Below are 286,798 nucleotides of genomic sequence, written 5' to 3'. Positions count from 1 at the left end.
GCAAAATATCTTTTTTTGTGAAACAAACAAGAAATAAGACAAAAAAAGAGAACTTGAGCGTGCATAACTTTTCACCCCCCAAAGTCAATACTTTGTAGAGCCACATTTTGCAGCAATTACAGCTGCAAGTCTCTTGGGGTATGTCTCTATAAGCTTGGCACATCTAGCCACTGGGATTTTTGCCCATTCTTCAAGGCAAAACTGCTCCAGCTCCTTCAAGTTGGATGGGTTCCGCTGGTGTACAGCAAATTTTTAAGTCATACCACAGATTCTCAATTGGATTGAGGTCTGGTCTTTGACTAGGCCTTTCCAATACATTTAAATGTTTCCCCTTAAACCACTCGAGTGTTTCTTTAGCAGTATGCTTAGGGTCATTGTCCTGCTGGATGGTGAACCTCCGTCCCAGTCTCAAATCTCTGGAAGACTGAAACAGGTATCCCTCAAGAATTTCACTGTATTTAGCGCCATCCATCATTCCTTCAATTCTGACCAGTTTCCCAGTCCCTGCCGATGGAAAAACATCCCCACAGCATGATGCTGCCACAACCATGCTTCACTGTGGGGATGGTGTTCTCGGGGTGATGAGAGGTGTTGGGGTGCCAGACATAGCGTTTTCCTTGATGGCCAAAAAGTTCAATTTTAGTCTCATCTGACCAGAGTACCTTCTTCCATATGTTTGGGGAGTCTCCCCAAACGTGTTTGCTTATTTTTTTCTTTAAGCAATGGCTTTTTTCTGGCCACTCTTCCGTAAAGAGTGTCTTCAACCAGGATCTCAGCGATCACTGCCTTATTGCCTGCGTCCGTAATGAGTCCACGGTCAAACGACCACCCCTCATCACTGTCAAACGCTCCCTAAAACACTTTAGCGAGCAGGCCTTTCTAATTGACCTGGCCCGGGTATCCTGGATGGATATTGACCTCATTCCGTCAGTAGAGGATGCCTGGTTGTTCTTCCCAACTGCCCACTGCACTGAGGCTAGGAAACACTATCACAACCGATAAATCTACAATAATCGAGAATTTCAACAAGCATTTTGCTACGGCTGGCCATGCTTTCCACCTGGCTACCACTACCCCGGCCACCAGCTCTGTACCCTCCGCTGCAACTTGCCCATGCCCCCCCCGCTTCTCCTTTACACAAATTCAGACAGCTGATGTTCTGAAAGAGCTGAAAAATCTGGACCCCTACAAATCAGCTGGGCTAGGCAATCTGGACCCTTTCTTTCTAAAATTAGCCGCCGAAGTTGTCGCAACCCCTATTACTAGCCTGTTCAACCTCTCTTTTGTAACGTCCTTAGATCCCCAGAGATTGGAAAGCTGCCACGGTCATCCCCCTCTTCAAAGGGGGTGACACTCTAGATCCAAACTGTTACAGACCTATATCCATCCTGCCCTGCCTTTCGAAAGTTTTTGAAAGCCAAGTTAACAAACAGATCACCGACCATTTTGAATCCCACCGTACCTTCTCCGCTATGCAATCTGGTTTCCGAGCTGGTCATGGGTGCACCTCAGCCACGCTCAAGGTCCTAAACGATATTATAACCGCGATCGATAAAAGACAGTACTGCGCAGCCATCTTCATCGACCTGGCCAAGGCTTTCAACACTGTCAACCACCGCATTCTTATTGGCAGACTAAATAGCCTTGGTTTCTCAAATGACTGCCTCGCCTGGTTCACCAACTACTTCTCAGATAGAGTTTAATGTGTCAAATCGGAGGGCCTGTTGTCTGGACCTCTGGCAGTCTCTATGGGGGTGACACAGGGTTCAATTCTCGGGCCAACTCTATTCTCTGTGTATATCAATGATGTTGCTCTTGCTGCTGGTGACTCTCGGATCCACCTCTAAGCGAACGACACCATTTTGTATACATCTGGCCCTTCATTGGACACTGTGTTAACAAACCTCCAAACGAGCTTCAACGCCATACAACACTCCTTCCGTAGCCTCCAACTGCTCTTAAACACTAGTAAAACTAAATGCATGCTCTTCAACCGAACGCTGCTTGTACCTGCCCACCCGACTAGAATCACTACTCTCGACGGGTCTGACCTAGAGTATGTGGACAACTACAAATACCTAGGTGTCTGGTTAGACTGTAAACTCTCCTTCCAGACTCACATTAAGCATCTCCAATCCAAAGTTAAATCTAGAATCGGCTTCCTATTTCGCAACAAAGCCTCCTTCACTCATGCTGCCAAACATGCCCTCGTAAAACTGACTATCCTACTGATCCTTGACTTCGGCGATGTAATTTACTAACTTTAGGCTTCAGTTGTCAGAGCAGCTTACCGATCACTGCACCTGTACATAACCCATCTGTAATTAGCCGATTCAACTACCTCATCCCCATATTGTTATTTATTTAGCTAATTTGCACCCCAGTATCTCTATTTGCACATCATTTTTTGCACATCTATCATTCCAGTGTTAATACGAAATTGTAACTATTTTGCACTATGGCCTACTTATTGCCTTACCTCCATAATTTACTACATTCGCACACACTGTATATATATTTTCTGTTGTATTTTTGACTATGTTTTGTTTACCCTATATGTAACTCTGTGTTGTTGTTTTTATCGCACTGCTTTGCTTTATCTTGGCCAGGTCGCAGTTGTAAATGAGAACTTGAACTGGCTTACCGGTTAAATAAAGGTGAAAAAAAAAGAAAAGCCCAGCTCTGTGGAGTGTACGGCTTAAAGTGCTGCTATGACAGATACTCCAATCTCCGCTGTTGAGCTTTGCAGCTCCTTCAGGGTTATCTTTGGTCTCTTTGTTGCCTCTCTGATTAATGCCCTCCTTGCCTGGTCCGTGAGTTTTGGTGGGCGGCCCTCTCTTGGCAGGTTTGTTGTGGTGCCATATTCTTTCCATTTTTTAATAATGGATTTAATGGTGCTCCGTGGGATGTTCTAATTTTCGGATATTTATTTATAACCCAACCCTGATCTGTACTTCTCCACAATTTTGTCCCTGACCTGTTTGGAGAGCTCCTTGGTCTTGGTGGTGCCCCTTGCTTAGTGGTGTTGCAGACTCTGGGGCCTATCAGAACAGGTGTTTTTCAACCACTCCACAAATTTCTTGTTAACAAACTATAGTTTTGGCTACTTTGTGCATGACACAAGTAATTTTTCCAACAATTGTTTACAGACAGATTATTTCACTTATAATTCACTGTATCACAATTCCAGTGGGTTGGAAGTTTACATACACTAAGTTCACTGTGCATTTAAACAGCTTGGAAAATTCCAGAAAATGATGTCATGGCTTTAGTAGCTTCTGATAGGCTAATTGACATCATTTGACTCAATTGGAGGTGTACCTGTGGATGTATTTCAAGGCCTACCTTCAAACTCAGTGCCTCTTTGCTTGACATCATGGGAAACTCAAAAGAAATCAGCCAAGACCTCCACAAGTCTGGTTCATCCTTGGGAGCAATTTCCAAACGCCTGAAGGTACCACGTTCATCTGTACAAACAATAGTATGCAAGTATAAACACCATGGGACCACACAGCCGTCATACCGCTCAGGAAGGAGACGCATTCTGTCTCCTAGAGATGAACGTACTTTGGTGCGAAAAGTGCAAATTAATCACAGAACAACAGCAAAGGACCTTGTGAAGATGCTGGAGGAAACAGGTACAAAAGTATATATATCCACAGTAAAACGAGTCCTATATCGACATAACCTGAAATGCCGCTCAGCAAGGAAGAAGCCAATGCTCCAAAACCGCCATAAAAAGCCAGACTACGGTTTGCAACTGCACATGGAGACAAAGATCTTACTTTTTGGAGAATTGTACTCTGTTCTGATTAAACAAAAATATAACTGTTTGGCCATAATGACAATCTTTATGTTTGGAGGAAAAAGGAGGCAATGCAAACCGAAGAACACCATCCTAACCTTGGCAGCATCATGCTGTGGGGGTGCTTTGCTGCAGGAGGGACTGGTGCACTTCACAAAATAGATGTCATCACGAGGAAGGAAAATTATGTGGATTTACATTTACATCATTTAGCAGACGCTCTTATCCAGAGTGACTTACAAATTGGCGCATTCAACTTATGATAGCCTGTGGGACAACCACCTTTTTTTAAATGTATTTTTATGGGGAGTGGGGAAAGAAGGATTACTTTATATGTTAGGCCTACTGCTGCTAGGTAGCTCTCTCTCTGCTCTCCCCCTCCCCTCTGTCTGTCCTTGATTGCAGGAGTGAAGTCTGGTGTGCGGGAGTCAGGGTTCCAGCTGCAGCTCATTCACCATAATCACCTCAGCCTTTAAGACCCGGTGAAACTTGCCACTCATCGTCAGATCATAGTCAAGACGACCATGTTAGTCTCGCTGTTGACTCAACCTGCTTGTTTTCGCTCTTTGTGTTTTTGGCCTGTTCTATTTACTTTTTTCCTGTGCCACAGATTATTGGAACCTGACTCCTGCCTCCGCTTCACTCCTGCCACCACCATCCTGCTTTCCACTACCGGATCTCCCTTTTGGACTCACCACGGACACTAGGACGTTACGGTACCACTCCTTCTCAGAACCTGGATCTGTTACCATCCCTGTAAACCTGGACTTGCTCTTCCCCTATTTTTGGAAACCTGGACAATTGCACGTTGTAAATAAACCTGTTAAACTTTCTCTGGCTCGGTGTAGTTGTCTGCATTTGGGTTCCTATCTAGTTAAATCATGACATTATACTATTCCAGCTATTCCTTAAAGAGGTAGGGTTTCAAGTGTCTCCCCGGAAGGTGGTCAGTGACTCCGCTGTCCTGGCGTCGTGGGGGAGCTTGTTCCACCATTGGGGTGCCAGAGCAGCGAATAGCTTTGACTGGGCTGAGCAGGAACTGTGCTTCCGTTAGAGGTAGGGGAGCTAGCAGGCCAGAGGTGGATGAACGTAGTGCCCTCGTTTGGGTGTAGGGTCTGATCAGAGCCTGAAGGTAAGGAGGTGCCGTTCCTCCCAGCTCCGTGAGGGAAAGCACCATGGTCTTGTAGTAGATGCGAGCCTCAACTGGAAGCCAGTGGAGTGTGCGGAGGAGCGGGGTGACATGAGAGAACTTGGGAAGGTTGAACACCAGACGGCCTGCAGCGTTCTGGATAAGTTGTAGGGGTTTAATGGCATATATTGAAGCAACATCTCAAGACATCAGTCAGGAAGTTAAAGCTTGGTCGCAAATGGGTCTTCCAAATGGACAATGACCCCAAGCATACTTCCAAAGTTGATCGACAGTATGATCTGACCAACATGAACCCAGCAGACAGTAGCTCGGATACCACCCCAGAGTGCACTCAGATTCGGACTGCCATAGCCAATCAGGGCATTTTACTTGGCCAACATGATACCTTGTTTAAGACTATTTCTGAGAACAGTCAGGTGCTGCTTAATCAGGTTCAATTACTCACCAATCAAGTGTCTGCCCTTACTACTCAAGTTAATAATGCACCCCTCGTGCATGGCATAAAACTGCTCCTTCTCCTGCTCCGCATGTTTTTCCTGCCCCTCCAGCCCAGATCAGAGAGCCTTTTGTTCCTGCTCCAGAGCGCTATGACGGGAACATGGGAACCTGTGGTGATTTTTTGACTCAGTGCTCGTTGGTGTTTGAACAACAGCCCCTCACCTACGCCTCCGAAAGAGCCCGTATTGCCTACCTTATCAACTCTACTAGCGGTTCCTGGGGATCCGCGGTCTGGGAGAGCCAGTCGGACATTTGCAACGCTTACGTTGCCTTCACCACTGAGATGCGGAAGGTTTTCGACCACCCCGTACGGGGCAAGGAGGCTGCTAAACGTTTGTTGTCTCTTCGGCAGGGGTCTCGCAGTGTGGCGGAGATGGCAGTGGAGTTTCGAACTTTAGCGGCAGTGAGTGGTTGGAATGACGAGGCATTACAAGGAGTGTTCATTAATGCTTTGGCTGAGACCTTGAAGGATGAATTGGTGTCATATGATGAATCGCCTACGCTGGATAATCTTATTTCACTCACCATCAGGTTGGATAATCGGATTCGGGAGCGCCGCCGGGAGAGGAGTGGTAGTTCCAAGCAACCTGTCTGTCGTCAACCAACTCCTCCCCGCCTCTTCCCTACGGAGAGGGCAGAGTCTTCCCGAGTCGATACTAGGAGCACTGAACCCGAAGCCATGGAGGTGGGTCGTGCACGGTTGTCCTCAGAGGAGCGTGCACATCGTATTCAGGCTCGGGTCTGCCTGTATTGTGGAGAAGCTGGTCATTTCGTTCCTTCCTGCCCAGTTCGTCCGGGAAAAGGGCCGGCTCATCATTAATGGGAGAAGTTTTGGTGAGCCGAGCAGCGGATTCTTCCTCTTCTCCCCGCATTCTGCTCCAGGCATCCCTCCAGTGGCAGTCCCAGGATTTCCCTGTTAGTGCGCTGGTTGACTCTGGAGCCGATGAAAGCTTTTTGGATCGAGAGTTGGCTCAACAAATGGATTTAGAGACTGTACCTATGGACCGTCCGCTGCAGGCTAAGGGTCTAAATGGACAATTGTTGACCCGTATTACTCATCAGACTGTGCCTGTTTGTCTCAGAGTGTCGGGTAATCATCAGGAGAACATTCAGTTTCACATCATTGACTGCCCTCAGACTCCCCTGGTCCTTGGTATCCCCTGGCTCATAAGACACAATCCACACATTGATTGGGTGACAGGTAGAATTGTTTCATGGAGCACATTTTGTCATGTGAATTGTTTGTGTTCTGCTCAGACCCCTGCCAGCACTGTGCCTCAACCTCCACTGGAGTCCATGGATCTCTCTGCTGTCCCTGACGTGTATCATGACCTGGCATCCGTTTTCTGCAAACACAGAGCTACTTCTCTTCCTCCTCTACCGGCCTTACGACTGCGCCATTGACCTCCAGCCAGGAGCCCCTCTCCCCAGCAGTCGCCTGTACAATCTCTCCCGCCCGGAGACGGAGGCTATGGAGAACTACATTCGGGACTCCTTGGCGGCAGGTATTATTCGTCCTTCCTCGTCACCTGTAGGAGCAGGATTATTTTTTGTTGGAAAGAAGGATAAGACCCTCAGACCCTGTATTGATTTCCGTGGACTTAACAACATCACCATTAAGAACAAATATTCTCTGCCTTTAATTAATTCTGCTTTTCCCCTCCTTCGTGGTGCTACTATCTTTACCAAACTGGATCTACGTAATGCGTATCACCTGGTGCGCATTCGTAAAGGTGATGAATGGAAGACTGCCTTCAACACACCCTTGGGACATTTTGAGTACCTGGTTATGCCTTTTGGGTTGTCCAATGCCCCTGCTGTTTTTCAGGCACTAGTCAATGATGTCCTTCGGGATATGTTGAATCAGTTTGTTTTTGTCTATCTGGATGATATCCTGATTTTTTCAGAGTCTTCCCAGGAACATGAACTGCATGTGCGCCAGGTGTTGCAAAGGTTGTTGGAGAACAAACTGTTTGTGAAGATGGAGAAATTTGAATTTCATGTGTCTGAGACCTCTTTTTTGGGTTACATTATAGCTCAGGGGAGTTGCGGATGGACCCAGCTAAGATCTCTGCTGTCACGGACTGGCCAGCCCCCCACCACCCGCAAAACAACTTCAACGATTCCTGGGGTTTGCGAACTTCTACAGGAGGTTCATCAAGGACTACAGCCGCATTGCGGCGCCACTCACCGCTCTCACCTCCATCTCACTACCGTTCGCTTGGAATGAAGGGGCCGAATCAGCGTTCGAAGAACTGAAACATCGCTTCGCCTCGGCTCCCATTCTGATGCAGCCGGACCCCGACCGCCAGTTTGTCGTGGAGGTGGATGCATCCGACACTGGGGTAGGTGCGGTGTTGTCACAACGTTCTCCTGAAGATAAGAAACTGCATCCCTGTGCTTTTCTTTCACAGAAACTTTCTCAGGCAGAGAGGAATTATGATGTTGGCAATCGTGAACTGCTCGCCGTTAAGCTGGCTCTCGAGAGTGGCGGCATTGGTTGAGGGGGGCGGAACAACCCTTCACCGTTTGGACGGATCATAAAAATCTGGCATACATCCAGTCAGCGAAGCAGCTCAACCCCGTCAAGCCAGGTGGGCACTATTTTTGGGAGATTCAATTTTTCTCTGTCTTACCGTCCTGGGTCACGCAACGTCAAGCCTGACGCCCTGTCTCGTGTTCATTCGGCTGTTGATACTGGTAGTAACCCTGAACCCATCTTGCCTCCTGTCTGCAGTATTGCGGCCATCACATGTGACATCGAAGGGATTGTTAGACAGGCTCAACATCATCAAGCTGACCCAGGGAGGGGTCCTCCTAACCGGTTGTTTGTCCCTGAGTCTGCTCGCTCCCAGGTACTTCAGTGGGCTCACTCGTCTTCCCTTACCTGTCACCCTGGTGTTACGCGGACCCTGGACTTTGTGCGACGGAAGTTCTGGTGGCCCAGGATGGAGGCGGACACTCGAGCCTTCATTGCTGCTTGTACGGTATGTGCACGAAGTAAGAACTCCACCCAGGCCAGCGCTGGTCATCTACGACCTCTGCCAATACCCAGCCAGCCCTGGTCGCACATTGCTATGGATTTTGTCACTGGACTTCCCCCCTCGTCTGGAAAGACTGTCATTCTTACTGTGATTGATCGTTTTTCTAAGTTCGCTCATTTTTTGGCCCTACCTAAACTGCCCACTGCCAGAGAGACGGCTGATATTTTGGTTGAACATGTGTTCCGCTCTCATGGTCTACCCACTGATATTGTCTCTGACAGGGGTCCCCAGTTTGTCTCCCAGGTATGGAAAGCTTTCTGCAAAGCTTTGGGCATCACATCCAGCCTGTCCTCTGGATATCACCCCCAGACCAACGGGCAAGCCGAGAGAGCGAACCAGGAGATGGAGACCGCTCTCCGCTGTGTCACAGGGTCTAACCCTGGGTCATGGAGCTCCATGCTCCCCTGGGTGGAATATGCTCATAACACCTTGACTAACGCTTCCTCTGGTTTGTCTCCCTTTCTGTGTGCTCTGGGTTATCAACCTCCCCTGTTCCCTTCTCAAGAGAGGGAACTGGCGGTACCCTCGGTGCAGTCCCACATGCGCCGCTGCTTCAAGGTCTGGAGGAAGGCCAGGGTAGCTCTGTCCCGAGCTTCGTCGTACATGCAGAGGCAAGCCAACCGTCACCGGTCCCAGGCTCCCGGTTACTCTCCTGGTCAAGAGGTATGGCTTAAGTCACGTGATCTTCCATTGAAAGTGGAGTATAAGGAGATGGCGCCGCGTTTTATAGGACCGTTCAAGATACTGTCTATTGTTAACCCCTGCGCAGTTAAGCTACAGCTTCCTGCCTCCCTACGGGTTCATTCCACTTTTCATGTTTCCCAGATTAAGCCTGTGTCTGTTAGCCCTCTGTGCCCGCCCTCTCGTCCCCCTCCTCCGCCCAGGATCGTGGGTGGGGGTCCTGTCTACACTGTCCGGCGACTTCTGGATGTTCGCCGCCGGGGTCGTGGTTTCCAGTACCTGGTGGATTGGGAGGGTTATGGTCCTGAGGAACGTTCCTGGGTGCCCAGGAGCTTCATTGTGGATCCTGCTCTGGTCCGTGAATTTCATAGGTTACATCCCGATAAACCCTGTCGGCCGCCAGGTGGCGTCCGTAGAGGGGGGGGGGGCTGTTAGGCCTACTGCTGCTAGGTAGCTCTCTCTCTGCTCTCCCCCTCCCCTCTGTCTGTCCTTGATTGCAGGAGTGAAGTCTGGTGTGCGGGAGTCAGGGTTCCAGCTGCAGCTCATTCACCATAATCACCTCAGCCTTTAAGACCCGGTGAAACTTGCCACTCATCGTCAGATCATAGTCAAGACGACCATGTTAGTCTCGCTGTTGACTCAACCTGCTTGTTTTCGCTCTTTGTGTTTTTGGCCTGTTCTATTTACTTTTTTCCTGTGCCACAGATTATTGGAACCTGACTCCTGCCTCCGCTTCACTCCTGCCACCACCATCCTGCTTTCCACTACCGGATCTCCCTTTTGGACTCACCACGGACACTAGGACGTTACGGTACCACTCCTTCTCAGAACCTGGATCTGTTACCATCCCTGTAAACCTGGACTTGCTCTTCCCCTATTTTTGGAAACCTGGACAATTGCACGTTGTAAATAAACCTGTTAAACTTTCTCTGGCTCGGTGTAGTTGTCTGCATTTGGGTTCCTATCTAGTTAAATCATGACATTATACTATTCCAGCTATTCCTTAAAGAGGTAGGGTTTCAAGTGTCTCCCCGGAAGGTGGTCAGTGACTCCGCTGTCCTGGCGTCGTGGGGGAGCTTGTTCCACCATTGGGGTGCCAGAGCAGCGAATAGCTTTGACTGGGCTGAGCAGGAACTGTGCTTCCGTAGAGGTAGGGGAGCTAGCAGGCCAGAGGTGGATGAACGTAGTGCCCTCGTTTGGGTGTAGGGTCTGATCAGAGCCTGAAGGTAAGGAGGTGCCGTTCCCCTCCCAGCTCCGTAGGAAAGCACCATGGTCTTGTAGTAGATGCGAGCCTCAACTGGAAGCCAGTGGAGTGTGCGGAGGAGCGGGGTGACATGAGAGAACTTGGGAAGGTTGAACACCAGACGGCCTGCAGCGTTCTGGATAAGTTGTAGGGATTTAATGGCATATATTGAAGCAACATCTCAAGACATCAGTCAGGAAGTTAAAGCTTGGTCGCAAATGGGTCTTCCAAATGGACAATGACCCCAAGCATACTTCCAAAGTTGTGGCAAAATGGCTTAAGGACAACAAAGTCAAGGTATTGGAGTGGCCATCACAAAGCCCTAACCTCAATCCTATAGAAAATGTGTTGGTAGAACTGAAAAAGCGTGTGCGAGCAAGGAGGCCTACAAACCTGACTCAGTTACACCAGCTCTGTCAAGAGGAATGGGCCATAATTCACCCAACTTATTGTGGGAAGCTTGTGGAAGGCTACCCGAAACGTTTGACCCAAGTTAAACAATTTAAAGGCAATGCCTACCAAATACTATTTGAGTGTATCAACTTCTGACCCACTGGAAATGTGATGAACGAATTAAAAGCAGAAATAAATCATTCTCTTTACTATTATTCTGACATTTCACATTCTTAAAATAAAGTGGTGATCCTAACTGACCTAAGACAGGGAATTTTTACTAGGATTAAATGTCAGGAATTGTGAAAAACTGAGTTTAAATGTATTTGGCTAAGGTGTATGTAAACTTCCGACTTCAACTGTATACTGAGATCATGTGACAGATCATGTGACACTTAGATTGCACACAGGTGGACTTTATTTAACTAATTATGTGACTTCTGAAGGTAATTGGTTGCACCAGATCTTGTTTAGGGGCTTCATAGCAAAGGGGGTGAATATTTATGCACGCACCACTTTTCCGTTAATTATTTTTTATAATTATTTTAAACAAATTATTTATTATTTTTTTCATTTCACTTCACCAATTTTGACTATTTTGTGTATGTCCATTACATAAAATTCAAATAAAAATCATTTTAAATTACAGGTTGTAATGCAACAAAATAGGAAAAACGACAAGGGGGATGAATACTTTTGCAAGGCACTGTGTGTACATTTGTCCATCCAATGACTGGTTGAATACTGCAGGCCTGTAGATAGCCTACATCTGCAAGCTATGAATTTATATATACATTTTGTCACACCCTGATCTGTTTTCACCCAGTCTTTGTGATTGTCTCCACCCCCCTCCATGTGTCGCCCATCTTCCCCATTATCCCCAGTGTGTTTATACCTGTATTCTCTGTTTGTCTGTTGCCAGTTTGTTTTGTTTTTCGTCAAGCCTACCAGCGTTTTCTCCTTGCTCCTGTCTTTCTCATGTTCCTGTTTTCCCAGTTTTTACCATTCTGCCTGCCCTGACCCTGAGCCTGCCTGCTGTTCTGTACCTTGTCACACCACCCTGGATTATTGACCTCTGCCTGCCCTGACCCTGAGACTGCCTGCCGTTCTGTACCTTTTGGACTCTGATCTGGATTACTGACCTCTGCCTGCCCTTGACCTGTCGTTTGCCTGCCCGCTGTTTTTGTAATTAACTTTTGTTACTTCAACACTGTCTGCATCTAGGTCTTCTCCTGAAACATGATACATTTGTCCATCCAAATTATATGGATTTAGCTGATGTCTCATTGGCTGGATTGTTCCATCAATCAAATCTCAGGTAGTACCTACCCACATGAGCTAGCTAAATTGAAATTGCTGGGGGAACGCTAGCTAGCTAACTCCCACCATCATCACTGCAGTGTAGCTAATGTTAGGTAGGTTTCTTGAAAATTAAATAAATATATATGCTAGCTATATTTTAAAGACTTGTTACTGACTTTTGAACACTTGTCAAACTACTTCATTCCACTGCCTGTTTATTGATTTAATTGGTTTATTGATTTAATTGCAATTTCACTGCAAATAGACTACTTGGCTGTATTGGTTGGGTATCATTTGGCTGATGTGTACATTTACATGAGTGTTTAATTAGCCTAGTTAGCCAAGTTACTGACTGACTAGGCTTATTGTTATTCATGTTTTTGTTGTTGCATTTCAGGTGGAGAGGGAAAGCAGAATGCTACCAGACCACCACAGGACTCTAGAGGTATTACAGTCAATGCTTATTAACTGGATATTGTATTTGAATTCCCCATTTATATCAATGACACTAACAAAATGGTTGGATTGTTCAGCAAGTAAATGCTAAAACGGCTTTCGTGGTGAAACGTACATCATGTATTTATTGTCATCTCCCTATCAGGCCACCGCATGCTGTGACAAGGGCCTGGATGGTGACACACATCTGCTTCAAGCTGCCTTCCTGAATACTGGGGCCTTCAGTGGTACCTTTGATTACAGCAAGAGTCTCCTTAGCTCTTTCCCATAGCCATTTAACATGTACTATATGTAACCACTCTAATTCATACAAACTGCCATGAACACAAGAACGGACTTATATTCACTTGTCCCTGGCTGCATTTAGACAGGCAGCCCAATTCAGATATTTTTTCCACTAATTGGTCTTTTGACCAATCACATCAATCTTTTCACATCAACTCATTTTCAGAGCTGATCTGATTGGTCAAAAAGATCTGACTTGGGCTACCTATCTACATACAGCCTATTTGTCCTATTCTTCAGTTGTGTTATAGATACAGTGGGGAGAACAAGTATTTGATACACTGCCGATTTTGCAGGTTTTCCTACTTACAAAGCATGTAGAGGTCTGTAATTTTTATCATAGGTACACTTCAACTGTGAGAGACGGAATCTAAAACAAAAATCCAGAAAATCACATAGTATGATTTTTAAGTAATTCATTTGCATTTTATTGCATGACATAAGTATTTAATCACCTACCAACCAGTAAGAATTCCGGCTCTCACAGACCTGTTAGTTTTCCTTTAAGAAGCCCTCCTGTTCTCCACTCATTACCTGTATTAACTGCACCTGTTTGAACTCATTACCTGTATAAAAGACACCTGTCCACACACTCAATCAAACAGACTCCAACCTCTCCACAATGGCCAAGACCAGAGAGCTGTGTAAGGACATCAGGGATAAAATTGTAGACCTGCACAAGGCTGGGATGGGCTACAGGACAATAGGCAAGCAGCTTGGTGAGAAGGCAACAATTGTTGGCGCAATTATTAGAAAATGGAAGAAGTTCAAGATGACGGTCAATCACCCTCGGTCTGGGGCTCCATGCAAGATCTCACCTCGTGGGGCATCAATGATCATGAGGAAGGTGAGGGATCAGCCCAGAACTACACGGCAGGACCTGGTCAATGACCTGAAGAGAGCTGGGACCACAGTCTCAAAGAAAACCATTAGTAACACACTACGCCGTCATGGATTAAAATCCTGCAGCGCACGCAAGGTCCCCATGCTCAAGCCAGTACATGTCCAGGCCCGTCTGAAGTTTGCCAATGACCATCTGGATGATCCAGAGGAGGAATGGGAGAAGGTCATGTGGTCTGATGAGACAAAAATAGAGCTTTTTGGTCTAAACTCCACTCGCTGTGTTTGGAGGAAGAAGAAGGATGAGTACAACCCCAAGAACACCATCCCAACCGTGAAGCATGGAGGTGGAAACATCATTCTTTGGGGATGCTTTTCTGCAAAGGGGACAGGACGACTGCACCGTATTGAGGGGATAATGGATGGGGCCATGTATCGCGAGATCTTGGCCAACAACCTCCTTCCCTCAGTAAGAGCATTGAAGATGGGTCGTGGCTGGGTCTTCCAGCATGACAACGACCCGAAACACACAGCCAGGGCAACTAAGGAGTGGCTCCGTAAGAAGCATCTCAAGGTCCTGGAGTGGCCTAGCCAGTCTCCAAACATGAACCCAATAGAAAATCTTTGGAGGGAGCTGAAAGTCTGTATTGCCATGCGACAGCCCCGAAACCTGAAGGATCCGGAGAAGGTCTGTATGGAGGAGTGGGCCAAAATCCCTGCTGCAGTGTGTGCAAACCTGGTCAAGACCTACAGGAAACGTATGATCTCTGTAATTGCAAACAAAGGTTTCTGTACCAAATATTAAGTTCTGCTTTTCTGATGTATCAAATACTTATGTCATGCAATAAAATGCAAATTAATTACTTAAAAATCATACAATGTGATTTTCTGGATTTTTGTTTTAGATTCCGTCTCTCACAGTTGAAGTGTACCTATGATAAAAAATTACAGACTTCTACATGCTTTGTAAGTAGGAAAACCTGCAAAATCGGCAGTGTATCAAATACTTGTTCTCCCCACTGTATATATATTTTAGTTGGCACACCTTTGTGATGTCCTTTACACATTAATACAAATTTATTCACCCTGGATATGAGACTTGCATTGATTTTAGACCTTTTTGAATCATAATCTCTAAGTGTTGTCTTGATGGATAAAGTCTGCATGTTGTTAGATGTTTAAGTTACCATAGTGGTTAGTAAAAATGAGAACAGGCTAAGAAACAGATGTTGTTTTGTAACCTATAAAAAAATGAACAAGTAGTTTATACAAAACTTTATTGCGTTTGGTGGTCATCCCCCAAATTTGACCATTTAACCATTTAAAGCCTTGATAGTTGCATCCTTCCTCAGGGAACTGTCTGATAGCTGACAACATGGTGGCTGTTTTTTTTATGTGCTCCTCTAGAGTTCCATGGCCCAGCAGACTTACCTGGGAATAGAGGGATGGACACGTTAGGTTTTTATAAAAGTCTGGGAGACTTTTAGTGTAGTCCCCTGTAGCTCAGTTGGTAGAGCATGGCGCTTGCAACGGCAGGGTTGTGGGTTCGTTTCCCACGGGGGGGCAGTATGAAAATGTATGCACTCACTAACTGTAAGTCGCTCTGGATAAGAGCGTCTGCTAAATGACTAAAATGTAAATGTAAAAAATGAGAGCGTTTGAGTGAGTACATTAAATCCAATCCAACCATTGGCCCTGGATAATATACTAGCATCACACAAGCAGACTGCCATAGTGAAGGAGGTTTACATAGTGCATCAATTGTACTATTATGGGGGGCAAATGAATGTGGCCTTGGTGGCACATAATAATCAGAAGGTCTGACTACACAGAGATGCTTGGGAAAATGGCCACAACGGGTGACCAGCGTGTGTGTGTTTCAGGGTAGGGGGGTGTATCGAGGCTCCATCAGCTAGGACTTGATATGGGTTAATCAAATCTCCCCATTCTTGCTAAATTTTGCATGCCTTCTCAAACAGCTACAACTGTATATGCGGGATGCTGAGTTGCAAAGAAAAAGCCATATCTCAGACTGCCCATCTTAATCTTTTCTTTTTATTGGCCAGTCTGAGATATGGCTTTTTCTTTGCAACTCTACCTAGAAGGTCAGCATCCCAGAGTCGCCTCTTCACTGTTGACGTTGAGACTGGTGTTTTGCGGGTACTATTTAATGAAGCTGCCAGTTGAGGACCTGTGAGGCGTCTGTTTCTCAAACTAGACACTCTAATGTATTTGTCCTCTTGCTCAGTTGTGCACCGGGGCCTCCAACTCATCTTTCTATTCTGGTTAGAGCCAGTTTGCGCTGTTCTGTGAAGGGAGTAGTACACAGCGTTGTAGGAGATCTACAGTTTCTTGGCAATTTCTCGCATGGAATAGCCTTCATTTCTCAGAACAAGAATAGACTGACGAGTTTCAGAAGAAAGTTATTTGTTTCTGGCCATTTTGAGCCTGTAATCGAACCCACAATTGCTGATGCTCCAGATACTCAACTAGTCTCAAGAAGGCCAGTTGTATTGCTTCTTTAATCAGCACAACAGTTTTTAGCTTAACATTTACATTTTAAAAAAAATTAACATTTTTTCAGCTATGCTAACATCATTGCAAAATGGTTTTCTAATGATCAATTAGAAACTTGGATTAGCAAACACAACGTGCCATTGGAACACAGGACTGATGGTTGCTGATAATGAGCCTCTGTACGCCTATGTAGATATACCATTAAAAATCAGCAGTTTCCAGCTACAATAGCCATTTACAACATTAACAATGTCTACACTGTATTTCTGATCAATATGATGTTATTTTAAATGGACAAAAAAATTGCTTTTCTTTCGAAAACAAGGAAATTTCTAAGTGACCCCAAACTTTTGAACGGTAGTGTGTATATATATTGAAATAACTGTATGCAATACAATCGAGGTGAGGGCATTGGAAATGCTTTTGGCAGTTAATCTGCTTCTGTTCTGTTGGTGGCACTGTGTGCTCTTTTTAAAGGATGGGTCCCAATCTCTCAAAGGCCCTAGGAGACAGGTGGACAGGGGTGGTCTGTCAGTCACTGGGACAACAATCCAACTTGGGATGGGGGGAGGTTTTAGCGGGTGGAATAGTGGAGAATTACTGGAGGTTTACTCAGTAGCAGTGCTAATACCATGGTACAGCTATATGGACACTCAATCATTATGGTCCTTTTTCATGGTAAGTTTACAAACACATATTATGATAAATAGTGTTGAAACTCATATCTCATTATGGTAAATGGTTATAATTGTAATGGCTTAGCAGATATGTTCTTATCTGTATTTACCTGGCTAAAAAAGAGAAGGAATAGAATATCTATTGTTTACAGGAAACTTATTCAACAATTTTAGATGAAATTGTGTGGGAAAAGGACTGGGGGGCAAATACACTTCTCCGATGGGCAAAGAAACTCAAGGGGTGATGATATTAAGAATAATTTTGATTGAACAAATTGTTCAAACAGATCCGCAAGGTGGATTGATTATTTTAAATATGTTAAGGAAATTACGAATATCATGGATATCTTGGAACTAGTGTATATATGGAGGCTTAAATATCCTGACCTTGTGAGACATACATGGCGGAGGCTCAATGAAGCTAGTCTTCTTGACTACATTCTAATGTCATTCTCGCTGGCACCAAAAGTAAAAAAAAGTGTTGATAGGGGACAGAGATGTTCGATCGGGTTCAAGTCTGGGCTCTGGCTGGGCCACTCAAGGACATTCAGACACTTGCCCCGAAGCCACTCCTGCGTTGTCTTGGCTGTGTGCTTAGGGTTGTTGTCCTGTTGGAAGGTGAACCTTCGCACTGGCCTGAGGTCCTGAGCGCTCTGGAGCAGGTTTTAAACAAGGATCTCTCTGTACTTTGCTCCATCCTCTTTGCTTCGATTCTGACTAGTCTCCCAGTCCCTGCCGCTGAAAAACATCCCCACAGCATGATGCTGCCACCACCATGCTTCACCGTAGGGATGGTGCCAGGTTTCCTCCAGACTTGACGCTTGACATTCAGGCCAAAGAGTTCAATCTTGGTTTCATCAGACCAGATAATCTTGTTTCTCATGGTCTGAGAGTCCTTTAGGTGCCTTTTGGCAAACTCCAAGCGGGCTGTCATGTGCCTTTTACTGAGGAGTGGCTTCCGTCTGACCACTCCACCATAAAGGCCTGATTGGTGGAGTGCTGCAGAGATGGTTGTCCTTCTGGAAGGTTCCCCCATCTCCACAGAGGAACTCTAGAGCTCTGTCAGAGTGACCATCGGGTTCTTGGTCACCTCCCTGACCAAGGCCCTTCTTCCCCGATTGCTCAGTTTGGCTGGGCGGCCAGCTCTAAGAGTATTGGTGGTTCCAAACTTCTTCCATTTAAGAATGATGGAGGCGCTGTGTTCTTGGGGACCTTAAATGCTGCAGACGTTTTTTGGTACCCTTCCTCTGATCTGTGCCTCGACACAATCCTGTCTCGGAGCTCTACGGACAATTCCTACGACCTCATGGCTTGATTTTTGCTCTGACATGCACTGTCAACTGTGGGACCTTATATGGACAGGTGTGTGCCTTTCCAAATCATGTCCAATATATTGAATTTGCCACAGGTGGACTCCAATCAAGTTGTAGAAACATCTCAAGGCTGATCAATGGAAACAGGATGCACATGAGCTCAACTTCGAGTCTCATAGCAAAGGGTCTGAATAGTTATGTAAATAACATATTTCTGTTTTTTATTTTTAATAAATGTGCAACAATTTCTAAAAACCTGTTTTCGCTTTGTCATTATGGGGTATTTTGTGTAGATTGCTGAGATTTTTTATACATTTTAGAATATGGTTGTAACCTAACAAAATGTGGAAAAAGTCAAGGGGTCTGAATACTTTCCAAAGGCACTGTTTATATATTTACAAATATATACACTGCTCAAAAAAATAAAGGGAACACTTAAACAACACAATGTAACTCCAAGTCAATCACACTTCTGTGAAATCAAACTGTCCACTTAGGAAGCAACACTGATTGACAATACATTTCACATGCTGTTGTGCAAATGGAATAGACAACAGATGGAAATTATAGGCAATTAGCAAGACACCCCCAATAAAGGAGTGGTTCTGCAGGTGGTGACCACAGACCACTTCTCAGTTCCTATGCTTCCTGGCTGATGTTTTGGTCACTTTTGAATGCTGGCGGTGCTTTCACTCTAGTGGTAGCATGAGACGGAGTCTACAACCCACACAAGTGGCTCAGGTAGTGCAGCTCATCCAGGATGGCACATCAATGCGAGCTGTGGCAAGAAGGTTTGCTGTGTCTGTCAGCGTAGTGTCCAGAGCATGGAGGCACTACCAGGAGACAGGCCAGTACATCAGGAGACATGGAGGAGGCCGTAGGAGGGCAACAACCCAGCAGCAGGACCGCTACCTCCGCCTTTGTGCAAGGAGGAGCAGGAGGAGCACTGCCAGAGCCCTGCAGCAGGCCACAAATGTGCATGTGTCTGCTCAAACGGTCAGAAACAGACTCCATGAGGGTGGTATGAGGGCCCGACATCCACAGGTGGGAGTTGTGCTTACAGCCCAACACCGTGCAGGACGTTTGGCATTTGCCAGAGAACACCAAGATTGGCAAATTCGCCACTGGCGCCCTGTGCTCTTCACAGATGAAAGCAGGTTCACACTGAGCACATGTGACAGACGTGACCGAGTCTGGAGACGCCGTGGAGAACGTTCTGCTGCCTGCAACATCCTCCAGCATGACCGGTTTGGCGGTGGGTCAGTCATGGTGTGGTGTGGCATTTCTTTGGGGGGCCGCACAGCCCTCCATGTGCTCGCCAGAGGTAGCCTGACTGCCATTAGGTACCGAGATGAGATCCTCAGACCCCTTGTGAGACCATATGCTGGTGCGGTTGGCCCTGGATTCCTCCTAATGCAAGACAATGCTAGACCTCATGTGGCTGGAGTGTGTCAGCAGTTCCTGCAAGAGGAAGGCATTGATGCTATGGACTTTTCCCCACCAAACAGCTGCGTTGGACATGCATTCCATGCATTTTGGTTTGAAGGTAGCCTTACTCTGTGGTTCAAGTTGGATCTTCCTGTCTGTAACTTTGCTCTCACTCCTTCTGACCCCTAAGCCCTCACTCATGACTTCCCATTGGCCCAGGGCCTCCGGCAAAACCCTCTAATCAGTCTCTCTGACAGGGAGTTACTCCAGGAGTAGACAGGTGTATGGTGCATAGGGCTTCTCCACTCTGCATATGAGTGGAGTATTAGCTATATATATTTAAAATAATATGCATGACTTACTGACACTGACATGGAGTACTCCATGTTCCTGCTGGTAGCAGGCCTCAACCTGGATGCAGGGAAATGTCCTGCCTTGGAGTATGGTTGTACCCATCTCTACCAGGCTCTTAGAAATCATATGACAAACCTGCATAGATTAACAAAATAAAATGGTAACTGCATTTAGTCAATTGAAGTCATGACAGCCATAGGTTCTTTATACAAGAGTGTAAAGGTTTTGTTTGTTCCAGCACTTCATTAACACCTCATTCAACTAATTGTGGTCTAAATTGAACAAAAAGTTGCACACAGTTCAGTCCCCTGGGACAGAAATCACCCACGTCTGTATTATTGAATGAGCTTCCCAAGTTACAAGTTTAGCTACAATTCTGCATGATAGAGAATAACATGTGTGGATCTATTTCTATCTAACCTTGTGAATAAACTCCCAGAACAAGATGATTTTCCTGGTGGCTGGGAGGTTCCCAAGTTCTTTATATCTGTCTGGGTGTTAGGGATGTGCTTCAACCTGAGGAAAAGAGCAAAGAGGTGGAAGAAATTAACCTCACTGCTCAAATTTCAGTGCTGGTTCAAGTTGCTGAGAACCACAACTACCTTTAATGTGCCATCATTTTGTAAACAGTTTGACATATTCATAAGCTTGATCAAGTTTACTTTTAGCTAGCTAATCTATTTCCAGTTAAATTGAGAGGGGCATTTTTCTTGCCAACTTTTTCAGTCACCAATTAATCACTAAACAGGCAGTGAAATGAAGTAGTTTGACAAGTGTTCAAAATTCAGTAACAAGTCTTTAACATATAGCTATAAAATATATATTTGTATTTCTAGAAACCTAGCTAACATTAGCTACATGATGGTGGGACTCCGAGTTAGCTAGCTTTCCCCCAGTAGTTTCATTTTAGCTAGCTATCTAGCATTTATAATCAACTATCAATCAGATGGTTAACTATAATATATTTGCATCTAAAGCTGCCTGATAAAGCTAGCCAGTTGATAGTAAAGCTAGGATGAATGTCAGGCAAGTTAGCTAACACAATTGCTGCGGCTGTCAATACAATGGGTGGTCTGGAGTTTGTCTGAAATGCACCATTATATTTCACATGATGAGCAAACTACTGTCATGACTTAAAAAAAAAAAAAAATTGACGATCACTTTCAGGAGTAAAAGGTCCCAGAGCGCAAATCAAATTTTGATTTACCTAATGAATCAATATCTTGGTAACGTGACAACAGTGACAGAACTCAGAGTGCGTGCAGATTCAAAATCTGCAAGTGTATTTTTGATTCACAGCAGAATATTCATACTTGTAAATTGACTTGTAATCATTCTGAAAAACATTATACTTGCAAATCTTATTGAATGTATTCAAATGTCAAGTTAAAAGTTTGCGACCTTTGTTAAAACTTTCTCACATCATGATACAAGCTTGCGAAATTAAATGACACGTTTGCGAATAGTACTTGCAACCACGAATCTCAATGTGCGACCACAAAATTCTAAATACAAACTCGCGTAGTTCTGTCATTATAATCCCATAGATATCCCTCTGGTCTACTGACAAGCATTGCTAACGCTGTGGGATATACAGATGTGGGATCTTAATTTGATCACCCTATTGCAGGAGAACTTTCATGCAATGCATGAAATGTAAAACTTGTAGTGTATTTGAGGTTTAAAAAGGTTTCTGAAGTTTGTAATTTCCACTTTGAAATTTCTAACTTGATTTTCCCTTACGAAAAATGTATCAACCCCTACAAAAATGTCCAATAATTATAATCCACATTTCCTGTTGCTGCATGATTATTTTCCTGCTGTAGCAAACTGGCTCAAATTAACATCCTACATTTGTTGGGCATGCCGTTCAGAACAATGCTGACAAGCCAGTACACAATGTGCTTAGGTGTATGCATGTTTATAAATTAATGTGTGACTAATTAAATAAACTGTAAAGACAGAGGAAGTCACATGACAGTTGAAGTCATATGAGTTTAGTGCCTTATACAATAAGGACAAACATTACCGTTTCCACACATGCTGTCAAACCATACTTTGCATCATAGCTTAATGGTCATGAACAGTCAAAATCATATTTTCATAAAATTGGATGATATTTGGATGAAACCACATTTTCCTGCTGTAGCAAACTGGCTAAAATTAACATCCTACACTTGGATTCAGGAGGCAGGTTTATTAAATAAGTACCACCTTGTAACCAACATTGGAGAAGGCGTGTCTGCAGAGGGGCGTGGTTTATATATACTGAACAAAAATATAAATGTAACTTGCAACAATTTCAAAGATTTTACTGAGTTACAGTTCATATAAGGAAATCAGTCAATTGAAATTAATTAGGCCCTAATCTATGGATTTCACTTGACTGGGCAGGGGTTCAGCCATGGGGGGGCTTGGGAGGGCATAGGCCTACCCACTGATCAGCAGCATGGAACAATAGAGGGGGAAAGGTCGTTCAAAACTCTGATGCAGTTGTCATGTCAACACATGGCAAACGGGGATGTATAAAATATTTTTGACATCAATGATGCAATTTCAATGTTGTTTTGAGTTGCTTTGTGTATCAACAAATTTGCTTGAGATGTTTTTACTGCAACACTGCTCACTGCATCCACGTTGCTTGACATAGGCATTTAAAAGAGCTGTCAGTCAAGGCGAGCTCATGAATATAAGCTCCCCGCCCACTCAGCCTGTCTTTTCAAACTTGGTAGTTAGCCATGAGAAAAAAGTAATGTTTTTTATTCAAAACAAATATTATGGGTGATATTTTTGTAACTCAAAATACTGTTTTACATGGGAATCAGAATGACTGTTAGGGACCTTTAAATCATAACTAGCGCACTTGTAGAACATTGGATCTAACATTGGATCTATCTAGTGATCGAGTGGAAAGTAAATCTGTGACTAGTTGATCCTGTGGGCTGCAGACATCTCATGTGTGGCCTAGTTGTGACGGTTCTCAGGGCTCTGGGGGTAACCCCACCTGCTGTCATTCAGCACAACACACTCCAGTGGCAACACTTCCTGCTAATACAGTAGCACCCTGCTGTGTCTGCATTGGGTCCATGTTACCATATTTACTGCTGCAGGCAGATAACACTATTTCAGTGGCCAGAATCCCAGCAGACTCTAACAGCTCCAGGAGGCTTGGGTGTGTGTGTATGTGTGTGTATGCGTGTACATGTCTCCCTTGCTCTCATGGTATCTTTGGCATAAAATGCATGTCAACAGTGCAGATACAACAGTGCCACATCAAAGGACAGTTTTGTTTCATGTTGCTGCCACCTGGCCTTGAACTCAAACTGACAATTTTGTTGCTTATTTGTATCACAAATAATGTTGCATGTTTCAATAGTTATTATAACTCTGCCATCCATTGCCAGGGTCAGGCCAAGGTCAAATTGGTCCCTTTGGAATTGCTGTTTCTAGTACGGACAGTTACATGTTATTACAATTTAAGAATGTACTGAGCTGCCATCTAAATATGTTTTCATCTATAACAATGACATGTCTATTACTTAGTTCAATAAGTACTACTGTACATATTCTCTTGGGTTCTGCCCAGTGACCTATTGTGAAAACGACTAGGCTAAATCTGTCTACTTGTATTACTCTAGGCCAGTCATAATCCCCATGCTGGACATCCTGTTTAACTATGCAGTCATGGGGAAAATAGCAAACATTTGCAGAACCACAACAATACATTTGCAGAACCATTTCTGGTGATGTTTTGTAAGCTTGTAATCAAATCTAGGTTAATTGAGTATGAACATAAATGCATGCACACAAGCAGCACATATGCATGCATGCATACTCAACACACACACACAAACTCACAAAAACATATTTCATGCTCTCATTCAATTTCCACATTCTCCAGACCCTTATGATGAAAAACGTTATATTATGAAAGTGTGTGGGGGAGTAAAAAAACAGAAAGGATAACAAAAGAGATACACAGTCAGGAGAGGAAATGAAATCACTATGGTCAGGGGATAATGTTCCGTCAATAACAGGCAGACTATGTGAATTGATATAAGCCACATCGAATAACAGCTAGCTCTTCTGCCCCCTTTCATGGAAAATTGATAAAAAAAAAAAAAAATTGTCATTTAGCAGACGCTCTCATCCAGAGTGACTTACAGTTAGTGAGTGCATACTTTTTTTTTCTTTTTTTTTCATACTGGCCCCCCGTGGGAATTGAACCCACAACCCTGGTGTTGCAAGCACCATGCTCTACCAACTGAGCTACACGGGACACACAGGGAATTATCTTGAATTTACTTCAATGACAGACTGTTCTGTTCTGTCTTCTTGATGAATACCTAACGGAGATGAGAATTGATGTCATCTTTGACAATGACTTGTGCAGTTAGTCATATAACACTACATGTTATTCTCACATAGTGGGACCACACTGTGGCATTCAGTAGTGTGCTATTCAACAGGAACGATTCACCAATGTAATGCTGTTTGATTGTCATATTATGACTACATACTGTGTCAGAATAGCCCTGATATATCATCTATAAGCATAACACATTTCACAAATCCCATTGCACAACATCCGTTCCTTAGGCTTTTATAAAGTCATATTATAGTGACCAGCTATTGTCATGTCATCTTAGGTATAGATGGGAGGAAGAACTGAAGGACGGTGGCTTAGACAAGCGTGTGTAGGGAGGCTACGGACAACAGGCAGAGGAGGAACTATTTCATAAATGCAGGCACATAGAGATAACCACAACAATTGGTTAGCGGGTAATTGACATCTTGGTGGCCTTCCCTTCAACACTCCTAAGCTCTCTCTCTCTGTCTCTCTCTCTCTCTCTCTCTCTCTCTCTCTCTCTCTCTCTCTCTCTCTCGTATTGCAGTTACCATGACGACCAAGGCCTTCCCTTGATTCTAACCTAAGGAGATGCTTTTTTCCCCCTCTTTCTCTCTGAGCGACAAAATATGCAGGTCTGGGAGATAGCGTAGGCACACACACATACACACACACACACACATACACCATGCCCAAGAGTGGGAGGATCTTAACATATGAAATAAAGATCCCTGTGACGCATGTTCAGACCTTGAGGGGTAAGTGTGGTTAGGGACTGGGATGAGAGATACAAAAAGACTAGCATCTATACATAGTTCACAGGTAGGTTCACTAAAATACCTTCCCTGGTACAGGGGACAGTTTTGTTCTCCTACTCCCACTGTGTCTACTTTATAATGTCAGTGAACAGATTCTGAATGAACAATCAGCATATGTAGCATTAAGTGGCAGTTTTGATAACTGCACATCGCAGTGGATAATTTCCAAATATCTATTTATTCAGATATGATACATGAATCACTATTAACTTCACTGAGACCTGAAAAATAACAATCCTGAATAGCTGCCGTGCAATCCATGATCATGAAAAGCTAGGGACCAGAAGTGGTGTTTAGTTGAATACTGACAATAGAGAAACATAATCGATTACAAAAAATACTTAGTCTTTGTAATTTAAGTTGACAGCATGTTGCAAGTACTCTGGTTGAGAAATCAGAGAAGCCTGTTGGAAATGTAGGTTTGGATTGGTTTGTTTGGGAGCAGTGCCTTCTACTGACAGACTAAAATCACTGCAAACACACACTTTTTTTTCTGTAGATTTTAGATCGATAGTAGATATTCAATCTGCTCTGTTTTCTGGAGGTTTCCAGAGAAATGATCATATTAGTTGCCACTAAAGCAAGTGAAATCTATTTATACTGAAACCAGTCCATGTGTGTCTCACTGAGGGCCATGGGGGCCAGAGGCAGTGCTCAGTGGCAGATGGGTGACTAGATAGACTCCCTGAAGAATGCAAGTGCAAGACCATACTGGCCCCACACAGTGATAATCATCACAGATCTAGAGAGGGATGGAATGTAATTAGAGGAGGCTGGTGGGAGGAGCTATAATGGCTCATTATAATGGCTGGAATGGAATAAATGGAATGGAATCAAACATATGGAAACCACATATTGTATTTGACTCCGTTCCATTAATTCCATTCCAGCCATTACAATGAGCCTGTCCTCCTATAGCTCCTCCCACCAGCCTCCTCTGAATGCAATACACATCTTTGTTTCTGGATGAGTCTCAACCTACTCTTAAGTCAGGGTTTCACAAACTTGGTCCTGGGGCCCTCCTGAGTGCAAGTTTTGGCTTTTGCCCTAGCACTACACAGCTGATTAAAATAATCAAAGCTTGATGAGTTGGTTATTTGAATCAACTGTGCAGCGCTAGGGCAAAAAAAAGTGCATCCAGGGGGGTCCCAGGACTGAGTTTGGGAAACCCTGTCTTAAGTGACCTACTTTCTTTCATCTGAAAGACCTGGTCAGTTCCTCCTTGTCTGTAGGGAAGGAAAGGAGACAAGGAAATGAAGCTACCTCAGTTCCCTCTGCTTGACAGAACAGGCTGGGTGGATATAGGCCTAATGTATTCCTGAATAATGCACCCAATATCATCAAATACCTAGGGCTCTATTTTAACAAACCTAGCACAATGGTAACTCTTAGTGCTGGCGGTAGTGCTATAGGTTCAGGGGTGTGTCAGAAATATTGTTGCTATTTTTACAACAATAATTATGGGTGCAGTAGCTGGGGGTGGCAAGATAGGGCTGGGTTTTGATTAATAAATAAATTGGAGGTGTGAAGAGGGCTTGGCCACTCACTGGCCAATCAACACGTTTCATGGCTTAATACTGCATGCCTTTGTCTCAAGTTCTGTAAATTATTGACATCTTTGCGTTGTCATCAACTCCAATTCGGCTGGGGACATGGAATATTCTCATTCTAATCCATTGTGGATTGATATTACAGTTTTTGCTCAATATGTTTGGAGTGTTGAAGTCAACATTGTTGAAATTGGCTTAAAAGAGTATAGGACTACATGTCTTTATGCATCATTGCACCTCAAATAAAAACACTAGGCTCCAGTAAATTGTATTGAATGTGTCAGGCACGTTTTCAATAAGCAAGATATAGCCTAGGCGCTTAGGCCTACCATTGAAATGGCGTTACAGGACTGAATAATTTGAATATGCTTGGTGGAGTGCGTCTTTGGTAACCGGACAAGAGGCAATCTTTCGAAATGGGGATGGATACAAGCCGAATGGAGTTTGCACTGCAGTGAGGCCTATGTGATTAATGCAAAAGCATGACGGCAAAAGCCTCACGAGTAGACCATTTTATGGACAGGCTCCTTGGCTAATAAATGGCCAGGATAATAAATACACCTGTCGAAACAGATTTAGTTATCCCACTGAGGGCTTGTTTTTTAATCACATGAAACGGCAAACAAGGAATTGTTACAGGAAAATAACTTAAATGTTTCTAAATATGGTCACTGGCATCAGCTCATCTCTCGTTCCATGGTGGGCATATGGACATGTAGCCTACATGAGGGGTTTTACGCACATCCAAAATAATAACAGGAGCTGGCTAAAATAATGTAGATACAGATAAAACATGGGATGTCTGCTCACATTTTTGCTACTCCCAGACATTATCTTTTAATACAGCTTTGGTAATTAAGATTGATTTCAAAGCGGTTTAACGAGCCAAACCCTTTATCGATAGCCTTGACTACTTGGCGAATGCATTGGGGAGGAGGGGATGCTTGGTTTTTAATCAAATGAAACAAAATGGAAAAAATACATTATTTTTTTATGTTTCTAAATACGAGGTTTAGGGGCACAAAAAGCACATCTCTTTTGTTCCATGCGCATATGGGCACTGTGCATCACGGCTGGATAGGCGGCGCTTCAGCTGTCAAAATCCATGCCTTAAAGGGATACTTCGGGATTTTGGCTACGAGACACTTTATCTACTTCCCCAGAGTCAGATGAACTCGTGGATACAATTTTTATGTCTCTCTGTCCAGTATTCCTAGGTTCCTGCCTTTCTAGGAAGATTTTCTTGCACCTTGCTTCTACATCTGCATTGCTTGCTGTTTGGGGTATTAGGCTGGGTTTCTGTATAAGCACTTTGTAACATCTGCTGATGTAAAAGGGAATTTATAAATACATTTGATTTGATTTGTAGAGCTGCGGGATAAGACAGAGAGGATGGTGATGGAAAATGGAGGAGAACCATTGGAGCATGAAAGATGGGAGGATGAGGGCATGGAGGCAATACATGTTTTGGTACTGTCCATTTGTAGCTTGTTTCTGGACACAGGTCCAGGAATGGCTGAAGGATTGCAATATTTGCATGGAGCTGACCCTGCAGATAGCACTACTGGGTGATCTGAAAAGTCATAGTCAATCGATCAATAATATAATAATTATTTTAGCAAAAATGTTTATTTTCAATTCACAAACTGTAGAAACAATGAGAATAGAAAGGTTCAGAACTTTTGTAAAACATCACAGTACAGTTGAAAAATATATGGCAAATAGAAATCCAATATGGATGGTGTTAAGAGATAGATGGGAGGTGTTGAATGGAGCTGAAAGATGGGGCTAATAACAACAACTAATAACAACAAGATAACTAGTGTAAGACATGCTGTGTCCATAATAGCTCAGGTGGTAGAGCTGGTGGTCAGGTGGTCCTCAGTAGCTCAGCTGGTAGAGCACGGCGCTTGTAACGCCAAGGTAGTGGGTTCGATCCCCGGGACCACCCATACACAAAAAAAAAAATGTATGCACGCATGACTGTAAGTCGCTTTGGATAAAAGCGTCTGCTAAATGGCATATTATTATTATTATTATTATTATAATAAGTATATAGGTTATATATTGTGAGCTTTTGTGAAAGAGCACAGTTAGAAAGATATGGCATATAGAAGCATACCAGATGGACATCATGAAAATGATCGGAGGAAGTTCAGGAGTAAAAACAAACAAAATATAATTATTGACTGTGTCCATAAAATGTATATAGTATGTATAAGGATGAAGTGGCGCAGTGGTCTAAGGCACTGCATCGCAGTGCTAGCTGTGCCACTAGAGATCCTGGTTCGAATCTAGGCTCTGTCGTAGCTGGCTGTGACCGGGAGACCCATGGGGCGGCGCACAATTGGCCCAGCGTCGTCCAGGGTAGGGGAGGGAATGGCCAGCAGGGATGTAGCTCAGTTGGTAGAGCATGGCGTTTGCAACGCCAGGGTTGTGGGTTCGATTCCCACGGGGGGCCAGTATGAAAAAATAAAAAAAACAAAAAATGTATGCACTCACTAACTGTAAGTCGCTCTGGATAAGAGCGTCTGCTAAATGACTAAAATGAAAATGTAAGTAGAGGCCTAAGCATTGTTGTTTACCCCAATTAGGGAAGGGATGGTGGGGTTGGAAAGTAATAAAGGGAAATATACACTGCTCAAAAAAAATTAAGGGAACACTAAAATAACACATCCTAGATCTGAATGAATGAAATAATCTTATTAAATACTTTTTTCTTTGCATAGTTGAATGTGCTGACAACAAAATCACACAAAAATGATCAATGGAAATCAAATGTATCAACCCATGGAGGTCTGGATTTGGAGTCACCCTCAAAATTAAAGTGGAAAACCACACTACAGGCTGATCCAACTTTGATGTAATGTCCTTAAAACAAGTCAAAATGAGGCTCAGTAGTGTGTGTGGCCTCCACGTGCCTGTATGACCTCCCTACAACGCCTGGGCATGCTCCTGATGAGGTGGCGGATGGTCTCCTGAGGGATCTCTTCCCAGACCTGGACTAAAGCATCCGCCAACTCCTGGACAGTCTGTGGTGCAACGTGGCGTTGGTGGATGGAGCGAGACATGATGTCCCAGATGTGCTCAATTGGATTCAGGTCTGGGGAACGGGCGGGCCAGTAAATAGCATCAATGCCTTCCTCTTGCAGGAACTGCTGACACACTCCAGCCACATGAGGTCTAGCATTGTCTTGCATTAGGAGGAACCCAGGGCCAACCGCACCAGCATATGGTCTCACAAGGGGTCTGAGGATCTCATCTCGGTACCTAATGGCAGTCAGGCTACCTCTGGCGAGCACATGGAGGGCTGTGCGGCCCCCAAAGAAATGCCACCCCACACCATGACTGACCCACCGCCAAACCGGTCATGCTGGAGGATGTTGCAGGCAGCAGAACGTTCTCCACGGCGTCTCCAGACTCTGTCACATGTGCTCAGTGTGAACCTGCTTTCATCTGTGAAGAGCACAGGGCGCCAGTGGCGAATTTGCCAATCTTGGTGTTCTCTGGCAAATGCCAAACGTCCTGCACGGTGTTGGGCTGTAAGCACAACCCCCACCTGTGGACGTCGGGCCCTCATACCACCCTCATGGAGTCTGTTTCTGACCGTTTGAGCAGACACATGCACATTTGTGGCCTGCTGGAGGTCATTTTGCAGGACTCTGGCAGTGCTCCTTCTGCTCCTCCTTGCACAAAGGTGGAGGTAGCAGTCCTGCTGCTGGGTTGTTGCCCTCCTACGGCCTCCTCCACGTCTCCTGATGTACTGGCCTGTCTCCTGGTAGTGCCTCCATGCTCTGGACACTACGCTGACAGACACAGCAAACCTTCTTGCCACAGCTCGTATTGATGTGCCATCCTGGATGAGCTGCACTACCTGAGCCACTTGTGTGGGTTGTAGACTCCGTCTCATGCTACCACTAGAGTGAAAGCACCGCCAGCATTCAAAAGTGACCAAAACATCAGCCAGGAAGCATAGGAACTGAGAAGTGGTCTGTGGTCACCACCTGCAAAACCACTCCTTTATTGGGGGTGTCTTGCTAATTGCCTATAATTTCCACCTGTTGTCTATTCCATTTGCACAACAGCATGTGAAATTTATTGTCAATCAGTGTTGCTTCCTAAGTGGAAAGTTTGATTTCACAGAAGTGTGATTGACTTGGAGTTACATTGTGTTGTTTAAGTGTTCCCTTTATCTTTTTGAGCAGTGTATATATTTTTAAAGGATATGTATGTATATATATATATATATATATATATATATATATATATGTATGTATATATATATATATGTATGTATGTATATGCGTATATGTATGTATGTGTATGTATGTGTATGTATCTATATATATATATGCGAGAGAAAAAAAAAACATATGGGGGATTGGAAGTGATGCAGACAATTACATTGATGGAAGTTACAATCTATCAGCAATATTAAAGCTGATCTACCCCCTTAAAAAAATAAAATGAGGTGGAAGAAGATGACTGGAGTTTCTTACGGAATTGGTGGCACAATCTACAGTCGTGGTCAAATGTTTTGAGAATGACACAAATATTAATTTTCACAAAGTCTGCTGCCTCAGTTTTTATGATGGCAATTTGCATATACTCCAGAATGTTATGAAGAGTGATCAGATGAATTGCAATTAATTGCAAAGTCCCTATTTGCCATGGAAATGAACTTAATCCCCCAAAAACATTTCCAATGCATTTCAGCCCTGCCACAAAAGGACCAGCTGACATCATGTCAGTGATTCTCTCGTTAACATAGGTGAGAGTGTTGACGAGGACAAGGCTGGAGATCACTCTGTCATGCTGATTGAGTTAGAATAACAGACTGGAAGCTTTAAAAGGAGGGTGGTGCTTGAAATCATTGTTCTTCCTCTGTTAACCATGGTTACCTGCAAGGAAACACGTGCCGTCATCATTGCTTTGCACAAAAAGGGCTTCACAGGCAAGGATATTGCTGCTAGTAAGATTGCACCTAAATCAACCATTTATCGGATCATCAAGAACTTCAAGGAGAGAGGTTCAATTGTTGTGAAGAAGGCTTCAGGGCGCCCAAGAAAGTCCAGCAAGCGCCAGGACCGTCTCCTAAATTTGATTCAGCTGCGGGATCAGGGCACCACCAGTGCAGAGCTTGCTCAGGAATGGCAGCAGGCAGGTGTGAGTGTATCTGCACGCACAGTGAGGCAAAGACTTTTGGAGGATGGCCTGGTGTCAAGAAGGGCAGTGAGGAAGCCACTTCTCTCCAGGAAAAACATCAGGGACAGACTGATATCCTGCAAAAGGTACAGGGATCGGACTGCTGAGGACTGGGTTAAAGTCATTTTCTCTGATGAATCCCATTTCCGATTGTTTGGGGCATCCGGAAAAAAGCTTGTCCGGAGAAGACAAGGTGAGCGCTACCATCAGTCCTGTGTCGCCAACAGTAAAGCATCCTGAGACCATTCGTGTGGGGTTGCTTCTCAGCCAAGGGAGTGGGCTCACCACAATTTTGCCTAAGAACACAGCCATGAATAAAGAATGGTACCAACACATCCTCCGAGAGCAACTTCTCCCAACCATCCAAGAACAGTTTGGTGACGAACAATGCCTTTTCCAGCATGATGGAGCTCCTTGCCATAAGACAAAAGTGATAACTAAGTGGCTCGGGGAACAAAACATTGACATTTTGGGTCCATGGCCAGGAAACTCCCCAGACCTTAATCCCATTGAGAACTTGTGGTCAATCCTCAAGAGGCGGGTGGACAAACAAAAACCCACAAATTCTGACAAACTCCAAGCATTGATTATGCAAGAATGGGCTGCCATCAGTCAGGATGTGGCCCAGAAGTTAATTGACAGCATGCCAGGGCAGATTGCAGAGGCCTTGAAAAAGAAGGGTCAACACTGCAAATATTGACTCTTTGCATAAACGTAATGTAATATAATGTCAATATAAGCCTTTGACACTTATGGAATGCTTGTAATTATACTTCAGTATACCATAGTAACATCGGACAAAAATATCTAAAAACACTGAAGCAGCAAACTTTGTGAAGACCAATACTTGTGTCATTCTCAAAACGTTTGACCACGACTATATTACACAGAGGAGAGCAAACAGCATAGGTTACCCTCCACATAGTAAGAATTGCACAATATAATAATAACATGTAACCAATGTTCCCTCTAAACTGCGCGCCGGTGCGCAGCTCCCCTTGGACTGCCATGCAGAACAAATATAAGCGTGAGCAGAGAAGCATGAGATTGAACTTCACTCAACTTTCTAGAGTTTTCCCCTTTAGTTAACATTACCAACGTTTCGCTCTACTGTGGGAATTGTGCTCGAATCAACGCAATATTAGCCACTTCCAATGTAACATACCGAAACAAAACGAACTATGCAAGAGATTGTCTTGCACATCGGAATAGGATTATTTTGCATTGACAAGCACAACTCAGGCCCCTACTCTACACAGACCGTTGCGCCATAACCAATCAGAGCTGCAGTAGGCCTATATTCAAATAGCATTGTCATATATGGATCTGTGCCATTCTGTTTACTGCATGAACAGTCGCCAGTTATAGCAAATTTCTAGTCAACAATGGGGGAGTGGTTGCTTCCTACAAGAACACAACATGTGTGCATTTCTAGCCATCTTTGAAAAGCAAGTCAGGTAAAGAGCTTTTATTTATGTCTTAAAGGGGCAGTGTTGTATTTTGAGTGGTCTTGAGTAAGCTAAGTAGCCAATACAATAGGCAGAAGGTAGGATAATTTGTCTGATTCTCTGTAATAATGGTATGGGAATAATAATGAATGTTATTTTGTAAAGTGGTTTCTTGCATCAAACAACACAACATTTTCAGTCACCTCCTTGTCTGAAGGACAAGTGGATAAACAGGTTACTGTCAAGCCCTGCATGTTTATTTTCAAAGGTCTCATGGAATGTAGGCCTACATTGAACAACACATTTGCTGCTACTGTAGGCTGAATGATAGAACAGCTATTTCCATGTTAAAATGTTATGGGATGCATTTTTCTCCATTGTTTTTGGTGGTAGGCCACTCTGGTAGGCCTACATTATGATAAAATAGCCACAGTAGCCTACTTTGCCACTGTTCAAACTTTAACTTAAAGTGGGTACAGCAATTCACAGTAAACGGGTGCCGGAAGTTGCACAGTATTTTCACAACATTCAAGTTTGCGCTCAGCAGACCTGGAATTAGCTCAGTGCCGAAACAATTAGAGGGAACATTGCATATAACATAAATTTGATGCCAAGATTCAAAGATATATCAATGAAAACATTGCAAAATACTGTATTTTGTAGTTAAATCAATATTTCTATACTAAACATTTTCATAGAAAGAATACATATTTGTCATGATGCAAAAATAACAATTAGTTAGAGCAGAAAGTTAATTTCATTACAGTATGAAATATGTGAGTAAATCATCTTGTTTCACAGTGAGTGGAGAGAACAGTTCTGACACATGGTCTCTGCAAACATCTAGATACGGCTCAATCAAGTCAAGGTGCAGTTCTGGATCAATGAAGTCCAGCTCCCCACCTGGTTGTAGCCCTTGGGGTTCTAGACATGGGTCGTTGGAGAGAAATGTACAATCCCTGGTTGAGTGAGCAAAAGGAAGACTTTATTTGAATCTATCAAAGATTAACAACATTTTACATTTACGTCATTTAGCAGACGCTCTTATCCAGAGCGACTTACAAATTGGTGCATTCACCCTATAGCCAGTACGATAACCACTTGACAATTTTTTGTAAATTTTTTTTTGGGGGGTAGAAGGATTACTTTATCCTATCCCAGGTATTCCTTAAAGAGGTGGGGTTTCAAATGTCTCCGGAAGGTGGTGAGTGACTCCGCTGTCCTGGCGTCGTGAGGGAGCTTGTTCCACCATTGGGGTGCCAGAGCAGCGAACAGTTTTGACTGGGCTGAGCGGGAACTATGCTTCTGCAGAGGAAGGGGAGCCAGCAGGCCAGAGGTGGATGAACGCAATGCCCTCGTTTGGGTGTAGGGACTGATCAGAGCCTGAAGGTACGGAGGTGCCGTTCCCCTCACAGCTCCATAGGCAAGCACCATGGTCTTGTAACGGATGCGAGCTTCAACTGGAAGCCAGTGGAGTGTGCGGAGGAGGGGGGTGACGTGAGAGAACTTGGGAAGGTTGAACACCAGACGGGCTGCGGCATTCTGGATGAGTTGTAGGGGTTTAATGGCACAGGCAGGGAGCCCAGCCAACAGCGAGTTGCAGTAATCCAGACGGGAGATGACCAGTGCCTGGATTAGGACCTGTGCCGCTTCCTGTGTAAGGCAGGGTCGTACTCTCCGAATGTTGTAGAGCATGAACCTGCAGGATCGGGTCACCGCCTTGATGTTAGATTGTCATAATTCCAGAATTGATATTGAATCATAATTTTAATCAATTAAACAATCAATATGAACCAAGAATGAATCATTTGTTTGGTTTTTGTTTCACATCAATTCAACATTTATTGTCATATGCACAGGATACAGTATAGTGTACCCAGTACAATAAAATGCTTACTTGCAAGTTGTTTTGCAAACTGATATTCAAGCTGTGCATGTGTTTGTGTGCATCAACAATATAAATGCAACATGCAACAATTTCAAAGATTTTACAGTTCATATAAGGAAATCAGTCAATTGAAATAAATTGATTAGGCCCTAATCTATGAATTTCACATGACTGGGAATATTTTTTTATTTTTTAAAGATAGGTGTGTGGATCAGAACCAGTCAGTATCTGGTGTGACCACCATTTGCCTCATGCAGCGCGACACATCTCCTTCACATAGAGTTGATCAGGCTGTTGATTGTTGCCTGTGGAATGTTGTCCCACTCCTCTTCAATGGTTGTGTGAAGTTGCTGGATATTGGCGGGAACTGGAACACGCTGTCGTACACGCCGATCCAGAGAATCCCAAACATGCTCAATAGGTGACATGTCTGGTGAGTATGCAGGCCATGGAAGAACTGGGACATTTTCAGCTTCCAGGAATTGTGTACAGATCCTTGCGACATGAGGCTGTGCATTATCATGTTGAAACATAAGGTGATGGCAGCGGATGAATGGCACGACAATGGGCCTCAGGATCTCGTCACGGTATCTCTGTGCATTCAAATTACCATCAATAAAATGCAATTGTGTTCGTTGTCTGTAGCTTCTGCCTGCCCATACCATAACCCCACCGCCACCATGGGGCACTCTGTTCACAATGTTGACATCAGCAAATCGCTCACCCACAAGAAGCCATATACCGGTTGTGAGTCCGGTTGGACATATTGCCAAATTCTTTAAAAAGACGTTGGACGCGGCTTATGGTAGAGAAATTAACATTCAATTCTCTGGCAACAGCTCTGGTGGGCATTCCTGCAGTCAGCATGTAAATTGCACGCTTCCTCAAACCTTGAGACATCTGTGGCATTGTGCACAAGGTGCACCTGTGTAATGATCATGCGCCCATCAGTTTCTTGATATGCCACACCTGTGAGGTGGATGGATTATCTTGGCAAAATAGAAATGTTCACTAACAGCGATGTAAATACATTTGTGCACAAAATTTGAGAGAAATAAGCTTTTTGTGCATATGGAACATTTCTGGGCTCTTGTATTTCAGCTCATGAAACATGGGACCAACACTTTACATGTTGCGTTTATATTTTTGTTTAGTGTAGTTGGACTTCAGCATGACTGAAGAGCCAGGTCTTGGATAAATCTTATAGCACGATTAAAGTTTGCGAGCAGATTAGTTGATTTTTTGTTGACTAACTCACTAGCTCCACTTTTACACAGTGGTGTAAAGTAACTAAGTAAAAGTACTTTGAAGGGTATCTGTACTTTACTATTAATATTTTTTACAGCTCTTACTTTTATTCCACGCCATTCCTAAAGAAAATATGTACTTTGTACTCCCATATATTTTCCCTGACACACGAAAGTACTTGTTATATTTTGATTGCTCAGGCAGAACAGCAATATGGTCCAATTCACACTGCAGGGTTCGATACTGCGACCAAAACAGTTGAATTTGCGACCGTTTGACTTGGCAGGACAACACACATTTTTTATTGGTCGCAAGAGTGCCAGTGATTTTTTTTTAACCTGGTCACATTTGTTTGTTGAAGCACCTTTGGCAGTGATTACAGCCTCGAGTCTTCTTGGGTATGACGCTACAAGCTTGGCACACCTTTATTTGGGGAGTTTCTCCCATTCTTCTGTGCAGATCCTCTCAAGCTCTGTCAGGTTGGGTGGGGAGCGTCACTGCACAGCTATTTTCAGGTCTCTCCATAGATGTTCGATCGGTTTCAAGTCCGGGTTCTAGCTGGGTCACTCAAGAACATTCAGAGACTTGTCCCGAAGCCACTTCTGCGTTGTCTTAGCTGTGTGCTTAGGGTGAACCTTCGCCACAGTCTGAGGTTCGGAGCGCTCTGGAGCAGGTTTTCATCAAGGATCTCTCTGTACTTTGCTCCATTCATCTTTCCCTCGATCCTGACTAGTCTCCCAGTCCCTGCCGCTGAAAAACATCCCCACAGCATGATGCTGCCACCACCATGCTTTAACGTAGGGATGGTATTGGCTAGGTGATGAGCGGTGCATGGTTTCCTCCAGACGTGACGCTTGGCATTCAAGCCAAATAGTACGATCTTTGTTTCATCAGACCAGAAAGTCTTGTTTCTCATGGTCTGAGAGTCCTTTATATGCCTTTTGGCAAACTCCAAGCGGGCTGTCATGTGCCTTTTACTGAGGAGTGGCTTCCGTCTGGCCACTCTACCGTAAAGGCCTGATTGGTGGAGTGCTGCAGAGATGGTTGTCCTTCTGGAAGGTTCTCCCATCTCCACAGAGAAACTGTGGAGCTCTGTCAGAGTGACCATTCAGGTTTGTGGTCACCGCCCTGACCAAGGCCCTTCTCCCTCGATTGCTCAATTAGGCCTGGCGGCCCGCTCTAGGAAGAGTCTTGGTGGTTCCAAACTTCTTCCATTTAAGAATGATGGAGGCCACTGTGTTCTTGGGGACCTTCAATGCTGCAGAAATGTTTTGGTACCCTTTCCCAGATCTGTACCTTGACACAATCCTGTCTCTGAGCTCTACAGACAATTCATTCGACTTCATGGCTTGGTTTTTGCTCTGACATGCACTGTCAACTGTGGGACCTTATATAGACAGGTGTGTGCCTTTCCAAATCATGACCAATCAATTGTATTTACCACAGGTGGACTCCAATCATGTTGTAGAAACATCTCAAGGATGATCAATGGAAACAGGATGGACTTCCGCTCAATTTCGAGTCTCATAGCAAAGGGTCTGAATACTTACCTAAATAAGGTATTTCTGTTCTAAAAACCTGTTATCGCTTTGTCATTATGGGGTATTGTGTGTAGAATAATGAAGAAAATAAATTTTTTAATCAATTTAATCAATTTTAGAATAAGGCTGTAACATACCAAAATGTGGAAAAAGTTAAGGGGTCTGAATACTTTCCGAATGCACTGTATAGCCTATAGATTATCTGTCTGGAAGAGCGAGCGCACAGCTCTCAAACAGCTGGTTGTTGCGTGGAACGCAGTCCGCCAGCCACAGCAAAGCAGTAAGAAATGTTCCAAATTATGATATTTACCAGTAAATGCTAAGGCAAGAATGGGTACGCAAACCAGGTATTTAAAAACTTCAAAGTCTTGGTTGAGTATTTGCAATGCACAATTCAGTCATCATGGCAAGCCTACCTTGAAAATCAGACATTTCCTCTAGGGTCTTTGGTCCTTGAAAAGTCCTTGAAGTTATGGTAGCCGATTTATAAATTCTACTGCTCCAAGATAATTATCTGTGATTTCATTTCTGATCCGTTTTTATGAGAGATGTAAGTGCTTTTGTTTGTTTCCTGCTGCTTCTGTTGCGCTTGTTGTGGTAAAACCATGTTCGGTTATTATGAGCAAGACAACATTGAATGTCGGCTTTAACTTGGTTTTCCATTCAACGCATCCCATTACAAAGGGAACCCGGTTTTTGGTCGCTTTCTCGTTTTAAAACCCCTCAATAACTCTTCAACATCGCAAATGTCGACACTGACTAGCTACCACCTGGACAGACTTCATTAGTGTGTTTTTGTCGGGAGCATATTGTGTATTTAGTCAGGCAATGCCCACATTATTCGGACATATTTTAGAATGTAAAAATAACGTGAACGTCAATGCATAATGCCATTGGGTAGGCCTATTAAAAAATGCATTATTCTTAAAGTGGTAATGCATAGACCTACTCTTTTGCATACAGTTGTTTTTCTCCCTATAGGCTATTACAACGATTACATATAAAATGTAGGTCCTTGAAAATTACAATTAAGTGCTTGAAAAAGTCCTTGAATTTACCAGAATGATGAGCCCTGCTGTGTGCTAGGCCCTATGTGTGTAGCCTACCACTTTGTGTAGCCGTTAGCGATGCTAATGATGGCCTTACCGTTTTCGGGTAGATGGAAAGGCCAATTAAAGGTAACTACAAAGTAGCCTATGCCTACCTGGCAGAATCATGATTATTTGCATCAATCCAGTGGCCATTTGTTTTGAAAACTCCATCACAAGTGGGCTGTAGAAACACCACTAGCCATACACAACTGTCTGGCTGGTGAGCACCTGAATTAAAGGGTACACACATTTTTTTTTAAATTTCTCAGATTTTCAGAAATAAATTCCCCTGATGTGATTTAAGCATTGTTGTGGATTTGGAACATCCAATTTAGTTATTTTTCTATTTAAAAAAGTTTGTTTTTGAGTGCGAAAACCTGACAAATCAGTCTCCCCGCTTTCTTTTTTGTTGTTGCTGTGGTATCATTTTGGTTTCAAGTATTGTTTTTTCAAATTCTGCCCTCTAGAGGATTTTTGCAAAATAGAACACATGGCACTTCGAAATCTGCACTGCAATAAATACATTTTGCACTTTATTTTAAGACTCTTTTCTTTGCTGTTACAGTACATTTATCCAAATCAATGTAAGAACACATGGGCATGCTAATTTAAAAGATGGCTAGTTATTATTAGACTGGTTCTGTATGGAATGCAGGCACATTATGGGACACAGGCCAGGTCATTATCAATTATTAAAACAAATATATAAACAATTTGGTGTGACCAAATCATGTGCTGGTGCCACCAACTGAAAAAGTTGGTAGCAGCACCAGTGCCACCAGTGGAAAAAGTGTAGAACCCTGCACACACCTATCAATGTAACACATTGTCATACCTACTGCCTCTGATTTGGCGGGCTCACTAAACACAAATACTGTGTTTGTAAACATTGTCTGAATGTTGGAGTTTGCCCATGGCTGCCCGTAAATAAAAAAAAAAAAAAGAAAAATATGCAGTCTGCTTTGCTTAATATAAGGAATTTGATATATAGCATTTACTTTTACTCAAGATGAGAGTTGAGTACTTTTTCAACCACTGTACTTAAGTACATTTAAAACCAGATACTTTTAGACTTTTACTCAAGTAGTGTTTTACTGTGTGACTTTCACTTTTACTTGAGTCATTTTCTATTAATATACACTACCGTTCAAAAGTTTGGGGTCACTTAGAAATGTCCTTGTTTTCCATGAAAACATACATGAAATGAGTTTGAATAGGAAATATAGCAAAATGAATAGGAAATGTAGTCATTGACAAGGTTGGAAATAATGATTTTTAATTTAAATAATAATTGTGTCTTTCAAACTTTGCTTTCGTCAAAGAATCCTCAGTTTGCAGAAATTACAGCCTTGCAGACCTTTGGTATTCTAGTTGTCAATTTGTTGAGGTAATCTGAAGAGATTTCACCCCATGCTTCCTATTTGCAAATAATCTCTTGCACATCTAGCATTCCCGTGTTAATACTAATTGTAATTATTTTGCACTATAGCCTATTTATTGCCTTACCTCCATAACTTGCTACATTTGCACACACTGTATAAATATTTTCTGTTGTATTTTTTGACTTTATGTTTTTTTTACCCCATATGTAACTCTGTGTTGTTGTTTTTATCGCACTGCTTTGCTTTATCTTGGCCAGGTCGCAGTTGTAAATGAGAACTTGTTCTCAACTGGCTTACCTGGTTAAATAAAGGTGAAATAAAAATAAATAAATAAAAAAGCACCTCCCACAAGTTGGATTGGCATAATGGGCACTTCTTACGTACCATACGGTCAAGCTGCTCCCACAACAGCTCAATAGGGTTGAGATCCAGTGACTGTGCTGGCCACTCCATTATAGACAGAATACCAGATGACTGCTTCTTCCCTAAATAGTTATTGCATAGTTTGGAGCTGTGCTTTGGGTCATTGTCCTGTTGTAATTGTAATTGGCTCCAATCAAGTGCTGTCCACAGGGTATGGCATGGAGTTGCAAAATGGAGTGATAGCCTTCCTTCTTCAAGATCCCGTTTACCCTGTACAAATCTCCCACTTTACCACCACCAAAGCACCCCCAGATCATCACATTGCCTCCACCATGCTTGACAGATGGCATCAAGGACTCCTCCAGTATCTTTTCATTTGGTCTGCGTCTCACAAATGTTCTTCTTTGTGAGCCGAACACCTCAAACTTCGATTTCTCTGTCCATAACACTTTTTTCCAATCTTCCTCTGTCCAGTGTCTGTGTTCTTTTGCCCATCTTAATATTTTATTTTCATTGGCCAGTCTGAGATATGGCTTTTTCTTTGCAACTCTGCCTAGAAGTTCAGCATCCCGGAGTCACCTCTTCACTGTTGACGTTGAGACTGGTGTTTTGCGGGTACTATTTAATGAAGCTGCCAGTTGAGGACCTCAAACTAGACACTCTAATGTATTTGTCCTCTTACTCAGTTATGCACCGGAGCCTCCCACTCCTCTTTCTATTCTGGTTAGAGCCAGTTTGCGCTGTTCTGTGAAGGGAGTAGTATTCAGCGTTGTACGAGATCTTCAGTTTCTTGGCAATTTCTCGCATGGAATAGCCTTCATTTTTCAGAACAAGAATAGACTGATGAGTTTCAGAAGAAAGTTATTTGTTTCTGGCCATTTTGAGCCTGTAATCGAACCCACAATTGCTCATGCTCCAGATACTCAACTAGTCTCAAGAAGGTTTTATTGCTTCTTTAAATCAGCACAACAGTTTTCAGCTGTGCTAAAATAATTGCAAAAGGGTTTTCTAATGATCAATTAGCCTTTTAAAATGATAAACTTGGATTAGCAAACACAACGTGTCATTGGAACACAGGACTGATGGTTGCTGGTCTCTGTACGCCTATGTAGATATTCCATTAAAAATCAGCCGTTTCCAGCTACAATAGCCATTTACAACATTAACAATGCCTACACTGAATATCTGATCAATTTGCTGTTATTTTAATGGACAAAAAAATTGCTTTTCTTTCGAAAACAAGGAAATTTCTAAGTGACCCCAAACCTTTGAACGGTAGTGTAAGTAAAGTATCTTTACTGTTACTCAAGTATGACAATTGAGTACTTTTTCCACCACTGCTTTTCCACAACGGTGAAACTGAAATGTTTGTTTAATGTTGCTGGTGAATAAATAATTACAAGCATTATGTAACAAATCTGGAAAATACCTAATTTGTCTCGTCTTTGTGAATTCATTATGGGTGAATGCAAAGATCAACATTCCATCAGAGGTATTTTATAAAGAATACCATATACACCTTTAAATATCACTTGCAGAAGCCAGTCAAATAACTCTGTGGCCTTATGTCATCACCTTTAATGACGATTTACTTATGAGTGACATACACAGGCAGTCCCTTTGTCTACACCCTGGCACCCTAAAACTCTGAATTGGACAGTGAGGATGCAGTTATAATTTCTACACATTCCACAACTATGAGGGTGAAACCATGGTATGGGTTCTTTCAGCACCTATATTCATTTATGCCACCTCACACTAGTCACCTGCACCTGAGGGGCAAGAGGTCATTTTCATTATATGGAGTGCACTGAAACGAGTGCTTTGACTAAAAAGAAAACTCCTTATAGAGACTGAGGCCAGCGACAGGCCCAATGTGTAATGTTACTCAGCTGATATGTACAGGTATGCAGGTTTTTTAGCCTGTTTTTAATCCTCATCTTAAATTAACCTGTGGATCAAGAGCTTTAGATCTGTCATGGAATACTTGACTGAGAGACATTAACTTTATCACACACTTACTCACCTCTTATTCATCCAGATCATAGGAAAGTAAGGAATCCAGAAAACTATTTTTTCTGGAATGGGCCCGGGCTATTGCCAATCCCCTACGCCGCAGGCACTTCATTTTTTATTTATTTAACCGACCTGGAAGACCAGGTGGGTTTTAATTCAGGCAATCACTGAACTGGGCCCGGTTTCCTAAAAGCAGCTTAAGGCTAAATTCATCGTTAGAACCAGACGATCCTATGGTTCTAAAATGAATTTAGCCTCAATATGCTTTTGGGAAACTGGGCCCTGATCAATTAACTAAGTAGCTCAGTGTGGTGACTAGTTGGGATAAAATCCTGCAGTTCCTCCGGCACTCCAGGAACAGAGTTTCCTACCCATGACCTACTAGACCCAGACCTCACGCCAACTCAAATAAATTACTAATCTGAGTCGAAGGAATTTTGGGATTATCAATAAATCTCCTGAGAGTTGTGTGCTCTGAAGGGAAGTCAGAGGACTAACTGTAACAGCCTTAAATGAAGAAGACTGAAATCTATGAAACTGCTTCAAATGGGACTTCAGTAACAGAAAGAGGGTTGGTGGTAGTTAATAAAGTTGTATGCTTTAAATAGAAAGTGACAGTCAGAGACAACGGAAAGTGCCAATAATTCCAACGTTGTCGTAAATTGGTTTGTGGGCACTCACCTTGTAAGTCCTCTGTGTTCTATGAGTTTCACATCCTAAAGGGGTATTTCTTATGACAAAGTCAATGGGGACATGATGATATGCATTCTACAGTACCTGAGATGGAGAATGGGATATTACATGGTTGTATAATGGGGGTTTATAATCATCGCTACCCAGCAGCATGGTCAATACGAAAAATTAAATTCTTACCACTAAGTGTAATAAAATATGTCACTTTTAATAAAAACTTAACAAAATAACAAAACAATGTTAAAATGACTTGCATTAATAACAGTAACACACATTATGCGTCACACACTTCATACATTATAAGCAGCCAGACAATAACAATTATTTACATGACAATATTGTTACACCAGAGGCACACCAGGGGTCAGTTTTCATGCCACACTTATATCATTAATACACACGAGGGCACACAATGCTTTCCAGCAGATGCTCATCATAAGAGGATATATGACTGCAGGTTCTGTTAGATTGGGAAAATAAGAGAGGAGGGTGGCTATTCAACGGAAGTGTAGATGACTTCTGAGCATCTGTTGAATGGCATAGTGCACACTTCAATAAACATACATATTTTAAGGGCTATTGCCGTTAATTCTCCATTGCAATGACATGTAAATGGGAATCATGATATGAAAACCATGTCATATTCATTTAGTTATTGACCGTAGATAATAGACTCATCTATGGGTGCATTGCCTTTTACTCACAGGGAATAACTACTTGAGAGACAGTACAGTACATCAAATTTACTGCATGAATGTTAGGATTAAAATTGTAGGAATACATGCAGACATACAGATTAGGTCAAATGAAAGCCATTCTTTTTTTGTCTTAATTCCACCCACTTCAGAGTATTAGTGGTAACTACTACTAGCAGCACAGCTTGCTGAAATTGAGGTAGTTACTAGATGACATCATCACCATTCAATTCTGCATTTCTTCAGTGCTTCAATTAACATTATTTGCTTACTGAAATTGTCAATTAACAAATGAGTAAATAAATCACTATGGATGTGTGGCATTCATAAGCTTACAGCTTTATACCCATGTACACTATAAATCAACACTAGTAGAAGCAAAATGATTGAATCATTTGAAGCATAACTAACACTAACAGTGATAACGAGTAAACATTTTGATTTATCAATAACATCATGACCATATTGTAAAAAAAAATTACATTTTCAGTAAATCATGGTTTTGTTATGGCTTTTCATAGTATTCGGTACTTTGAATTGTAGAAACATTTCACATTCAACAACAGAGACAAAATAATTCAAACACCCAGGTTTTACCATACAAACACATAATTTTGTCAGTTTTGATAATAATACCTTACTATGATTGGCATATATGTTCAGGACAATAAATACAGTTTGAAAGTGAAAAGACAAACTGAATAACTGTTTAAAAATGTATTTAAATCAAGTTGGAGTGCAAGTTTAATTTCACCCATATTGCTGATAGTGCGACTTGAAGTGCTATTACTATAAAGAAAGTATGGGGACAATATTCAATCCATGAAATAGAACCAGTCAAAAATGTAACCCTAAACAGAAAATCAATTTGGGCGCAGACTTAAAATGTTTGCACTTAAGTCAAAAGAACAAACTAGGCAGTCATGTGATTAGTCTGTCCTATCCTATTATAATGAGATAACCGTACGGGGGGGGAATAATATGGACACTAAGCTAACATCAGATAGTATCGTTACCGTAGATAGGTTGCTGAGTATTAGGGTACAAGACAACTTTGTCATTTCCTGAAGTGGATGTAAGCTATAGACAGATAAACACATTGCAAATCATGTCTATTCTTAGGTCGACAATGCTTCAAGGATCAAAAGTAAATGTAATTCTCCCAGGAGTATTTTCAACCTTACAGAATGTACATAATTAAAGGTAACTGATCATATAGCCATTGAAGCAAAGATGTCAGCACTTCTTCTCTGTGTTATGTACATATTTTCACCTTTCAACACACAGCAAGGGAGTAGTAGTAAATCAAATGCCCAATATAAAATAAAATAAAGTTCATAGTGCTATATACATTGGATAGTTCATTAATGCTTAGAACGTAGGGAAGAATTGTCTGTGATGGAAGACTTAGAATAATATTTCTGCCTCGTAAAATTGCAAATTGACAGGCACAATATATAGCCTAAACTATCTTGACCTAATACAAGGAATTTTAATCCAAAATACTTTTGTAATCAAAGGCCAAAATTACAAATCATTATATAGTGAATTACTATATCAGCCAATCAACATGTATGGGTCTACAAGACATGGAAAAAGTATTTCTATGAAATGAGACTGGCAAGATGCTAAGCGTTGCTGGTGAACCTAGCCCATACACTATTATTGGTCATTTCTAAATACTGTAATATTGCCTTTATCTCCCAAAGTATATCAACATCCTTGAAGATGATAAACACAAATATGACCAAAACAAAAGAATGAATCAGATGAACATTTGATGAAATGACAAATAGAATGCAAACCGACATCTCAACTACACCAACCAAACAGTACAAGATGAACTATAGCCTAATTTAGTTTTAATTTTTTTTTTTTTTTGACGGATGATTCTGAGAGGTGGACCCTCTCTACCTGCCATTTATGGATAAGAACAGGAAGTAGTGGACAGGAAGCTTGACTGAGCGCGCTCTGTAACAGATTAGTACCTTGGAGCTCTCCTGGAGGCCGATGGCTAATGACTGACAGTAGGCGGATGGATATGAGGAGTCTGTTGAAGTTAGTCGGAGAAGAGGCTGGCGAAGGACTGCCGGAGGCTGCGGATGGTCTCTGCCTTGGCCTCGTCGTCCGTGGCGTTCCCTTTCAGGGTCTCAGTGAAGGTGTTGGTGAGGGACTGGGATTTGCTGCAAGGGGCGAGAGTGAAAGAGTGAGGCTGAGGGGCATGCAACATGGAGATGTATGTGCGTGTCTGTTTGTGTGCATTCATGCATGCTTGTGTGCGCATGTGTTAAGAGGGGCGAGGGGCTCATATTCTGCCAACTTTGCTACTGCACAGTTTGATCAACAGAGGCTGGCCAACAGCACACACAACAGGGAATAAATACACTAGTGCACTTTGCTCTCTAAGGCCAACAAGATTTTAACAAAGGAGCTTAATCTTAGAAGACACAAGTTCATGTTTATTGTAGCAAAGCCAACAACTGTCTGCTTGGACAGAAATACAGTCAAACTTTAGAAATGTATCCGAGCCAGGAGGTAAACTGGGCAAAGGTTGTGGAGAAATCTTGTTGCAAATTGCCCAACCGACAATCCCTTTGCCATGTACAGCCAATACATTTACATTTTAGTCATCTTATCCAGAGCGATTTACAGGAGCAATTAGGGTTAAGTGCCTTGCTCAAGGGCACATTGACAGATTTTTCACCTAGTCGGCTCGGGGATTAGAACCAGCGACCTTTCGGTTACTGGCACAACGCTCTTAACCACTAAGCTATCTGCCGCCCTGCCGTTGAACTAGAGAGGAGTTACGAGAGAACCAAAACTCAAGAGGTAGTTTCACTTTTATCACATATTATTATCTGAAGGGGTAGCTGGAGCTGAGCATCCTGTAAATGCAGACCATTTATTAACAGCCGTTAAACAGGAACAAAAGTGGGCGCGTCAGTGATTATAATAGAGTATTTCTGTCAAGCTACAGGAGCATGTACGGTAAAATCTTTATACAATGTCTCTATCTAGCAGCCGTTTGTGGCATCTGCACAGATCTGCTCCAAGTAGATATATTCCTAGTACTCACCCAGAAGGTAAAGGTTTTAATGACCAGACGACAGTTTAAGGTTTTCACAGAACTTTTACTAGTGTGACGACCCTCCCACTCTGTCTGCCGAATTCTCTCTTTGTTCTTGTTTTCCTTAATTGGATATCGGTGGGTGGAGCCGGGAGGGTCGTCAGAGAAATGGGACACACCTGGGCTCGGGTGTGTCCCAGGGATAAATACACCTTTCCCTTATTCATTGTAGAGACTCTCTCCATGCAGACACACGTTTGGATTTAGGTTGTGGCTGTATTGTTTGCTTTGGCACCTTTCAACACTCCTCATTATCACATCCACTCACACTACTGATTACTGACTACACACACTATTGTTAATTGTATATAGTTTGCTTTAGTTAATAAATATATTTTGTTATTCCTTATCTCCACCGGCTATGAGCCGCTTCGTGACAAGTGGGGGCTCGTCCGGGAGGTTGGTTCCTAGACATTTCTGCGTATAGTATTGTGTTGCATTATGATGGGTTAATGTTACTTGGGATGCGCTTTGGTTGGTATTCACTGTATAGTCTTATAAGTGTTTGGTATAGTGCCTTCGAGACGTATCAGTTATTTTGGTTGTCCGGTGACTTTATCAAACGGTGCGTTGCCTGGTAAAGTATGCAGTAGGCCTAATACTAGTGTTGTTTGGCTAACTGGTATGAGTATTTTGTTTGGGAGAAAACGTAGAGTTAGTGTTCGATAAACTCTTTAGGTGTTTTGTTTGCATCTTTTGGTACAGTTAAAAAAAAAAAAGTTGTGATGTTTGGTAGGCCCAGTGTTGGTTGCCTTTTGTTTGTTAAACTAGCCACTGAGGTGGATATTTTTGTGTGCTGCGTTGGAAAGTATATTGGTTAGTTTCCAGGCCCCTGCCCAGGCTGGAAACTCTTGCTTTACCCGCTGTTGGGACATCGGTCCGAGGAGGTGAGCACAATCGGCTGTGTACCTCAGTGGGAGATTTTGTTAGGGTAGTGCTATTTGCTACCCGGCGCGATAGCCTTTCTTTTCGTTAGGCTTAGCGACGTGTTCCACTTTGGAATACGTTGGGCATGGTTATTTTGTTTATTTTTGTGTGGCGGACGGAGCAGTTGTCTTGAGAGCATATCCGTGGCTTAGGTGGAATCTGCCGGCGTGCTGTTTTTTTTCTCCCATGCCAGCGGGCTACAGTGCGTAATTACCCACCGCAAATCCGCACGAAGACTAGGGTTGAGTTATTGTAGGATTTGGGGAAGCTCTTTATATCTCATCTTTCTCCTGTGGTGTCCAGTGTGATTGGCTCTTCTGTTGTGGTCTTGTGTGCTCAGCAGAGGGGAAGAGTAAGATTATTTTTAATAGTTATTTGTGACTATGGCGTCTAATGTAGACAAGTTAATTCGCATTGCATCAGAGTGTAACCCTCTCACCAGGCTCGAATTTGACTCTCACGATATTACCTTACTTAGAATATCTGAACAGCATGGGATATTAGGTGAGAAGGACATCTCCAATAAGAAACCCTATTGTAAACTTGCTAGGGTGAATGACAAATAGGGTATTAACTTCAGATAGAATGATTATAGACTTGGTTATTATTATAAGGATATGCTTTCCCATGCATTAAATTAAACTGAAACAGTAAATGACTCCACCAATTCAACAGACATAAGGTTCAAGATCTATATTAATCACATTTTCAATGTATCACATCAAAAGAAATACAAATAATAAACCCCAATGATTTTCCACAACCCATGTCCAAATTATTTGCAAGCTTGCTTAAACCCTGGGCGCGCGTTGGAGCTAAAAAAAAATTACGACATACATAAAGTCCTGAAGTCCACCCCACATTTGTAGTTACTCACTACTTGTAGATAATACCTCAGCAAAGTATAGCTAGTAGTTCTGTGCAGGTGTCCTCACAAGATCCACAGCGAACACAGCTATCAATGCAGCCAGTACTCCGTAGCAGCAACAGACATCCGTTGGAAACCCAAACTCGTTGATCGTCACAAGCAATTCTCTCCAAGTCTCGCACGATGCTAGGCTAACCTCTAGGATGTCGAATGTCTCCACAATGTGACGGCAGCTTCAGTCTCCACTAGGTCTTTCTTAACGAAATAATATCACTCTCTTATAGAACTAAAATCAGGATTTCCCTTCAAAACTCTGTAGGTATGGTTTTGTTCTCTCTTTATCGTTTCCTTTCGTCGTTTTTCCTTCCTTCACCAACCCCACTAACGTCTCTCCTCTCCCTTTTTTCAACCTTTCCCTCTCTTTTCTTTCCCAGTAACCAGTCCACTCTCCCATTGGCCACAACTTAACAAGTTACCTCATTGGTCAAAACTTTAACAAGATACGTGTGAAACTTGAACTTAAAAGTAAACCAACCTATTCACTTGTACATTTTTGAAACATTAATGCATTAACGACATTACAAATCAGGAGCTATTCGATCACCTTTTAAATTAATACCAATTAATTATAACAAATAAACTCTATACTTGGTTTTAGCAAGGTATTACAAGAGGAACTGTTAGAATTATGTACTAAAGAACAGCTGTTGAAGATCGCTGAACACTACCGGGTTGAAATTAGTGATAAACGTCTATAAAATTATGTTGATATTGAAGGCCAATCTGATGGAGTGGTATACTGGAAGTTACCACTGGGGCAGCCTCTGGCGAGGACTCGCCACCTCCCCAGCTGTCTCCCCATTTCACTACAATGGCCACTCCATAGCCTTAGTAGTCTTTCTTTTGAACAGCAGAAAGAACTGCTTCTGTTACAACTGGAGCATGATCGTGAGCATGATTGTGTTAAGCTCGAGCTTGATCGTGAGCATGATCGTGTTAAGTTCGAGCATGATCGTGTTAAGCTCGAGCATGATCGTGTTAAAGCTCGAGCATGATCGTGTTAAAGCTCGAGCATGATCGTGTTAAGCTCGAGCGTGATCGTGTTAAGATTGAGCATGATCGTGTTAAGTATGAAAAGGAATTGGAATTTAAACAGGATTTGGAAGGTGCTAAAGTTAAGCTGCAAAAAGAGCGGTTTTGTTGACGCTAGGAGTTGGCCTGACTCTGATCGCACTTTAATGTTGCAGTGTGTGTTGACTGGTAAAGCGTAGGAAGCATATTCATCTCTTGGTGTAGCCGACAGTGTCAGCTATGATAAGGTTAAAATGGCTGTGTTACAGATTTACGAATTGGTTCCTGAGGCTTACCGCCAATGATTTAGAACTTTAAAAAGGGCTGACAAAGAGACTCATATTGAGTTTGCGCGAGAGTTATCTTCACAGTTTAATCGCTGGTGTTCCGCCTCTGTGGTTACAACTTTCCAGGGGCTGTGTGATCTGATTATGCTAGAGCAATTTAAGGACACAATCCTTGATAGAATAGCCATGTACATTAACGTACGAAAAGTGAAGGCTGTCTCTGAAGCTGCGGTTTTGGCGGACAAGTATGTTTTGACTCACAAAACTGGCTTTGCAGATCCCCGTATTCAGAGTGAGTGGGGACGTTCGGAAAGATTTGGGTCTCGCCCACCGAGATACTCCGGTTCACAGGCAGAGCTTCAATCGTCTAGGATTAAGCCTGGCTCCCGTGGTAAAGCTGACTTTGGTCAAGTGTGTCACTACTGTCAGGGTTCAGGTCATTGGGAAAATGAATGTCCTGTTCTCAGGGCTAAGGGTAAATTCAGTACTCGCGCTAACGTTAAACCTAGGCCTACGGCGTTAGAAGCGCCTGTCTCACATCAGTTCACTCCTGTCACTCCGTTTCATGCCCAGGTGCATGTGAAAGTCCCAATTGACCCAGATTATTTTGTTTTCATTAAGGACGGTTTTGTGTCTATATTAGGAAATAATGACCTAGTGCCAATGAAGATCCTAAGGGACACAGGTGCTTCTGAGACATTTGTGTTAGTCTGTGTTACCCTTCTCTGCTGAGACTGATTAATGGAATAGTGTTTTAATTAGGGGAATCTGTTTGAACACTGTCAGTTCCAGTGCATAAACTGATGTTGGATTCTGAACTGGTGAAAGGCGAGGTAGTTGTAGGGTTGTGTCCTTCGTTGCCTATTGAGGGTATCGACGTTATCCTTGGGAATAACTTGGCTGGTGCGCGTGTATGGCCTGTCGTGTCTCCATTTCCTGTAAGCCGTCATTTGTAGGGATTCCCGATGAGAGCGCGCAGAGTTTCCCAGAGGTGTTCTCTGCGTGCGCAGTGACGCGTTCCATGAGCCGTGGCGACCTGGTCACTGTGTCGGCAAATTATGATAGTACAAAGAAATCTGTCACTATTTTCCCTGTTATCTGTGCCCCGCTCTGATCTAATCAAAGAGCAACGGGTTGACCCCACATTAGAAGAGTTGCGTGACAAAAGTGTGCCTGTGGAACAGTTGAGAGATGTCGCCCATGGCTATTTTCTCCAGGAAAATGGGTGCCTCATGGTAGTAGTTTTGTGGGGGAGGCAATTAGTCAGGTTGTGGTACCAGTTAAGCTTCGTGAGTTGGTGCTGAAAACTTCCCACAACGATGTTGCTGGACATCTGGGCGTGACAACCTACAATCGCATATTGAGACATTTCTTTTGGCCTAGGTTAAACAGGGATGTTTCGGCGTTCATCAAAACCTGTCACACCTGTCAATTTAACGAGTAAACCTAATCAAGCTATTAAGCCGGTACCGCTGTTTCCTATTCCCGTACTCAGCCAACATTTTGAGTACTGATTATTGACTGTTGGCCTTCTGCCTCGCTCTAAGAATGGTAGTAGTTACCTGTTCACTGTGATGTCAGACCACTAGGTTTCCTGCTGTCTATCCTGTCCGGTCAATCACGACTAAGTCTGTGCTAAAAGCTTTGACTCAGTTTCTCACTGTTTGGAATCCCTAAGGTCATTCAGTGATCAAGGTTCTAATTTCACCTCTAATCTGTTTGGTCAGGTTCTCCAACAGCTCCATATTAAACATAATTTGGCTAGCGCCTATCACGCGCAGAGTCAAGGAGTGCTGGAATGTTTCCATTAAACACAAGTCTTTGTTGAGAGCTTATTGTTCGGAGATGGATAAGGATTGGGAGGAGGGGTTGCCTTGGTTACTGTTACCCGCCAGGAAGGTTTCACAGGAGAGCACGGGTTTCAGTCCATAGTGTTCGTGGACTTCTAGCGGTGCTCCAGGATGACTGGAAGTCTCCTGAGCCACCTCAGTCTCTGTTATCTTATGTATGTGATTTCCGGCGACGCCTGTACGCTGCTGATGAGATGGCTAAAGATAAGCTATCATCTTCACAAGGGAGGATGAAAGCCATATTTGATCGGCGAGCTTAGCCTCGTTACTTTAGTCCACGTGACGAGGTTCTTGCTCTGCTGCCAATTGTTGGTTCTCCTTTTCACGCCAAGTTTCAAGGTCCATATACGGTTGTGCACCAGTGCACTGACCAATTCTATCTAGTTGCCACTCTGGAATGGAGGAAAGCGCACCAACTGTGCCATGTAAATCTGTTAAAACCGTATTATGCACGTTCCTCTGGGCCCGAACAGTGTGAGTCTGCAGAGGACGGTAAACCTGTTATTTTGGCCGGTACTGTTACGTCGCTGGGTTCTTCTTTTTGTCAAGCTAGGTCCGTGCATGGTGATGAGGATGTCCCTGGTCCCGACGATTGCGTACTGCAGGGTAGATTAAAAAATTCAGAGACACTGAATGTTTTGGATAGCCTTCTCACTCATCTACCTGCTGATAGGCGAGACGCGTTGGTTGGTCTGATTCTAAGTTTTCCAGTTTTGTTTTCTGATACACCTACTCATACAAACTTAATAGAACACAACATTGACATTGGGGATGCTGACCCCATCTGTCAGCGGTTCTATAGAGTTTCTTCAGAGAAATGGCGTTGTCTGGATGCTGAGAAGGTACATTCTGGAGAGTGATATTGCAGAACCTTCTTTCTCTAGCTGGGCTTCTCCCTGCATCTTGGTCAGTAAACCGGATGGGACAAACAGATATTGTACGGACTACCGTAAGGTAAACTGTCACTAAGCCAGATTAATGTCCTCGGATGGATGACTGCGTTGATCAGGTCGGAGCAGCTAAGTTTGTGAGCAAGTTTGAACTGTTAAAGGGCTATTGGCAGGTGCCACTGACCAGTAGGGCATGTGAAATCTCTTCCTTTATTACACCCTCTGGTCTGTACTCGTATTCGGTTATGAATTTCTGCTTGCGTAACGCACCTGCCACTTTTCAGCGCCTTATGATTAGGGTTGTCTCCGGTCTGGTCGGGTGCGCTGTTTATCTGGATGATGTAGTGGTTTATGCAGATACTTGGGAGGAGCATCTGTCCCGTATTCAAACCTTGTTCAAACGCCTGGCGGCGGGTCGCCTCACTATCAATCTGGCTAAGTGCGAGTTTGCTCAGGCGACCGTTACGTACCTTGGTAAGGTGGTTGGGCAGGGTGAAGTTTGGGCTAAAGTGATAGCTATTGATGCTTTTCCACCGCCAACTACTAAAAAAGGAACTGATGCGTTTCTTGGGAATGATTGGTTATTCCCGTAGTTTCTGTAGGAACTTCTCTACCGTAGTCTCTCCCCTGAAAGCTAAGGCGGTTTACATATTGTCTCCTCTCTGTCAACAGGCTTTTGAGGATGCAAAGAGGTTGCTTGCCTCAACTCTGGTGCTGGCTGCTCCTTGCATGGACTTGTCATTCACCTTGCAGGTGGATGCGAGTCACGTGGGGGCAGGTGCAGTCCTGCTGCAAGCTGATGTGTCCGGTGTTGAGAGGCCTGTTAGTTTATTTTCCAAGAAATTGAATCGTTATCAGTTGAACTACTCTGTGGCGGAAAAAGAAGCGCTAGCACTCATATGGGCGCTACAACACTTTGAGGTGTAGGTCGGGTGTAGTACCTATTGTGGTCTACACCGACCATAACCCTCTCACCTTCTTGAGGTCTGTGATGTGTCCCAACCAGAGGCTAATGAGATGGTGTTTGTTTTTACAGGCCTTCCATCTCTACGTGCGGCACATCACGGGAACTGATAATGTTGTTGCTGAGCCGCTCTCTCGTGCGCCCTGGTCCTGAACGAATCTGGTCCTATTGATCGGTGGACACGCGTTTTCTCAGACACGTGGTCCCCGACTGTATGCATGTCGTCCACGTGACTGACTACTGTTTATTTTGTATATTTTGTGTTCTGTTGCTCCTGTTTTCTGTTCTCGTTTTCTTCTTTCCTCTTAAAAGTTGCTTCCTGTGCGCAAAGGTTGCTGAGGTCTGGGGAGGACGAGGTTGGCTGGGACAGTGGGATAGGGGTAACCAGGGCAGTATTTTGTTTGTGTTTATGCATGTATGGTTGGTGTGGTGTTCCGGGGTCCTTGGTGGTCCCCGGTTTTATGGGGGATGTAACGACCCTCCCATTCTGTCTGCCGAATTCTCTCTTTGTTCTTGTTTTCCTTAACAGGATGTCGGTGGGCGGAGCCGGGAGGGTCGTCAGAGAAACGGGCTCGGTTGTGTCCCAGGGATAAATACACCTTTCCCCCCATTAATTGTAGAGAGACTCTCCATGCAGACACACTGTTGGATTTTGGTTGTGGCATTTTTGTGGCTGTATTGTTTTTTTTTGTTGCTTTGGCACCTTTCAACACTCCTCATATCACACCTATGCACGCATCCACTCACTCACACTACTGATTACTGACTACACTCACAGCATTGTTAATTGTATATAGTTTGCTTTAGTTAATAAACATATTTTGTTATTCCTTATCTCCACGTTGTTTTCCTATTTGTTACGGGCTACGAGCCGGTTCGTGACACTAGAGATCTTGTACTTTAGCACAGATTTCTTTACAATTCTAATTAAGCAATAAGGCCCAAGGTGTGGTATATGGCCAATATACAGTACCAGTCAACTTGAATGGTACAGTATGACATTATAAACTGGGTGGTTTGAGCCCTGAATGCTGATTGGCTGAAAGCCGTGGTACATCAGCTCATATACCACGGGTATGACAACATATTTATTTTTACTGTTCTAATTACAATGGTAACCAGTTTATAATAGCAATAAGGTACCTTGGGTGTTTGTGGTATATGGCCAATATACCACGGCTAAGGGCTGTATCCAGGCACTCTGCGTTGAGTCATGCATAAGAACAGCCCTCAGCCATGGTATATTGGCCATATACCACACCCCCTCATGCCTTATTGCTTAATTATATTATTCTGTTAGTATTACACACCCATGTTAACATCAGCTATGACCATGGAGATGAGATTTGAGGCATTTGATGCATTTACTTACTTCAGTTGTGGAGGTTGTTTCTGGGAGCCGGGGCCAGTGGCGGCGGGAGGTGGGATGGGTCCGGGCTGGAAGGCCTGGCTGGGAGAGGTGTTAGCTGAGCGGGCTCGCTGAGGAGAACCCTGGGCTGACTGGGAGGGAGAACCAGAGCCAGAGCGATGCCCACCTGCAGAGCCAACACACATGTTTCGTCTCAGAGACTCAAGGCACTACTATGTATTTCTCAACACAACCATAATACTCATTTTCACAACAGCAAACAAACTGGTGATAAGATGTCGATGAGGTCTCTTTACCTTGGGCCCTTCTTGGCTGGGTCGTCTGTGGCTGTGAAATGAAAAGCATTGAAAATGGACAGTAATAGTGCATGATGCATGGTTGGTTTGATATACTCCCTATACAAGGGCTTATTTGAAACAATTCTTCATTACTTTTGAGATCTAATCTACATCATCAATTCAAATCCATAACAGTGTTACACTCTGGAGAGGAGGTGAGAGAGATTTACCTTCACAGCGCTGGGCTGTGGTGTGTTGATACCGAGCAGCACACTGCACATCTTATTGATCACTAGATCAGTGATCAACTGCCTGTCCTCCTCCACGTGCTCACCAATCAGAGGCATGGAACTGTCCATCACCTAGATGACACAGGAGATGTACACCAATCAGAGTGAAGAACAACAATATGGACAGTATAGGCAGGGATTCTAGACTGAGTCAATGCAAGTAAATGGGAAATTCACTGTAAATCCTTTCAACATGATTGACTTTATTCTTGCCACTAGACAGCAGTATTGGACATCTTATTTGAGCAGCTAGGTGTGATGAAGATGATGGTGAGGGGGTGAAATCACTGCAGTTTTTATGTTAGAGCACAGTGATTAAAGGGGTCTATTGACCACTGATATGTGTATACAGTACTATAGGCATAAATCATGAGATGTGACTTCCTCCCTATTATTACATAAAATACAGAAAAATATTAGTCATTATTTCAGTACATTTAGTACTTATTTCATAACTTATGGGTGGACACTGGATGTCAGGAAATGGCACGGCCACATAGATAATTGACTCAACAAACTTTTCCCACCGTAGCATTTCAACTCACAACACGTGCTTTGTTTGAAACCATCTCCACAAAGCATGTGGCTCTCCACCAGTCATGCTTTCCTCTGCATGAGAGGGTTGTGCCAATGCCACGCCAAATGAGAACCAAAACAAACAGAGGAAAGTGTGTCTCACAGGCTCAGGGAGAGAACGGAGGGAACACTCTGCCAGCAGGATGCATGTGTCGTGTCCCCAGAGCAGTATCAGGCCGCTGCACGCATTGTGGCCAGAGCACACTGTAAACAGACAGAACCCCTTTCATCCATGTGCCCCTTGTACACAGTGTCTACAGGCGAGAGGCTGTGTGTGTTTGTGTGTGGTTCTGTGTGGTTCTGTGTCTACAAGCATCCGTATGTGTGCGTCTATAAGTGTCTGTATGTATGTGTGTGCAGCAGAGCGCTGAGAGAGGGGAAAGCCCTCCTAGCCCAGGTGAGGAGAGCTGGGAGCTGGGTAGAAGGAAGAGAACTGGGCGGGCGATGTGCCGGGCAGTGTGGCCCCTTAGTCCTAACCATAAGGGACTGAGACTGACTGAGCCCTGGAGGACTGGCAGCTCCAGCCGGGACCCACTGCAAGCCAGGAGCCACTTCAAACGTGGTGCAGTGGTAGCCAGAGTACCGGTTACACCCTGGTAATTTATTGGGATATAGACTCATCTAGCAGATGACAAGGCTGCAGTTAGTTGCCCTTTAGTATTAGAACATAGAGGAGGTGTTGTTTTTCCCCTCTTTTATTGGGCTGCACAGTGTTCTTTTCTGCTGCTGGTCTGGACACTTCTGGAATGGAAAGATTTAAGGGTTGTAGATGGTGCACTCTGTACTCGGATGGACAATACAGAAGTGAGGAGTCAGCTGCAGAGTTTTGAACCATTTGGAGCTTATGGAGGGAACTTGAGTTGATGCCGGAGAGTAGTGAGATGCAGTAGTCAATACGGGAGGAGATGAATGCATGTATGAGGGTTTCAGCGGCAGGACAGGAGAAGGAGGACCTGACTTTGGCAATGTTGCGGAGATGGAAGAATGAGGTGTTGACAGTCTGTCTTATGTGGTGTCCAGGATGACGCCAAGGTTGCGTGCATGGAGGGAGGGAGAGACAGTGGTGTCGTCAGTGGTGAGGGTGAGGTTGCCAGCTTTGGTGAGGGTGGAGGAGGAGTTCTGTTTTATCACTGTTGAGCTTAAGGAAGTTTTGTTTTTATTGCAGAGAGGCAGGGTTCAATGTGGGTCAGAGGGGGGTTGAGGAGGGATTTGGTGCTGAGGTATATCTGGGTGTCATCGGCATAGCAGTGGAAGTTAAGGTTGAAGTGACAGAGGATCTGACCAAGAGGGATGATGTAGATGATGAAGAGTAAGGGACCCAGCACAGAGCCCTGGGGGACACCCTGTATAACCGCAGCTGAGTCTGAGGTGTGGCCATTGAGGGAGATGTAGTGGGTCCGGTTTGTGAGGTATGATTGTAGCTAGGAGAGTGCAGTGCCCTCAACACCCAGGCCCTCCAGCCTGATGAGGAGGATCTGATGGCTCACTGTGTCAAAAGCAGCACTCAGGTCAAGGGGTATCAGGATGTTGAGGGCACCAGCATCAGCAGAGGTGAGGAGGTCATTGATAACTTTGAGAAGTGCAGTTTCAGTACTGTGGAGGGGGCGGAAACCAGACTGGAGAGGCTCAAACAGGTTGTTGATTAGCAGGTGGGTTTGTAATTGGGAGGCAACAGTAGGTTCCAGAGTCTTGGCAAGGAAGGGGAGGTGGGAAATGGGGCGGAGGTTATTGAGGATGGTGGTGTCCAGTCCTGGCTTTTTTAAGATGGAGTTGACTGCATCTGTTTTGTAGTTGGAGGGGACAGTTCCGTGGGCGAGGGTGAGTTTGACAATGTGTTTGACATATGGACTGAAAGCAGGCAGGCAGGCAGGCTTTGATGAGAACAGTGGGGAGAGGATCCATGGAGCAAGTTGTAGTTTTGAAAAGTTTTGAGATTTCGGGAGAGTCAAAGGGGACAAATTCAGAGAGCCGGGTTTCATGTGTGACGGTTGGGAGGTTGACAGGGGGATTGGCGGCTGAGGGAGATTGATCAGTCAGTAATGAGTTTATTTTGGTGATCTTGTCCTTGAAAAACTGAAGGAAGGAGTTTCAGTTGAGTGGAGGAGTAGAGAAGGTGTCGTCACAGGGCTGAAGTAGTTTGAGAAGTAGGTGGACCTGGCAGCACGTAGGTGGCATTTCTGTAGGTGCAGAGGTGTACTTTGTAGGCTTCAGCGTGGACAGTGAGGCCAGACTTCCCGCTCAGGCACTCCAGGCGGCGGCCAGCTTGCTTCAGGGCACGGAGCTCATGGGTAAACCAGGGGGAGGAGGAGGAGACCAGGTTTAGTTTGGAGGGGGGCCAGAGAGTTGAGGGAGACAGATGGAGCAGTACTGAATTGGGCAGCTAGTTCATCAGGTGAGTTGGGGGTGTGGTCAAGGGGCAAGGCAGAGCAGATGAGAGTTGGAGGGGGTCAACAGCTTTGATGTTGCGGAAGGAGATGAGGCATTTGTCAATGTTTTGAGTATGAGGTAAGCGAGAAATTAAGGATCTTGTGGTCAGACAGTGGGAACAGGGAGGGGGAAATATGAGTTAGCTTGAGGCCAACAGAGCAGACGAGGTCAAGTATGTGTCCCTTGATGTGAGTGGGAAAATTGACATGTTGGGTAATATTGAAACAGTTCAGAACAGCAATGAAATCAGAGGCAAGTTTTTAGTTTGATAAGTCCACGTGAATATTCATATCGCCAAGCAAGTGGGGGGAGTGGGACAGCAATGGTGAGTAGTTTAGATAGTTCAAACAGAAATGATTGATTAGCTTTAGGAGGATGGTACACATGTATAATGGTCATGGAGCAAGATCATTTGTAAGCAATGTATTCAAATGAGGAGAGAGACAGTTCAGTTATTTTGATTTTAGAGTTGTACAGTACAGCGAGGCCGCCACCACGGCCGGTGGAGCAGGGGTGACACAGGTAGCCATAACCAGCGGGAGTAGCTTGGTTAAGAGAAAGTAAATCACCAGGTTGTTGTCAAGTTTCAGTTAGGAGGAGGAAGTCTAGCTTGTTGTCAGATATAAATTCATGGAGCAAGGGGGCTTTGTTGTTCATTGATGTTGAAGAGAGCAAAGTTAGTATTGTTAGGTGAGTTTATGAATAGTGGTAGGCTGACGGGGGGTAGGCAGTCATGTTTACAGTACGAGATGATGGATTGAAATACGACTCCTATATTCACAGTCAACCTGTCTTCCCAAAGACATCACAATCTAATCTGATACAAAACATATCTGCTATCTGATGTCTGTAATATTACAACACTGGCCAACATAAAGATATGCTATATGGGTTATTCCATTTTTAAAAAAGACTGCCTTTTGAGTACCTTTGATATTTTCAGTAGAAATTGTGTACCAATATTTAAAAGCCTGTTATATTAAATGAAGTACCTTTTAATATAGACCACATGGAGAATTCAATAAATCAGAATTTTTATATGAATAAAGACTTGCTAAAGTGCCAAAATTCAGCATTTTGTCTTGTCCCTTGTGCATCCTCTGTGATTCTAGGAATATTTTAACCCACTTAACCCCAAAGTTTTCACCATCATTATAAAGCCCTTATTATTGTGTTGCTTTGACAGTCATTTCTGAAGATTATTAATTTAATGTGATTAGTGATTAATTTACGTCCGTCCCTTATTTTAAGGTCAACCCTGTTACGTGAACTAAACTATCATTTTAATATGGTGATTCTATTCCTTTTGATATATTTTTCAAAATAAACATTTAACATCTAATAGTCAAATCATAATGTAAAAGCAGGTGAGCTGGTTCTACTCTTTTTGGCCATTTCTGGTGTTTTGTGGTGGAAAACTGAGTGGATCGAGCATAACCCGTCAACTCTATTATTACCCATAGATTAGTCTCGCGTTGCCTTGCCTCCAAAATCACGTCATTGTCACGCCTCCCTTGGAGGTCTGGAGTATATTGTATTGCAAAAACGGGTTTCAAGAACCCTCCCCTACACGCCCGTAGAAGGGGTGCTGTGTGTTATGTTCATCACTGTTTTCCGTCCGGGTAGTTGTTGCCTATGCTAGTTTTAAGTGCTAGTTTTGAAGTTACAAAGTGTGGTTTATATTTATTGAAATTGGATTACGCTGGTAAAGTCACAACACGTTCTAAACCACTCTGGTGACAAACACACATTTTTCCTTGTCTCCATTCATCCACATGGCTGCGCTTTGCTACCACCGACAATATCGTGAAGATTACCCATTATTTTGTTTTTGTAAGGACCCAAAAAACAGAGGCAGTGGGAGAACCTATTTAAGTAAGTAAATACATTTTTAACATGTAAACTATGTATTATTAGCCAGCTAGCTGGCTGGCTACAGTTGGCCACTTTGTAAGCTAACTAAACTGAGCTGCTAGCTAACTTTACACACTGTTTAGCTAAGTGAATTAAATGTCATCAGCTAGCTAACTTCCTATTAGCTAGCTATCTTGATGTAATCATTGTAAATTAAAAAACAGTCTCCAAATGCATTTGTAGATAACAGCCATGGAAGAGGGTGAAATTGCATTTCCAGCTGTCAGTAAAGTGAGAGTTAGTGTAGGCTACTGGATAGGGCAGGTCATTTTATGGGAGGAAATTATTAAAATATTATCCAGTTCCAGTCCCTAGAGGGGAAATAATAGCAACATAATATTCAGTGCTGTCTAATTTGAGTATAATAAAGCCTGTTTCATTGTGATTTTTGTTCTGTCCTCAGATATGGAAAGCTATGAAAGCCTGTTGCAGATGAAGAGAGAGGTCCCAATGGATGTTCCAAAAGATTAAGGTTATATCCTATATGCCATGAGTTATATGTGTAGGCCTACCTACAATGCATTCGGAAAGTATTCAGACCCCTTGACTTTTTTTTAACGTTACAGCCTTAATCTAAAATAGATTAAATACATTTTTTCCCCTCAATCTACACACAATACCACATAATGAGAAAGTGAAAACAGGTATTTAGAATTTTTTGCAAATGTATTAAAAATAAAACAGAAATACCTTATTTACATAAGTATTCAGACCCTTTGCTATTAGACTTGAAATTGAGCTCAGGTGCATCCTGTTTCCAGTGATCATCATTGAGATTTTTCTACAACTTGATTGGAGTCCACCTGTGTTAAATTCAATTGATTGGACATGATTTGGAAAGGCACACACCTGTCTATATAAGGTCCCACAGTTGACAGTGCATGTCAGAGGAAACATCAAGCCATGAGGACGAAGGAATTGTCTGTAGAACTCAGAGACAGGATTGTGTCAAGGCATAGATCTGGGGAAGGGTACCGAAACATTTCTGCAGCATTGAAGGTCCCAAAAACACAGTGGCCTCCATCATTCTTAAATAGAAGAAATTTGGAACCACCAAGACTCTTCCTAGACCTGGCCGCTGGCCAAACTGAGCAATCGGGGGAGAAGAGCCTTGGTCAGGGAGGTGACCCGATGATCACTCTGACAGAGCTCCAGAGTTTCTCTGTGGAGATGGGAGAACCTTCCAGAAGGACAACCATCTCTGCAGCACTCCACCAATCAGGCCTTTATGGTAGAGTGGCCAGACGGAAGCCACTCCTCAGTAAAAGGCACATGACAGCCCGCTTGGAGTTTGCCAAAAGGCACCTAAAGACTCTCAGACCATAGGAAACTAGATTCTCTGGTCTGATGAAACCAAGATGGAACTCTTTGGCCTGAATGCCAAGCATCACGTCTGGAGAAAACCTGGCACCATCCCTACGGTGAAGCATGGTGGTGGCAGCATCATGCTGCGGGGATGTTTTTCATCGGCAGGGACTGGGAGACTAGTCAAGATCGAGGAAAAGATGAACGGAGCAAAGTACAGAGAGATCCTTGATGAAAACCTGCTCCAGAGCGCTCAGACCCTCAGACTGGGGCGAAGGTTCACCTTCCAACAGGACAACGACCCTAAGCACACAGCCAAGACAACTCAGGAGTGGCTTCGGGACAAGTTTCTGAATGTCCTTGAGTGGCCCAGCCAGAGCCCGGACTTGAACCCGATAAACATCTCTGGAGATGTCTGAAAATAGGTGTGCAGCTATGCTCCCCATCCAACCTGACAGAGCTTGACAGGATCTGCAGTGAAGAATGGGAGAAACTCCCCAAATACAGGTGTGCCAAGCTTGTAGCGTCATACCCAAGAAGACTTGAGGCTGTAATCGCTGCCAAAGGTGTTTCAACAAAGTACTGAGTAAAGGGTCTGAATACTTACACTACCAGTCAAAAGTTTGGACACACCTATTTATTCAAGGGTTTTTCTTTATTTTTAAAATGTTTTACATTGTGGAATAATAGTGAAGACATCAAAACTATGAAATAACACATATGGAATCATGTAGTAACCATAAACGTGTTAAACAAATAAAAATATATTTAATATTTGAGATTCTTCAAATAGCCACCCATTGCCTTGATGACAGCTTTGCACACTCTTGGCATTCTCTCAACCAGCTTCATGAGGTAGTCACCTGGAATTCATTTCAATTAACAGGTGTGCCTTCTTAAAAGTTAATTTGTGGTATTTCTTTCTTTCTTAATGCGTTTGAGCCAATCAGTTGTGTTGTGACAAGTTAGGGGGGGTATACAGAAGATAGCCCTATTTGGTAAAAGACCAAGTCCATATTATGGCAAGAACAGCTCAAATAAGCAAAGAGAAACAACAGTCCATCATTACTTTAAGACATGAAGGTCAGTCAATACGGAACATTTCAAGAACTTTGAACGTTTCTTCAAGTGCAGTCGCAAAAACCATGAAGAGCTATGACGAAAAAGGCTCTCATGAGGACCACCACAGGAATGGAAGACCCAGATTTACCTCTGCTGCAGAGGATAAGTTAATTAGAGTTATCAGCCTCAGAAATTGCAGCCCAAATAAATGCTTCACAGAGTTCAAGTCACAGACACATCAACAGCAACTGTTCAGAGGGGACTGTGTGAATCAGGCCTTCATGGTCGAATTGCTGCAAAGAAACCACTACTAAAGGACACCAATAAGAAGAAGAGACCTGCTTGGGCCAAGAAACACGAGCAATGGACATTAGACCGGTGGAAATGTGTCATTTGGTCTGGAGGCCAAATTGGAGATTTTTGGTTCCAACCACCGTGTCTTTGTGAGACGCGGTGTGGGTGAACGTATGATCTCTGCATGTGTAGTTCCCACCGTAAAGCATGGAGGAGGAGGTGTTATGGTGTGGGGGTGTTTTGCTGGTGACACTGTCTGTCTGAATACTTTCCGAATGCACTGTATGTTAGCAAATGTTGTATACAAAAAATACAGTCAAACATCACACAGTGTATAAACCTATTACAATTGGATCAGGCCAACCCTGCTGGAGGTCTGCTGGGTGTGCCAGGTTCTGTTTAAATCCAGCAATAACACACCTGATTCAACTTATCAAATCTAATGAGTTGATAATCAAGTGTGCTATTGATGGGTTGGAGTCTACTCACCCAGTTTATCAGGGATCAGTGAAGCAAGGTTGGCCACTGCTGGTATGGAGTTTTTTTTGTTTACCTGAAATGGTGCTTTAGTAATAATAGCCTACTTGTTACTACTCAATTATCTATTGTTTTTTAGACTAATCTTTACATACGAGTTAGCTAATTTGTACATTTTGAAGTCATGAAGTGTTGATTCTTTACATTTTAGTCATTTAGCAGACGCTCTTATCCAGAGCGACTTACAAGAGCAAAAAGGGTTAAGTACCTTGCTCAAGGGCACATCGACAGATTTTTCACCTAGTCGGCTCAGGGATTCGAACACGCAACCTTTGAGTTTCTGGCACAACCCTCTTAACCGCTAGCCTACCTGCCACAGTGTAGTGTTTAAACTTGTTTTAATTGTTAAACTATAATTCAAAATGAACTAGTGTCAATGTTGATTAATCACATATCACAATCCTGTCTCGGTGTCTGTGTTTCTGTGTTGTACTCTCAAATGAACATTTCCTTTTTGTCTAGTTGTAAGATCTCCAATCTGTTTTATTTGATTGTCACTCTCTCTCAGTATATCAGCTATGTGAATCCATTTTGCAGCTTATCATATGTCATGCATCGACAATGCAGCCATAGGCCTACAGTATGATGGCATTACTGGCCTTCTGGGCATCGGTCATCTGAAGCAGCTAAACTCACACATTGTTTACATGTTGAGATATGTTCTTAAATTTAAAATGATACCAGTAGACAATGTATATGAGGCAAACCATATACCAGATTTTGTACATGCCTTTTATGTGCTGACATGTACAATTGTTTAGTGTAAATCCAACACTTGTAATTTAGGTACAGAATGAAAATAAGGAGATGCCAATTAGGTTACAGGAGATGAGCATTACAGGAAACATTTTATTTGAATTATTTTATTTTATTCATTTTAGCAATGTTGCTTGCAAAATTATTGCAGTTGTTCCCATAGCTCTATGTATCACTGACCCTGGATAAGCTAGCGACTGGGCCAACACAGCCAATAATATGCTGTTTTTATTAACATTTTGTTGGCTTTATAATCGTGAGAGAAAGTGATCTAGCTAGTAGCTAGCTAGTTAGTTAGTTATACTTAGGTAGCTTACAAGGTTAGTTGACTTTTCTCAAAACAAACCTCATTGTGGCTATGTACTTCTTGTCCCTCATGCTAGCCTTTACAGCCAAATAACACTGCAGAAACGTCAAAATTAAAAATATTGATATGGCCAGCATTGTAGACCATTTCTCCCCTCTTGCTGCAGCTTTAGCTCATCTCAAAATAACAGAGAAATGCTGTGAAAAACAGCGTGCCACAAACGTTCTAAAATGTTTTGTTGAATTTATTTGTCCTCACGCACTGTTGCTCCTACGGCACTAATCTGGTGAGCACCTTTGGAGCTCTACCAAAGCAAGGCATTTGAATGGTTTGATGTATTGGAGGCATCACTAATTTACACCGGGTTCCGACCCCTCTTTAGCCGATTTCTGCCATGGAACTTCCCCAGGCTTCCCGGAATTCCCATAGATACAGACTAGAAATGTTTTAACAATTGACATTTTTTTGTGAAGCTTGCATTAAATTGCCACTCCCTGTTGCACACAACAAGCTTCCATTCCCCTGTTACAAGGGGATTTATGTCTGATTTAAGATTAAATCGTCAACCCTGTTACTATAGTCATTTTTGTATTTAACCTCGAGATCTGAAAACATGTCATGAAATTGTTCTTGCTCTTTGCAACAAAATGTACAAATTTGGGGAAATATTTTTTTTAAATGACGAAGTTACACTTCTCAGAAGGCACCGGATTGGTGGAATGACCCACATGTTGAGATCAGTACCAGTGGATTCTATATGAAGCGAATGTAAACAGCCATTACTTTTCATTAATGGGAAGTGTCACCATGTGTAATGGCTGTCTGGAACACAAACAGGTTCCCACTGTTAGGGACGTGCAATATTGCTATGTTCCCATTCACACTAATTAAATTCCACCAAGTGGAGAGGTGTGTGTAATTTGTTGTGCGCTTATAAAACATGTGACCCTCGGAGAGTCGGGTCACGGCCAATGTCTGCCATTATCAACGGTGACGCTGGAGCAATTAAGGTTAAGTGCCTTGCTCAAGGGCACAGACATATTTTTCACCTCGTCGCCTCTGGGATTCAAACTAGCGACTTTTCAGTTACCGGCAAAACCACTAGGCTACCTGCCGCCACAGTGTGTGTGTGTGTGTGTGTGTAGAACTCTTCTTGTCACGGAACATTGTTACGTGACTGTGTAACTGCTGCAGTCCCTGTCTGTCTCAGACCTCTAAGACCCGGGGGCCGTTCAAATAAGAATGCAGTGTGTCACACACACACACACAGAGTCTCAGGAGAGCCTGTGGAGATTTCCTGCAATAGCCGCATTGGTTATAAGCCCTTCCTACAATGGGAAGAGAGAAAGTGGATGACAGATGGGTGGGTGGAAGGCTGGCCTCCACCCTAGAAACATCAGGTTAAGAGAGAATGTGATGTATGTTTGAGAGCAGGCTAAATATGGACATCTCAGAGCACTGGGCCGTATGTGTCAGTATGTATCAAAGACAACGGGATGAGAGGTAATTTTTCATCTAACTGCCCACGAGGGGATTGCACATAAACAAACCACATTGGAGAGTGATGTGTGTGTGATCTGTGATGACGATGCAGATCGGAAATACCCTTCTTCTCAACCATTTTCAAAAACTGTTTATGTGAATAAGTAAAAGCTAAAACATTTTGGGGTCACATCAGTAATCTCTCAAGGTTAAAGGTCATTGAAAGCAAAACTGGTTTCGGTTCCTGTATGAGAACATTCCTGTTGTTTTACCGGTTTTAATATAAACCCATTATGAAGTGTTTATCTCATTTTAACTAACATTCATGAGTGTTCCCTAACTTCCATTGCTGTATTAGTACATGGTAATGTGTTTAGAGGAAAAGCACAGAGGAATCCATTGTATGCTTGTCCTTAATTTCCTCCTTTCATTGGTACATTGAGTTTAATGACTTATATTTAATAAGGACCGTTGAAGAATGCCAGAAAATGTGTTTTGGACAAAGTTATACTATGGTATCACAAACAGGTTAGCACTGAAATTATGTCTAATCACCCTCTGCAACTGGAAAAGTCCAATGATTTATGGAATGCAACCAAGAAAAGTAGGTTAAATTAGCATAGTAAATCAATTCTGTTGTGTTTTCCATAAGATCAAAAGTATAGGTAATACCTGCTATATGAAATACATTAACACTGGGAACAGAACTATTCATCAAACACAGTGGCTTACAAATGGGTTCAGCTGCACCAGGGACAGTTACTCACAACAGCTGCCAGTTGCACTGTAAATCAACTGTGCAGGTGTGCACCACACACACACAGGTGCGAGCGAGCACACATACGCATGCATACACGCGCACAAACAGACACGTGCGCACGCATGCACCCCTCTGAATTGTCTCTATTGTCCAATCCATAGCACAGACACACACATAAACACATACCATATGGACACACACTCTGACACAACCAGCTCTTTCCTCTTCCTCCCATCCCACCCCTTCCTCTTCCCACTGGTCAGTCCATAAGCTGCCATGTGAGAGGAGATAAACCAGGCTTGTCTGGAGGAAACAAGAGGCTGGGCTGGTTGTGAGAGATGGGGCTACCTAAGCACTGAGACGGTGTGTTTTTACCAGTCCCAATACAGTACGTCAGGTCACGACCATGCACGTATCTCTGTCTGCCGAAGCTTATTTTTACACTGTGTGTATGTGTGTGTGTCTGCGTTTCATCGCTTGTCCAATAACGTCAGGTTAGGGCAATGCAGTTATCTCTGTGTCTATGTATGTGTTGCATGTGTATTGTGCATGTGTGTAGCTAAAGGCCTCATCTGGAGTTGATGTGAGCTAAGTGGAACAACAGGAAGTGCCTGGTCGGTGTAACGGTGTATCTGCTCCTTTTAAACAGATGTGTTCTACAGCAACAAGTGCTCACTGTGCCGTGCTGCCCAGCAGCCCAAAATAAACCCAGCCAGAGGTTGTTATGGGGTGATAATGTCTGTCGCACAGAGGCACTTATTGTACCACTCATTGGGTGGTTCTCCCAAGTCAGTGGCTTGGTAGTGATCTAACTGCAGGTGCTTTAACCCTTGAAATTGGGCAAGGGTTTTTAACTAGAAGACACAAAGACCACTGGGAATGCGATGATCATTTGTGACTCATTTCAGGAAACTACTTCACAGGAGAGGCATTTTAAGGTAAACATAAATTTTTTACAAAATTAATTTTTTGGCAGAAATGCCTTCTGGAACATGTGAACTTTCATGTGCTTTAATAACAAACTTGTATGCCATCTTAAATAGGAATAAAATTGTTAAATTACGAACCTAGTTGGTTTAGCTTCGGAAAAAGACAGGAACCTACAGCTAGCCATGATTGGCTGAGATAATGGATAGGCTGGAAATGCCGAGAGATTAGTTCGGATTTGTCGGCCATGTATCACACTTCTGTCTATAACATGAGCTGCTCAGTGTATGTAGGTAATCCTTTCTAAAGCTGCTTTTTTTTCTCAAATATATCATGAAGAACTGCAAAAGTGTTACTCTCCACTTTCTGGAGGGCCGAGTTTTTAAATCAGTAGAATGCCCGGTGGAAGCAGAGTATGATAGCTAAGGAGATGGACAAAAATTATGCAGTTTGATTGCAAATATGCAGAGGGAGTCGAAAAGAGAACACACAGAAGGCTTTTGTATAGAACACCTGTCTCCGGATTACATCTTCAAACTAAGGGCAACCATGGCATCCGAGACAGAGAGGGAGAAGCGTTCATCCATGTAAGAGTCTAGCTAGCTACATTTTCAGATATTATACATTTCAAAAAAAAATTAAGTTGTTTTCATTGCAAGTTATAGCGTACTGTTAGCTAGCTAACGTAAGCTGGTTGGCTCGCTAGCTAACGTTACGTGTATGATCTGTGTAGTAATATTATTCATTTCGCAGAGCCATTTGCATTGCTAATTATAGCCAAATGTTAGCTAGCTAGCTAACATTGAACCTAGTTGGTTAGCTACCTGCAGATTCATGCACGGTATTAACGTTATGAGTTGGGAGTGTGGTTCATTGTTTAGCTAGCTAGCTACATGTCTAAACAAAAGACTCATATATCATTTCACTGTACCGTTTACACTTTCTGTATCCTGTGCATGTGACAAATACACTTTGATTTGATATAGTGTGTGTTTACCAGAGATGGTAATGCGAAGAACAACATGACCTGCACAAAAGTCAAATTAGGACATAACGTTAGGCTAACGAAACAGTGTCCAAGTTCTAAAATTCTCCCGTAGAATGCCCTGCTTTTATTTAGTCACAATCACAAACGTAAGTTATTTTCTATAATTAGCTCACCATTAACTTAAATAATGACTGTTGTGAGTTTATTTTCCTGTAATAATTAATATAAATGAGCTAAAGTTAAGACATTGTCAGCTATATGATATGGTCATTATTTGAACTAGCTAGCCAGCTAACAAGCTAGAAACAAACCAAAACATTGTTTAGAAAGTTGCTTTTAGTTGCCTGGTTTGCTAGATTGACATATACTAAATTCATTTTTAAACGGATGGGTTTATTGGCGTTAAAATACACCATTTACTCTATTTTGGACCACCAGAATGCTGATGTAATGCAGCCTGTCATTTTTGTGTTTATACTTTTTCATAACGACAATGACAAGTTTGATGTCAGACGACAATAGAATGTTCATGATGTCACTGCGACAACTATCTACAGACATGTCAATAGACGTAGTATAAACCAGCCTTTAGTGTTGAAATCTTTGTTTGTTTAGTATACTACCGTACTCACTCTGTTTAGCACATGGCCTCACATGTGAATCCTTAAAGAGATGGGTGGGGCTAAGGCTTAAGAGGGTGTGAATGATGCTGAATGGGTGTAAACAAAGAAGAGCTCTCCAGTATGTGTACCAAAACTTTCAAGAGCCATTTTCTCAAAAATGGGGTTATAAGTTTATCAACTTTCAAAGCAGAATTACTTCCCCATTGTTCCTCAACTGTAGTGTATGACAGACCATTTTCTACCTCTGAGTCTCCACTTTTATCCAATGTAAAAAAACATAATTTAAATGTTGCTACATAAGACCGAATCGAGCCAGTCGGTCACATTTATCAGTTAAATACAGTGCCTATAGAAAGTCTACAACCCTTTGAACTTTTTCCAATTTTGTTGCGTTACAAAGTGGAATTGAAATAGATTTTAATTGTAAATGTTGTAATGTAAAAGTGAAAATAAAATTTTACACATTTTTACAAATTAATAAAAATTCTATAACTAAAATAGTTGTTGCATAAGTATTTGTTTAGGCAAGCCTAAATTAGTGCAGAAGTAACATTTGGCATAACAAATCACATAAATTATATGGACTACTCCTTCCTCTGTCCTCCATACATACATCTGTAAGGTCCCTCATTCAAGTATTAATTTTAAGCACAGATTCAACTTCAAAGACCAGGGAGCTTTTCGAAAGCCTCTTAAAGAAGGGCAGTGATTGGTAACAATAACAAATCAGACATTGAATATATCTTTAAGCATACACAGACATCAAAGATGCAGTCATCCTTCTGAACTGAGCTGCAGGAAGGAAACTGCTTAGGGATGTCACCATGAGGCCATTGGTGATTTTAAAACGGCTACAGAGTTCAATGGCAGTGATGGGAGAAAACTGAGGATGGATCAACAACATTGTAGTGACTCCACAATAATGGCCTAAATTACAGAGTGAAAATAAGAATACAAATATACTGAATAGAAATATTGGAAAAATAATCCAAAACATGCATATGTATGCAGGTAACAGAAAATGGCTGCCTTGCTTCTAGCTCTTAGGAAACTTTGCAGTATTTAGTTTTTTTTATGTATTATTTCTTATGTTATTAGCCCCCAAAAAATGTTGTGTTATTACATACAGCCAGGAAGAACTTTTGGATATCAGAGTGGCGGTAACTCAACTGCACTAACAGCATTACGACCAGGAATACGACTTTCCCGAAGCGGATCCTTTGTTCGCACCCCCCAGGGCAATTGAACTGATTCCAGAGGCCGACCCAAAACAATGCCGGAGGAGAGGTACTCAGCGCGGTCTTCTAGTCCGACTCAGGAGGCGTGCACAACACCCACCGCTTCAGAGTATATTACTCGCTAATGTTCAGTCTCTGGATAATAAAGTTGACGAGCGCAGGGCGAGGGTTTCTTTCCAGAGAGTCATCAGGGATTGTAACATACTCTGTTTCAAGGAAACATGGCTCTCTCGGGATATACTGTCCGAGTCGGTCCAGCCAGTTGGGTTCTCAGTTCATCGCACAGACAGGAATAAATATCTCTCCGGGAAGCAGAAGGGCGGAGGTGTATGTTTTATGATTAACGACTCATGGTGTAATTGTGATAACATACAGGAACTCAAGTATTTTTGTTCACCCGACCTAGAATACCTCACAATCAAATGCAGACCGTATTATTTCCCAAGATAATTTTCTTCGGTTATAGTCATGGCCGTGTCTATCCCCCCTCAAGCCGATACCACGACGGCCCTCAAAGAACTTCACTGGACTTTATGCAAACTGGACACCACATACAGTTGAAGTCGGAAGTTTACATACACTTAGGTTGGAGTCATTAAAACTTGTTTTTCAACCACTCCACAAATTTCTTGTTAACAAACTATAGTTTTGGCAAGTCGGTTAGGACATCTACTTTGTGCATGACACAAGTAATTTTTCCAACAATTGTTTACAGACAGATTATTTCACTTATAATTCACTGTATCACAATACCAGTGGGTCTGAAGTTTACATACACTAAGTTGACTGTGCCTTTAAACATCTTGGAAAATTCCAGAAAATGATGTCTTGGCTTTAGAAGCTTCTGATAGGCTAATTGACATTATTTGAGTCAATTGGAGGTGTACCTGTGGATGTATTTCAAGGCCTACCAAACTCAGTGCCTCTTTGCTTGACATCATGGGAAAATGAAAATAAATCAGCCAAAACCTCAGAAAAAAAAATTGTAGACCTCCACAAGTCTGGTTCATCCTTGGGAGCAATTTCCAAACGCCTGAAGGTACCATGTTCATCTGTACAAACAATAGTACGCAAGTATAAACACCATGGGACCACACAGCCATCATACCGCTCAGGAAGGAGACGCGTTCTGTCTCCTAGAGATTAATGTACTTTGGTGTGAAAAGTGCAAATCAATCCCAGAACAACAGCAAAGGACCTTGTGAAGATGCTGGAGGAAACAGGTACAAAAGTATCTATATCCACAGTAAAACGAGTCCTATATCGAAATAACCTGAAAGGCCGCTCGGCAAGGAAGAAGCCACTACTCCAAAACCGCCATAAAAAAGCCAGACTATGGTTTGCAACTGCACATGGGGACAAAGATCGTGGTTTTTGGATAAATGTCCTCTGGTCTGATGAAACAAAAATAGAACTGTTTGGCCATTATGACCATCGTTATGTTTGGAGGAAAATGGGGGTTGCTTGCAAGCCGAAGAACACCATCCCAACTGTGAAGCACGGGGGTGGCAGCATCATGCTGTGGGGGTGCTTTGCTGCAGGAGGGACTGGTGCACTTCACAAAATAGATGGCATCATGAGGAAGGAAAATTATGTGGATATATTGAAGCAACATCTCAAGACATCAGTCAGGAAGTTAAAGCTTGGTCGCAAATGGGTCTTCCAAATGGACAATGACCCCAAGCATACTTGTGCGAGCAAGCGTGTGCGAGCAAGGAGGCCTACAAACCTGACTCAGTTACACCAGCTCTGTCAGGAGGAATGGGCCATAATTCACCCAACTTATTGTGGGAAGCTTGTGGAAGGCTACCCAGAACGTTTGACCCAAGTTAGACAATTTAAAGGCAATGCTACCAAATACTAATTGAGTGTATGTAAACTTCTGACCCACTGGGAATGTGATGAAAGAAATAAAAGCTGAAATAAATCACTCTCTATTATTATTCTGACATTTCACAATCTTAAAATAAAGTGGTGATCCTAACTGACCTAAGACAGGGAGTTTTTACTAGGATTAAATGTCAGGAATTGTGAAAAACTGAGTTTAAATGTATTTGGCTAAGGTGTATGTAAACTTCCGACTTAAACTGTATCCCGAGGCTGCATTTATTGTAGCTGGGGATTTTAACAAAGCAAATTTGAGGAAAAGGCTACCGAAGTTCTATCAACACATCGACTGTAGTACTCGCGCTGCTAAAACACTCGACCACTGCTACTCCAACTTCCGGGATGCATACAAGGCCCTCCCCACCCTCCTTTTGGCAAATCTGACCACGACTCCACTTTCCTTCTCCCTTCCTATAGGCAGAAACTCAAACAGGAAGTACCCATGCTAAGGACTATTCAACGCTGGTCTGACCAATCGGAATCCACGCTTCAAGATTGTTTTGATCACGCGGACTGGGATATGTTCCGGGTAGCTTCAGAGAATAATGTTGACGTATATACTGATACGGTGACTGAGTTTATCAGGAAGTGTATAGGAGATGTTGTACCCACTGTGACTATTAAAACCTACCCTAACCAGAAACCGTGGATAGATGGCAGCATTCGCGCAAAACTGAAAGCGCGAACCACCGCATTTAATCATGGCAAGGTGACTGGAAATATGGCAGAATAAAAAACGGTGTAATTATTCCCTCCGCAAGGCAATCAAACAGGCAAAACGTCAGTATAGGGACAATGTGGAGTCACAATTCAATGGCTCAGACACGAGACGTGGACACCGACGTCTTGCTTTCGGACAAGCTAAACACCTTCTTCGCCCGCTTTGAGGATAATGCAGTGCCACCGACGCGGCCCGCTACCAAGGACTGTGGGCTCTTCTCCGTGGCTGACGTGAGTGAGACATTTAAGCGTGTTAACCCTCGCAAGGCTGCCGGCTCAGATGGCATCCCTAGCCGCTTCCTCAGAGCATGTGCAGACCAGCTGGCTGGTGTGTTTACAGACATATTCAATCTCTCCCTATCCCAGCCTGCTGTCCCCACATGCTTCAAGATGGCCACCATTGTCCCTGTACCCAAAAAAGCAAAGGTAACTGAACTAAATGACTAATCGCCCCGTAGCACTCACTTCTGTCATCATGAAGTGCTTTGAGAGACTAGTCAAGGATCATATCACCTCTACCTTACCTGCCACCCTAGACCCACTTCAATTTGCTTACCGCCCCAATAGATCCACAGACGATGCAATCGCTATCACACTGCACACTGCACTATTCCATCTGGACAAGAGGAATACCTATGTAAGAATGCTGTTCATTGACTATAGCTCAGCATTCAACACCATAGTACCCTCCAAGCTCATCATTAAGCTTGAGGCCCTGGGTCAGAACCCTGTCATGTGCAACTGGGTCCTGGACTTCCTGACTGGCCGCCCCAGGTGGTGAAGGTAGGAAACAACACCTCCACTTCGCTGATCGACAAAGGTGCGCGCTCAGCCCCCTCCTGTACTCCCTGTTCACCCATGACAGCGTGGCCAAGCACGCCTCCAACTCAATCATCAAGTTTGCAGACGACAACAGTAGTAGGCTTGATTACCAACAATGACGAGACAGCCTACAGGGAGGAGGTGAGGGCTCTGGGAGTGTGGTGCCAGGAAAATAACCTCTCACTCAACGTCAACAAAACAAAGGAGATGATCGTGGACTTCAGGAAACAGCAAAGGGAGCACCCCCCTATCCACATCGACGGGACCGCAGTGCAGAAGGTGGAACGCTTCAAGTTCCTCAGCGTACACATCACTGACAAACTGAAATGGTCCACCCACACAGACAGTGTGGTGAAGAAGGGGCAACAGCGCCTCTTCAACCTCAGGAGGCTGAAGAAAGTTGGCTTGGCACCTAAAACCCTCAAACTTTTACAGATGCACAATTGAGAGCATCCTGTCGGGCTGTATCACCGCCTGCAACCGCAGGGCTCTCCAGAGGGTGGTGCGGTCTGCCCAATGCATCACCGGGGGCAAACTACCCGCCCTCCAGGACACCTACAGCACCCGATGTCACAGGAAGGCCAAAAAGATCATCAAGGACAACAACCACCCGAGCCACTGCCTGTTCACCCCGCTATCATCCAGAAGGCGAGGTCAGTACAGGTGCATCAAAGCTGGGACCGAGAGACTGAAAAACAGCTTCTATCTTAAGGCCATCAGAGTGTTAAATAGCATTCACTAGCACATTAGAGGCTGCTGCCTATATACATAGATTAGAAATCACTGGCCACTTTTAATGTTTTCATATCTTGCATTACTCATCTCATATGTATATACTATATTCTATACTATTCAACTGTATCTTAGTCTATGCCGATCTGACATTGCTCGTCTATATATTCATTTATATATTCTTAATTCCATTGCTTTAGTTAGAATGTGTTTATTGGGTATATGTTGTGAAATTGTTAGATTTACTTGTTAGATATACTGCACTGTCGGAGCTAGAAACACAAGCATTTCGCTACACCCGCAATAACATCTGCTAAACACGTGTATGTGACCAATACAATTTGATTTGATTTGATTTGAACAAGGCACTAAAGTAATACTGTAGAAAAACACGGCGAAGGAATACACTTTTTGGCCTAAATGCAAAGCCTTATGTTTGGGGCAAATCCAACACAACACATCACTGGGTAACTGGCTCCTTACTTTCATCATGATATGGGTGTGCTTGACATCGGCAAAGACTGGGGAGTATTTCAGGATGAAAATAAACGGGATGAAGCTAAGCACAGGCAAAATCCTAGAGGAAAACCTGCTTCAGTCTACTTTACACCAGACACTTGGAGAGGAATTCACCTTTCAGCTGGACAATAACCTACAACACAAAGCCAAATCTACACTGGAGTTGCTTACCAAGAAGACCGTTAAAGTTTGAGTGGTTTTGATTGTAATCTGCTTGAAAATCGATGGCAAGACTTGAAAATTGCTGACTAGCCATGATCCCCAAACACCTTGACAGAGCTTGAAGAATTTTGAAAAGAATAATGGGCGAATATTGCACAATACAGGTGTGCAAAGCTCTTATTATACTTACCCAAGAAGACTCACAGCTGTAATCGCTGGGAAAAGGTGTTTCTAACATGTTTTGTCTCAGGGGGTGAATACTTATCTAATCAAGATATATTAGTGATTTATTTTCCATTCATCTTAAAAGAGAACAAAAAATCTTCCACTTTGACATATTTTGTTTAGATCGTTGACGAAAAAAACAATTAAATTGCACTTTGTAACATAATAAAATGTGAAGAAATCCAAGGGTGGTGTAGACTTTCTATAGGCACTGTAGGTGTACCACAACTCATTCCAGTGATAAGATCTCTGTTTCTCACTATGTTGGTCTGTCTGTCTATTTGACCCTTGAGTTTCAAAGGTTTGAATACACATGGTCCTCCCCACAGAATTGAACACTATATTTCATATCTATGGTCCTCCCTATATCCTTTCCTCTGTTTTGCTATTTGAACCAACTGAGGAAAACTAATGAACATCAGAAAAGCTGTGTTCCTCAGGTATCTATGACTTCAGACAAACATACAAACAGACAGACAGCTAGACAGACAGACAGACGGACATACGGACAGCGTGGGCAGCCAGCTAGCCATGCCTTTGTTTGAATTCAGATCGTTGTGTTTCATTGCTCTGACTCAGACTGATCATGCCTGATCTATCCTGGCTAGGCCCTCTTCCTCCACCATCGCCCGCCAACTCTTGTCTGTCAATGCAATCTATTACTTCATGATGACTTTGAAAATGATATCGCCCACCAGAGAAATCTGATTTAATCAACATATTTCTGGAATTGACATGATCTTTCATCATCATCCATTGTTACTCACGCTCTGTTTAAAGAGTTTATTATAACTCATGCAATTCAACTGGGTTAGCATACACGTTGAACACCACATGTTGTCTGAACATTCTTCAGAATATTTGACAACTATAACATACCTCTAGCTGCATGTAGGTTGGCAAATATTTATTAGGCACACATACACTGATCATGATATGGGCTGTCTGTTTATTTGAGATATGTCTTGTGTTTTTTTTACCCTGAAGGAGAAGGCCTAGAGATACTGTTCCATTTGCTTATACAGTACTTGCTAAGAATGAACTGACCTCGATAATGTAGTCGTTACCATCTTTTCCGTGGACGGCTTTCACAGCACAGATATCAAGGCCCCCAAACATCTCGGCACAGGAGTCCACCCACAGACGATATCTGGAACACAGTGACATCCACAACTGATAAGTCATTGTCAATTACAAAACAGACTTTGCAGTGAAAAACAACTTTTGGTAACACTTTACTTAAAGCCTACAGGTATAATGCTATATAAAAAAACACAATAATAAATAAAAAAAATCTATAAGCTTTCATAATTTCTTATAATAAGGATTATATGTTATGTCTAACAAAGTGTCTATATGCCAGCTTACCTGTCTGTCATAGCGATCTGTTCCAACATTGCTGAGCCTGTGTTAGCCTTCCAGTTGCCTGAGATGGACGTCCTCCTAGAAAAGGTGAAATCAAATCAAAGAGAAAATCAAGGAAATGAATCAGGCATTCAGCTATTCTCTGGACCAGAATGGAAAGCAATGGTCAGCTAGCTTAGTCATTGTGTTTATTTTTGTAGTTCAACAGAAGACCCTGGGGGGAAATGTTATAGTTGAATTCTACATTGATGATGATTGCAATGTACGCCGAGGAAATAACTTGAGATAAGGAAGTAAATTCCACTCCTCTTAGTCAAGCAATAATTGTTTGGATTGAGAGACATGAAAGTAGAAAGGGCGTAGATTCACACTTTCATTGTTACTGTACATGGTGCTTTAAATTGTATTCAAGAGGGTGCTGTTGAGCATTTGAAATTGAAGTGGCTGGTTACTCAGAGAAGATAATATCAGTTCAAGCTGAGATTGAGCCTATAAGGCTGAAGTTGCCCAGTGGTCACAGTCACGTTGGCTGATGCTGTCACTTCCCTCTGGGAGAGAGAATGGAATGCCAGTGCAGGGTGCAACCCTGGTCGTTGTCCCAGGGTAGAGAAGGAAGTGCTGTGGTGTGGGTGAGCCCTGCACGGCTCCACTGACTGGGAAGAGTGTACCATGGGCCTCTTCCCACACTCACATTGGTATAAAAGCTGGACTATTCTAAGGTCTGTCTCTGTCTCTCTATCCATCTCTCTCTTTCTCTCAGTCTCTTTTTGTTTCCCTTCATCTGTCTCTGTTTCCATGTCTATCTCTCCCCCTCTCTGGTAAAGTCATTCACATGCAAGCCATATAGTTTCATTCTAGTCACATTCACTCCTGACATGTCCAAGACACAGACAAAACCCAGTGTACACTGCATAGAGACTACATCATACTTACATGTAGGCCTTGTAGTTGTTGCCGATTTTCTGGATCCTGATGTCGTACTTGGACAGGACGTAGGGCTCAGAGGTGGCATATGTTCTGGCCAACGCCACCACACTGGTAATATCCTGGAAGTCAAGTTCGTTCTCCACTTTGATCTGAAACAGGAAGATGCCACTAATTAGTTAATCGGCAGGAAGATATGCCTAATTGGTGCTTTGTGATGGTTAATTACCAAACATGCTATAAAAGTAATGAGACAGGAGCTGAAGTAGACTGTTAGAATCCCACAGGAATGTAAATCCAACAGACAGGATAATGAAAAGCTTACTCTCTGGAAAATGTTAGGATTTTAGGAGCTGCACGTTTCGCACACCCATGAGACCATCAGCTACACAGTGACTTCATATACAGACATTACAGTAATAATTGATTGCATTTACAGCGCATTCGGAAAGTATTCAAACCCCTTGACTTTTTCCACATTTTGTACGTTAGAGCCTTATTCTAAAATTGATTATTTAAAAAAAATCCTTCAATCTACACACAATACCCCATTATGACAAAGCAAAAACAGGTTTTTAAAATATCACATTTACATAAGTATTCAGACCCTTTACTCAGTACTTTGTTGAAGCACCTTTGGCAGCGATTACAGCCTTGAGTCTTCTTGGGTATGATGCTACAAGCATGGCACACCTATATTTGGGGAGTTTCTCCCATTCCTCTCTGCAGATCCTCTCAAGCTCTGTCAGGTTGGATGGGGAGCATTGCTGCACAGCTATTTTCAGGGTTCTCCAGAGATGTTTGATTGGGTTCAAGTCCGGGCTCTGGTTGGGCCACTCAAGGACATTCAGAGACTTGTCCCGAAACCACTCCTGCGTTGTCTTGGCTGTGCTTAGGTTCACTGTCCTGTTGGAAGGTGAACCTCTCTGTACCTTGCTCCGTTCATCTTTGCCTCGATCCTGACTAGTCTCCCTGTCCATGCTGCTGAAAAACATCCCCACAGCATGATGCTGCCACCACCAAGCTTCACCTTACGGATGGTGCCAGGTTTCCTTCAGACGTGACGCTTGGCATTCAGGCCAAAGAGTTCAATTTTGGTTTCATCAGACCAGAGAATCTTGTTTCTCATGGTCTGAGAGTCTTTAGGTGCCTTTTGGTAAACTCCAAGCGGGCTGTCATGTGCCTTTTACTGAGGAGTGGCTTCCGTCTGACCACTCTACCATAAAGGCCTAATAGGTAGAGTGCTGCAGAGATGGATGTCCTTCTGGAAGGTTCTCCCATCTCCACAGAGGAACTCTGGAGCTCTGTCAGCTTGACCATCGGGTTCTTGGTCACCTCCCTGACCAAGGCCCTTCTCCCCCGATTGCTCAGTTTGGCCTGGCGGCCAGCCCTAGGAAGAGTTTGGGTGGTTCCAAACTTCTTCCATTTAAGAATGATGGAGGCCACTTTGTTGTTGGGGACCTTCAATGCTGCAGACATTTTTTGGTACCCTTCCCCAGATCTGTGCCTCGACACAATCCTGTCTCGGAGCTCCACGGATAATTCCTTCGACCTCATGGCTTGGTTTTTGCTCTGACATGCACTGTCAACTGTGGGACCTTATATAGACAGGTGTGTGCCTTTACAAATCATGTCCAGTCAACTGAATTTACCACAGGTGGACTCCAATCAAGTTGTAGAAACATCTCAAGGATGATCAATAGAAACAGGATGCACCTGAGCTCAAATTCGAGTCTCATAGCAAATGGTCTGAATACTTATGTAAATAAGGTATTTCAGTTTTTTATCGTTCATAAATTTGCAAAAATTTCTAAAAACCTGTTTTCGCTTTGTCATTATGGGGTATTGTGCATAGATTGAGGACTTTTTTATTTAATCCATTTTAGAATAAGGCTGTAACGTAACAAAATGTAAAAGTCAAGGGGTCTGAATACTTTCTGAATGCACTGTATACAGCGCGTTTCCACTTACAGTAGGTGCTCAAAAGCACTTTACATAGTAAGGGAGTAAACTCTCCTCTTCCACCACTAATATGCTAGACAACATTTTGATGGAAATAACAAACAGTAGCTAAATTCAAATCGATCCACAATTTATCCAAAGAGAACAAACTGTAAAATTCTGTAGATTCCTTTTTCATACAGTACAGTAAATGCTAATCTACAGTATATTTTGTCTTTATAATGTAAACAGGATTAAATATAATAACTGACAGGCACACTAAACCTAAGACACCCAATTACCAACCAGATCTGTCTGTATTGATAGCTGTTGAAAGAGGGAAACTCTCTTAGACCATGGGAAAAGGGGTAAAGGAGTAGAAGACAGATATAAATCAACAGCCTGTAATGTATAGCTATCTGAATATATATCATCCATATGATGTATGATGATAGCAGCCAGAGTCCTGGACATTCGCTTCATATTCCCTCCATTGACTCTCATTATCATCCCTCTGGTTGTTATCGTTGGCACTATGATTCATTCACCATGCGGTGGGAGTCGGTGGGAACAGTGAGGGGCTGTCGTGGACAGGGACGGACTGGACTGATGCTCTCACTTTCCCACCCACACTCCTCTCGCCTTTCAGCTCATCTCTTCTCTCCAGTGGCCCAATTCACAAGTGAGATGGAGCGGTCTACTATGGTAAAGTTATAGGGGAGGGCTTGAGTTGGCCCACTTTTTGGATCAGGCATTTCTTTCTCTGTCATAACTACTCTAAGATTCTTACTTAGCATCTTGAGTATGTTTGACATAGAGGTGGAGGTAGCTAGACAAGGGGGAAATGGTTTTCCTCTGTTCATACAGTGGGGGAAAAAAGTATTTAGTCAGCCACCAATTGTGCAAGTTCTCCCACTTAAAAAGATGAGAGAGGCCTGTAATTTTCATCATAGGTACACGTCAACTATGACTGACAAATTGGGGAAAGAAAATCCAGAAAATCACATTGTAGGATTTTTTATGAATTTATTTGCAAATTATGGTGGAAAATAAGTATTTGGTCACCTACAAACAAGCAAGATTTCTGGCTCTCACAGACCTGTAACTTCTTCTTTAAGAGGCTCCTCTGTCCTCCACTCGTTACCTGTATTAATGGCACCTGTTTGAACTTGTTATCAGTATAAAAGACACCTGTCCACAACCTCAAACAGTCACACTCCAAACTCCACTATGGCCAAGACCAAAGAGCTGTCAAAGGACACCAGAAACAAAATTGTAGACCTGCACCAGGCTGGGAAGACTGAATCTGCAATAGGTAAGCAGCTTGGTTTGAAGAAATCAACTGTGGGAGCAATTATTAGGAAATGGAAGACATACAAGACCACTGATAATCTCCCTCGATCTGGTGCTCCACGCAAGATCTCACCCCGTGGGGTCAAAATGATCACAAGAACGGTGAGCAAAAATCCCAGAACCACACGGGGGGACCTAGTGAATGACCTACAGAGAGCTGGGACCAAAGTAACAAAGCCTACCATCAGTAACACACTACGCCGCCAGGGACTCAAATCCTGCAGTGCCAGATGTGTCCCCCTGCTTAAGCCAGTACATGTCCAGGCCCGTCTGAAGTTTGCTAGAGTGCATTTGGATGATCCAGAAGAGGATTGGGAGAATGTCATATGGTCAGATGTAACCAAAATATAACTTTTTGGTAAAAACTCAACTCGTCGTGTTTGGAGGACAAAGAATGCTGAGTTGCATCCAAAGAACACCATACCTACTGTGAAGCATGGGGGTGGAAACATCATGCTTTGGGGCTGTTTTTCTGCAAAGGGACCAGGACAACTGATCCGTGTAAAGGAAAGAATGAATGGGGCCATGTATCGTGAGATTTTGAGTGAAAACCTCCTTCCATCAGCATGACACTGATCCCAAACACACCGCCCGGGCAACGAAGGAGTGGCTTCGTAAGAAGCATTTCAAGGTCCTGGAGTGGCCTAGCCAGTCTCCAGATCTCAACCCCATAGAAAATCTTTGGAGGGAGTTGAAAGTCTGTGTTGCCCAGTGACAGCCCCAAAACATCACTGCTCTAGAGGAGATCTGCATGGAGGAATGGGCCAAAATACCAGTAACAGTGTGTGAAAACCTTGTGAAGACTTACAGAAAACGTTTGACCTGTGTCATTGCCAACAAAGGGTATATAACAAAGTATTGAGAAACTTTAGTTATTGACCAAATACTTATTTTCCACCATAATTTGCTAATAAATTCATTAAAAATCCTACAATGTGATTTTCTGGATTTTTTTTTCTAATTTTGTCTGTCATAGTTGACGTGTACCTATGATGAAAAGTACAGGCCTCTCTCATCTTTTTAAGTGGGAGAACTTGCACAATTGGTGGCTGACTAAATACTTTTTCCCCCACTGTATGAGGAAAGTATTTGTGTACTTGGCTACTCACTGTTGTAACCCAATACATCTGGAGAGCCAGAGAAAAAGGAGCCAAACCATGGTGTAAATACGAGAAGCCATGCCGAGAATAAGGTGAACCATTGAGTAAATAAAGTAAACCATAATATTGGAAGCAGAAACCATAAGGTAATTAAGAGGGTATGTACTGGCAGTTAGATCAAGAGGTGCATGAGGTGGAAAGCAATGTGATTCTGGACACTGCCCAGTTTCAATGGTTGAGAAATATTATCCAGTGTCTACTAAGTCTGTCTACCCTTTAGTGAGCCATTCTCAACTCCCCCAACCAGAATTAACAACTCCATGTGATGGACAGGCTGTATAGGTCTCTTTCTGAGATCTGATTTTGTTAAAAAAACAACAACAAAATGGATTGACTTTTTTTTACGGTACACACCTTGTCATCCTAAAAGATTTTGCCGTAACATTGCATTTAGGCTACAGATAATAAAGAACTGTTGAAGTGAAAACACTCTGCACTTTATTACATGTAATCTAATAAGGGCATTAGGTTAAGCAAACGTAGTATTAAAACAACTGAAAATCGTAACACTGGCCATAGTCCTAGTCCCAATTCCACAACTCCAGATACATGAATTTTAAGAGTCTCTCAGCTCAACTTAAAAGCCATGTGAAGCACTTGAATGGCCTGGCCTACATCCAGACCCTCTTCTCTCCCCCAGTTCTCAGTCCACTGTGAGGTCAGGGGGGTTAAGTGAGGTCCTGGTCTACAATGGGCCTATGCTAAGTGATCCAGAGGGCATGTGGGAACTCTATAGCACTCCAGGTTCCTGTAAAGGAGGAAACCCAACCCAGCCCTTCAGATGAAAAGGGGGGATAAACTTATAGGAAGTACTTCCCCCTGTGTACTGTGTGAACGCACAGACTCAGCCAGGGAGGTCCTGTATTATATGTGAAGAGGGATCCATTTGGGGCTAGTAATCACTCGCTTTGGTTGGCTGTTCACTGAACTGCATGCTGTTGAAAGTGTGTGTGTGTGTGTGTTTTTTGCTTCCCTGTGTGTTTGCGTGCACCCTGTGGTGGTGCCACTTGCAAATGACCCACTTAGCTAGTTGTTATGCTGCCTGCCCGGTGCCTGGGTGCACCGAGGCGAACAGTCACATGCTTGTTTTAATCCTTGTTGTTATTTACAATGGTCTTATGAGAAAAATTGTATTGGGGTTATGAGGCATGAGACGGCTTCTCTCCAGCGTTTAGAATTTTGTATTTAATAGAGGATGGAATTTTATCAAACATGGACTGTAGAACAAAATGGTGAAACAAAGAAGAGGAAAAAGATAAGGAAAAATTGGATAATAATATAATAATAATAATATGCCATTTAGCAGAACCCACTACCCTGGCGTTACAAGCGCCATGCTCTACCAATTGAGCTACAGAGGACCACAGAGGATATATGCATGTTCAAGCTTTGTCTATCTTTTGCACTGCTGCTTTGCACTGCTGCAGACTCACACTTACAGTAGCATATCCAGGCCTTAATTAGGTAACTAGAAGAGAGGTCTTTAGATCCTGACACTGATCAGCTTGCCGATGCCCATGTCACTCCCATATCTCCTCCCTAACTCCTTATGAACATGTAAACTCCCTGAAAAAGCCCCTTCCTATCAGACAGGCTGTGAGATCATGGGTTTCGACAAGGACCAGATCCAGCTCAGCTTCACACCCTTCTCCACCTCCTCTCTGAGACTGATGGTCTGCTTATGGAAGGAAAGCATGCCATCATCACTCTGGCAAGCTCACAGATACAAAGAGAAGAGATAAGGAGCCTGGTCTGTTATGTACAGCTCAACTCCTAACTGCACAGTATGTAATAGGTTAGTATAACAAATACAAACAAAGCAAAACATGCAATGGTGGGGTGGAGAGATGAGCAGCCAGGGAGTGCCCAGACCTTAGTGGTGGTGTGTGTGTGTAGGTGGGGGGATCAACGTCGCAGGGAAGCTTACCTTGCCGATGCCGGCATGGGCATGGCCCATCTTGACTACCACGGGGAATGTTGGTGTTGTCACCTGGGAAAGAACAAAGTAGAGTGTTACCACAGTCTGGAAAACCACCGGCAGATGTCCTAATAACAACTAAATGAATGGAGGGTTTCTCTGAAGAGCAACCTTGATATCGTAACGGTAGCGTGTTAGGACTGTGAAGCAGGGAAAGCATTTTAGAGCTACACTGAGGTTCCTATAATGAAAACCAGTATCTATATATACCTAATATGATTGACAAGGGCTCCAATGACTATGACTTGGCTATGATTTAACTGCACAATGCATGAAAGTGACTGACTACTAAAAGGAAAACACAAGTTCCTCCCTAAACTTAATTGCGAGGCATAGCTCAGACCTGACGTATGGTATAGAATCAAAACCTAATTTAAAAGAGAAAGACTTCTCAAAGACCATTATGGAACTACCACATTGAATTTAAAGCCACCCAATTTAGGGAAGCATGAGGTATTTTCTGAATAATGTTGGTTTATTACACAGAAGAGAAGTTCTGGGAAACGAGAAAGGGCGAGACCACAGCTTCTTGGGATGGGTTTAGACAACCCAGCCCCACCGCAGACATCACGGGCTTTCTCATAGCGTGGTGTGAAATGTGAGAGGAGGATGAAACGTCAACAGATTACTTCAAACTTGTTCTTTAAACACATTCTTGCCACTGATCGATCCCCTGATACCATTGTTAGATGGGGAATGTAATCTAAAGAGAGGGCTTATCCAGTTTGAAACCCCTTTCTAAATCTCCTATTTTTTCCCCACTTGTTTGAAATGGCACACGGAGATGAGATATAGACTCACTGGAGAGTTTGCGTCATCGTTCTCTATTTAACAGCCCCCTTTAGTTAGACTAGACAGTATCAAAGCCATTACATCAGTTACATGCATTCTGACACAAATGTATATTACACTAGGCAGACACTAGAGAAACTTGGTCAGTTAACAGTGTTATGGTGGTGTTAATAATATAATATGGCATGTCAAGTTGTGATATGGTATGGTAAAAACTGTTAATTTGTCTATAAAGTATTCTTCTGAGGAGTACATTTCCTGAACAACATGAATGGGTTGTGTGTGTAACATCACTTACATTTTTATTGCAGTCGTTGCGGTACAATATAACATAACATCAGCGTTATAAGGTGGGCCTGGGTATAAAAACACAGACTCTTCCTGACACACACTGAGAGAAAACATTTAGATAAGCAGAGAGATGTTCAGTCAGAGCAGAAGGCACACAGCCATGAGCTCAAGCCTGACAGACCTGCTAGGGCAAAGGCAGCTGCTGCTATCGTTTTATCCACCCCTCGTCTGGCTGTCAGTGGACAGGACTGAACAGAACAGAGAAGACCCCCGTCTGGATGTTGTCTTGTTAGTATTTATAGCGCTCTACTCTTCGACAGACGCAAGGTTGTTAGGACATCAGTGCCAACCGTGTTGAGAGATCTTGAAACTACAGCCCCAAGCTGTACTGGCAAGATAACACAATCAAACTTGCATCCATCATAGGCTAAAATCAACTTTAGTTTGTGTGTGAGTTGGAAGTGTAATTGTGAATCTATAATCCACTTTCAAACTCTGTAAGCGATATAATCATGACTACACAATCCATTTACACTAGTGAGTCAACCACTTGAAATCCCTAAAAATAGTACAAAGAGCTTCAGAACCCAGATAATAAGTATCCTCTGTTTAGGTGAAACACATTGGCTCATAGAAAGAGAAATGGACTCCTCAATGGATCTCTCAATACATTATTTAAATTCTGAAGAATAAGCTACATACCGATCAACAGTCACTGACCATTTATGGTAGGTAGCTCCCTTTGTGGTTAGTAGTTCCATCAGTGCCAGAGAAAAGCACATTCACTGAACCGCAGATGCAAGCTGAATCACTTTGTATTCGGTACATGTGAGCTATGCAGCAGGGAGACACCTGATATAACATGTATATGAGAATGACTGAGGATAGTGGTTTCCCTGTGGGGGCCTGTTCTAGGATGACCGAGGAGGTTTTGGGAGGGCAGAGTTGTGGCAGCCAACTCTGTCTGGATGTGTAATCTGCGCATCTCCCAGTCATTCCCATCAATGTGGCGATGACGGGAGACACTGTGTAGGGAAGAGACCACATCCTATCTAGTGAGGTTACACTTGCAGCACGGAACGTCAGAAGGAGGAACAAATAAGTCTGGCCACTAAACCTGGCATAACACCATCTCATGCTGAGACGTGCTCACTGTTTTGTATTGATTCACTGATGGCTGGTTAAGTGTGCCTACACTGTCAACCGCTCATCTTCAGGAGTTACGTAATACTCAGCCAAAGACAATTATTACATATTATTCTATTATTACAGACTGTATGTCACTGACATAAGATGGGGAGTTGTTTTTTCACACACTACGGAAACGATTTTATTAGTCCAGACTGTATTACAGTAGTGATTGATATATCCTTTATAGTTTTTTCAGCAAAACATCCACCCAAAGGTTCCTATCCATAAAATATCCTTGGTGGGCCTTTAGTGCTTATGCGCTTTCAGACGTGTACATTTTGATTTGTCTCAGCTTCTGTTTTCTCACAGCTGCATGAATGACTGTATTTGCCTTTCTTGTTCCCACCCAAAAACCATTAACAATGTGTTCAGTATGGTAAAGTAATTCAGAAAACACACAAAATCTAATTATATGGCCAATGATTTCACCAGTCTAGGTTTGGTTTCACAACATGAGGTTGCTGTCTTTTACGGTAACGCACCAGACAACCAGGTCTGGCACATAATGGACATGCTTCAGGGAAGCCCATCCTTTGGTGAAGACATCAAATCTATGAAATAACACATATGGAATCATGTAATAACCAAAAAAGTGTTAAAACATTCTTCAAATAGCCACCCTTTGCTTTGATGATAGCTTTGCACACTCTTGGTATTCTCTCAACCAGCTTCACCTGGAATGCTTTTCCAACAGTCTTGAAGGAGTTCCCACATATGCTGAGCACTTGTTGGCTGCTTTTCCTTCACTCTGCGGTCCGACTCATCCCAAACCATCTCAATTGGGTTGAGGTCGGGGGATTGTGGAGGCCAGGTCATCTGATGCAGCACTCCATCACTCTCCTTCTTGGTAAAAGAACCATTACACAGCCTGGAGGTGTGTTGGGTCATTGTCCTGTTGAAAAACAAATTATAGTCCCACTAAGCCCAAACCAGTTGGGATGGTGTATCGCTGCAGAATGCTGTGGTAGCCATGCTGGTTAGGTGTGCCTTGAATTCTAAATCAATCACAGACAGTGTCACCAGCAACCCACCCCCACACCATAACACCTCCTTCTCCATGCTTTACAGTGCGAACTACACATGCAGAGAAAAACCCTTGAATGTGTAGGTGTGTCCAAACCTTTGACTGGTACTGTATATTTTGCGTGTGAAAGTCAGACAAGTGGATCATTTAGGGCCGAAGGCTGTCGTGAATCACACTTCCCTAACCTCCAAACACCTCTGTGTGACATTCTTAAATCCCCCCACTCCCCTCGCCTCACTAAATTATATAGTTGAGTTCCGTTGGATGTTGGGTCGTTGGCATGCAGACAAATAGGTAAAACATTGAATAAATTTTTTCTCACCAGTCTATTGGACCTATGGAATTTTCCACAAACTAAAGGGCAGCACTTCGAACTGAGAGGGGACATGAGTCATCAAACGACCCCACCTTTGCAGGTGTCATCATGTTGGACGAAGCTAATTGTCACGTAACATCTGTGCCCAAATAGCAATCCTGAGTGAATCACCACAGTTATAATGGAGGGACCTAAAAAGTTATTTGACCGTTATAATTGCCCAAGGATCATTGTGAAGTAGGGGCCTGGGTCTAATATAATGTATAATGTTACAGTGGTACTGTAAAACATTCATCGTAAAACTTCAGATGTTAGTTGGCAATTAATAAAACAATGAGCGGCTAGACAAAAAGGCGATCTAAGAGAAAGGGTGAAAGGTCAAACAAAACACATTATTGACAACAACATTAGCCCATTAGCCAGGAAAGTGGCCAGAATGTACTTAGATGTACATTATAAATAGGTACTTATCAAGCTCTGATTCTAGGGGGTAAAGTAATTCTAAGGAGGCGCATCAATTATCCAACGCAACACATGGTGCATCCATCCCTGCATATTTATGATGTTCTAATTTTTATGATGGCCGTTCAAAGCTGCCACATCAAGGAAGCAGACAGCAGCGAAATGACTTACGCAGATGAGGAGAGGAGGAGAGCAGGGGGACCCTGACCCAGGCCGCTGTTCAAAAAGATCTCCTGGCATCTAAACCAAAGACAGCCTGTCCACATAAAACCCTGCCCAAAGATTAACTTGGCCTTGAGAGACGAACGAAGCATACGCAAATTACTGACTGTAATCACACACCTGGCCTGAGTGGATTTGATCTGCCCCTTTGAAATCAGCATTGCAAAACCTCAGAACTATTCCCATACTATGTGTGCATGTGCTGTAGTAACTAGAAACAGTGTTCTACGGATTGATGAAACCTTTACAAAATCAAGATCAATCCTGAAAGTTGATGAATATTTTTTTAACAGGTAAGTGAATGGATGAATAACTACATATTCCAAACAAGACTGTCAGAACATCCACTTGTTCATCATGAGGGTTATAGAGGTTATTCAGTGGTTTCTCTGAGGTCTTTAATTGTGCTTGGTGTGGTAAATGTGTGGTAAAAGTGTTTGGGCATCAAGAAAAACACTCAATCTAGAGCCAACCATCTATCATTGCCATCTTCAAACCCACACTTACATGTACACTAGTTCCTAGGGATTTGTGATCTTCTTTGTAAGTAAACCACCACATTTCATCATAGCCAAGTCTCTACACAAGATAAACGTGCCACGGCCTTTGAAGTTGTACTTCCAGAAAATAATTGAATTAAGTCGTAGACATAACACACCTCTCCCAACCTGACACCGGCATGACACACTGTTCCCAGAAGAGAGAAAGACCAGACGACACACCGTTTAAGTTGTTTTTACAGTAATGGTAAGCCTTGTGCTACTGACCAGCCACCGCAAACTATGCATCGGATGCTCAGTGTATCACATCGTAAGCCATTACAGACTGCTAACGGGGCATGATAATTATTGTCATGGAATTCAGGGTCATCTGGCTTCCATTAGGATCCATCTTGATCCGAGTGTGTTTCCATGAGGGAAACATCTGTCTGGAAAACAGACAGACAGGCAGACTATTTTCAGAGTGGAAGTTTCCTGAGAATACTGAACACCAGGTTTGTGATGGAGATGTATTTGATGGTGAAGAGTCTGAACACTTTGGCCAAGGCACCTGCCAATGGTTCATGGGTTTCGAAGTGAGGGAAGGAAGGAGTTAGAAGTAAGCAATGTCCGTGCCACTTCTCATTGAGGCAATCGCTGGCCGTTCAGAGATATTTCAAAGTCATCTTCGGACATCTGCACAGTGTTCTAAGGAATACACTCTCTGAGAGATGTTGAGAAAATACTGTGCATAAGGATATGATTCATACTAAGTCTTACTGTATGAACACCTTTAGTTCTAACTGGTGCTCTAATTGAGGAATCAGAATTAATGAAAGAGTACTCTTCATGCCTCCTACTCCAGTTTCCCTTCAAGTGATGATCGAGCAGGTGGTTAACCAATATGATTTAATAACAGAACACGGCCACTACTTCACTCCAAGTTCATCTATTTTAGGAAAACACAGATATGCGTGTAGGCTGTCTTACCCCCAATGCATAGCCTAAGTAGAAGAATAAACACTACCACTACCAAAACAGTTGCTATTTCAATCCAACTTTGCTGTGGTGGTGCAGTAATAGAGTCATGGCACCAGGGCTATTAGTGCTAATCAATTCACTAACCTAGCTACATTTCAGCTGGCTTCTACATTTGAAAAAAGTGAGAACCAACATCAATGGGACAGACAGGGTCTTTGGCAGAGCCAGTCCTGCAGAAACGATCAGGGCCGCAGAGCATTCCTCTTTGTCTAAGAGGGAAAAGAGACATTCCCATTTTCCAGGGTTAGGCTACAGTACACTGGGTCTTTGGAAAAGCGGCTGCGGAAGTAAAGAGACAATGTATGCAATTACACCCAGCAAAGTCACTTGATCCTGGGATCGGGAAAGCTGTGAACCTCTCGTCATTGGCCTCTTAGAGGAGGCATACAGTGAGGGAAAAAAGTATTTGATCCCCTGCTCATTTTGTACGTTTGCCCACTGACAAAGACATGATCAGTCTATAATTTTAATGGTAGGTTTATTTGAACAGTGAGAGATAGAATAACAACAAAATCTTCCAGAAAAACGCATGTCAAAAATTTTATTAATTGATTTGCATTTTAATGAGGGAAATAAGTATTTGACCCCTCTGCAAAACATGACTTAGTACTTGGTGGCAAAACCCTTGTTGGCAATCACAGAGGTCAGACGTTTCTTGTAGTTGGCCACCAGGTTTGCACACTTCTCAGAAAGGATTTTGTCCCACTCCTCTTTGCAGATGTTCTCCAAGTCATTAAGGTTTCGAGGCTGACGTTTGGCAACTCTGACCTTCAGCTCCCTCCACAGATTTTCTATGGGATTAAGGTCTGGAGACTGGCTAGGCCACTCCAGGACCTTAATGTGCTTCTTCTTGAGCCACTCCTTTGTTGCCTTGGCCGTGTGTTTTGGGTCATTGTCATGCTGGAATACCCATCCATGACCCATTTTCAATGCCCTGGCTGAGGGAAGGAGGTTCTCACCCAAGATTTGACGGTACATGGCCCCGTCCATCGTCCCTTTGATGCGGTGAAGTTGTCCTGTCCCCTTAGCAGAAAAACACCCCCTTAGCATAATGTTTCATTGGCAAACTTCAGACGGGCCTGTATATGTGCTTTCTTGAGCAGGGGGACCTTGCGGGCGCTGCAGGATTTCAGTCCTTCACGGCGTAGTGTGTTACCAATTGTTTTCTTGGTGACTATAGTCCCAGCTGCCTTGAGATCATTTACAAGATCCCCCCGTGTAGTTCTGGGCTGATTCCTCACCGTTCTCATGATCATTGCAACTCCACGAGGTGAGAACTTGCATGGAGCCCCAGGCCGAGGGAGATTGACAGTTCTTTTGTGTTTCTTCCATTTGCTAATAATCGCACCAGCTGTTGTCACCTTCTCACCAAGTTGCTTGGCGATGGTCTTGTAGCCCATTCCAGCCTTGTGTAGTTCTACAATCTTGTCCCTGACATCCTTGGAGAGCTCTTTGGTATTGGCCATGGTGGAGAGTTTGGAATCTGATTGATTGATTGCTTCTGTGGACAGGTGTCTTTTATACAGGTAACAAACTGAGATTAGGAGCACTCCCTTTAAGAGTGTGCTCCTAATCTCAGCTCGTTACCTGTATAAAAGACACCTGGGAGCCAGAAATCTTTCTGATTGAGAGGGGGTCAAATACTTATTTCCCTCATTAAAATGCAAATCAATTTATAACATTTTTTACATGCGTTTTTCTGGATTTTTTTGTTGTTATTCTGTCTCTCACTGTTCAAATAAACCTACCATAAAAATTATAGACGGATCATTTCTTTGTCAGTGGGCAAACGTACAAAATCAGCAGGGGATCAAATACTTTTTTCCCTCACTGTACATAGAGAAAAGATTGGTTGATAGCAGAACATTTAACTTTTATTGAGTTCTAATTCAAAACATTATGTTTCTGCCCGAAAGGTCTTCAATGGATAGTTTGGAGGAGGCATTGGCATACAACCAGTTTTTGCATCAGTTTCATGATACCTCCCATCAGTTTCATGTTAACAACATGATGCAACATGATGCCAGTTTATGTAATTACTTATACCTCTTCTTATGATGCAGTTGCTTATTTCTCATGTCTTGATTGATTTACAATGTTTAGAAATTGCAGTAAAAGTTTTTCGAAAGTAAAAGTAAAATGTTTTTTTATGAGCTTTGTCCAGAAGTTGAACAATTTGAACTACTTTCCCCATTTCGTGCAAGCCCATAAACACATTCCATGACAGATTGCTGGGCGTTTGTCTTTGCAAAGCTCTGATGGGTTTTTCATTTTTACAATATGCTAATGAGGCAACAGACAAATAAAACATTCCAAAAGTCAATTTGGCATCGGGAGTTTGGAGCAGATGGTCGAGGTCCTGGTGTTGATAGAACAGACGACTGGCATCACAAACTTTGTTTACTCAATTCAAATGGGGTTCAACAGGCAATTTGCATGTGAGAGGGTTTAGAAAGTTTAATCGAAAGTCAGAGAGGTAGGCCTTAAACAGCTGGTAACAGTAAATTATCCACTTTTGCAAACAAGGTTAAGACGTGATAGGACAGCCAAAATGTAATACTCAAGTATCCCTCCAAAACACTGATCAATGAGGGGACGCTACAGGCACACAACAACAAAACAATTTAGTTTTAGTGGCGCATGAGGGAACTGGGAAATGTTGCATAGTGAAGGCCTAAATTAGGAGTAAAGGAAATGGTTTTGAACCCCCCCACACCCAGCCCTTAAAAGCACCATTCCCTCTAGGACTAATACACTGTAAAAGCCAAATTCATATTCAGAGCCAAAGCCCTAAAGTGGCCCAAAAGATTTACAAATGAGGAGAGAAGAAAGAAAGTGGGCTAAGCAAATTAAACAAGGCCGGGACATAGAACAGGTGCTAATACTGGAGAGTGACGGGTTCCTTCTCTATTAACATCTGTCCGGATGAGGAAGTACAGACCATAGAGTCAAGAGTTGTTCTGACATGGCCAGGAGTCCCGGGACACACAGTGGCTGTAGTAGAGGGTGTTGCCCTGGGAGATTTATCCATCAGGAAGAGAAAGGCTGTTGGGAAATCCACCACTGAGTGGCCACTCAGACGTAGCAGTCCGCCACTCAGAGTTAAATGGGAAAGCCGAGGGCTGGAGAAAGACAGTTTCCAGGTTGGGACTCTGCCTGTAGGTCCTCAACTTACTATAATTCAGTAAGGATTGTATTTGTGTGCATACAACTACAGTATAAATGGTGTTGGGCTGAATTAAATGAGTTTAGATAATGTAAGACTGAATCGAAAAATAAACATTGAACCAATTGGGATTCATGGCATCGATCAACTGCCATAGATTCACTGAGCTGAAAGTCGTACTGTACATGCGTTATTGATTATCACTTCATGTTTAACCTACATTACTGTGTGAATAACATACACAGCATGATATAGCCTGATAACATGCAAGGCCCATTACAAGGTTATTAGCACCTCAGGTGGTGTGAGCTAAGCCCAAGGGAAAGCTTGAGTGCACTCTCCTGAATTGATGACGTTGTTGTTCCCATTCGTGCTAATGCTCACTTTAGGAAGCGTGGGGCAAGATTTAGAGCTTGAACAAGCGTGAAAATATGATTGGATATACATAAGCCATCAAAAGTTGGTATTTTGTGCAATATTAGCTCTACCCTCTGACCTATACTGTATTTCACAATATTTATTGCCAAGTACATGTGATCATACACAAGGGAGTGCATGCATGTAGATGTTGGCTCTTACTCTACGGCACACCTGAGGAAAACAGTAGAAGGAACAGGCAGCTCCTTTTGGCAAAAGGGGGAGGGGAACCTTCTGCAGACTACACAAAGCCAGAGCCCAAACGTCAGCACAGCCACTGCTTTCAATGAGGCCCCGGTACAGAAGGAGAAGGGAAAATCAAGGGGGAAATATTTTGGAACAGCTGGATGTGGCACACCCCGGCTCTATTTATACCGGCAGAAGGGAGCGAGAGAGCCAACCTCTGCCGTAGAACCAGTCCCGGGCAGCTGGCCGCCTCGCTTTTGATGTCTCTCTCAGTCCAAACCCTGGCCTGGCAGCTCCATCCTCATAGCCCAGGGCTGCTCCACTTCCTCACCTGGAAAAGGGCTCTGTTTAGAATGGCGAAGGAAACTGTTTGTCTAGAGAACATCATCTGAGTAGAAGAGTGGTAGGGTTCGCCTGGCCTAACCTCTTTTTACCCAGGATGGACTGGATAGGGCATACTGTACAAGGAGGAGTGACAGGGAGTCACTCAGGGACAATGGGGAGCTACAAGGAATTGCAAGTGTGGTGTGAGGGTTTTGAGTGTGGGTTGAGCATATTGCTTCATGCCCAGTTAAGCAATACATTGAGGGAGTCTTCCCAGTGTGCCTATAGGCCCTCTCTCTAAAGACAACACTTATCATTACTGGGTGACGCAAAATCCCTCTCAAGCTGCTTTCTCACGATCTGCACTTTGTATACTGTCCTTTATACACAACTGAGTCTAATATGTTGCTTTAAAACTGAATTAACAGCCCCCAATGTATACAACACTTACAGCCACTTTATGACCAGTTGAAGGACAAAAACACTGTTCCATTGTAATGGTGAGACTAAACATTTATCGAAACTCTCTAAAGGACTATGACATCAGAAACACATTCTTTCTCTAAAAAGGCCTAGTCATCCTCAGTTGCCCAAACATCATTATCAATTTGAGGACAGTTAGAAACATTATTGTGAAACAGCACAATGTTCCCATGATGCTGGGGATAAATGTTTGTGCAGGTTCTCCTGTGGTGCTGTGGGGAGATTCCAGGCAGAAGTAAATCTGGACTTGGGATGAGCTGCGGTACCTCACACAGCAGTTTTCCGGTAACACCGCGGTCAACCACGGTCACTCGTGGTCCACCTAGTCCACACATCCCATCGACCATGGTCTGGCCTGGTTCGCCACTACCAGAGGGGGAGCAGAGGATGAGCCAAGAACAATGACAGCATGCTGATGGATAAAGGACAATACTCACAGGCCACAGTAAGCACCACACCCTCTTAGATCACCATTGACAATGGTTCAATCGCTACCATAAAAATGAAGTCCATGTATTAGGGTTGCTGCATGTACAGTGGGGAAAAAAAGTATTTAGTCAGCCACCAATTGTGCAAGTTCTCCCACTTAAAAAGATGAGAGAGGCCTGTAATTTTCATCATAGGTACACGTCAACTATGACAGACAAAATGAGAAAAAAAATCCAGAAAATCACATTGTAGGATTTTTAATGAATTTATTTGCAAATTATGGTAGAAAATAAGTATTTGGTCACCTACAAACAAGCAAGATTTCTGGCTCTCACGGACCTGTAACTTCTTCTTTAAGAGGCTCCTCTGTCCTCCACTCGTTACCTGTATTAATGGCACCTGTTTGAACTTGCTATCAGTATAAAAGACACCTGTCCACAACCTCAAACAGTCACACTCCACTATGGCCAAGACCAAAGAGCTGTCAAAGGACACCAGAAACAAAATTGTAGACCTGCACCAGGCTGGGAAGACTGAATCTGCAATAGGTAAGCAGCTTGGTTTGAAGAAATCAACTGTGGGAGCAATTATTAGGAAATGGAAGACATACAAGAACACTGATAATCTCCCTCGATCTGGGGCTCCACGCAAGATCTCACCCCGTGGGGTCAAAATGATCACAAGAACGGTGAGCAAAAACCCCAGAACCACACGGGGGGACCTAGTGAATGACCTGCAGAGAGCTGGGACCAAAGTAACAAAGCCTACCATCAGTAACACACTACGCCGCCAGGGACTCAAATCCTGCAGTGCCAGACGTGTCCCCCTGCTTAAGCCAGTACATGTCCAGGCCCGTCTGAAGTTTGCTAGAGTGCATTTGGATGATCCAGAAGAGGATTGGGAGAATGTCATATGGTCAGATGAAACCAAAATAGAACTTTTTGGTCAAAACTCAACTCAGTCGTGTTTGGAGGACAAAGAATGCTGAGTTGCATCCAAAGAACACCATACCTACTGTGAAGCATGGGGGTGGAAACATCATGCTTTGGGGCTGTTTTTTCTGCAAAGGGACCAGGACGACTGATCCGTGTAAAGGAAAGAATGAATGGGGCCATGTATCGTGAGATTTTGAGTGAAAACCTCCTTCCATCAGCAAGGGCATTGAAGATGAAACGTGGCTGGGTCTTTCAGCATGACAATGATCCCAAACACACCGCCCGGGCAACGAAGGAGTGGCTTCGTAAGAAGCATTTCAAGGTCCTGGAGTGGCCTAGCCAGTCTCCAGATCTCAACCCCATAGAAAATCTTTGGAGGGAGTTGAAAGTCCGTGTTGCCCAGCGTCAGCCCCAAAACATCACTCCTCTAGAGGAGATCTGCATGGAGGAATGGGCCAAAATACCAGCAACAGTGTGTGAAAACCTTGTGAAGACTTACAGAAAACATTTGACCTGTGTCATTGCCAACAAAGGGTATATAACAAAGTATTGAGAAACTTTTGTTATTGACCAAATATTTATTTTCCACCATAATTTGCAAATAAATTCATAAAAAATCCTACAATGTGATTTTCTGATTATTTTTTTCTCATTTTGTCTGTCATAGTTGACGTGTACCTATGATGAAAATTACAGGCCTCTATCATCTTTTTAAGTGGGAGAACATGCACAATTGGTGGCTAACTAAATACTTTTTTCCCTACTGTAAGCCATGGATCTTTGTAAATGCAATACATAGAGCTACAATATCCTATATCTATGCAACATTATGTAGTGAACACATTCAATGTATTTATAGTAGTGGGCAGATATTAATACCATTAAGTCATATGATATCATTGTGTCCACATGCTATGGTATGGGTCTAGGGAAAACAACTAATAGGGGTATTCCTGTGAAATCATGTCTATATTTAGGTTCCCACAATTCCCTCAGTGACATATGGTTGTCTCCACGCAGTGTGACGTCTACATCCGGTGAGCCCACGGCCCTCCAACCTCCATACCCATGAATCACTGGTCTCCACTCCATCCACCATCCTTCACTGATTAGCTAAGCCCCCTCCTCCTCCCACTCACCTTCCCTTCCTCAACTGTTTCTGGGAAGGGCTGCTGGTTAAGCAAGAGGAAACACACGTACTGGCCTATTTAAAACTGCGAGTGGAATCCTACTAGAACTAGATGCCAATGAAAGCATAGGACCACAGTGCATTACAGTACAATAACACACTGGTTGGAGCTAGCAGGTAGCCTAGCGATTCAGAGCGTTGAGCCAGTAACTGAAAGGTCGCTGGTTCGAATCCCCATGCCGGGAAGGTGGAAATATCTGCTGTTTTGCCCTTGAGCAAGGCAGTTAACCCCCAACTGCTCCCCGGGCGCTGATGACGTGGCCGTCGATTGAGGCAGCCCCCCGCACCTCTCTGATTAAAATAAAATAAAATGTTATTTGTCATATGCGCCGAATACAACAGGTGTAGACCTTACTGTGAAATGCTTACCAACAAGCCCTTAACCAACAATGCAGTTCAAGAAATAGAGTTAAGAAAATATTTACTAAATAAACTAAAGTAAAAAATAAAAAGTTACAATAAAATTACACAACAATAACAAGGCTATATACAGGGGGTACCGGTACCGAGTCAATGTGCGGGGGTACAGGTTAGTCGAGGTAGTTTGTCCATGTAGGTTGGGGTAAAGTGGCTATGCATAGATAATAAACAGCGAGAAGCAGCAGTGTGTCATCAGCAAACTTAATGATGGTGTTGGAGTCGTGCTTGGCCACGCAGTCGTGGGTGAACAGGGAATACAAGAGGGGACTAAACATGCAACCCTGAGGGGCCCCAGTGTTGAGGATCAGCGTGGCAGATGTGTTGTTGCCTACCCTTACCACCTGGGGGCGGCCCGTCAGGAAGTCCAGGATCCAGTTGCAGAGGGAGGTGTTTAGTCCCAGGGTCCTCAGCTTAGTGATGAGCTTTGTGGGCACTATGGTGTTGAACGCTGAGCTGTAGTCAATGAACAGCATTCTCACATAGGTTTTCCTTTTGGCAGTGTGGAGTGCGATTGAGATTGCGTCATCTGTGGATCTGTTGGGGAGGTATGCGAATTGGAGTGGGTCTAGGGTTTCCGGGATGATGGTGTTGATGTGAGCCATGGCCAGCCTTTCAAAGCACTTCATGGCTACCGACGTGAGTGCTACGAGGTGGTAGTCATTTAGGCAGGATAACTTCGCATTCTTGGGCACAGGGACTATGGTGGTCTGCTTGAAACATGTTGGTATTACAGACTCAGTCAGTAACACTTGCCAGTTGGTCCGCGCATGCTCCGAGTACACGCCCTGGTAATCCATCTGGCCCCGCGGCCTTGTGAATGTTGACCTGTTTAAAGGTATTGCTCACATCGGCTATGGAGAGCGTGATCACACAGTCGTCCAGAACAGCTGGTGCTCTCAAGCATGCTTCAATGTTTCTTGCCTAGAAGCAAGCATAAAAGGCATTTAGCTCGTCTGGTAGGCTCGCGTCACTGGGCAGCTTGCGGCTGGGTTTCCCTTTGTAGTTTGCAAGTCCTGCCACATCCGAGCATCAGAGCAACTGTAGTAGGATTCAATCTTAGTCCAATATTGACACTTTGCCTGTTGCAAGGATGAGAAGGCTAGGAAACAATATAAACACCCAATGACAGCGATTCCAGTAACTCATAAAACAGTGTACGGTTACCAGGTTTACCTTCTAGCTTGACAGCACATAGATCATTGGAATGGTACACCTAAATAAATTTCTAACATCCCAGGCTGTCACGACTTTGGCCGAGGCTGCCTCCCCTCCTGTCACTGACAGTTCATCATACTTTAACTGCTGGGAGCAGGAGTACCATTGTGAGTGAGATGGAGAGCACAGGTCAGGGTCAGGGACGTGTTTCCCTTTCCTAGTAGTCAGAGGTCTCCATTGAACGTGAACTGATAGCCATAATCTCACTGTTAGTTAATGGGAACAGTGAACTGACAGTGGTTTCACCATAAAGATAGAATGTGCATCACCATCAAAAGCTAAGGAGCTGTCTGTGACATCTTGCATTGAAGATTAAATGTTTTAAATAGCGGTGTAGATGAATGAGCTGCTGATAAATATGGAGATGAAAACGTTTCCGGGTCACGATAATGCTTCCAGGTTTCCTAGTTGACCTCCTAGAGGATAGGAAGTAGATCCTAGAGCAGCTTCACAATCATCTAAACAATGGGTATGACACTGTGCTGACAGATCAGAGATATAATGCTTGACTTTATCACACAAGAAGTGGCTTCCTTTTATACTGCGAAAAACGGACAACGACTACATCATTTAAGATGATGTAGTCTCTAATGGCATATCAAGTAGCCTGCCAGCGTGACATTTGGTTCTGGGTGCCAAGATTAAAGATTGATGCCCAACACCTATTATCTTCACTCACAAATGAAGTCCAACACCAGTTGACTGAATGGGGTGTCTGCAGGACCAAACGTCCAGGAAGTTTCAATTAAATAATCTCTCACTTACCCTCTATTAGTCTCACAGGCCTGTTTGGCACGCAGGGGAAATGTTTACCAATGTCTAAAGCCACTGTATGTGTGGGTGAGTTAGCCTAAGTGAATTCACTCAGGCCATTTTGTTTGGTTAGGGGGATGGAATGTAGTGTAAACTTGAGCCTTGTCAACCTTGATTGGTTTTACTACCATACAGTATGTGCATTGCTAATCTCATTAACCGTAGTATTTTACATGTTTTCTTTAAAATAAACAGCAGTAAAGCAAAAAGGGGGCCATGTCTCCCTTAAGCACTATGGCATGTGGGAGAGGGAGTAGCGTAGGAGGACCAACAGGCAGGAACCCCAGTGAGTCATGCACGTTTGGATGAGATACCCCGGAGACCCTCTCTCAGCGCTGCTATCTTTTCAACTTTCGCCTCTTCCGGTGTCTATTTAACGGCTTGTCAGTCGCATGAAAGGTATTTCCTCTGAGTCACCGCCTGCTCCCTTTTGTCATTACAGAACCACACAGAGCCTTCAAACACCTCTCAGCGCACAATGCCTTCCCAGGCTCCCTGAAGGCTGGCTGGGCAGCTCGCACTAAATAGGCACTTTTTATATACATTTTTATAGAGATGAAATTATTCACTTTGTGCCTGCATTATGCTTACAGTATGTTGGCCTACTTAGGACAACAACATTTCCAGAAGGTCCTATGGCGTTTTTTGTGTAAAGGACAGATTGGGTAATACGGAAACGTCATGAGGGATATCACAGAGAGCATCCAAGGCTGCGCCTCCCTCCCCATGCCATTCTCTTTTGTCACACTCTTTTTATATAAAGTGACTTCAGAAATGTTAGATAATAACTATAAAACATTACATTGACAGAGGTTATGTGGCTTAAATCGAGGCCATGGTGACTTAAAGAAACAAAGATGTAATCTGGTTATTGGAGTATTTGTTAGAGGAATCCTCAGGGACATCAGACGGAAATGTTGGACACCACCCTGATCCAGCTGAGAAGCTCAGTTAAAAGACAATTATAAACGTCACAGCTAACTCTGGGTTGTTAACTGATTGTAATGACGTCATTTCCACCAGCCTTGCCTGCTGGGCCTGTTCCTATTGAGGTTAATGGGGAGCGTTCTAAAAAGGTGTTAATGAGAGGGGCTAAAGGGTCATAGTTCATTAGCCTGGGATTACTCTGGCTTTGTTATATAACTCTCAACCCTAACCCCTAATGTGGCTCCCTATCCCTTCCACAGATCAGCCTCCACACACAGTGATATCTCCACTCAGGTTTCTGAACACTTACAGTACCAGTCAAAGGTTTGGACACACCTACTCATTTTCTACATTGTAGAATAATAGTGAAGACATCAAAACTATGAAATAACACATATGGAATCATGTAGTAACCAAGACAGTTTTAAACAAATCAAAGTATATTTTATATTTGAGATTCTTTAAATAGCCAGCCTTTGCCTTGATGACAGCTTTGCACACTCTTGGCATTCTCTCAACCAGCTTCACCTGGAATGCTTTTCCAACAGTCTTGAAGGAGTTCCCACATATGCTGAGCACTTGTTGGCTGCTTTTCCTTGAATTCTAAATAAATCACAGACAGTGTCACCAGCAAAGCACCACCACACCATAACACCTCCTCCTCCATGCTTTACGGTGGGAAATACACATGTGGAGATCATCCGTTCATCCACACCGCGTCTTTACACGGCGGTTGGAACCAAAAATCTCCAATTTGGACTCCAGACCAAAGGACATATTTCCACCGGTCTAATGTCCATTGCTTGTGTTTCTTGGCCCAAGCAAGCCTCTTCTTCTTATTGGTGTCCTTTAGTAGTAGTTTATTTGCAGCAATTCGACCATGAAGGTCTGATTTATACAGTTTCCTCTGAACAGTTGATGTTGAAATGTGTCTGTTACTTGAACTCTGTGAAGCCTTTATTTGGACTGCAATTTCTGAGGCTGGTAACTCTAATTAACTTATCCCCTGCAGCAGAGGTAACTCTGGGTCTTACATTCCTGTGGCGGTCCTCATGAGAGCCAGTTTCATCATAGCGCTTGATGGTTTTTAAGACTGCACTTGAAGAAACTTTCAAAGTTCTTGACATTTTCCGTATTGACTGACCTTCATGTCTTAAAGTAATGATGGACTGTCGTTTCTCTGTTCTTGACATAATATGGACTTGGTCTTTTACCAAATAGGGCTATCTTCTGTATACCCCCCTACCTTGTCACAACACAACTGATTGGCACAAATGCATTAAGAAGGAAATAAATTCCACAAATTAACTTTTAAGAAGGCACATCTGTTAATTGAAATGCATTCCAGGTGACTACCTCATGAAGCTGGTTGAGAGAATGCCAAGAGTGTGCAAAGCTGTCATCAAGGTAAGGGTGGCTATTTGAAGAATCTCAAATATAAAATATATTTTTATTTGTTTGGCGGCAGTGGTTAAGAGCGTTAGTGGTTAATAGCGTTGTGCCAGTAACCAAAAGGTCGCTGGTTCTAATCCCCGAGCCGACTAGGTAAAAAATCTGTCGATGTGCCCTTGAGCAAGGCACTTAACCCTAATTGCTCCTGTAAGTCGCTCTGGATAAGAGCGTCTGCTAAATGACTTAAATGTAACACTTTTTTGGTTACTACATGATTCCATATGTGTTATTTCATAGTGTTGATGTCTTCACTATTATTCTACAATGTAAAAAATTGTAAAAATAAAGAAAAACCCTTGAATGAGTAGGTGTGTCCAAACTTTTGACTGGTAGTGTACATAAAAACACAGAGGGGAGAAAAAACGGATTCAACTTAATTTGTCTAATTCTAGAGATTGTAGCCAGCGTTAAGGATTTTACCATCACTCACATTGTCACTTGAGAAACACTGTTCTCTCTCTCGCTCAACTTCAGCATGAGAAGCTTTTGAAAATGAGGCTGGTTGTGAGACTAATGCCAATACTCAGAGGTCATTTGGAATGTATTTTCAAAGGTATAAAAGGGTTCTGTAGTTCTCACATTAGAGGTGTATTCATAAGCATACACTGTTTAATACAACAGGTGCAAAACAGTGTAGAGGCCAAGTTTTTTTTGACTAAATGAAAAGGTCCATTACTGCCTGGAATTTAGCCTTGATCACTGACCAGAAAATGCTACAGAAGTTCACGGAACATAAATTGACATTTAGTGGTGAGCCTAGAAAAAACACAAAACCATGTCTTTCTGATACACCCAAAGGAAACCTAATTTGTACATGTTGCTGTTTCACTGTTAAAATAAACCTGAGTGGCTCAGTGGTCTAAGGCACTGCATCGCAGTGCTAGCTGTGCCACTAGAGATCCTAGTTCGAATCCAGCCGGCCGCGACCGGAAGACCCATGGGGCGGCGCGCAATTGGCCCAGCGTCGTCCAGGGTAGGGGAGGGAATGGCCGGCATGGATGTAGCTCAGTTGATAGAGCATGGCGTTTGCAACGCCAGGGTTGTGGGTTCGATTCCCACAGGGGGTATGAAAAAAAAAGAATGTATGCACTAACTAACTGTAAGTCGCTAAAGAGCGTCTGCTAAATGACTAAAATGTTTATAAACAAAACATGGTAATAACGACTAACAACAATTAAGTGCCAAGTTTCCCATGAACTATAATAAATCAATGCTCCTTGTATGTATGAAACATTACATCAGGCTCATATGGTTTTCCATTCAATTAGCAATTTCCAGCGGTTTTGACTCAGACTGGAATGTTTTAGGGCTGACAAAAGTGAAAGGGGGGGAAATAATATTTTGAATAAAAAGAGAAAGGCAATGTAAAATCAATTCCAATATGTCATGCATCTGTTATTCTTAATGACATCATCGACGGCTCGAGTAGTGATTGGCTGTCATGCCGCGAAATCTGGCGAAGTGGGTGGCGTTCCAGCGTCTCGCGCACTATATGTAATTTGTGACTCGCGCTCTGAGGCGCATTGACAGGCAATACCCTGACCGGAGAGTAGAGTTGGACATATGCACTGAAGCAGACAAGAGCTCAACTCGGGACAGACTTTGAATAACTATTCGGCGACATAACTTTTTGTTGTAAAGTAAACAGACAAGGAAGATTTTACGCACTACAAAATGCAGTCCCTCTGTCACCAACTGCTCAGCTTGCTGTTCGTTTTCAGCAGCCTTCAGATTCATGAACTCACAGAGGCTTGCTCTTGTGCTCTGTCGCACCCGCAAGATGCGTACTGCAACTCTGACATTGGTAAGTCGCATGGTTTGTGGCCACATTGAAATGTCTTTTTACAGTGGTATTGTGATATTCTGCATACATGGAATAGAATAGAATAAGAAACTGTTGTTAGTATAAAGCGATGCAACTTTCAGTCTGGGACCTATGTGTAATGGGTAAATCTCTGCCAAACAAAGTTATGCTTAACATGTAACCATCACCTAAAAGCCCATTTAAAACAGACTGAGTATCAGATGGCTCGTAGACTAACGGTTTACTACAACAGCACGCTTTCTGTGTAGTCTAAATAAATGCGTCATCTCTCAAATTAGTGAGTCAAGAGAGAGGAAGCTTTACTTTATTTCTCCTTGCTCTGATGAAAGGGAAGAGTTAATGGGAACGGTATCCATGGAAACAGGTTCCACTGATCATTATGTTTTTCAGAGCTAAATGACCACTTGCTGAGCAATAAACCAGAACAGAACAGGCAGACAGTAGCCAGCCAAGGGTTTTACTGCTGACTGAATATTGCACCCATGTATGGAGGTTACCAATGGCAGATTTGGAGTGGAGACTAGCTACTGTTCTTGGATCTTGTGCTCTTGGTTGCTCTTCTGTTCTGTCTGGCTTCCCATAACATGTAAGAGCCAGGACTTGGCTAGGAATGTTAAGCAAGTGCTCTTGCAATCAATTTGTGAATTCTACAGTCCTATTGGTATAGCATTGCCCTTCAAGTGTTTGTGCTCTTCTACGAAAGCACGTTTACTTTCCAATAGGGGGCTGATTCATTCCATTCAGGCATTTGATATAGAGATATGGAGTCAGCATTGGTATAATAAAGCCTTGGTTATTGACTTAAGTGCACTGGTATTTTCTGTGTTGATTCCAGATATATTTTCTTGTGGAGCTGATCCTCGGACCCACTTGTAGCTGAGATTTCCTTGGCCACTGGGTCGTGCTTTCACAGACTATGCCAGAATAACATGAACTCAGCTGTTCTTATCAAGGAATGCCAGTCCAACCTGAGCAGTGTTATTGGATAACACTTGTTAAGACCAGGTGGGTCCTGGCTCTCCGCTGTTGCTGCAGGAGACTCATTCCTGAAAAGGAGTAAGGGATTATTTGATAAGCCTGAGCATTAATAAGTGTTGGGGGGTCTAAAGCAGGAGGGACAAGGTAGAGTGAAAGAGAGAGGAGTCCACTGGGATATACAGTATTAGGAGAACTGTGTGCAGCTCTTTTGTATTGTGGAACGGAACTGCTGGCAGCAGGCAGTGTGTGTGTGTGTTCGACCAGTCATCCCTACACACACACACACACACACACACACACACACACACACACACACACACACACACACACACACACACACACACACACACACAGATAGCTTTGTCAGACACAGCCATCAAACATCCATTAGGGTAGCATAGAGTGGTCCAATGCCCCGGAGAGGAGGAGAAGAGGACAGCAGAGCTGTTCCGCCCCATGGGCGGGCTCTTGCTGAGGACACAACTAAGATGTCATGTTTTTTCTGCAGTGATCCCAAGTCCAGCCAGTGAACTATGACTGAAGCCTGACGAGGTCAGAGGAGAGAAAGCGATGTTGACTTTTCAACATATGGCAACTGTTTAAAAATAACACTCTCTCACGGAAGTGGCAGGTTGACCATTCATGTCAAACATTTATTTATGCACACATTTCCTCAGCTTCTAACAGCATTGATGAGCATTGCATGTTATTTAACTATAATTATTGGGGCAATGCTTATGCTAGTTGGTGACCTGGTTCCATTGTGTTGAAGATGTACAAATGTTAGTGTCGCAAGCAGTCAGGTGGCACCCTGCCTTTCATGTCTCCTAAATTGGCTCATCCCATTGGCAAGGAGTGGAGCCTAGTGGGCCAGAATCTAGGGCTGGCTTCACTGGCTGCAAGTTAGCACTTGTGAGCTCCACAAAATTCAATTTCCAAGGTCTTGGCTCAGCCAGAAGTGCGCCACGAATGCCTGTAGCGTATACGGAACTAGGAATGCCTCTTCCCTCCCACTGCAAGGGACAGTGCCACTGTAGTCCTGATAAAACAAAAACACTGTAAACATGCCATAATGCCAACGCCAGGATCACATTTCATCATGTAGATGACACAACTGTAGAGTTATTTTTCCCAGTGGAACAATTGGCCATGGACAAAGCTTGAGAAAATTATATTGGAGTAATATGCACACTTTTCTCCAATTAATTTGACCATATATGCATTTTCTGCTCATTGAGCAATAATGAAGGCTATTGCTTTCAGTTAGAGACAGTGGATGAAGATAGTGTTGGACTTCTGTTATGATAGGGCTCTAGTGCAGTTATCATGAACATGCAAACTTAGGATGACTTTATTGCATATCTATTATGCAACTTATGACATTTTTTTGGCAAGATTTCACATGTTAAATTCCAATAGCTCGTGTTGTAAGCCAACTGTAAATGGAGTTTGGCATGAACATGATGTATTTGGACGGTAGAGGATAACACTTATCTCCTGGCAACACCTAGAGTTATGATGGATATTCTGATGTGTGTCCCCAGGGCATGTTCAAACAAACATGTGCTGCAGTCTAGTCAAAACAGCGCAAGTCCATTTTCTGGGACGAAACGCAGGTCCAAAAGCTTTACATGGCCTTGCAATGCATCACTTCAATGGCATTTGATGAATGTTTAAAGAAAATGTCACCTTTGATAAACCTTACAGTGTCAAGATACCCCTAAAACTTAATGTATGCAGATCTATACCTTACGAAATATTCACTATGAAAGACTTTATCCCCATCTTTCTTTCCCCATTTCATTTGAACAGTACTTTCAAAGAAGTCTATTTATTTCCTCAACAATAACTATGACGAAAAATACTTGTCAACAACCTATTTTTCCTGACTAAAACTATGGCGATAATGAGACGAGATGCCCTGGGGAAAAAAAACGAACTATTACAAATTACTTTTCATTTTAGTTGACAGAAATATGACAAGACTTCCCCCGTGAGACTAATGGACATTTAATTTGACGTGAAGCTCATTTTCATCTGTTTTGTCCAATCCTAAGCATGCATGCAGAATATTTAATGCAATTCTTTCATTGGCAGAATTGACATCTTTCAGTTGCACGGTCTGATTGAGTTCTCCCACACAGCTCCAGGCGATCACTTCAGTCACTCATCAATCTTTTGAACTGATGCGAAGCCAGGACACTTGACTTGTAACTAACCTCCACTAGAAACACTGAGCATGGTTACATGAACACAATAATGCGATTATTGTGGATAGTCAGGTTAATATAATAGTTAGTTTAAAATGTTTACATGCTTTGCAAGAAGAACCATTTCCCCTAATAATCCAGTTTACATGGACACATCTGAAATCAGGCTACTGATGGAACTTTCGATAAATGCAGAAAATAGGCAATCAAAATAAACGTTCTACCACAGTGACCATGTTATTTTTGAGAAGACTATTTGATTCGGAGTTCAGACATATAAAGTTTGTACGTGAAAACTATTTATACGATTTTCCAAACTCACTTCACTCGTGCATAAGAGGGAAGCTTGCGCTACCTGGTGCTGGCACATGCGCAGATCAAATACACCACTGGAACGCCAATTAAGCTGTTTACATGTCCTAATAATTCGAAAGATTGTTTACATGACTAATGCCATACTCAGCCTTCTGCTATAATCAGTTTAATATCGAATTATTAGTGTGCATGTACACATACTCAATGTTTACTCTCGCTCTCTTACTTTCATATAGGCTATCACATCAGAAGCTCTATTTTCCCATGTGCGCTGTTATTCATTCATCTGTGTTGCCGCTCTCGCGCCGTGGTCTGTGAGTTGCGGTTGCTTTTTTCCTATGGTAAAAACAAATGCTATTTGTTGAATATTAGGAGTACAGTAATACTTTTGGCATTTTTGTAAAGCTCAAATTCTCCCCTTATCAAGGAAACCACTGTTATTTAGCCCCTTGACAGTTGTGATGGGGAGAAAATCAGAGCTGTAAATTGTTTAACCTGAAGCCAAGGCTTTATAGGCTATAATTATGGCTGGCATTGGATACAATCCTCCACAATATCAATGTTGCCAATGTTGTATACAAGGGAATAGTAGGCCTAGTTGGACAAGGATATCTGAATATGCACATGATGGAAGGTAGCTTAAATATTCATTATTTAATAACAAATGCACTATTATGTGACTAAAAGGGCTTTGACTAAAACTAGACTAAAATTGTCCAGAGTTTTAGTCGACTGATAATAACTAAAACTAACGAAGGATGAAATGACAAAAATGTGACTAAGGCTAAAGTGTATTTTAAGGACTAAAACTAAATCTAAAATAGCTGCCAAAATGAACATTACATTGAACCCTAGGGCTGACTCTTATTTGAGGACTACTGTCAAACGGCTATGGTTTACACACAGTGTGAATATCTATATGTGGATTAAAATGCAAATGGTGACCTTAAGCTCCCCTCAGATGTAACGCTGAGTGAGGAGAGAGGCTAATTTCCATTGTCAACTTCAAAGGCGACACGGTAGAACATGAATCATCCCAATTTAAGAGCCAGAGACGAGTTCAAAGCCTGCTCCTGTTGTTTCATAGGCCCTGTTCCATAATCACCAGCAGCACCCGCTCTAATAGATTAATCAGACAGACATTTTGAATTGAGGAAATGAGGGTACATATAAAAAAAATACAACAAAGAGGAAAAAACATGTTAAATACCAACTCCAAATAACCTGAGGGTAACTTTGCAATCAGCAAACAGTGCAGCGGCTGGCTATGATATAGCATTCGGCTGGCAGCGTAAGGAGTTCAACTAGGTCGGCTGATATATACTAGCCTGTAATCGAACCCACAATTGCTGATGCTCCAGATACTCCACTAGTCTCAAGAAGGACAGTTTTATTGCTTTGTTAATCAGCACAACAGTTTTCAGCTGTGCTAACATAATTGCAAAAGGGTTTTCTAATGATCAATTAGCCTTTTAAAATGATAAACTTGGATTAGCAAACACAACGTGCCATTGGAACACAGAACTGATGTGTGCTGATAATGGGCCTCTGTACGCATATGTAGATATCCCATTAAAAATCTGCCGTTTCCAGCTACAATAGCCATTTACAACATTTACAATGTCTACACTGTATTTCTGATCAATTTGATGTTATTTTAATGGACATTTTTGTTTGTTTTTCTTTCGAAAACGAGGACATTTCTAAGTGACCTCAAACTTTTGAACGGTAGTGTACGTTCTCTCAATGAACCCTTCCTTGCATTTCTAGACAACAGTCGGATAGCCATTTCCTGTCATTTTTTTATTGCTGCATACGTAGGCTACGAGAGAGAGAGAGATTTTCCTCAGATTACACAGACCCACAAATAACTTAGAAAACAAACCCAATTTTGATAAACTTCCATATCTATTGGGTGAAATACCACAGTGTGCCATCACAGCAGCAAGATTTGTGACCTGTTGCCACAAGAAAAGGGCAACCAGTGAAGAACAAACACCATTGTAAATACAACCCATATTTATGTTTATTTATTTTCCCTTTTGTACTTTAACTATTTGAACATAACATTACATTTGACATGTCTTTATTATTTTGGAACTTTTGTGAGTTCATTTTTTTATTGTTTATTTCACTTTTGTTTATTATCTATTTCACTTGCTTTGGCAATGTAAACATATGTTTCCCATGCCAATAAAGCCCTTAAATTGAACTGAGAGAGAGAGAGAGAGAGAGGTTTTTGTGCACAGCAGACCTACTGGGCTGCAATTTACTTGGTGACTGAAACAGCCCATTCACATTGGAAGAGAGGGGAAGGCTGTTTTTCTAAAGCTTTTCATGCAGCAGATTAGCGTTTCGGTCGGCCCTAGCTACACTTTGGCCCTGGAGTTTAATATCCCTTCAAGGCCAAGGCCCTCGTTCCCAAGGAGCTGAGGTGTCAGGAGCAGACCTTCACATTCTTGTACCATGCACCGATTCAGTATAGAAGATTACTGCTGTGGGTAAGTGTGGCTTTGCCTGGGATAAGAACCTTAGTTAGCAATAGCTCAAAACTACATGTTTCTCTAAGTTACTATAGGTTGCAATAATGCAAAACTCAATCCTATTCTCTACTATGCTTCCCAATCCTCTTCCCAACTGGCAAAGGGAGATGGGCCCCTATTATGAGGAACTTTATGTCATCTGGGATCAGCTCGGTGCAATCAAAGCAGCTTCATTCCATAAGGCCAGCGTTTCTTCCTGTTAAAATAGGTCAAAAGGGGCAAGATTCCCTGCATGTTTGACATGTACACCCTGTGAGACAGGCACATCGAGTGTCTAAGCCATCCATTTTCTCCAGACCACGCAACTTTAAACCACCAGTGTAGTCCTGAAATAGTACCCTCTTCCCTATATAGTGCATTACTTAGGGCGGCAGGTAGCTTAGTGGGTAAGAGCGTTGTGCCAGTAACCGAAAGGTCGCTGGTTCTAATCCCCGAGCCGACTAGGTGAAAAATCTGTCGATGTGCCCTTGAGCAAGGCACTTAACCCTAATTGCTCCTGTAAGTCGCTCTGGATAAGAGCGTCTGCTAAATGACAAAATAATCAAATCAGAACTACACATCCCATGTTGGCTAAATTGCTTCGATTTCTTCGGCGAACCAGTGAGTGTAATTCAGGTCAAGTGTAATCCCACTACAGGTGAGGTCAGCTCTGGCACCTCGAAAAGAGGAAGAGTACTTACAGAGAGAGTAGTTTCTTTTTTTAGTGGAGTACCCAGTGAGTGTGTCATACTAAGTGGCATCGTTTTCCACTAACCTCAGATCATGTTCAGAATCAGTCTCGCTCTCCCTCTCTTACCATCATACACACATATAGTTTACAACGCTGGTTATACACCACCACATTACTTTTCCCCTATCCTTCCCTTCTTCATATGACCGTCTATTTCAAACTTGCCATGGTGACTTTCCCCTAATCATGCACTCGGTTTGCTGTAATCACAATTTAGCCTGAGGTGCCTCAAGATTCACAGGCAAAATGTAAAGCAGAAGGAGGCTTAAAATGCTTGATTTAATTACATTCTCACTTGTGTTGCGACTAGCATTTGAATACATATTTTAGTAATCCCATGCTTCAGGGGAAGAGATACTGTGCTAAATGAATTCAATTACTTTCTCTGTCATACCCCAGTTAATCCACCTACTTTCCACTGGGAATGTATGTCAAATCCACTGCAAAACATGAATATGTATGTGGCAGAAAGAGGAGAATTCGCCTGTAATTGCTACTTATGTGTTGAGAGAGAGAGAGAGAGAGAGAGCAGGGGGCTCTAACTCCGAGAGATTCTAGCTGCGGTGCCGATTACAGCTAAACTAACCGGTACTGGTCAGGTGGATATCTTATGCAGTGCTTGGGCTTAGAATTGGGTTACATAAACACTCACAATTTGGTCATTTCTGACGCGGGGGCCCAGACATAGCCTGAAGAGGCATATTGAAAGAGAACTGTGGTCAGTGGTAAATATAGCTATCATTCTGAGTTCTACTTAGGGCCCTTCCCTGGGATGTCAAAGGGTCGCTGTAGGGAATAACACAAATCCTCTGTCTCACCAGCAGCTGCGGCCTTTCACACATTCCGCCAGGCAATGACATCGGCACCACCCAATTAGTGGCTGACCGCCCAGTGGCGAGCGTATCCCGCCTCAAAGGGCATTTGGTGTTACTGTTGCGCTCTTGTTCAGCGATATGACCTATGACTCCTACGCCTAATAACATTTGAAGGTTCAATGCAAAGCTATTTGGAATTGGAGTCTTATCATTTTGGGTGGGGAAAGCTGTCTTTGCAATGGAGTTTAGGTTTTAAAGGGAAGGCAGGTTTTGGGCTACTGGCTTCTGAAAATAGTTTGAGGGATCAGTGCATTATGAGGGATCAGTGCATCATATCAGTGCATCACATTACATAAGGAGGGATCAGAGTATCATATGTTTCATATCTTCACATTCCACAGTAATAGTGCCTATGCTCCATACAATTACATCAGTGAAAGTAGCATTCATTTGATTCTGCATAGCAGAGACTGGTTAGGTAACAATGCTTTGAGGCTCATAATATGCGAATTGACAGATTAATAGAGCAGATGTCCTTGGGTACATTGGCTCAAAAAGGTCACCAAGAACGCAAGGAGAATATATCACCTGAATAGGTTTAAAATAATCTTTGCCTTATAGATGGATGTGTGATTCTCTAACAGCTATCAATTGGATGGCAGATGCTCTATTAGAGTCATGTCATTCTAAACTGGAAGGTGAAAATGTGAGCTCCATTGAAGGTGTCACCTCACCGGCATCTTCTAGGAGTCTTTTTTTATTCATAAGCCAACAGGATGACCTTTTCCTTTAGACTCCCTTTGCTGCCCATTTCTGTGTGTCTGGGACTTAAATACAGACTATGACGCTATAAGAGGAGATGTTACAGTACATCCCTTCTTCACTCTGTCTAGAGGAGTGAGACGCGCTTCCCTTTTTTCGAGAATGTGAGCCGCAAAGGAATGTGGGAAGGAAATTCCGGAGAGGAAAGACAAACATCCCCACCGTTAGTTATGTCTATGGCCGTCAGGCTGCGAGGAGCAGGTGAACGTGACTCGAATCGACTGCGCCTGCATGTTGACTACCCCTTCTCCCCCGGGGGGGGCCCAGAGCTCTGATACAGGTACTCTTGGGAGGACCCTATTCACTGGCCTAAATGAGGCTTCGCTCATAAGCCGATCCCCCACACTTACTTTAAAAGGAGTGAAAGCAAACAAGGCGATTCCACAGCTGAACTGTTTCACCTAGCCGCTGTTTACATGAGGGTGAGCAGCACTGATATCTTTTTTCACCCTGTGCTGAATTTAAAGAAAGGAGGTTGTTTAAACAGTGGAGACACATGGTTTTACGATACAGGGTTAAGGCTGGAGCGAGGTAGTAAAAAAGCTGTGGCCTCATTTTTACTGTCCTGAAGAACTGCTTTGGCCTCTGATTCAAATTCAAATGCTAGCTCCTAGTCTTCCATTGGACTTGTTTGGCAAGCAGAATCAACCCAGAAAAACGAATAAATAGATTATAAACGGAGCCAAACCCTTACAAAATCTTCCCTGGGTCTCTCCTCTAGGTGCTGGGTTTTTAATGATCCTTTGGAAAAGCAATGCGCAGCCCAATGCATTCTAGAGTCCTAATCAGGAGTTGATATCACCATACTTCTAGCTAAAGCATCTGTTAGGGTGACGTGTTGGGATGTTGAACATATATTGGACCTACTATTTAGGCTTCTCTTTTGATGCTCACACAAACACGTCAGCCTGGCTCCAGACGTCAGGGACGGAGAAGGGGACATGACTTGCTCTGATGTGACCTAAATTTGGAATCATCCAATATGCTGGATTTGGCAGCTAGAGGCTCTACAATCTTTGTCCATTGCATAATTGATTAATTCTGTGCTTGTGTCTTCTGTCTACAGTGATCCGTGCCAAAGTGGTGGGCAAGAAGTTACTGAAGGATGGGCCTTTTGGAACCATGCGCTACACGGTCAAACAGATGAAGGTAAGCCATCATCGCATCATTCAGCCCGGGTCTTACGTAATCTGGCCCATACCTTGAAGAGCATAACCCCACTCTGGAAAACCCCCTAGAAACATTTTCCAAAAATCCCCCGTTTTAGGTCCCAGTGGCTCGCCTCTTTCATAAGTTTGTCCTGTTATTTCCAAGAATAGCCGCGTCTAAACAGGGATTTCCTATTGTTCCTAGACAAATAAATCACAACGGAATAAACAACAAATCCCAGGGCAAACATTTACTTTGTCCGGCAGCGTTTGTGTACCGCGCACCTGAACTCAATCTGCGAACCCACGGTTCAACCCCAAAGTCACGTCTTTATTATGTCCTGTAATTATGTTAGTTTTCATGTGGTTAATGATAGCATCAGTGGCCTCTTCCTCTACTACACTGAATTCTTGGAAGCGATATCATCTCATTATACTGTGTTTGTTTATTGTTGTGGATTCCTGACAACTTCGAGAACAACTCAATAATTCCAGTTGCGTCAAGTGTCAAAAGCAAGAACAAGTGTCAGAGGTGTGTGATCTTCATTCCAGGTTATAATCGGTTTAACACACTGTTTATCGTGGTCTGTTTTGCAGATGTACAAAGGATTCAACAAAATGCAGCACGTTCAGCACATCTACACAGATGCCTCTGAGAGTTTGTGTGGAGTCAAGTTCGACATCAACAAGTACCAGTACCTGATCACAGGTGAGTCACTATTCTACCATACAGTACCACTGATCTGAAATGCGGCCATCTAATGTACTTGGCGGGCTGCACAGTTGTCATGGTGGTGCCAGAAACAATATGTCTTTCCCTTCAGAGCTATTAATAAGCAATAAAAACAGCCTCAGGAGCTGCCTCAGAAGCACATGACCAAAAACAAATTAGCGAGGCAAGCAAGCACATCAGTGGCGTTGACTCCAGCTTGTTCTCCCAGGCCTGTTTCCCTAACTCCCCCTCTGCAGCACTTCCCACCACAATGGCAGCGTTGCTAACGGCAGCCCAAGTTTTTGTTTTGTTTAAATGCAACCCCCTCCTCCCCTTCCCTCCTCCCTGAAGACTTCTTGACTGCTCTGTGACACAAACGTTCCCACTATTTATAACCTCCCGTCTGTGAGAGACGAAAGAGAGGCAGGGGGGCACTTCTTTTTTTAAGCATTTCCTTCTCCTTTGAGGCGTAAAAAGCAGAAAACGTTTCCCTCCTCGTCTCTTATAATTAACAGTTCTAGCAAGAAGTTCTGGCGTTTCCAGTGCAGGTAGGCAAGTTCAACTTCTATTTATTAGTCGTATGTACAGGATACACATGGTATACACCGTCCAACGAAATGCTTCCTTGCATGCTACACACACATATTTGTGATGTGTGTGTAGTATGAATGTATACCTGTGTGTGTGTGTGTGTGTGTGTGTGTGTGGATGAGTGTATGTCAGTGTGGGTGTGTGTGTGTGTGTGCTAAGGTGCAGAGAGTCAGTGCAAGTGGTCAGCCCAATTCAAGTGTTCGGCAGTCCGATGGCTTGTAGATAGAAACTGTCTCTGAGCCAATGAGTTGCTAAGTCGGAGAGCAGTTTAGTGAGACATAAGGCCGTCATACTGTTTAGCTGTGTGTTGTATGTTCCCATCACTAAATCCCAAACCTGTAAACATGCCCAACGAAGCCAATGAAACATGAAGAAGGAAATCACCCCGGCAACACAAGTGTGTGTTTATTGTGGCTGGGTGATGATGACATCACAGTCATCCAGGCCAGGCAGCAGCTCTTGCTCTGGTTTGGGGAGTGAGTCTATAATTGGGTCTTGGGTCCCTGGGCCATACTGTATCAGGACTCAATTACAGGCATGTTAAATACGCCAAGGCCTGATAGATCAGCTCCACGGGTTGGGCTTTGATCAGAGTGAGTGCATGGCCGCCTGATTAGCTATGAAGAGGGGTACCACTAGCCTGGTCCCAGATCTGCCTGTGCTGTCTTACCAACTACTATATCAACTACAATTTGGGAACAGGCTAATGCCGCTCTCACCATTGTCTAATAACTTTGCCAGAGACGCCAATAATCCATATGGAAGTCAGTCTAAGAGTTGTGTGTTTGTGAGCTTTCAGCTCAGTGTGTGATGACGACAGGACAGTGTAGCACTGTTACAAACAACCATGTTATTTGAGTGCTAGCTGGTGGGCTACAGTGTAGGGTGAACCTGTTTGCAGCAGAGGTTGTCATCCTGACATCGGTGGTAAGCTGTGAACAACCTAAAAATAGAAGTTAGACAACCTTTTGGAAATTCTGAAATAGGGGTGTTGGTTTAATATGGGACCTTGCTGTACAAGATTGTCTTACCATAGTTAAAAAAGCTTTGGACCGCTTGCTTCACTGTTGTATTTATGCTAGGCGAGGTATGGCAATTATACAATTAGCCACAAATATGCTAGGGATGACATCTGACTCTTTGGACATCTGACACTGGGGAAACAAACAATAATGTAATGAATGTTTTGTAAGTCATGAAATAATTCACCAATGATGTAATGCATAACAAAAGCTGATCTGTAACCAACCCTCTCTCCCCCCTCAGGCCGTGTGTTCGACGGCAAGGTCTACACCGGGCTCTGCAATTTCAACCAGCCATGGGAGCGCCTCTCGCTGGCCCAGAAGAAGGGCATCAACCACCGCTACCAGCTGGGCTGCAACTGCAGGGTGAGTGGCAACAACTGCGCTCCCGGGGAGAATATGGATAAAGTGGATATGGATAAGGAAGCTAAAGCAACCCAACAGCAGCAGAGCCAAGATGGAGGAGTAGGAGCCAGAAAGAGGGGCAGGGGCCGGGGCAGAGGCAAAGAGAAGGGCAGAGGCAGGCAGAACCAGAACACCCTGCTTACTGCAAAGCATACCATCCTGCTCTGAGTATCTCCCATCTCTCTGCTCCTCTATCTAGAATACTTTTTACCACAGAAAAGGGGTTGCTCCTCTTCAAAGACACAAGGCACTTCATAATCTCCATATGTTATTAGATATCGGATATTGCCTGTAGAATAGGGGTGATAATGTGTTCATTTTATGACCATAATGACTTTAGTGGCCTTGCATATATTGGGTCAAATAGATTATGCTGATGAACTGCAACCAATTATGAAATCATTGCCAGACCATTTAAAACTTTTTCCTCTATTCTTAAGTGTAGCACAATACAAGAATGACTATCAAAATATATACCAAATCATTTTGATTATGTAATTGTAACTTTTATGATTGTAGGGACATACTTTTAAATTCCTGATAGTGGCTGAATAATATAAATGTACAGTTTTAGCTGTCAGGAATATATAAGTGTCCCCTTTCCATTTAGGCATCATAACGGATAATATACAGCCATGAATTTAACTGAAGAGACAGAGGGAAAGATGAGGGGGGAGAGAAAATAGAGATTTATAATGATCTTTGGGAGTAATTAAATAATTTAACTACACTGGAATCACTTTCCCTGTTATTCCAAACGCTGAATTCCGCGCTCGGTCGGACCCCCTTTATACAGGACCTGCTCCCGTGAAGCTCCAGTCCCATAAATATCCTACTGTACTGCATGGCTCCAGACACACCATCTGTTCTGCCCATCACCGGCACCGTCAACAGCAATAAGTGCATTGCCAGACAGGAGACAGGAGTAGCTACGCAGTCCAAATGCTGGCCAACGCCTTTCAAACTGCTCGCACCCAAACTGCTTATAGGGTTGTAATGTTCAGACACGTTAGGCGTACAGTGAGTCTTAGAGGCCAACGCGAAACAGTGGAGGTGAATGTATGACTGTGACCAAACATGGCAAGTCAGCATCAGGAATGAAAAACTAACTTGGACAGAACTCGCCATGGTAGTAGCCTTTTTCTTTTAGTTTATTGCCCATTTCAGCTCAAATGTATGCTTTAATCTGAAAAAAATAAAATCACACACACAAATGTGTTCTAGCAATAGCCTGCTGCTACACAACACCTCGTTGTGTGAACCCCTATGAAGCAGCATGCTTACTGTCTGAGAAGACAAGTCAACAGAGGCAGTGCACACAGCCATCTCTGTGGTTTTATATCAAGTGCAAGAACCTCCTAGAGATTTCTTAGAGTGCGAACGTCACACTTCACCGACGCTTCAGCCAAATCATTAAAACCACAGTTTGTCATCCTTCGCATTCTTCAACAAAAAATGATATAAAGCTAAGGAATGCAGGAAGCTTGTGAAAATAATCCACTGCAGTGTATAAAAAACCATTGGCATCAGTAAATTATTAAAAAGCTAACTGTCCATAACATAGCACCATGAACACCAGAACAAGTTACACTTAATTGAAAATGCTTGCACCATATGGACCATAAAGAATGCGTTCAGCTTCACCCATATTCTGCGTGGTCCTCTGTAGCTCAGCTGGTAGAGCACGGCGCTTGTAACGCAAAGGTAGTGGGTTCGATCCCCGGGACCACCCATACACAAAAATGTATGCACGCATGACTGTAAGTCGCTTTGGATAAAAGCGTCTGCTAAATGGCATATTATTATTATTATTATTACTGTTGATTCCTTTTACTGAAACACCTCTTTGGATTTCTCTAAAACACACATAGTATGTGTCAGTTAGTTTCTCAGTTTCTAATTTCTCACCTTTAAAAAGACATTTGGCAAGTGCATTCGGAAAGTATTCAGACCCCTTTACTTTTTCCACATTTTGTTACGTTACAGCCTTATTCGAAAATTGATTACATTGTTTTTTTCCCCTCATCAATCTACACACAATACCCCATAATGACACAGAAAACACAGGTTTTTAGACATTTTTGCAAATGTATTAAAAACTGAAATATCACATTTACATAAGTATTTCGACCCTTTACTAAGTACTTTGTTGAAGCACCTTTGGCAGCGATTACAGCCTCGAGTCTTCTTCGGTATGACGCTACAAGCTTGGCACAAATGTATTTGGGGAGTTTCTCCCATTCTTCTCTGCAGATCCTCTCAAGCTCTGTCAGGTTGGATGGGGAGCGTCGCTGCACAGCTATTTTCAGGTCTCTCCAGAGATGTTCGATCGTGTTCAAGTCCGGACTTTGGCTGAGCCACTCAAGTACATTCAGAGACATGTCCCGAAGCCACTCCTACGTTGTCTAGGCTGTGTGCTTAGGGTCTTGGCTGTGTGCTTCGCCCCAGTCTGAGGTCCTGAGCAGGTTTTCATCAAGGATCTCGCTGTACTTTGCACTGTTCATCTTTCCCTCGATCCTGACTAGTCTCCCAGTCCCTGCCGCTGAAAAACATCCCAACAGCATGATACTGCCAACACCATGGTTCACCGTAGGGATTGTGCCAGGTTTCCTCCAGACGTGACGCTTGGCATTCAGGCCAAAGAGTTAAATCTTGGTTTCATCAGACCAGAGAATCTTGTTTCTCATGGTCTGAGTCCTTTAGGTGCCTTTTGTTAAACTCCAAGCTGGCTGTCGTGTGCCTTTTACTGAGGAGTGGCTTCAATCTGGCCACTCTACCATAAAGGTCTGTTTGGTGGAATGCTGCAGAGACGGCTGTCCTTCTGGAAGGTTCTCCCATCTCCACAGAGGAACTCTGGAGCTCTGTCAGAATGACCATCGGGTCCTTGGTCACCTCCCTGACCAATGCCCTTCTCCCCCGATTGCTAAATTTGGCCTTATGGGGTATTGTGTGTAGATTGATGAGGATTATATTTATTTAATCCATTTTAGAATAAGGCTGTAACATAACAAAATGTGGAAAAAGTTGAGGGGTCAGAATACTTTCCAAAGGCTCTGTATGTGAGAAGACAATTAGAAGTTTAAAGGATGTTGATGGCATTGCAGTTCAATACAGATTTCTGTGCCTTTGGTTTTCTCCTCCATTCCCTATGGGAAAACTACAAACTAGGTAGTGGACTTTCATTTCAGAGGCTAGCAATTAGATTAATCTTTGAACTCCACTGGCTTATCTACAGGAAAGTACATTTGAATTGAAACCATCCATTCATTCATCCTGTATAAAATGCATTAACGAGTTTCTAAATTGTAAATGTAATGAATTACATAAACTACAAAAAGAACTTGACCTCACTCACCCTTTGCTGATTCAACCCAATTATCTGGAGGGATTTAGACTTAAATCACTTCCCTTTTCTCCTATTCAACATCTTATTCACCGCAAATTAAGTATTTTGTACAAGATTATGCATTGCTTCAGCCTGTCCTGAAATGCTAATTCTGTCTTGGCCTTGTTCATTTACTGCTGATTGTAGACTCACTGTGCTTTGAATTGGTCAATATTCAAAAACAATTCACAGAAAATGACATTCGTATATCTGTCACATATCCTAAATCAGAATTCTTGTTACTTAAAATGGATACAATTGAACTGTAAACACACAGTGAGCCTTCACCAGTATGCTGTAGCATTATTCAATTTTATTTTCCTGCTTTACGGCTACATCTGTAGTTTCGCTTCTTCTCTCTGTAGATTAAGCCCTGCCACTACCTGCCCTGCTTTGTGACCTCAAAGAACGAGTGCCTGTGGACGGACATGCTGTCCCACTTCGGCTACCCCGGCTACCAGTCACGGCACTACGCCTGTATCCAGCAGAAAGAGGGCTACTGCAGCTGGTACCGGGGGATGGCCGGCCGTGACAAAACCACCATCAACTCCACCGACCCCTGAGCGTAAATCACAACCAACCCCCAAACCATCGCAACTTTCTTGAGTTTCTTCTCCTCGTCCTCTCACTCTTCTACACCTTTCCCAAACTCCACCAAGCCCCTCGTCAACCATAGAGTATTACAGAACTCTTAAAAACGTACAGTACCGGCCCCAAGCGACCACTCCCACTCCCTCTGACGAAATATACAATAACTAAAATAATCAGTGCCTGTCTCATAGAAGTAGCACTTCTAATGTAAACAATACCTTTTTTGTTTCATGCTGTACATTTCAGTTTCTCCCACCTTCCTTTTCCTACATTTCCTATCAATGAGCAGAAATTAGACCAGAGTCAACTTTCTTCAGAATGCGATAACAATGGCCCTTTAAAAAGCGAGACCTTTTTCAAACTATCATAAGGCTTATATGGGTGTGATGGCATTTCAGAACTGCAGTTTCAAGCAATACATAATGGTTGAAAATTATCCTAATTTTAAGTGTGGGGTGCAGACAGTATCAACAAAGCTCCTGCAGCATAATGTTATCCTCAACACAAGTTATGCACAGTAACCAGACACATTGTCACCAGTACAAGGGCAATGCCAACACGAGGTATGACCTCTGAAAAGCAATACCTCTTGCTCCAGTCACACAAAGGTATTTTATTGGTATTTAACAATGATTTTGAATCACATGAAAGTGTATATGTATATGTTCACAGTTTATACTGTCAACATGTCTATTTATATGAATGATGCAATCTTTGCCTCCCTGACTGCTTACACTGTAAAGTTCATTCTTGGTTGTATTAAATAACATTTACATTTTAGTCATTTAGCAGATCACACTATATGAATGCATTGCTAATATCGGACAATGAATTGATTGAGTATAGCTATACTTTCTTCTCCGTGACCACGACTAAGAATGACCCTTACAGCTCAAGCACGGGGAATTCTTAATCTTTTGCAGAGAAATGGATGCAAGTTTTTATTTAATTTTTTTTGCTGTATATGATATAAGCTACAAAACAATGAACAGTTGACTCGACTGAAACCTCTGTAGTAGATGTATTTATCCATGTTTGTCGAATCAAACAATATCCATGCAAATACTACAAACAAAAACTATCCTACTACATTAGCCAAATATATATCTATGTATCTGGCCAAAACTATATTACCATCACTATCCTGTTTGGCTGTCATGAAGGACCAGAATCCCAAATTGTGTTTGTAAAGCACGGATTTAAATGTTAGTTCTGTGTTAGATCCGCCTTCAGCAGTGCCCAATCACAGTTTCCCTTATGGTTCTCACGAGGGATGGAACTTTTTTCACTGCATCAAAGTTTAAAGCAGAGGTTTCAGACAAAAAAGTGTTTTCATAAATGTACATTACACTTTTCTAAGTATTTAACTATTTCAGATTAAACTGATGAAAATAACACTATTGTCACTAAACTCTTCTACTTTTGTTGAGTTTTCCCGTTCAGTATCTTCAGTCCATTCCGTTAGAAACAGAGATGCCTCAGCAGGAGTGAGAAGTCTTTGTCCAGTCTCTCAGCTCTGCCCACTTTTCCATTATGTTCAGAAAAGGCCATGCCAAGTTGGTGTTGAACAGAATAAAGTAACAGCCTTGACGTGACAGTTTTAGAAGGAAATCCACAAAAATATAGTTATTTAGTCAATTTGTTATTCATGTAATCTATTATAATGTGAGGAACTCCATTGAAATCTAAAATCTTGCCTCCTCCACAAGGCACTTCTTACATGAAATGCAATTATTTCAGACACTATATTTATAGAAATAACAAACATGTCAGCGTTCTTTATATCATTCAACAATGTAGAACAGAAAATTATAAAACATCAAAACAATGCCGAATTCGACATTTGCGACCATTTCAAAAGGAGAGGAGGTAGAGGAGGTACATCAGTCTCATCATGTTTCCCCACTGCTGAGCTTCTGTTGACACCTCCTCCAGGCCTTGGCTGATCTTGAAACACAATCCAGAGGCAGATCCTCAGTAGCTCCTCAGTAGTCTGAGAGGACCACTACGCCACAGAGATATCACTAAAGCCTGAACGTTCCACATCAGCAACACTGTTTCCCTCTACCAAATCTCCCTCACCTGGTTTTGCAAGGTTCTCTCTCTTCGGCCTTGGCATCTCTGTATCTGTATTTTTTTGTGGTTCATGTTTGTGTAAATATACTGTCTGCTTAACACAGAAACACTTGGTCAAGTCGATCCAGAGTGCATTAAAAAGGAAGCTGGCAAAAGGCTGTGTACCATGTTTGTGTGTATACACTGATTCCTAAAAAGGGGGGTGAGTGAACGTTTCCTTGTAGGGGTTACAGAAATGTTTGACTTAATTTCTGTGTTTTCTATTTTTATAATAAAGATTTAATGAAAAATGGACCATATGAGTTTGCATGGATTCTTGTGCTGTTGTTTTCTTGAAGTGAAAGTAGCACACCAGGTCATGATTCAAGCTCAGTATTTTATCACGGTCACAAGGCAAATTTGGACCTGACCTTTATAGCAATATCTTTGTGATATCATAAAACAATCTGTCTAGTCAGGAGCTACAATACATAATGGAATTATACAAAATAGTTCCAACTTGCACATTCAACTTTGCTTTATAAATACCATACAAATTGTTGATAACATGGTAGCAAGCTCCAACAAGGCTCTCACTAAGACACTAATCAATCCCACCCATTTGGCATTGGCCTAGAAAATATGTAAATAAAAAATGCCCAGCTGCTAAACTTGATAGTTTGGAGCAACCTTAAGCCTACTTACCTGGCACTGTCTCTTTAAGATCCATGGGCTTTAGTGGTGTGATGCCCATAGTGTTGCACTGAGACTTAACAATTATTTTGTTATGAATACTTTGAGGACAACATTCTTTAAGTGGTCTGTGTTTTCGCTGCCTGAAGTACCATAAACTCAACTGGGATTGGAAACTACAACCAGAGAATATAAAGTTGGGCATGATGCAAACAATAGGAGCTGCACTCTGGCTGAGACATTTTACTAATCAGCTTGAAGGTTTACACGTAAGGCCACAGGAAATATTTTGCCTCACCCCCTTACTTTCTCACTGTTTCCCACTTTTCCTACCCCAAATTAGACAAGTGTCACAAGGGCAATATCAAGATTCTTTGAAAACATACAGAGTTCATTCATTCCCTGAGTGCTATGTCTATATGAAGATGGTAACGCATTAAAGAGGAACACACGTTATAAACAAACAGTGTGTCAGGAAAGCGCTCACCATCTGTGTATGGTTGGGGTAGAAGGTCTGTTCGTTCAGTGGGAACTTCTCCTGGCCCAGGGAGTGGTAGAGCTTAATCATGTGGGAAAACTGCAAGCAGAAACAAAACACGAGACACCATTCTATAGTAGTTATATAGAAGGCAGGGTAGAAAGTGGAATTTATAGCGCCAAAGAAAACACAAATCAGTGGATGTTTGCACTGCTTTCAGTCCTAGATAAAAAAAATTGACACCTTGAAAGACGAATGCAGCCCTATCCATTAAAAAGGTTTTTAGGTAGAAACTTTGACCTGGAAAACATCCAGAAATTGTGAGAATTCTATCTTCAAGGTAAGTTCCGGAATGTTTTGTCTACTACCACCAACATGTTTTGTCTGGGTTCTAAAGGCTGTAGCCATGGTACAATATTAACTTGACCCGGCTACAGCTTCAGTGCACTTTGCCTAGCCACCCCTGTGCTGTTAAAACAGGGTGAATAATAACTGGTCTTACTGGAGGCCCCTGGTATGGTCCTGGTCTGGCTGTTTCTGAGACAGGTGTTATGGCTCCTTTTAATAGCCCAAATAAATCAGCCAGCGGCGGCCGCTAAGCGCCTCTTTATGTGGGGTAAGATGGAGGGGGTGATGGAGGGTGGAAAGGAGGTAAGGAGGCAGGTTATGGATCACGCACCACCCAGGGTTTGCTGCAGAAGTTGTAGATGGAGAGCAGGGAGTTGATGCTGGCGACTCCCCCGTACTGAAGGCCAATCACCAGGCTCCTGAAGTCTTCACCCGGAGTCATGCTGTAGGCATGCTGGCGAATCAGGACAAAGTCTGGCTTGAAGGATCTGGAGAAAGACAAAAAGTGGGACATGAGATAACGGACACTAACAACATTCTTCTTTCCTGATGTCAAGGTAAAGTAAAAGTAAGGGCACATTCTACCATCCTGACTTTCACATGATCTGCTTTGCTGATTAACAAAACATTGATACAAACGGGAAGAATGCATTAATGTCAGCTAACACACTGGTTGAGTCAACATTGTTTCCATGTCATTTCAATGAAATTACGTTGAACCTACGTGGAATAGATGTTAAATTGACGTCTGTGCCCAGTGGCGTGTGCCTCATGGACTGCTGATGACACTGCATTACACTGTGAAGACAGCCGACCTGTTGTCAGTAGGGCATTTTAGAGCACTGGATATTTGTTACGAATGTAGCTTTAGCATATACAGTACATTACAAAGATTGGTGCATACACACTGTATTTCATTGCTGACTTGGTCACTCAAGTTCCAGACCTCAAGCAGACAGTAGCCATCGTAGAGCCTTTCCAAAGTCCAACACAGCAGCTGTAACTGCTCAGAGCCCAGACCGATAGTATCTGTCACCGCATTAACACGTTAAGATTACAGGCAGCTCACTATTTACAAGGAGGAAAAAAGGTCCATTATTCAAAGACCGTAGGAGGAGGGCGAACAAAGGAATGCTGGTCAGAGTAGCTAATCTTTTTGGACAATCTATCCAATTAACGCAGCCTAATCCCTCTCATTACAAACTGTTCTAGGAACAGGGCCAAGTAACCCATCAGGGACCCGGGAGGATTATATCACATCTGGCTATGATTAAGATAAAGAGGGAGAAAATTCCACTCTTTAACTGAAGGCAGGTATGCAGGGAAAGGTTAATTCAGCTTAGATTCAGGTAGGTTGGCTATCTTGGATGGATCTGTGCTGAGGGGTGTAAATTAAGTTCTTTCAGATGGCTGTCAACTGTTCTGAATGCTTGATTATTGTAATTTACAGTTTGGTGAATGGTACCATTTTGATGCATTCGTCTAAATTCATTGCTCCGGCCTGACAAGTCTATGAGCTGTTGAAAGTTATTTCCAATGGACTTTAGCTGTTCTCAATGAATCAATGTCTAGAAACATCTGGCAAAGGTACTAGGTTGAGTTTAGATTGGTATATTTACATTTTTGTCATTTAGCAGACGCTCTGGACTTACAGGAATGAGTGCATACATTTTCGTACTGGTCCCCCGTGGGAATCGAACCCACAACCCTGGCGTTGCAAGCGCCATGCTCTACCAACTGAGCCACAAGCATAGTCTCCAATACTAAGACAGACAGACAGACAGACATACATACATACATACATACAGACAGACAGACAGAGACACACACACCCCCCCGGGCTGGAGAGCAGCCATCTCGCACACACACGCACACACTTGGAGCCATGGAAGTGTTACTTATGTAAGACAGCCAACCTGAGGCATAACTCAGCGGATCAGTGAGAGCTGTCGTGGTCACGGCGACACGAAGACTACAGCTGCTCTCTTTCAAATGTTGTTGTGCTCACTGCTCAGCCAAGGTGGCACTGGACCAAGGGCTCACTGCACACTGCTCAGCCACAGTAGTGGCACTGGACCAAGGGCCGATCTATTTCTGCATCTTTTTATTGAGGGACAGACTGATACAAACCTTGCTCATATCACATCGAAGTGCCCACATCACATGCACTGGTACCTGAAACACCAGGTTTGTTGTTTTAATATAACTTCACTTTGAAGTGTACAAGAACTATAAAGCGTTAATAGCGGCTTATGTGAGCAGCCAAAGGTGTATGCTGCATGCACCTACAGTTGAAATCAGAAGTTTACATACTCCTTAGCCAAATACATTTAAAAACTCAGTTTTTCACAATTCCTGACATTTAATCCTAGTAAGAATTCCCTGTTTTAGGTCAGTTAGGGTCACCACTTTATTTTAAGAATGTGAAATGTCAGAATAATAATAGAGAGAATGATTTATTTCAGCTTTCATTTATTTCATCACATTCCCAGTGGGTCAGAAGTTTACATACACTCAATTAGTATTTGGTAGCATACGTCTCAGGTAGCCTTCCACAAGCTTCCCACAATAAGTTGGGTGAATTTTGGCCCATTCCTCCTGACAGAGCTGGTGTAACTGAGTCAGGTTTGTAGGCCTCCTTGCTCGCACACGCTTTTTCAGTTCTGCCCACAAATGTTCTATAGGCATGAGGTCAGGGCTTTGTGATGGCCACTCCAATACCTTGACTTTGTTGTCCTTAAGCCATTTTGCCACAACTTTGGAAGTATGCTTGGGGTCATTAACCATTTGGAAGACCCATTTGCGACCAAGCTTTAACTTCCTGACATGTCTTGAGATGTTGCTTCAATATATCCACATAATTTTCTTTCCTCATGATGCCATCTATTTTGTGAAGTGCACCAGTCCCTCCTGCAGCAAAGCACCCCCACAGCATGATGCTGCCACCCCCGTGCTTCACGGTTGGGATGGTGTTCTTCGGCTTGCAAACCCCCTTTTTCCTAAAAATATAACAATGGTCATTATGGCCAAACAGTTCTATTTTTGTTTCATCAGACCAGAGGACATTTCTCCAAAAAGTACGATCTTTGTCCCCATGTGCAGTTGCAAACCATAGTCTGGCTTTTTTATGGCGGTTTTAGAGCAGTGGCTTCATCCTTGCTGAGCAACCTTTCAGGTTATGTCGATATAGGACTCGTTTTACTGTGGATGTAGATACTTTTGTACCTGTTTCCTCCAGCATCTTCACAAGGTCCTTTGCTGTTGTTCTGGGATTGATTTTCACTTTTTGCACCAAAGTACGTTAATCTCTAGAAGACAGAAGGCGTCTCCTTCCTGAGCGGTATGACGGCTGCGTGGTCCCTTAGTGTTTATACCTGCGTACTATTGTTTGTACAGATGAACGTGGTACCTTCAGGCGTTTGGAAATTGCTCCCAAGGATGAACAAGACTTGTGGAGGTCTACAATTTTTCTTCTGAGGTCTTGGCTAAAGCAAGCAAAGCTCAAGCAAAGAGGCACTGAATTTGAAGGTAGGCCTTGAACTACATCCACATGTACACCTCCGATTGACTCAAATGATGTCAATTAGCCTATCCGAAGCTTCTAAAGCCATGACCTCATTTTCTGGAATGTTCCAAGCTGTTTAAAAGGCACAGTCGACTTAGTGTTTAAAAGGCACAGTCAACTTCTGACCCACTGGAATTGTGATACAGTGAATTGTAAGTGAAATAATCTGTCTGTAAACAATTGTTGGAAAAATGACTTGTGTCATGCACAAAGTAGATGTCCTAACCGACTTGCCAAAACTATAGTTTGTTACCAAGAAATTTGTGGAGTGGTTGAAAAATGAGTTTTAATGACTCCAACCTAAGTGTATGTAAACTTCCGACTTCAACGGTATCTGTACAACCTATTTACTGCTCATCATTAGCATAGAAGTGCAAGTTGTGATGATGCGATTGTTTTTAGCCAGGCTACAGCTAATAGCAGCCTTGTCCTATAAAGCTACAGCATTAACACGCTTATTCCAGCCATTAACTTTATCATCAGTCTCCTAAATCGGAGTCCTTCTGCCTGAGTGATGCTCCCTGTGGGTTCTGGATCAATTCAAAGCTGTGTATTAAATGAATTGTGTGCTTTACGATCCCAATCGCTCAGGCCCAATGGTGATTGCTTCACGGCTAATATGCTAATGCACCCTTTAAATTGTTCATCAGTGTTGCAATAAAGGGATGTTTAATGGGGACGGAGATGATGATGCTGAGATGTGAGGTAGGGATGTCCTGTATTTATGTGTAACTGAAGCCTCTTCTTTGTAATAGCCAAATGGAATTGGCTCCTTAGGGAGAGGGTGAGCAGAGTGGGAGCTAAAAACACAACAGATAGGGCCTACACACAACCCTGCACATTAGTCCAGGCCATAGTCACTACTACTTGGCGTCTTGCTGGTGCATGTTCGGAGTGTGTTAGAGTTCAGTTGGCTTTGATGGTAACCATGGCAATTGTTTGAAATTGCTGCAAACTGTGGGAGAGGATTTATTGGAACATTTGCATTATTGAACTTAGCTTTACCCCTTACTTCCGTAATTGGGTTTTCAGTGTAGATGGTGGTTCTATTCTCTCTCTCTCTCTCTCTCTCTCTCTCTCTCTCTCTCTCTCTCTCTCTCTCTCTCTCTCTCTCTCTCTCTCTCTCTCTCTCTCTCTCTCTCTCTCTCTCTCTCTCTCTCTCTCTCTCTCTCTCTCTCTCTCTCTCTCTCTCTCTCTCTCTCTCTCTCTCTCTCTCTCTCTCTCTCTCTCTCTCTCTCTCTCTCTCTCTCTCTCTCTCTCTCTCTCTCTCTCTCTCTCTCTCTCTCTCTCTCTCTCTCTCTCTCTCTCTCTCTCTCTCTCTCTCTCTCTCTCTCTCTCTCTCTCTCTCTCTCTCTCTCTCTCTCTCTCTCTCTCTCTCTCTCTCTCTCTCTCTCTCTCTCTCTCTCTCTCTCTCTCTCTCTCTCTCTCTCTCTCTCTCTCTCTCTCTCTCTCTCTCTCTCTCTCTCTCTCTCTCTCTCTCTCTCTCTCTCTCTCTCTCTCTCTCTCTCTCTCTCTCTCTCTCTCTCTCTCTCTCTCTCTCTCTCTCTCTCTCTCTCTCTCTCTCTCTCTCTCTCTCTCTCTCTCTCTCTCTCTCTCTCTCTCTCTCTCTCTCTCTCTCTCTCTCTCTCTCTCTCTCTCTCTCTCTCTCTGAGAATGAGTACAGAAAAATATGCATTTGGGAGAGGAGTAAAATATGCATTTGGGAGAGGAACATGTTATGGACCACTTGGACTATTCTGAGCAGCTAGGGGAGCGTTTGTACTGTAGCTAGCAGTCACGGTTACAGGCCCAGTGCCACCAGACAGACCTGGCTGCAGCTCAGGACCATGATGGGCGGTGGCACATTCATGCGGTAGAGACTGCCAGTAAAAACCACTGCTCTGGCCACGGTCCAGTGAGGAATGCATGCAGAACTCCTAAGGAGCACAGAGGGTCTGAGAAATGGTGATTACACCCCCTACCCTGGCTAGACAACATAAGACATACACTGAGTGTACAAAACATTAGGAACACCTGCTCTTTCCAATCAGTGTAGATGAAGGGGAGGAGACGGGTTAAAGAAGGATTTGTAAGCCTTGAGACAATTGAGCTATAGATTCTGTATGTGCACCATTCAGAGGGTGAACGGGAAAGACAAATTATTTAAATGCCTTTGAACGGGGTATGGTGACAGGCACATCGGTTTGAGTGTGTCAAGAACTGTAACGCTTCTAGGTTTTCAACCTCAACAGTTTCCCGTGTGTATCAAGAATGGTCCACCACCCAAAGGACATCCAGCCAACTTGACAACTGTGGGAAGCATTGGAGTCAACCTGGGCCAGCATCCCTGTGGAACGCTTTCGACACCTTGTAGAGTCCATGCCCCGAAGAATTGAGGCTGTTCTGAGGGCAAAAGGGGGAGCAACTCAATATTAGGCAGGTGTTCCTAATGTTTTGTACACTCAGTGTAGTGGGTAAGAGACATAGTTAATTCAAGCAGAAAATGTGATATTCGCGATCTACATGAAAGACGAATAACAATGTGTTTAGCAGCTAAATGGTGATTGCGCGGCGGTGGCGGATTCTGATACGAAGACGAGTCCCTCAGGTGCACTTCCACTGTTAATATGAAAAGCATCAGATGCGAATTGCGGAGCAGGAGCGAGGCAGTGATATAGCTCTAGTAAACTTCAGCGTGTGTGTCTGTGAGCTGGATTTATTTGCTATGTTATATGGCAAACCCGTCTGAGGTATTAGAAGGTCTGATTGAAGTACAGTAGCAAGGGTCTTTAGTGGAAAATAGGTGATTCAATTGTGTGTGTGCGTGCGCATGACATGTCTGAGTCTCAATTCTGGGGGTCGATTTAGTGTACATTTATGAGGTACACGCTACTTACCATGTGTGTGAACCTGTGTGTGTGTACAGTGTGTATAGAGTCTGAGTGTGTGTTTAGGCGACATGAAACCTCTGTGTGGTTGGGTTTGGTTCAGTAATCTCCACCTGAGGTAATTTAAGGAGGGCCCTGTCACACTACGTGTGCCTCAGGATTTGGAGGCACAACCCTGTCTGGCTGGGTAGGGCTGGTTATGGTAGCTTGTGGGATAGAGAATTAGAAAAAGAATAACAGACAAGGATCTGCTAATGCAATCTCCCTGCTCCATCTCTGAGACTGGCTGCAGATCTGGGGGGTGGGGACAGGGAGGAATGCAGAGGGAGGACGGGGCACGGCAGTCAGCCATGACAGGGTTAGGGACTCCCTTCCACTGCCTGTCTGCTACAAAATAGTATGGCTCTGGATAAGCATGGTGCATTGGTATTCAGTTTAGGTCTTGGTGCTACACCATGAATGAACCTACAATGCTCACCTGTTTTTACATTTGTATGTACACTTTGTAAATCAATACCAAATCTACAGAGACAATTTGTCTCTGGAAGTGTTGAAGGACAGTGAAATAAACGCATTTGCAGGTATGGAGGAACTTACCGTGTACAATTGAAGAGCTTAATTCCAAAACGCTATATATTCATTTTCAAAAATGTTGGAAAATTAGCTTTTATTGTTTATAGAGAATGGTGTGTTTTTTCACTATCAAATCATGACATGGGGTAGTTCAATGACAGACATGCATTTGTTTAAAATCACTTGATGGTTTAATTTCAGATTTTTTTTCTCAAAATGGTATACATCCTTCTTACTCTCAGACAAATAAGTAATACTGCTAGGTTTAACACATCAAATGTAACAAATAACTACATTTTTTATCAAATAATGTACAAATGATTCATTTATATATAATTATATTATATAATTCAATACAGTAATATGAGATCTGTATGTAAAACATTTACAAAAAACAACTTGTTTCAAAGAATTCTAAAAAATAAATAATGGAAAAGTGGTGCGTGGATATGTATCCACCCCCTTTGCTATGGAGCCCCTAAATAAGATCTGGTGCAACCAATTACCTTCAGAAGTCACATAATTAGTTAAAGTCCACCTGTGTGCAATCTAAGTGTCACATGATCTCAGTATATATACACCTGTTCTGAAAGGCCCCAGAGTCTGCAACATCACTAAGCAAAGGGCACCACCAAGCAAGCGGCACCATGAAGACCAAGGAGCTCTCCAAACAGGTCAGGGACAAAGTTGTGGAGAAGTACAGATCAGGGTTGGGTTAGAAAAAAATATCCGAAACTTTGAACATCCCACGGAGCACCATTAAATCCATTTTTTAAAAAATGGAAAGAATATTGCACCACAACAAACCTGCCAAGAGAGGGCCGCCCACCAAAACTCACGGACCAGGCAACAAAGAGACCAAAGATAACCCCGAAGGAGCTGCAAAGCTCCACTGCGGAGATTGGAGTATCTGTCCATAGGACCACTTTAAGCCGTACACTCCACAGAGCTAGGCTTTACGGAAGAGTGGCCAGAAAAAAGCCATTGCTTAAAGAAAAAAATAAGCAAACACATTTGGTGTTCGCCAAAAGGCATGTGGGAGACTCCCCAAACATATGGAAGAAGGTACTCTGGTCAGATGAGACTAAAATTGAGCTTTTTGGCCATCAAGGAAAATGTCTGGCGCAAACCCAACAACTCTCATCACCCAGAGAACACCATCCCCACAGTGAAGCATGGTGGTGGCAGCATCATGCTGTGGGGATGTTTTTCCATTGGCAGGGACTGAGAAACTGGTCAGAATTGAAGGAATGATGGATGGCGCTAAATACAGGGAAATTCTTGAGGGAAATCTCTTTCAGACTTCCAGAGATTTGAGACTGGGACGGAGGTTCACCTTCCAGCAGGACATTGACCCTAAGCATACTGCTAAAGCAATAGTGAGAATTCGTCGGCGAGTGGGTAACCCGCCTCTACCATCCGTTCTATTGGCCAACGTGCAGTCACTGGAGAATAAACTGGATGATCTCCGTTCAAGACTATCCTACCAACGGGACATTATAAACTGTAATATCTTATGTTTCAACGAGTCGTGGCTGAACGATGACACAGATAATATACAGTTGGCTGGGTTTCCCGTGCATCGGCAGGACAGAACAGCTACGTCTGGTAAGACGAGGGGTGGGGTTGTGTGTCTATTTGTCAATAAAAGCTGGTACGCGATGTCTAATATTAAGGAAGTCTCGAGGTACTGCTCGCCTGAGGAAGAGTACCTCTTGATTTTTATTTATTTAATTTGTTTACCTTTATTTAACCCGTTTACAACTGCAACCTGGCCAAGATAAAGCAAAGTAGTGCGATAAAAACAACAACACAGAGTTACATATGGGGTAAAACAAAACAAAGTCAAAAATACAACAGAAAATATATATACAGTGTTTGCAAATGTAGCAAGTTATGGTGGTAAGGCAATAAATAGGCTATAGTGCAAAATAATTACAATTTAGTATTAACACTGGAATGATAAATGTGCAAGAGATGATGTGCAAATAGAGATACTAGGAGGTGTTGGCTTTGGGGATGACCAGTGAGATATACCTGCTGGAGCGCATACTACGGGTGGGTGTTGCTATGGTGACCAATGAGCTAAGATAAGGCAGGGATTTGCCTAGCAGTGATTTATAGATGGCCTGGAGCCAGTGGGTTTGGCGACGAATATTTAGTGAGGACCAGCCAACAAGAGCGTACAGGTCACAATGGTGGGTAGTATATGGGGCTTTGGTGACAAAACGGATGGCACTGTGATAGACTACATCCAATTAGCTGAGTAGAGTGTTGGAGGCTATTTTGTAAATGACATTACCGAAGTCAAGGATCGGTAGGATAGTCAGTTTTACGAGGGCATGTTTGGCAGCATGAGTGAAGGAGGCTTTGTTGCGAAATAGGAAGCCGATTCTAGATTTAACTTTGGATTGGAGGTTCTTAATGTGAGTCTGGAAGGAGAGTTTACAGTCTAACCAGACACCTAGGTATTTGTAGTTGTCCACATACTCTAGGTCAGACCCGTCGAGAGTAGTGATTCTAGTCGGGTGGGCGGGTGCCAGCAGCGTTCGATTGAAGAGCATGCATTTAGTTTTACTAGTGTTTAAGAGCAGTTGGAGGCTACTGAAGGAGTGTTGTATGAAATTGAAGCTCGTTTGGAGGTTTGTTAACACAGTGTCCAATGAAGGGCCAGATGTATACAAAATGGTGTCGTCTGCGTAGAGGTGGATCTGAGAGTCACCAGCAGCAAGAGCGACATCATTGATATACACAGAGAAAAGAGTTGGCCCAAGAATTGAACCCTGTGGCACCCCCAGAGACTGCCATAGGTCCAGACAACAGGCCCTCCGATTTGACACATTGAACTCTATCTGAGAAGTAGTTGGTGAACCAGGCGAGGCAGTCATTTGAGAAACCAAGGCTATTTAGTCTGCCAATAAGAATGCAGTGGTTGACAGAGTCGAAAGCCTTGGCCAGGTCGATGAAGACGGCTGCACAGTACCGTCTATTATCAATTGCGGTTATAATATCGATAAACTGTAGACCATCTATATTTTTCAAAGCAAAGTCTATTTACCACCACAAACTGATGCTGGCACTAAGACCGCACTCAACAAGCTGTATAAGGCCATAAGCAAACAAGAAAATTCTCATCCAGAAGTGGTGCTCCTAGTGGCCGGGGACTTTAATGCAGGCAAACTTAAATCCATTTTACCTAATTTCTGCCGGCATGTCACGTGCAACCAGAGAAAAATAAAATAAACATACTCGACCACCTTTACTCCACACAAAGAGACGCATAGAAAGCTCTCCCTCGCCCTCCATTTGGCAAATCTGACCATAATTCTATCCTCCTGATTCCTGCATTCAAGCAAAAACTAAAGCAGGAAGTACCAGTGACTCGCTCAATCCCAAAGTGGTCAGATGACGCGGATGCTACGCTACAGGACTGTTTTGCTAGCACAGACTGGAATATGTTCCGAGATTCATCCAATGGCATTGATGAGTATACCACCTCAGTCACCAGCTTCATCAATAAGTGCATCGACGTCATCCCCACAGTGACCGTACGTACATATCCCAACCAGAAGCCATGGATTACAGGCAACATCCGCACCGAGCTAAAGTCTAGAGCTGCCGCTTTCAAGGAGCGGGACACAAATCCGGACGCTTATAAGAAATCCAGCTATGCCCTCAGACGAACCATCAAACAGGCAAAGCATCAATACAGGACTAAGATTTAATCCTACTACACCGGCTCTGACGCTCGTCTGATGTGGCAGGGCTTGCAAACTATTACGGACTACAAAAGGGAAACCCAGCCGAGAGCTGCCCAGTGATGCAAGCCTAGCAGACAAGCTAAATGCCTTTTATGCTTGTTTCGAGGCAAACAACACGGAAGCATGCATGAGAGCACCAGCTGTTCCAGACGACTGTGTGATCACACTCTCCGTAGCCGATGTGAGCAAGACCTTTAAACAGGTCAACATTCACAAGGCCACGGGGCCAGACGGATTAACAGGACGTGTACTCAGAGCAAGCGCGGACCAACTGGCAAGTGTCTTCACTGACATTTTCAACCTCTCCCTGAACGAGTCTGTAATACCTACATGTTTCAAGCAGACCACGATAGTCCCCGTGCCCAAGAAAGCAAAGGTAACCTGCCTAAATGACTACCGCCCTGTAGCACTCACTTCGGAAGCCATGAAGTGCTTTGAAAGGCTGGTCATGGCTCACATCAACAGATCCATAGTTGATGCAATCACAATCACACGCCACACTGCCCTTTCCCACCTGGACAAAAGGAACACCTATGTGTCCTGTGGGGGACTGAGTGGCGCAGCAGTCTAAGGCACTGCATCGCAGTGCTAGAGGCGTCACCACAGACCCGGGTTCGATCCCGGGCTGTATCACAACCAGCCGTGATCGGGAGTCCCATAAGGCAGCGCAGAGAATGCTATTCATTGACTACAGCTCAGCATTCAACACCAGTGCCCACAAAGCTCATCACTAAGCTAAGGACCCTGGGACTAAACACCTCCCTCTGCAACTGGATCCTGGACTTCCTGCCCCCAGGTGGTAAGGGTAGGCAGCAACACATCTGCCACGCTGATCCTCAACACGGGGGCCCCTCAGGGGTGCGTGCTCAGTCCACTCCTGTACTCCCCTGTTCACCCACGACTGCGTGGCCAAGCACGACTCCAACACCATCATTAAGTTTGCTGACAACACAACAGTGGTAGGCCTGATCACCGACAATGATGAAACAGCCTATAGGGAGGAGGTCAGAGACCTGGCAGCGTGGTGCCAGGACAACAACTTCTCCCTCAACGTGAGCAAGACAAAGGAGCTGATCGTGGAATACAGGAAAAGGAGTGCCGGACACGCCCCCATTCACATCGACAGGGCTGTAGTGGAGCGAGGCGAGAGTTTCAAGTTCCTTGGTGTCCACATCACCAACAAACTATCATGGTCCAAACACACCAAGACAGTCGTGAAGAGGGCATGACAAAGCCTATTCCCCCTCAGGAGACTGAAAAGATTTGGCATTGGTCCCCAGATCCTCAAAAAGTTCTACAGCTGCACCATCGAGAGCATCCTGACCGGTTGCATCACTGCCTGGTATGGCAACTGCTCGGGATCTGACCTTATGGCGCTACAGAGGGTAGTGCAGAGGGTACAGCCCAGTACATCACCGGGGCCAAGCTTCCTGCCATCCAGGACCTATATACTAGGCGGTGTCAGAGGAAGGCCCCAAAAATTGTCAAAGACTCCAGTCACCCAAGTTATAGACTGTTCTCTCTGCTACCGCAGGGCAAGCGGTACCGGAGCACCAAGTCTAGGTCCAAAAGGCTCCTTAACAGCTTCTATCCCCAAGCCATAAGACTGCTGAACAATTAATCAAATGGCCACCCGGACTATTTACATTGCTGCTACTCGCTGTTTATTATCTATGCATAGTCACTTTACCCCTACCTACATGTACAAATTAACTCGACTAACCTGTACCCCCGCACATTGACTCGGTACCGGTAACCCCTGTATATAGCCTCGTTATTGTTAATTTATTGTGTTACTTTTTATTTTATTTTTTACTTTATTTAATAAATATTTTCGTAATTCTATTTCTTGAACTACATTGTTGGTTAAAGGCTTGTAAGTAAGCATTTCACGGTAAGGTCTACACCTGTTGTATTCGGCGCATGTGACAAATACAATGTTATTTTATTTTATTCATTGTGAGAACCACATATCACAGTCAAATATACAGGATACGAACATTTCATTCCAGCTAAACAATGGATATATAGCGTTTTGCAAAACATTTAATAAAAATAAAATCTTAAACATTTTACACACACATGAAAAGTCCATAAGCAATCATTTCTGAGGAAAAAACATAAAATGTGAAACATTTGTGGATGTAGCGTTTTGGAAATAAAAAAAACATTCAGACCCATTTTATGGGCATTACTTCTGTCTGAACATTGTTAACAATTCATGTCCTGCTACTTGGCATAGTTTCAAAATATGTCATTGGTTATTATAATAGGTTATCTTTTAACATGAATGGATATCAAGGTAACTAAGGCTGAATGACCGACGCCACAACGGTCAACATGATCTGGCTCCCTAACAAAACCAAACTCTTATACACTAGTAAATCGCTTTGCCAAAACTTGCTAAAGTTGTCCTTCGGATGCCTGAATAAAATCACTTTGCCCTCTAAACACAGCGGGGTACTTACGCAACCCTGAGGGACCCCAAGCCAGATAAGACAGGCATAGGGAGGTCTCTGGGAGCCGTCAAACAATATGAGCTATCCTGCCTTCTAACTTCACTTGGCCTAATCCAGCACTTACAGTGTGAGTGGGGGTGTTTTTCTTTGTACGTTGTATGCACATAACAGGTAAACAAGCGGCCATACTGAATCACCCAGCCCAGTCCAGGCAGACAAGCAGTTACTCATTCACATCAGTGTATCGCTGCCATCATGGCTGGGCAGGATGCTGTGTTTCCCATTACCCTAATCACCTCGCTGATTAGATTTCAGTTTATTCATCACAGGAGGAGCAGGACTGTGGAGAAGAAACCTTTGGCTGTGCTGATCTGAGTCCTTTTGCTGTGGCTAATCATGCTCCATTGCTATAATCGTGAAACACTTTGCCAGACGAGTGTTTCTGCTTTAAGTTAAGTTCAGCAGCTGGGCTGGAGGGGTTTGGCAGAAATGGCAAAAGAAAACCAAAACGTGTGACGGCACGTATTTGACGCGACTCTTGCACGATCGAGAACGCACCATATATACTCATACCTGCCTGCCTCTACTCCAAGGCAAAAAATAACAAGGGCAGAACCACTTGAATTCTTCTAATACCCAGTAACAGCATGTCCTACTAATGTCATCATAGGAGGATCAAGTCATGTACAAAAGCTTGTACCTTCATGTTATAATTATTTTAATCTAAATGTAAGTTGTTTGTGCTCCCATACAAGTACATGTGCTTTCAAGTGCATGTGCAGTTACGCAACGCGATTACATATGCATCGGCCGCATCAAAACCCACAGTTTAGTTGATACAGTGGGGGAAAAAAGTATTTAGTCAGCCACCAATTGTGCAAGTTCTCCCACTTAAAAAGATGAGAGAGGCCTGTAATTTTCATCATAGGTATACGTCAACTATGACAGACAAAATGAGGAAAAAAAATCCTGAAAATTACATTGTAGGATTTTTAATGAATTTATTTGCGAATTATGGTGGAAAATAAGTATTTGGTCAATAACAAAAGTTTCTCAATACTTTGTTATATACCCTTTGTTGGCAATGACACAGGTCAAACGTTTTCTGTAAGTCTTCACAAGGTTTTCACACACTGTTGCTGGTATTTTGGCCCATTTCTCCATGCAGATCTCCCCTAGAGCAGTGATGTTTTGGGGCTGTCGCTGGGCAACACAGACTTTCAACTCCCTCCAAAGATTTTCTATGGGGTTGAGATCTGGAGACTGGCTAGGCCACTCCAGGACCTTGAAATGCTTCTTACGAAGCCACTCCTTCGTTGCCCGGGCGGTGTGTTTGGGATCATTGTCATGCTGAAAGACCCAGCCACGTTTCATCTTCAATGCCCTTGCTGATGGAAGGAGGTTTTCACTCAAAATCTCACGATACATGGCCCCATTCATTCTTTCCTTTACACGGATCGGTCGTCCTGGTCCCTTTGCAGAAAAACAGCCCCAAAGCATGATGTTTCCACCCCCATGCTTCACAGTAGGTATGGTGTTCTTTGGATGCAACTCAGCATTCTTTGTCCTCCAAACACGACGAGTTGAGTTTTTACCAAAAAGTTATATTTTGGTTTCATCTGACCATATGACATTCTCCCAATCCTCTTCTGGATCATCCAAATGCACTCTAGCAAACTTCAGACGGGCCTGGACATGTACTGGCTTAAGCAGGGGGACACGTCTGGCATTGCAGGATTTCAGTCCCTGGCGGCGTAGTGTGTTACTGATGGTAGGCTTTGCTACTTTGGTCCCAGCTCTCTGCAGGTCATTCACTAGGTCCCCCCGTGTGGTTCTGGGATTTTTGCTCACAGTTCTTGTGATCATTTTGACCCTACAGGGTGAGATCTTGCATGGAGCCCCCAGATCGAGGGAGATTATCAGTGGTCTTGGATGTCTTCCATTTCCTAATAATTGCTCCCACAGTTGATTTCTTCAAACCAAGCTGCTTACCTATTGCAGATTCAGTCTTCCCAGCCTGGTGCAGGTCTACAATTTTGTTTCTGGTGTCCTTTGACAGCTTTTGGTCTTGGCCATAGTGGAGTTTGGAGTGTGACTGTTTGAGGTTGTGAACAGGTGTCTTTATACTGATAACAAGTTCAAACAGGTGCCATTAATACAGGTAACGAGTGGAGGACAGAGGGAGCCTCTTAAAGAAGAAGTTACAGGTCTGTGAGAGCCAGAAATCTTGCTTGTTTGTAGGTGACCAAATACTTATTTTCCACCATAATTTGCAAATAAATTCATTAAAAATCCTACAATGTGAATTTCTGGAATTTTTTTTCTCAATTTGTCTGTCAAAGTTGACGTGTACCTATGATGAAAATTACAGGCCTCTCTCATCTTTTTAAGTGGGAGAACTTGCACAATTGGTGGCTGACTAAATACTTTTTTTCCCCACTGTATATGACAAACAAGTGAAACCATGCACTTCTAAGAAGCTCCATTTGAATAAACAAGTCTGAAACCACAGTACTGTGAGAAAGTGTGCTGCCTTGATAGGCCAGTAGAGGGGAGGGGAAGTGTTTAGGGAGCGCACCCGTAGCCAGATGTCAAGGGTCAGAATGCTGAACGGAACATGGCCCTTCTTTATGCAGTCCTGCACGGATGGAACAGCAGGAGCCCTATAAACTGACCAGGACACTCACATACACACACACGCACAGAACAGTTTGAGAGCCGTGCAAACCAACTAGTCACATGTACAGTACACATGTCACGTACACACACAGACCAAAACACACACAATTTATGTTATAAAACATAATGCCTTTAATCTGAGGTCCTTAGGAAACATGCTGTTTATCCGATACAATCTTTAGGATTGTGTCTCAAAGCATATAGGATTGGTAAGATTTGTTTTCATTTATTCTTCAGGCTAAGAATAAAATTGAACATTTCATAAGTAGTCATTATTAGCCTAGCTTAGGCACTAATACAAAATCTCTTATAGACTATAGTAAATCCTGAGTATCTTCTGAGTATAGGCAGTGATAGGCTATACTATTGTATGGCATAGGGGAATGTGTGGCAAGCATAGAGGACAACAGCCATATCTTAGTGAAGTTATCTACATTTTCCCACCATTGACTCTCACCAACCACATGCAAAAATACTATACTATGGTATAAATACTGTAGTAATCACTCTAGTATACTGCAGTATACTGTAGTATTTACAGTCAACTATAGTATATTCAGAAAGTATTCAGACCACTTGACTTTTTCCACAATTTGTTACGTTACAGCTTTATTCTAAAATGGATTTAATGTTATTCCCCCCCCCTCATCAATCTAAACACAATACACCATAATGACAAAGCAAAAACAGTTTAGAACTTTAAAAAAAACTATTTTTACATAAGTATTCAGACCCTTTACTCAGTACTTTGGCACCTTTGGTAGCTATTACAGCCTTGAGTCTTCTTGGGTATGACGCTACAAGCTTGGCACACCTGTATTTGGGGAGTTTCTCCCATTCTTCTCTGCAGATCCACTCAAGCGCTGTCAGGTTGGATGGGGAGCATTGCTGCACAGCTATTTTCAGGTCTCTCCAGAGATGTTCGATCGGGTTCAAGTCCGAGCTCTGACTCCGCCACTCAAGGACATTTAGAGACTTGTCCCGAAGCCACTCCTGCGTTGTTTTGGCTGTGTGCTTAGGGTCATTGTCCTGTTGGAAGGTACCTTTGCCCCAGTCTGAAGTCCTGAGCGCTCTGAAGTAGGTTTTCATCAAGGATCTCTCTATACTTTGCTCTGTTCATCTTTCCCTCGATCCTGACTAGTCTCCCAGTCCCTGCTGCTGAAAAACATCCCCACAGCATGATGCTGCCACCACCATGCTTCACCGTAGGGATGGTGCCAGGTTTCCTCCAGAAGTGACGCTTGGCATTCAGGCCAAAGAGTTCACTCTTGGTTTCATCAGAACAGAGAAACTTGTTTCTCATGGTCTGAGAGTCCTTTAGGTGCCTTTTGGCAAACTTCAAGCGGGCTTTCATGTGCCTTTTACAGAGGAGAGGCTTCTGTCTGGCCACTCTACCATAAAGGCCTGACTGGTGGAGTGCTGCAGAGATGGTTATCCTTCTGGAAGGTTCCCCCATCTCCACAGAGGAACTCTGGAGCTCTGTCAGTGACTATCGGGTTCTTGGTCACTTCCCTCACCAAGGCCCTTCTCCCCCGATTACTCAGTTTGGCCGGGCGGCCAGCTTTAGGAAGAGTCTTGGTGGTTCCAAACTTTCTTCTATTTAAGAATGCTGGAGGCCACTGTTCTTGGGGACCTTCAATGCTGCAGACATTTTTTGGTACCCTTCCCCAGATCTGTGCCTCGACACAAGAGCTCTACGGACAATTCCTTCGACCTCATGGCTTGATGTTTCCTCTGACATGCACTGTCAACTGTGGGACCTTATATAGACAGGTGTGTGCCTTTCCAAATCATGTCCAATCAATTTAAATTTACCACAGGTGGTAGTGGACTCCAATCAAGTTGTAGAAACATCTCATTGGAAACAGGATGCACCGGAGCTCAATTTCGAGTCTCATAGCAATTGGTCTGAATACTTATGTAAATAAGGTATCTGTTTTTTATAGGTAATACATTTGCAAACATTTCTAAAAACCTGTTTTCGCTTTGTCATTATGAGGTATTGTGTGTAGATTGATGAGGGAAATAATGTAATCTATTTTAGAATAAAATAAGGCTGTCACATAACAAAATGTGGAAAAAGTCAAGGGGTCTGAATACTTTCCGAATACACTGTAATTACCGTAGTAAAAGAAAATAGTATAGTACAGTGGGGGAAAAAAGTATTTAGTCAGCCACCAATTGTGCAAGTTCTCCCACTTAAAAAGATGAGAGAGGCCTGTAATTTTCATCATAGGTACACGTCAACTATGACAGACAAAATGAGGAAAAAAAATCCAGAAAATCACATTGTAGGATTTTTTATGAATTTATTTGCAAATTATGGTGGAAAATAAGTATTTGGTCAATAACAAAAGTTTCTCAATACTTTGTTATATACCCTTTGTTGGCAATGACACAGGTCAAACGTTTTCTGTAAGTCTTCACAAGGTTTTCACACACTGTTGCTGGTATTTTGGGCCATTCCTCCATGCAGATCTCCTCTAGAGCAATGATGTTTTGGGGCTGTCGCTGGGCAACACAGACTTTCAACTCCCTCCAAAGATTTTCTATGGGGTTGAGAATCTGGAGACTGGCTAGGCCACCCAGGACCTTGAAATGCTTCTACGAAGCCACTCCTTCGTTGCCCGGGCGGTGTGTTTGGGATCATTGTCATGCTGAAAGACCCAGCCACGTTTCATCTTCAATGCCCTTGCTGATGGAAGGAGGTTTTCACTCAAAATCTCACGATACATGGCCCCATTCATTCTTTCCTTTACACGGATCAGTCGTCCTGGTCCCTTTGCAGAAAAACAGCCCCAAAGCATGATGTTTCCACCCCCTTGCTTCACAGTAGGTATGGTGTTCTTTGGAATCAACTCAGCATTCTTTGTCCTCCAAACACGACGAGTTGAGTTTTTTACCAAAAAGTTATATTTTGGTTTCATCTGACCATATGACATTCTCCCAATCCTCTTCTGGATCATCCAAATGCACTCTAGCAAACTTCAGACGGGCCTGGACATGTACTGGCTTAAGCAGGGGGACACGTCTCGCACTGCAGGATTTGAGTCCCTGGCGGCGTAGTGTGTTACTGATGGTAGGCTTTGTTACTTTGGTCCCAGCTCTCTGCAGGTCATTCACTAGGTCCCCCGTGGTTCTGGGATTTTTGCTCACCGTTCTTGTGATCATTTTGACCCCACGGGGTGAGATCTTGCGTGGAGCCCCAGATCGAGGGAGATTATCAGTGGTCTTGTATGTCTTCCATTTCCTAATAATTGCTCCCACAGTTGATTTCTTCAAACCAAGCTGCTTACCTATTGCAGATTCAGTCTTCCCAGCCTGGTGCAGGTCTACAATTTTGTTTCTGGTGTCCTTTGACGGCTCTTTGGTCTTGGCCATAGTGGAGTTTGGAGTGTGACTGTTTGAGGTTGTGGACAGGTGTCTTTTATACTGATAACAAGTTCAAACAGGTGCCATTAATACAGGTAACGAGTGGAGGACAGAGGAGCCTCTTAAATAAGAAGTTACAGGTCTGTGAGAGCCAGAAATCTTGCTTGTTTGTAGGTGACCAAATACTTATTTTCCACCATAATTTGCAAATAAATTCATAAAAAATCCTACAATGTGATTTTCTGGATTTTTTTTCCTCAATTTGTCTGGCATAGTTGACGTGTACCTATGATGAAAATTACAGGCCTCTCTCATCTTTTTAAGTGGGAGAACTTGCACAATTGGTGGCTGACTAAATACTTTTTTTCCCCACTGTATATACTATAGTAATTAATGCAGTGTTTTTGCAGATTGTAGCATTCTGTAGTATTTACTGTAGTGTTTTTGGACTGTAGTATACTGTAGTATTTACTGTAGTAGTTTTGCAGAAATTACTGTAGTATTTACTATAGTGTTTTCGTTTTATTATCTTTGACATAGAAGTGGAGGCTTTCTCCTTGTGGAAACCTACTGTAGAAATACAAAAATAGCTACTTTTCCATAACCTGTAGGTAAGTACAGTGGGGAGAACAAGTATTTGATACACTGCCGATTTTGCAGGTTTTCCTACTTACAAAGCATGTAGAGGTCTGTCATTTTTATCATAGGTACACTTCAACTGTGAGAGATGGAATCTAAAACAAAAATCCAGAAAATCAAATTGTATGGGTTTTAAGTAATTAATTTGCATTTAATTGCATGACATAAGTATTTGATCACCTACCAACCAGTAAGAATTACGTCTCTCACAGACCTGTTAGTTTTTCTTTAAGAAGCCCTCCTGTTCTCCACTCATTACCTGTATTAACTGCACCGGTTTGAACTCGTTACCTGTATAAAAGACACCTGTCCACACACTCAATCAAACAGACTCCAACCTCTCCACAATGGCCAAGACCAGAGAGCTGTGTAAGGACATCAGGGATAAAATTGTGGCTGGGATGGGCTACAGGACAATAGGCAAGCAGCTTGGTGAGAAGGCAACAACTGTTGGCGCAATTATTAGAAAATGGAAAAAGTTCAAGATGACGGTCAATCACCCTCGGTCTGGGGCTCCATGCAAGATCTCACCTCGTGGGGCATCAATGAACATGAGGAAGGTGAGGGATCAGCCAAGAACTACACAGCAGGACCTGGTCAATGACCTGAAGAGAGCTGGGACCACAGTCTCAAAGAAAACCATTAGTAACACACTACGCCGTCATGGATTAAAATCCTGCAGCGCACACGAGGTCCCCCTGCTCAAGCCAGCGCATGTCCAGGCCCGTCTGAAGTTTGCCAATGACCATCTGGATGATCCAGAGGAGGAATGGGAGAAGGTCATGTGGTCTGATGAGACAAAAATAGAGCTTTTTGGTCTAAACTCCACTCGCCATGTTTGGAGGAAGAAGAAGGATCAGTACAACCCCAAGAACACCATCCCAACCCCGAAGCATGGAGGTGGAAACATCATTCTTTGGGGATGCTTTTTTTCTGCAAAGGGGACAGGACGACTGCACCGTATTGAGGGGAGGATGGATGGGGCCATGTATCACGAGATCTTGGCCAACAACCTCCTTCCCTCAGTAAGAGCATTGAAGATGGGTCGTGGCTGGGTCTTCCAGCATGACAACGACCCGAAAACACACAGCCAGGGCAACTAAGGAGTGGCTCCGTAAGAAGCATGTCAAGGTCCTGGAGTGGCCTAGCCAGTCTCCAGACCTGAACCCAATAGAAAATATTTGGAGGGAGCTGAAAGTCCGTATTGCCCAGCGACAGCCCCGAAACCTGAAGGATCTGGAGAAGGTCTGTATGGAGGAGTGGGCCAAAATCCCTGCTGCAGTGTGTGCAAACCTGGTCAAGACCTACAGGAAACGTATGATCTCTGTAATTGCAAACAAAGGTTTTTGTACCAAATATTAAGTTCTGCTTTTCTGATGTATCAAATACTTATGTCATGCAATAAAATGCAAATTAATTACTTAAAAATCATACAATGTGATTTTCTGGATTTTTGTTTTAGATTCCGTCTCTCACAGTTGAAGTGTACCTATGATAAAAATGACAGACCTCTACATGCTTTGTAAGTAGGAAAAAAAAAAAATCAGCAGTGTATCAAATACTTGTTCTCCCCACTGTAGGTATGACTGGGTAGTCCAGATAGTTCAGAGCTTCTGCTCTTTTTTATAACCTGTATGGAACACAATACAGTGGGGAAGAAAAGTATTTAGTCAGCCACCAATTGTGCAAGTTCTCCCACTTAAAAAAGATGAGGCCTGTAATTTTCATCATAGGTACACGTCAACTATGACAGACAAAATGAAAAAAATAAATCCAGAAAATCACATTGTAGGATTTTTAATGATTTTATTTGCAAATTATGGTGGAAAATAAGTATTTGGTCAATAACAAAAGTTTATCAATACTTTGTTATATACACTTTGTTGGCAATGACACAGGTCAAACGTTTTCTGTAAGTCTTCACAAGGTTTTCACACACTGTTGCTGGTATTTTGGCCCATTCCTCCATGCAGATCTCCTCTAGAGCAGTGATGTTTTGGGGCTGCCGCTGGGCAACACGGACTTTCAACTCCCTCCAAAGATTTTCTATGGGGTTGAGATCTGGAGACTGGTTAGGCCATTCCAGGACCTTGAAATGCTTCTTACGAAGCCACTCCTTCGTTGCCCGGGCGGTGTGTTTGGGATCATTGTCATGCTGAAAGACCCAGCCACGTTTCATCTTCAATGCCCTTGCTGATGGAAGGAGGTTTTCACTCAAAATCTCAAAATTTACACGGATCAGTCGTCCTGGTCCCTTTGCAGAAAAACAGCCCCAAAGCATGATGTTTCCACCCCCATGCTTCACAGTAGGTATGGTGTTCTTTGGATGCAACTCAGCATTCTTTGTCCTCCAAACACGACGAGTTGAGTTTTACCAAAAAGTTCTATTTTGGTTTCATCTGACCATATGACATTCTCCCAATCCTCTTCTGGATCATCCAAATGCACTCTAGCAAACTTCAGACGGGCCTGGACATGTACTGGCTTAAGCAGGGGGACACGTCTGGCACTGCAGGATTTGAGTCCCTGGCGGCGTAGTGTGTTACTGATGGTAGGCTTTGTTACTTTGGTCCCAGCTCTCTGCAGGTCATTCACTAGGTCCCCCCGTGTGGTTCTGGGATTTTTGCTCACCGTTCTTGTGATCATCTTGACCCCACGGGGTGAGATCTTGCGTGGAGCCCCAGATCGAGGGAGATTATCAGTGTTCTTGTATGTCTTCCATTTCCTAATAATTGCTCCCACAGTTGATTTCTTCAAACCAAGCTGCTTACCTATTGCAGATTCAGTCTTCCCAGCCTGGTGCAGGTCTACAATTTTGTTTCTGGCGTCCTTTGACAGCTCTTTGGTCTTGGCCATAGTGGAGTTTGGAGTGTGACTGTTTGAGGTTGTGGACAGGTGTCTTTATACTGATAACAAGTTCAAACAGGTGCCATTAATACAGGTAACGAGTGGAGGACAGAGGAGCCTCTTAAAGAAGAAGTTACAGGTCTGTGAGAGCCAGAAATCTTGCTTGTTTGTAGGTGACCAAATACTTATTTTCCACCATAATTTGCAAATAAATTCATAAAAAATCCTACAATGTGATTTTCTGGATTTTTTTTCTGAATTTGTCTGTCATAGTTGACGTGTACCTATGATGAAAAATACAGGCCTCTCATCTTTTTAAGTGGGAGAACTTGCACAATTGGTGGCTGACTAAATACTTTTTTTCCCCCACTGTATATGATCTATATTTGACATGGAGGTTTCTCTTATGGGTGGCACAAATTGGGATATGGGGAAGGGGGATGGGCAGGGTATATGCAAATTAAATGCTGTAGTATTTACTATAGTAAAAAAAAGTTTTTGCGGACATTACTGTAGTATTTACTTTAGTATTCTACAGTATCCTACAACATTCTATAGTAAGTACTACACATGATCGAGGGATACTACAGTGTGTAGTAGGGCTGTCCCCGACCCAAAAAAATTATAACAATCATTGTCATGTGGTTAATCAAAATTCTATCCAAATCTAAATGAAAATGATACAAAACTCAAAATTTACTTCTATTGCTAACTACATAAAAATAGCCTACATAAAGCCAACAAATAAAAACATTGCAGCCTGCAGGTAGAAAATATACTGATAAAAATAAATATCCTAGAAATCACATTGGCTACACATGGCTTGTCTGCAACGAACTTGAAACATTGTATCAACTATTAACTTGTGTTGGCAGAAGCTTTCCCTAGCGAACTTGCAACATTGTATAAAATATTCTGGGCCCTCAGAGTTTCCTGCTCCTGTGAGCTCGGGACAGACACAGCTGTAGGCTATTTTGCGCAAGGGACAAGAAGCAGTGCTCAAAAGTATTGTGGAGCTCCTGCACCTAAACATAAACAGTACCAGCACCCAAAATGAGTACCAGAACCTATTTCAGTCCAAGTCAAGCACTGATAAGAAGTAATCAGGCAGTTCTATTTTATGACGTTTCCACTGGATCAGAGCATTACATTTTATCCTTTCACGCTGAGTGGTTATCGAAATGGAGAGCGCTGGAAAGATTTTACAAATACATTGAGGAACTATTCTCATTCTCAGTGGATGTAAAAATAGACTTTGTTTGATGTGAAGAAAACATTACTTTGAGAAGCTCCACAGCTCATTAGTGGTGGTGCGGTAAGCCAATCAGAAATACTATCAGATCCCCAAATGGGCACATTTATATGCTTACGTTTGCGCGCAGGCCAGGTAGCCTATAGGCCTACTTCTATGCGTGCGCATCCTTACACAACATTGACAGGAGCGCTCCAAACAAAAGACAATGACTAAATTGACAAAATTTGTATTTGAATGAAATAAACCAAAACTTGTTTATCATAAGTGTAGCATAGGTTCTGCACTCTGCAAACAATGTGTCCACTCCGACAATGAGAACGGGAAGATTGGAATAATAATATTGAATGCCTTAAATTAAATTACCATAACCAAAGTAACAAACATTGTAGATTAGAAATGTATGAATAACGGTAAATGTACTACTGGTGATATATGTAATGGGGAATTGATATACACTAACAATAAAACGCAAACAATTCACACAATGAAGTTATGAAACAATGAATGTGCACAAATTGGCGGGAGAGAGAAATGCATTGAGCATCTGGGCGCATCAATCTGACGTCTGCATTGGCCATGCAGCATTTACGGTGATATGGCCTCAGCAGAAGTCAGGGCATTCATACTTCTTGCGCTTCGCGGAGCAGTGCAGAGCTGTTGTCAAGGAAGTGAGTTTGTGTTTATACAGGATGTACTGTCCCCACCTGCCATCAACCAATCATGCCAATATGGAGCTATACAGAGCCCTCCGCATTGTTACAAAATTTGGGAGGCGCATGGCGATGCGGTACGGAGCTTGATTTGGCCTCTGCATGCCTCTGGAGGCTCCGCAATTGTGTCACACCCTCCATATGGAGCCTCGAACCACATTTTCGGATCAAGCATAAATTGGCTTTTAGTCTAGGCCTCTGCAATGGATTAGTTCACTGATATGGGCACAAATGTATGTGTGTATATATATATATTTGTTACTGCTCTACTAAAACAATCTCGGTCGACCAACAGCCTAACGACCAAACAATCGACCAGTCGACTAATTGGGGTCAGCCCTAGTGTGTAGTATAGTATTCTACAGATTTCTATAGTAAATCCTGTAGTATTCTATAGTAAACTGTAGTATTTTTCATGTGGGCATTGACTCTCTATTGCAGTCAATCCATGTGAATTGATTACCTAATACGGGCAAGCAATACAATAACCTCAGTGATGGGCTGCCAGGCAGGCATCCACCTCCCAGACAACAAGCTATAACAGAATGGCATGATACACAACACCACAACCAGTCTATTCTAGCCACTGTTTCCTTGACTTAACTTCAAACTAAACACGGCCAGAACGTTTCCTGAACATTTCCTGTACGACTGCCAGATCCAACCCTGAAGGTTGTTTTTTCAGATTATGTGGATACAAGAAAAACACAACGTTCATTACAGTGATAAAGTATCGCAGCGATGCCAGCATAGAGCTGAGTAGTACATTACTAGCCTGGTCCCATATCTGTTTGTTCCAACTCCTATGGTCATTGTTATCCCGATGGCAAGACAGCACAAACTGATCTGGGACCAAGCTAGTGCATTCCCCAGAAGGCTGTGAAACAAGCAGTGACCTGGGGGCTGACTCTCCACAGCAGCATGCACCTCATTAGTTGATCTAATTTACTAATCAGGGCCTTAAACCCTGCTACATGAAGGAAGAGAGAGGCAGGGGGTGACGTCAACTCCCAAACTACCAGAAACATAGCTCTGCTGCAGAGGAAGAAGTTGGTATGTAAAGAAGCTATGTGAAGACGGTTTCATTTTGGAACCTTGCTGCAGTATGGAACATAGAGCAAAATTGAGGAGGGAATTCTGGAACTCTGAGAAGTAGTGTTTGGGCTGGGAGGAAGGATACAGAGGTAAAAAGGTTGGGTGCTTTTGATGCTGTACTTTTTTCCCCCCAGAGGTATTCACAGACATTTTTTGCGTGACAGTAATATCCAGTCCTTTTCATATAAATTTCCCACCAGCTCCATCCTCTTTGGTGACGTCCCTTTTTTGTGACTGAAAGCAAATGTATACATACACACACACACACACACACACACACTTCTCGTCTACAATATAGCTGATGGCTGTTGAAAGGGAATAACGGGAGCCATTGTCGGACCCACTGAGGCAGACTGAAGATGCGTGGGCAAATACGTCAGAGCAGAGCTACTGACGGACATACAGGGGTCGCTCTCTCTCTCTCGCTCTTTGTTACCTTACCTGACCACTTTGGTTCCTCCTCTTATGGCCTGCATATCGATCATACACCCGGTGTTCATGTATGATGCCAGGTTGATCTCTGAGAACTCAGCCTGTGAAACAAGGAGTAAAACACCACACTGAGTTATACACATTATTCACTGGAGGATAGAAGTAGCACATTACTGTAAAACACAATTTCCATATGATGTATATAGGCCTGAATCAACAACATAAAACAGTCCTCTAACTTTTCAACACTAACATAAAATCCCCCTGCCATTCCCTATGGCTTTCTGTAAAAGATAGACATCTTTGAACTATATGAGTGTAAAACATTCCGCGCACACTCTAATGGTGCCACGCTTGGATGTGAGTGGGAAACATCAAAGTTCAAAGCAGTTTGCAACAGAAAACACCCATCACTCATAATCTATGATGTCATGTGTAAGTGAGTGGTGTGGTAGGCTCTACCACTTACGCTCCAGTCACCCCTTCTCTAGGGGCATGAGGGGCCATAGAAATAGAGTTACTATAACGAGAAACCCCAAGTCAATGAGGCCACAATGGGTGGTAATACTATTTCTATGTGAGGGGTAGGGGACAGACAGAGACAGAGAGAGAGAAAGAGAGAAAGAGGAAGATGAAGAGAGAGAGAAAGACAGACTAATCAAGTTATCCAGAGTCTATCTGTGGCCTCCCGGAGAGGACAGGACAGGACAGCAGAGGCCTTGTGACAGGGAGGGAGGCTTTAGCCCAGGCAGCTACTTAATGACTTGATCAAACTCCCAGGCAGAGCAGAGATCCTCTCTGAAGGGGAAGGGACACTGCAGCTTGGCCTGTCTGGGAGAGAGCTCTGGGAACAGAGAGAATGGGGCATTAGGGGCCAAGTGCCTCCATTGTCTCTCATGTAATTACAGGTTAGAAATAGATTTGCTCCAGAGATTTAGCTCCCATGAATCTGGTTTTATTAGTCTCTCACTGGCTGACTGTGTTCTCAGCACAGTACCTTGCAAGGGGACGTGTTAAATGCATATTGTACCTAAATGTAATACATTCATAGCAGATTCCAAATCTACCTACATCCACTTCAGCCCAGACACAGATCACATACATTATTAGCCATTAGTATATTTTGTTGCAGATAAATACTGTACATTCAGGCACATGCACAATGGGTGTGGCCCCTTGGGGAAACTTGGTATTGAGACACACAGCCGCTTTCCTTTCCATGGCGAACCCAAGAGCATAATATCCAAACACATGACATCCTCTATGTATGGCATGTCTGCTAAAGTCAGGGCTGATAAAATACACGCCATATTTATGATAGAGAACCACAGAGACAGACATGCCAATGAATGATGCTGTCCTAAGCCAGGAATCAGTAAGGAATTAAACGCTACATTTAAAACACATTTTACATATTTTTTCAGATCATAATAAAATAACAAAATCACTGCAGTCATTTCAGTTTGGGATTTTATTTGATCATATGCTGGGTTCATGTCTTTGTTTTTGGCCTTGGTGACCTTGTTTGGGTGTTGGTACCCTAACATATTTAGCTTCACTGAGGACCAAAAAGCTAATGAACCCTAAAGAAAAGACAACATTCCTGCCCTACTTTACTGTGAACATGCAGACCCATCACTGAGGAGGCCAGTCTACTCAGGATGGAAGTGGAGGTAAGGGTTAGGGGTCAAAGGTCAATAAGGATTGGTTTCAGTCCGTATACTGCACTGTGGGATGTTACAGGCCAATGTTACAGAGTTAGAGTAGAGCTTGTCTCAAGCACTCCAAATCCTAGCTAGGTGCTCCCATTAGAGGTTAGGAACCAAAAGCCCCAGAGACCAGCAAGATGTTGACCTCAGACTTCTAGTGGTAACATTTGTCAGACTTAACATCACTTTCAAGTATTTAGAGTGACACTAATGTAGGCATTTTAATGTGTAGTCCTGCAACTTTTCTACTATGAAAAATTCAAATTTGGCGGATCTGGTTAACTCCCAAACACAACATTACAGAGAGCGTGTTGGTGATATCATTTGTCATACGAGGAACGTACATGGGCTCGTAGTGGGCAAAATTCAATAATTCACTCTTCCTATAGGCTACATAGTTAAACATGAGACACTATTCTGAATAAACAAGGTACACTGAGGCGTACAAAACATTATGAACTTTCCATGATATAGACTGACCAGGTGAATCCAGCTGAAAGATATGATCCGTTATTGATGTCACTTGTTAAATCCACTTCAAAATCAGCGTAGATGAAGGAAGACAGGTTAAAGAAGGATTTTAAAGCCTTGAGACATGGATTTTGCAAGACAAAAATATTTATGTGCCTTTGAATGGGGTATGGTAGTAGGGGCCAGGCGCACCGGTTTGTGTCAAGAACCGCAACGCTGCTGAGTTTTTCACGCTCAACAGTTTCCCTTGTGTCTCATGAATGGTCCACCACCCAAAAGACATCCAGCCAACTTTGGAGTCAACATGGGCCAGCATCCCTGGAATGCTTTCGACACCTTGTAGAGTCCATGCCCCGACGAATTGAGTCTGTTCTGAGGACAAAAGGGAGGGTGCAAGTCAATATTAGAAAGGTGTTCTTAATGTTTTGTACACTCCGTGTATATTCAGATTGTGGTGGAGTCACAAACACAGGATGGGACTGACATTGTTTGGCTGCTCTAGTGTTAATACGAACTTAGTCAAAGTAAAGCCACAGAACGTTGTTCGAACATCTGCTATGCAAATAGAAAAACAAAAGCCATCTGTGTAAGCATTGTATTTGGCCGATTAACGTGGATGACTGAAACTCCCCAGAACATGGATGACTTGAAGTTCCCATTCAGGCATTGTGAGTTCAGCCTCTGAAGTTATGATGGAGAAACATGAGCTTGTCCTCTAACCTGAGAAGCACCTCACTGAAAGGCCACAACCTGAAGACACCATGACTTTCCTTAACTTCCAGTGTTTGTTGTTTGTGAAGCACCAGTGTTGCTCTTCAGCTATCTATCTGGGTCTCTGCAGAGTGGATACTTTGTAGGAAAGGATGCAGGCTAAGGCCTCCATTTATTTGAATAGAAAACAGTGTCTTCTGTACAGTTTGTTGCAACCAATATACTCCAGAATCCTATTCAAAATGCTCAATTGTGGCCAGCACAAACAGAAAGTATGGGGGCGTATGTCTTCCTCATTCGTTCGTTTCCAGAACAATGTGCCAACTTAACAAAACAGTATTTTTTTCTGTGAAACCCGCACTCCTCTTTTTATTTATTGTGTTGCACTCACAGTGGAGAAGACGAGATCAGGGGGAGAGTAAATGCCCTAATCTCATTTACGGGACAGTGAGGCGCCACTCACTCTCAATGCGCCTCAAAGACACAACACACTGGAACTTGGCTCCCTTCCTCTCCTCAGTTAGTCTCCATTGATACCCGCCTCTCAACAAAACATCTGTGTGCTCGGCACAATGCTTTGCCGTCACCAAGAAAGACTCTTAAAGACGTAACAGACACACACAGAGGCGCGCACACACACACACACACACACACACACACACACACAAAATGCAAAGAGAAATACACACACACACACACATTCCAGTATACAGATCTGCAACTCATCCCCCTGTCAAATTGCAATCCCTCAGCAGGGGCCTACGTTGACATTTGCTATGACCAGATAAAACCAGAAGAGTGGGCTAGTTTCTGGCAACAACCAAAAATGCTCCACAACTCCTGCTATTGGCTGGCTGGCTCAGTGAGGCCCCCTATCATTGGACAGTTATGGATGAGCCGTTTGTGTGACTGGGGCGAGTGCCCGGGACGCAGGGCCCGTTTGACATTGCCATGGTTACCATCAGGGTAATATATTCAGATTTGTGTTAGAGCAGCTCGTACCCTGGGAAAGGAAAACAGGACAGGATACATGAGAACTGCCTTCTCTCCCCTTTAACTGCCCCCAGCACACGATTCTTCTTTCCTCTATAACCGCCACTGCTATCGCCATTGATGTAATTTAACGGTGGATCTCTGTGTTGCCAGACCAGTTGCAGTACTTCTAAATGTGCCAGGAGGCTGCAGTACAGTCTTTGATGCTGGTATCCAACATACCAAGCAGTCTGGCTGGAGAGCCATCTTTCTGAGTGCGTAAATTATACTCACACCAGATAACGGCAACAGTTGTCTTCCACATCCTCTTAATATTCAAGGAACAGGATCTGAAGTACCAACTGTCCTAAATGTATTGTTTTTAAAGCCCTACCCTGGCCTCAAGAAGAGTGTTCCATGATTTAACTGATTAAAGTCTCACAAAGCTCATCTGAAATCTTTGGGAGTATTTTTAGAATTCTGACAATGGGTGTCATCAAGGTTCAGGTGTACAAGGTGCCTTTCGCTATGGCCAGGTGTCAAACTTGTAAACGAGAACTTTGGTGGTCTGGAGTAAAACCACATGCAAATTTAAAGCATTATCCATAACGTGATAAGTGATTTTACTCCAACTATGCCGGCTTCTGCTGGCAAAAAGCATGTGACCGATATTGACATCGGCAACAGTTCAAGAACAATTAAATCCTGTATGAGGTGTCATGCTCTTAGGACACAGGGTACTGATAAACAATGACAAGAGCTCTCCTAGAACTGTGGCAAACCCTCTTTCACAAAAAGGATTCTCTGCTGACCTCTTCATGTGTGAGACGCATTTAGCTAAACCTCCTGCTCCTCCCCACCCCCAATCATTAAATGGCCCATTATATCTCCTGTAAAAGAAACCGTCACCCTGACCAGATCCCTCTCGATATATACAAAAGCAACAGTCTGAGTGGGAAACCTAAAATAGCTCCTGGTGATAAACGTAGACGTGGGGTAGACAAAGGAAGGTTCCTATCTTGTGGTTTCCTTTGGGTCCAAACACAGCCGTTTTTCTAAAGTAGAAATTACTGTTTACTTGGCCTAGATACACTTCACCTCATTTATCTGAACAAACGTTGTACAGTTTACCAGTGCTGAACCCTTGCAAAATATTTCCAACTGAACATCAACCTTGGAACAACGTCAACACAGATGCCCTGAACCTCTGGGGGTGGAGACGTGAGGCGATTACTAAGGGTACGGATTACACAGACCCAATTGGCTGTGAATCTCCATTACTGCAGAGGAGAGGAGCGTGGAACGACAAGGTGGAGGGGAGCGAAGCAGAGCAGGCATTCTGTCCTCACTGAGGTCATAGGCCTGGTGAGCAGATGTTGCCCCTGCTGACCCGTCTAGAACTAGTTGGACAGTGGATGGGAACCCAGAGAAACTGTCCTTTATACATTTGCAATCACGATCGAACCTCCTGGACGTTCTAATCACATAATTTGTCCAATTGCGCGTAATTGAGTACTTTTTACTCATGAACAAGGCTTGTCGAGTACCAACACGTACCCAGTGGACGGCTATTATTCCATTTGAATCATGTCTGTGACGTTAGTATCGCATTGACGCAGATGAAGCGAGCAAGCAGCCTTGGAAAAAAACATTACTCACAGGGGAAAGAAACTGGATGTCATGACCGAGATCCTCCGCTTGGCACTGCTTAACCGCCGAGCAGAGAAGGGCAGCACACATCCAAGAGACTTAAAAAAAGACACAAAAGGCATTGTGGGAGATCGTGAAAAAACCCATAAGCCCCGTGTATGCCCCTTTAGAGCACATGTACAGTTTGTTGCAACCAATATACTCCAGAATCCTATTCAAAATGCTCAATTGTGGCCAGCACAAACAGAAAGTATGGGGGAGTATGTCTTCCAATCTGAACACACACACAGGATCTCCTGGCACAAGTGTGTAGAGATAAGAGTGGGCACAGTCAATGGCGCTGGGTATCTTGGAGCACTTATTAAGAGATTGATAAGACTCCCAGAGGGTAAGTCAATGAGGATCTGGGCAGCAGCTCAAGTCAAGGTTGATCAGTGCCAAAGGAAAACCCTGGGAACGAGTTCAGTTGGACGTGCCTGGCATGAGGCAGGATACCTGTGGTACATAGGGCAACATCTGGCCTCAAGGTCTAGCAAATCAGACACAGCGTCTTCTTTTACTTGTTGAACTTGAACTTGCAGCTTGAAAAACTATGACAGTGATGGGATTTGTTCACACTCTTTTCATGTATCATATACGCCTACTTGCAGATGTGCACCACACAACAGACGTTCAAACTTTGCTGAAGCTGTCACTGGACAAGCATGAAGAAGCTAGCCTCACGCTAGATGATAACGCTGATTCTTATGAAACTCGTGAAATTTATGGCGCACAATGAATCAATTGATTAATGTTAGGTGGGACCTAACTTTCAATTGATGCACTGCTCTCCGTTCTATTCATGCAACCCAGTGAAATATGAGCGTGAGTAGTATATTAAAGGAGGCATGACGTTCCCTCTGAAACTATGCTATTCAGGCACAAGGTGACACTGACATAGAGCTTAGCTATAAGCTTAATATAAAAAAGGCTCAGAGCTCTGTTAGTAATCTGTACAGTGCAATGGAGAGTGTGTTGAAGACCTTTTGTATTCTGTGTTTAAGTGTTTCATACATGTCGAGGCGTCGGGAAAGTAAACCTTCAAAGCAGGGCCTTGTCCGTGTGGAGGAGGGATTTATGACAACATGCTCACAACTGAAATATTTTAATGGGGTTGGGGAGAGGGGTATATCAAGATATATATATATATACACACACACACATACATACACACACACATACAGTGGGGGAAAAAAGTATTTAGTCAGCCACCAATTGTGCAAGTTCTCCCACTTAAAAAGATGAGAGGCCTGTAATTTTCATCATAGGTACACGTCAACTATGACAGACAAATTGAGAATTTTTTTTCCAGAAAATCACATTGTAGGATTTTTTATGAATTTATTTGCAAATTATGGTGGAAAATAAGTATTTGGTCACCTACAAACAAGCAAGATTTCTGGCTCTCACAGACCTGTAACTTCTTCTTTAAGAGGCTCCTCTGTCCTCCACTCGTTACCTGTATTAATGGCACCTGTTTGAACTTGTTATCAGTATAAAAGACACCTGTCCACAACCTCAAACAGTCACACGCCAAACTCCACTATGGCCAAGACCAAAGAGCTGTCAAAGGACACCAGAAACCAAATTGTAGACCGGCACCAGGCTGGGAAGACTGAATCTGCAATAGGTAAGCAGCTTGGTTTGAAGAAATCAACTGTGGGAGCAATTATTAGGAAATGGAAGACATACAAGACCACTGATAATCTCCCTCGATCTGGGGCTCCACGCAAGATCTCACCCCGTGGGGTCAAAATGATCACAAGAACGGTGAGCAAAAATCCCAGAACCACACGGGGGGACCTAGTGAATGACCTGCAGAGAGCTGGGACCAAAGTAACAAAGCCTACCATCAGTAACACACTACGCCGCCAGGGACTCAAATCCTGCAGTGCCAGACGTGTCCCCCTGCTTAAGCCAGTACATGTCCAGGCCCGTCTGAAGTTTGCTAGAGTGCATTTGGATGATCCAGAAGAGGATTGGGAGAATGTCATATGGTCAGATGAAACCAAAATATAACTTTTTGGTAAAACTCAACTCGTCGTGTTTGGAAGACAAATAATGCTGAGTTGCATCCAAAGAACACCATACCTACTGTGAAGCATGGGGGTGGAAACATCATGCTTTGGGGCTGTTTTTCTGCAAAGGGACCAGGACGACTGATCCGTGTAAAGGAAAGAATGAATGGGGCCATGTATCGTGAGATTTTGAGTGAAAACCTCCTTCCATCAGCAAGGGCATTGAAGATGAAACGTGGCTGGGTCTTTCAGCATGACAATGATCCCAAACACACCGCCCGGGCAACGAAGGAGTGGCTTTGTAAGAAGCATTTCAAGGTCCTGGAGTGGCCTAGCCAGTCTCCAGATCTCAACCCCATAGAAAATCTTTGGAGGGAGTTGAAAGTCCGTGTTGCCCAGCGACAGCCCCAAAACATCACTGCTCTAGAGGAGATCTGCATGGAGGAATGGGCCAAAATACCAGCAACAGTGTGTGAAAACTTTCCCCACTGTACATACACACAAAAGTATGTGCACACCCCTTCAAATGAGTGGATTCGGCTATTTCAGCCACACCCGTTGCTGACAAGTATAAAAAAAAAAAATTTGAGCAATCAGCCATTTAATCTCCATAGACAAACATTGGCAGTAGAATGGCCTTACCGAAGAGCTCAGTGACTTTCAACGTGGCACCGTCATAGGATGCCAACTTTCCAACAAGTCAGTTCGTCAAATTTCTGCCCGGCTAGTGCTGTCCCAGTCAACTGTAAGTCTTGTTATTGTGAAGTGGAAACGTCTAGGAGCAACAACGGATCAGCCGCGAAGTGGCAGGCCACACAAGCTCACAGAACGTGACCGCTGAAGTGCGTAAAAATCGCATGTCTTCGGTTGCAAAACTCACTACCGAGTTCCAAACTGCCTCTGGAAGCAAAGTCAGTACAATAACTGTTATTCAGGGGGGTTAATGAAATGGGTTTCCATGGCTGAGCAGCCGCACACAGTTCATCATGCGCAATGCCAAGGGTCGGCTGGAGTGGTGTAAATCTCGCAGCCATTTGGACTCTGGAGTAGTGGAAACTCGTTCTCTTGAGTGATGAATCACGCTTCACCAACTGGCAGTCCAAAGGACGAATCTGGGTTTGGCGGATGCCAGGAGAACGCTACCTGCCCTAATGCATAGTGCCAACTGTAAAGTTTGGTGGAGGAGGAATAATGGTCTGGGGCTGTTTTTCATGGTTTGGGTTGGCCCCTTAGTTCCAGTGAATCCCTCTCCCTCTCCCTCATCCTCATCAGAAGCTGCTATGTGTGGCCTGTGCACTGCCTGTGCCTCAGACTGGCACCTTATATGGCAGCAGCTGGGCGAAGAGCAGGAGAGAGCTAGCTAGTTTGGCTTTTGGGCACGTGTGCACCAGTTGAGTTCAGAGCAGGGTGAGGGACAACAACAAAACTGCAGCGCTAAGCTGAGGAGGTGGGAAAGAGAGGGAGTGAGGGAGAGCGCAAGGGGGCTCTGTTTTTATTGTTGTTTTCTAAAATTGGGTCATCATCCCATCGCATTGATCTGACTTTTCACACAGGGATTGGGTTTCCTTCCTCCTTGAGCTTTATGTTAGTACATCAAACACCCAGCGAGCAGTATTGCCAACTCCTCCGTAAGGAAAGTAGCTATTGGCTGTCCTAAAAGTTGCTAAATGACGTCATCACCTAATTTGCATAATTGGCCATGTGCATGTAATTGTGATGGACGCTGTAGGCAAGAGGAATAACGTCGTGGGAGAGACAAAAAGTGAGTAAAAAGCTGCGCGAGGACTGAGTGCTTTGGCACGGCAGCACCCGCTGCTCGTTGAGAAGAGTAAGAACGATACGTGCTTTCATGTCAGTCTCCAATAACAACAGAAAAAGTCGCTAGAATTGTCGCTAGTTGCTTTTTTGAAAATGTGTCGCTAGAGGGGTCTGAATACTCGCTAAGTCGCTAAGTTGGCAACACTGCCAGCGAGGGGTCCGGCTGGGCTGTGTGGGGCGGGAAGGCTGGCGGCGGAGGGCAATTAGCATCTGACTCGTTACCCTGCGAGGAGCAGAGGAGGCTTGTGGGAAACAGTGGAGGGTCTGGCAAAAATAAAAAGGGTTGTTGGGGCTAGGGGGGTTTGAGGGTGCGACCCCCATAGCGGTCCCTTCACTCTTGATTTAAGGGTCCTAATTAAGAGCCGCCACATGTTTTTATTTTGGTTCGCTCTCAGCAACGCCGAGAACGGCTACAAAAACGCAGAGCTTCATATTTCACATTTCTTTAAAAAATCATGATTTTAACTAAACTCCAAGCCCCACCAGCCCAGCTACGGTCTCAACATTACTAAGAATGAGATGTGACCACAACAGTAGAGAGTTGAGCAAACTGACAGCCTATAAAGTCCCTGGTCTGGTCTTTTGTGGTTCGCTTTTTCCTTCTCCAAATAAATACCACCACTTAATTTCAAAGACAACGACTCCGGTCTGCCCAATCGCTTGCAGATGTATGGCCAAGCTTTTAGGAGGGAAATCAGATGTTATCTACCCACCGAAAATACTGTATGTCTAGACGGTTGCGTATTTTTGCATATACATTGGCACTGACGGCATCTTTTCATATAAAAAATTAATAAATGGCCATTAAGACTGCCGTGTTTATGCTACAGGGTTATGAACAGGTTACTTCAGGGAAAAGTTAGTCTGACAAAACATTTGTAAAAGACCTACAGTGCCTTGCAATAGTATTCATCCCCCTTGGTGTTTTTCCTATTTTATTGCATTACAACCTGTCATTTAAATGGATTTGTATTTTATGTAATGGACATACACAAAATAGTCAAAATTGGTGAAGTGAAATAAAAAATAAAATTAAAAAATAAATAAGTGGTACGTGCATATGTATTCATCCCCTTTGCTATGAAGCCCCTAAATAAGATCTGGTGCAACCAATTACCTTCAGAAGTCACATAATTAGCTAAATAAAGTCCACCTGTGGGCAATCTAAGTGTCACATGATCTCAGTATATTATATATATATATATATATATATATATATATATATATATATATATATATATATATATATATATATATATATACACACACACACACACACACATATACATACATATATATATATACACATATACACACATATATACATACATACATACAGTGAGGGAAAAAAGTATTTGATCCCCTGCTGATTTTGTATGTTTGCCCACTGACAAAGAAATTATCAGTCTATAATTTTAATGGTAGGTTTATTTGAACAGTGAGAGACAGAATAACAACAACAAAATCCAGAAAAACGCATGTCAAAAATGTTATAAATTGATTTGCATTTTAATGAGGGAAATAAGTATTTGACCCCCTCTCAATCAGAAAGATTTCTGGCCCCCAGGTGTCTTTTATACAGGTAACGAGCTGTGATTAGGAGCACACTCTTAAAGGGAGTGCTCCTAATCTCAGTTTGTTACCTGTATAAAAGACACCTGTCCACAGAAGCAATCAATCAATCAGATTCCAAACTCTCCACCATTTCCAAGACCAAAGAGCTCTCCAAGGATGTCAGGGACAAGATTGTAGACCTACACAAGGCTGGAATGGGCTACAAGACCATCGCCAAGCAGCTTGGTGAGAAGGTGACAACAGTTGGTGCGATTATTCGCAAATGGAAGAAACACAAAATAACTGTCAATCTCCCTTGGCCTGGGGCTCCATGCAAGATCTCACCTCGTGCAGTTGCAATGATCATGAGAACGGTGAGGAATCAGCCCAGAACTACACGGGAGGATCTTGTCAATGATCTCAAGGCAGCTGGGACCATAGTCACCAAGAAAACAATTAGTAACACACTACGCCGTGAAGGACTGAAATCCTGCAGCACCCGCAAGGTCCCCCTGCTCAAGAAAGCACATATACAGGGCCGTCTGAAGTTTGCCAATGAACATCTGAATGATTCAGAGGAGAACTGGGTGAAAGTGTTGTGGTCAGATGAGACCAAAATCGAGCTCTTTGGCATCAACTCAACTCGCCATGTTTGGAGGAGGAGGAATGCTGCCTATGACCCCAAGAACACCATCCCCACCATCAAACATGGAGGTGGAAACATTATGCTTTGGGGGTCTTTTTCTGCTAAGGGGACAGGACAACTTCACCGCATCAAAGGGACGATGGACGGGGCCATGTACCGTCAAATCTTGGGTGAGAACCTCCTTCCCTCAGCCAGAGCATTGAAAATGGCTCGTGGATGGGTATTCCAGCATGACAATGACCCAAAACCCACGGCCAAGGCAACAAAGGAGTGGCTCAAGAAGAAGCACATTAAGGTCCTGGAGTGACCTAGCCAGTCTCCAGACCTTAATCCCATAGAAAATCTGTGGAGGGAGCTGAAGGTTCGAGTTGCCAAACGTCAGCCTCGAAACCTTAATGACTTGGAGAAGATCTGCAAAGAGTAGTGGAACAAAATCCCTCCTGACATGTGTGCAAACCTGGTGGCCAACTACAAGAAACGTCTGACCTCTGTGATTGCCAACAAGGGTTTTGCCACCAAGTACTAAGTCATGTTTTGCAGAGGGGTCAAATACTTATTTCCCTCATTAAAATGCAAATAAATGTATAACATTTTTGACATGCGTTTTTCTGGATTTTTTTGTTGTTATTCTGTCTCTCACTGTTCAAATAAACCTACCATTAAAATTATAGACTGATCATGTCTTTGTCAGTGGGCAAACGTACAAAATCAGCAGGGGATCAAATACTTTTTTCCCCTCACTGTACATACATACACACATATATACACTGCTCAAAAGAATAAAGGGAACACTAAAATAAGACATCCTAGATCTGAATGAATGAAATAATCTCATTAAATACTTTTTTCTTTACATAGTTGAATGTGCTGACAACAAAATCACACAAAAATTACCAATGGAAATCAAATTTATCAACCCATGAGGTCTGGATTTGGAGTCACCCTCAAAATTAAAGTGGAAAACCACACTACAGGCTGATCCAACTTTGATGTAATGTCCTTAAAACAAGTCAAAATGAGGCTCAGTAGTGTGTGTGGCCTCCACGTGCCTGTATGACCTCCCTACAACGCCGGGGCATGCTCCTGATGAGGTGGCGGATGGTCTCCTGATGGAGCGAGACATGATGTCCCAGATGTGCTCAATTGGATTCAGGTCTGGGGAACGGGCGAGCCAGTCCATAGCATCAATGCCTTCCTCTTGCAGGAACTGCTGACACACTCCAGCCACATGAGGTCTAGCATTGTCTTGCATTAGGAGGAACTCAGGGCCAACCGCACCAGCATATGGTCTCACAAGGGGTCTGAGGATCTCATCTCGGTACCTAATGGCAGTCAGGCTACCTCTGGCGAGCACATGGAGGGCTGTGCGGCCCCCCAAAGAAATGCCACCCCACACCATGACTGACCCACCGCCAAACCGGTCATGCTGGAGGATGTTGCAGGCAGCAGAACGTTCTCCACGGCGTCTCCAGACTCTGTCACGTCTGTCACGTGCTCAGTGTGAAATTGCTTTCATCTGTGAAGAGCACAGGGCGCCAGTGGCGAATTTGCCAATCTTGGTGTTCTCTGGCAAATGCCAAACGTCCTGCACGGTGTTGGGCTGTAAGCACAACCCCCACCTGTGGACGTCGGGCCCTCATACCACCCTCATGGAGTCTGTTTCTGACCGTTTCAGCAGACACATGCACATTTGTGGCCTGCTGGAGGTCATTTTGCAGGGCTCTGGCAGTGCTCATCCTCCTCCTTGCACAAAGGCGGAGGTAGCAGTCCTGCTGCTGGGTTGTTGCCCTCCTACGGCCTCCTCCACGTCTCCTGATGTACTGGCCTGTCTCCTGGTAGCGCCTCCATGCTCTGGACACTACGCTGACAGACACAGCAAACCTTCTTGCCACAGCTCGCATTGATGTGCCATCCTGGATGAGCTGCACTCCCTGAGCCACTTGTGTGGGTTGTAGACTCTGTGTCATACTACCACTAGAGTGAAAGCACCGCCAGCATTCAAAAGTGACCAAAACATCAGCCAGGAAGCATAGGAACTGAGAAGTGGTCACCACCTGCAAAACCAGTCCTTTATTGGGGATGTCTTGCTAATTGCCTATAATTTCCACCTGTTGTCTATTCCATTTGCACAACAGCATGTGAAATGTATTGTCAATCAGTGTTGCTTCCTACGTGGACAGTTTGATTTCACAGAAGTGTGATTGACTTGGAGTTACATTGTGTTGTTTAAGTGTTCCCTTTATTTGTTTGAGCAACATACATACATACATACATACATACATACATCTGTTCTGAAAGACCCCAGAGTCTGCAACACCACTAAGCAAGGGGCACCACCAAGCAAGCGGCACCATGAAGACCAAGGAGCTCTCCAAACAGGTCAGGGACAAAGTTGTGGAGAAGTACAGATCAGGGTTGGGTTAGAAAAAAATATCCGAAACTTTGAACATCCCATGGAGCACCATTAAATCCATTATTAAAAAAATTCAAAGAATATGGCACCAAAACTCACGGACCAGGCAAGGAGGGCATTAATCAGATAGGCAACAAAGAGACCAAAGATAACCCTGAAGGAGCTGCAAAGCTCCACAGCGGAGATTGGAGTATCTGTCCATAGGACCACTTTAAGCCATACACTCCACAGAGCTAGGCTTTACGGAAGAGTGGCCAGAAAAAAGCCATTGCTTAAAGAAAAAAATAAGCAAACACGTTTGGTGTTCGCCAAAAGGCATGTGGGAGACTCCCCAAACATATGGAAGAAGGTACTCTGGTAAGATGAGACTAAAATTGAGCTTTTTGGCCATCAAGGAAAACGCTATGTCTGGCGCAAACCCAACATGTTTTTCATCGGCAGGGACTGGGAAACTGGTCAGAATTGAAGGAATGATGGATGGCGCTAAATACAGGGAAATTCTTGAGGGATACCGGTTTCAGTCTTCCAGAGATTTGAGACTGGGATGGAGGTTCAACTTCCAGCAGGACAATGACCCTAAGCATACTGCTAAAGCAACACTCGAGTGGTTTAAGGGGAAACATGTAAATGTCTTGGAATGGCCTAGTCAAAGCCCAGACCTCAATCCAATTGAAAATCTGTGGTATGACTTAAAGATTGCTGTACACCAGCGGAACCCATCCAACTTGAAGGAGCTGGAGCAGTTTTGCCTTGAAGAATGGGCAAAAATCCCAGTGGCTTGATGTGCCAAGCTTATAGAGACATACCCCAAGATACTTGCAGCTGTAATTGCTGCAAAAGGTGGCTCTACAAAGTATTGACTTTGGGGGGGTGAATAGTTATGCATGCTCAAGTTCTGTTTTTTTGTCTTATTTCTTGTTTATTTCACAATAAAAAATATTTTGCATTTTCAAAGTGGTAGGCATATTGTGTAAATCAAATGATACAACCCCCCCCAAAATCCATTTTAATTCCAGGTTGTAAGGCAACAAAATAGCAAAAATGCCAAGGGGGGTGAATACTTTCGCAAGCCACTGTACCTGATGGGAGAGTCAGAGAGACCATTAGGATGTGTTAACACAGTGCAGAATTAATCATTGCTAGCTTCTGATTAAAATAAAAAGCATAGACTCAGAACTGTAAGGGACTGCTTCTGACATGAGTCCAGAAAACATTTAAATCCTCCCTGCATGTAATCCAATGCGGAGAAGACGAGTACATAAAAATAAGTACATTCCATCAGGCAGCCAAGCACATACTGTACACACATACAGCATGCTAACATGATAACAGGCTAACTGGGGCATGGGAGTAAAAAGGCCTCGTACTTAGTGTCTAATAAGTATGTAATACCTGCTGCTACCCAGCTGTTAAAGCTCTCACACGCTATCCTAATGGTGCTTGAATAAAACAGCTTGGATTCCTTGTGGATGATGGGGTAAAAAAATGATGTGGGTCAAGTCAGTCACCCAGGAGTGGCATCAGCTGAGCTAAAAAATACAAATAAAATCCCTCATCTGAGCCATCCCCAGCCACATGGAGAAGTCATCAGTCCCTCCAGCTCTAACAGAGGATGAATAGAACACCACCAACCTGCTCCACCCGGATGTCGTACTCCCCGTTCAACTTCTTCCCTCGGAAATACTTGGCCCTTTGAGGAAATAAATGGGAAAGAGACTAATGAGACAAGATGAAATGCGATCACAACTTTCAGAGCTTCTAAACTTTTTTCACACAGTAGCCTAGGTGAGTTTCTAGACAGGAAAATATTGTCTACAAGCTTGAAATGACCTGTGTCTGGACGACTAAAAAATAGGTTCTCCAGTATCACCTGAATTCTGTATAATTATAAAAAGGTATCTGTTGTTGTGGCCACCTGTGTATACCAGTACACTTCTGTTTTTTCACCAACAGAGAAAAGTATGTAGTCATAACAGTATACAGTCAAAACAACCTAAAAATAATCTGTTTATTTGATTGAAGAAGTCTGAAAAAGGCTGAAACTCAAGTTTTCCAAAATAGCCTGAGACCATTGACAAATATTATTTGTTTCCATGATTACAGCATTATGTGGTCCTTCTGTAGTACCATACAAGCAAACTTTCCCAGACAAAAAAAAACATCTGAGCATCATAATCAGTCATATCCCCCACCTATTAGGCTGTTAGGCACCTCATCAAGAAACAGCAACAGAGGAGAGAAAAGAGAGAGATGGGGGGAGAAAGAGGCGGATCTCAAATCAACAGGATATTACAGAGCTATGACTCAATGTCCCTGTACACAAACAGTAACAGTGATGTCCTTTTTTTGTAGTCCGAGTCTGTCTGAAAACCCATTTCCTGTTCCTAACCATGACATCTTTACAGGCCAGGCATCAGGCTTCACTGGCATTGTCACACACCACAGGCAGGAAACCTTATTACACTTTTAAACAGCCCTGATAAACAAACACATACACACAAACAAACACAAAGGCACGAGGCAGAAACCGACGGTGATGGTGTTGCTTTAAAAAGCGAGGGAGTGTATGTTTAGAGAAGAGGAAAGGGGTGGACATTCACATACAGTGGGGAAGAAAAGTATTTAGTCAGCCACCAATTGTGCAAGCTCTCCCACTTAAAAAGATGAGAGAGGCCTGTAATTTTCATCATAGGTACACGTTAACTATGACAGACAAAATGAGAAAAAATAATCTAGAAAATCACATTGTAGGATTTTTAATGAATTTATTTGCAAATTATGGTGGAAAATAAGTATTTGGTCAATAACAAACGTTTCTCAATACTTTGTTATATACCCTTTGTTGGCAATGACACAAGTCAAACGTTTTCTGTAAGTCTTCACAAGGTTTTCACACACTGTTGCTGGTATTTTGGCCCATTCCTCCATGCAGATCTCCTCTAGAGCAGTGATGTTTTGGGGCTGTCGCTGGGCAACACGGACTTTCAACTCCCTCCAAAGATTTTCTATGGGGTTGAGATCTGGAGACTGGCTAGGCCACTCCAGGACCTTGAAATGCTTCTTACGAAGCCACTCCTTCGTTGCCCGGGCGGTGTGTTTGGGATCATTGTCATGCTGAAAGACCCAGCCACGTTTCATCTTCAATGCCCTTGCTGATGGAAGGAGGTTTTCACTCAAAATCTCACGATACATGGCCCCATTCATTCTTTCCTTTACACGGATCAGTCGTCCTGGTCCCTTTGCAGAAAAACAGCCCCAAAGCATGATGTTTCCACCCCCATGCTTCACAGTAGGTATGGTGTTCTTTGGATGCAACTCAGCATTCTTTGTCCTCCAAACACGACGAGTTGAGTTTTGACCAAAAAGTTCTATTTTGGTTTCATCTGACCATATGACATTCTCCCAATCCTCTTCTGGATCATCCAAATGCACTCTAGCAAACTTCAGACGGGCCTGGACATGTACTGGCTTAAGCAGGGGGACACGTCTGGCACTGCAGGATTTGAGTCCCTGGCGGCGTAGTGTGTTACTGATGGTAGGCTTTGTTACTTTGGTCCCAGCTCTCTGCAGGTCATTCACTAGGTCCCCCCGTGTGGTTCTGGGATTTTTGCTCACCGTTCTTGTGATCATTTTGACCCCACGGGGTGAGATCTTGCGTGGAGCCCCAGATCGAGGGAGATTATCAGTGGTCTTGTATGTCTTCCATTTCCTAATAATTGCTCCCACAGTTGATTTCTTCAAACCAAGCTGCTTACCTATTGCAGATTCAGTCTTCCCAGCCTGGTGCAGGTCTACAATTTTGTTTCTGGTGTCCTTTGACAGCTCTTTGGTCTTGGCCATAGTGGAGTTTGGAGTGTGACTGTTTGAGGTTGTGGACAGGTGTCTTTTATACTGATAACAAGTTCAAACAGGTGCCATTAATACAGGTAACGAGTGGAGGACAGGGGAGCCTCTTAAAGAAGAAGTTACAGGTCTGTGAGAGCCTACAATGTGATTTTCTGGATTTTTTTTCTCAATTTGTCTGTCATAGTTGACGTGTACCTATGATGAAAATTACAGGCCTCTCTCATCTTTTTAAGTGGGAGAACTTGCACAATTGGTGGCTGACTAAATACTTTTTTCCCCCACTGTAAATCTGGACATTTCAGATATACTACCTCTGGTGCAACACTATTGGGCGTTCAGAGCTCTACGTTTATAGCCTGTGTCTTTGCCAACACTCTGTGGGTCCAGCCGGTGAACTCTCACCCCTAGCAGGCGTGGGCCGGTTATCAATCTGTCAAGGGCTACATGCTAGCTGCTGGTGTGTGTGTGTGTGTGTGTGTGTGTGTGTGTGTGTGTGTGTGTGTGTGTGTGTGTGTGTGTGTGTGTGTGTGTGTGTGTGCGCTCTACATGCTGGAAGCTCCTGATCAGTAGGGCACAGGCTGTTAGGGATTTAGAGTAACTGCCTCTAAACTCAACTCACTATCTCTTCTCTTCTCACACATTTTTGTCTTGGTGTCTTTTCTGTGACAGAAAAAAGTCATCCAAGCTTCTCACATTCTTTCCTATGTCTCTTCTTGCAATTGCACATTTCTACTATCACTCCTTGCAGGGCCAGCGCCAGAACGAATTAGTTAGAAGGACATTTCATTTCCCAAAAAAAATCATGGAACCACACTGCACAAATAAATAAAATACAAATAAAAATAGAACCGCTGGGCCTCGAGGGACCTGTCAGAAGGGAACCGATGTGGATGTGGTGGAGGAGTCAGGCGCAGGACACAGAGGTTAAGTCCAACAGACTTTAATAATCCAAAGTCTAATGTCCAAAAGTAACACGACCTCGACAAAACAAGAGGCGAGGGAGAATTACGCATACACGCGTAAACACTAAACATAAAACAAACAGAGTGCAAACACGTAGCTCCGAACAGCATGACAGTGAAAACAACACACAATCATACTAGTGCAAAACAAGGAACTTATACGACACGTAATCAACACACAAATGGACACAGGTGTAACAGACAGACAAAAGCAATCAAATAACGAAACATAGAGCGGTGGCAGCTAGTACTCCGGGGACGGCGAACGCCGAAGCCTGCCCGAACCAGGAGGAGGAGCAGTCTCGGCCGAAACCGTGACAGTACCCCCCCCTTGACGCGCGGCTCCAGCCGTGCGCCGACCCCGGCCTCGGGGACGGCCAGGAGGACGCGGACCCGGGGCGGGATGCCCACGGTGAAACTCAGTCAGGAGGGATGGATCGAGTATGTCCCTCCTGGGCACCCAGCACCTTTCCTCCGGACCGTACCCCTCCCACTCCACGAGATACTGGAGACCACTCATCCGGCGCCTCGAGTCCAAGATGGTCCGGACTCTGTACGCCGGGGCCCCCTCGATGTCCAAAGGGGGCGGAGGGGTCTCTCCTATCTCGTCTTCTTGGAGTGGGCCAGCTACCACCGGCCTGAGAAGAGACACATGGAACGAGGGGTTAATATTTTTATACTCTATAGGCAGTTGTAACCTGTAACACACCTCGTTCAATCTTCTCAGGACTTTGAAGGGCCCCACAAACCGCCGACCCAGCTTCCGGCAGGGCAGGCGGAGGGGCAGGTTTGAGTCGAGAGCCAGACTCGATCTCCCGGTGCGTATACCGGTCCCTCACTGCGGTGGCGATCGGCGCTCGCCTTTTGTTGACGGATGGCACGCTGCAGATGGACATGGGCAGCGTCCCCACGTCTCCTCCGAGCGCCGAATCCACTCGTCCACCGCAGGGGCCTCGATCTGGCTCTCGTGCCATGGTGCCAGGACCGGCTGATAACCTAAAACACACAGGAAAGGTGTTAAATTGGTGGAGGAGTGGCGGAGAGAGTTCTGGGCCATCTCTGCCCAGGGAATGAACCTAGACCACTCCTCCGGCCGGTCCCGGCAATAGGACCTCAAAACCTACCCACATCCTGGTTGACACGTTCCACCTGCCCATTGCTCTCTGGGTGATACCCCGAGGTAAGGCTTACCGAGACCCCAACCGTTCCATGAACGGCCCCCAAACTCGGGAGGTGAACTGGGGACCTCGGTCAGACACTATATCCTCGGGGACCCCATAGTGCCGGAACACATGGGTAAATAGGGCCTCAGCGGTTTGTAGGGCAGTAGGGAGACCCGGCATGGGAAGGAGACGACAGGCCTTGGAAAACCGATCCACAACGACCAAAATGGTGGTATTCCCCTGGGAGGGGGGTAGGTCGGTTCCGAAATCCACCGATAGGTGGGACCATGGTCGTTGTGGAACGGGCAGGGGATGTAGCTTACCCCCTGGGCAAATGTCTAGGCGCCTTACACTGGGCACACACCGAGCAGGAGGAGACATAAACCCTCACATCCCTAGCTAACGTTGGCCACCAGTATTTCATGCTAAGACAGTGCACGGTCCGGCCAATACCTGGATGTCCAGAGGAGGGTGATGTATGAGCCCAATAAATAAGACGATCACGAATCTCGAGCGGCACGTACGTCCGCCCCACAGGACACTCGGGGGAGTAGGGTCGGTACGCAGTGCCCGCTCGATTTCGCATCGACCTCCCATACCACCGGAGCCACCAAACAAGACTCCGGCAATATGGAAGTAGGCTCGTTGGACCTCTCCTCTGTGTCATACCGCCGGGACAGGGCGTCTACCTTACCATTCTGGGACCCAGGGATGTATGTGATCTTAAAAACAAACCGGGTTAGGAACATGTTCCACCTAGCCTGACGAGGGTTCAATCTCCTAGCTGCCCGGATGTACTCCAGGTTACGGTGATCAGTCAGAATGAGGAAAGGGTGTTGAGCCCCCTCAAGCCAATGCCTCCACACCTTTAGGGCCTGGACTACGGCTAACAGCTCCCTGTCCCCAACATCATAGTTGCGCTCCGCCGAGCTGAGCTTCTTGGAGTAGAACGCACAGGGGCGGAGTTTAGGTGGCGTGCCGGACCGCTGTGACAGAACTGCCCCAATACCGGTCTCGGACGCGTCTACCTCTACCTGGAATGGCAAAGAGGGATCCGGATGCGCCAGCACAGGAGCCGAGGTGAACAGGTTCTTTAGTTTGACAAATGCCCTGTCCGCCTCAGCCGACCACTGCAAACGAACCGGACCCCCTTTAGCAGGGACGTAATGGGAGCTGCAACCTGTCCAAAACCCCCGAATAAACCTCCGGTAGTAATTAGCAAAACCCAAGAACTGCTGCACCTCTTTTACCGTTGTTGGAGTTTGCCAATTACGCACGGCCCGATACCCGGTCTACCTCTATCTCCACACCAGACGCGGACAACCGATAACCCAAAAAGGAGACGGACTCCTGGAAGAACAGGCATTTCTCTGCCTTGACATACAAGTCATGCTCCAACAGTCTTCTCAACACTCGGCGCACCTGGGCTACATGCTCGGCTCGTGTAGAAGAATACACTAGGATGTCGTCGATGTAAACTACTACACCCTGCCCATGCATGTCCCGGAAAATCTCGGTCAACAAAGAATTGGAAGACTGAAGGAGCATTCATTAACCCGTATGGCATGACGAGATACTCGTAATGACCCGAGGTGGTGCTAAATGCTGTTTTCCATTCATCCCCCCTCCCTAATGCGCACCAGATTATACGCGCTCCTGAGATCCAACTTTGTGAAGAACCGCGCTCGCAGAACGATTCCGTCATCGTCGCAATCAGTGGAAGTGGGTAACTGTATTTAACTGTGATCTGATTGAGACTACGGTAATCAATACACGGGCGCAATCCCCGTCCTTCTTCTTCACAAAGAAGAAACTCGAGGAGACCGGGGAAGTGGAGGACCGTATGTATCCCTGTGCCAAGGACTCGGCTATGTAAGTCTCCATAGCCGCTGTCTCCTCTTGAGACAGGGGATACACACGACTCCGTGGCAGAGCCGCTCCTGTTTGGAGATTTATCGCACAGTCCCCCTGTCTATGAGGAGGTAGCCGTGTTGCCCTCGATTTGCTAAACACAAGTGCTAAATCCTCATACTCAGGGGGAATGCGCAGTGCGGGCACTTGGTTCGGACTCTCTACCGAGGTCGCCCCTACGGAAACACCTAAACATCTCCCTACACACTGGGCAGACCACTCCATAAGAGCTCTCTGTTGCCACGCCTATGCTAGGATCATGGGTGCTTAACCAGGGAAGGCCCAACACCACGGGGTACGCAGGGAGAGTCAATCAGATAAAACTGAATGATCTCCTCATGACCCCCCTGCGTCGTCATCGTCAGTGGTGCTGTGACCTCCCTGATCAGGCCCGACCCCAACGGCCGGCTGTCTAATGCTTGGACAGGAAATGGAGCTTCTACCGCCGAAGGGGGAATTCCTAACCTACAACAAAATGCCCGATCAATAAAGTTCCCAGCTGCGCCTGAATCTACTAGTGCCTTATGCTGGGAATGAGGTGCCACCTGTGGAAATTTCACAGGAATACTCATGTGACCAACAGAAAGCTCTGGGTAAGTGGGCGCCTGCTCACCTGAAATGACTCCCCAATGCGTGGCCTGTTGTCACCTCTCCCAGGAGACCCTCCCCAGCACCTGGCCGCGGTGTGTCCTCCACGACCACAGGTGGTGCAGGGGATGGCCCCCTCGGGTTACCTCTCCTCCTCTCTCTAGCGCCCAGCACCCCGAGCTCCATGGGAATCGGCTCGGAGGTGCTGGAGGCGGAATGGACGACCCCCTACTCGGGACGTCCGCGGGTAGCCAGCAGGGTGTCTAGACGGATGGAAATGTCCACCAACTGGTCGAACGACAGGTTGGTGTCCCTGCAGGCCAGCTCACGACGAACGTCCTCTCGTAGGCTACACCGGTAGTGGTCGATGAGGGCCCTCTCATTCCACCCCGCATCCGCTGCTAGTGTCCGAACTCCAGTGCGAACTCCTGTGCGCTCCTCTTCTCCTGTCGGAGGTGGAACAGACGCTCTCCCGCCGCTTTCCCCTCAGGTGGATGATCGAAGACAGCCCTGAGCGGCGGGAGAACTCCGCGTAGGTGATGGTTGCGGCGTCTATTCCCCTCCATTCGGCGTTGGCCCACTCCAACGCCTTGCCGGATAGACAGGAGATGAGGGCGGAGACGCTCTCGTATCCCGAGGGCGCCGGGTGTATGGTGGCCAGGTAAAGTTCCACCTGCAGGAGAAATCCCTGACACCCGGCTGCAGAACCATCATATGCCCTCGGGAGCGAGAGCCGAATGCCACTGGGTTCCGGTGCTGAGAGAGGAGGACTGGCCGTTGGTGATGGGATGTTGTAAGAGTGCGTGGGCACCTCTCAATTCACCAATCGGCGCAGAGTGTTGGACACATCCTCCATGGCGGCCCCGAGTTGCCGGATCATGGTGTCCTGGTAGTTGATCCGGTCTTCCAGGGATTCGGGTCCCGCCGCTGTTCCTGCTGACTCCATGTAGGTGTGTTGTTCTGTCAGAAGGGAACCGATGTGGATGTGGTGGAGGAGTCAGGCGCAGGACACAGAGGTTAAGTCCAACAGACTTTAATAATCCAAAGTCTAATGTCCAAAAGTAACACGACCTCGACAAAACAAGAGGCGAGGGAGAATTACGCATACACGCGTAAACACTAAACATAAAACAAACAGAGTGCAAACACGTAGCTCCGAACAGCATGACAGTGAAAACAACACACAATCATACTAGTGCAAAAACAAGGAACTTATACGACACGTAATCAACACACAAATGGACACAGGTGTAACAGACAGACAAAAGCAATCAAATAACGAAACATAGAGCGGTGGCAGCTAGTACTCCGGGGACGGCGAACGCCGAAGCCTGCCCGAACCAGGAGGAGGAGCAGTCTCGGCCGAAACCGTGACAGGACCCTTCTTCAAGCTAATGAGCAGTCATTATGACAGCAACATTCTAACAGTGTAATTAATACATTTTATATATGCCATCACTTGTCTTAGGTAACATTAGAATAAAACATTTTTTCATTAGTTTGTTACTGTAGGACAGGAGTTTTCAACCTTTTCTAGCATGAGAGCTACTTTAAAATGTTGCGAGATACTCAGATGTTTTTTTGTAGCTTTCAAATAGGCACACAATTCCATTTGCTCCGTTTTATTTTTCCTGGTTTGGATTTTTTTCAGTTTTTCACTCTCAAAATAAAAATTATTCATAGAGAAAATAAAATTTGACGTTCTGAGTCCATGTCAATGCTTAAATCGCATCAGAAGACCATTTTTGAGGGCGGGAAAAAAAACGTACAAATTGGGGTTTCTGTGTAATACCCCTTTAATTATGCATTTTGCGAGAGAGGAATGTGCTAGTCTAGTGATGTTTTTGTTGCTGTATATGTCATGACAGTTTGCAAAACAAAAGCCCATCCGATTGATACAAATAATCATTATATAGTCCTGCCAGGTAAGCCTACTTTGCATCATCACCGCTAACTGGCTAAGTGAATGATATACAAACACGCACACCATCCACACCACACAGACATACAGGGGCAATATTGCTGGAAATGTATTGACAGATATTGTGTTACATTTACTTTTTTAAGCCAATTGTAACTAACTAGGAATAATGTCAAAATGGATTTGATTGGATAGTAGCCGGGAGCTTAAGGTGACTGATACTGACAGTTTGCAGTAGAGCTCTCATTCCCAGCCCGAACCCGACGGGCCTGACCGCCCGGCTATATACATAATAAAATGCTTGATTGTATTTAAATAGGCATTAATGACTAAACTCCTATGCGGTGTAATGGTATGAATTAATGATTGTCGCAAATCAGCGCGATGGCGCTGTCCCAAACAAAATGGTGCTGAAATTAATCACAAATTGTTTTCAGAATGATTTGGCGAGCTACTCGTATGTGGGCTGCGAGCTAATGGTAGCTTGCGATCGACCTGTTGGAGACCCCTGCTGTAGGATATATTTAAACTCTGTGACGTCACGAGAGGCTACACAGCTTTCAGCGGGGTTGCTCAAGTAGTGCAAGGAGACAAGGTTCAAACAAACCAAGGATTTTATTATAGGTCTTGGGAAATTAACGAAAATATAACAAAAGTCTGTTCTCTTGTGGCTCTTTAAGGGTTAACAGTTCAGGGATGTCTCTTCCACATCCAACATCATAATTCTCACTCGCTCAGATAACTTTTCCCCAGTCTTACTGTCTTCCACGTTGCAGCTAGTGGCCAACCCAGCAAAACGTCCTTCCAAATGTCCCACACGTATTTCCACAGGTGCATATATCCAAAGGTGAGTATTTCCCAAAGGTAAGTATCTCCAAATCCTTATATTCCTCATGGAAGTGGACGTGCAGCACTCTTGTCCTCCAGAGAGCCCAGCTTGGAGACCGTGTCTCTTCCCTTCAAACAAACCTTCAGCTCATCAGCTCCTCATTTGTTTCAGCTGCGTGGGAAGATTGGCCATAGAGGGGTGGAGTTCCCGACCATACCAGCAGATGGAGCCATAGCTGTCTGGGTTTGCAGCCACCTCAGGGGGATGTAACGTCCCTCCAGGACACAGCCTCTCGTGACATCACAACACTAAAAACATCTACATTTCAAGTGTTCAATACATTTTATCCCTAGAGAACTATGAAACAGAAAGCATATGTGTTGGAACGTGGTAAGAGCTTATTTTTATAACGACAAAATAAAAAAAATACCCCAACCACCAAGACGCACAAGATGCTCGGTCAAATAATGAAAACATCAGTAGCCTAAACATTATTATAAGCGCCAAGTGTGCTTGATAAATAGTGAAAATCAGCACAAAAGCAATAATGGCATCATCAAAACTCCTGAGTGGCGCAGTGGTCTAAGGCACTGCATCGCAGTGCTAACTGTGCCACTAGAGATCCTGGTTCGAATCCAGGCTCTGTCGCAGCCGGCCGCGACCGGGAGACCCATGGGGCGGCGCACAATTGGCCCAGCGTCGTCCAGGGTAGGGGAGGGAATGGCCGGCAGGGATGTAGCTCAGTTGATAGAGACAGGGTTGTGGGTTCGATTCCCACGGGGGGCCAGTATAAAAAGATATGTATTCACTAACTGTAAGTCGCTCTGGATAAGAGCGTCTGCTAAATGACTAAAATGTAAATGTATAATTAATATGTCTCGATATGACAGCAGTCAAAAAGTCAATTATTGTCAGCTCATTGGAGCATGTCCATGTCACATAAACAAGAAAAGCTTGTGAAGGCATTGCTAATGTTGTTTTTTCCTTGAGATGTAGAGCCTGGTCTCTCAATTATGACATTTTGAGCTGATAATCGGCCCGTAGCATTGTCACCGGCTTGTTCAATCCAAACCGTGCCTTCCCTCCTCTCTCCTGTTTCACCGTTTCATTTGGTGGTGGCGCAGGCACCTGGTCAGCGCGCACCATTCTGGCTTTTTTACGCTTAGGCCTCGGAGGTATTGGTTCAGACTGGGGCTCAGAATCCGAAGAATAATCATCAGAAATGTCGCAATTCATTTCTTCCCCACCATCACGTTTTCATTCAGATTTTGTAGCAATGCTAACATTTTTACATTTACATTTTAGTCATTTAGCAGACGCTCTTATCCAGAGCGACTTACAGGAGCAATTAGGGTTAAGTGCCATGCTCAAGGGCACAGACAGATTTTTCACCTAGTCGGCTCAGGGATTAGAACCAGCGACCTTTCGGTTACTGGCACAATGCTCTTAACCACTAAGCTTCCTGCCACCATGTGCATCCATTCATCTTGGTCTTCTTGCCATTTGTAAATTACGCACGCCCTCACTGTGTACTCCAATTAGGCCAGAGTAGACTGCTTGGATTTGGTGGACTGATATAAGGTACATATCATTTTGAGACTATAATAGATCAAAACAATTGAATGGCCTGCCCTGTTCTTCATTCACAATTGGTGATTCCATAATTATGCATCTTTCGCTTCCCCTCGCTCATCAACTCACCCAATTTCTGCCTTTCTCCCCCACCATACATTACTTCATTTATTTAATGTTGTTAATCTATATCTGTTAAATTGGTTTCGGTATAGTTTAGGTTCAGTTTTGAGGCAATTATCGGGGTGATTATCAACTGGGCATGGCACCTTTAACTATCGGGAGAAGGAGCAGAGCAGGCTCTACTGTCAGGAGAAGAAACTCTCTCACCGGTGAAAGCATCCGAGCGAGCTAAACAACATCCCTCTGTCTTACTATATGTAGTCCATGTATCTGATGCTGTCTGGACAAAGAGAGTATGACAGGCCATACTCTTTTTGTCCAGACAGCATCAGATACATGGGCTACACATACTGAGACAGCGGGGCGTTGTTTCGCTCACTCGGCTGATTTATCGTAGATTGAAACCTCTTTCTGTCTGCGCTCGTCTCGGTCCAATAAATTATTAATATTTCAATATTTTATTTGGACGGGCAAGGAAGTATGGTAGGGCGGGCCAGGCCCCCTAAGGACCACCCATAGCGCCGGCCCTGATTCTTTGCCTTGGTGTTTGTCTTCTCTGGCAGTATAAGATCATACTAGCTCTCTCCTTACGTCTCTGCTTGCTGTACCGCTTTGTCTCCCTCCATCCCTGCTTTCCATATGCCGCTTTACAGTAACTGACTGAATGGGGTTAATCTCATCACCGATCTTCTTCTCAAGGTTTTCCAGCTGTTGAGCTGTTGACTATACGATCCATTATTATCCTTCCCTGTCATTTAGTTAGCGGTGAACCTTTGAAAACGTCTGACCTAGATACAGTAAAGACCAATGCGCAGTCACCCAGGGCCAAACTTACCTTCACCATGACCGTAGTAGAGCATGAGGCAAGACCAGGAGGCTCGCGTATGGGCTAAAAATGACTGGTATGTTTTCAAGCCAAGGCATTCATTGCACAACCTGTCATCACTTCAAATGATCAATAAAATGAACTGTCAGTTAGCCTTTGAAAGTTCTGGGGTGAGCAGCCCTTCGCATGGTTCTAAGAGTAAACACCCAGACAGGATTTGGCCAATGTTCTCCCCAAATGCTCACTCTTACATTACAATCATTCAAGAGCCGGTACATTCCTCAGATTAGAACAACAAACTGACAGCTTCTTGGCTTGCAGAATGTCATGTGGCATGGCATTCTGAGGAGGGTATGGCATGGCATGACAGAGAACCAATTACAAGTCAGATAAGGAGGGCGAGATTGTGAGAGAGAGGGACAAGGCGGCCAAGCAAGAGAAAGGAGAGAGGGAATCCTGGGAATGAGAGATTCCGAAAGACGGTGAGAGAAAAAGAGGTGAGAATAGGAATGAGAGGTGGAGAGCTTGCGAAAGATAGAATGGGAAATGGAGAGAGAAAAAGAGAGAGAGGGAAAAGGAATGAGAGATGAGAGAGAGACAAAAAGTGATGAGGATGGTGGATGGTGATGTTGTGGGTGGTGAAAGCTGCTGTGTGTGTACCACTATTGTGCCCCAGTCAGATCTGGAGGCCAGGCCTGTCAGGGGAGCCCAGCGTTTCCCCGGAGACCAGCAGCCTCTCCTCTGGAATGCCCTGGAGGAAATGTGGCCCCGAGGCAGAGGGCAACGATGGACGGACATGGGACACCCTCACCAACACTAACCCACAACTAAAGATACTAATAGCTTGGATATACAGTATAGTACTAATGAGCTACTAGTTCTAATACAGCTGTCTGTGCAACCACCTCCCAAGAGGAGACATGCTGGTATAAATATTACTGTCATGTTCTGTCAGCTATGAGATTATATTAAATATTAACAATGAGAAAGGTCAATTCAGGGCACATACAGAAAGACTGTTGCAAAGCCACCACACATGAACCAATTTCAGATAAGATAACCTATCAGCCATCTACTAATGCATCATAAAAATAAAAAATAAATCAAATATTTGGCTAAGATATTTGGGTAATCATGGATCACTTAAGCTTTTCAAGTTTCAATGTCTGCATTACACCACATGATCCCAAGGCTTGAATATAGGTCAAATGGTGATACAATAACTCATGTTGATACAGAATTAACCTGGCATTAAAGCATATCCTCATATTGATCAAAATCAGATTAATGCACTGAGGTACTGACAGAGACATAGCGGGAAAACATTGACCAATTTCACAAGTCCCATTTTGTCTACAAATGAAACCTGGGAGTTTGAAACGAAATGGCGCAACAGTTTTTGGCCTCCCATCAGACAAACATTGATCCTGAATTCCAAACACAGCTCTTTTTTGGTTGCCTGGTGGGAATGGATGACTGTCATCATAAGGTTTTATTGTGGTTATTTATCTCATGGCCGTTCGCCCGCGTTCCGGGGCAACCTTCTCCAAACTATCGGTTTGTGTTGTCTATAATAGTTTTTGCTCCAGATAAAATACTTGTGTTGGCAACCGTAGCAACAATAAAAGTGCCGGGAGATAGGATTAATGTTGATTTATGGAGATGCAGTAAAAACACAAAGCATCGGAGGACTATTGGAAAGCTTAGGCAGCCACAAAGTGCACTTTTCATGAACTACTGTACCTTGCAGACTTTCAGATGGGAATCACAGATTTAAAGCCCTATATTTCACCTAAAATCATGATCTACTACTATATCTTAAGGGTTTTATAAAGTTTTCCATAGCATCCCTCGCAAGTGTCCTCCACTAAAACTAATGTTGTGGTAATGGAGGGCCATTCAAACACTTCTGGAGCTTTAAGTTTCCCCTACAACGCCAGCCAAGTGCATGGAATAGAATGGAGACAGACAGACAGTAGCAGCAGGGTTCACAGAGAACTGACATGTGTAGTAGCGCTACACAGCAATCAATTCATCCACTCATTAAACTGAGGGAGAGAAAACTAGCATGCCTAAATGCACGTTCGTTTCACATTGTCTTAAACAAATAGTGAGGAGGGGGAAGAATCGGCACCATGATCCAGACACGTTGCCAAAGCAGCAGTCAAATATTTGGCATTTAAAGGCTTTTATGAGTTGTACTTCTCGCTCAGGGGTATTTCTCAATGGTTAACTGTTGAGCTGCTGCTATTCTCCTCTAACTCCACCTTTGGTATGGTAGCCTGGTCCCAGATGTGTTTGTGCTGTCTTGCCAACACATATGGCCCTCCTGTAGCTCAGTTGGTAGAGCATGGCGCTTGCAACTCCAGGGTTGTGGGTTCGATTCCCACGGGGGGCCAGTATGAAAAATGTGTGCACTCACTAACTGTAAGTCGCTCTGGATAATAGCGTCTGCTAAATGATTAAAATGTAATATGGTTACTGAGAGTTGGCAAGACAGCACAACCACATCTGGGACCAGGCTATTGAAGTGGCTGTAGACTCAATCTGGCAAGGCACTTCTATTGTACTGAATTACAAAGATGATGATAAAAATAAAAGAGCCTCAAGGGACAAATTACACCAAGTGTAGGCCTACATGAAAAGGTCCATGCTGCTACTACAAAGCTCAATCTTTGATTTTGCACTGCTCACTCTATACTGAGTAAACAAGTTAATCCCCATGTGTTTGAAATGGAACAATTACAACAGAATAAGGCCATGTATGTGCCGCTTGAACAGATCTGTATTGTGGTGGCAGACCATATACGTGTTCACAGGTAGTATTGAATGGTTAGAGGTAACCCAGGGAGCAATGCTCAGCACAGCTACAGATTCTCTCAGTTTTCCAATAGTTATCAGCAACGCCACCTGCTGTTCATAACTCAGTGTTACTCTATACAGAGATGCAGTGAATGAGGAAAAACACATCAGTGCTCATGTAGGTTGTGATCTTGCGCCAGGTGGACTACAGTGCCTCAGTGTGGCCAAAAATGAAATAACTCAGTTTTCAAACGGTAATATCCCAATGCTGTTTATATCAAACAATATGCATAAAAACACTTTTTTAAGACCTACAGTACCAGTCAAAAGTTTGGACACACCTACTCATTCAACCAGCTTCATGAGGTAGTCACCTGGAATGCATTTCAATTAACAGGTGTGCCTAGTTAAAAGTTAATTTGTGGAATTTCTTTACTTCTTAATGTGTTTGAGCCAATCAGTTGTATTGTGACAAAGTAGGGGTGGTATACAGAAGATAGCCCTATTTGGTAAAAGACCAAGTCCATATTATGGCAAGAACAGCTCAAATAAGCAAAGAGAAACGACAGTCAATACGGAAAATGTCAAGAAAAATAAAGAAAAACCCTTGAGTGAGTAGGTGTGTCCAAACTTTTGACTGGTACTGTATATTTATTACAGCCTTTTACCAGCCATTGCCACACATCGCCAACAATAAAGAGAAGAATGCATGGTTGATACAATACACACAAACATAACGGTATGCTTGGTAAAGAATTCACTCAACTTCTCACTGACAGCTGAGCACTTGTAGTTGAATACATGCACTTAGTATGTTCACTTATAGACCTAACCTTCAAATGGATATGGTGCCTGGGCAAACATATATGAACACAAAGGTCCACTACAGTGTACATACAAGGGATGTCTGCTATACTGTGTATAATAAGGTCAAGGCCAAGTTTCATTGAGACGTTTAATCACATTTCTGGTGATACAGTGGGGGAAAAAAGTATTTAGTCAGCCACCAATTGTGCAAGTTCTCCCACTTAAAAAGATGAGAGAGGCCTGTACTTTTCATCATAGGTACACGTCAACTATGACAGACAAATTGAGGGGAAAAAATCCAGAAAATCACATTGTAGGATTTTTAATGAATTTATTTGCAAATTATGGTGGAAAATAAGTATTTGGTCACCTACAAACAAGCAAGATTTCTGGCTCTCACAGACCTGTAACTTCTTCTTTAAGAGGCTCCTCTGTCCTCCACTCGTTACCTGTATTAATGGCACCTGTTTGAACTTGTTATCAGTATAAAAGACACCTGTCCACAACCTCAAACAGTCACACTCCAAACTCCACTATGGCCAAGACCAAAGAGCTGTCAAAGGACACCAGAAACAAAATTGTAGACCTGCACCAGGCTGGGAAGACTGAATCTGCAATAGGTAAGCAGCTTGGTTTGAAGAAATCAACTGTGGGAGCAATTATTAGGAAATGGAAGACATACAAGACCACTGATAATCTCCCTCGATCTGGGGCTCCACGCAAGATCTCACCCCGTGGGGTCAAAATGATCACAAGAACGGTGAGCAAAAACCCCAGAACCACACGGGGGGACCTAGTGAATGACCTGCAGAGAGCTGGGACCAAAGTAACAAAGCCTACCATCAGTAACACACTACGCCGCCAGGGACTCAAATCCTGCAGTGCCAGATGTGTCCCCCCTGCTTAAGCCAGTACATGTCCAGGCCCGTCTGAAGTTTGCTAGAGTGCATTTGGATGATCCAGAAGAGGATTGGGAGAATGTCATATGGTCAGATGAAACCAAAATATAACTTTTTGGTCAAAACTCAACTCGTCGTGTTTGGAGGACAAAGAATGCTGAGTTGCATCCAAAGAACACCATACCTACTGTGAAGCATGGGGGTGGAAACATCATGCTTTGGGGCTGTTTTTCTGCAAAGGGACCAGGACGACTGATCCGTGTAAAGGAAAGAATGAATGGGGCCATGTATCATGAGATTTTGAGTGAGAACCTCCTTCCATCAGCAAGGGCATTGAAGATGAAACGTGGCTGGGTCTTTCAGCATGACAATGATCCCAAACACACCGCCCGGGCAACGAAGGAGTGGCTTCGTAAGAAGCATTTCAAGGTCCTGGAGTGGCCTAGCCAGTCTCCAGATCTCAACCCGATAGAAAATCTTTGGAGGGAGTTGAAAGTCCGTGTTGCCCAGCGACAGCCCCAAAACATCACTGCTCTAGAGGAGATCTGCATGGAGGAATGGGCCAAAATACCACCAACAGTGTGTGAAAACCTTGTGAAGACTTACAGAAAACATTTGACCTGTGTCATTGCCAACAAAGGGTATATAACAAAGTATTGAGAAACTTTTGTTATTGACCAAATACTTATTTTCCACCATAATTTGCAAATAAATTCATAAAAAAATCCTACAATGTGATTTTCTGGATTTTTTTTTCTCATTTTGTCTGTCATAGTTGACGTGTACCTATGATGAAAATTACAGGCCTCTCTCATCTTTTTAAGTGGGAGAACTTGCACAATTGGTGGCTGACTAAATACTTTTTTTCCCCACTGTATTGTATCCAGTATGTTTGTTTTTGTGTTTGGCCCATGTCTGCACAGAGGACCTATGAAACATTCATACTGTTATGAAAAAGATGCTGTCAAACTGAATCTGAACATGCCTCATTAACGAATGCACTGTTTTTTTCTTAAGTCTGGTTGCAACTCAAACTACATGTAAAAAAAGCTCTATAATACATCCTCAGTAACATGTATCATGGTCATCTCCTACAAATAATTATACAGTGGGCAAAATATCAAAAAACACTGTTGAGTTGCCATAGGCGGAGTGTACTGTTTAAAGCTGCAGTGAGCTCCTTGGAGAACAGAGTGATTGACTCAGCCTAGAGGATCTACAGTAGATACTGAAGGGCTTCTTCTGCACAGCTTAATTACAGCTACACGATAAGATGAAAGGGAATGAGACATTTTGGGATCCCAGATGGGCTTTAAAAGGAGTGAATTTAAGAAAAGTCCTGCACACTGACAGCATAGTCTGCTGGGACATGACTTTGTAATAATTCTAAGACCAGTCAGGCCTCCATGTAGATTCTTAATGGAGAGCTAAGGGCAGCGGCCAAGTTCAGAGGGAGAGATATTCTAGTCAGTCTTAACACATAAGAGTCTAAGCCCTGTCTAAGCCAGCGGAGGAGGGTTCTACTAAGCTATATGGAATTTTAAAAAAGGTCATACCATGGATCATTTTACTATTTGATTTAGAATTTTAAGACCCCTTGAAGTATCCCCCAAAAATCCCAACAAATTATTTTATGAAAAAGTTTTTGGGGCCTATTAGCCAATACAAACGCATTGAATAACAGATTCACTACATGGAACAACAGATAGTCCCCCCAAAAAAATCAAAAGGAAGTTTGTTCTGAAGTGTCTGTCCTATATCTGCGAGATATAAGAAAGATAAGGAAAAATTGTGTAATTCTTTTTTCTTTTTTTACATGTATTTAACGTCTTATTTTTGGCACTAAACAGTCTCCATTTATACTTCAAGACGAGTCTTGTGAGGCCTGTGGGCGTCCTAGAGCAAAACAACCTGCATGTACATGTTCGTAAGAGTCTCACCTTTCCACCTTTTTCATATTAGTGTGTAGCCCAAACTGTTTGGAAGCTACAGACAGAAGTTGGCAGATCGGCTGTACCGACTTCAGACAAATCCCAAGACGCTTGTGGGGGTCGTAGAGCAAAATAATAATAGTTTGTAGGTCAAACCGTTCGGACGCTACAGATGATTTTATGAGAAGACCAATTTTCGGGATTGTCTCATGGTCTAGCTCTGTCACCTTTCACCGCAGATGCGGAAGTGTGACATCAGCGGTTGAGGTGGATTTAGACGCATCCAAACACATATCTCTGGCTTAAACTGACAGATTTTTATGGGGATGTTTATATTATGCTCATTCGATTTCCGCGGGGACGTGGACATTGACTCTAGGGGATTAAATAGACCACCAATGCAATGTATGATTGTTACTAGCATCTAATTGGTGCCATCTCAGCTGTTCCCTTTCTGAACTGGCTTCGCTTTATTAGTATGACTAATGCTGCATACAAGAATAGACTTGAGCTATTTGCTGATAAATTCCATGTGCTGGCCAAGTGGACAGGGGGTATGTGAAACACTGTTTAAGCACAGCGCATTTAATCCGAATTCAAATAGGTTGTTTTTACTTGCTGTGATATCAAGTAATACTTGCAATATAGCCTAGGCTTGTGTAATATACTGATGTAGTGGTCACTTTCAAAGGAGAGAAACATACCAGTCTGTGTGCAGGTCGTCGATGACCAGTAGAATCTTGGGCTTCCGTATGACAGGTTTGGCAGGTGCTACTGGGGCAGCTTCTGCCACCGCCGCTGAAGCCTTGGCTGCTGCTGCGGCGTTCTGTGCCAACTGGGCGGTCTTCACCACGCTGGAGAAGGAGCTGAGGAAACCCCCGGGGGTCGGGGTCGGGGCCGGGGCCGAGCCTGAAGCCGAGCCTGATGCCGGGGCCTGTGGTGGCAGGCTGGGAGGCGTTCGCCTCTCCGTGGCTGGGGAGGCAGGATTGGAGGTGGAGGACGGTGGGGTGGGGCGAGGCCCACTCTGCAGATCCATCATGTAGCCGTTGGGGAGGTTGGCCACGAAGCTGCTGTCAGACAGACGCCTGCGTAGGTAGTTCATGCTGACTGGTGGGTCGGTCGGTCAGGCCAGCTGGACTAGCGGTAGACAGTGGGATCCGAGAGAGACAGAGAAAGGAAGAGTGAGATCATTTTTATTACTATACATTTATAACAATAATTTGTGTTCCCTCAGGCACAATACAACACACAAATTCTATACGCTACTGTTAATGTAAAAAACTATGTTTTTCATATTAAATGCATTTGGAACAAGCAGTAGGCAGCATCATTGATGCAGCATTGATGTTAGCTTAGCTCTCATAGGAACACACTGGGCTATAAAACGCAGCCAGCCACCAATCATTCATGAAGAAGGAAAGTAGGATTGCGCAACCCCGTTGGAACCACAGTGGCAGCCTCAGACACATACATATACATTAGCTATTGCCTTAGGCACAGGAGGAGGCAGGCTGGGGGAGGCAGGGTGGGGGAGGTAGGGGGAAGGCAGGGGGATTCACATTCACAAACCTAGTCAGACTAGATTTTGAATCTGAATCTAAACAATGGCTTTGCATATTGAACAGAGGTACTACTAATAGGCTCATGTTAAGGGGGGATTCTAGGTGGGATTGACTTGAGGGCCTTTATACAAGCCTACTTAGAGTCAATGAATCACCTCGTGCATTTGAAATCTAACCATTGACTATCTGCATATTAAAAACAGTTTGTACAGTACTAGTATAGGGAGTAGCCTCATGTCAGGAATGATGTAGGGAGGGGGATTCACAATTCAAACCTGGTTAAGGAGACTGTAGCTGCCTTAATGCATTTTGATTCTAACCATCAAACTGCTAACAATCTGCTTTGCATACAGAGTGGAGGTAGTGAGACACTGGGCTTGATCCAGAAGAATGTCACTCAGATCAGCTGCACTGAATAAGAGGACGATGTAGAGGTGTGCTGCTTAGAGTGAAAGCTTGAGTTATGACACTTTGAATAAGCCTCATGAATATATTCCTCTATAGTGAAAGAAGGGGGCTGGGTGGGGGAGATAAGGCGTTTTATGGGATGGGTTTGCTGACTATCAGACGCTGATTGATACAGAATTGGATTGTGTGGGTGAATAAGAGGAGCAAGGATTGTGGGAATAGGATATGACAAGGCACTGTGGGAAATAAAAACATCCATTTTATAAAGGGCACTAGCTCAGACCACAGACGGCCTACCAGACTGCATAGCACTCTCAGGAGCATAAAATCAATTACAAACAGTTTCATATGAAATGTTCAATGGCAACTTGCCTGCACAAGACATGTAGAATATGTTGCTATAGCTGCAGCAGCAGAATACTGTAGAGAACATGGCCCTCAAAGGACATATGTGAAAGTTAACATTTGGGAATTGCTTGTAAAGTGTTAACACTGATATTACTCAGGGAGCTGTCCACTCTCTGTGGTGCTGAAACGGTTAGAGCCCATCCTTAGAGATCCATCAATCGCCACTAAAGGCAGGGGGAAATCACTATCTTTACACCACCACTGGCGCATTCCCCCACTTTCTCACCATCCTTAAACCAGCCTTAAAGCAGCTTTACCCTCATCCCTCTGCACATACAGTATCTGATGCTATTAAAGCCTTAGGGGCCAATCCTTTCTCTCTTTTAAAGACAACAGAGACAGTTTCAACAAGCCCCTGCAGGAAGTGAGGCTTATAAAACCTGCCCCCGTCACTCCCAATCTGATGAGCCGACATTAGCAATAAGAGGTTATCAGTAAGAGTGGCGAGGGGAAAGGAGAGGGGGCACACATTTAGAGGTCCCGACCCTTGCCCTACCAAATAACTAATAAATCAACCCCCCAGGCCCCCAACTGATCACCTCTCTCTTAGCCTTCTCTGTAAATGACAGATAGAGCCTTGACTGGTACTGCACCAAGGCAGGCAGCAATGGTTTGCATTGCGCTAGGGAAGGCAGTAATGGTAGTCTCTCCTCTGTAATTAATGGATACAGCAGGATAATGCTAGACTAAGGCGATGTTAAAGACCGTGGACGGGCTATGTTGATGCATGGTGACGATAATAGGGTTGCTGGCACCAGGGTCAGGCGAGGGGTGGACCAAGAGGACCACAGGCCATGGGTAAAGGGGGTATCAGGGGTGGATTAGAAGCTCTGTGACCTTGTGGGAGAGAGTATCATAGAATAATGATATGTCGCACTGCTGAAGAGGAATGGTGCCCTCATACCCTCAGCACAAGATTATATACAGTGGGGAGAACAAGTATTTGATACACCACCAATTTTGCAGGTTTTCCTACTTACAAAGCATGTAGAGGTCTGTAATTTTTATCATAGGTACACTTCAACTGTGAGAGACGGAATCCAGAAAATCACATTGTATGATTTTTAAGTAATTCATTTGCATTTTATTGCATGACATAAGTATTTGATCACCTACCAACCAGTAAGAATTCTGGCTCTCACAGACCTGTTAGTTTTTCTTTAAGAAGCCCTCCTGTTCTCCACTCATTACCTGTATTAACTGCACCTGTTTGAACTTGTTACCTGTATAAAAGACACCTGTCCACACACTCAATCAAACAGACTCCAACCTCTCCACAATGGCCAAGACCAGAGAGCTGTGTAAGGACATCAGAGATAAAATTGTAGACCTGCACAAGGCTGGGATGGGCTACAGGACAATAGGCAAGCAGCTTGGTGAGAAGGCAACAACTGTTGGCGCAATTATTAGAAAATGGAAGAAGTTCAAGATGACGGTCAATCACCCTCGGTCTGGGGGCTCCATGCAAGATCTCACCTCGTGGGGCATCAATGATCATGAGGAAGGTGAGGGATCAGCCCAGAACTACACGGCAGGACCTGGTCAATGACCTGAAGAGAGCTGGGACCACAGTCTCAAAGAAAACCATTAGTAACACACTACGCCGTCATGGATTAAAACCCTGCAGTGCACGCAAGGTCCCCCTGCTCAAGCCAGCGCATGTCCAGGCCCGTCTGAAGTTTGCCAATGACCATCTGGATGATCCAGAGGAGGAATGGGAGAAGGTCATGTGGTCTGATGAGACAAAAATAGAGCTTTTTGGTCTAAACTCCACTCGCCGTGTTTGGAGGAAGAAGAAGGTTGAGTACAACCCCAAGAACACCATCCCAACCGTGAAGCATGGAGGTGGAAACATCATTCTTTGGGGATGCTTTTCTGCAAAGGGGACAGGACGACTGCACCGTATTGAGGGGAGGATGGATGGGGCCATGTATCGCGAGATCTTGGCCAACAACCTCCTTCCCTCAGTAAGAGCATTGAAGATGGGTCGTGGCTGGGTCTTCCAGCATGACAACGACCCAAAACACATAGCCAGGGCAACTAAGGAGTGGCTCCGTAAGAAGCATCTCAAGGTCCTGGAGTGGCCTAGCCAGTCTCCAGACCTGAACCCAATAGAAAATATTTGGATGGAGCTGAAAGTCCGTATTACCCAGTGACAGCCCCGAAACCTGAAGGATCTGGAGAAGGTCTGTATGGAGGAGTGGGCCAAAATCCCTGCTGCAGTGTGTGCAAACCTGGTCAAGACCTACAGGAAATGTATGATCTCTGTAATTGCAAACAAATGTTTCTGTACCAAATATTAAGTTCTGCTTTTCTGATGTATCAAATACTTATGTCATGCAATAAAATGCAAATGAATTACTTAAAAATCATACAATGTGATTTTCTGGATTTTTGTTTTAGATTCCGTCTCTCACAGTTGAAGTGTACCTATGATAAAAAAGTAGACCTCTACATGCTTTGTAAGTAGGAAAACCTGCAAAATCAGCAGTGTATCAAATACTTGTTCTCCCCACTGTATACATCTATATATTTTTTTATCTTTATTTTAACAGGGGAAAACAGACTGAGACCTGGATCTCTTTTACGGCTGTGCCCTGTGTAAACATGTTGACATGTACAGTTTTAGACATACAGACAAGAACATTTCAAACATACAAAACAAAAACACAATTCAACAGAAACAATCACAGACAACATCATATTGATCCTCCATAAAAAAAATTTAATGGGCAAGGGACACCAGAGTGTCTAACTTAAGTTGGATCTGCAGTTTGTTCCATAAATAAGGTGCCAAGGAACTGAAGGCAGTCCTACCCAACTCTGTGGAGACCACAGAAGTCTCTAATGTAATCCACATCTGTGATCTGGTTTTAAATTAGTATATCTAGTGGAAATTAATGATGATATATATGGAGGTAGTTTTAAAAGAAGTGCTTTATAAATAAACAAGAGAGCATGTTGCTCTCGCCTCACAGATAGAGGCCCAACCCACATGTTGATATAGGAAACAGTGATGAGTTTTGTAACTATCACCCGTGATAAACCTGAGTGCACAATGGTAAATAGCATCAAGTGGTTTTAATGTGTTTGCCGATGCATACATATAGATAATATCACCATAATCTAAAACGGACATAAAAGTAGCCTGCACAATTTGTTTTCTATTTACGGAGGACAGTCAAGCCCTGTTTCTGTAAAGGAACCCTATCTTGAATTTGAGCTTTTTTCCCAATTCAGTAACATGTTTTTTAAAAGAAAGCTTATCATCTAACCATACCCCTAAGTATTTATATGCAGAGACCTGTTTGATTTGAGTACCATCCAAGCTAGTGATTACAAAAGTGTTTCTAATTGAGAGTTTAGACCTAGAAAAAAACATGACATTTGTTTTCTTAGCGTTTAAAAAAAGTTTAAGCTGTAAAAGAGACCCCTGTAGTATCCTAAAATCAGACTCCAACTGCATTAAAGCTTGGTCCGCTGTTGGAGCAATAGAGTACATCACTGTGTCATCTGCATCTAAATGGAATTTACAATATCTGACATCATCACCAATGTTGTTTATATAAAGTGAGAACAATAGTGGGCCAATTATTGAACCCTGAGGGACCCCTTTAAGTAACTGTAAGGGGTCAGACTTGACCCCGTCGACCATGACGGCCTGAGTTCCATCTTTAAAATAGTCATAAAACCATCGACAGGCATCAGTGCCCAGTCCTATAGATGACAGCTTACTCAAAAGGATAGCATGGTCTACAGTGTCAAAAGCTTTTGACAAATCTACAAACAACGCAGCACAGTGCTTTCTATCATCTAAGGCATTTGCAATATAAATTTACAACAAGCATAGTGGCCGATGTGGTACTGTGTTTAGATCTAAAACCAGATTGATTGGGGCTAAAAATACTGTTAACAGAAAGAAAAGATTGTAACTGTTTGTTTACTATAGATTCTAGGATCTTTGCCAGACAAGGGAGCCTAGAGATGGGTCGATAGTTATCCAAATCACTACCGTCACCTCCCTTATGTAATGGCAGAACAAAAGCTGCTTTCCACACCTTAGGGATATTTCCTGTGCTTAATGTTAGATTAAAAATGTGTGTCACACTTAAGTAAGTACGGGTCTACATTGTCAGCGCCTAAGGATTTCTTAGTATCAATGGCACACAGGGCAGCTAGAACCTCTGCTTCAGTTATTTTCTGGAAACTAAAAACAGGGTTACCATTTTTCAGAGTAACGGTTGAAAAGCAAGACGAAAAATCAACTAACTGGCCAGTACCACAATGGACACTTTTCTCTTCAAATAAAAAACCAGCAGAGATGAAATGCTTATTAAAAGCATCACAAATATCATTTTTTTCACTTAGAATACAGGAGTCTGAGATAAGTTGCTTAGGAAGAGAAACAGCAGAATTCCCCCGTTTCAGTGAATTAACGGTTTTCCAGAATTTTGCAGGATCTCCTGCAGAATCTGTCATCGCATTAAGGAAGTAATTTGATTTTGCCTTTTTGACAGCTGCAGTACATTTATTTCTCAATTGCCTAAAAAACAGCCAATCAGCTGGAGTACCTGTTTTCCTCGCCAAGGCCCAGGCCCGATTCTTTTGCAGAAAAAGACCTGACAATTCAGGAGAGAACCAAGAACTGGTTCGGTTTCTTACTCTGTGATTCTTAAGCGGGGCATGTTTATCAGACAGAGGTAACAATAGAAGAGAAAAAGGTGATTATATAGGTGATTATCATGATAACTCACAGAAATAGCCCTGAGGTGTTCTGGCAGAGTTTGTATGTGAAGGGAGGTGGATATGTAACGGCTAACTGAACCTAGAAAAGTCCATAATCTTGCTTTCAAGTGGATGGTAGAGAATATGTTCCATATTAAAGTACATGCAGTGAGCAGAGGGGGCTTGAGTGTCTCCCTTCCGTGCATTTAGCATGTTAGCAGCATTGCAGAGTTTGTATTATTCATGGCGGTCAATGTGTCTGAGGTCAGGGATATGGAGCGTTATATAGGGTCATTATTTAAATGAGGGGAAATCACGATGGTGAGTAGGAGTACAGCTGACTGGGAATTGAAAGAGCATAAGCACTGTGGAGGATAACAGTTGTATGGGAATTTCTGCCTGATATGAAATGCATTGCCTGTAACAATATATGTGAAAAATACCATGAATAACAAAATAGTAGCACATCTAAAAGCAATCTAAATAGCAAGAGCATAACGATACAATGGGGTTTGGGACTCCCTCTACAATTCCGCTTTATATTAATAGCTCATCCAACTTCAAAAGATTACACATGCGCACACTCATACCCAACCTGTACGTAGCACACGTTTCTGGTCCCCTAGTACTTAGTGACATAACTAACACAGCAGTCGCTTAGCAACCAGTTCCTGGCATGGTATCAGATGAGTGTGATGACATACAGTATTTGTGAGTCATCACGATACATCAACCACATGGCATGCCATTGGGTTACCAACGAAGAGTCAGCTCTGTTTTATTCTCACTAGTGCCAAAAATGTTATAATCAAATTTCTATATCTACACAGACTGCTGTCACATACCACATGAACATCTTCAACTAATACACTTACCTTCTCATCATTATTAACCATGAAAATAAGGAAACAGAGGATACAGTATATTCTGAAAGTATTCAGACCCCTTGACTTTTTCCACATTGTTACGTTACAGCCTTATTCTGAAATGTTTTTTTTTTTTTATTATCCTCATCAATCTACACACAATACCGTATAATGACAATGTGAAAACCGGTTTTTAGAAATATTTGCAAATGTATACAAAATACAAAAACAGAAATAGACTCCCAGTCAAAAGTTTTAGAACACCTACTCATTCAAGGCTTTCTCTTTATTTTACTATTTTCTACATTGTAGAATAATAGTGAAGACATAAAAACTATGAAATAACACATATGGAATCATGTAGTAACCAAAAAAGTGTTTAACAAATCAAAATATATTTTATATTTGAGATTCTTCAAATAGCCACCATTTGCCTTGATGACAGCTTTGCACACTTGGCATTCTCTCAACCAGCTTCACCTGGAATGCTTTTCCAACAGTCTTGAAGGAGTTCCCACATATGCTGAGCACTTGTTGGCTGCTTTTCCTTCACTCTGCAGTCCGACACATCCCAAACCATCTCAATTTGGTTGAGGTCGGGGAATAGTGGAGGCCAGGTCATCTGATGCAGCACTCCACTCTCCTTCTTGGTAAAATAGCCCTTACACAGCCTGGAGGTGTGTTGGGTCATTGTCCTGTTGAAAAACAAATGATAGTCCCACTAAGCCCAAACCAGATGGGATGGCGTATCGCTGCTGAATGCTCTGGTAGCCATGCTGGTTAAGTGTGCCTTGAATTCTAAATAAATCTCAGACAGTGTCACCAGCAAAGCACCCCCAGACCATAACACCACCTCCTCCATGCTTCACGGTGGGAAAGACACATGCAGAGATCATCCGTTCACCCACACCGCATTTCATAAAGACACGGCGGTCCAAAGGACAAATTCCAGACCAAAGGACAAATTTCCACCGGTCTAATGTCTATTGCTCATGTTTCTTGGCCCAAGCAAGTCTCTTCTTCTTATTGGTGTCCTTTAGTAGTGGTTTCTTTGCAGCAATTAGACCATGAAGGCCTGATTCACACAGCCTCCTCTGAACAGTTGATGTTGAGATGTGTCTGTTACTTGAACTCCTTGAAGCATTTATCTGGGCTGCAATTTCTGAGGCTGGTAACTCTAATGAACTTATCCTCTGCAGCAGAGGTAACTCTGGGTCTTCCATTCCTGTGGCGACTGCACTTAAAATAGACTTTCAAAGTTCTTGAAATGTTCCGTATAGACTGACCTTCATATCTTAAAGTAATGATGGACTGTAGTTTCTCTGTTCTTGCCATAATATGGACTTGGTCTTTTACCAAATAGGGCTATCTTCTGTATATTATTATATTACGTATTGGATCACTAAAAAATAATTTTTACATTACCATGTAGTTTACCAATAAAATGGTCTGATGGTGATGTGGATATACTCGGAATACATATCCCAAAGGAAATAAATGATCTCACTAAAATAAATTTTAATAGAAAGTTAGCAAAAATAGATAAGATCTTGCTACCATGGAAAGGTAAATACCTTCGTATTATCCCAGTTTACCTATTTGCTTATGGTCTTGCCTACGCCTAGCGAACAGTTTTTTAAATTATATGAGAAAAAAATATTCAATTTTATTTGGAACGGCAAGCCAGACAAAATTAAAAGGGCCTATTTATATAATGAATATGAATTCGGAGGACAGAAATTATTAAATATTAAAGCATTAGACCTATCACTAAAAGCTTCAGTCATACAAAAGTTATACTTAAATCCGAACTGGTTCTCAAGCAAATTAGTAATGTTCAAGAATGGCCTTTTTCCCTTTATTCAGATTACAACAACTCATTTTCAGTTATTTGAAAAGGAAATCTCCCAAATATCACTATTTCTAAAACAAGCCATAGAAAGTTGGTTGCAATTTCAATTTAATCCTCCAGAAACGACAGAACAAATAATGCAACAAATATTGTGGTTAAATTCAAATATACTAATTGACAAAAAACCTTTATTTTTTGACAGAATGTTTAAAAAAGGTATAATCTTCGTAAATTATATAATCGATAGGACTGGTGGAGTTATGTCGCACATGCAGCTAACAAAACATATGGAAATATCTGCTCTACCCAAAATTACAACCAAATAATTGCAGCCTTACCGCAAAAGTGGAAGAGGAAAGTGGAAGGGGGAGAAAGTAAGGAACTTGTCTGTCGGCCTTGCATTAAAGAACATAATTGGTTAAGGAAAACTGTGATAAATAAAAAAGTATATCAGTTTCACTTAAGGACCAAAGGATTGACAGCCGTCCCATATAGACTGCAAAATAGTTGGGAAGACATTTTTGACGTATCGATCCCATGGCATAGTGTTTATGAACTGACACGCAAAAGGACACCGGATTCAAAAATTTGAATCTTTCAATTTAAATTATATAAAAATTTTGCTACCAATAGAATGTTATTTATATGGGGGATACAATCTTCCCAGCTCTGCAGATTTTACTGTGAAGAGACAGAATCATTAGATCATTTGTTTTGGTTCTGTCCATTTGTAGCTTGTTTTTGGACACAGGTCCAGGAATGGCTAAAGGATTGCAATATTTACCTGGAGCTAACCTTGCAGATAGCATTACTGGGTGATCTGAAAAGTCATAGTCAATATATCAATAATATAATAATACTTTTAGCAAAAATGTGTAGAATCTGTAGAAGCAATGAGAATAGAAAGGTTCAGAACTTTTGTAAAACATCACAGTACGGTTGAAATATATATGGCAAATAGAAATCCTATATGGATGGTGTTAAGAGATAGATGGGAGGTATTGAATGTTGAAGGATGGGACAAATAACAACAAATAATAACAAGATAACTAATAATGTAAGCATACTGTGTCCATATTAAGTATATAGGTTGTATGTTGGGAGCTTTTGGGAAAGAGCACAGTTAGAAAGATATGGCATATAGAAGCAAACTGGATGGACATCATGAAAATGATCGGAGAGGTTGAGTAGAAGTAGTTCAGGAGCAAAAAAATATATATATATATAATTATTGTAAAATTGACTGGGTCCATAAGGTGTAGATAGTAAGTATAGGCTGGAAGTAGAGGCCTGGGCATTGTTGTTCACTAATTTACCCCAAGTAGGGAAAGGATGGCGGGGTTGAAAAGTAATAAAAGGGAGTATACAGTGGGGGAAAAAAAGTATTTAGTCAGCCACCAATTGTGCAAGTTCTCCCACTTAAAAATATGAGAGAGGCCTGTAATGTTCATCAAAGGTACACGTCAACTATGACAGACAAATTGAGAAAAGATTTTTCTCCAGAAAATCACATTGTAGGATTTTTTATGAATTTATTTGCAAATTATGGTGGAAAATAAGTATTTGGTCACCTACAAACAAGCAAGATTTCTGGCTCTCACAGACCTGTAACTTCTTCTTTAAGAGGCTCCTCTTTCCTCCACTCGTTACCTGTATTAATGGCACCTGTTTGAACTTGTTATCAGTATAAAAGACACCTGTCCACAACCTCAAACAGTCACACTCCAAACTCCACTATGGCCAAGACCAAAGAGCTGTCAAAGGACACCAGAAACAAAATTGTAGACCTACACCAGGCTGGGAAGACTGAATCTGCAATAGGTAAGCAGCTTGGTTTGAAGAAATCAACTGTGGGAGCAATTATTAGGAAATGGAAGACATACAAGACCACTGATAATCTCCCTCGATCTGGGGATCCACGCAAGATCTCACCCCGTGGGGTCAAAATGATCACAAGAACGGTGAGCAAAAATCCCAGAACCACACGGGGCGGACCTAGTGAATGACCTGCAGAGAGCTGGGACCAAAGTAACAAAGCCTACCATCAGTAACACACTACGCCGCCAGGGACTCAAATCCTGCAGTGTCAGACGTGTCCCCCCTGCTTAAGCCAGTACATGTCCAGGCCCGTCTGAAGTTTGCTAGAGTGCATTTGGATGATCCAGAAGAGGATTGGGAGAATGTCATATGGTCAGATGAAACCAAAATAGAACTTTTTGGTAAAAACTCAACTCGTCGTGTTTGGAGGACAAAGAATGCTGAGTTGCATCCAAAGAACACCATACCTACTGTGAAGCATGGGGGGTGGAAACATCATGCTTTGGGGCTGTTTTTCTGCAAAGGGACCAGGACGACTGATCCGTGTAAAAGGAAAGAATGAATGGGGCCATGTATCGTGAGATTTTGAGTGAAAACCTCCTTCCATCAGCAAGGGCAATGAAGATGAAACGTGGCTGGGCCTTTCAGCATGACAATGATCCCAAACACACCGCCCGGGCAACGAAGGAGTGGCTTCGTAAGAAGCATTTCAAGGTCCTGGAGTGGCCTAGCCAGTCTCCAGATCTCAACCCCATAGAAAATCTTTGGAGGGAGTTGAAAGTCTGTGTTGCCCAGAGACAGCCCCAAAACATCATTGCTCTAGAGGAGATCTGCATGGAGGAATGGGCCAAAATACCACCAACAGTGTGTGAAAACTTTGTGAAGACTTACAGAAAACGTTTGACCTGTGTCATTGCCAACAAAGGGTATATAACAAAGTATTGAGAAGCTTTTGTTATTGACCAAATACTTATTTTCCACCATAATTTGCAAATAAATTCATTAAAAATCCTACTATGAGATTTTCTGGATTTTTTTTCCTCATTTTGTCTGTCATAGTTGACGTGTACCTATGATGAAAATTGCAGGCCTCTCATCTTTTTAAGTGGGAGAACTTGCACAATTGGTGGCTGACTAAATACTTTTTTCCACAACTGTATATACAGTGGGGAGAACAAGTATTTGATACACTGCCGATTTTGCAGGTTTTCCTACTTACAAAGCATGTAGAGGTCTGTAATTCTTATCATAGGTACACTTCAACTGTGAGAGACGGAATCTAAAACAAAAATCCAGAAAATCACATTGTATGATTTTTAAGTAATTAATTTGCATTTTATTGCATGACATAAGTATTTGATACATCAGAAAAGCAGAACTTAATATTTGGTACAGAAACCTTTGTTTGCAATTACAGAGATCATACGTTTCCTGTAGGTCTTGACCAGGTTTGCACACACTGCAGCAGGGATTTTGGCCCACTCCTCCATACAGACCTTCTCCAGATCCTTCAGGTTTCGGGGCTGTCGCTGGGCAATACGGACTTTCAGCTCCCTCCAAAGATTTTCTATTGGGTTCAGGTCTGGAGACTGGCTAGGCCACTCCAGGACCTTGAGATGCTTCTTACGGAGCCACTCCTTAGTTGCCCTGGCTGTGTGTTTCGGGTCGTTGTCATGCTGGAAGACCCAGCCACGACCCCATCTTCAATGCTCTTACTGAGGGAAGGAGGTTGTTGGCCAAGATCTCGCGATACATGGCCCCATCCATCCTCCCCTCAATACGGTGCAGTCGTCCTGTCCCCTTTGCAGAAAAGCATCCCCAAAGAATGATGTTTCCACCTCTATGCTTCACGGTTGGGATGGTGTTCTTGGGGTTGTACTCATCCTTCTTCTTCCTCCAAACACGGCGAGTGGAGTTTAGACCAAAAAGCTCTATTTTTGTCTCATCAGACCACATGACCTTCTCCCATTCCTCCTCTGGATTATCCAGATGGTCATTGGCAAACTTCAGACGGGCCTGGACATGCGCTGGCTTGAGCAGGGGGACCTTGCGTGCACTGCAGGATTTTAATCCATGACGGCGTAGTGTGTTACTAATGGTTTTCTTTGAGACTGTGGTCCCAGCTCTCTTCAGGTCATTGACCAGGTCCTGCCGTGTAGTTCTGGGCTGATCCCTCACCTTCCTCATGATCATTGATGCCCCACGAGGTGAGATCTTGCATGGAGCCCCAGACCGAGGGTGATTGACCGTCATCTTGAACTTCTTCCATTTTCTAATAATTGCGCCAACAGTTGTTGCCTTCTCACCAAGCTGCTTGCCTATTGTCCTGTAGCCCATCCCAGCCTTGTGCAGGTCTACAATTTTATCCCTGATGTCCTTACACAGCTCTCTGGTCTTGGCCATTGTGGAGAGGTTGGAGTCTGTTTGATTGAGTGTGTGGACAGGTGTCTTTTATACAGGTAACGAGTTCAAACAGGTGCAGTTAATACAGGTAATGAGTGGAGAACATGGGGGCTTCTTAAAGAAAAACTAACAGGTCTGTGAGAGCCGGAATTCTTACTGGTTGGTAGGTGATCAAATACTTATGTCATGCAATAAAATGCAAATTAATTACTTAAAACTCATACAATGTGATTTTCTGGATTTTTTTTTCCATCTCTCACAGTTGAAGTGTACCTATGATAAAAATTACAGACCTCTACATGCTTTGTAAGTAGGAAAACCTGCAAAATCGGCAGTGTATCAAATACTTGTTCTCCCCACTGTATATATAAAAAAACATGGGGGATTGGAAGTGATGCAGACAATTACATTGATAGAAGTTACAATCCATCTGCAATATTAAGCTGATCTACCCCCCCAAAAAAAAAACTCTACCTAGAGCTGGCCGCCCGGCCACACTGAGCAATCGGGGGAGAAGGGCCTTGGTCAGGCAGGTGACCAAGAACCCGATGGTCACTCTGACAGAGCTCCAGAGTTCCTCTGTGGATATGGGAGAACCTTCCAGAAGGACAACCATCTCTGCAGCACTCCACCAATCAGGCCTTTATGGTAGAGTAGCCAGACGGAAGCCACTCCTCAGTAAAAGGCACATGACAGCCCGCTTGGAGTTCGCCAAAAGGCACCTAAAAGGACCCTGACCATGAGAAACAAGATTCTCTGGTCTGATGAAACAAATATTGAACTCTTTGGCATGAATGCCAAGTGTCCCGTCTGGAGGAAACCTGGCACCATCACTACGGTGAAGCATGGTGGTGGCAGCATCATGCTGTGGGGATGTTTTTCAGCGGCAGGCACTGGGAGACTAGTCAGGATCGAGGGAAAGATGAATGGAGCAAAGTACAGCTAGATCCTTGATGAAACCTGCTCCAGAGTGCTCAGGACCTCAGACTGGAGCGAAGGTTCACCTTCCTAAGCACACAGCCAAGACAACGCAGGAGTGGCTTCGGGACAAGTGTCAATGTCTTTCAGTGGCCCAGCCAGAGCCCGGACTTGAACCCGATCGAACATCTCTGGAGATATCTGAAAATAGCTGTGCAGCGACGCTCCCCATCCAACCTGACAGAGCTTGAGAGGATCTGCAGAGAAGAATGGGAGAAACTCCCCAAATACAGGTGTGCCAAGCTTGTAGTGTCATCCCCAAGAAGACTCGAGGTTGTAATCGCTGCCAAAGGTGCTTCACCAAAGTAATGAGTAAAGGCTCTGAATACTTATGTAAATGTGATATTTCTATATACACTGCTCCAAAAAAATAAAGGGAACACTTAAACAACACAATGTAACTCCAAGTCAATCACACTTCTGTGAAATCAAACTGTCCACTTGGGAAGCAACACTGATTGACAATAAATTTCACATGCTGTTGTGCAAATGGAATAGACAACAGGTGGAAATTATAGGCAATTAGCAAGACACCCCCAATAGAGGTCTGGTTTTGCAGGTGGTGACCACAGACCACTTCTCAGTTCCTATGCTTCCTGGCTGATGTTTTGGTCACTTTTGAATGCCGGCGGTGCTTTCACTCTAGTGGTAGCATGAGACGGAGTCTACAACCCACACAAGTGGCTCAGGTAGTGCAGCTCATCCAGGATGGCACATCAATGCGAGCTGTGGCAAGAAGGTTTGCTGTGTCTGTCAGCATAGTGTCCAGAGCATGGAGGCGCTACCAGGAGACAGGCCAGTACATCAGGAGACGTGGAGGCGGCCGTAGGAGGGCAACAACCCAGCAGCAGGACTGCTACCTCCGCCTTTGTGCAAGGAGGAGCAGGAGAAGCACTGCCAGAGCCCTGCAAAATGACCTCCAGCAGGCCACAAATGTGCATGTGTCTGCTCAAACAGTCAGAAACAGACTCCATGAGGGTGGTATGAGGGCCCGACATCCACAGGTGGGGGTTGTGCTTACAGCCCAACACTGTGCAGGACGTTTGGCATTTGCCAGAGAACACCAAGATTGGCAAATTCGCCACTGGCGCCCTGTGCTCTTCATAGATGAAAGCAGGTTCACACTGAGCACGTGACAGATGTGACAGAGTCTGGAGACGCCGTGGAGAACGTTTTGCTGCCTGCAACATCCTCCAGCATGACCGGTTTGGCGGTGGGTCAGTCATGGTGTGGGGTGGCATTTCTTTGGGGGCCGCACAGCCCTCCATGTGCTCGCCAGAGGTAGCCTGACTGCCATTAGGTACCGAGATGAGATCCTCAGACCCCTTGTGAGACCATATGCTGGTGCGGTTGGCCCTGGGTTCCTCCTAATGCAAGACAATGCTAGACCTCATGTGGCTGGAGTGTGTCAGCAGTTCCTGCAAGAGGAAGGTATTGATGCTATGGACTGGCCCGCCCGTTCCCAAGACCTGAATCCAATTGAGCACACCTGGGACATCATGTCTCGCTCCATCCACCAACGCCACGTTGCACCACAGACTGTCCAGGAGTTGGCGGATGCTTTAGTCCAGGTCTGGGAGGAGATCCCTCAGGAGACCATCCGCCACCTCATCAGGAGCATGCCCAGGCATTGTAGGGAGGTCATACAGGCACGTGGAGGCCACACACACTACTGAGCCTCATTTTGACTTGTTTTAAGGACATTACATCAAAGTTGGATCAGCCTGTAGTGTGGTTTTCCACTTTAATTTTGAGGGTGACTCCAAATCCAGACCTCCATGGGTTGATACATTTGATTTCCATTGATAATTTTTGTGTGATTTTGTTGTCAGCACATTCAACTATGTAAAGAAAAAAGAATTTAATAAGATTATTTCATTCATTCAGATCTAGGATGTGTTATTTTAGTGTTCCCTTTATTTTTTTGAGCAGTGTATATATATATATAGAAAGAAAGAAAAGAAAAGAAAGAAAGACAATATTTGAAGGAGGAGTGCGAGAGCGAGAGAGCTAGCTATATTTCGTCATTTTCTTTTCACTTACATAGCTAGCACATACAGCTAGGTAATTTAGCCTTCTCAAACACCCGGCTCAAACAGAGGGATGCTATATTAGCTAGCTGGCTATGACTATCCAACACTGGAACTCTTCCAATTCAAGGTAAGCTTTAGGTTTTACTAATTTATTGCCACCTGGGCCCACCGATATAACTGCTAAACTGCTTACTGACTGTACGCGGTACTGCATGATTGTAGCGGGTTTACTAACGTGTTAGTTCTATTAGCTATGTTGACTATGACGTTACTTTAGCTAATATGGTGACAACTATGTAGGCTGTGTGTAGCGGTTATGATATGGTTTGGCTTGGAAAGGTTTTTTCAATTGGTCACAGACAGCTGATGTGTTGTGCATTGAAGTCCACAAGCGAAGGGAAAAGGTGAGAGGAAAAGAGTGCATAGATGCGAGAAGGAATACAACGAGCTGTTTGTATGTAGCTATGAAAGTGATCTGTTTATGTGTGATCAAGGGTGTATTCATTCTGCCGATTCTGTTGAAAAACTTTTCTTAAAAGGACGCAAACGGAACGGAACGGGGATAAATATACCTGAATCTGTCCAATAGAAACTCTTGTTTGAAACTGTTGGACTAATGATTACACCCTAGATCAGCTAGATGCAGGCAAGAGTGTGCAAGGCGTTATTGAATGTGTCACTGTCTGTCAATGTGTCACTGTCTGTCACCTCAAATCTTTCTCTCGACCGGTGTTCACCTATGTTGTAAACTTTCATTCATAGATTTGTATATATGGAAAATTAGAGTATCATGTAGTAGCGTAAACCTATCGATGTTACACTGAACTGGGTGAATGGAATATGAATGAATCTTAAACGGCACCGACCGAACAGATCTGAATGTAGGCATACATTTAAGATATACCACACCCCCATTCCATGAATTAAATGTTGACCTACCAGCACCATCACCCACTGTCACAGGACACCATCACCCACTTACCCCAAGGCGGCTCAACTTACCCTATCACCAGGCTCAACTTACCCCATATCCGGGGTAAGTTGTGCCAAGATACCACTTTTTTTTTTGGACAAGCTATGTTTTCAAAACTGTTTTGTCAATGTCATTTGTCTTTTATTTTTCTAAATTGAAATTGTAAACGTTGGTTTACAAAAATAAAATTAGTTATGCAATGTTGAAAATCCAATAAAAAGGTTAACAGGTAGCCTAGCGGTTAAGAGGCAGATACAAATAAACAGTTGAAACAGTTATTCAATACAATGCATAATTGTTTAAGCCAATTTTCAACGCTATTTGTGATACAATTAGCTGATTTCCCATGGCCACCAATGACTGGTTCTTGGTCCCCGCTTGGCCACCCCATTAAACAAATCCTAGAAATGCCCTGTATCTCTCCCCATGAGGCTAGTCGAAGCTCCTGAGAACTGTTCAGACTAACCAGGCAGTAAGTGCCCTCATCACATCACTTAAGCCAGCCACAGGCCCAGCTCTATTAGGTTAGCCAGGGACAGAGAGAGGAGAGGACCATGTCCATGTTACACAACCCTCATTTACCAGATCTGACAGATAGTTAGACTATGGTTCAGTCCCAAATAGCACCCTATTCCCTATATAGTGCACTTGGGCCCTGGCCAAAAGTAGTGCACTATATAGGGAGTAGGGTGCCGTTTTGGATCGCAACCTGTGTTTCTGGTGTGCTTAGCTTAAAGCAGTGTGTATGTCACTGTCTGTAGATATGAGTACAGAGCAGCATATTAGGGGATGTATGTATTTGACTGATATATGGAGTTGTGGATCTGTTGTGGATGGTTAGAGGCATTTTGAGCTTTGATGGTCTGTTTTTGATCTATAGTTTCCTGTCCAAGCTTATCTGTGCATGAAGCTTATCTGTGTATTTGTACATAAGAACAAGTACACTGCTCAAAAAAATAAAGGGAACACTAAAAGAACACATCCTAGATCTGAATGAATGAAATAATCTTTATTAAATACTTTTTTCTTTACATAGTTGAATGTGCTGACAACAAAATCACACAAAAATTATCAATGGAAATCAAATGTATCAACCCATGGAGGTCTGGATTTGGAGTCACCCTCAAAATTAAAGTGGAAAACCACACTACAGGCTGATCCAACTTTGATGTAATGTCCTTAAAACAAGTCAAAATGAGGCTCAGTAGTGTGTGTGGCCTCCACGTGCCTGTATGACCTCCCTACAATGCCTGGGCATGCTCCTGATGAGGTGGCGGATGGTCTCCTGAGGGATCTCCTCCCAGACCTGGACTAAAGCATCCGCCAACTCCTGGACAGTCTGTGGTGCAACGTGGCGTTGGTGGATGGAGCGAGACATGATGTCCCAGGTGTGCTCAATTGGATTCAGGTCTTGGGAACGGGCGGGCCAGTCCATAGCATCAATACCTTCCTCTTGCAGGAACTGCTGACACACTCCAGCCACATGAGGTCTAGCATTGTCTTGCATTAGGAGGAACCCAGGGCCAACCGCACCAGCATATGGTCTCACAAGGGGTCTGAGGATCTCATCTCGGTACCTAATGGCAGTCAGGCTACCTCTGGCGAGCACATGGAGGGCTGTGCGGCCCCCCAAAGAAATGCCACCCCACACCATGACTGACCCACCCCCAAACCGGTCATGCTGGAGGATGTTGCAGGCAGCAGAACGTTCTCCACGGCGTCTCCAGACTGTCACGTTTGTCACGTGCTCAGTGGGAATCTGCTTTCATCTGTGAAGAGCACAGGGCGCCAGTGGCGAATTTGCCAATCTTGGTGTTCTCTGGCAAATGCCAAACGTCCTGCACGGTGTTGGGCTGTAAGCAAAACCCCCACCTGTGGACGTCGGGCCCTCATACCACCCTCATGGAGTCTGTTTCTGACCGTTTGAGCAGACACATGCACATTTGTGGCCTGCTGGAGGTCATTTTGCAGGGCTCTGGCAGTGCTCCTCCTGCTCCTCCTTGCACAAAGGCGGAGGTAGCAGTCCTGCTGCTGGGTTGTTGCCCTCCTACGGCCTCCTCCACATCTCCTGATGTACTGGCCTGTCTCCTGGTAGCGCCTCCATGCTCTGGACACTACGCTGACAGACACAGCAAACCTTCTTCCCACAGCTCGCATTGATGTGCCATCCTGGATGAGCTGCACTACCTGAGCCACTTGTGTGGGTTGTAGACTCCGTCTCATGCTATCACTAGAGTGAAAGCACCGCCAGCATTCAAAAGTGACCAAAACATCAGCCAGGAAGCATAGGAACTGAGAAGTGGTCTGTGGTCACCAACTGCAAAACCAGTCCTTTATTGGGGGTGTCTTGCTAATTGCCTATAATTTCCACCTGTTGTCTATTCCATTTGCACAACAGCATGTGAAATGTATTGTCAATCAGTGTTGCTTCCTAAGTGGACAGTTTGATTTCACAGAAGTATGATTGACTTGGAGTTACATTGTGTTGTTTAAGTGTTCCCTTTATTTTTTTGAGCAGTGTGTATATATATACATACATACATACATACATACATACATTTCTAAAAACCTGTTTTTGCTTTGTCATTATGGGGTAGTGTGTAGATTGACGAGGGGGGAAAAAACAATTGTATCCATTTTAGAATAAGGCTGTAACGTAACAAAATATGGAAAAAGTCACGAGGTCTGAATACTTTCCGAATTCACTGTACCTTTGTTTTGATACCGACATTTGAATGAACAATTAGAGTATCTTCTTGATTAAAAGCTTTAAACAAATGTTTTAAATGGACTGGGATTACTATGTGTTTAAAATGTAGCTAGCGCTAAGACTGCATTTACACAGGCAGCCCAATTCTGATATTTTGCCCAATTATTGACAAAAGTGCTGACCTGATTGGTCAAAAGACCAATTAGTGGAAAAAGATACGAATTGGGCTGCCTTTGTAATCGCAGTCTTAAGCATAAATCATAGTCCACACAGTAGGGGTGTGAACGTGTAAACGTTAAAACGTTTTTACGAAATTGGGATCGTTGACGCGAAGCAAAAATCCCTAACTGAAAAACAATGTTTATTTTAAATGTTTTACATAAGACATGCAAAACAAGACATTGCGAGAGCAATGCAGTATGAAGCTGCGACTTGGAGTATTGTTTATCCATACTACGTAATGTATTCTCAGTGAATTTGGTGTTTTTTTCCCCTGCTCAGAGAAATTATCCATCGAAGTCACTTGCATTTCCCCCCCATAAATTAGTGTGAAGGTACCAGGTTATGCCCACTAGGTGCCGCTGTTCCTGCTGTTACTGCCACACCACTTTATCCATTTTGCTGGTGTCGTGTGTTTATTAAATTGACTGCAACTTTGGGTAGAATACCAATAGCTTTATCTCATGACCAATAGCTTTATCTCCCGAGTGGCGCAGTGGTCTAAGGCACTGCATCGCAGTGCTAGCTGTGCCACTAGATCCTGGTTCGAATCCAGGCTCTGCTGTAGCCGGCCGCAACCGGGAGACCAATGGGGCAGCGCACAATTGGCCCAGCGTCGTCCAGGGTAGGGGAGGGAATGGCCGGCAGGGAGGTAGCTCAGTTGGTAGAGCATGGCGTTTGCAACGCCAGGGTTGTGGGTTCGATTCCCACAGGGGGCCAGTATGAAAATAAAAAAGAATAATGTATGCACTAACTGTAAGTCGCTCTGGATAAGAGCGTCTGCTAAATGACGTAAATGTAAATGTAAAATGAAAATAAATGGTGTGGTCACCCATACAATTCATGCCAGTCCTCCATGAAAGCGATTCAAAACATACATAAACTGTCCTTCACTTAGGCTTACTCTGTTTCTGTTCTTCAGATTTTTTTCAGGTTTTCGCTCTCAAAATCACACGTTTTTTAAATACAAAAACACCAAAATCAGGAGACCCATTTTGAGGTCTAGGAAAAATGTAAGAAATGTTTATTTTTAGGTGTAGTTAACCTTTAATGCAAGTATGCACCAGCAATATACAGTTGTTTGGTTAGCAATGTTTTTGTAGAGCTCATCTGATTGCAGAGTTCCCTAAACAAATGGCCACTGGATATATGCAAATGATCATGATATTCTGCCAGGTAGGCATTTAATTGAAAATATTTTTGGGGAAGCCTTTCCATCTCTACCAGAAGAAGGTTATCATTAGGATCATTGCTAACGGCTACACAAAGTGCAGACATACGTGTGCACCGCAAACACACACACACACAGACAAGTGCATTCTTGTGCCATTTCAGAAAGTTGCAGGAAAATACAAATCACTAATGCATGTCTTATGATTAACTTGGGCAAATGAATGAATTTTCTAATAAGTTCAATAAATTTTTTATACTGTTGAATTCCATTTTAATGTTTAATGTTTTAAGGATTCCATGATTCCGTCTGCGTTCGCCACTACGCATATTTTATAGGGCCCTATGTATAGTATTTTGTAATGGTATTGGGTTGGGTTTAATAATAAATGTCACTCACTAATCAAACAGATATTTTCATTGAAAAACATGCGACTGCTATGTAATGTTCTCACATACCCCGAGAGCATCTGGTCAGCGGGGTGGTGGCACCGGAATCCTCATCTCTCCCAAGTGGACATGCTCTCTTTTTCACCTGACCCATCTGTCTATCTCCTCATTTGAATTCCATGCTGTCACAGTCACTAGCCCATTAAAGCTTAACATCCTTGTCATTTATCGCCCTCCATGTTCCCTTGGAGAGTTCATCAATGAGCTTGACGCCTTGATAAGTTCCTTTCCTGAGGATGGCTCACCCCTCACAGTTCTGGGTGACTTCAACCTCCCTACGTCTACCTTTGACTCATTTCTCTGCCTCCTTCTTTCCACTCCTCTCGTCTTTTGACCTCACCCTCTCACCGTCCCCCCCTACTCACAAGGCAGGCAATATGCTTGACCTCATCTTTACTAGATGCTGTTCTTCTACTAATCTCACTGCAACTCCCCTCCATGTCTCCGACCTCTACTTTGTATCCTTTTCTCTCTCGCTCTCCTCCAACACTACTCACTCTGCCCCTACTCAGATGGTAATGCGCCGTCGCAACCTTCGCTCTCTCTCTCCCGCTACTCTCTCCTCTTCCATCCTATCATCTCTTCCCTCTGCTCAATTCTTCTCCCTCCAATCTCCTGATTCTGCCTCCTCAACCCTCCTCTCCTTCCTTTCTGCATCCTTTGACTCTCTATGTCCCCTATCCTCCCGGCCGGCTCGGTCCTCCCCTCCTGCTCCGTGGCTTGATGACTCATTGCGAGCTCACAGAACAGCTCCGGGCAGCCGAGCGGAAATGGAGGAAAACTAGACTCCCTGCGGACCTGGCATCTTTTCACTCCCTCCTCTCTACATTTTCTTCATCTGTTTCTGCTGCTAAAGCCACTTTCTACCACTCTAAATTCCAAGCATCTGCCTCTAACCCTAGGAAGCTCTTTGCCACGTTCTCCTCCCTGCTGAATCCTCCTCCCCCTCCTCCCTCTCTGTGGATGACTTCGTCAACCATTTTGAAAAGAAGGTTGACGACATCCGATCCTCGTTTGTTAAGTCAAATGACACTGCTGGTCCTGCTCACACTGCCCTACCCTATGCTTTGACTTCTTTCTCCCCTCTCTCTCCAGATAAAATCTTGCGAATTGTGACGGCCGGCCGCCCAACAACCTGCCCGCTTGACCCTATCCCCTGCTCTCTTCTCCAGACCATCTCCAGTGACCTTCTCCCTTACCTCACCTCGCTCATCAACTCATCCTTGACCGCTGGCTATGTCCCTTCAGTCTTCAAGAGAGCGAGAGTTGCACCCCTTCTCAAAAAACCAACACTCGATCCCTCTGATGTCAACAACTACAGACCAGTATCCCTTCTTTCTTTTCTCTCCAAAACTCTTGAGCGTGCCGTCTTTAGCCAACTCTCTTGCTATCTCTCTCAGAATTACCTTCTTGATCCAAACCAGTCAGGTTTCAAGACTGGTCATTCAACTGAGACTGCTCTTCTGTGTCACAGAGGCTCTCCGCACTGCTAAAGCTAACTCCCTCTCCTCTGGCTCTTGTCCTTCTAGACCCGTCTGCTGCCTTTGATACTGTGAACCATCAGATCCTCCTCTCCACCCTCTCCGAGCTGGGCATCTCCGGCGTGGCTCACTCTTGGATTGCGTCCTACCTGACCGGTCGCTCCTACCAAGTGGCGTGGCGAGAATCTGTCTCCGCACCACGTGCTCTCACCACTGGTGTCCCCCAGGGCTCAGTTCTAGGCCCTCTCCTATTCTCGCTATACACCAAGTCACTTGGCTCTGTCATATCCTCACATGGCCTCTCCTATCATTGCTACGCAGACGACACACAACTAATCTTCTCCTTTCCCCCTTCTGATAACCAGGTGGCAAATCGCATCTCTGCATGTCTGGCAGACACATCAGTGTGGATGACGGATCACCACCTCAAGCTGAACCTCGACAAGACGGAGCTGCTCTTCCTCCCGGGGAAGGACTGCCCGTTCCATGATCTCGCCATCACGGTTGACAACTCTGTTGTGTCCTCCTCCCAGAGTGCGAAGAGCCTTGGCATGACCCTGGACAACACCCTGTCGTTCTCCGCTAACATCAAGGCGGTGACCCGATCCTGTAGGTTCATGCTCTACAACATTTGCAGAGTACGACCCTGCCTTACACAGGAAGCGGCACAGGTACTAATCCAGGCACTTGTCATCTCCCATCTGGATTACTGCAACTCGCTGTTGGCTGGGCTCTCGGCCTGTGCCATTAAACCCCTACAACTAATCCAGAATGTCGCAGCCCGTCTGGTGTTCAACCTTCCCAAGTTCTCTCACGTCACCCCGCTCCTCCGCACACTCCACTGGCTTCCAGTTGAAGCTCGCATCTGCTACAAGACCATGGCGATTGCCTACGGAGCTGTGAGGGGAACGGCACCTCCGTACCTTCAGGCTCTGATCAGTCCCTACACCCAAACGAGGGCATTGCGTTCATCCACCTCTGGCCTGCTGGCCCCCCTACCTCTGCGGAAGCACAGTTCCCGCTCAGCCCAGTCAAAACTGTTCGCTGCTCTGGCACCCCAATGGTGGAACAAGCTCCCTCACGACGCCAGGACAGCGGAGTCACTCACCACCTTCCGGAGACACTTGAAACCCCACCTCTTTAAGGAATACCTGGGATAGGATAAAGTAATCCTTCTACCCCCCTTACCCCACCCAATAAATAAATAAAAAATATTGTAAAGTGGTTAACCCACTGGCTATAAGGTGAATGCACCAATTTGTAAGTCGCTCTGGATAAGAGCGTCTGCTAAATGACGTAAATGTAAAGGTTTATACTTGTATTAATTTATTAGGATTGTCAAAACATTTGAGTCACTAGCCCATTTTTCCATCACATTTCTGGCTTGTAGGAAAAGTCTTCAAATGAGAATTGCACCATAGGGATAGTCCTCTTAGACAGCTGCCATTTGTTGGACTATTCTGGAACAGTTGGGTTAAAGCATTAGGTTGCTAAGAGAAGGACAAACTGAATTGCTTTAATGGAGGACTGGCTTGACTTGTGAGGATGACCACACCATTTATTTTCATCATGAGCAAAAGCTATTCGATTTCTACCCAAAGTTGCATAAAAAAATTGTGATCCATATAATACATTTCAAGAAAACCAGCAAAATTGATAAAAGGGTGTGGCAGTAACAGCAGGAATAGCAGCATCTAGTGGGCAAAACATAGTACCTTCACAATAATTTATGGGGGGAATGCAAGCGACTTCTATGGCTAATTTCTTTGTACAGGGGAAAACTCCATCACCAAATTCACTGAGAATACATTACATAGTATGAATAAACAATACTCCAAGCCACACTGTCATATTATTGTCAAACACAGAGAACTGGCCTTTGGGGTGGTCAGTGGGTGGCTTTTAACAATTTATTTGTATTTCTCACATTAATCATTACTAAAAAGAGGTTTGGTCCAAATCGGATGTTGGGTACAATATTTATTGAATATTATATGAATCCTATAAATGTAAACAGACAATTTTGGTACAATCAATTAGCTTAAATTTGTCAGAGTTCAAATAATCTTTCAACAAAATAATGTTTCAGGAATGCTAATCTTATCTGTTTCTAACTACAGAAACAATTTCAGAACCATCTGAGATGGTGGGTGTCAAAATCCTCTTGTGCTTTTTGAGGTGGAACAACATTACTCATTACTCCACGTGCTTAACCTACATCACTTCGCCATCAGCCAAAACGGGGCACCTGGCTCACGCCCATGAGGCAACCCGGTTCCAAAACGAATGCAATCAACGCTAACCCGGTTCACCCAGGGCAGGCCCGGGGCATTAATCGAATCCCCTCATTGTATCATCACCTTCCAGCCACAGAGAGACGAGAGGGTGGCAACCTTAGATGGCCTATCAGCCTGCCACTACGGTGCCAGGGCTACACAACCATGGGCACAAACCGCTTAACCAATCCCTCACCACTTCATCATAAGCAACCAGTCCTGCAGAGTTAGGAGGCAGAAGAGGATACTTCTATTTTTAAACCTAAATCCACATCAACAGTTATCTCCTTGACTAAAGGCTTTTCCATGGACTGGGATTTCTGTGTGTGTGTATAAAATACAGCTGAGGCATAGAAAATGGATAACGTCATTAACAGCTTAATATTCCTTGCTCTATGTCTTCTGTCTTACCCATGAGGTGTTTACGCAGCATGTTTTGGCTCTGGAATGGACTGGGCCTTTCCCTGCATGCAGTCTTGGCCTGGCAGCAGTGAATGAGGCACTGGCTCAGAAAGACAAGAGCGTCAGTCAGAGTCATGGCATCATCATCACCTCTCAGCCACAGAAAGACATAACAGGTGTCAACCTCAGATCGCCTCTCACTGCAGATGGCCCATCAGCCTGCCACAGTTTGGGCTTATTGTATTATCATTTGCAACAAGGACTTGGCAAAAACTGCTAAATTGAGCAAATATCCAGATCAGCAAATGAAACATTAACAGCTTTTCATTAGACTGAACACTCAGAGAACACTCCAGCTATCTCAAGGAGAAGCTATTAAATATTGAATGGTGTTTATTCACCAGAACATGGCTTCCTGTTGAGATCATCAAGAATCCCGGATCAGAGCCTAAAGCAAGACTCACTAGTACTGACTATGTCTATGTGTTACATAGTCAATTCTTTCAATTGAACATTTTGGATTCACAGACTGACTAAAGAATCAAGGGGAAACACTGGCCGGAGAGGATACAGGCTACAGCTCACTTGCTATCTACTCAGTCAGACTGACAGCACTTGCACAACGTTGAGTTAAATCAGATATGACAGCATCTCTAGACAGCTGTAAAATTACCATGGATAGGATTCTATAGATAAAAGATATGCATGATCATAACGCCTTCAGTAGTCTAAAATACATACTATATGATAGCCTGATGATAAACAGCCTAGTTCCTATCAACTTCAACGAAAAAGAAAATAGGAACAATGACAATTTCAACAAGTGCGTTCACTAACTCTGCATAAAATAGCATCATTTTGGTATATTATACAATTTTGGTATACATAATTGTTGTATAAAACATGCCAAATGTTGATACAGAGGGTTGGGATTCACTAAATACAAACAAAACTGACTGATAAGCCTAATTAGGACAATGGAGTCATGGCTGCATGCGGGAATTCCCTTTTCACCCCAAACCAATCCATAAATCATAAGATATTCATGAACAGATCGTTGCCGCACACCGTCACAGACAACCCATGTAGCAAGCAAACAGCCCTGACTGCAACGCGCTCATTAGCCTGCGCAAATGATTATAATCAGCGGCTGAAATAAGCTAATGTGCTCGAAATAACCGTTTCGTTTGTATGGTGAATGATCCATTTCAACTGAGAGCGGTGGACCGAGAATGACGTGGCGATAACAAAAAATATATATACATGCACAGAGACACCACATTGAATTGGGGCAGCATCGATATTTCAGTGAACATTTTCATTAATTTTTCTGTAATGTTTTACCTGGGTATCTGGTATCACAAAGTGTTTGGATGATGATCCCCTTGCGCTCGTGTCACAATCCTCAGAAGCTCCCGCTTCAGCTTCAGCATCCACCAGTCTCCTCCGTATCCAAAAATGCATGCTGGGAGCCGCAAAATGCATCCATTCCTGAGATCCCCTTCTTACCTCATTGGTCCTCTACTTCTTCTTCGATGAGGTTTAACGGAAGTTGGCATCCACTTTGTTGCATTACAGCCACCTACTAGACTGGAGTACAACTCCCTTATATTTTGCTTGAAAAATAAAATAAAGAAATACCCTACCATCTAACACTACACTCACAAATTCAAAAATATTATTAATAAATAACACCACCCTACTCCACTATTTAAACATATTCATTCCTACCTCATGCCCTCAACCTGAAATGATGGGGCATCACCACTTAACACTCCCTGTAACTCTTCTGATGTCAAGTCTCGCACACCCAAATACCTCTCTGCAGCTGCCACCACAACCTCCATTTTCTTCGATTTACTTCAATCCCTGCAGTACAATTAATAACCAATGCTAAAAATCCAATCTTACTGAAACACATATCACTTGTTGGCCTATCCCTCTGTACTGGTACATATCTACTACTCTCACCACTCCTCCCCCTTGACCCATCTTCTTCTACTTTCTTCACTGTCTCAGCATATGACAACTTCTTCACTACTCTTACCCTGGAAACCTCAACCTGCCTCTCTCGCACAGGACATTTCTGATCCCCTGCCCCATGGGCACCCCTACAATTAGCACATACCACTACTTTCCCCAATGCTACACATTCCTTTGTCTCATGCCCTTCTGCACACTTCTCACACCTTGGAACCTCCCTCCTACACACTGCTGCCACATGCCCATAAGTTTGACACCTGTAACATCATAATGTATTCTGCACATAAGCTCGTATAGGATAACTTTAAAAAGTTGAAGTCTGAAGTTTACACTTAGGTTGGAGTCATTAAAACTTGTTTTTCAACCACTCCACAAATTTCTTGTTAACAAACTATAGTTTTGGCAAGTCGGTTAGGACATCTACTTAGTGCATGACACAAGTAATTTTTCCAACAATTGTTTACAGACAGATTATTTCACTTAATCTGTCAAGGCTGAGGTGTATGTGGTGTGGGAGTCAGGCGCAGGACACCGAAGCTTAGTCCAACAAAGTTTACTCGTGAAACCACAAGGCAAAGATACAATGATCGGCCTCAAACAAAACAGAGGCGAGCAATTACGCAAACTATGCGTAAAACAATAAAACAACAAAACAGAGAAAAACACGCAGCACTACGGACAGGCGAAAAACAACACACAACCTAACCAATACAAAACAGGCAACTTATAGAACACGTAATCAGACACAAACGGACACAGGTGTAATAGACAGACAAAAGCAATCAAACATAGAAACATTCAACGGTGGCAGCTAGTACTCCGGGGACGACGAACGCCGAAGCCTGCCCGAACTAGGAGGAGGAGCAGCCTCGGCAGAATCCGTGACATAATCACAATTCCAGTGGTTCAGAAGTTTACATACACTGTTGACTGTGCCTTTAAACAGCTTGGAAAATTTTAGAAAATTATGTCATGGCTTTAGAAGATTCTGATAGGCTAATTGACATAATTTGAGTCAATTGGAGGTGTACCTGTGGATGTATTTCAAGGCCTACCTTCAAACTCAGTGCCTCTTTGCTTGACATCATGGGAAAATCAAAAGAAAATCAGCCAAGACCTCAGAAAAATGTTGTAGACCTCCACAAGTCTGGTTCATCCTTGGGAGCAATTTCCAAACGCCTGAAGGTACCACGTTCATCTGTACAAACAATAGTACGCAAGTATAAACACCATGGGACCATGCAGCCGTAATACCGCTCAGGAAGGAGACGCGTTCTGTCTCCTAGAGATGAACGTACGTTGGTGCAAAAAGTGCAAATCAATCCCAGAACAACAGCAAAGGACCTTGTGAAGATGCTGGAGGAAATGGGTACAAAAGTATCTATATCCACAGTAAAACAAGTCCTATATCGACATAACCTGAAAGGCCGCTCAGCAAGGAAGAAGCCACTGCTCCAAAACCGTCATAAAAAAGCCAGACTACGGTTTGCAACTGCACATGGGCACAAAGATCGTACTTTTTGGAGAAATGTCCTCTGATCTGATGAAACAAAAATAGAACTGTTGGGCCATTATGACCATCGTTATGTTTGGAGGAAAAAGGGGAAGGCTTTCAAGCCAAAGAACACCATCCCAACCGTGAAGCACAGGGATGGCAGCATCATTCTGTGGCGGTGCTTTGCTGCAGGAGGGACTGGTGCACTTCACAAAATAGATGGATCATGAGGAAGGAAAATTATGTGGATATATTGAAGCAACATCTCAAGACATCAGTCAGGAAGTTAAAGCTTGGTCGCAAATGGGTCTTCCAAATGGACAATGACCCCAAGCATACTTCCAAAGTTGTGGCAAAATGGCTTATGGACAACAAAGTCATGGTATTGGAGTAGTCATCACAAAGCCCTGACCTCAATCCTATAGAAAATGTGTGGGCAGAACTGAAAAGGTGTGTGCGAGCAAGGAGGCCTACAAACCTGACTCAGTTACACCAGCTCTGTCAGGAGGAATGGGCCAAAATTCACCCAACTTATTGTGAGAAGCTTGTGGAAGGCTACCCGGAACGTTTGACCCAAGTTTAACAATTTAAAGGAAATGCTACCAAATACTAATTGAATGTATGTAAACTTCTGACCCACTGGGAATGTGATGAAAGAAATGAAAGCTGAAATAAATCACTCTACTATTATTCTGACATTTCACATTCTTAAAATAAAGTGGTGATCCTAACTGACCTAAGACACTAGACCACTTCTGGTTACCCTCACCGATTCCACTATACCCAACGCTTTTTTCACCCATCCTGAAACCACAAATGGATCAGCCAAAAGGCAAGGGTCCACTTTTTCCAAAAACTTCACTCCTACTGTCACAGACTCATCTTTATCCTGACCCTCTGTGCAAGCCTCGGGCTCCGAGTACTTCACCACACCTACCACCTTCGATACTTCACCCTCATTCACTTACATTTCTTTAACAAACCTTCTCCCCGCCATTTTTTACCAACTCAAGCTCACAGTCTTCCTCCCTCTCTCTCTCAGACCTCCTCTGCCTCTCTTTTTCCCTCCATTCCTCCTCCGTCATCCAAGTATACATCTCCTTATGATAATACTGCACTTCTCCTGACATACATCTGCTTCTTGCTTTCTCAAGGGACGCCATTTATGAGGCTCCGCAAGTCCTCTGATCTGTTCGTTCGCGACCCACGTCATTGGTCGATTCGTTTGTGGTATTTAATAGCATCCCTCATAATTTGTTTGAATTGTGGAATATAAATATTGTATATTTCTAGGATGTGGCAGCATTGAATTTTCAGTTCAGACAGGTACAGTGCTGAGAGATAAGAAAGACTCCAGACAGGTGTTTTATGGGCTACTGATTTCCAGGGAAGCCCTCTTTCCTTGAAAACACACAGACAGACACACCACAGAAAATATTTATATTCATTTGGAATCATATAGCTTGTGTAGGCTTAATCATTATTTGGATTTAAACAGAAGTCATAATTTCTGTTATGTATATTCTTGGGACACCAATGTGTTTTGGCCTTTCCAGAGTCAGACCACAATCTCTTTATGGCAAATATTCATTAAATTACCTTTGCAAAATGAAGCCCTCCACAATTACACATACTTGTTTACTGTCTCGAGGCTCCCTATCCCATACACTCGTAGAAAAAAGGGTTCCAAAAGGGTTCTGCAGCTGTCCCCATAGGAGAACCCTTTTTGGTTCCAGGTAGAACTCTTTTGGGTTCCATGTAGAACCCTCTGTGGAAAGGGTTCTACCTGGAACACAAAAGGGTTCTACCTGGAACCCAAAAGGGATTATTCAAAGGGTTCTCCTATGGGGATAGCCGAATAACCCTTTTTGGTTCTAGATAGCACCTTTTTTTCTAAGTGTGTAGGGCCAGAAAATCTGTCACAAGAGTATACTTCACCACTACTCCCATGATGGGAACTTTGAATGACCATTCCGGGATTGAATGAGTCAAAGCTCTAACTCTCAAACTTAATGCCCTTGCTCAGTGCTGTGTAACAAATAATATAGGACGTGAATTCATGATTTTTATTATAAACATTAACATTTTTTATTTGTATTGGGAAACACCTCTTCTGTTAGGCTATATGAAACAAGGTTGCCTCATATTGGAAACCTTCCAGGGTGACTGGATTGGAAACGTTTAATTAATTCAAACAAAGCTGACTGAATTAATTCAAGCCTAAATCTTTGATTGCTTATAGGCTAATTAGAATTTAGTGAGCAGTTCCGGCCTTGTTCATCCTTCCAGTGAAAAACCTCAGTACATTCACAGATGCTGACTCCCATTGATTCCCTTAGTAAAGATATCATTGTCACTATAAGCAGACTAATTAACTTCAGGCTTAATACAAATATAAATTGCTTGTTGGGTTGATAACAGAGGGATTAGAATGTAACTAGGAAGCATTCAGAGGTTCAATGTCAATTGTGTTTGAGATTCATAGCAAGTCAGTGGTTTGGAGCGTTTCAAAATCACAGTATGCATGTAACTTACTCCCCTTTATCAAAGTCATGCATTGAGACGTGCCCTGTGGCCAGCTCCATGGGAACGACAGCGTTCTCCTATCCGCCCAGCAGCTGTAGCCGTCTCAGGGCCCAGTGGCTGCCAATCAAATGGTCCAGACAGGAAGTGGATGTTAGGGCCGGTTAAGGTCAATGGCAGTTTACTGTTGTACGATGGATGGACTGATCTTGGCCTGCAGGGCACAGCTGTGTTGTTCTACAGGACAGCTCTATTTAGCTGTTCTGCAAATGGATGATGGTTAAGCATGGTATAAAGTTTGTGGGGTGGCATCCATGCAAGCTGATGAAAAAATATGTGTCTAGAATGAGGCATTGCACTGCAGTATGACTTTTGTGATGTATTAAAATGATATAATAGTAGATGTACATAAACACTCTGTCTGGTACCTAGACTGTTGACCAGGTCCATCTTTAGTCAAGATGAGCAGGGTGTGCTGGAGACCTCAGGTGGCTGGGTTGGATAAACATAAAACTGGTTTGTCACAAGGGACCTACACAGAATTAAATAACGTCACCTAAGGTCACGGATGACCTCACAGCACAAGCATTCACATCACACAGTCAAACCACTGTACAAAGGGGAAGGGACCGTCTGGACCACTTTCTAAAGCAATTTATCTCACAGATATGCTGGGGTAGGGTCAAAATGTGGGGGGAAACAGTGACACCTGACTGAGTTGCAGCACTAAATGGAAAGAGCTCATTTCAGAGGGAGGGAAGGCTGCCATATTGATTGCTTCCTGCCCTATCTCATTTGATGAAGAGGTCCAGGAGGAACACTGCTGGTGCCATTTGTATCTCATTTGCTCAGAGCAAATCTGAGTCACTGGGTGGAGACACAGTGTGATGGTCACAGAGGAGGAAACCCTCCGGAGAGGAAGGAGGGATTCATGGGAGGATGAGAGAGATGTTCATTGCGAGAGAGAGAGACAGAGAGACAGAGAGAGAGACAGAGAGAGAGAGAGGTGGGCGGAGAGACACTGAGGGTGTAAGAGAAAAGGCAGGAGAAAGAAAAGCAGAAGACTGACTGTACAAACTGATTAGAAGGTAGGCTGTTTTAGAGTATATTTTAAAATGTAGGAAATGGATAGTCTAGTTAAGCCTACAATGACAGTGAATGAGTACGGTTGTTTCAGTTGGCAGAGTGAACAGCATTTTATTACAGTTAAAAGTGATAGAAGAACATTAGCCTGTAATTGAATTGGACTCCATAAGGGAAAACTAAGCTGAAATTGTGTATGTGCTGCTACTGATGATAATGCAGCAAAAAGAGGGTGCAGTTTTTTCAGATTGCCACTAGGGGAAAGCAAACACCAAATACTGTAAATTGTAAAAGGATCTAATTTTAGCTAGAGGTGAAATAGGTCATGTTGACTAGGCATTTTTTGCAAAATTGCAACAACAACAAAAAATAGGGAGTGGAAACCATTTAAGATGCAGCTGTTACTTTATATTAAAAAGTTCAATTACAGCAGTAGGTTGATGGGTACAAATTGTATCATACAATTGAATAGGCTCTCGTTTGCTTTGGTCCTAACACATTTGTGTATCTTTACAGACAAGATTTAAAAATATTTCCATAGAATCTAAAATCATGAAATCTATGTGCAGTCATGGTTAAAACATATGTGATAATAGCTTATATGGCTTAGAAACCGTTTCATACAGAAACAGTTTTTTTTATGGAATACTTTGTTCTTAGTGGTAAAATACTGCTTTTGGTCTTTGGAGTCTCCTGAGTGGTTGTCATATTATCTCTTTGGCACTAAAGAAGGCATTGTCATAATCTCTGGTATGACATCAGGGTAGGCATTACCAGGGATGCTGTTGTCATTACCCTAAGAACAGGTGCTGTAGGCCGTGACTTTCTGGCTGATGTCATTGAGCAGCTGGCGTGCCGTTTTCTCCAGCCCGGCCAGCTGACCTGCCTTGGCCTCCAGAGTACGCTGGTTGGCCGCATATGACCTCTCCAACTCTGGAAACACACAGTGGTGTCATTAGAGAGAGAGTGTGTGTGTGCGCACATGTGTGCCTGTGTATATGCATGCATGTGTGAATGTGCGCTTGTGCGTGCATGCTTCTGTGTGTTAGCGCGTTGGTTTGTGTGTGTGTGTGTGTGTGTGTGAGCATGCGTGTGTGTGTTACCTCTGAGTCTCTGTAGTTTTTCGCTGGTCTGGGTGAGCAGCTCCTTGGCCTCCTGCTGCAGTAGCTCCGCCCTCTTCCTGGCAACGGACACGCCCTCTGCCTTCGTCACCACCAAGCCCTCCACAACACTGTACTTACCCTTCACCTCCGAGTCAAACTCCTACACACAAACAAACACACACACACACACACACACACACACACACACACACACAAAGCAGAAAACACATTGAGAATGGGTAACAATATAATTGGCAGCTAGAATGCTGGGCTGTGTGTGTGCATGTGCGTGCGTCTATGTGTGTGTGTGTGTGTGTGTGTGTACCTGCTGGGCCTGCTCTGCGTCCTGCCTCGCGGTCTCAGACAGTCTCTCAGTGTGCTGTGTGCGGTGGCTGGTGCCCAGGCTGCTCTCTCTCAGCAGAGTCACATCTCTTTCCAGCTGCAGCAGACGCAGTGTGGCGTTACTCAGACGCAGCTCCGACTCCGCCCGTCTCCGACTCCACCTATAAACACACAAACACATATTAGCATGTATTCATGCACAGACGCAAACACACACACACGCACACATGTATTGCTCTTCTATCCTCGTGGGGACCTAAAATGAATTTCCATTCAAAATCCTATTTTCCCTAAACCTTACCCCTTCCCACAAGCCTAACCCTAATCTTAACCCCTAACCCTAACCCTAACCTGTAACCCTAACCCAAACAAAGTTGTACTGTAGTAGCTAAATACAATATCTTTGTGCTAGCTAGCCAACGTTTAATTATTGCTGCGTTATGAAAGAACTAGACACAGACACAAATTATCTGTTTAGTGTGTTAACACACTATTGGTAGTTTGTTGTAACCAAGTATTGGTGCTAAACTGTGTGTTATTGGATGCTAGCATGCTAGTTAGCTATGGCGTCATAGTTAGCTAGCTGAATAAAGTAAGTTGAGTCTATTCCTTGAAACATTGAACCGCTGTAGTTTACAACAATTCTAATTTCTAAAGTGGAAGTTGGGAGAGTTTTATTCGGGTGGTTCAGTGAAACAATTATAGTTTCTGAGGTGGAAGTTGGGAGAGTTATATTTTTTTTTGGTGAGGGAGGCCCTGCTCTCTCCTTTCCCAGATGTTTAGTTCATTTCATTCCAATCTCCTCTGCATTATTGTAGCCATCTGCTACAGCCTGTCAACTATGCCTCTGCCTATCCCTGTTCTCTCCTCTCCGCACAGGCTACACAAACGCCTCACACCGCGTGGCTGCTGCCTCTCTAACCTGGTGGTCCCTGCACGCACCACACACCTGGAGTTCCAGGTCTCAGGCAGCCTCTGGAACTGCCGTTCTGCTGCCAACAAGGCTGACTTCATCCCAGCCTATGCTACCCTCCAGTCCCTCGACTTCCTGGCGCTGGACGGAAACATGGATTACCACTGAAAACACTGCTACTCCTACTGCTCTCTCCTCGTCTGACCATGTGTTCTCGCATACCCCGAGAGCATCTGGTCAGAGGGGTGGTGGCACAGGAATCCTCATCTCTCCCAAGTGGTCATTCTCAATTTTTCCCCCTAACCCATCTGTCTATCTCCTCATTTGAATTCCACGCTGTCACAGTCACTAGCCCATTTAAGCTTAATATCCTTGTCATCTATCGCCCTCCAGGTTCCCTTGGAGAGTTCATCAATGAGCTTGACGCCTTGATAAGTTCCTTTCCTGAGGATGGCTCACCCTTCACAGTTTTGGGGGGATTTCAACCTCCCTACGTCTACATTTGACTCATTTCTCTCTGCCTCCTTCTTTCCACTCCTCTCCTCTTTTGACCTCACCCTCTCACCGTCCCCCCCTACTCACAAGGCAGGCAATACGCTTGACTTCATCTTTACTAGATGTTGCTCTTCTACTAATCTCACTGCAACTCCCCTCCATGTCTCCGACCACTACTTTGTATCCTTTTCTCTCTCGCTCTCCTCCAACACTACTCACTCTGCCCCTACACAGATGGTAACGCTCGCCGCAACCTTCGCTCTCTCTCTCCCACTACTCTCTCCTCTTCCATCCTATCATCTCTTCCCTCTGCTCAATCCTTCTCCCTCCTATCTCCTGATTCTGCCTCCTCAACCCTCCTCTCCTCCCTTTCTGCATCCTTTGACTCCCTGTGTCCCCTATCCTCCCGGCCGGCTCGGTCCTCCCCTCCAGCTCCGTGGCTTGATGACTCATTGCGAGCTCACAGAACAGAGCTCCGGGCAGCTGAGCGGAAATGGAAGAAAACTAAACTCCCTGCCGACCTGGCATCTTTTCCTCCCTCCTCTCTACATTTTCTTCATCTGTTTCTGCTGCTAAGGCCACTTTATACCACTCTAAATTCCAAGCATCTGCCTCTAACCCTAGGAAGCTCTTTGCCACATTCTCCTCACTGCTGAATCCTCCCCCCACCCCCTCCTCCCTCTCTGTGGATGACTTCGTCAACCACTTTGAAAAAGAAGGTTGATGACATCCGATCCTCGTTTGTTAAGTCTAATGACACTGCTGGTCCTGCTCACACTGCCCTACCCTATGCTTTGACTTCTTTCTCCCCTCTCTCTCCAGATAAAATCTTGCGACTAGTGACTGCAGGCCACCCAACAACCTGCCCGCTTGACCCCATCCCCTCCTCTCTTCTCCAGACCATCTCCGGTGACCTTCTCCCCTACCTCACCTCGCTGATCAACTCATCCTTGACCGCTGGCTATGTCCCTTCCGTCTTCAAGAGAGCGAGAGTTGCACCCCCTTCTCAAAAAAACCAACACTCGATCCCACTGATGTCAACAACTACAGACCAGTATCCCTTCTTTTCTTTTCTTTCCAAAACTATTGAGCGTGCCGTCTTTAGCCAACTCTCTTGCTATCTCTCTCAGAATGACCTTCTTGATCCAAACCAGTCAGGTTTTAGGACTGGTCATTCAACTGAGACTGCTCTTCTCTGTGTCACGGAGGCTCTCCGCACTGCTAAAGCTAACTCTCTCTCCTCTGCTCTTGTCCTTCTAGACCTGTCTGCTGCCTTTGATACTGTGAACCATCAGATCCTCCTCTCCACCCTCTCCGAGCTGGGCATCTCCGGCGCGGCTCACTCCTGGATTGCGTCCTACCTGACCGGTCGCTCCTACCAAGTGGCGTGGCGAGAATCTGTCTCCGCACCACGTGCTCTCACCACTGGTGTCCCCCAGGGCTCAGTTCTAGGCCCTCTCCTTTTCTCCCTATACACCAAGTCACTTGGCTCTGTCATATCCTCACATGGCCTCTCCTATCATTGCTACGCTGACGATACACAACTAATCTTCTCCTTTCCCCCTTCTGATAACCAGGTGGCGAATCGCATCTCTGCATGTCTGGCAGACATATCAGTATGGATGACGGATCACCACCTCAAGCTGAACCCTGGCAAGATGGAGCTGCTCTTCCTCCCGGGGAAGGACTGCCCGTTCCATGATCTCGCCATCACGGTTGACAACTCCGTTGTGTCCTCCTCCCAGAGTGCGAAGAGCCTTGGCGTGACCCTGGACAACACCCTGTCGTTCTCCGCTAACATCAAGGCGGTGACCCGATCCTGCAGGTTCATGCTCTACAACATTCGGAGAGTACGACCCTGCCTTACACAGGAAGCGGCACAGGTCCTAATCCAGGCACTTGTCATCTCCCCGTCTGGATTACTGCAACTCGCTGTTGGCTGGGCTCCCTGCCTGTGCCATTAAACCCCTACAACTCATCCAGAATGCCGCAGCCCGTCTGGTGTTCAACCCTCCCAAGTTCTCTCACGTCACCCCCCTCCTCCGCACTCTCCACTGGCTTCCAGTTGAAGCTCGCATCCGTTACAAGACCATGGTGCTTGCCTATGGAGCAGTGAGGGGAACGGCACCTCCGTACCTTCAGGCTCTGATCAGTCCCTACACCCAAACGAGGGCATTGCGTTCATCCACCTCTGGCCTGCTGGCTCCCCTTCCTCTGCGGAAGCATAGTTCCCGCTCAGCCCAGTCAAAACTGTTCGCTGCTCTGGCACCCCAATGGTGGAACAAGCTCCCTCATGACGCCAGGACAGCGGATTCACTCACCACCTTCCGGAGACATTTGAAACCCCACCTCTTTAAGGAATACCTGGGATAGGATAAAGTAATCCTTCTACCCCCCCCCCCCCAAAAAAAAAATAATAAAATTTTTTGTAAGTCGCGTCATTTAGCGTCTGCTAAATGACGTAAATGTAAATGTAAAAATATCATCCTGACTAACTCTAAATACACCTCCGCTGTCTTCAACCAGGATCTCAGCGATCACTGCCTTATTGCCTGCGTCCGTAACGGGTCCGCGGTCAAACGACCACCCCTCATCACTGTCAAACGCTCCCAAAAACACTTCAGCGAGCAGGCCTTCCTAATTGACCTGGCCCAGGTATCCTGGATGGATATAGATCTCATTCCGTCAGTAGAGGATGCCTGGTTGTTCTTTAAAAGTAATTTCCTCTCAATCTTAAATAAACATGCCCCATTCAAAAATACAGAACTAAGAACAGATATAGCCCCTGGTTCTCCTCAGACTTGACTGCCCTTGACCAGCACAAAAACATCCTGTGGCGTACTGCATTAGCATCAAATAGCCCCCGCGATATGCAACTTTTCAGGGAAGTTAGGAACCAATATACACAAGCAGTTAGGAAAGCAAAGGCTAACTTTTTCAAACAGAAATTTGCATCCTGTAGCACTAACTCCAAAAAGTTTTGGGACACTGTAAAGTCCATGGAAAATAAGAGCACTTCCTCCCAGCTGCCCACTGCACTGAGGCTAGGAAACACTATCACCACCGATAAATCTACAATAATCGAGAATTTCAACAAGCATTTTGCTACGGCTGGCCATGCTTTCCACCTGGCTACCACTACCCCGGCCACCAGCTCTGCACCCTCCGCTGCAACTTGCCCATGCCCCCCGCTTCTCCTTCACACAAATCCAGACAGCTGATGTTCTGAAAGAGCTGCAAAATCTGGACCCCCTACAAATCATCTGGGATAGACAATCTGGACCCTTTCTTTCTAAAACTAGCCGCCGAAATTGTCGCAACCCCCTATTACTAGCCTGTTCAACCTCTCTTTCGTAACATCTGAGATCCCCAGAGATTGGAAAGCTGCCGCGGTCATCCCCCTCTTCAAAGGGGGGTGACACTCCTAGATCCAAACTGTTACAGACCCATATCCATCCTACCCTGCCTTTCAAAAGTTTTTGAAAGCCAAGCCAACAAACAGATCACCGACCATTTCGAATCCCACCGTACCTTCTCCGCTATGCAATCTGGTTTCCGAGCTGGTCATGGGTGCACTTCAGCCACGCTCAAGGTCCTAAACGATATTATAACCGCGATCGATAATAGACAGTACTGTGCAGCCGTTTTCATTGACCTGGCCAAGGCTTTCGACTCTGTCAACCACCGCATTCTTATTGGCAGACTAAATAGCCTTGCTTTCTCAAATGACTGCCTCGCCTGGTTCACCAACTACTTCTCAGATAGAGTTCAATGTGTCAAATCGGAGGGCCTGTTGTCTGGACCTATGGCAGTCTCTATGGGGGTGCCACAGGGTTCAATTATTGGGCCGACTCTTTTCTCTGTGTATATCAATGACGTCGCTCTTGCTGCTGGTGACTCTCAGATCCACCTCTACACAGACGACACCATTTTGTATACATCTGGCCCTTCATTGGACACTGTGTTAACAAACCTCCAAACGAGCTTCAATGCCATACAACACTCCTTCAGTAGCCTCCAACTGCTCTTAAACACTAGTAAAACTAAATGCATGCTCTTCAACCGAACGCTGCTTGCACCCGCCCACCCGACTAGAATCACTACTCTCGACGGGTCTGACCTAGAGTATGTGGACAACTACAAATACCTAGGTGTCTGGTTAGACTGTAAACTCTCCTTCCAGACTCACATTAAGAATCTCCAATCCAAAGTTAAATCTAGAATCGGTTTCCTATTTCGCAACAAAGCCTCCTTCACTCATGCTGCCAAACATGCCCTCGTAAAACTGACTATCCTACCGATCCTTGACTTCGGCGATGTCATTTACAAAATAGCCTCCAACACTCTACTCAGCAAATTGGATGTAGTCTATCACAGTGCCATCCGTTTTGTCTCCAAAGCCCCATATAATACCCACCACTGTGACCTGTACGCTCTTGTTGGCTGGTCCTCACTACATATTCGTCGCCAAACCCACTGGCTCCAGGCCATCTATAAATCACTGCTAGGCAAATCCCCGCCTTATCTTAGCTCATTGGTCACCATAGCAACACCCACCCGTAGTCTGCGCTCCAGCAGGTATATCTCACTGGTCATCCCCAAAGCCAACACCTCCTTTGGCCGCAATTCCTTCCAGTTCTCTGCTGCCAATGACTGGAACGAAATGCAAAAATCTCTGAAGCTGGAGACACTTATCTCCCTCACTAACTTTAAGCATCAGCTGTCAGAGCACCTTACCGATCACTGCACCTGTACACAGCCCATCTGAAATTAGCCCGCCCAACTACCTCATCCCTATATTGTTATTTATTTTGCTCATTTGTACCCCAGTATCTCTATTTGCACATCATCTCTTGCACATCTATCATTCCAGTGTTAATACTAATTGTAATTATTTTGCACTATAGCCTATTTATTGCCTTACCTCCATAACTTGCTACATTTGCACACACTGTATATATATGTATTTCTGTTGTATTTTTGACTTTGTTTTGTTTTACCCCATATGTAACTCTGTGTTGTTGTTTTTATCGCACTGCTTTGCTTTATCTTGGCCAGGTCGCAGTTGTAAATGAGAACTTGTTCTCAACTGGTTTACCTGGTTAAATATAGGTGAAATAAAAAAATTAAAAAATAAAAAAGCAAACACACATCTAAGCATGCACACACAGATGCAAGCACACACTTTTAGAGACCTTTTATGGAATGTGCATTTCTACAAAACTCCCAAATTGCTCTCTCTACAATGCATAGGCTGAAAACCCTAAAAACATGTGGTATTTGGCCAATATACCACGGCTAAGGGCTGTTCTTAGGCACAACGCACCACTGAGGTGCCTTATTGTTATTATAAACTGGTTATCAGTGTAATTAGAGCAGTAAAAATACATGTTTTGTCATACCCGTGGTATGACAAATCAGCATTCAGAGCTCAAACCACCCAGTTTATAATAAAGATTATACCACAATCAAGAGAATTGCCCCTGTGTGCTTAGACACAATTGAAGCCCTGGTCAGAGGTCAGAGGTGACTTACAGAGGTGATGAGGTCAAGTGTTCCCCTGGTGTTGTTGTGGGCCTGTTTGACGGCGTCGATGGCAGCATTTTGAGCGTGCTCAGTAGTTTCCAGAGCCTCCTTCACCAGGGCAGCTGTCGCCTTCATCTCAGACGCCTCCTGACTGAGAGAGAGAGAGAGAGGAGATTGAATGTGAGTGTGTGTGCATGTGTGCGCGTGTGTCTTATCAATGTGGTTCAAGTGTGTGTGCATTTATTAGTGTGTGTGTGTGTGGGTGTGTGTTTGTGTCTGCCTGCGTTCGTGCTTGCTATGTGTGTGTGTTTGTGTGCATGTGTTTGTGTGCGTGCATGCATTCATGCATCTTACCTGGCGGTGCGGGCCTGCTCCAGCAGCCTCTTTGCAGTGTGTATGTCGTTGGCACTCTGACTGAGGATGTCCTCCACTCTGGTGAGGGTTCCCACCCTGTCTCTGATCTCCTGGGTCAGGGCCTCCAGCTGCCCGGGCGACGTGGGCATTTCCAGGGCCAACACCTCGTTTGACACTGCTTCGATAACCTCCACGTTGGCACGGTCGTCTGTCACCGTGGAAAAAGGAGCTAATTAGACTCAGAGAACCATACATAGGTGAAATATCACAATCAATTCTAATCCATTCTAATCACAATCATTAACTATCACTCACATGGGGAAAGAAGAGCTGGAGCCCTGATTGTCTATGAATCAGTGATAATTTACAGAACATTAAAAGATTGAGGCCTGCTCTTTGGAAAAATGTATGTATACTCACTAGTGAGTAGGTCTCGTATCTCCTTGATGAGGCTGCGGAGCTGCTCGTTGCTGTGCTCCACTCTATCTCGGCTCTGGTTGGACTTCAGCAGCACCTCCTGAGCACTCAGCTTGGCCTCGTCTGCACGCACCTTCACCTCCCACACCTAGAGGGCGCCACAGGACATGTTAACTCAAACACAGTAAGGTAAACACTCCTCAACAGATCAACGCTTGTGCCGGAGCAAGCAGATATTCTATGCTCTTTGGTAACTATGATGATAATGTAAGATGACCTGACTATATTCATGAAGGGCTGAATCATAACTAAACATCAGCTCTATTACACAAAGTTATATGCATGAATCTCAAGTTAGGATTCGTCCCAGAGAATACAAAATGACAGTTCCCACCATCCTAGAGAGCTTGTCCACTTCCTGCATGGTGGACAGGATTTCCTGGTCGAGGTCCTTGGCTGTTTTCAGAGCGCTTTGTGTCTGTGTGACCAGACCGTCACACCCCTCTCCACCACAGCGATTGGTGCCATCATCTGACACACACCCCACCCCTCCACAGGGGGACGCAGCACACCCCTCCTCCCCTCCAGCCACTCCACATGTCTGCACAGAGAGAAAACACACCAATCGGGTTAGAGCCCTGGAAAACCAGGGACCAATCAAAAAGCAGTATGGTGAAGAAGTGTTATGATAATTGGCTACTGATAGGTCAGACTTACCTGCTTGCTGAGCTCTGATAGGTCAAGAGTGTCGAGCTCCATGGCGAGCCGCTCCAGTCTCTCTGTGTGTTTCTGTTGTCTCAGGTCAAACTCTGCCTGGTTCTGGCTCAGTCTGGCCTCCGCTTCGCGCCGTAGTGTAGCCGACTGTTCCAAAGTGTTGTCGGGGTAACTGGTGGTCTGATTGGCACGGATCTCCGCCCTCTTAGACTCCAAGTGGGCCTCGGTGATGGTGTCCATCGCTCCTGATATACACAAATAAAACAGACACACACACACACACACACACAGGGCACAGGGGTGTGTCAGAACTAGTAATGATGTCATGCATACTGTACCCCCTCTCTCACCCTCTACCCCTCTCTCCCTCCTCTCTCACCCTCTATGTTAGAGTTCTTCACAGTCTTTATGTGGTCTCTCATGTCTTTGACTGTTCTCTCCAGCTCTCGGGCTTGCTCTCTCAGTGTGTCCATACTGGCCTTGGTGTCGTTGGCATTGGCAACGAGACGGGACAGGGAATCCTCTGAGACGTTCAGCCTCTCGTTCAGGTCTGCCACCAGCTCACTGTTACAGACACACACACACACACAGAATAGTATTTTCATTAGTGTTGACATGGGCTGATCATAACATTAAGCATACAAACAGAACCCTTGGGGCTGTGTGTGTCAATGCGTAAATGTGTGTATGCATGTGCGTGTTTGTGTGTGTGTGGAAGTGCACGTGTTTGTGTGTACATACGTGGCCTGCTGCAACATCTGTTGTACATCTTCCATCCTCTGTATAGCAGGGTTGTTCTCTACTATCGCACTGATAGCATTAGCACTAATCTCCAGACTGCTAACGGTGTCTTTGTATGGTGCCGTCACCCCATTGGTCTGGAGCTCTGTCACATGATCTTTCAAACGCTGCGTCTGATTGGTCAGTTCCCCTACCACGCGGTCCCACTCGGCGAAGCACCGGTGGCATCGTTCGCAGGCAGGGAACTCCCCATGGTACCCCCTGGCACATTGGTTACACCTGGGCCCAGACACACCCTCCACACACACACACTGGCCGGACGAACGGTGGCACTGCTCGCTGGCGATGCCACGCAGGTCACAGTTACACGCTGGAGGGAGAGAGAGAAAGCGGAAGAGGAGAAGAGAGAAAAGGGTTAAACACATACACATACCTAGAGTTGACTTGAGGTGAAAACAGTGGTGATGATGGAAAGGAAATGAACTCCTAGTAATATGAGAACAGGTCTGTGCCCTTTAAAAGCCCCCTACGGAAACAGAGGTATTGCAAAACTATATTATTAACGGCTCAACAGTCCTGCGATACGAGTAAATAAGCCAACAGGTAGCCTTGACCTCTGAACTCTATCCCCCTTTTGAACCCCCAGTCTGAAGCACATCAGAGACAAACCCTCTAACCTCTAGAATGGAGGAGAGGAGAAGGAGAGGAATGGAGTGATGGAGTAAGTCACAGTGAAAGAATGTGGGGAATGAAGAATAGGAAAGGGTGTATATAAGTGGTTAACACCCATTAGTGTTCCCTGAGCTTCTGAAGAGGATGATTGATGCACCAAAAAAACCAAATTGATTCAACATACAATTATAAAGCAACCAGCTGCAATAGGATTGTGAGTTTGCTCAACAAAACACCATTAAAGTTAATTCAATGTACAATTGTAAGGCAACCAGCTGCAATAGGATCGTGACTTTGCTCAACATTTGGTGTACAAAACATTAAGAACACCTGCTCTTTCCATGATATAGACTGACTATGATCCCTTATTGATGTCACTTGTTAAATCCACTTCAATCAGTGTAGATGAAGGGGAGGAGACAGGTTAAAGAAGGATTTTAAAGCCTTGAGACAATTGAGACATGGATTGTGTATGTGTGCCATTCAGAGGGTTAATGGGCAATACAAAAGATTTCAGTGCCTTTGAACGGGGTATGATAGTAGGTGCCAGGCGCACCGGTTTGTACCAAGAACTGCAACGCTGCTGGGTTTTTCACACTCAGCAGTTTCCCGTGTGTATCAAGAATGGTCCACCAACCAAAGGACATCCAGCCAACACCTTGTAGAGTCCTGACGAATTGAGGCTGTTCTGAGTGCAAAAGTTTGGAGTTTTGTACACTCAGTGTAGCTGAACCAACATACATTCTTAAGTTGAATTGTATATTCACTCAACTTAGAATTTTAGGTTGAGTGAACATACAATTCAAGTTGACATTTATTCTACCTTATTTGCATATTTCCCAGTGTAAAATTAACTCTTTATGACAATACATTACATATATCTTAAAGCCTTTCTTTGAGGGCCTAGTTACACCCTAACATAGTGGTCTGAAACTCTTGTTTTACAGCCTGCAAGTCACATTACGCTGGCTTGCAAAGTGATGTGTAATTCCTATTGGAGTTAATCACCCGCAACGGCTGCCAGGATAGTCATTCTTAGTTAGTCCTTTTTATCTGAGAACAGCTCACACACACACACACACACACACACACAGACACACATATACTCCCTGCTTTTACGGTCAGCATGACCCAGAGTGCTCAGGCTTAGGACTGCAACCGCTACTGTTACACTGTCAACACAACCACATACTACTGATACCTACTGTTAAGGTAGTGAACCTAAACATGACATGAACTGCTGACAGTAAGATGCATGACCACACCACTATACACAAAGGCGGTCATGAACAGGTAACACCATAATCACAACCACACACATGTGGTCGGGTTGCGCTTGTGCCAATGACCATGACATCTTAATTCGTACCACACACACACAGACGCCGTCGTCAAGCCTGTCACTTTAACCTCATACCTCTTAAATCAGACTGTGACATGATTCTCTTAACCAAGCCATGGTGTCAATCATCAACAATTTCTCTCTTTCTCTCTCTCTTTCTCTTTCTCTCTCTCTATTTCAAACACACACACACGCTCATACACATAGATTTTAGATTTTAGTCATTTAGCAGACGTGAGTGCATATATTTTCATACTGGTCCCCCGTGGGAATCGAACCCACAACCCTGGCGTTGCAAGCGCCATACTCTACCAACTGAGCTACACGGGACTGCATACATATGCATACAGTATACACAGAGCGCTGATGTCACGACTCCCTCCGAAGCTGCCACCTCTCCTTGTTCGGGCAGGCTTCGGCGTTCGTCGTCACCGGCCTTCTAGCCACTGCCGCTCCTCATTTCATCATTCCATTGGTTTTGTCTTGTTCATTACACACACCTGGTTCATATCCCCTCATCAGTACCTGTATAAGTGTTCCTTCTGCCCCCTAGTCTTTTTTTTCAATTTTTCTGCCCCTTTGTCTTTGTGTGTGATTGTTTATTGTGAGGATAGTGAAGCTCGGTTGAGCTCCTTGTATTTTGTATCGCCAGGTTATTTTCCCTGTGTGCCTTGTTGGTTCCAGTACGCTTGTTTTGCGCACTGGACTGTTCTGACGCATTACTGCGTAACTCTGTATTCCTGAATAAATCCTGATATTCTGTGATTTCCCCTCCTGCGCCTGACTCCTTCAAATCACCCATCACAGCTGATAGGGTGAGGACAGCGACAAGAGGCGAGACTAACTTTACAGGCAGTTTGGGAATGCCACAGGAATAAGACCATGACGAAGACAGGATGCCTCTGATTTCTGGAACATCTGGCTCTGATTCTCACATGAACCAAGGAGCTATTTCCAAAATTTCACTCTCAAAATCTCTCCCCTCCCTATCTCCTCTCTGTCTCTTTCACTGTCTCTCTGAGGGTGTGCCAACTTCTATGAGATATACACTACCGGTCAAAAGTTTTAGAACACCTACTCATTCAAGGGTTTTTCTTTATTTTTACTATTTTCTACATTGTAGAATAATAGTGAAGACATCAAAACGATGAAATAACACATATGGAATCATGTATTAAGCAAAAAAAGTGTTAAACAAATCAAAATAGATTTTATATTTGAGATTCTTCAAATAGCCACCCTTTGCCTTGATGACGTTTCTCTTTGCTTATTTGAGCTGTTCTTTCCATAATATGGACTTGGTCTTTAACCAAATAGGGCTATCTTCTGTATACCCCCCTACCTTGTCACAACACAACTGATTGGCTAAAACGCATCAAGAAGGAAAGAAATTCCACAAATTAACTTTTAAGAAGGCACACCTGTTAATTGAAATGCATTCCAGGTGACTACCTCATTGTCACAACTTCCTCCGAGGCTGCCTCCTCTCCTTGTTCGGGCAGGCTTCGGCGTTCGTCGTCACCGGCCTTCTAGCCACTGCCGCTCCTCATCTCATCATTCCATTAGTTTTGTCTTGTTTATTACACACACCTGGTTCATATCCCCTCCTCAGTACCTGTATAAGTGTTCCCTCTGCCCCCTTGTCTTTGTGTGTGATTGTTTATTGTGGAGGGTAGAGAAGCTCGGTGGAGCTCCGTGTATTTTGTATCGCCGGGAATATTCCCTGTGTGCCTTGTATTTTCCAGTGTGCCTGTTTTGCGCACTGGAGTGTTTTTACGCATTACTGTGTAAGTCTGTGATTCAGAATAAATCCTGTTATTCTGTGATTTTCCCTCCTGTGCCTGACTCCTTCAGAATCACCTCATAACAGAATCACACACCCGAACATGGAGTCAGCAGGAGAGGAGCACCTGCCTGGAGTCGTGGCACGGGTCCGGGAGCATTCGACTATGCTAACCAGCTTGGGAGAAGCGATGGATCGGGTTCTCCAGGTCGTCCAACACCTGCAGAGGAGAGGACCCGATCTTTCGGGACCAGCTGAGTGACCGGATCCAGCCACCCACACCCCAGCACCCAGAGGGATTCACATATCTCGACCATGGGATTTTGATGGCACAGCTGCCCTCTGCCAGGGATGGTTTTATACTTCTCGACCATCAACCCGGCTCCATCGGAGCAGGAGAAGGTGTCTGTCTTCGTCTCCTGCCTCTCGGGGAAAGCCCTGGAGTGGGCCAACGCGGTCTGGAGTAAAGGAAGCTACGGGGAGTTCGCTGGTCCACCTGAGGCAAGGGACGAGGACCGCGCAGGACTTCACCCTGGAGTTTCGTGCTCTAGCGGCTGGGTCCAGGTAGAACGAGCGGGCCCTCATCGACCACTTCCGGTGCCACCTGTGAGAGGACGTCCGAAGGGAGCTAGCTTGCCGGGACACCACGTTGTCCTTCAATCAACTGGTGGACATGGCCAACCTGCTGGCTTCTAGAGGACGTCCTGGAAGGGGCCTGCCCCCCCCCAACCCGGATCACGAGATGATTGAGCTGGGTGGAGCGGAGATCCGGGAGAGCGGAGGACAACAGCGCCAGTGTCACTCTTGTGGCACGGGAGGACATTCTGCTGCACGCTGTCGTCAACGTTCTTTTGGGTCTGGAGGCGGCAGGCAGGGCACTCTCACGTCACCCCAGGTATTGAACACCCACACTTGTTCAGAGCCCTCTGCTGCATACTGTACCCTACACATCCACTTTCCTGAATACGCGGTAGTTCCCCAGTGTAAGGCGCTGGTCGATTCAGGCGCAGCTGGGAACTTCATGTACAGGTCATTTGCACATAGTCTACGCATTACATTGGTTCCCCTATCCATTCCATTCCCCATCAGAGCACTTGACAGTCGACCATTAGGGTCCGGGTTCGTTAGGGAAGTTACAGCACCAGTCACTATGGTTACGCACAAGACTCATCGAGAGCAAGTCACTTTTTTTATTATTGAGTCTCCTGATTTCCCTGTTGTGTTAGGTCTTCCCTGGTTAGCACTACACAACCCCACCTTTTCATGGCCGCAGAGGGTTCTCACGGGGTGGTCGCGAGAGTGTCAGGGTAGGTGTCTAGGTGTTTCCGTTGGTGCAACCACGGTGGAAAGTCCAGACACTACCTCCACCGTGCGCATTCCCCCGAATACCTCGATTTGGCGCACGCGTTTTCCAAAACGCAGGTGACCAAATTACCACCTCATCGGGTGGGGTATTGCGCGATAAACCTCTGGGTAGACGCTGTGCCTCCCAGGAGTCATGTGTATCCCCTGTCGCAGGCTGAAACGGAGGCTATGGAGACATACGTCTCCGAGTCCCTGCGCCAGGGGTTCATACGTCCCTCCACTTCTTCTTTCGTGAAGAAGAAAGATGGAGGTCTGCGCCATTGCATTGATTACCGAGCACTGAACAAGGGGACGATACGTTATATTTATCCTCTACCCCTCATTCCATCTGTGGTCGAGTCAATGCATGGGGCGCGCTTTTTCACAAAATTAGATCTCCGGAGTGCGTACAACCTGGTGCATGTGGAGTGCGTACAACCTGGTGCCGAGAGGGGGGCAAGCGGAAGACGGCATTCAGCACAACCACAGGGCATTACGAATACCTGGTGATTCCTTACGGTTTGATGAATGCTCCATACATCTTCCAGTCCTTTGTGAACGAGGTGTTTCGGGACATGCTTGGTCAAGGTGAAGTGGTCTACATCGATGATATTCCGGTGTATTCCACTACGCGCGCCGAGCATGTGTCCCTGGTTCGCAAAGTGCTGGGCCGACTGTAGAACATGACCTTTATGCCAAGGCAGAAAAGTGTCTGTTTTTCCAACAGTCCGTCTCCTTCCTCGGATACCGCATTAACACCTCAGGTGTGGAGATGGAGGGAGATCGCATTTCAGCCGTGCGTAATTGGCCGACTCCAACCATGGTTAAGGAGGTGCAGCGCTTTATTGGCTTTGCCAACTACTATCGGAGGTTTATCCGGGGCATTGGCAAGGTCGCTGCTCCCATCACATCTCTGTTGAAGGTTGGGCTGTCCCGGCACACACACATACACACACACAAACACACAGTGACGGACACATGCAAACACACAATGTTAAAACAACACGGAAGCATGAAAGCCACTTTAGTATCTCCAGAGACATCCACATCCACACAAACATACACACACACTATGAGAAAACTCTATAACGCTAAAAACAAGCCCAGTCACTCAGGGGAACCACCGGTCATGAGAACGAGACCATGAGAGACTGTTTACTCAAACTCTAATAGACAGATTCAAAACACACAGAACCCCTCTCTAAGAGCGTTTCTCCAGACCCCAGTAAATTCAGAGAGAGACCCACTTGGAGAGGAAACAATGACGCTCTTAGATACCCTGTTGCGTACAAGTTTAAGGCAGTCATGGGAACAAATCAACACACATACTTTGTACTTTCTACTGCTACTCATAATCCCAGCCAGTTTTAGTTACTTACCTTGACATTTGACCTCAGGATCTCCCCAGAACATATCTCGGCACTCGTTGCATTTTCTTCCCCCGAAACCTGGCCTGCATGAGCACTGCCCCGACAGCTAGAAAACACACAACACAAGACAATACAAGACAACACAACACGTCAGCATTATGAACATGCAGTATACACTGAGTGTACAAAACATTAAGAACACCTTCCTAATATCAGAACAGCCTCAAATAAATCGTTGGGCATGGACTCTACAAGGTGTTGAAAGTGTTCCACAGGGATGCTGGCCCATGTTGACTCCAATTCTTCCCACAGTTGTGTCAAGTTGGCTGGATGTCCTTTGGTTGGTGGACCATTCTTGATACACATGGGAAACTGTTGAGTGTGAAAAACCCAGCAGCATTGCAGTTCTTGGCAAAAACCCAGAGCGCCTGGCACATACTACCACACCCTGTTCAAAGGCACTTAAATATATTGTCTTGCCCATTCACCCTCTGAATGGCACACATACACAATCCATGTCTCAATTGTCTCAAGGATTAAAAATCATTCTTTAACCTGTCTCCTCCCTTTCATCTACACTGATTGAAGTGGATTTAACATTTGACATCAATAAGGGATCATAGCTTTCACCTGGATTCACATGGTCAGCCTATGTCATGGAAAGAGCAGGTGTTCATAATGTTTTGTAGACTCAGTGTACCATCTCTAGGTTAGAGGAGGGTCTCCTTGCTACACACTGTACAACGGACAGTGGCCTGTATTGTATATAGAGTCAGAGTAGGAGTGCTGATCTACGATCAGATCCCTCTGTCCATATCATCTTATTCAGTATGATCTAAAAGGGAAATCTGATCCTATATCAGCACTCCAATTCTGAAACGATTTGTGAATACGGTCCAGGGTGTCTGCAGCACAAAAAAAAAACATGTCTATATTACAAAATAATAATGAATTACTATTGGGTCTAGCTCTCTCCTGTTCTTAGCCCATAAATGGTTGATGGAGTTTCTCTCTCTGTCTCTGAGTGGAATGTGTGTTTAGTAACCCCAAAGTGTATTCTAAGCCTTCCTTCCTCTATGGAACTCAGCCAGTAAACACACCACTCCTGCCGACAGCTAGTTTTTCCCAACCAGGAAAATTGTGTGTTTTCTAATCATGAAAACTCTCAGCCCAAGCCCTAGTTACATGTGCCATCAAACCGCTGCAACTTATCCAGAATGCCGCAGCCCGCCTGATTGAACACCTTGCCAAATTCTCCCATGTTACCCCGCTCCTCCACACTCTCCACTGGCTCGCATCCACTACAAGACCATGGTACTCGCCTACGGAGCAGCAAGAGGAACTGCCCCTCCCTACCTTTAGGCTATGCTCAAATCCTACACCCCAACCTGAGTACTCCATTCTGCCACCTCTAGTCTCTTGGCCCTCCCATCCCTACATCTTCAAAGAGTATCTTAAATAATCCCACAGCACCCCCCTCACACCTAGTTTTACCCTAATACAGTGGCTTGAAACTCATGGTTTACAGGCCACATCAGGCCTGCAAGTCACATTATGCTGGCTTGCAAAGTGTTGTGTAATTCCTATTGGAATTCAGCCAGAGTGGGGATATCCAACATTTTGAATTTGTATTCACCAGCAACCTGCATTCAGAATAACTGCCAGGGTTGGGAAAACTAAGATATGAGACTACCATGGTTCCTCAACTGGTGGCCCACAGTTGGCCCACCAAGTTTTCTGAGCCAATTTTGTAAATTACTGTTGGACATAAAATATTGTAAATACACCAGCAAATCAGCTCCAAGTGATTTGTATTTTGGAAATCTGTTCCAAAGTATTCCCATGCATAATAAAGAGATATTTGTGATTGAATACAAATGTAAGCAAGCTTTGAAATGATTATGTTTTAGTCAAATATTATATCTGTTTGGGCTTCTTGTGGTCAATTTGCAGTCTACAAGAAAAAATCGTCCCGCAGCTAAATGTAGTTGATGATCCCTGACCTTTTCAGTAACGGGTGCAATAAATCAAAGTAACAGATTGGATTAGGTTAGAAAAATGTATGTTTTTTATATTTGTTTAGCATAATATTAATTAATCAATTCACATGCAAAAACATAGATATCGAAACAAAAAATTCTAAAAATCAACCTGCAATAGAGCATGCTGGGAAACAAGATAATGATGGGCGTGGTTTTGGTTCAACTCTGGTTACTTACACCAACCCTGGGGTTCTTTTACACCACTGAATGTTAATTTAACACTTACAGAGTTCATTTAACTCCTGAATCAACACAAAAAGTGTAACACTGAAAATCAACACTAGGTAACACTGGCCAATTTGCTGTGTGTAGATGGGTTGGGTGACAACATGGGGTGTGTGGGTTGTTTTGGAAGGATGGGGTAAGGGTGAGGTCAGTTGTGGCCCTCACCTCGTTGCACGACGTCCCAAAGGAGTGGGTTGGGTCACAGTCACAGGTCTGGCAGCCCTTTCCGCTTCCTATGTTAAACGTATCAGGGGCACAGCGGTCGCAATTCTGGCCAATCACGTTAGGCCGGCAGGGACACTGGCCAGTCTGCAGGTCACAGTGACACTCCCCCGGGGACGGACACACCTCCGACGTCGTGCCCACTGAATAACACATACACCCTATAGAGAGAGAGAAAAAGACAGTTACACACACACACACACACACACACAAACTACATATATACACACACTGTCTAATTGTACTCACTACTGCAGCTCTGGGTGGCGGCGTTGCCGTAGTAACCCAGTTTGCAGCGCTGGCAGCCATAGCCCTCGGTATGGTGCAGGCATTTGAGGCAGACGCCCGTACGAGCGTCGCAGGACCCTGGGTCCAGCTGGTCGATGTTGTCGTTACACTGGCAGGGCAGACAGCGCCCGCTGGGCACCTGGGGGTTACCATAGTGACCTGGGGCACACTCATCACACCTGGCTCCTACAGAAGAGAAGGAAAGGTGAATTCAGAACTGTTTACACACACACACACACACACACCTACAGTTATAGATCTGTAAGGAAGCAGAACTGTCCATAGGCTGCAGTGTTTAGTATAGAGCAGTCATGGCACAGTTGTAAACACTCATAAAACAGTCGTAGAACAATCGTAAACAGTCGTAAACAGTTACAGGCAGTGGACTGGCCTCCTATTCCAGTGAGAGAGGTATCTGTGGGGTTTCTCACACACTCACTGTCCCTGTAGTTACTACCTGCCCATTATGACCAAGAGCAGAGGGGATTCTGCTAGCGCTGTAATTACAGGGGAAATGTGTACTAGGACTGGGAGAACAATGTGTGACGTGGTGTGTGTGTGTGCATGTGCCATATGTGTATATGTGTGTGTGTGTGGGTGTGTGTGTGTAAGTGTGTGTGTGTGTAAGTGTGCGTATGTGTGTGTATCTAACCTCTGTATCCAGGGCTGCAGACACAGACCAACTGGTAGTTGTTAGCGGTCTGGTAGCAGCCGTCTGCGTACTGGCGTCCGCTCCCTGGCCCGTCGGGACACATGCACGGGCGGCAGTTACCCCCCAAACCCAACACTGGGTCGCCATGGTAACCACCCAGACACCTGTAGGCACGGGATAAGACATGACAAGAGGCACGGAAAACACTCACATACACACACACAAACACGCTTGGTACTGATAAGAGTGAAATATGCAGTTGTGCCCTACACTGTGGTTTGGTGGGTGGTATATTAGCTAGCTATTATTTAATATGGTATATGGTATAATTTCACACAGTACCTTTCACACATGTGTCCGGTGGTGAAGGCTCGGCAGCCCTGGCACTCCCCAGTCTGAGGGTGGCAGTAGTCGCTGTTGCCGTTGCACTGGCAGGGCCGGCATTGAGGGAAGCCCCAGTAGCCTGGCAGGCAGTGGGCACACTGACGCCCCGACGCCCCTGGTACACACTCACACTGACCTGTGGCCTCGTGGCAGAAAGCGTTCACAGAGCCCGTAGGACTACACTCACAGGCTGGGGAGAGAGGAGGGAGAGGAGGGAGAGGAGGGAGGGGAGGGAGGGAGTAATAGGGAGAGGGAGAGGGGAAGGAGGGGTGGAGCAAAGAGGAAGAAGAGAGGGGAGAAAAGAGTGAGAAAGGGATATAAAATACCACACTTTTGAAGTCGGAATCTCAACCCCAGTCTTAACATAACTCTCCCCCTGATCTTTAACCTCTAACCCCTGACCCCATGCTTGTCTGTCACCCACGTCTGCATCCTGAGGGGCTGAACAGGAAGGTGGCGGGGGCACAGCGGTCACAGTTCCTGCCCGCCACGTTGGGCCGACACTGGCACTGCCCGCCGCTGGGGTCGCACACCGCACTGAGAGAGCCCTGGGAGTCACACTGGCACGCTACAGAGCAGAAGAGAGAAATGGGGGAGAGGAGAGGAGAGATAGAGAGAGAGAGAGGGAGAGAGAGAGAGAGAGAGAGAGAGAGAGAGAGAGAGAGAGAGAGAGAGAGAGAGAGAGAGAGAGGAATGCAGCAATGTGAGTTGTTGCTGTATGAGTACAAGGAATGCTTCAGGAAGAAAATTATTGTTTACTAATGATAAACAGAGACATACTCGAAAACATGCACACACACACATACACAAACATACAGACTACCCCCGCCCCCTCCAAACCCTACACACACACAGCCCTCCCAGACCCAATCTCCTACCCATAGCCCCCTGGTGTAGCAGGGCAGACACGCTGAAGATGTAGTCGTTACAGATGTCTGTCATGGGGCTCTTGATGACGCTCTGGCTGCTCTCCAGACAGCGGTACCTCTGGAACGTATCCCACGCCCCCTCGCCCTGAGAACCCTCAAACAACTCCAGCTCACGCACCCGCGGAATCAGCACCAACTAGAGGGAGAGAGAGGGGAGGAGGGGAGTAAGGAAGAGATAGATAAAGACAGAGGGCTTGTCTTAGAGATACTACAAGTCTGTTATTCCACACTACAATGACAATATCATGACTACTGTAGGGATGTTTTCCATATTGACTCGTGTGTGTCTGTGTGTGTTACTGGAAACTACAGTTTATCAGAATGTATGGAGTGTGGTTTGTGACTGTTACTTACAGAGTCGATGAGTGTGTATGGGCTTTGGACGTCACTGAGAGAGGAGTAGAGAGGTAGACTGAGATGCATGGTGTAGTTCCGCCCCTTCTCCAGACACACAGGCCTCGGGAGCACCACATGTCTGAAACACACACACACAGAGGAGAATAAGGTGTACGGTTGGAACGGTAGAGGTGGTGTGTGGGTGTGTGTTTGTGTGCATGCATGTGTGTGTGTGTGCGTCTGTGTAAAGTTGGTGTATGAAGGTGGAGGTAGGGGTGTATTGTAGAGACTAGGGAGGAGATGTGTGTCACTTGGGTACCTACCTGGATCCTGGAGGAAGAGACACCAACTGCTGATCTCCTCCTGGTAGCGTGTTTTCACATGGACTGAATGGCTGTCCCACTCTCTTTGAGTAAGGACGCATCACTCTGATCTCCACCTGTTCCCACTGCTCCGGGAACTACAGCAACACATGTACCACACATCAGACACACAATATCAAACGTTGCAGACAGTAGAGAAAACTGTGTCTGAGTATGTGTGTGTTTGCGTGTTCTTATTTGTGTATGTTTGCATGTTCATATACGAATGTGTGTGTATGTGTCCATGTGTCTGTCTGTGTGTGTGTGCTTTACCTGTGGTTCATAGCGGATCAGCATGTCGTAGTCCATGGAGTCAGGTATGTTGTTGATGTGGAACTCCAGGTGGGCTCCCTCAGGTACATTGACAAACCCTGGCCCTGTCCAGGTAGGACTACGGTCCAGAGGATAAGGCCTGGGAACCACTGTCACACCCTGAGAGGGAGGGAGGGAGAGAGAAAGAGAGATATGACAGATTTAGAAAGACAGAGACAGAGAGATTGAAAGCGAGAGGTCAACACACACACTCACACGGCCGTGCTTGGCGTCCTCAGCCTCATAGGTGTAGTGGTCCAGGGCGATGAAGTAGAATCCTGACTCCACCTGGTCACAACGCCTCCCATACATGTGTCCTCTACACTGACACTGGCCTGATATTGGAGAACAACTAGAGATGGAGGGAGAGAGAGGGGGAGGGAGAGAGACAGACAGGGGGGACAATAGAGGGGAGAGAGATAAATAGGGGGAGCAACAGAATGAGGAAAACTGATTGTTAGTAAATATCCAATACCTACAAATACATTTCTGCAACAATGCATTTTGGGCGGGGTGGAATTAGGAAGAGTAGTTGTGCTGTGATTGGATCATATGAGTAGAGACATGATGTGATTGGTTAAAACATACTCATTATTAACGGCTCCGCCCTGGTCGCAGTCACATGATCTGCAGCCGTCCATGTCATTACTCAGCCCCCAGTGTTGCGGCTGCAGGAAAAAAAGAATATAGTTATAAATAAACACACACACACACTGCAGACTCACAGTGATGTGGTCGGTAAGTCCCTCACCAGACACTGGTCACAGTTCCTGCCGGTGACAAGGCGTTTGCAGAAGCAGTTTCCTGTGTCCATGTCACATGGGCTTCCTCCAGGCAGCGTACCCAGGGGGTTACAGGTACACTCTGCCAAAAACATACACACACATCAATTAAACAATGAGAGACAAAAAAATAGGAGTGTGTGAGTGTGTGTTTGTGTGTGTGTGCGTGCGTGCATGCGTTCGTGTGTGTATTAGACTCACGCAGGCAGCCGTTTGGTCCCTGTCCCAGGCCGTAGTGTCCCTGTCTACAGTGGTCGCAGCGCTCTCCCTCCACACTGGCCTTACAGCGACACTGTCCTGCTATCAGACCAGCAGACACGTCTGTCCTGTCGTCACACACACCACCCTGCAGGGAGCCCGCCGGGTCACAGCTACACGCTACAGACAGAGGGAGAGAGTGAGAGAAAAAGACATAGAAGGAATGTAGGGGGACAGGATGGGTGAGAGGTAGTTGAAGGAGAAAGAAAAAGAAACAGAAAGAGTTTGGGGAGGGTATTGGAGAGGGAGAGAGGTGAAGGAGCGAGAGAGAAGAGAACAGAGACTCCAACAGTAAATTCAGACTGTTAAGTTCAGAGACAGAGATCAAAGGGAGAGTTGAGAGTTGAAACTTGACAGGTCTGAGGTCGTAGGTGAGGCCAGCAAACTCCTGGCCCTTGTCATAGGTACAGACAGACGGTGACATACGTTCACAGATGTTGGGGTCTCTCAAGTGTCTTTCGGGGTGCTGGTAGTAGAAGGGTCTGCACTGCTCACACTGACGCCCCATGGTGTTGTGTTGACACTCATTACACACTCCTCCACTCACGTTCCCCATAGACAGATACACAGCCATGTCAAAGTGACATGACCTGGAGTGGTAGTTACACTCGCACACTGGGAGAAGGAGAGAGAGACAGAGAGATAGAGAGATGGAGAAGGGAGAGGGGGGCAGAGAGAGAGAGAGAGAGATAAATAAATAGAGAGAATATTTTGATGAAACTAATTTTGTCACTTCAAAAGACACTACCAACAGGACGGAATGATGTTGAATATTTTTTATATATCCGGAACAGAATTATCCAGACTCTGTATACATCTGGCACAGTGTGATGATTGTGATCAGGCACAGTATACATCTGGCACAGTGTGATGATTGTGATCAGTTTGTGTGTGTGTGTGTGTGTGTGTGTGTGTGGGTTAGGGTTAGGTAAGTATCTCACTCTTGCAGGCATTGGTGTTGCGTCCCTCTGCAGGCCTCCAGGGCAGGTCGTTGTATAAGTCCTTACAGTGCTCACAGTTCAGACCCTCTGTGTTGTGGTTACACATACAGCGACCATGGACCTGGATACACACACACAAACACATACAAACACACATAAACACACACAGAGAGAGAGAGAGAGAGATAAACACTAGTGTTAGAGGCGCTAGTACCAAATACTAGAGAGAAACTACTACTTGAGCCATCTCTCTCTTAACGGTCACACAACCTGTTAGGAGAATGTGTGTATGTCGTGTGTGTGTATGATGTGTCGTGTGTGTGTGCGTCTGTGTTTCACTCACCATGCCCTCTGTGCTTACATGTATCCCATCTACAGGGGCACATTTGGAGGCATGTCCGTAGCAGAAGCAGTTGCCGCGGACGACCATGTCGAAGAGGGAGTAGTAGTATTTCTCTGTGACCTCGTCTCTGGAGTCCAGCAGGTTGTCACCCAGTGTGTGGAGCTTAGTAAACTGGACACGCAGGTTAGTGATCTTCAGCATGTCTACACACACATATGGAGACGCATACACAAACACACACACACACACACAATCAGGATAAATGCACACTTATTACCAGTCCTAATGTAATGGCCCATCTAAAACAGCAGTGGTACGTTATAGGAATGTTTCTATAGGTTACTGTGTCTTTATATTAGGTTCTGGATCTTCTCCAAGCTCATCTCTACGACCTCTGACTCTAAAGATGTGGGATCCTCCTTCTGAAGACTCCCTACACCCTACACACACATTCACCACATACTTAACATGAGGGGCCCTCTGTGTAAGTGTGTGTGTGTGTGAGTATGGGTGAGTTTGGGTATGAATGAGGCCCAAAAGTTTGTGTGTTTGTGTGTGTGTGTGTGTGTGTGTGTGTGTGTGTGTGTGTGTGTGTGTGTGTGTGTGCGTGTGCGTGTGTAGCTTCTACATGTGAAATTCCATAAGAGGTGCCAGGATAACCTGACCTCTAACCCCTGCCCTGCTGTGTTGCCTTGACTACCGCCACTAGTCAGACTGTGGTTATTACACTTAGAAAATGATTTGTTGCAGTACTAACTGGATCGTATTTAGCTAATGAGATATGCCACCTCTGGCCTGGTGTTGTACTGTAGTTACAGCACTTACTCTGTATCCTGGGACTGTAAGGGTCTTCAATCTCAAACGCTGGGTCCAGCACCCTGAATATCACCTGATAGAGAGGGGGAGAGGGGGATGGAGAGAAGGATTGTAAAAATAAAAGTCTACTAGGTTATAAACCAATGAGAGACTAACTCTGAAGCATTCTGGAGCCACAGCTTCTACCCCCTCCCTTGCAAAAGCTCAAAGACCACACAGATACACACCTCTCCCTCTGTGGATGGCTCTATGTCAGAGTAGCGGGAGTCACAGATGACGTCGTCCACTTTGACCAATGGTCCCACGGATATCCCAGGGAAGGCGGACTCACAGTCGTAGCTATAGTAACGGTACACTTGCCACTTCTTTCCAAAATCCATGGAACGCTCGATCACCATGGTAGCCGGACGGAACGTCTATCAATCAAAGAGATCATTCTAATTTGTAACATAGAAATACAACAAATATAAAGGAATAGTTTCTTGACCACGTGACCCGACCAGGGAAAACTCTGGGTCCTAATATTATAACACAGAAAGAAAGAGAGAGAATGAGAACAAGAATGAAAGAGAGAGGAGAGTCCAGACCAGAGACAGAAACAGAGATACATTGAGGGTTCTAAAGGCAGCTGGAGAGACTCAATACACTGATGCCAACAGTACTGAATATAGTGTTTTACAGCAGCCCTCTCTCCCATCCATCTCAAGAGACTAGGGCGATTTTCCACATACCTCGAACACAGCTGTGAGTGTGTGTGTGTGTGTGTGTGTGTGTGTGTGTGTGTGTGTGTGTGTGTGTGTGTGTGTGTGTGTGTGTGTGTGTGTGTGTGTGTGTGTGTGTGTGGTCACCTTAAAGGTCATGATGAGATGCGTGAAGTGGAACTCAGCTTCCAGGTTCAGTTGAATGGTCACATTCTCCACACCTGCACAGGGAAACAAACACACAACACATACACTGAGAAAGACATCCCATTATAGACATATCTTGCTTTACACATTAGTGAGACACACACACAGGAAATGGGCCGATTTTGACATTCTGCCACACCCATGTGATGAATTGATCTGTTGCCGTGGTAACATGTGCGTAGTGGGACCTCATATGGACTAATGCAGTGGGATAAGGAAATCCCATCTGCTTTTCTGTGTTTCGTCCTCCCTGGTATTCCCGGACCATCTGTGCATCTGGCTGCGGTTCCTTCCATGACTCAACAACAATGGACACTTTATCCTCCCCATTAATAAACAAACCCACTGAGTGTGTGTGTTTGTGTGTTCGTGTGTGCATGGGCTATGTGAGTCTGTGTTAGTGTTACGATTGTGTGTGTGTGTATGTGGGAAAGCCAGTCCAATTCCCATGCTCTCAGACAAGAATACCTCTTTTTATGTTGTCCAGTTGCAAGTATGTATGCGAGGGAGTGTGTGTGCGTGTGTGTATTACAGGGAACAATGCAGTCATGTCGTGTCGGCAGTGTTGATATACAGCTGCTTCTAACCTGTATATCCTCTACCCTGAAGCCTGCTCTACTCACCGTACCGCTCCCCTGTTCCCATGAGAACACATTTAGCACACTCTCACACACTGACCATTCTCGCACATCTGGACTTCACCATGACACACACACGTGCACATTTGTTTGTTTTACTATCCTTGTGGGGACCAAACAATTGATTCCCATTCAAAATCCTATTTTCCCTAACCCTAAACCTAACCCTAAACCTTAACCTAACCCTAACCCTATTTGTTTATTTGGATTCCCATTTGCTTTTGCAGAAGCAGCAGTTACTCTTCCTGGGGTTCACAAAAAACACAAAACATGACAAGTAACAAAACACTGATACACTGACAGTCTGTCACGCCCTGGCTCTGGGGACTCTAATATGTTGAGCCAGGGTGTGTATAGTCTATGTGTGTTCTAGGTTTCACTTTCTGGTTTTGTATATCTATGTTGGCCAGGGTGGCTCCCAATCAGAGACGGCTGTAGCTCGTTGTCTCTGATTGGGAGTCATACTTAGGTAGCCGTTTGGCACTCATTCATTGTGGTTTCTTGTTCGTATTTTGGTTTGTGTATGACCATTGACTGTCACGTCATCGTTTTGTTGTTTTGATCATTCATTAATAAATATGTTCACATTCAACGCTGCGCCTTGGTCCTCATCTCTCACCGACGATCGTGACAGAAGAAACCACCATAACAGGACCAAGCAGCGTGAAGAAGAGAGAGGATGGACTTGGGAGCAGTGGAGTAAGAGTCTCGACTGGGCCAAGCCAAGTGAAGAGGAGAGAGGGTGGACTTTGGAGCAGTGGGGTGAGAGTCTGGCGAGAGACATGGAGGCCTGGTCCACGGGGAGAGACGCCCAGAAAATTTTTAGGGGGGGGCTAACGCCGTGGACGACGGGCCAGCAGGAGGCCGCGGCAGAGCGGCCCAGCGGGTTGGCAGAGGAGGCCGCCAGGTTACGGGGGCCACTGGTCGAAGAGGGGGTGGAAGGTGTAGAGGCACGGCGAGAGGTACTGGGGTGTGTTACCAGTCCGGTCCGGCCCATTCCAGATCCCTGCGTAGGACCAGTGGTGTGTGTCCCCAGTACGGTCCGGCCTGTTCCTGCTCCCCGCACCAAGTCAGTGGTGCGCTCGTCAGCCCGGCTCGGCCCGTTCCTGCTCCCCGCACCAAGTCAGTGGTGCGCTCGTCAGCCCGGCTCGGCCCGTTCCTGCTCCCGCACCAAGTCAGTGGTGCACCCGTCCAGCCCGGCTCGGCCCGTTCCTGCTCCCCGCACCAAGTCAGTGGTGCGCTTCGTCCAGCCCGGCTCGGCCCGTTCCTGCTCCCCGCACCAAGTCAGTGGTGCGCCCGTCAGCCCGGCTCGGCCCGTTCCTGCTCCCCGCACCAAGTCAGTGGTGCGCCGTCAGCCCGGCTCGGCCCGCTCCTGCTCCCCACACCAAGCCAGTGGTGTGCGTCGTCAGTCCGGCACGGCCCGTGCCTGTTCCCCGCACCAAGTCAGGGGTGCGCCCGACAGCCCGGCTCGGCCCGCTCCTGCTCCCCACACCAAGCCAGTGGTGTGCGTCGTCAGTCCGGCACGGCCCGTGCCTGTTCCACCGGTGGCTGGTCCGGCACCAGTCAGATGCTTCACGCCGGAGCTAGAGCAATCCGCTCCACCAGTGTGCAGTCCAGCTCCGGCCAGCGGGGCCAGACCGGACCAGGGGTACTTTGGGGGTTGGAGAGGAGCGGGGATCAGGCCCGAAGCCGGATCCGCCGCCTAGCGGAGTGCCCACCCGGTCCCTCCCCTGTGGTATTTGGTGGGCGCGGTCGGAGTCCGCGCCTTTAGGGGGGGGTACTGTCACGCCCTGGCTCTGGGGACTCTAATATGTTGAGCCAGGGTGTGTATAGTCTATGTGTGTTCTAGGTTTCACTTTCTGGTTTTGTATATCTATGTTGGCCAGGGTGGCTCCCAATCAGAGACGGCTGTAGCTCGTTGTCTCTGATTGGGAGTCATACTTAGGTAGCCGTTTGGCACTCATTCATTGTGGTTTCTTGTTCGTATTTTGGTTTGTGTATGACCATTGACTGTCACGTCATCGTTTTGTTGTTTTGATCATTCATTAATAAATATGTTCACATTCAACGCTGCGCCTTGGTCCTCATCTCTCACCGACGATCGTGACACAGTCACACAACGATATACAAACAATACAACAAATAAATAATACAAACAATACAACAACAAAAATAATGTGTGTGTTAGAGTGTGTCTATGTGTGTGTGTGTGTTTGTCCAATCACAGTCCCTGCAGTTCCATGAGTTGTTGTTTAATCCATTTTTTAAAGATCATTTTGCCGTTTGCTTGAGTAATTGGAGATGGAAGGGAGTTCCATGCGATCATGGCTCTGTATAACATTTGTTTTGGACTTGGGGACTGTGAAGAGACCCCTGGTGGCATGTCTTGTGGGGTATGTATGGGTGTCTGAGCTGAATGTTATTTGATTATGCAGACAATCTGGCATTTTCGTCACAGTAATATTTCTTATAAAAACTAGAAGAGAAGCAGTTAATCTCTCGTCAACCATGAACCAGGAAAGACTGCCATGCACGTTGTTGATGTTAGTTCTGTATGTGCTGTTAAGGGCAAGGCGTGCTGCTTTGTTTTGATCCAGCTGCAGCTTTGCTTGGTATTTCTTTGCTGCACTTGACCATATTACTGGACAGTAATCAAGACGGAACAAGACGAGAGTCTGAACAACTAGTACAGTTGATTTGTGTCAAAAACGCAGAACATCTTTTTATAACAGACATACCCCTCCCCATCTTCACAACAACGTTGTCAATATGACTTGATCATGATAATTGACCATCCAAAGGAGTTTAGCTTCCTCAACTTGCTCAATAGTCACAGCCTTTAAGTACAACTCCAGTTGAGGTTTAGGTCTTAGAGAATGTTTTGAATCAAATACAATGCTTTTAGTTTTAGATATATTTAAGACCAGTTTATTATTAATCACCCATTCTGATACTGACTGTAACTCCTGATTTAGAACTTCAGTGAGCTCACTGGCTTTGGGTGCTGTCATGTAAAGTGTAGAATCATTCACATACATAGTCAGTCTAGCTTTGTGTAAGACCTGTGGCAAATCATTTGTAAAAACAGAGAAGAGTAACGGCCACAGGCAACTGCCCTGAGGGACACTGCACTGTACATATTTGATGTTAGAGAAGATTCTATCAAAAAACACTCTCTGGGTTTTATTGGATAAATAACTTTCCAAACATGTGAAGGCAAGTGATGTAAAGTTTTTTTCAGTAACTATTTATGATCAATAACATCAAAGGCTGCACTGAAATCTAACAATACAGTTCCAACTATCATCTTATTATCAATTTATTTTAACCAATCATCAGTCATCTGAGTCCACTGATGGACACAGTACAAGTTGAGTGCCCTTCTCTATATGCATGCTGAAAGTCAGTAGTTAACTTGTTCTCAGAATAATAGTATTGTATTTGGTCAAACACAATCCTCTCCATCAGTTTACTAAGAACAGGCAGCAAACTGACTGGGCGGCTGTTACAGCCAGCAAAGGTGCTTCACTATTTTTAGGCAGTGGAATTACTTTAGCTTCCTTCCACGCCTGTGGACACACACACTCCCTTTAGTCTTTGGTTAAAGATATAGCAAATAGGGGTGGCAATATAGGGTGTGTTCGTAAATTCAATCTGGAGTGCCAAAGCGTGCTCAGAGTGCGCTCTGGGCGTTCGTAAATTCAGTGTTGTCAGATTGTCCGTTCGTAAATTCAGAGCGTTTCGCTCTTGGAGCGTTCAGAGCGCACACTGGACGATCTAGCCGAGGAGTAGGGTTGATCCGAACGTTCTGACCTCACAACGGCAGTCAAGCACCTAAGCTAACTGGCTAACGTTGGCTAGCTTGCTAGCTACTTCCAGACACAAATGAGAGAACACCTCACTCTGACCATTTTACTTGCCCTAGCAGAGCTGGTTAGGCTGTTTTCATGTTATCCAGAGCGTTGGTGACTAACTGTGCTACTGGAAACAATTTAACTAAGCTTTTTTGCAGACGTTTACTGACACAGGCCATGTTCAACGGGTGTTGAGTGTTCGTAAATGTATCAGTTATTCTGCGCTCTGCTCTGAAATCGGAGTAGATAGCCAGAGTCAATTTACGAATGCACCCATGGTCTGCTACCATTCTCAATAGTTTCCCATCAAGCTTGTCTATACCTGGTGGCTTATCATTATTGATGGATAACAATAGTTTTCCACCTCTCCCACAATAACTTGACCAAATTCAAAAAAGCAATCATTCTCTTTCATAATTACATCTTTTATACAAAAATAAGATGGTTCACTGTTCACATTTCACTTATGAGTTTTTCCACTTTACTAGTGAAATAGTCATTGAAATGATTGTCAATATCGAAAGGTTTTGTTATAAATGACCCATCAACTTCAATGAACAATAGAGATGTATTGGGTTTTCTGCCCATAATATCATTTAAGGTACTCCAAAGTCTTTTTCCATTGAGTTTTATGTCATTTATCTTTGTTTGGTGATATCATTTATTCTTCTTTTTTTACATTTAGTCACAACATTTCTCAATTTACAGTATGTCAACCATTTTGTATGATCTCTTATGAATTACTTTAGGCACAACCTTTGGCACTTTGGTTTTCCTTGTTATTGCCACAATGTTATGATCACTATAGCCAATGGAAACTGATATTGCTTTGGATGTCACAGATCCAACACTATTGCTATACACTCTAGTTGGTTGAGCGATAACCTGGGTCATATTACTGGCATTAGTCACAGTTAGAAGCTTCCTCTTGAGAGGACAGCTAATTGCTAACCAGTCAATGTTCTGGTCACCCAGAAAATAGACCTCTCTGTTAACATCACACACATTATAAAGCATTGCACACATATTATCCAAATACTGACTGTTAGCACTTAGTGGCCAAAAGCACCCCAAAAGAAGAAGCTTTAGATGAGGCAGGTGAACATGCAACCACAACACTTCAACAACATTTGACATGAGATCTTCTCTAAGCTTTACCGGAATATGGTTCTGAACATAAAGTATATATATTGCTACTGCTGTATCATCTAAGACATTTTCTAAGTGAGTTTCAGAGATGGCCAGTATAGGAATGTTATCCGATGTTAGCAAGTTATTGGTTGAATGAATCTTATTTCTAAGTCTACATACACTGAGTGTACAAAACATTAGGAACACCTGCTCTTTCCATGACATAGACTGACTACGTGAATCCAGGTGAAAGCTATGATCCCTTATTGATGTCACTTGTTAAATCTGTGTGTGATTGTTTATTTTGGAGATGACGATAGCTCGGTGGAGCTTTATATATTTGTATTGCCAGGATATTCACCGTGTGCTTTGTCTTCTCCAGTGTGCCATTATATTGCACTGTAGTGTTTTACGCTTGTCTGCGTACTGCTGTATTTGCCGAATAAACCATTTATTCTGTGATTTACCCTCCTACGCCTGACTCCGTCCAAATCACCCGCTACAAGAGTCCATGCATCGACGAATAAAAGCTGCTCTGAGGGCAAAACGGGGTGCAACTCAATATTAGCAAGGTGTTACTAATGTTTTGTAAACTCAGTGTATATTAATATGGGCTATTCTTACCCATTTCCTTGGTAGCTTATCTGAGAAAAGAATATACACTGCCAGTCAAAAGTTTGGACACACCTACTCATTCAAGGGTTTTTCTTTATTTTTACTATTTGTTATATTGTAGAATAATAGTGAAGACATCAGAACTTCTTCAAATAGCCAGCCTTTGCCTTAATGACAGCTTTGCACACTCTTGGCATTCTCTAAACCATCTTCATAAGGTAGTCACCTGGAATGCATTTCAATTAACAGGTGTGCCTTCTTAAAAGTTAATTTGTGGAATTCCTTTCCTTCTTAATGCGTTTGAGCCAATCAGTTGTGTTGTGACAAGGTAGGGGGAATATACAGAAGATAGCCCTATTTGGTAAAAGACCAAGTCCATATTATGGCAAGAACAGCTCAAATAAGCAAAGAGAAACGACAGTCCATCATTACTTTAAGACATGAAGGTCAGTCAATACGAAAAATGTCAAGAACTTTCAAAGTTTCTTCAAGTGCAGTCGCAAAAACCATCAAGCACTATGATGAAATGGGCTCTCTGTCACGGATTCTGCCGAGGCTGCTCCTCCTCCTTGCTCGGGCAGGCTTCGGCGTTCGTCGTCCCCGGAGTACTAGCTACTGCCGTTCGATGTTATCCGTGTTTGTTTAGTTTTGTCTGTATTGTTTACACCTGTTCGTCATTATGTTAATTGTTTCCCTTATAATTACCCCTGTCTCTCATCTGTACTTTGTGTGTGATTGTTTTCCCCTTCACGGTTGTCTATTTTGTGAGCGGGTTATTTCCTCCCTGCGTGGAGTTATTTTCTGTGTCCTTTTGGATCCTTTTCGTATTAAAAGTACGTATCCGAGAGTTCTGTGTCCTGCACCTGACTTCGTTTACCGCATCTCACAGACAGTCGTGACACTCTCATGAGGACCGCCACAGGAATGGAAGACCCAGATTTACCTCTGCTGCAGAGGATAAGTTCATTAGAGTTATCAGCCTCAGAAATTGCAGCCCAAATAAATGCTTCACAGAGTTCAAGTCACAGACACATCTCAACATCAACTGTTCAGAAGGGACTGTGTGAATCAGGCCTTCATGGTCGAATTGCTCCAAAGAAACCACTACTAAAGGACACCAATAATAAGAAGAAACCTGCTTGGGGCAAGAAACACAAGCAATGGACATTAGACTGGTGGAAATGTGTCCTTTGGTCTGGAGTCCAAATTGGAGATATTTGGTTCCAACCGCCATGTCATTGTGAGACGCGGTGTGGTTGAACAGATGATCTCCGCATGTGTTGTTTCCACCGTAAAGCATGGAGGAGGAGGTGTTATGGTGTGGGGATGCTTTGCTGGTGACTCCTTTAAGACTGTTGGAAAAGCATTCCAGGTGAAGCTGGTTGAGAGAATGCCAAGAGTGTGCAAAGCTGTCATCAAGGCAAAGGGTGGCTATTTGAAGAATCTCAAATCTCAAATATATTTAGAATTGTTTAACACTTTTTTGGTTACTACATGATTCCATATGTGTTATTTCATAGTTTTGATGTCTTCACTATTATTCTACAATGTAGAAAATAGTAATAAATAAATAAATAGTAGGTGAGTCCAGACTTTTGACTGGTACTGTATATGTGTGTGTTTGATGTTGGGCTGAAGCTACTGGCCCTGAGGCTCTCTCATTCCTCCCAAGCTTTTGGGAGGGAGGGTGGACAATGAGCCTGTTGTAGTGGATGTAAGCAATGTTCCCATGCTGTATGGCAGCTTTCATAGCTGGGATAAGTTACTTCCGCCTCTGGCACACAGGTTCAGAGAAGTCCTCTTTGAGGAATATGTTGGTTGCCATCTTGTCCTTAAACCTCAGGAACTTGACCACTATCGGCCTGGGTCTGTCACCTGGGCTGGTTACAAACGTTCATGTTTTCCAGACCTGTGTGCGCGCTCCACCTCAATCTTCGAATGATACATCTGCAGCTTTTCAGTGATAATTTTTCATACTTTCTCCTCAGACTTGGCCCAGTTCTCTTGTGAAGACTCTGGTATGCCATCCACAACAATGGTATTCCTCCTGGATTGTCCCCCTAAATAGTCTGTTTTCCCAGTCATTGTTAATAATGATTCATGCTGATGTCATCTCGAGAGGACTTACAGTTTGTTGTCATCTTGCTGCAAGTCTCTTTCAGGACATACACCTCTCCCTGGGAGAACTGCAAACTGTTCTTACAGTTCTGGACCTCTCTGGTAAATCATCCATTCTTTCGTTAGTTGAGTCCATCAGTATCTGGACAAAGCTCTTGAAGCTATTTTCCTGTTGTTGTAACAACTGCTTGTAAAATCATTTTTGTTCATTTAAAAGATCCTTCATCTGTGATAGAGAAACACTGTCCTCTCCATTACTCCCACCTTTGGCTTTGGATGCCATGATAGCAATGTAGGCTAACGCTGGTACTCCACGCAGTTCCAGACAGGGCCGGTCGCAGGGCAGATTTAAACAGCAACAAACACCAGGGATTTAGACAGCCTCAGGCCTGGGACAATCCTCAGTCCTAGCCACAAGGGCTAACCGCATCGCGGGCTGTGTTCAAGCTGTCAAGGAAATCTTGCTATCCCAAGCAGCTCTTCAAACTTTTGGTTGGCAGGATCCCTGGACAGATATAGTGGTCCCACTATATAGGCTACCCACTGAGGCTACCAGTGTCGCGGGATCCAAATTCAAAAGGTAGCTAGTAACCAAACTTTTTCAATAGAACACTTTTTCAGAGACTTTCTGAACAACAAACCGAGCTCTCCCTCGTTCCGCCCTCGTTCCGTGTTCAACATGTGATGTCCATACCCTAACCCTAATTGTAACCCTAACCCTAAACCTAACCCCTAAGACTAAAATAGCCTTTTTCCTTGTGGGGACCGGCGAAATGTCCTCACTTGTCTGAATGTTCCTTGTTTTACTACCAAAAACATGCACACACACACAGACACCCACCCACACACACATTCTCACCATTCTCAGACTGCCACCAGGTCTTGAGGCGGTTGGGGGCGAAGGTGGTGACCAAGTTTTCGATGCTGTGGCTGGTGGTGTGGTTCATCCTCTCATCATACATCTCCCTGGAGTCACACACAAAACACTTCTTCTCCTCCTACAGAGAGAGAGGGAGGAGAGAGAGAGAATGTCTCAGTACTGTGAAGAACATGACCATTCACCTCTGATTATAGCGCAAGAGTCCATACGCTACCACTCAGTATGTCATCACCGTCTGTGTCTGTGTGTATGTGTGTCTGAGTGTGTATATCCTGTAGTGTAGATCATAGTTTATTCTACCCTCTAAGTTCACTGCCCCTCTTAGCAGCAGAAGGTTGGTCTGCTCTCCAGATGGTTTGGCCTACACACACAGATTCTGGATTCTGTCTTCCACACACACACATACACACGCCCTACTCTCTGCACTGTGTGTGAGTGAAGATTTCACAACCTCACAGTGTGACTTTCACAACCTTCTAATTTCATCCAAGCGGTTGTTGTCCAATCTATATGGACACACAAGTTTTAACTGTGTTGAAATGTGACCAGTTGTAACCGCTAAGTGGTCCAACTCTCACGCCCCTGTAGGCAAAGTCTGCTCCCAGAATTCTTTGCACTAGACCCTCAGGGGGGCTCTTGTCCTCATCCCCCGTTCTCTTCCTCATTATGATGACTCATCCTAGAATGTTCCAATGTTTCGTTAATCATCCCACAGCCCAATGGTAGATAACCAACCCCTTCACATGGACACATTCTGTAGCCATTCACCCCCGAGGGGATTCTGGAATAACGGAATATCCCCGATCACCCTCTCCCCTCCTCACCACCCCATGATAAGCACAAAGGGTGGTGATTGTGTGGCACACAGTACTTATTGTGGAGGGAAATGCCAAGACTCCCACACAGCACAATACCATAGTCTTTCTCATTCACTCAAATTGCTCAAACATTACACTGTACTGTACTACACCATTACATTACAACACTATTTTTTGCAACACAATGAAGTGTTATACCATATACCTGCTGGTCAGTTGTAATATAAAAAAATAAATAATAATAATAATAACCATTAAGCAGATGCTTTTATCCAAAGCGACTTACAGTCATGCGTGCACACGTTTTATGTATGGGTGGTCCCATCCAGGGAATCGAACCCACCATCCTTGCGTTGCAAGCGCCATAATCTACCAACTGAACTACGGAGGACCAGTGAATGTATCAATCATATGTGTCCCAGCTCTATTAGCTGCAAATGTAATGGTTATATTGTATATCCTTACCTACTGGAGGTGTAATGCCCCTATCTGAACCCCCTGGGGTTCCCCACGTGTTACTTCTAGGTGCAAGGCCTTTTTGGGCCCCTAAGCGAGAATTGGTTGGGGGTCCCCCCAACTCCCGGGCATAACATTTTAATGGCCCCCCTCTTGACGGCATAGAGAAAGATTTGAAGTTTTAATCAATTTAATTTCCCGCAGTACACATTTTGCCATGGGGCGTAGAGAAATTGTTGCATTTTTTAACTCAAGTTTTCTGCAATTCTGCACATTTTGCCATGGGGGCAGAGAGAATAATGTGCCATTCTATAACACATTTCATGCAATTCTACCCATTTTGGATTGGAGACATTTTAGCAGTTTTCAAGCTAATTTCTAGAGATTCTACACATTTTGCCATATTAATATGATATCTGTGAGAGTGACTAACAAAATCAATTGGGGGCCCCTGGAGGTCAGGGCCCCTGGGCACGGCCTGTGATGAGTAATTTCAAATGAGTCAGGTGCAGGAGGGTAAATCACAAAATAACAGGATTTATTCAGAAGTACAGAGTTACGCAGAAATGCGTCAAAACACTCCAGTGCACAAAACAGGCACACTGGAAATAACAAGGCACACAGGGAACTATCCCGGTCATACAAAATACACGGAGCTCCACCGAGCTCCAGGGCTTTCCCCGAGAGGCAGGAGACGAGGGCGGACACATTCTCCCGCTCCGATGGATTCGGGCTGATGGTTGAGAGGTGTAGATCCAGTTGCAGAAGGAACCCCTGGCAGCGGGCAGCTGTCCCGTCAAAATCCCTTGGTCGGGATATATGAATCCCACTGGGTGCTGGGGTGTGGGTGGCTGGATCCGGTCGCTCAGCTGGTCCCGAAAGATCGAGTCCTCTCCTCTCCAGGCATTGGACGACCTGAAGAACCCGATCCATCGCTTCTCCCAAGCTGGCTAGCATCTTAGAATGCTCCCGGACCCGCACCACAACTCCAGGCATGTGCTCCTCTCCTGCTGACTCCATGTCTTGGTGTGTGATTCTGTGATGAGTGATTTCAAAGGAGTCTGTCACGCCCTGGCTCTGGGGACACTGTTATGTTGAGCCAGGGTGTGTAGATTTCTGTGTTGTAGTTCTAGGTGTTTCATTTCTATGTTGGCCAGTGTGGTTCTCAATCAGAGGCAACGAGTGTCAGCTGTGGCTGGTTGTCTCTGATTGGGAACCACATTTATACAGGCTGTTTTCCCACAGTAGTTGTGGGATCTTGTTTCTAGTTGGTTTGTGTTAGACCGTGAACTGTCACGTTATCGTTTTGTTGTTTTGGTCGTGTATCGCTAAATAAAGAGTATGTTTGCCTGCAACGCTGCGCCTTGGTCCTCCTCTCTTACCGACGATCGTGATAGAAGATCCCACCAGAACTGGACCAAGCAGCGGGTCCAGGAGCCATCGCCAGGGAAATCCCTAGCGGATATCCAGCGCCTCCTCGACTGGGTCAAGCCGGGTGAGGAAGAGAGGGGCTTGACGTGGAAGCAGAAGGGCGAAAGGCTGGCGAGAAGTATGGAGACCTGGTCCACGGGTAGGAGTGAAGCCCATAAATTTTTTAGGGGGGGGCTAACGCCGTGGACGACGGGCCAGCAGGAGACCGCGACAGAGCGGCCCAGCGGGTTGGCAGAGGAGGCCGCCAGGTTACGGGGGCCACTGGTCGAAGAGGGGATGGAAGGTGTAGAGGCACGGCGAGAGGTACTGGGGTGTGTTACCAGTCCGGTCCGGCCCGTTCCAGATCCCTGCGTAGGGCCAGTGGTGTGTGTCCCCAGTACGGTCCGGCCTGTTCCTGCTCCCCGCACCAGGCCAATGGTGCGAGTCTCCAGCCCGGTCCGGCCCGCTCCTGCTCCCCGCACCAAGCCTATGGTGCACGTCGCCAGCCCGGCCCGGCCTGCTCCCGCACCAAGCCAATGGTGCGCGTCGCCAGCCCGGTCCGTCCTGTTCCTGCTCCCCGCACCAGGCCAATGGTGCGCGTCGCCAGCCCGGCCCGTCCTGTTCCTGTTCCCCGCACCAAGCCAATGGTGCGCGTTGCCAGCCCGGTTCGGCCCGTTCCTGCTCCCCGCACCAAGCCAATGGTGCGCATCGCCAGCCCGGTCCGGCCCGCTCCTGCTCCCCCACACCAAGCCAGTGGTGTGCGTCGTCAGCCCGGCACGGCCCGTGCCTGTTCCCCACACCAAGCCAGTGGTGTGCGTCGTCAGCCCGGTCCGGCCCGTTCCTGCTACCCGCACCAAGCCAATGGTGCGCATCGCCAGCCCGGTCCGGCCCGCTCCTGCTCCCCACACCAAGCCAGTGGTGTGCGTCGTCAGCCCGGCACGGCCCGTGCCTGTTCCCCACACCAAGCCAGTGGTGTGCGTCGTCAGTCCGGCACGTCCCGTGCCTGTTCCACCGGTGCCTGGTCTGGCACCGGTCAGATGCTTCACGCCGGAGCTAGAGCAATCCGCTCCACCAGGGTGCAGTCCAGCTCCGGCCAGCGGGGCCAGACCGCTCTGGGGACGCCCTGGCTCTGGGGACACTGTTATGTTGAGCCAGGGTGTGTAGATTTCTGTGTTGTAGTTCTAGGTGTTTCATTTCTATGTTGGCCAGTGTGGTTCTCAATCAGAGGCAACGAGTGTCAGCTGTGGCTGGTTGTCTCTGATTGGGAACCACATTTAAACAGGCTGTTTTCCCACAGTAGTTGTGGGATCTTGTTTCTAGTTGGTTTGTGTTAGACCGTGAACTGTCACGTTATCGTTTTGGTGGTGTATCGCTAAATAAAGAGTATGTTTGCCTGCAACGCTGCGCCTTGGTCCTCCTCTGTTCCCGACGAGCGTGACAGAGTCAGGCGCAGGAGGGTAAATCACAAAAGAACAGGATTTATTCCAAAGCAAAGAGTTACGAAGAAATGCGTCAAAACACTCCAGTGCGCAAAACAGGCGCACTGGAAATAACAAGGCACACGGGGAAATATCCCGGTAATTCAAAATACACGGAGCTCCACCGAGCTTCTCTACCCTCCACAATAAACAATCACACACAAAGACAAGGGGGTAGAGGGAACACTTATACCAGTACTGATGAGGGGATATGAACCAGGTGTGTGTAATAAACAAGACAAAACAAATGGAATGATGAGATGAGGAGCGGCAGTCGCTAGAAGGCCGGTGACGACGAACGCTGAAACCTGCCCGTACAAGGAGAGGAGGCAGCTTTGGAGGAAGTCGTGACACGGCCCTTCATGCGTGGTCGGTAATTCGCCCATGATTTGGGGAGAACCGGGATGAAAGTAAAATGTTTTTCTTTTTTTTTATTACTCAGAGATCGATAGAGCTAGAGACACAATATTTTATGACAAACAACTTATATATCTTCAGAAAGTATTCACACCCCTTGAATTTTTACAGCCTGAATTTAAAATCGATTAAATTGAGATTTTGTGTCACTGTCCTACACACAGTACCCCATAATGTCAAAGTGGAATTATGTTTTTATACATTTTTACGAATGAAAAATTAAAAGCTGAAATGTCTGAAGTATTCAACCCCTTTGTTATGGCAAGTCTAAATAAGTTCAGGAGTAAACATTTGCTTAACAAGTCACATAATAAGTTGCATGGACTCACTCCGTGTGCAATAATAGTGTTTAACCTGGTTCAGTCTGCTTTCCAACAGACACTGAGAGAGAAATTCACCTTTCATCAGCAGGACAATAACCTAAAACACAAGGCCAAATATACATTGGAGTAGCTTACCAAGACGACATTGAATGTTCATGAGTGGCTTAGTTACAGTTTTGACATAAATCGGCTTGATAATCTATGGCAAGACTTGAAAATGTCTGTTTAGCAATAATCAACAACCAACTTGACAGAGCTTGAATAAATATTGTAAAATCCACGTGTGTAAAGCTCTTAGAGACTTACTCAGAAAGACTCACAGCTGTAATCACTGCCAAATGTGATTCTAACATGTCTTGACTCACTCAGGGGTAAATTAGATATTTCTGTATTGAATTTTCCATACATTTGCAAACATCTCTAAAAACATGTTTTCACTTTGTCATTTTGGGGTATTGTGTGTCGATGGGTGAGAAAAAATAAATGTTGAATTCAGGCTGTAACACAACAAAATGTGGAAAAAGTCAAGGGGTATGAATACTTTCTGAAGCACTGTATGTCCTCTACCATTAGCAACTGTCATTTAATTTCTAGGGTAAATGAGCTGAAATTAAATAGACAGAGAACAGAATTACCACAACGTTACTTTTGTACCTGCCGGCGGGGCGGGAGTAACACAACCATTGGATAGAAGTAACAGCGGGCGAGAAATGCACAATATCTTTCTTATCTTCATGTTTCTGGTTTGTAATGCTCGTTACTTTCAATAAATGTACTATCAGCCATAATTTCATGTTTGTGTTGATTTGAATAATTAATCCTTTAGGTTCGAAATGTATGGAAATGAACCCATTTCTCCCATTCTTCTCTGCAGATCCTCTCAAGTTCTGTCAGGTTGGGTGGGGAGCATTGCTGCACAGCTATTTTCAGGTCTCTCCAGAGATGTTCGATCGGGTTCAAGTCCGGGCTCTGGCTGGGCCACTCAAGGACATTCAGAGACTTGTCCCGAAGCCACTCCTGCATTGTCTTGGCTGTGTGCTTAGGGTCATTGTCCTGTTGGAAGGTGAACCTTTGCCCCAGTCTGAGGTCCTGAGCGCTCTGGAGAAGGTTTTCATCAAGGATCTCTCTGTACTTCATCTTTGCCTCGATCCTGACTAGTCTCCCAGTCCCTGCTGCTGAAAAACATCCCCACAGCATGATGCTGTCACCACCATGCTTCACCGTAGAGATGGTGCCAGGTTTCCTACAGACGTGACACTTGGCATTCAGGCCAAAGAGTTCAACCTTGGTTTCATCAGACCAGAGAATCGTGTTTCTTATTGTCTGAGAGTCTTTAGGTTCATTTTGGCTGTCATGTGCCTTTTACTGAGGAGTGGCTTCCGTCTGGCCACTCTACCATAAAGGCCTAATAGGTGGAGTGCTGCAGAGATGGTTGTCCTTCTGGAAGGCTCTCCCATCTCCACAGAGGAAATCTAGAGCTTTGTCAGAGTGACCATCGGGTTCTTGGTTACCTCCCTGGCCATGGCTCTTCTCCCCCAGATTGCTCAGTTTGGCAGGGCGGCCAGCTCTAGGAAGAGTTGGGGCGGCCAGCTCTAGGAAGAGTTGGGGCGGCAGGTAGCTTAGTGGTTAAGAGCTTTGTGCCAGTAACCGAAAGGTCACTGGTTCTAATCCCCGAGCCGACTAGGTGAAAAATCTGTAGATGTAACCTTGAGCAAGGCACTTAACCCTAATTGCTCCTGTAAGTCACTCTGGATAAGAGCGTCTCCTAAAATCTAAGGGTCTTGGTGGTTCCAAACTAATTCCATTTAAGAATGATGGAGGCCACTGTGTTCTTTGGGACCTTCAATGCTGCAGAAATGTTTTGGTACCCTTCCCCAGATCTGTGCCTTGACGCAATCCTGTCTCGGAGCTCTACGGACAATTCCTTCGACCTCATGGCTTGGTTTTTGCTCTGACATGCACTGTCAACTGTGGGACCTTATATAGACAGGTGTGTGCCTTTCCAAATCATGTCCAATCAATTGAATTTAACACAGGTGGACTCCAATCAAGTTGTAGAAACATCTCAAGGATGATCAATGGAAACAGGATGCACATGAGCTCAATTTCGAGTCTCATAGCAAAGGGTCTGAATACTTATGTAAATAAGGTATTTCTGGTTTTTTATTTTAATACATTTGCAAAATTTATAAAAACCTGTTTTCGCTTTGTCATTATGGGGAATTGTGTATAGATTGCTGAGGAAATTGTTTTATTTAATCAATTTTAGAATAAGGCTGTAACGTATCAAAATGTGGAAAAAGTCAAGGGGTTCTGAATACTTTTCGAAGGCATAATCTTCTCATCTCACTTTAATGGGAATGTAGTAGAAGATGTTTTTCACCATTTTCAATGCTTAGCTCTAGCTGTCCTTGTCATGCGCACTCCTCATGTCTTGATAGAATAAAAGTTGTTATTCTCTTCACAAACGGCAAACTCATCATGCTAATCACATTTTCATGGCTTGACACAAGGTAATTGACCCCCGGAATCATAAAGATATTTTTTACCACTAACCTGTTGATAAAAGCTTACGTGAGAAGCTGATCCAACAATTCAATTGATTAAGGCATAATGCTAAGGATGTCATATACAGTATAATTTTCAAACATTCAGTCACTTGTTGATATTTTTCTAACATTATAAAAGCAATATGAACTAGAGGAGACAATGGCCTGTGCTTAAACATTTATTTTATTTTATTCCAGGTCATCAGTTAACATTGTGTTACTTCACCCAGGCTAACACACAAGACTAGCTAGCATGATACTTGAAACCTACAGTCTGTTTTCATTTAGTCACTAGATGGGTTAAGAAAATGACATATTTGTGGAACCTTAAACAACCATACAACTCTACAACCCCCCCAAAAAACATCCTGGTCAAGTTTTTGACATACAATGCTATTGCACCTTGTGTATTCTACTATTCAAACTCTGAACAGTTGAGACCTCGACTGAATTCATAAATACCGCTTATGTCGGGGCCCCTAGTGGCTGGGGGCCCTAAGACCGCTTATCTCGCTTATGTTGATGGCCGTCCCTGTCTAGGTGTAGTGCACCTATTTGTGCCCCAGGTGTGAGGTGTCTTACCTCCAGGTGACCAACGATGCAAAAGCGCTCAGGCTTCTCAATGCCGCAAGTGGATGAGGCGGTGAGCTGGTGTGCGCGGCCGATCAGAAGGTCCCCGGTGGCGGGGTAGCAGCTCCCCTCAGTGCACACATCCCCAAACTCCGGCAGCTGCGCAAAGGAGCGCCACCCGAGGGCTGCGGGACAGAAAAAGCGGTGAGTGTAGGTGATGATGGCGCACTGGCGCGCAAAACATGTCTGGAATATATCTCCCCATGCAACTATTATGCTATAGAACTAATCGTATCCCACAGTTAAAAATCTGGATGAACATTTTTATTTTAGACTTAAGAGGCGTGTCTCTCCATTGCGATCACAGTCTCCCTTTAGTCTAATTCATCACTGGGTATAAAAACATAATGGTCACAAGATAGGCTTCTCTTCGGTTAATTCAATTGAAATCACATGGACTAGCTTTCCAATCGATCCCATGTGGGGGGACTGTTTATGAAAACAGGCTGTTATGTTCGGGAACAACATCGACTGTGGGAAACAGTTATTGAGTGTACAAAACAGCTTCTGTAAACGATAGCTAGTGGAAAATAATGTGCCCAAAACATCTTTAAACAACCATAGTGGACTGAGACATCTGACATCTATAAGCTGTTGAACACATTTTAAATGTTTAAATAATGGCTTACATGTGTTCCTCATTAAATGTCCCCATGGTCCTGGATAAGTGAGAGTGAAAAGTAACACTGGAATGAAACTTTTGTTGGCAACCGAAAATAAAATCCTCTATTGGAACTCTTCACGTTTTTCTTTTTCTATTCAGACAATACATACTTGGCTTTATGCTACTCCTCAAAAGTCATTGAGAATAGCTACCTGCGCATTAGGAAATTCACTCTATAAAACGAAACAGTTCCATGTAAAAACAATACTTACTCAAAAGTGATGCGATATGTAATATCAACATTTTCGAGTGTGAAACATTGATAATTATTCCTCGGGGTGTTGTCAGCAAGTCCTGATGCCGTTGTGTGCGTGAGTGTGTCTCTGTGTGTGAAAGAGTGGTCTCTGACTCTGTTCTCAGAGGTCGTGGCGAGCCCCCAACTATGCACCCCACTCGCTCCGGAGTCCCAACCCTCCTGGCTGGGTATGCAGCGCAGCGTGCTAACGAAGATAAACGCGCCCCCTTGGAGCACCAGATTCAGCCAGGCCTTTCTTTGATTAAATCATTTAAGTATATGACTTTACTTTTAATCTCAAAATAAAAGTCAATAGACTGCTCTAGGTGTGTTGTCAACTCAAAGTTGTGGTCCGTATGCTTAGGCTACTGAGATCATAAGAACATGTCAGTCGGTCTCTAGGTCAGACAGACATGTGTAGCTCTGGAATGCACAGCTGCACATACAGTACCTGCCATGTTTTACACTATCAACTTCACTGTTCTTCTGACTGACCTCAGAAGGAGAGTTGGGTACTTTACCAGAGTTGGATACTTTACAATGTCAAACATAGAACTCCACATTATCCATCTCTGGCGGACAGAGGGACAGACACACAGGCCATTTTCTGTGCTTGTAGTGGAGTGTTTATTTAGCAGGTGGGCACAGATTGAGAGATGGGTGACCAGGATTTCCCAAACTCGGTGTTGGGGCCCCATCTGGGTGCACATTTTAGTTTTTGCCCTAAAACTACACAGCTGATTCAAATAATCTAAGCTTGATGATGAGTTGGTTATTTGAATCAGCTGTGTAGTGCTAGGTCAAAACCAAAACATGCACTGAGTTTTGGAAACCCTGGTTTAGACTGCAGCTTATGTATGAAACATCTCAAAGCAGGAGTGCTGATCTAGGATCAGTTCTGGATTTCAGATCATAATGAATAAGATTAAATGGACAGGGGGATCCTTATACTAGATCAACACTCCTACTCTGAGACATTTGAAATATAGCCCCAATCCATTGCCCACCAATACACATGTGCTATGTGCATACATCACCCTCGTGTGGTATATTGAAGAACTGCAAGAGACATACCAAATAGCTCTCATGCTCTTCATAACAACAGATATTGTTAATATTCTTCCTCTGATTTATTATAAACATCATCGACAATACATTTCCTATTATTTCCTCATGAATCAAAAAATAGAATCAGTCATCTGTGTACTATGGCAGTTAGGTTAGAGGCACAGGTGTTAATACTATTGGCAGGTTGAAACTCATACAGTACAGTGAATGAGAGACTCACTACTGTGGACACATCATAATATAATAATAATAATAATATGCCATTTAGCAGACGCTTTTATCCAAAGCGACTTACAGGTCATCAGCCCTCAATTTATATTCTACAGCTGTGTCCACTGGTCTGACGACTTTCTCATTCAAGCATTCAGTCTTGTCACAAATTAAATAAATGAACATATAAAATAGTATATAAAGTTATAGCTTAGTCAATTATACTAGGTCCTGGAGGCTCCTCGGGTGTGACATCACAGCTTGGCCTTAGCGACAGAGTCATGATTGGGGTACAGGTGTTGCCGTAGAAAGCCAAGGCTCTTTTCCCAGGAGTCTTCTTGAGCATCGGCGTGCGGCTTTGGGTACCCTCCCCATAACATGATCACTGGAACACACACACAATCATTAGTTACTTTGCGAGTAAAGAATTGGTTATACATATATCTTAGTTCAGGTGTGTATACTATAGGTGTGAGCTGTGTGTACAGTACCTTTCTGTTGTATTTGAGGCACTATGAAGTTGCTGGCTCTCAAGTGGGGTGTGTAGGGCGGCTCAATGAGGTGTCCAGCATCAGGGTATTGTAGAATGGTCAGTAGGTGCTCGTTACCCGCTGCACGCATCATCTGGGACAGCTGCAGGTCAGAGGTCACATTCAGCGTCAATGACAATGATTGATTTCATAAGCTTTTAATCGTGTTTGTGTGTGTACTCACGTCCTTGGCAGATTCTACTGTCGCCCAGTTCTGATCATCCTCCCCGACGACCAACATCAATGGACACTTTATCCTCCCCATCTGTCAGAAGACTCAGCAATGAGTAAACAAACCCACTGTGTGTGTTTGTGTGTGTTGACTTACATCCACTTTCTCTCCAGGGTCGGTTGGGATAGGCAGAATGATGTCTCTCGAGATCACACAGCCCTCTTCATCAAATCGGGTCTTAGATCTGTCCCTGGCAATAAAATAATGATCATGTTTTTAGTCTATATTTCTTAATTTGGTCTGTATGTCACAAGTTTCATAATCACGGTACTTTACAGCTTCACTTTGAACAGATTTGTGTTTATTTTTCATTCACACATGATGGTTGTCACTCACTCATTCATCTTCGTAAACACTTCGTGGATGGACTTGTTGACCTGTTGGACGTGACTCCCACTGACACACACACAGCATCTGGGCTGGAATACACACAATATTTATTGTTTACACACTAAACAAGCTCATAAGCTTATACACATGGTCAGTGTTGGGACAATAAAGCTTTCTGAATCTGAATTCACACTATACATACAAAGCTCCAATCTGGAGGAAAAAGAGGAGAGTGTGAGGGAGAGACTCACGCTGATGGCTTTGGAGTAGGCTGCCATGTTGAGGGTGACTGATGTGCCTAAGCAGAGACCAAACAGAGCAACTCTGTCCTTCAACACTAGGGGGTGCTCCTGCACAATCCTGAACGCTTTCTACAAATTCAAGTGGATGCAATGTGAGGTAATATACCTTGAGGTGATGTATTTTAACAGTGAGTCTGAATAAAAGGTCACAGGAGTGGACTCTGCCCTCTCTGAATATTAAGATATGCACAAGCATGTAGGCACACACACACACACATGCAGGTTGCACGGGCACATATACAGTATTAGAATCACCTCAAAGTAGGTTTTTGAGTCGATGTCTGAAGTTCTGTGCTTGTCATGGAAAAGGTACTCTAGCGCCATGGAAACAAAACCATGTGACGCCAGGAGGCCGGAGCGGTACTCCACCAGCCCCCCACCCCCTCCCCACATATCCAACACCCCAGGGAAGGGTCCAGGACCTGGGGGTAAAAAGAGGGTCCCTCGGACCCCGTGTTCCCTGATGTCAATTCTGCACACACCTGGTGCCATGTACCATCGTTCTGTGACAACGGTCACTAGGGGAGACTGCTTGCTGAAGCCCTCTGTCATGTGCCCACTGTACACAGAGATGTGCACCACCATAGGAGTGAGGACATCCATCTTTCTCAACCTGAGAGACAGAGTTTATTTGACTTGACCAGCCGGGCCTGGTCACACTAAATTATGTGTTTTTCCTATATAAAATTGACCACAAATATTTAATTCCATAGGTGTGTTACCTGAGGCCTGTCCGACTGCCTGGCACAGGCTGCATGCTCCACAGTAGACCCATGGGCTCTGTGCCTTCATATGTTCCTCCAAGACTGGCATCCTTAGCAACTACATAAACAACAATAAAAATAGCAGAAAGAGAAAGAGGCTTGAGTTCCCAATTTGGACTTCGCAGTTGGATGACCATTCAAAACGATTTTTCCTAGTCGGAGCTCATTTTTCAGAGTTCCCAGTTGTCATGAACGCACTGAATGGTGCTTTCAAAACAACTGGGAACTCTGAAAAAACGAGGTCAAATAATGATGTCAGTGATCTTCTGGTAGGAAAGTCTGAGCTCTAGAAAGAGGCTGAGTTCCCGACTTGGAATTCCGAGTTAGATGACCGTTTAAAACTAATTTTGTCCTAGTCGAGCTCATCCCGGTTGTCTTGAACACACTGAACTCGAAGATTTCCAATTTCCCAGTTGTTTTGAACTTGGCATTCATATGCTTGGGCATGTTAGAGTGGATCACTTTTGTCAAGATGTTGACCAACGTTGGTCACGCCTTTCAAAGTGTGTTGCATTATAAAGATTATCCTACTTGCGACTATATATCCACTGCATGACCTTTACAACAACCATAGTTGTTTTAATAACGTTATTGTAGTATAATTTACTCAAGGTTTGCTGTGTTGTACAGTGTGATATTGTACTAACTTCATAGTAATAGCAGGCAAAAACATTGGCCAACATCTGAGGTTTCAGCACGCAGGGACACTGATCTTATTGGCGACAAGTGTAATTGAATTCTACAATATATATGGGTTTCACACATAAATTAGTCCAAGGCTACATCGAAGAACCCGGTCTGTCAGCCTGGTCGGCCGTCACAAACCTTACCCGTCACCGTGCCTTGGTCGTCGCTGATGTAATGGCCGAACGCCTCCCAAAAGTCCTTATCCTCGGAGCGATGAAGGGAACGTAGTGTCACCGAGAGCGCCGGATGTAAATTCCTCACAACCACCTGGATCACCTCATCCACGAGCCCCCGCGTGGGCTGCACTGCTAGAAGCGGGAAAGTCCCAACCATGGTGAACGAAGACCTGTACAAAGACATGACAGAAACAACCGAACATTGCTAAAGATGGTGGGATTGACATTCCATTTGTCCTGCCTTCAATTTATGAAAACTGGTTAGCGACAGAACAAATTGGCTACGAGTCACATTCCCTTCAAACTTCGTCTCCAAATTTACTTACACTGAGTTATTCGATAATGACAGCTGTCAGAGACATTTTGACATTGGTTACCGCTTCGTGTGGCTACTTGATTCATGTGCGAGCAGACACGTTTACTCGTGCAGGAAAGTACAAAGTCCGTGCAGCACTGCTCACAAAGTTAGAGCAACTAGAAACCCATAGCGATGAACTGTAGGCCTATGCATTATTCACCTTCATAAAGGCGGCAAGATTTTTCTCAAAGGTCAGTTACTTAACCGGTTAATAACAGCGACATAGACGGTAGGCTACGATGCAGCGGTCCAAAGGTCGATGAAATCCACAACAATTAAGGGGCTTATACATTGTTTGGTTAGAGGGTCCGCTTAATCAGCGTGTCGTCAGCAACACTAAAACGGTACTTCCGGGTTATGGAATTTCGGACATTAACAAAATAAAAGTCCCCCACGTAATAGTACAAAAGTGTAAGGGGGGGCTCACATATGGACTTGTTTTAGTATGGTCGTACCATGGATCAGTTAGCTATTTGATTTACCTTTAGGTATCCCTAAAAATTATTTGATAAAATATTGAATTTGGCCTTTACTACTATAGCCCATAGAAACGCATTGGCAAAAAGGACAGTCAAAAAATGTATCATAAGGTTTTGAAGTGTCTGTCCTATATCTAGGAGATATAAGAAAGCTCAGGAAATATTGTAGTTTTTTTGGACACATATTTAACTCCTTATTTTTTTGGCCAAAAAACTACCTCCATACTTCCATTCATTTGTATATGTTTACCTTCAGATGAGTCCCATGACACTTGTGGGGGTCATACAGCAAAACGGAGAAAAATATTGTGTTCGTGAGAGTCTCCTCTTTCTATAGTGGGGTCATATTATACTGAACAAAAATATAAATGCAACATTTAAAGTGTTGGTCCCATGTGTCATGAGCTGAAATAAAGATCCCAGAAATGTTCCATACACACAAATATTTTTTCTCTCAAATGTATCAAGAAGAACAGCAGATCATTACACAGGTGCACCTTGTGCTGGGGACAGTAAAAGGCCACTCAAATGAGCAGTTTTGTCACATAACACAATGCCACAGATGTCTCAAGTTTTGAGGGAGCATGCAATTGGGCAAAAAAAGGGCAAAAAATTAACAATGCCTGAATGTTTTGTCTTCCATTTTCTGTTAAATAAAACAATATTTTTATTTTACTGAATCTCCAATTCAACCTTTTATGTCCATTCTGAATAACCACCAGAGGGTGCTGTGAAGCTGTTGTGCTGCTGTTAGGACAATGGGGGTACAGTGGCACACGCCTCCTGTAGCTCAGTTGGTAGAGCATGGCGCTTGCAACGCCAGGGTTGTGGGTTCGATTCACACGGGTGGCCAGTATAAGAGCGTCTGCTAAATGACTAAAAATGTAAATGTAAATCAGCACACAGCAGCTTTCTATACATTCATGTTTTATAAATATGCAGCACAGTCCTTTCAGTAACGCACACGTCTATGTTTAGAGAAAGTGTCTGTATACCTATATTTAAGTACCATTTTATTTCTAGATGCATGAAATTAAAAGTGTATTTGTGACAAAAATGTAAAGGTGACCCCCGAAAGGGGGAAATATAGAAATCAATCACAAGGAGATGTAGGTTAGGCTTCAAGTCACTTGTAATGAGTCTTTCATATAAAATCATCAACCATTTACATAGGTACAAAATATAATGTTTCACAAATGCACAAAATATATTCACACAAAATACATAGCTGTTACAATTGTTCAATAACCCAGTATTGTCTCATTTATACATGACAATGGCAAAATGAATCCTTTATTATCCCTCTTTAAATTGACACTATGAAATGCAATGACAAACCTTTTAACCTTTTTAAACGCATCACGTATCCCACTATTTATTATCAGCATTAATTATCCTGGTATATACTGTTCCTATATTTATTTCATACTGTATGTATTAATTCCTATCAGTATGCAAACTCATCCTAATAACACAAACATGTATAACCTTGTATTAATTCGTCTGTAGTGCTTTAGATTACAACAACGTTCACATTTCCCAAAAGTTTTCCATCGTTGCTATTCACCCACACACACAGCAGCTGTGCGCGCGGTCTCTCTCGGGCACGCTCTGATCACGAAGTCACCTCGTGAAAGTGAGCAGCCTTCAAGCAAGCTAACTAGCAAAACGGCTAATTTCGAAGTGGTCTAAACATACAAATAACACATGTAATGGTTTAAACATCTTTGCTGCTGACTAAATAACACACAGTAACATCTGTAACATTCTGACATGAACAAATACATTCGAAATCGCAATTATACCTGAAAGGAGGAAATATATAAATAAATGGGTGAGGTGTGCCCCTATAGGAATTCCTAGGTATAACCAATCAAACTCAGATCAGACATCAATAGAGCAAACAGATCGTATAATCAGCATTTAGATAAATTAACATCATACTACTTACTGGTACACATTATGATTCTTTATTATTATTTTCTTATTATTAAGGCACTTTTAATTCTATCACAGTTGCAGGTCTGTACACCCATATACGCACATACATCCCTTATCAGAGGGAACTAAGAACAATCACCCTCCACATACAAAACAAAACCACACACACACACACAATACAGGAGTTATGAGCCCCAGCATCAAAAGGCTTACCCTGGAAAAATTGTACATTATGATCAAACAAATCTTCTTGTGTTTTTGCAGATTTATGTGGCTGCTGTTAATGTAGGACCTGTCTGTTTTTTTATGCCTGCACAGAGAAGTCTGCCAACACTGCGATTGATGGGTTTTATTTTTTAATTGGATTTGTATGTGATGAATAGCTTGGAAGGAATGCATTAATGAGGAGCACTGTACTGATATGGATTGTTTCACATAACAGGCTGATAAGAACACTCTCTCTTTGATGTCTGTGAAACTGTCCTTGAACCTGGCTACAGTGGATTTTGTGTATTCTCGGTGCTGACTCCGCAGGTTATTATCATAGCAACTATGCCTGGTAACAAATGGAACGGATTGGCTGAAATGGAGTCTGGACCACACTCAGTCCTTTGCTCTGGTTGGCCAACAGAAGAAGTGGAGGATTTCTGTCAGAGTATTTTAAGAAGAACTTAGAACAATGGATTAGTTAACTGAGTGCCCTGCGTGGTATTTCAGTGGACCCGTATATACGAACCTTCATACTTATCATACATACATTTTGCATATAATAAATTAAGCTTGGATTGAAGATCTCTTGATTCTTATTCCAATACCAGAACTTCACTTCGCTGGAATTCACCCAGCCTATTGGACATCACTGTCATCGAACCGTGTTTCACAAATTGCCCGGGCTTCTATAAAGGTAAGCAAAACACCTATTGTAATATAACTGAAGTTTTGCACATTGGCTTTATCCAAATTAATTTTGTGAAACACCTGTTTGATGTAAGTGAACCCTATTGTACTATAAATAACAATTACAGTATACTATTTCGATTTCATAATATACTATGCAAATGTTTGATAATTGTGATGGTTAAACCCATGGGAGTGCAAACTATGACTAGAGGTTCATAGGTGGCACTTTAAAGCGAATAAACAGTGTGACCTATGGTTAGAGGGTGTGACTCCCATAGGATGTATTTTAATTAAACAGTGTGACCTATGGTTAGAGGGTGTGACTCCCATAGGATGTATTTTAAATAAACAGTGTGACCTATGGTTAGAGGGTGTGACTCCCATAGGATGTATTTTAAATACTCGCTTCCGCATTGTCTCCGTGCTGCTCTGCTGTTTGTTGCTACTTGGCTACCTAACAAACTATTCACGTTTTACTTTTAATAAACGTTTAATCAATCTCTGTGTTCAACAAATTTACCAACTTTTTAGTTTTGTCCTCACTCATCTTTTTCGTTAAACTTTTTTCACCCCGGACGTTTATCCCGAGACAGAAGAGTCAGAAGAGTCTTTTTCCCTGTGCGTTTTAGCTGCCAACTTTACGTTATTTTCCTTTTTTCCATCGCAACTTTTTTTCCCTTATTCAACTTTTTTCACTCCGGACGCTTTATCTGGACATGGTTCATCAACATCTTCAACAGCCGAAGCTAAGTAGTAACATTAACATGATGTCTTCTAATTGCAGTCGCTGTACTCATAATATACAGGAGAATTCTCGCCTTACGGCGAGAATAGCTGTGCTACAAGCCCAGCTTCAGACGCAATCGTTAGGCAAGGGTAATATCAGTGTAGGAAAGGAAGAAACAGCGTCTGTGCCACCAGTAAGTACAGACAGTAATGTTAGTATAAATCCCCCCGCACAGTCCCCGCAGCCGGACAACTTTCTCATGGCTTCTGGAGGGAAATACTGTTGGAATGCTCAACCGGTGTCGCTCATTCAGCCGACAGAAACCTTCAACCGGTTTTCCCCATTATGTAGCGAGTGGAGTCTGAGTCTGAGTCTTCTCTAGTCTCTACTCCTCCCGTTACGGGGTCTGAGACTCGAAGGCTCCCACCATTAGCTCTGACAAATTGAAAACCCTAGTCATCGGCGACTCCATTACCCGCAGTATTAGACTTAAAACGAATCACCCAGCGATCATACACTGTTTACCAGGGGGCAGGGCTACCGACGTTAAGGCTAATCTAAAGATGGTGCTGGCTAAAGCTAAAACTGGCGAGTGTAGAGTATAGAGATATTGTTATCCACGTCGGCACCAACGATGTTAGGATGAAACAGTCAGAGGTCACCAAGTGCAACATAGCTTCAGCGTGTAAATCAGCTAGAAAGATGTGTCGGCATCGAGTAATTGTCTCTGGCCCCCTCCCAGTTAGGGGGAAGTGATGAGCTCTACAGCAGAGTCTCAGCACTCAATCGCTGGTTGAAAACTGTTTTCTGCCCCTCCCAAAAGATAACATTTGTGGATAATTGGCCCTCTTTCTGGGACTCACCCACAAACAGGATCAAGCCTGACCTGCTGAGGAGTGACGGACTCCATCCTAACTGGAGGGGTGCTCTCCTCTTATCTACCAACATAGATAGGGCTCTAACTCCTCTAGCCCCACAGTGAAATAGGGTGCAGGCCAGGCAGCAGGCTGTTAGCCAACCTGCCAGCTTAGTGGAGTCTGCCAATAGCATAGTCAGTGTAGTCAGCTCAGCCATACCCATTGAGACTGTGTCTGTGCCTCGACCTAGGTTGGGCAAAACTAAACATGGTGGTGTTCACCCTAGCAATCTTATTAGGATAAAGACCTCCTCCATTCCTGCCATTATTGAAAGAGATCGTGATACCTCACATCTCAAAATAGGGTTACTTAATGTTAGATCCCTCACTTCAAAGGCAGTCATAGTCAATGAACTCATCACTGATCATAATCTTGATGTGATTGGCCTGACTGAAACATGGCTTAAGCCTGATGAATTTGCTGTGTTAAATGAGGCCTCACCTCCTGGTTACACTAGTGACCATATTCCCCGTGCATCCCGCAAAGGCGGAGGTGTTGCTAACATTTACGATAGCAAATTTCAATTTACAAAAAAAAAATGACGTTTTCATCTTTCGAGCTTCTAGTCATGAAATCTATGCAGCCTACTCAATCACTTTTTATAGCTACTGTTTACAGGCCTCCTGGGCCATATACAGCGTTCCTCTCTCGAGTTTCCTGAATTCCTATCAGACCTTGTAGTCATAGCAGATCATATTCTAATTTTTGGTGATTTTAATATTCACATGGAGAAGTCCACAGACCCACTCCAAAAGTCTTTCGGAGCCATTATCGACTCAGTGGGTTTTGTCCAACATGTCTCTGGACCTACTCACTGCCACAGTCATACTCTGGACCTAGTTTTGTCCCATGGAATAAATGTTGTAGATCTTAATGTTTTTCCACAAAATCCTGGACTATCGGACCACCATTTTATTACGTTTGCAATCGCAACAAATAATCTGCTCAGACCCCAACCAAGGAGCATCAAAGTCGTGCTATAAATTCTCAGACAACACAAAAATTCATTGATGCCCTTCCAGACTCCTTCTGCCTACCCAAGGACGTCAGAGGACAAAAATCAGTTAACCACTTAACTGAGGAACTCAATTTAACCTTGCGCAATACCCTAGATGCAGTTGCACCCCTAAAAACGAAAAACATTTGTCATAAGAAACTAGCTCCCTGGTATACAGAAAATACCCGAGCTTTGAAGCAAGCTTCCAGGAAATTGGAACGGAAATGGCGCCACACCAAACTGGAAGTCTTCCGACTAGCTTGGAAAGACAGTACCGTGCAGTACCGAAGAGCCCTCACTGCTGCTCGATCATCCTACTTTTCCAAATTAATCGAGGAAAATAAGAACAATCCAAAATTTCTTTTTGATACTGTTGCAAAGCTAACTAAAAAGCAGCATTCCCCAAGAGAGGATGGTTTTCACTTCAGCAGTGATAAATTCATGAACTTCTTTGAGGAAAAGATCATGACCATTAGAAAGCAAATTACGGACTCCTCTTTGAATCTGCGTATTCCTCCAGGGCTTAGCTGTCCTGGATCTGCACAGCTCTGCGAGGGCCTGGGATCGGAGAGACACTTAAGTGTTTTAGTACTATATCTCTTGACACAATGATGAAAATAATCATGGCCTCTAAACCTTCAAGCTGCATACTGGATCCTATTCCTACTAAACTGCTGAAGGAGCTGCTTCCTGTGCTTGGCCCTCCTATGTTGAACATAATAAACAGCTCTCTATCCACCGGATGTGTACCAAACTCACTAAAAGTGGCAGTGATAAAGCCTCTCTTGAAAAAGCCAAACCTTGACCCGGAAAATATAAAAAACTATCGGCCTATATCGAATCTTCCATTCCTCTCAAAAATTTTAGAAAAAGCTGTTGCGCAGCAACTTCACTGCCTTTCTGAAGACAAACAATGTATACGAAATGCTTCAGTCTGGTTTTAGACCCCATCATAGCACTGAGACTGCACTTGTGAAGGTGGTAAATGACCTTTTAATGGCGTCAGACCGAGGCTCTGCATCTGTCCTCGTGCTACTAGACCTTAGTGCTGCCTTTGACACCATCGATCACCACATTCTTTTGGAGAGACTGGAAACCCAAATTGGTCTACACGGACAAGTTCTGGCCTGGTTTAGATCCTACCTGTCGGAAAGATATCAGTTTGTCTCTGTGAATGGTCTGTCCTCCGACAAATCAACTGTACATTTCGGTGTTCCTCAAGGTTCCGTTTTAGGACCACTATTGTTTTTCACTATATATTTTACCTCTTGGGGATGTTATTCGAAAACATAATGTTAACTTTCACTGCTATGCGGATGACACACAGCTGTACATTTCAATGAAGCATGGTGAAGCCCCAAAATTGCCCTCGCTAGAAGCCTGTGTTTCAGACATAAGGAAGTGGATGGCTGAAAACTTTTTACTTTTAAACTCGGACAAAACAGAGATGCTTGTACTAGGTCCCAAGAAACAAAGAGATCTTCTGTTAAATCTGACAATTCATCTTGATGGTTGTAAAGTCGTCTCAAATAAAACTGTGAAGGACCTAGGCGTTACTCTTGACCCTGATCTCTCTTTTGGCGAACATATCAAGACTGTTTCAAGGACAGCTTTTTTCCATCTACGTAACATTGCAAAAATCAGAAATTTTCTGTCCAAAAATGATGCAGAAAAATTAATCCATGCATTTGTTACTTCTAGATTAGACTACTGCAATGCTCTATTTTCCGGCTACCCGGATAAAGCACTAAATAAACTTCAGTTAGTGCTAAATACGGCTGCTAGAATCCTGACTAGAACCAAGAAATTTGATCATATTACTCCAGTGCTAGCTTCCCTACACTGGCTTCCTGTTAAGGCAAGGGCTGATTTCAAGGTTTTACTGTTAACCTATAAAGCGTTACATGGGCTTGCTCCTACCTATCTTTCCGAGTTGGTCCTGCCGTACATACCAATACGTACGCTACGGTCACAAGACGCAGGCCTCCTAATTGTCCCTAGAATTTCTAAGCAAACAGCGGGAGGCAGGGCTTTCTCCTATAGATCTCCATTTTTATGGAACAGTCTGCCTACCCATGTGAGAGACGCAGACTCGGTCTCAACCTTTAAGTCTTTACTGAAGACTTATCTCTTCAGTAGGTCATATGATTGAGTGTAGTCTGGCCCAGGAGTGTGAAGGTGAACGGAAGGCTGGAGCAACGAACAGCCCTTGCTGTCTCTGCCGGGCCGGTTCCCCTCTCCACTGGGGTTCTCTGCCTCTAACCCTGTTGCAGGGCTGAGTCACTGGCTTGCTGGTGCTCTTTCATGCCGTCCCTGGGAGGGGTGCGTCACTTGAGTGGGTTGAGTTACTGACGTGATCTTCCTGTCTGGGTTGGCGCCCCCTTGGTTTGTGCTGTGGTGGAGACCTCTGTGGGCTATACTCGGCCTTGTCTCAGGATTGTAAGTTGGTGGTTGGGGATATCCCTCTAGTGGTGCGGGGCTGTGCTTTGGCGGAGTGGGTGGGGTTATATCCTTCCTGTTTGGCCCTGTCCGGGGTTTCTTCGGATGGGGCCACAGTGTCTCCGGACCGCTCCTGTCTCAGCCTCCAGTATTTATGCTGCAGTAGTTTATGTGTCGGGGGCTGGGGTTAGTTGGTTATACCTGGAGTACTTCTCCTGTCTTATCCAGTGTCCTGTGTGAATTTAAGTATGCTCTCTCTAATTCTCTCGTTCTCTCTTTCTCTCTGAGAACCTGAGCCCTAGGACCATACGTCAGGACTACCGGGCATGATGACACCTTGCTGTCCCCAGTCCGCCTGGCCTTGCTGCTATTCCAGTTTCAACTGTTCTGCCTGCGGCTACGAAACCCCTACCTGTCCCAGACCTGCTGTTTTCAACTCTAAATGATCGGCTATGAAAAGCCAACTGAGAGACCTGAGCCCTAGGACCATGCGTCGGGACTACCGGCCGTGGTGACTCCTTGCTGTCCCCAGTCCGCCTGGCCTTGCTGCTATTCCAGTTTAAACTGTTCTGCCTGCGGTTATGGAACCCCTACCTGTCCCAGACCTGCTGTTTTAAACTCTAATGATCGGCTATGAAAAGCCAACTGAGATTTATTCCTGATTATTATTTGACCATGCTTGTCACTTATGAACATTTTTGAACATCTTGGCATGGTTCTGTTATAACCTCCACCCGGCACAGCCAGAAGAGGACTGGCCACCCCTCATAGCCTGGTTCCTCTCTAGGTTTCTTCCTAGGTTTTGCCTTTCTAGGGAGTTTTTCCTAGCCACCGTGCTTCTACACCTGCATTACTAGCTGTTTGGGGTTTTAGGCTGGGTTTCTGTACAGCACTTCGAGATATTAGCTGATGTAAGAAGGGCTATATAAAATAAAATTGATTGATTGAAAAAAATTGATTGAAATAAACAGTGTGACCTATGGTTAGAGGGTGTGACTCCCATAGGATGTATTTTAAATAAACAGTGTGACCTATGGTTAGAGGGTGTGACTCCCATAGGATGTATTTTAAATAAACAGTGTGACCTATGGTTAGAGGGTGTGACTCCCATAGGATGTATTTTAAATAAACAGTGTGACCTATGGTTAGAGGGTGTGACTCCCCATAGGATGTATTTTAAATAAATGGTGTGACCTATGGTTAGAGGGTGTGACTCCCATAGGATGTGTTTTAAATAAGTAGTGAACTATGGTTAGAGGGGTCTGACTCCCATAGCAGATATTCAACACAAGTGGTGTGACAGTATGGTTTATGACTTAAAAATCCTAGGAAGCATGATAAAAGGTTAGACAGTGAGAGTGTGGTCGTATGAATGAGAGTGTGAATGATAAACCAGTATACCTTGATAGAAAACTAATTGGAAGTTAAAACGTCTGTGGCTGTCCAAACTGTGTAATTTGGGGATAACTGTTGGGTTCGTGATTGTTTAAACCATATAACCCACCAATAACAATTGGGAACATAAAGCTAAAGTGATTAATTGTGTGACTGAACTGGTTTTGAATAGTTGTGTTGAAACAATTTGGTTTATTATTTGATTCAGTGTTTGATGTTTGACATAGCATAATACTGGTTTTAGGTGCTTGGGTTGAGGCTTCTTTTTTGTTGATTATTTGATGTAATGTTTGACCCTGCAAAATACTGGTTAAACAATTAGATTGAAATAATTCGGTTTATCATTTAAATATAAACATGCACCAACTTTAACTAATTAGGTGGGAATAATTTGATTTAAATAACTAGATGAAAGTACTTTAAATAACCACAGAATATTGGAAACACTAACACAGCTCCTCGAAGGAACCTGCTCCCAGAGGAGAGGGAGAGAGAGTTGCGAGGGGAGGGGCTGGAGACAGCAAGAGTGTGGCTTTTGAAGAGTCAGGAGAGAGAGAAGGGGGGTGATTTAGATTGATACAAACAATTATTGATGGGTTAGGACTGGGGATATCTGTATCATTTATATTTGCATTTTTGGTTATTTAGTTAAATAAAGTGGTCTAATGGTATTACTATTACCCATTTGGTTTTAACCTAAAAATATTAGACCATTAACATTGAAAGCACTTTTTATACAAAATATTGGAGTCAGTAAGGTTTTAAATTACAATTAAGAATAAATAATAAAGTTCTTAAAACAAAAGTATAGATACAACAACATTGGCAAAAATGACAGATAAAGTAATTAAAGTGTTGAAATCCACCCTCGAGATAAATGGGGGAAAAGACGGGAAGGAATGGAAGAGGAGAGGAGAAAAGTTATACAAAGAATGGATAGCAGATGGATGGATAATGGCAATGAATGGAATCCCAGGGGAAGGAGAACCGAGGACAATACTGACGGCCCTGAAGAAGAGAACAGAGAAGGCAGTAAGTGAGTGGAAAGAGGAAGGAGAGCCCCTCAAAGGGAAGTCCAAAGACGCGATGGAGAAAGCCAGGTTAAAGGAGCGGATTGGTTTGGCTATGTTGGAGAAACTGAAGAAAATGTGGGAAGACAAAGTACCACCCAAGATTACAAATCGGTTGTATCCAGCCCTGCCATCGGCCCCACCACCGTATGAAAACCCTCCAAAAACAATGGCACCAGTGTTGGAACTGACTGGGCGGGTACAGTATCAGCAGAAAGACGGCGTGCTGCAGGATACATGGGTGGGTGAAGAAGAGGTGAATAGACGAAGAGGTGATATCGAACAGATGTTGAAAACTGCACGAGATCTGAAAGAACAGATTTCTCAGCTGAGTAGACTGGATAAAGAGGAAGAAGACTCAGAGAGAAGTACAGAGTACCGGGACTTGTGTCGAACCGGAGCAAGTGAGAGAGAGAATGAGGAAATAGGACGTAGAAGCACAGCCAGTTCAACCATTTATGACAACAATGCCGAATTAAGAAAGGAACTGAAAGTACTGGAAAAGCAGGTGAGAGAAGACAGAAAGGAGCTGGCACTCACATCACTGCATAGAACACCAGAGCCAAGGGGGGGCCATTGTATTGATTTGGGAGAAGAAGAGGAAGAGTATGAAGACGTAAAGCAGACAAAAATGCTCTATGGAGCTTTTCAAGGAGATATTTGGGATGAGGAAGGGCCTGCACAACGCACACGGGCCAAAACTCAAGGGAGAGGGGGTAACTGTGGGGGTCAGTACCCTCTGAGAGAAACAACAGGGGGAGTTCCAGTATACAAGCCCTGGCCACACAGGGATGTGCAAACTCTGGTTGACAGTTTACCCCAGCCTGAAGAATCAGGACACAGGTGGGTGAAGGCTTTTGAGAGCCTTACTGCAGCAGATGAACTCACCATAGGGGATATAGTGGCAGTGATGAACAGGTGCATGGGAGATCAGGAATGCAAAGAGATACTCACACAAGCAGGCCTGAGAGGAATAGTAGGAGCAGCAACTGGTTTTGATCGATACCGAACTGTCATATGGGATGCAGTTAGAAGGAAGTATCCCACTCAGGCAAGGCCAGATCTCATGAGAACACTGACGCTGAATGATGATGAAACCATACCAGCCTACATGAAGAGGGCAAAGTGCCTCTGGAGACAAGCATGGAATGAAGAGCCCACCAAAAATACAATGAGTCACCTCTTCCTTGCAAACTGCCTGGGGGACTCCCAGACCAGGCCCGGGTAGAGTGTGAAAAGGTTGTGGCACTCACAGCAAAATCCATCCCAGAGTTCACAGAGATAGCCCAACATCATGTGGAGCGATGGAGGGAAGGCAAGAGGAAGGAGGAAGACGAACTAAAGCAGCTACAGAAGAAAGTTTTGAAAAACAACTGGCTGAAGACAAACCAGGCAAACAGATGGTTGTGACCAGCACCCCGAATATGCAGAATGTGCAGAGTATTGATCCAGTTGCCGCCGCAGCAGCTGCAGTGGTACAGGCGCTAACTGGAATGGTGGGACCCCAGATGATGGCTCCTGTGGGGCCAAACGGGTACTGGTCTGACAGGATGTATAGAGAGCCAGACCCACCTCAACAGCCTGGTTATGCACCATGTTGTTTTAACTGTGGGGAACCAGGACACATGGCAAGATTTTGCCTACACCCACACCAGAGATTAAGAAAACGACCAAGAGGACGAGGTTATGGAGGACAGCAAGAAGGGGGTGGGCCCAGATACCCAGGTCAAAGGCCAACCTGGCAAGGCGCCCAACAATTCCAACCACAACCAGCACCCCAATATCCTGGAGGGTCAAATATCCAGCCACAGCAACTACCCAACCCTGAAATGCTGCCAAGTATGTCATGGATGGGAATGCAACACCCCAACCAGGACCCCCAATGAAGCTGCCAAGAAACCCAATCTAACCACACCACCAACATCTACTCATTTCCACCAGGGTTAGAACCGGTAGTGTTATGTTTAATTGGAGGAAGCTATTTGTGGTTGTTGTTTTTCAAATTGGGGTTTTCAAACAAAAAACAACACACCTAGTATGATGTTTATAAAGCCTTATTGTTTCAATTTTGGGGGGTTTCAGCAGGTCAAGGGTGATAGGTCTTAGAGGAGCACACAGTGAATTTTATGGAGTTTTTTAGCTTTTTGGCTGAGTTTGGGGTATATATGATTTCTTATGAGAATGAATGTCATGAGGATTTAATGAACACTTGGGATAGCTAACATTTATGAAGTATTTAGAATAATGGTAATGTTTAGTATACTATGGGATTAAACAGTTCGTTAAATGATTTCAATTGCCTCTGAACTCTGTTTTAACCTTCTGGTGTTAATTAATCATCCACACTAGTAAATTCTAAAGGCATGAGAGGAGGACTTTAAGATAGTTTATTTTACTAAGTTGAGGGTAATTTATAGTACTGTGAAAATTGTGAAGAAGATTATAATTTGGTAATAATATATTTGATTTGAACCATAAAATAACAGAAGAGAGAGTGGGGGGAATGGCAATTGGATAATGAATTACCAATATTAACTAAAGTGATTGTTTAGATAGGTGGTAATATTGACACATGGCCAAATCATGTGTCAAAAAGGGGGGATGGTTGGATTAAATATTAAATATATACGAAGGAGAGGACAAAATACTTAAAAAAAAACAACAACATGTATGATAGTTTATTAACCACACCTGTATGTCAGAGGTTTTGTGCCCCACAGGTGAACTAAAGGAGAAGGTGACCCACTCTATCTAACCAGGAGACTGAAGCAGGCCTGGCGGGAAGGGCCCTACCAAGTACTGCCTTTGCCAGCAGAATAGCTGAGAGATCCATCTGGGTGCATGTCATACACTGTACAAAACCAGCTACACCTGACGAACAAACACAGAGTTAGGAGAAAGATCCGATTACCACTAGGGCTCGGGGGTTGGCTCCTTAACGAAGATTCCCTTACCCTGTCTGATCATCCCTGTGTGAGTTCGATAGAAGGTAAAGCAATGGGTTGGCCTCTGGCATCTGACATGTTCTCTGGGCAAGGGTGGGGATTCACAGGTCTCCCGACGGTAGGTAGCTGTCTGATTGTGGGGGCCATATTCCTAACACACACGGACCCTCCTGTTTCAGCCAGAAGTAGTAGTTAACCTAACACAAGTTGAAAAGGCATAGGAGACAGCTAGACGTAGGGAAAGGGGAAATTCTAGAGTAAACCTCTCTGAGGGAGGTAGTGAGACCGGGGCTGTGGTAAAGATAGTGCAAAACTATAGACCTGGAGGAAGTAGTACAGGTGGAAACGGGGTATAGAAATCTTAACCTGTGGTTGGAATGGATTCAGTATACGGCAAAAAACTATGTCTAAAGAGGACTGTTTTGCCTGTGGGACAGCCAAACCAGGGTTGACAACTACTCCGTTCCCCTTGACAGGCTTTGACTCTCTGTCAGGTTTATCCTCCATGCAAGCCCGATAACGGGGTCGTCCCGACCTGGGTTGCCTCAATTTGAAGTCACAGGGGATTCTAAATTGTTTTTCTAGTCTAATCTCTCCTCTTTGTTGCAGCCAGAGGATTTTAGGAGCCAAAAACCAGACCCGTGCTGACATCTGATGGATGTGTGGTGATAACTGATTGTGAACTCACCTACATACGCAAACAATCAAACGTGTCGGAGACTGGTGAGTTGTCACATAGAAAGTAGGACCTCCTCCCGGGATCCTTTGATGAAAGGATATATATTGATGGGATCCACAATCAGATCGCAGCTGGGTTTGAATCAAGTATTTTCTGGTGGTCAACAATTAATAAAAATGTAGATTGGATAAATTATATTTAATATAACCAGCAAAGTATTTATAAACCACACTCGTGATGCAATAAAGGGATTAGCTGAGCAGACAGCGGCAACTAGCTTAATGACATGGCAGAATAGAATAGCTTTAGATATGCTTTTGGCTGAGCAGGACGGGGTTTGTGTTCTGTTTGGATATATGTGCTGTACTTTCATCTCCAACAATATAGCACCGGACGGGCCCGTGACCAAAGCGCTTGAGTGACCATCACCACGCTGGCGAACGAACTGGTTGAGAACTCTGGTATTGATAGCTCCATAAACGGTTGGTTTGATAACATATTTGGTAAATGGAAAACTATTGTTGTGACTATTCTGGGTGAAGTTATAGCTTCTATGGGTATACTTGTTCTTTGTGGATGTTGTCTTATTTCCTGGCTGAGTGACTGGTTTGGTGAGTACTCTTCTATGGTGGTTACTGGATTTCTGACCCTAGTAATTGTGTTTTTGCTGTTAATGTGTTGTGCTGCTTGCATCGTCCCCTGTCTCAGGAGGTCAGTGGTAGGAGTGGTGCAGGCGTCGGGTATGATGCTGTTGTTACCGGCCCAGGATGATGCAGGTGACTCTGCTACTGACTCTGAGACCAAGCTGGATGATCCATGTTTTGCCTAGTAAAATACATACACGCATTTATTTTCAGTTCTTGCTCATTTATTACCTTATGTTTTTACTAACCACTGTGATTGTTTATTCTTCCTGATGTGAAGGTAAAGGATTCCTGGGTGGCTGGTAGCCAACTCAGTACATGTTAAGTGTAGGGGAGGAATAGAGGGTTAAAATTATTATTTTTTATTTTTTATTAACATTAAATGTTGTGATTTAATTTCCATATCCTGTTATTCTTAAGGGTGATTATACTCTGTTTAGAGTGACACCATAAATGGTGTCAAAAGAGGGAATTCAAAAATTTCCCTTTAAAAATCTTTAATCACACCCTAGAGTTTTAATAATCTTGTGTTTTGTGTTCTATTAATCCTGTGTTTTATGCTTTATTAATCAAGTTAACCATGTGAATGTTTGTCTTTCCTTATGTGATGGTTTGAACTTCTTTGATGACTGGTAACAGTTTGCAAGTTGGGTGTCGATGGAAGGACTGAAGGACTTATATTATCAAATTGTCTATTAATAAAAGTGTTTATTTTTGTTTGTATTGTATTTTAATGAGTGACACCCTAGAGGGTGTCAAAAGGGGGAATTGATGGGTTTTATTTTTTAATTGGATTTGTATGTGATGAATAGCTTGGAAGGAATGCATTAATGAGGAGCACTGTACTGATATGGATTGTTTCACATAACAGGCTGATAAGAACACTCTCTCTTTGATGTCTGTGAAACTGTCCTTGAACCTGGCTACAGTGGATTTTGTGTATTCTCGGTGCTGACTCCGCAGGTTATTATCATAGCAACTATGCCTGGTAACAAATGGAACGGATTGGCTGAAATGGAGTCTGGACCACACTCAGTCCTTTGCTCTGGTTGGCCAACAGAAGAAGTGGAGGATTTCTGTCAGAGTATTTTAAGAAGAACTTAGAACAATGGATTAGTTAACTGAGTGCCCTGCGTGGTATTTCAGTGGACCCGTATATACGAACCTTCATACTTATCATACATACATTTTGCATATAATAAATTAAGCTTGGATTGAAGATCTCTTGATTCTTATTCCAATACCAGATTTGAATTACGCAATTTCTAACACGATTCACATCCTATGAATCCCTCTCCCTCATAGCTTTCATTTCAGACACTTTATTTTCTCTTATGTAAGTGCAGAGAAGTCTTGTATTACTGTGGAAACATTAAACTTTTCATAATTGAAGAATGTGGGTAAAGTTCATTCAGACACATCAAACACCTTCTGGAGGTGGTTTAAAGGTCATATTTCAAAAGGGAAGGATGCAGTACAGCAGGGATCATCCACTAGATAAAAATTACATTGAGGGCTACCTGTTGGGGGACCCTGCAGTACAGTATGTTCTTGTAAATAACATTGCTGTAGGTGTTCTCACGTTACATGGAGCAGAGGCAGGCATGCTAGTATCTGACTGAAAGTTATCCCGCTGACTTCACCTGCCCTGGGAGATGACAACTGTCTCTCCCAGGGTGACAGGTTCTCTTCTTACTCTAGAAATGTTGCATTGTTAACTCTAAGTATGTTCTGTTATGAGCAATGAGCATCCTATCGAATCCTGTACCCCATTAGTACATGTTATATAGCGGTAGTTGACCTTGGTCCGGTCAGTCTGCAGAGACACAACTCATACCTATGTGACCCCTTTGGGGTGTTGGTGGCAGTGTTACATGAGTTCATTGTTAGGACATGGTTTGGAGATGGCCTGTATCCTTCCAGGACCCTCTGAGTTGAAGTTCATTAGTGAACAGGTGATAGGTAACCCCTATGATGATGTCTCATTGGCAGCCTCATCTGATGGTGATTGACACCCACACAGGAAGCAATCAGTCTGATCCGTCACTAGTCTGATCACTGGACATCTCTCCCTTGTTCTCTTGTAATAGGGTGTACAGGTGTTGTTGATCATTCGTTTTCTAGCAGCTCTCAATATTCAGATTTGCGGTTAGACCGTAAACTCTCCTTCCAGACTCACATTAAGCATCTCCAATCCAAAGTTAAATCTAGAATCGGCTTCCTATTTCGCAACAAAGCCTCCTTCACTCATGCTGCCAAACATGCCATCATAAAACTGACTATCCTACCGATCCTTGACTTTGGCGAAGTCATTTACAAAATAGCCTCCAACACTCTACTCAGCAAATTGGATGTAGTCTATCACAGTGCCATCCGTTTTGTCACCAAAGCCCCATATACTACCCACCATTGTGATCGTATGCTCTCGTAGGCTGGCCCTCACTACATATTCGTCGCCAAACCCACTGGCTCCAGGTCATCTATAAATTACTGCTAGGCAAATCCCCGCCTTATCTTAGCTCATTGGTCACCATAGCAACACCCACCCGTAGTATGCGCTCCAGCAGGTATATCTCACTGGTCATCCCCAAAGCCAACACCTCCTTTGGCCGCCATTCCTTCCAGTTCTCTGCTGCCAATGACTGGAACGAACTGCAAAAATCTCTGAAGCTGGAGACTCTTATCTCCCTCACTAACTTTAAGCATCAGTTGTCAGAGCAGCTTACCGATCACTGCACCTGTACACAGCCCATCTGTAATTAGCCCACCCAACTACCTCATCCCCATATTGTTATTTATTTTGCTCATTTGCACCCCAGTATCTCTATTTGAACATCATATTTTGCACATCTATCACTCCAGTGTTAATACTAAATTGTAATTATTTTTGCACTATGGCCTATTTATTGCCTTCCTCCATAACTTACTACATTTGCACACACTGTATATAGATTTTTATATTGTGTTTTTGACTGTACGTTTTTTTGTTTATCCCATATGTAACTC

At 44.0% G+C, this 286,798-nt stretch overlaps 4 protein-coding genes across 8 annotated transcripts; 1 reads left to right on the top strand and 3 right to left on the bottom strand.

The window, feature by feature from the left end:
* Window positions 1–43,764: 43,764 nt before the first annotated feature.
* On the bottom strand, window positions 43,765–213,268 carry LOC121543698 (synapsin-3-like). 4 transcript variants are annotated; one of them, XM_041853832.2, is made up of 15 exons: window positions 213,131–213,267; window positions 211,796–211,886; window positions 185,757–186,189; window positions 166,505–166,562; window positions 150,881–150,972; window positions 124,949–125,105; window positions 124,279–124,368; window positions 85,127–85,189; window positions 78,755–78,897; window positions 77,825–77,899; window positions 77,504–77,606; window positions 56,134–56,265; window positions 55,922–55,952; window positions 55,629–55,791; window positions 43,765–46,455 (listed from the first exon to the last, which is right to left on the bottom strand). In XM_041853832.2, the coding sequence occupies exons 3-15, from the start codon at window positions 186,152–186,154 to the stop codon at window positions 46,332–46,334; spliced, it is 1,629 nt and encodes a 542-aa protein (XP_041709766.1). In that variant the 5' UTR covers window positions 186,155–186,189; window positions 211,796–211,886; window positions 213,131–213,267; the 3' UTR covers window positions 43,765–46,331. The 4 variants fall into 4 exon arrangements, with proteins under 4 accessions (XP_041709766.1, XP_041709765.1, XP_041709767.1 ...); XM_041853831.2 differs by lacking the exon at window positions 211,796–211,886; XM_041853833.2 differs by lacking the exon at window positions 211,796–211,886 and having other exon boundaries at window positions 185,757–186,184.
* Window positions 104,465–123,413, top strand: LOC121543699 (metalloproteinase inhibitor 3). 2 transcript variants are annotated; one of them, XM_041853837.2, is made up of 5 exons: window positions 104,465–104,755; window positions 114,256–114,338; window positions 114,935–115,046; window positions 116,907–117,028; window positions 120,818–123,413. In XM_041853837.2, the coding sequence occupies exons 1-5, from the start codon at window positions 104,626–104,628 to the stop codon at window positions 121,013–121,015; spliced, it is 645 nt and encodes a 214-aa protein (XP_041709771.1). In that variant the 5' UTR covers window positions 104,465–104,625; the 3' UTR covers window positions 121,016–123,413. The 2 variants fall into 2 exon arrangements, with proteins under 2 accessions (XP_041709771.1, XP_041709770.1); XM_041853836.2 differs by lacking the exon at window positions 120,818–123,413 and having other exon boundaries at window positions 116,907–118,789.
* A 7,082-nt stretch (window positions 213,269–220,350) lies between the features above and the next one.
* On the bottom strand, window positions 220,351–264,101 carry LOC121543700 (laminin subunit beta-1-like). The gene is made up of 31 exons (XM_041853838.2): window positions 263,980–264,101; window positions 263,056–263,228; window positions 255,002–255,140; window positions 245,727–245,800; window positions 245,106–245,294; window positions 244,888–244,951; window positions 244,063–244,265; window positions 243,720–243,840; window positions 243,205–243,393; window positions 242,722–242,898; window positions 242,490–242,602; window positions 242,327–242,406; window positions 241,955–242,090; window positions 241,700–241,858; window positions 241,388–241,524; window positions 241,083–241,203; window positions 240,678–240,864; window positions 240,224–240,367; window positions 239,758–239,989; window positions 239,416–239,579; window positions 238,725–238,949; window positions 238,419–238,636; window positions 235,996–236,092; window positions 229,476–229,845; window positions 229,114–229,298; window positions 228,738–228,979; window positions 228,415–228,621; window positions 228,024–228,168; window positions 227,604–227,811; window positions 227,259–227,400; window positions 220,351–220,476 (listed from the first exon to the last, which is right to left on the bottom strand). The coding sequence occupies exons 1-31, from the start codon at window positions 264,008–264,010 to the stop codon at window positions 220,435–220,437; spliced, it is 4,914 nt and encodes a 1,637-aa protein (XP_041709772.2). The 5' UTR covers window positions 264,011–264,101; the 3' UTR covers window positions 220,351–220,434.
* Window positions 264,102–265,108: 1,007 nt separating this feature from the next.
* LOC121543701 (peroxisomal succinyl-coenzyme A thioesterase-like) lies at window positions 265,109–269,004 on the bottom strand. The gene is made up of 10 exons (XM_045208444.1): window positions 268,628–269,004; window positions 268,269–268,471; window positions 267,397–267,496; window positions 266,930–267,287; window positions 266,624–266,743; window positions 266,379–266,461; window positions 266,139–266,232; window positions 265,995–266,075; window positions 265,772–265,913; window positions 265,109–265,665 (listed from the first exon to the last, which is right to left on the bottom strand). Exons 2-10 carry the CDS (start codon window positions 268,456–268,458, stop codon window positions 265,535–265,537), a joined length of 1,299 nt encoding a protein of 432 aa, XP_045064379.1. The 5' UTR covers window positions 268,459–268,471; window positions 268,628–269,004; the 3' UTR covers window positions 265,109–265,534.
* Between the last annotated feature and the right edge of the window lie 17,794 nt (window positions 269,005–286,798).

The sequence above is a fragment of the Coregonus clupeaformis genome, chromosome 28, assembly GCF_020615455.1.
Source record: "Coregonus clupeaformis isolate EN_2021a chromosome 28, ASM2061545v1, whole genome shotgun sequence".
NCBI lineage: Eukaryota > Metazoa > Chordata > Actinopteri > Salmoniformes > Salmonidae > Coregonus > Coregonus clupeaformis.
This window is presented reverse-complemented; position numbering and strand designations above follow the sequence as displayed.

Excerpts from the sequence above, each read along its gene's own strand:
- LOC121543699 (XM_041853836.2), top strand. The coding sequence starts at position 104,626 with ATGCAGTCCCTCTGTCACCAACTGCTCAGCTTGCTGTTCGTTTTCAGC. Across the intron at positions 104,756-114,255 it reads GTACTGCAACTCTGACATTG|TGATCCGTGCCAAAGTGGTG; the intron begins GTAAGTCGCATG and ends TTCTGTCTACAG. Across the intron at positions 115,047-116,906 it reads GTACCAGTACCTGATCACAG|GCCGTGTGTTCGACGGCAAG; the intron begins GTGAGTCACTAT and ends CTCCCCCCTCAG.
- LOC121543698 (XM_041853832.2), bottom strand. The coding sequence starts at position 186,154 with ATGAACTACCTACGCAGGCGTCTGTCTGACAGCAGCTTCGTGGCCAAC. Across the intron at positions 77,607-77,824 it reads CAGATCGCTATGACAGACAG|ATATCGTCTGTGGGTGGACT; the intron begins GTAAGCTGGCAT and ends ACTGTGTTCCAG. Across the intron at positions 46,456-55,628 it reads AAACAACCTCCACAACTGAA|CAAATCCCAGTCCCTCACCA; the intron begins GTAAGTAAATGC and ends CGCCCCTTGCAG.
- LOC121543700 (XM_041853838.2), bottom strand. The coding sequence starts at position 264,010 with ATGTTGATATTACATATCGCATCACTTTTGA. Across the intron at positions 243,394-243,719 it reads CAACACCAATGCCTGCAAGA|TGTGCGAGTGTAACTACCAC; the intron begins GTGAGATACTTA and ends TCCTTCTCCCAG. Across the intron at positions 242,407-242,489 it reads GGAACTGTGACCAGTGTCTG|CCGCAACACTGGGGGCTGAG; the intron begins GTGAGGGACTTA and ends TTTTTCCTGCAG.
- LOC121543701 (XM_045208444.1), bottom strand. The coding sequence starts at position 268,458 with ATGGTTGGGACTTTCCCGCTTCTAGCAGTGCAGCCCACGCGGGGGCTC. Across the intron at positions 267,497-268,268 it reads CGACCAAGGCACGGTGACGG|TTGCTAAGGATGCCAGTCTT; the intron begins GTAAGGTTTGTG and ends TTGTTTATGTAG. Across the intron at positions 266,744-266,929 it reads ACTCAAAAACCTACTTTGAG|AAAGCGTTCAGGATTGTGCA; the intron begins GTGATTCTAATA and ends TTGAATTTGTAG.